General features: G+C 52.5%; 16 protein-coding genes and 1 long non-coding RNA gene across 33 annotated transcripts in view; 11 read left to right on the top strand and 6 right to left on the bottom strand.

The window, feature by feature from the left end:
- The window catches only part of MGRN1 (mahogunin ring finger 1), a 50,406-nt gene extending 8,233 nt beyond the window's left edge, over positions 1–42,173 (top strand). The window contains exons 3-18 of one of the 5 annotated variants that reach the window (XM_054644062.2): positions 1,617–1,705; positions 8,472–8,618; positions 18,103–18,220; positions 21,652–21,718; positions 24,534–24,586; positions 26,784–26,831; positions 29,832–29,900; positions 30,031–30,102; positions 31,801–31,960; positions 34,633–34,742; positions 37,923–38,146; positions 39,145–39,268; positions 39,742–39,791; positions 40,390–40,490; positions 41,014–41,058; positions 41,529–42,173. In XM_054644062.2, coding sequence (XP_054500037.2) covers positions 1,617–1,705; positions 8,472–8,618; positions 18,103–18,220; positions 21,652–21,718; positions 24,534–24,586; positions 26,784–26,831; positions 29,832–29,900; positions 30,031–30,102; positions 31,801–31,960; positions 34,633–34,742; positions 37,923–38,146; positions 39,145–39,268; positions 39,742–39,791; positions 40,390–40,490; positions 41,014–41,054 — 1,473 coding nt within the window. In that variant the 3' untranslated portion in view covers positions 41,055–41,058; positions 41,529–42,173. Of the gene's footprint in view, positions 1–1,616; positions 1,706–8,471; positions 8,619–18,102; positions 18,221–21,651; positions 21,719–24,533; positions 24,587–26,783; positions 26,832–29,831; positions 29,901–30,030; positions 30,103–31,800; positions 31,961–34,632; positions 34,743–37,922; positions 38,147–39,144; positions 39,269–39,741; positions 39,792–40,389; positions 40,491–40,918; positions 40,951–41,013; positions 41,059–41,528 lie in introns of those variants that run through there. The other 4 variants (XM_054644060.2, XM_054644064.2, XM_077186758.1 and 1 more) reach the window with 4 other exon arrangements.
- A 422-nt stretch (positions 42,174–42,595) lies between these two features.
- NUDT16L1 (nudix hydrolase 16 like 1) lies at positions 42,596–45,382 on the top strand. Its single transcript, XM_054644065.2, has 3 exons — positions 42,596–42,869; positions 43,245–43,505; positions 44,434–45,382. Exons 1-3 carry the CDS (start codon positions 42,645–42,647, stop codon positions 44,830–44,832), a joined length of 885 nt encoding a protein of 294 aa, XP_054500040.1. The 5' UTR covers positions 42,596–42,644; the 3' UTR covers positions 44,833–45,382.
- A 533-nt stretch (positions 45,383–45,915) lies between these two features.
- NAA60 (N-alpha-acetyltransferase 60, NatF catalytic subunit) lies at positions 45,916–66,040 on the bottom strand. Its single transcript, XM_077186734.1, has 7 exons — positions 65,903–66,040; positions 54,680–54,795; positions 52,831–52,960; positions 51,568–51,664; positions 49,244–49,478; positions 48,337–48,520; positions 45,916–47,960 (listed from the first exon to the last, which is right to left on the bottom strand). Exons 2-6 carry the CDS (start codon positions 54,787–54,789, stop codon positions 48,364–48,366), a joined length of 729 nt encoding a protein of 242 aa, XP_077042849.1. The 5' UTR covers positions 54,790–54,795; positions 65,903–66,040; the 3' UTR covers positions 45,916–47,960; positions 48,337–48,363.
- Positions 66,041–67,947: 1,907 nt separating this feature from the next.
- On the bottom strand, positions 67,948–76,992 carry INTS15 (integrator complex subunit 15). 2 transcript variants are annotated; one of them, XR_013184472.1, is made up of 7 exons: positions 76,703–76,992; positions 75,508–75,729; positions 73,663–73,828; positions 71,496–72,023; positions 69,842–69,881; positions 68,298–68,685; positions 67,948–68,259 (listed from the first exon to the last, which is right to left on the bottom strand). XR_013184472.1 is itself a non-coding variant. In XM_054643903.2 (6 exons), the coding sequence occupies exons 1-6, from the start codon at positions 76,892–76,894 to the stop codon at positions 68,514–68,516; spliced, it is 1,320 nt and encodes a 439-aa protein (XP_054499878.2). In that variant the 5' UTR covers positions 76,895–76,992; the 3' UTR covers positions 67,948–68,513. The 2 variants fall into 2 exon arrangements, 1 of the variants encoding a protein (XP_054499878.2); XM_054643903.2 differs by having other exon boundaries at positions 67,948–68,685.
- A 2,605-nt stretch (positions 76,993–79,597) lies between these two features.
- On the top strand, positions 79,598–82,811 carry LOC129127380 (deoxyribonuclease-1-like). Its single transcript, XM_077186760.1, has 8 exons — positions 79,598–79,744; positions 80,274–80,362; positions 80,517–80,600; positions 80,723–80,838; positions 81,599–81,711; positions 81,979–82,133; positions 82,213–82,309; positions 82,607–82,811. The coding sequence occupies exons 1-8, from the start codon at positions 79,598–79,600 to the stop codon at positions 82,658–82,660; spliced, it is 855 nt and encodes a 284-aa protein (XP_077042875.1). The 3' UTR covers positions 82,661–82,811.
- A 1,493-nt stretch (positions 82,812–84,304) lies between these two features.
- On the top strand, positions 84,305–87,496 carry LOC129127330 (deoxyribonuclease-1-like 2). Its single transcript, XM_054643883.2, has 8 exons — positions 84,305–84,454; positions 84,750–84,838; positions 85,827–85,910; positions 86,027–86,127; positions 86,207–86,319; positions 86,588–86,742; positions 86,847–86,943; positions 87,446–87,496. Exons 1-8 carry the CDS (start codon positions 84,305–84,307, stop codon positions 87,494–87,496), a joined length of 840 nt encoding a protein of 279 aa, XP_054499858.1.
- A 239-nt stretch (positions 87,497–87,735) lies between these two features.
- Positions 87,736–93,738, bottom strand: ECI1 (enoyl-CoA delta isomerase 1). Its single transcript, XM_054643588.2, has 7 exons — positions 93,632–93,738; positions 93,228–93,374; positions 92,143–92,270; positions 91,443–91,589; positions 90,466–90,587; positions 89,568–89,746; positions 87,736–88,237 (listed from the first exon to the last, which is right to left on the bottom strand). Exons 1-7 carry the CDS (start codon positions 93,669–93,671, stop codon positions 88,071–88,073), a joined length of 930 nt encoding a protein of 309 aa, XP_054499563.1. The 5' UTR covers positions 93,672–93,738; the 3' UTR covers positions 87,736–88,070.
- An 848-nt stretch (positions 93,739–94,586) lies between these two features.
- Positions 94,587–96,295, top strand: PTX4 (pentraxin 4). Its single transcript, XM_054643942.2, has 2 exons — positions 94,587–94,785; positions 94,911–96,295. Exons 1-2 carry the CDS (start codon positions 94,657–94,659, stop codon positions 96,159–96,161), a joined length of 1,380 nt encoding a protein of 459 aa, XP_054499917.2. The 5' UTR covers positions 94,587–94,656; the 3' UTR covers positions 96,162–96,295.
- Positions 96,296–96,967: 672 nt separating this feature from the next.
- On the top strand, positions 96,968–117,477 carry CLCN7 (chloride voltage-gated channel 7). The gene is made up of 25 exons (XM_054643720.2): positions 96,968–97,190; positions 104,108–104,179; positions 104,744–104,815; positions 105,048–105,113; positions 105,701–105,833; positions 106,206–106,315; positions 106,973–107,053; positions 107,511–107,573; positions 108,237–108,320; positions 108,447–108,540; positions 109,439–109,503; positions 109,918–110,034; positions 110,346–110,400; positions 110,891–110,951; positions 111,419–111,557; positions 111,800–111,893; positions 113,122–113,291; positions 113,602–113,653; positions 114,368–114,495; positions 114,638–114,723; positions 115,223–115,355; positions 115,448–115,507; positions 115,847–116,023; positions 116,125–116,205; positions 116,336–117,477. The coding sequence occupies exons 1-25, from the start codon at positions 97,062–97,064 to the stop codon at positions 116,420–116,422; spliced, it is 2,409 nt and encodes an 802-aa protein (XP_054499695.2). The 5' UTR covers positions 96,968–97,061; the 3' UTR covers positions 116,423–117,477.
- A 591-nt stretch (positions 117,478–118,068) lies between these two features.
- Positions 118,069–120,631, bottom strand: PERCC1 (proline and glutamate rich with coiled coil 1). The gene is made up of 2 exons (XM_054644079.2): positions 120,369–120,631; positions 118,069–118,882 (listed from the first exon to the last, which is right to left on the bottom strand). Exon 2 carries the CDS (start codon positions 118,848–118,850, stop codon positions 118,161–118,163), a length of 690 nt encoding a protein of 229 aa, XP_054500054.1. The 5' UTR covers positions 118,851–118,882; positions 120,369–120,631; the 3' UTR covers positions 118,069–118,160.
- A 2,734-nt stretch (positions 120,632–123,365) lies between these two features.
- LUC7L (LUC7 like) lies at positions 123,366–143,262 on the top strand. 3 transcript variants are annotated; one of them, XM_054643410.2, is made up of 11 exons: positions 123,366–123,562; positions 125,312–125,406; positions 130,284–130,382; positions 131,066–131,176; positions 131,779–131,922; positions 132,320–132,496; positions 133,194–133,282; positions 137,640–137,669; positions 139,335–139,499; positions 140,499–140,560; positions 141,775–141,976. In XM_054643410.2, exons 1-10 carry the CDS (start codon positions 123,502–123,504, stop codon positions 140,524–140,526), a joined length of 999 nt encoding a protein of 332 aa, XP_054499385.1. In that variant the 5' UTR covers positions 123,366–123,501; the 3' UTR covers positions 140,527–140,560; positions 141,775–141,976. The 3 variants fall into 3 exon arrangements, with proteins under 3 accessions (XP_054499385.1, XP_054499380.1, XP_054499383.1); XM_054643408.2 differs by lacking the exon at positions 140,499–140,560 and adding an exon at positions 124,155–124,591 and having other exon boundaries at positions 123,486–123,562; positions 141,775–143,262; XM_054643405.2 differs by lacking the exon at positions 140,499–140,560 and having other exon boundaries at positions 141,775–143,262.
- A 118-nt stretch (positions 143,263–143,380) lies between these two features.
- Positions 143,381–164,282, top strand: FAM234A (family with sequence similarity 234 member A). Of its 3 annotated transcripts, none has more exons than XM_077187044.1 (12): positions 143,381–143,429; positions 150,112–150,413; positions 151,492–151,605; positions 151,749–151,937; positions 155,466–155,596; positions 158,431–158,563; positions 159,002–159,140; positions 159,435–159,575; positions 159,932–160,010; positions 160,438–160,590; positions 161,380–161,482; positions 161,641–164,282. In XM_077187044.1, exons 2-12 carry the CDS (start codon positions 150,155–150,157, stop codon positions 161,850–161,852), a joined length of 1,653 nt encoding a protein of 550 aa, XP_077043159.1. In that variant the 5' UTR covers positions 143,381–143,429; positions 150,112–150,154; the 3' UTR covers positions 161,853–164,282. The 3 variants fall into 3 exon arrangements, with proteins under 3 accessions (XP_077043159.1, XP_077043161.1, XP_077043160.1); XM_077187046.1 differs by lacking the exon at positions 143,381–143,429 and adding an exon at positions 145,563–145,984; XM_077187045.1 differs by lacking the exon at positions 143,381–143,429 and adding an exon at positions 146,514–147,216.
- A 1,130-nt stretch (positions 164,283–165,412) lies between these two features.
- Positions 165,413–170,494, bottom strand: RGS11 (regulator of G protein signaling 11). Of its 3 annotated transcripts, none has more exons than XM_077187150.1 (17): positions 170,359–170,494; positions 169,479–169,575; positions 169,112–169,162; positions 168,932–169,038; positions 168,808–168,859; positions 168,659–168,717; positions 168,438–168,514; positions 168,244–168,325; positions 168,055–168,123; positions 167,387–167,416; positions 167,243–167,304; positions 166,911–167,024; positions 166,684–166,799; positions 166,226–166,313; positions 165,984–166,122; positions 165,837–165,919; positions 165,413–165,765 (listed from the first exon to the last, which is right to left on the bottom strand). In XM_077187150.1, the coding sequence occupies exons 1-17, from the start codon at positions 170,416–170,418 to the stop codon at positions 165,639–165,641; spliced, it is 1,413 nt and encodes a 470-aa protein (XP_077043265.1). In that variant the 5' UTR covers positions 170,419–170,494; the 3' UTR covers positions 165,413–165,638. The 3 variants fall into 3 exon arrangements, with proteins under 3 accessions (XP_077043265.1, XP_077043266.1, XP_054499741.1); XM_077187151.1 differs by having other exon boundaries at positions 167,387–167,410; XM_054643766.2 differs by lacking the exon at positions 170,359–170,494 and adding an exon at positions 170,228–170,352.
- Positions 170,495–171,293: 799 nt separating this feature from the next.
- ARHGDIG (Rho GDP dissociation inhibitor gamma) lies at positions 171,294–175,258 on the top strand. 3 transcript variants are annotated; one of them, XM_054643604.2, is made up of 6 exons: positions 171,299–171,609; positions 172,687–172,872; positions 173,793–173,876; positions 173,967–174,043; positions 174,581–174,644; positions 174,737–175,258. In XM_054643604.2, exons 1-6 carry the CDS (start codon positions 171,537–171,539, stop codon positions 174,934–174,936), a joined length of 684 nt encoding a protein of 227 aa, XP_054499579.1. In that variant the 5' UTR covers positions 171,299–171,536; the 3' UTR covers positions 174,937–175,258. The 3 variants fall into 3 exon arrangements, with proteins under 3 accessions (XP_054499578.1, XP_054499579.1, XP_077043268.1); XM_054643603.2 differs by having other exon boundaries at positions 171,294–171,609; positions 173,793–174,043; XM_077187153.1 differs by lacking the exon at positions 171,299–171,609 and having other exon boundaries at positions 172,344–172,872; positions 173,793–174,043.
- Positions 175,259–175,404: 146 nt separating this feature from the next.
- PDIA2 (protein disulfide isomerase family A member 2) lies at positions 175,405–178,763 on the top strand. Its single transcript, XM_054643601.2, has 11 exons — positions 175,405–175,742; positions 176,142–176,348; positions 176,649–176,782; positions 176,859–176,996; positions 177,070–177,186; positions 177,265–177,390; positions 177,469–177,663; positions 177,973–178,093; positions 178,199–178,380; positions 178,460–178,543; positions 178,639–178,763. The coding sequence occupies exons 1-11, from the start codon at positions 175,508–175,510 to the stop codon at positions 178,717–178,719; spliced, it is 1,620 nt and encodes a 539-aa protein (XP_054499576.2). The 5' UTR covers positions 175,405–175,507; the 3' UTR covers positions 178,720–178,763.
- Positions 178,764–180,578: 1,815 nt separating this feature from the next.
- Positions 180,579–258,132, bottom strand: AXIN1 (axin 1). 4 transcript variants are annotated; one of them, XM_077187149.1, is made up of 10 exons: positions 258,006–258,132; positions 249,038–250,009; positions 211,429–211,569; positions 203,943–204,039; positions 195,936–196,073; positions 190,347–190,900; positions 187,913–188,089; positions 187,082–187,327; positions 181,773–181,943; positions 180,579–181,030 (listed from the first exon to the last, which is right to left on the bottom strand). In XM_077187149.1, the coding sequence occupies exons 2-10, from the start codon at positions 249,913–249,915 to the stop codon at positions 180,904–180,906; spliced, it is 2,529 nt and encodes an 842-aa protein (XP_077043264.1). In that variant the 5' UTR covers positions 249,916–250,009; positions 258,006–258,132; the 3' UTR covers positions 180,579–180,903. The 4 variants fall into 4 exon arrangements, with proteins under 4 accessions (XP_077043264.1, XP_054499315.1, XP_054499317.1 ...); XM_054643340.2 differs by lacking the exon at positions 258,006–258,132 and adding an exon at positions 252,002–252,218; XM_054643342.2 differs by lacking the exon at positions 258,006–258,132 and adding an exon at positions 252,002–252,218 and having other exon boundaries at positions 181,773–181,940.
- LOC143695382 (uncharacterized) lies at positions 257,816–264,418 on the top strand. Its single transcript, XR_013184517.1, has 3 exons — positions 257,816–257,962; positions 261,413–261,629; positions 261,942–264,418. It is a non-coding gene; the product is annotated as an uncharacterized LOC143695382 (long non-coding RNA).
- The last annotated feature ends 9,122 nt before the right edge of the window (positions 264,419–273,540 follow it).

The following is a 273,540-nucleotide window of genomic DNA, read 5'->3' as shown; positions in this document are numbered from 1 at the left end:
GTGTTATGTTTTGGATTTCTCTTGCATCTCAGAACTGCTTAAAAGAACCAAAAGGTGACAGAGTAGGAGCCATTTGGAGATCTTTTCTGAGTGCTGGAGAGGAAAGGGAAGAGCTGCTTGCTTTGTTGACTATTTTCCTAGTTGTTTCTGCAGCTTCCAAACATGAAATGAGAACTAGAAGTCATGGTTCTAGTTTAATTAATTATTTAATTTAATTACCTGCATGTCTCATCAGAAAAGCTGTGACCATTAATTAATTAATTCATGTTTGTAATGCTTGGTGGCAGTTTGGGATCACCCTGGTTTTACAGAAGAGGGAAACTGAGGCAAGTTGGAGTTGGAACAGTTACAAGCACGTTCTGCTTTCTGAGTTTCTCCTCAGGCTGTGCCATTGGTCATTTTAGAGCCACACTCAGGTCACAGGATGGACAAGGAGGAATCTGGAAAGTCTTTGTTTAACCAGGAAATGCACTTGGGCAACAGAATTAGGGAGGAGGGGGTTGAGCTGGAGCTCTGTGGTTGTGTCAGTGCTGGGCAGGCCTGGGGGTGCCCACCACATCCCCTGGGCCACTCTGCACACAGGGCCCTCCCTGCAGGGGCTGAGCTGGCACCGTTCAGTCACCTGCATGTCCCAGCCTGGGCTTCCTTGCTGACATCCCAGCTCTGGGTTTCATCATTTCTCCAGAGGGGAGTGGGTGAGAGCCCATTAACACCGTGGGACATTTGCCAAGTGGGTTTAAGAGAAGGAGGCTGTTGTGGAATATAGTTTGCCTATGTAAAGTTAAAGCCCTTTGGCAGCTCTGATTAATCTTCAAGGAAAAAGAAAAAAAAAACCACTCAAGCACTGAGCAGCAGCACTGTTTTCTGGACATGGGCCCAGTTCTTGCTTTGGAGTAAGGGAGGCTTTGCCTCATTTCTAAGGAAATGTGTTGGTGGTCCCTGGTGCCCAGCAGGCAGCTTTGCAGCTGTACAGGTTGTGATCATCACAATAAGCAGTTTCCTTTGCATTTCTCACTGGAGATCCTGTGCCCACTAAGGAGAATTACAGTCTGAAGCATTATTGTCCCTATTTAAAGGACAATCTGTGAGAGAAGATTTCTTGATTGTAGAATAGAATGAGGCCCCCTATCCCTGTCTCTTTTCTTTTCCAGAACATTTGCCCCATTGTTTCAGAATAAAAAGAGTTTCCCCCAGTAATCCAGGGTTTCAGCATGCTGATTAGCAGTCAGATCACTGCTTGCATGCTGCAATACACATGAAAGAGCTGCATTTCTTCTGCTCAAGCTGAAGGTGGATTCTTTAGTGGAAATAAAAGCTTGGGAGAGCAAGGCTTTCCTGACTGAGAATTCAGGGTTGAGAGAAAGGGCATTTTCATGAGGTCTTTCTTAAAGTGTGCATTTCCAGTATGAGCTGTTGCTGGGCCAGGGCAGGATTTTCACCCTGAAACACACTTGATTTATCAGTAAATAAAATTTGCTATTGCTGTTCCTTGTGGCTGCTGTACTGAATACCCTGAAAGCCACATGCTTCTTGATTTGGGTAAATTGGATGCTAGGTAACATGCTGCTACCCTTTATAGTGTAATAACAGAAGAATGATTTGCCTCTTTGTTGCAGTTTCCCTACATAACTCCAGCTCCACATGAGCCAGTGAAGACACTGAGGAGTTTGGTGAACATCCGCAAGGATTCTCTCCGACTTGTCAGGTACTGCCTTACCTGAGCCTTTCATTTAACTCATCCCAGGGATCTCTCAGCCACAGCCAAGCTGTACTGCTAAGCTTTTGGAGAATGGCTGACATCCAGATCCTTGTTGCTAGATATGTCCAGAGGTTTCTGTGCTCTCTTTTGAGCTTTCAAGTGGTTTATATGCTCCTTATCCAAACAATCTGTGTTTCCAAACAGGACCAGTGATGTGTCTGTTTCTGCAGGACAGACTGGAGTGGTAAACAAAGCCATGAAATCATTAGCACGAGCGGAAGGTATTAGTCAGGTCAATAAACTTTACAGACAGATTCCTTCCTGCATTCCTGTGCAAGGAGAAGCCAGAAGGGAGCTGATTCTGGTTCGAGTCATGGGCCTGGAAGGCTGATGGGTCTTGAGTGAAACTTCCTCAGGTTTCTCCTGCTGCCAGGATGAAGATTGGTCCCAGTGTTATGCATTTGTTGAGATGGCTTGTGTGCCATGCATGGGGGAAGGACAGTCATGGGGATGGTCGCTCTCACTGCTCCACACTGAGATCTGAACCAGCAGAGCTGCATTAAAGCACTGGCTCACACTCAGACCTGCAGCTGTCCCCTTTCCAACAGATGGCTGAGGTACAGGGCCCAGCATTCAGTGCTTTGTTTGGGTCTGAGCTCTGGGCAGATGTCCAGGCAGAGCCTTTCCCAACCATCCTGGCTGGAGTCACTCTGGATTCTGTGTCTGGGGCTGGAGCTCTGGCAGGGCTCCAGCTGCAGCTCCCAGCCAAGGTGGCTCTGAGAGCCTGGTGTAACATGAGCACTTGGAGTCATAACCAAAAATCCTCAGTTTGTTTTTATGTGAAAACAGATGTGGGTTTTTTTGTTTGTTTTGTTTTGTTTTAAATGAGCAAAACCTGTGGTTTCAAAGCTCATGGAGCTTCCAAATAAGTGACCATTGGTAAACTGCTCTGAAAGCTCTTTGGTTTTTCAGCATAAGGGTGAAATACTTCTCTAGGAAAAAAGAGAAGGAACATAAGCCAAATGGGAAATGGCTTTTTCCCTGAGAGAGGCCTGGCTGTGAATGGAGCAGTTGGTGTGGTTTAGTACATATAGTTCTGTCATTCTGCTTTCTGTGCTCACACGTCCCATTTCCCAGAGCTGCAGCTCTGGACTATTTGGAATGTAGTGTCCGTGCACATTGACAGTATCTAATTTCATCCCTCTAATTCTTGCTACTAGCAGTTCTTTTTCTGCCTCATGAGCTCTCACAGGCTCTTGTGCTGCTGCTGTGTCAGTGCTGACGACAACACTGCCAACATGACTTTATTGAATTTTGCACTGATGTAGACCCAAAATGAGGTTTAATTGACAGTCCCCAAGGGTACATTCTGTCTTGTGCTCTTCTGGCCCAGAGGCTTTGTCTTCCTCCCTCTGTGCACGTAAAGGACACTTTGTGCCCTCTCCAGCCTGGCTTATTCACAACCAGTGGCTGAGGTTTGCACGTTCTTTCCAGAGCTGATCAATTTACCACATCCTCCACCAAATACAGTGATACTGAGCCAAGTGTCCAGGTGTAAAGTTCTAAGTGGATGTTCTGCTGGTAACATCCCCATAAGCTTTTTCATAGAATCCCAGACTGGTTTGGTTTGGAAGGGACCTTGTTCCACCCACTGTCTCAGGCTGCTTCATGCCCTGTCCAACCTGGCCTTGGACATTTCAGGGATTCAGGAGCAGCCACAGCTGCTCTGGGCACCCTGTGCCAGGGCCTCACCACCCTCACAGGGAAGAATTTCTTCCCAATATCCCATCCAGCCCTGCCCTCTGGCAGTGAGAAGCCATTGCCCCTTGTCCTGTTAGTCCAGGCCCCTGTTGAAAGTCCCTCTCCAGCTCTCCTGGAGCCCCTTTAGGCACTGGAAGGGCTCTGAGTTCTCCCTGGAACCTTCTCTTCTCCAGACTGAACAATACCAACTGTCCAGCTTGTCCTCACAGGAGAGGTGCCATAGAGGAATATAGGGAAATGTTCCACTCTGGCCTTCCTGCTCAGCTCTGACCAGACAAAATTCTGAGCTTTGCCAGATCCTGAATTTTTACAGGATAAACAATAAACCTGTGGATATTGGTGTTGAAGTTCTGAGTCTTCAATGTCCCGTGTGAGTGTTTGATCTCTGCCAGGAGGAGACTGTGAACCTCAGAGCAGGGTAGCAGGAACTGTGCTGTAAACCACTAACAGAGAAAGCCTTTCTTCTATTTTTCTTGTGTCCCACATTTGGCCTTGGATTGGAAGCTTTGTTTTGGAGCTCCAGTACCTGTTGTGCTGGTACTGGCTGTTCCTTCTTCTCCTGAAGGCACTTCCAGCTGCAGGAGGAAGACCAGCTCAGGAGACAAGGGCTCTTGTTGCACCCTGGGGCAGCTTCTCTGCTTCAGCTTCTGGGCTTTGGACAGCATTGAAGGAATCAGCAGCTGTGGTGGTTTGGGAATGTGTGTGGAGCATCAGGAGTGTCATGGAGAATAGTCATGGAGTGTTTTGATAAGGGCCTGAGAGAGGTGGATGGGGGGGCTGAGGGGAGACAGGTGAGTTGCAGGGAGTGAGAGAAAGGAAATCCCTTCTCATCCCTCTGCAGCACAGGGGGCTGACCTTGGTCCTTGGATCTGTTCATCCTGTGCTGGAGGTGGTGAGGGACTGGGACTGCCTGCTCTGCAGCCTGGATGGTGTTAAACTGGACAGATCTTTGCAGAAACCCCAAATAGGAGACAAACACCCCTGTGTCTGGTGATGCTGTCCCCTGTGGAAGTCAGTGCTGACAGAGGTGTCACTAATTCTCATTTATTGCCTGCTCAAACACTGGGTAAGTGCAGATCTCACAGCACTCAGTCAAGGGATACTTAACATTTATCCTGCATGTCTCCTGTGTTGGTCAGACTTTTGAATCTCCTCAAAGGATAAATTTGGTTCAGCTCAACCTAGTTCTATAAAACTGTCATGGCTGCTGTTAATTATATTTTTATCTTTTAATTCTTTAACAGACAATAAAAAGCTCCAGCCTTTCCATTGTTTTTTCCAGGAGTGATGTCAGACCAGGTGGCCTCAGCTCCCTTGGTCATCCTGCTTTGCCTTTTGCATCAAAATGTTGGATCAGCTGTTTGTTCTCAAAGGTGGTCAGTCTCTTTCCTCTGTACCTGTGATTGTGAAGGCTCTGATGCACCTCTGTGCATGACCCAAAGGCACACCCAGCAAAGTCACTGGTTCCCAAATCTGTGCATGCATCTGTGACCACCCCACGTGGACACTGTCTGTAGGACTTGGCTAAATGGGCACTGTAAAATTCAAGTGCAGGTGGAGACAGATGAGCTCTTGAAGCACCTGAACCACCTCCTTGTCTGCCACGACTCCTTCAAAGAAAGAGAAATGCAAAATGTGTGATTTTTGTCTTGTTACTTCCCTGATGTTACATCCCACCATTCCTGCACATTAAGGTGGCACATGAGTTGTCTCTGCCTCTCAAAGTATGCACCATGTTAGGCTTTGCTTGTTCCTTAGGCCAGCTACCATCTGTGCACTCTTTGCTCTGGGGCAGATCATAGAATCCCAGACTGGTTTGTGTTGGAGGGACCTCAAAGCCCATCACCTTCCACCCCTGCCATGGCAGGGACACCTTCCACTGTCCCAGGCTGCTCCCAGCCCTGCCCAGCCTGGCCTTGGACGCTGCCAGGGATGCAGGGGCAGCCACAGCTGCTCTGGGCACCCTGTGCCAGGGACTCAGCCTCCTCACTGGGAAGGATTTCTTCCTCATGTCTAATCTAACCCTGCCTTCTGTCAGTGTGAAGCCATTGCCCCTTGCCTTATCAATCCAGGCCCTTGTAAATAGTCTCTCTGCATCTTTCTGTACTGTTCAGGTACTGAAGGTTGTGAATGATTTTCTGTGCCTCCAGCAGCAGGGGTGTGACAGCAGGAGGGCACAGCTTTGCGGTGACTGTCACCTTTTAGGCACTTGCACCTTGCCCTCTGCTCCAGTGGTGCTGTTCCAGGCAGGCAAGGCTCAGCCTCTCCTCCCTGCATCCCTCACAAACCTTCCCTCCAGGCACTGCAGTGGCCCCTCAGTGGTTTCCCAGGGCAACAGATCTAGTCTAGCTTTAACCCCTTATCTCCTTGGAAGGATGGAAGCACATTCTGAGTGCTGGCAGGGAGCTGCAGGGTGAGGTTGGGAGCAGGAGGATGATCTGAGGTGCTTTTTGTGACTTCCCTAAGAAGACAAAGCAGGCAGTGGTTGTGCCAGGGATGTGTTTGTGTGTGAGCTGCCCCACACCCAGGTGTCCCCATTGTTACTTGGTGCTGTCACAGGTATCCCAGTCTGTGCTGGGCATCTCTATTTAATACCTACCTGTGCATGAGGTGAGGCTGAAGGAGCCTGTGCCTGCAAGAGGTGCTGGTTCTCCCACCCTGCTGCTTCTGGCAGAAGTGCCAGGTCTGTCATAGCCTGGATCCTTCACTGAACCTCAGATCCACAGAGTGCAGCACAGCAGGAGGTGACTTGTGCTGCTGCTGTCTTGGACACACACAACACTTGTGAGTGGATTGTTGCTGTCTGTGTTCTTGGGTCAGTCCAGCACAAAATGTTGATAGTTCCTGTGTTCTTTAGGTAAATCTGCCCTTCTGCCCAGTGTTTCTTCTTTACAGCCTCCAATGCCATGATTTTCACTTTCAGTGCAACTAGTTTGTGTGAAAATACCCTCTTGCTCTGTACTGTGTATTGTGTCCAGGTTTCTGCAGATGTTAACACTCCAGTTCTTGGGATTTGTTTTTTTTTTTATACTGGCATGTTGGGTGTTTTTAGCTTGATTTGCTGCCCTGACCTAGGTGAACCTCTGGCAAAAGCCTCTCCAAGCCCTTCAGACAGGAATGTGGGTGTGTGCCATTAGTTAGGGGTTACATTAGTACAAGTACATGTGTTGTTGGGTATTTGATTCTACTGCTCTTAAATTTTATTTTGCACCTTCTGTATTAAATTACTGAAACTGAATATTTCATTCTTGTTCGGTGTGCTGTTAAATAAAATTCAAGCTGGAACCCTCTTAATTAGGCAGCAGTTGTTATATGTCAGTGAACCTGGTAAATAAGGATTCCCTTGACAGTTTTAGATTGAATTGTAGAGGTATGTCTGACCCATTTCTGGGTATTTTTGACAGTACAGTGTATTCATCAAGGCTGTTTAGCAAGGGGAGAGGCTGATTCTGTGAAGATAAAGAGGATGCCAAGCTTTTCCTGAATAGTTCAGCTGCTTGGCTGTGACCCAGCCATCATAGCAATTAAGGTATTACTGATGAACAAGTGAGGCTGGAGCTGGGTGACAAGTCAGTGCTGTTACACCTCTCCAAGGCAGCCTTGCTGCCCTCACCATTCCCACACAGTGCCTGAGCTCACACTGGTACCTGTGGTCATGGGATTTGAATTTATGGAGAATCTGCTGCTGCCCTGCCAGTGAATCACATCCATTTCTCTGTCACTTTGCTCTTTGAGGCAGGGAGGGCTTGGACAGCTCAGGAGAGGAGGAGACTGAGGGCAGAGCTCAGGGGGGCTGCAGCTCCTCCCCAGGGCAGCTCTGATCTCTGGGACAGGGACAGGGAATGGCTGGAGCTGGGCCAGGGCAGGTCAGGCTGGATTTTGGGAAAGGTTCATCCCCAGAGGGTGCTGGCACTGCCCAGGCTCCCCAGGGAATGGGCACAGCCCCGAGGCTGCCAGAGCTCCAGGAGAGCTTGGACAATGCCCAGGCACAGGGTGGGGTTGTTGGGGGGTCTGTGCAGGGCCAGGGGTGGGACTGAGTGATCCCTGGGGGTCCCTCCCCACTCAGGATATTCCATCACTCTGTAATTTTCTTGTGGTGTGTTGTGTTGGCTGCTTGTTCCAAGATCTGCTGGTTTCTCTGGCCACTCCTGGCACTCTCTAAGTCCCCCTGGCCACAGCTGACTGCCCCAGAGCTGGCCTCAGACCTCTTCTTCAATGGATTTGTGCTTTTTCCTGCAGAAGGGGAAAGGATTAACCCTGGCAGTGGTGATCACACAGTGGGATTCAGCTATGCAGGAGCCTGTAGCCAAATTAGGCTTTTACATTAATTGAAATAACTTCTAAGCTCATTCTATTGGTTATCATGTGTCTGTTTGCAGCTGGATGTGTTAATTTTTGTTCATACAATAAATGCATATGAGCTCCCTCACAGCACCAGAGTTTTAGTTGATCATTTGTACATTTAAAAGTGTTTGAAGTTCTTATATATGGATGTTTTCTGAGCTAAATGTCACCTTCTGTGTGATACTGGAGGTACCTTTTGTTGAGCTTCAGGAGTTCTTTGTGTTACAGAAACCTTGGTTTTTTTGCCTGTCTCTCACCATTTCATTGCAGAGTTAAAAGAATTACACTTCAGATTTCTCAAGTCCATGCAGGATTTCTTTAGCCCAAATACTAAGCCTAATGTGAAGATTTAAAAGGAAGGAGAATGTTTCTTCTCCTCAGCATTTGAGACAAGAAAGGGAGGTCCTGAATGTCATCCTCTGTCCTGGCACTGTAGGGCTGGCTGAGATCCCTCACCACCAGCATTAGTTCACTTCAATAACTTCAGTCACATCTTGGAAGCACCTTCCTCAGGGGAAAGAATGGAAATCTGGGAAGCCCAAGGTGGAAGCCCAGGCTGCTTTGCCTGCCTGGAGCACCAAGGCTGGAGTACTCTTGTCTCTATTTCCAGAGTGATCTTGTTGATATCTCATAAGATGTGTTCTAATCCTGTGGCATTGCCTTTCAGGTACAAAGATGATGTTGACAGCCCTACTGAGGAGAATGGGAAGCAGAAGGTGCTGTACAGCCTGGAGTTCACCTTTGATGCAGATGCCCGTGTTGCCATCACAATCTACTGCCAGGCTACAGAGGAGTTTGTTGGTGGCATGGCCGTGTAAGTCCTGGGCTGGTGGGCACAGGAGGGGCACAGGGGCTGGGATGATGAGCTCTCAAACATCTCATTAATCACCCCTGAGGCAGGGCTGCCACACATGGTAGAGTGGGAAATTTCGTTTTTTTTTTCCTGATGACTTTGAATATTACTTTCAATTCCTTCACATAGCCAATATCTTCTCTTGTTCCCTTTTTAGTTTAGGTATAGGGAAACCATTCTGTGTGCAACAAAGGAGAGGAACTCACAGCTGTATGTTTTGTCAGGGAAGTGTTCTGTGAAATTAAAAAACCAACCACCCTTCCCTTCAAATACTGCCTATTTTTTCCCCCAGATCACCCAACTGACTGCCTTTCTGTGTTCCCTGTGACAGGAGCATCTGGGCCACCAAAGTAAAGTTCAGTCTGACATTTACAGAGTGAGTCTGTGGCATTGAGGCCCACCCAAAGCCCATTTTGGGATAAATGCCCAGCTCAGCACTGGCTGTTGGGAGATGGGAGAGGATTTACTTCCTGCAGCCCTTTCTGTGTGTGTTTCCTGCCATGTACACATTAGTCTGTGGTTAGCTGTGGAAAGAATGACCAAAATGACATCTGTGGGAACCTTCTCATATCCTGATAGTACATCCCTCCAGAATTGAAAACCTTTTTATCTAAATCAGCACATTTAAACCATTCCAGTCAACACTGTATCCCACAAGACTATGACAATTTCCTCTCTATGTTCAGACAAAGGTGGCTGGAATGTGCTCTGCTGATGTGAGCTGGGTACACGTGAGCTGCTGCTATGGTATGGTGCACTTCCAATGCCATGGGACAAAGAATTCCTTCTGCTCCAGGGGTAAAGGAAGATTCAGGCTGCAGAAGCTCTTGGCTTCCTCTAGCAGAGGCTTTTGGCTGACCAGAGGCTCCTGGACATAGTGCTGATGGCTTCTGCAGTGATGCTCTGGAGCTGGGGCTGAACTTTGCCTTGGTTGAAGGGACCTGCAGAGGCTTCAGCAGGGAGAAATATCTATGGCAAACCATAACAGGGCTTATTTGTTTTATGCAAAGCATAAACATCCCACTAATGATCAATGAATAGTGTATTTTTAGGAATGAGAGTGGCTCAATTCTCCAATCCAGATATGCATTCCTTCAAACTGGAGGATATCCTGATCCAGAATTTTTGTTCAGGCCCCTTTCCCTTCTTCTGTTGAATCCTATGGCTGCCTTTATTTTGGGAAGGTAATAAATGAGCTCCTTTTTAAAGTGCTTGAAAATTATCTCTCAACAAACTGAATACACTTTCTGTTTAGATCCAGCTTTTCCAGAGCAGAGCTGAATGCAGCTTTAGAAATCCTGATGAAGTTTCCATGTTCTGTCTCTTAGGTCCTTAGGTTTCCTGTGAATTTAGTGCTAGTGAAGGTGTTGGAATGGCAGCCTTGGAGATTGAAGTCCTCTTTCCCTACCACAGGTACAACGTGGAGAGGTGGCCAGTGTCCCTGGTGCTGCCCTGCAGTGTTCCTTGGGTTTTGACCTCAGAAGGAAACCATCCATGGGCTGATGGGGAGAGCTGAAGGCCTCTATGGCCAGGGTGGATGTATTTACATTGTTAGACTTAAGCCATGGCTTAAATCTGTAAGGCTTGGTTTAAATAATTGATTTTAATCTTGTTTTCCCTGTTGGTTTACCCTGAAGGAGAATTTCATTGTCACTGGTCAGTAGCAATGAAACATCTGCATCTACAGCACAGGGAGCTTCATATCAAACCTTTTGCTATATTTTTATGCCACAGTCTGTAAAGAATATCCATATAATTTAAAATCTATTTTTCAGACTCCCACTTTTACATTTTATGCCAAAATGGCAATAAAAAGAAATATTTTAATTTTTTTTCAGCCCATGTCTTGAACCAGGCTGTGTTGGGCTGGAATTGTACCTGAGTGACCCAAGAGCAGCAGTGTTTGTTCTTGTTGGTTAAACTGCTCATGTTGGACTCTTAAGAGACTCTCTTGTCAAATTGTGCTTTGAAGAATAATTGCTTAATAGAATTGTTTTAGTTACCAAATATAACCAACTGTTTCTGCACAGAGAGTGTTTTCAGTCCTCTGTAACTTACAGTTGCTCTCCTCTTGGCTGGTTGGTTGGAGGAAGAAAACACAGGTTTTGGTTCACTTAAAACCACTTTTTTCTGAAATTTAGTGCCATTCACTGAGCCAGTGACTGTCACCAGTGCTGTTATCTGTCCTTTAAAACTTGTGCAGCAAACATGAGCTACCCAATGGCTTTTAAATTAATTTTGAACAATTCCTAGGTAGAGTTTCTGAACATGAACAGAGCTGTTGACTTCAAATATTTTTTTAAAAATATGAGTTATTTTAATCCACCCTGTCCATGGTTCAGTGAGAGAGGGATCTCTGTTAGATGGCAGAATTGAAGCCTGTGTTCCTGAACCCTCTGCATGAAACCAGGATCAGCAGTGATTTCCCCACTAATGAAAAATTGGCCAGTGGTTCTGTGCTGTCCTGCTGGGGTGGCAGCAGTCCCTGGTGCACTAAACCTTCTAAAAGGTCAAAGCACCCACATTCAGCTCTTTCTTCCACTTGTGGCCTTTCATTTAATAAATCATACTTCCATTCTCCAAAATACAGGAATGAGGAACTGCCTGTGCCTGCTCTGGGCTGCTTGAACAATAAATGTTATGTAAATGTGGGTGCAGGGGCTGCACCAGAAGCCAGGGAACTTTTTGGAAGGCATGATCCTGATTTCGTGCAGATGTGTAGGGGGGAAGTCAGATACAAATATAGACTTTATAAGCTGCTTTAATTCAACCCAGGCTATTTTTCCATGTGGAAGTGGCTCCTGAAGCACGTCTTGGGGCCAGTGCAGCTGCCCAAGTAGGCATCTCTGCTTCTCTGGATTTGCTGGCTGCTAGTAAAAACCTTTTGAAGCTCTGATTTCAGCTTTGCAAAGCAGTTCTGTAAGGGCAATGCTGTAATTACTTTGATTTATTCTTTTCAAAATCTTGTGGAAAAAAAAAATCTGGGCTGCATTCTTCGAGCTCTGAGTGGAGCAGTGCATTTCAGTGCACTAACAGGAATGCAGCTTTCCCTGCCTGGGCTGGTGGATTTTCCTTTTCCTCAATCTCTTTTGGTGCTAACAGCTGCATTCATGGAACAAGCATGTGCAAAAGCTGTCCTGTGTATAAATTCAACACTTCTTCTATTGCACTTGATTGGGATGAAGATGCTCTTTAAAATAAAACACCTTTTTTTTTTTTTTCCACTCTCCTAAATCAATGCTGAATCTTAAAATGGGAGAAACTTTCTGGCCCCCTGTGAAAAGCAGGAATTTTCTCCCAGCTCTCAGCCTGCAGCATGGCTCCTTAGAAGTGCTAAACAAGTTATTCCTGCTTCCCTGCTGGAACAGCCACTGATCCTGATAGTATCAGCACTCCTGCAAAACTCCTGCCAGCAACGTGGTTGTGGTCATGCACTTTGGGGTGAGAGCAGGGAGGGGAGGGGAGGGAAGGGAAGGGAAGGTGACTCTCCCTGAGCAGTGGCTTTGCTTGTTGTGGAGCCTCTGCTCACCTGAGAGCCACAGCACTGTGTCTTGGGCCTGGCTTTGGGATTAGCTGGTTTCCATGACCAAGGGGAAGCCTTTCTGCAAGCCAAGGAGCTTCCTCCTGGAGTTATTTGGGCTCCATTTAAAAGCTGGTGGCTTTGTCAGTCCTGTCCTGACCTGTCTCAAAGTAAGTTCAGCAGACTTTCCCAGGTAATTGTGCTGGGAGATACACTCAGCTGCAGTATTTCCTGGCCATGGGAACACATAGCTGCCAACAGCTGCCTGCCTCTTGTCCTGAACTGCTGAACTCACAGGGAGCTGTGTCATCACTTTTGTGGGACCACAGATGACCAGCAAGGTCTGGTGAAGGTGATTGTGTTGGTGATTTAAAGGTGTGCTCACCTCTGCAGCCCCATGCCCAGGGGAAGGTACCTTGCACTTTCTGGTGCTAGTGCAGATATGTGTAGAAGCCTTTTGGATGAAACAGAAATTAGTTTGAATCTGGAGAGGACTGCTCCTCTCACCTTTGAAATGCCTTTTGCTTGGTTACTTTGTGGTGAGATCAGTTCTCAGAGGATGAGCTAGTGCATCACCCCGAGGGTAACAGATCTGCCAGTGTCCAAGTCTCTTTAGTGGCAAGGAATTAGCACTGACCTGCCTCTGAACAGCTCAAGACCCCCCCTCAGTATCTTCAATTTTATTTCTTTTTCTGGCTGTGTCCATTTTCTCTAGTTTTGGAAATCAGGAGAAACATGGAGATGTGTGAGCTGTGCCTCAGCTGCTCACTGTGGTTGCCTATAATGTAATTTTCCTCCAGATAAAGGAGAGGGTACTCTGCATTGCATTTCCATGGTGGGGCTGGCAGCAGCTCACAGAGAATAGTTAAAAGACTCCAGTTGTAGCCTGCCTCCTCCTGCAGTAACTGCTTCATGTGTTTGTACCTTAGATACCCTGGTTTGGGAGACAAGTGTGTTTTTGGAGCAGGCTGCAGGGATATTTGTATTCTCTTTTTATGAGTGCATCCCTGCCTTGTGTGGCAGAATCCTGGATGTGCACACCATTAGCCTTCTCCTGGGAGGGCCCCTGGGACTGTTCCAGCTGTAGGTGTCCTGCTGACTAGCAGGAAGGATTGTGCAGTTCAAACATGACAGCAGCAGTTCTTTCCTCAGGGGAAGAAGTCAAACCAAGCCTGAAGCTGGAAGCACTTAAAAGAGCCAGTTCTGAAAGCATGAGCAATCCAGGCAGATCAGGAGCTCATGATAAATATGACGTGAGAGCTTGGAGCCTTGCAGCCCATTCTTATGAAAAAGATCTTCCTTTTTGGACACAAAAGATTCTCTCCCATATCCCAGTGCTGTTCCCAAGTTCTATTTTCTCAGTATAAAGAGAAAACAGAATGAAAATAGGTCAGTCTAGCTCTGCAATCCTTGCCCTTTCTGGGGCTGTGCTGTTTGTGTTGCTGATGTGCAAATGGATTTATTAAAAAAATAAACCCCATTTCCTTGTTTGTTTTGCAATGTCCACTACACTCATCCCAAACCTCCTCCCACAGTTTCCTGAGCTGATGGGAGACATGACCCTGCAATGATTCCCTGCTCTGCCTGGTGTGAAAGTTGGAAGAGTTGGGTCCCAAAATGAAATCCAAATCAGCACACGGCTGTTTTCATTCAAGCCTGCGTAGGAGACAGAGGCACTCAGCTATCCCTTTGGTTATTTAATAGCCTCTGTCTGCTTAGGGCCTTTGAAAGGTGCTCTTGCTGCTTTTGGCTATGGTGATTAATATGAATTCTTTGTGCAGAGGTTTCTTCTGTGTGAAGAAATCAGAGGCAGTGCTGGGTTTTGCTAGGAACAAGCCTTTGTGGCTTTGATCCAGGCACACACCAGGCCCCAAGGGAACACTGGAGTGTGCAGAGTTCACAGGCTGGAGAGGCAAATTCTATAGATTGCAACAAGCAGACAAACCCTCTGTCTGTCTTAAGAGTTGTGGCCTTTGTGGCTCTGTGTGTAGCTGTTGTGTGAGTTCTGAAGCCTGGCTGGAGCTGGGAGGGTGGTGCAGCTGCAGGCAGAGCTCTGCAGGGGCTGGGGGGGAATGTGGGCACTGGGGTTTCAGCTGCGTGGGGAGGGGGTTGTCTTTGCCTGGCTTGGAGTGGAAACAGTCCTGGAGGAAGTAGGGAGGGAAGGAGAAGACTCTCAGAGATTGCAATGCCTTAGCACCTGGTTAACCTCCAGACTCCTTGTGGGAGCCTCTGTGGGGTGGATCTTGTCTAACTCTGAGACCCAGGGCTATGGCCTTCCTGTAGTTTGATAGTGTTTCTATTATCAGTAAAAGTCACTTAGAGTTGAAACATTTGTTCAGTTTCCCTCTTCCCCAAAAGCTGACCTGTAGGATCCTCCTCAAAATGAAAGGGAAATGAGCAGGTGGGAGAGAGGAGCAGAGGATGCTTGTTCAACATCACCTCCTGTTCCCTATGAACACCAGCAGAGCTTGACTGACTCTTTCCTCATCACCTGTAAGAGGACATGGAGCCTGCCAGGCAGTCACAGCCTGTGGCAGTGATAGAATTGTTTCCTGAGTACCCTCTGGATTGTTTCCTGAGTAGCCTCTGGAGCTCTCCTGGTCCTTGGTTCACTACAGATTGCCATGAAACACATTTAGCTGCTGCTAAAGAAAGAGAACTCTTGTCTACAGGCTCTTCAAAGCACAGATTCCCTCAGCCATTTCTAGTCAAAAGTGTTACCTAAGGGCAACATTGCTCCATGCATCCTGCTTTTCCTGAGGAATGGGGTCTGGGCAGTGTTCTGGGTAAGTCAGGCAGCCTGGCAAGGATCCCTGTGTGGCTTTTTCAGGCAGGGGTCCCAGTGGGAGCAGGAACAGGAGCTGCCCTTTGCCTGCCCAGGACAGCCCCAGTGCCAGGCACAGCTGAGTGGGAGCACAGCAGTGGAGAGATCTGCAGGAGCTGGGACTGGTGCCCTGCTGAGAACTTCCCCAGGCACAGGCCAGGGATGAGGGAAGGAGCAAACACCCCAGTGAGCATGTAGCAACAGAAGTTTAATTCTGCTTAGCCAAACTCTAGCATGGCACTTCTGTCTAGGGAACTGCTTAGGGTCTGCAGGTGCCACAGACTGAGTTTCTCTGTGCAGGCAGTGGGTGCTAACAGAGGAAAAGTGAGACTGGGAAATAATTTTAGTTTGTTCCAGTTCTCTCAGAAGTCACTGGGATATGGTTACAGGCCTCTCATCTGCTGGTTCTCTGCTGGCTTTGGAGGGTGTGACATGAGGGAAGAAGGAGTCAGTACAGAGTGTAGTTTGCTTTTTGTGAGTAAAGGTGTTTCACAGAGCTCACAGGATGGAGATGGGCTGCATGAACCCTGAGGACAGAGCTGGGGGCTGCTGCTGCAGCCAGCAGTGGGGTACCTCAGGCTGCTTGTGTTTCTCATGCTGTCAGGGGTACCTGAGCAAACAAACAGGGTTAAAATAATGTGACCAAGGATTTCTGTGTGCTTCTGACCTTATAGGACAGACCCCCCTCACTTCTCCACTGTCCTGAGCTGCCAGTGGTCACAAGGTGGTTTTGTCCTCCTCTGGAGGAGGCCTGGCCCAGTACAGTCTGAGCAACAGCAGCTCAAACATTCAGCTTTCATTCTTCCTGCAGAGAGGCAGCGTGTTGCTTCTCTGCTGTCCTTTATTCTTTGATACATGTTCTTTTTTACTGTAACACATCTGCACAGCTCTACAGAGCTTCCCTGCTGTTGTTTGCTGTGAGCCCCCAGCAGCACAGGCAGGGAATAGATAACTGTGAATAGAGCAGATGCCAAGCAGAGGAGCAGGGGATGGGTAGAGGCCCCTTAGACCCTGATATGCAGGATATCTGCTTTGAAACAGCTTGTCTAGTTTCCCTCCTGTGTAGCACAGGGAGTGTTGTCTTGTGCAGAGAACCTTTGCATCCCATTGGAACCTTTGCATCCCAAAGGATGATCCATTTCTGTGAGGCAGTCAGGGGCCATCAGACTTGCAGGGAATTCACCAGGCCACTGGCTGGAGGTGCTCAGAGTTATCTGGGTGTCCAGATCCAAGTCTGATGTGTTTTGGCAGTGGGGGCCAGGCAGTCACACAGTCTGAGGCATAAAGCTCACTTGGGGAAGCCTCCTTAATAATTTTGTCCTACTCTTCAGCTCAGAAAATCTATGTGCCTGGTTTATTTCTTTTCCCAGGGACGGTGAGAGCAGCGAGTCAATGTGAGTATTATTCTGCCCTGTCCTCCTTGGAAGAGTGTTATTTGTTTTTCTGTTGCAGCCTAGTTTGGGTTTCTGGTGCTGTAAATGCAGGTCCTCCAGCATTCCTGGCACTCAGCAGCATCATGTTTACACCCCTTTCCCACCTCCACTCTCTCCTCTGCACTTTATTTCCAGTAAGTTCCTGACTTGCTGTCACCTTAGATAAGTCACTCTTCCATCTCCTGCTTTCCCAGCTGTGGAGGGAGAATTGTGCCTCTCTGCAGAGCTGGGAAGCTTTGAGAGCACCACAAAAGGAGCTAGATACAGGCTTGCTCTATTCATTGTGCTTGACAACTCAGTAAATAAAACTTCACTCAATTGCTCGCTCTGTAATTCACATATAAAAGACCTGTCACTCTGATCTCCCCCACACCATGCTTGAAATGCAAAGGATGGAGTGAGACCTTCTAGTAAAGCAGCACAATTTCAGCACAGTACAGGATGGGCTCTGAGGGTATTGTCATAAATAACTTAATGCACCTGCCTTGGCAGGAAGAGCAGAGTGCACATGGTGAACCTGCCCTTTGTCACAACCTTCCAGCATTTAACTTGGATCTTGTGACACTTGACCTTCTGGATCCTCAGAGGGCGCAGGAACTGTTGGAGCTTTCCAGAGAAAGGCAGAGGATTTTCTTGTGGGGCTGGAGCCTGTCTTGTCACTGTGCTGAGGGAGGATGTTGCTGCAGTGTCTCTTGGGCAGGGGATCTCTCACCTTCTCTCCAGTTTTGTCAGTGTGCTCTGAGCACACAGTTGGTCATTTGACAAGAAAGGCTTTGGTGGGAAAGGCAGCTTCAGCTGTTCCCACCCTGCTTTGGGGTTCACTGCCTCATCTCCTGTGCCAGAACTGGGAGAGCCTGTGCACATCCAGCTCAAGACATCACCCTCCAGAAAGGGGGAGTGGGCAGGGAAATGTCTCCTGGGGAGGACAGCACCAGGTGGGCTCAGGGTGCAGAAGATGGTGGATGGCAGCTGTGGTCCCATTCCAGATGTTATTCCAGCCTGGCAGTGCAGGTCTTTCAGTGACAAGCTTTGAGACAGTGGAAGAATTGTGACTCTCCTCTGGGTGGCTGGGTTGGAGGATGGTTGATGTCTCTCAGGTGCTGTTGGTAGCCCTGCATCACCCCTGGGGAAGCACAGGAGGGAGTGAGGAGTGGATTGAAGGCTTAGCAGGATGGTGGAAGCCAAGCAGCATTTCCCACGGTGGAGCTGTCCCACGGAGGCACAGGAGAGCTTTCAGCACCATGCTGGGCTGTCTGTTCCCAGTGTTAGGTTCTTGTTCCCAGTGTTAGGTCATAGCTTGTTCTTCCTGGGTTTCCTGCAGAAATCAGGACTGTGCTGGGCTTCAAGCCAGCTTAAAGCTAGGCCATGGATTTAGGGAGCAGGCCTTTGCCAAGCTGCTGCACCCCCTGTACTCAGCACCCAGGCAGGTCAGTATGGACACGATCAGACCTTGCCTGTCTGCGCTGCTTTCTCTTTCCTGTGCTCACCTTCTTGCTTTGACCTTTCCCTCCCCTCTTTGTGTCCCCACTGAATGGCTGCCAGCCCCTGCCAGCTCTGCCCTTAGAGCTGCCACTTGTGATTCCTGAGAGGCCGACGGGCGGGAGTGAGCCAGAGCCGCACAGGGAGCAGTCCTTGGTCACACTGAGTTTTCTTTTCCCCTTCCCTCAGATACAGCACAAAGAATCCCTCTCTGCAGTCTGAGACAGTTCACTACAAGAGAGGGGTAAGCCAGCAATTCTCCCTGCCTTCCTTCAAGATTGATTTCTCAGAGTGGAAGGATGATGAGGTAAGTGTTTTCTCAGTGTCCCCTTCTTTCCACACCCTGTTGTCCCAAAGCACTGGGCTCTGTTTAGTGCTGTCCCCCACTATGGCTGGGGGACACTTTCTCCCAGCTCCTCCAGTGTGTTTTGTGGGTACTGCCCTGAGAGGAGCAGTATGGGAACTTGGCAGGCAGATCAGGCCAACTGGGAGGAAATCCAGAGAAGTGACTTTTGATATCAGTGATCAGCTGATTTAGGAGGGAGGCTGCAGAGATTGCCACTGGAGCTTTTCCTGGAAAACCTGCTTTCCTTGTCCTTCCTCTCTCTGCCATCCAAAGAGCTTGTGGGAACAAATGTCTGTCGTGATCTCTGTTTTTGTGGGTTTCAGTTGCAAGATTTTGGGGGTTTTTGGGTGGGCCTCTAGAACAGTGGTCTCCAAAGTGAGGTGCAGGCAATAAAATTCATTGGGGTGTGGCAAGGACTTCAGAACTACATGTACATAACCCACAGATGATAAGCACACATATCTTGGGAATGTGTACTCAAAACACATTACTGATGGGATGAATAGTGTGGAGACCACTGCTCTGCAAGAGTCCTGTTCTGTTGAAGGACCACATCCTGCACTATTGTCTGTATCAGTACAGTGTTGTGAAGGGATATTCTCCTTCTGGGGCAGATTTACACTGGTGCATCAATGCTGAATAAGGGAACGTTTTCCTCTTCATAATTTAACCCATAACTGCAAACAGACCAGGGCTTGGTTTTAATTAAGGTTTGTGGCTTTTCTGCATACTAAGACTTGTGAAGTCCTGTTAATTTTGGTATCTTTGGTATCTGCAAAATTCCAACATGGGCAGTAAGCCTCTCATTTCTGAGCTTTAAAACTTTCACCCAGAGGCTTCCCCTGCACATGGCATAGGGAAGGAAAGCCTTGGTCTTCCACCTGCTCTGTGCAGAATTGTGGTAAGATGTTTCAAAGGCAGAATAGTTGTTCTGTAGCTATTGCTAATATATTTGTTCCTCTCCCAGGAAGTGCACACTGATAATGGTGCTCATTTCCTGACCCAAGCCTGTGCAAGTGTATTGTGTATGTGAACCTTGGTAGATAACTTTACCTATTAAAAAAAAAAAAGAAAAAAAGGGAAAAAAAAGAAAAAAAAGTAATCTTTCATGTATTTGAAAGATTGAATAGCTATTGTCCTGAAGTTACAGTTACAGCTATAATCAGTCCCGTGCCTTAACAAATGCTGTGGTGGTTACCAAGAGCCTGCAGAGTCTGGTCTCCTGATGTCTTGGCTTCTCTGCCAATAGATGATTTCACAAGTTCAGCCTACAAAAGCCTGGAAGAGCTGCTTTTCAATCCCTTCTGTTGTCTGAGAGAGCTCAGTTCCCTTTCTTCTAAAAGAATTGAGAAGCTTAATTTTTACTTTTGTTCCTGTCAGCAAGGTTTTAACTCAAGTACTAAAGTCATATTCCTTTGACAGCTTAAAAGAAAAATGAGTTTCCAGCTCTCTTTGGTTGTTCTGCTGCATCCTCTGTTTCCTCTTTTTACATTGGTGTTACTGGGAGCTGGAAAAAATGTGGAACAAGCACTGTGATTCCAAAGAGTTTCCCCTCCCATGTCAGCTCTGTGTTACATATTGCTCCTTGTCCTAAATCTTCCCAACTGGCCACCAAAATGCAGCACTTTTATCTGAGACAGCTGGCAGTGTCTTAGCTGTGTGCAATTGACATTTCAGATTTCTTTCCAGCTTTGTTACTGGTGTTGTTCAAAACCCCCAGATTTATTTCATATTTTTGCTTAGTGTAATACTCGGATATGACGTAGATCTTGGCTGGGGAAGAAGGGAGACTGATGTTATGTTGGGTTGTTCTGTGAAAAGCTTTATAAAAGTTTATTTTATCTTCTTCATTTACTGATTTGCTTGGAAATTACAGAGTATGGCTATTGTTGAGTGAGTTGTGTTCAGGGCCCTAAAAATGAATGTGAAGTGGTGCCTTCTGTTCAAGAGCACTGGAATTTATATGGTGAAGCAACCTCAGTTCTGTGATGTGACTTTCCCTTCAAATGGTTTCTCTTTTGAGGAACTGGAGCAAATCAGGCTGCAGATGATGTTGGGGCTGTGGCAAAGTGATGGAAACCCCAAAACACTGTCTGAACTGCTGCAGCACCTGGAATTGGGTCTCAGTTTTCATAGAGAAACTGAAAACAGATTACCTGGAGCATCAGGGTGAAATGACATTTTTTTTCAGTCTTGGCAAGAGATGAGACAAAACCACCCAAGTTGGTAATTAACAAAAACAACAGAAATCCAGTCTCTGAGCCACTTCCTTTCCTGGCTTAGGACAGTGTTTGTAAGGTTGCCTTTTCCTTGTATTTCTAAGATGACACAGAGCTTTTGATGTGCTTTAATGAAGTGTAGGGCAAAGGGAGAAACTGAGACTGTTTCCTTTGCGCTCAAATTTTCACTCTCACCAATTAGAAACTTAAGGACCTGCATTTCATGACATGCCAAGAGATGAAAATCAGTCCTGTATTTCCTTAAAGTGTTGTGTGAGCTTGAAATTTTGCAGATTTTTCTCTTATGTCTTCAGGAACTTCATAGCAGAGCCAGGGTCTCTTGATGGTGTTGGGAGCACAATGTGCTGCTGTGCTGAGGCCAATGTATCCTGTTGTATGGAGGCAAAATTGTGGCACTGGATATATTTTGAGAAACTTGTCCTACTACAAATCACTCAGAAGACTTTTAGAATCCATGAATTAATGAGAATTAAATACTATTTGGAATTCCAAGTGAGGTCCTTTGCCTTGCTTTGCTGGTGTTTAGTGCCACGTCAGTGTGTGTATGTTGGAGTTGACTCCCTTTTAAAGTTGGTGCCTGGAATTTTAAATCCTCCTGTATTGATGTAGGATGATCCCCATCTAGGGAGTAATGTGCTCTGACTCCATGATTTCAGAAGGCTGAAGAAAAGCTTTATTAAGCTATACTATGCTATATTACACTACATACTCCACTATATCAAACTATACTGAAGAAAACCCGTGACCCTTACAGACAGTCACGACACAGCTTTGACCTAAGTGGTCACTCAATCTAAACAACCATCACCAGTGTCCAATTAAGAAATCTTTCTTTGGCAAACAGTCTTCATAACACATTCTGCATGTGCTGAAGAACAGATGCAGCAAGTAGAGATAAGAATTGTTTTTCTTCTTCTCTGAGTTTTCTCACTGCCTTCCCCAGGACAAATCCTGGGAAAGTTGTGCCTGATGCTCTCTGTGAAGGGAGCTGTGGCCACACTCCTGCTCTGTTGTGTCCTTTTGAGACCAGGAGCTGGGGGTATGTCAGAAGGATCCCTCACTGAGCTGACATGATCTCAGGCAGGTTTGCTGTGTTGTCTTCAGGCAGGTTTGCTGTGAATTGTGTAACCTCAGCTCATTTCTTTTCCTCAGCTGAACTTTGACTTGGACCGTGGCGTGTTCCCTGTGGTCATCAGAGCAGTGGTGGATGAAGGGGATGGTAAGAGTTGATGTTCTGTTCCCATGGTCTTCTCCTGGCTCTCTCTGAGCTTATGTGACCCCTTTCAGGACTGGCTTCCTTGGGGAGCCTTTCCAGAAGAAAAATACTTCAGGAGTTCACCGTAACTTCCCTTTATTAAAAGGGCCAAGCTAACCACATAAAAACCATACTTTTAAAAATAGCCTTCATTGTTTTACAGGAAAAATGGCCAGGTATTTAGTGTTGGAGTAGTGTTTAGGAGAGCTCCTGGCTCTGCCACCAGTGCCAGGCACACAAATTAGAGCAAATGGCATCCTTGCTTGTTGGGTTTTGCTTTTGCAGTTTAGGGGTCAAGGAGGGTGGAGCTGGTCTTTTCTCCCTCTTGGAGGGGTCACTTGTCTTCCTAAAAACCTGGAAATGGGCAGGGAAAAGGAAATGGCTTTAAAGTACTCAGGTCACTCTTCAGCCAAATGCAGCTTCATTCAGCAGTTGAAATTATGCTTTTTCTGAGGATGTTGAATGGTTATAATAAAAGAGCATAACCTTTCAGGAGAAATAATTATTGATTAAAGTTTAAAAATAATTAATAACTAATCATAATTTGAAATTATGATTAATTGATGATTCTTTTTTAAAGCACACTGCTCTTTTGGAGAGGGTAGTCCAGTGAATATTTAGACTGTTATTTTTAGATTATTATTCACCATACATGGTATTTCCCTTAGGGGATGTGTGCTTTTGGGCTCATCTGGAGTGTCAGCAATGAACAGGGCACAAGGAAGTCACATTTTCTTTGAGATTGGGGGCTTTTATGGACAGGAGGACCAGCATTTCACTTCTGTAACATTTTGTACAAACTTTAAGATAATTAGAAAAGAAAAGAAAAATCCATTGTTGGTCACATTGTTCGGGTCAGTCACTTGCTCAGTTTCTTATGTTGTAAATGTGAAAAAGCTCAAAAACTCATTACATTGTTTTACAGTCTTCCAAGCAGACAGAAATAGAACTGAATAAGCCAATTTAAAGTGTGACTAACAAAGCACAGTGCAACATAAAGGAAATTACTTCCAAAGTGCATCTATTTTTAGTGATTTCAGGCACCGTTAGTAAAATCGACATATATGTGTATTTCTTGACCCTAAATATAAAACAGCTTCCTCTGTTTATGGAACTTCTGGCAAGGTGTTTATACTCTCTAATGTTGGGCATGTCTAGAAGGATCAAAAATAGAACAGGAGGCAGTATGGGAAGCATACATTTATGCACATACCATGCCCAGCCTTAGCCAATCATCTACTCCCATCTATTTTAATAACCTAGAAAACCAACTGCTTTTAAATCCCCTCCTGGAAAGAATATCAGCACAAAAATGTGTGACATTTGAGCAAGATTTGAGGAAATTGTGTATTTTGGTTCTTTTTTTAACTGATGGGACTGGAAGGAGCTGGCGTGGTGTGTTTGGAGCACCTGGAAAATGACAGCTGTTGAATAAGGTTGAATGGTAAATTAAAATAGCAGTCAGGGAGATGCTGGTTTGGACTGAACTCTGCCATGGCTTGCAGTGACAGCCCTGCCAGTGGGATTGTTCCCAGGGAGGGGCACAGAACAGGAAGGAAAGGTGCTGCACAGAGCAGATCTCACCATTCTGAGCTGTGACCTCTTCCTTGGCCATTCACACTGAGGGAAGGGACCTGAATTTTGCTTACTCTGAGACACAGAGCAGTCTTGCTCTTGGCTGGCAGTGAGGGCAGCAAGCAGATGAATTCCCAGTTTTAACCCCCTTTTCTGCATTGTGTTGTGTTCCTGATTCCACCCAAATTGCCTTGACCAACCTCAATTACCCAGCAAATCTGCAGGCAAATCTCCCCTCTCTCCATACAGCTGTTTCCAAACATGGCCTGAGTGCACAGTCCAGGGAATTGTTCCTCTGTTGTCCCTGCTGTTCTGGGAGCTCAAAGGAAGCTGTGGAGCTCCTTTCCCTTTTAGACAGAGCAGGAGTTGCTTCCTTGAGCTGCCCCTTCCAGGCAGAGCTCTCCTGCTTGTGCTGAGCACAGCCCTCATCACTCCAGGCAGCATGAGAGCTTCCATGCCTTCCTTCCCTCTGTGACTCCTTCACAAGCTCTGTCTCCCACTTCCATATGAGGAGTCTGAACAGGATTCAGGAAAAGGATCCAACCAGCTGGAGCTGAACAGAACCTCAGAGTCAGAGTGAGAGAGGCTGGGATTGTGCCTTGCCTCCTCTCTATTTGCTGAAGTAGCCAGGAATGCAGTACTGAAACCTCTGACAGCCCCTTCCCATTGCTGTGGAATTAAAAAGGCACCCTCAAGTTTGGAAGAGGGGAAATGCTTGTCTTTGGGGAAAGCTGGACAGAGATGTTTCAGTGTCTGAAGTTGGTATGAGAAATAAATGTTTTATAAGCATATCTGACCAGACTGAAATAAAATGATAAGTAACAGGGCTGGAAGTACTGCCAATTGCTGTTAAACCAGATAGATCTGTGATAAATTCAGGTAATTAAGCCCAGGAATTTCAGGGGACAGGAGAATCCCACTGAGTGCTTTGTTTTACTGTCCCTTTCCAAGCTCTGCTAACAAAGTGGGATCTTGGAGCACCCAGGACAATGAAAGCATGGTTGTGTAGGGCTCAGCAGGGTATTGTTCTTGCTTTGTTCTGAACCCACCTGATGACAAGATAAGAGAAGTTCTAAATGCAGGAGGTTAAAATAGAACAGATGGAAGCTCAGAAATTGTAAGTGGACTAAAATTCAGCTCAGCATACCTTTATGCTGGTACTGCTTGAGAGGTTTAACCAGTTTTGCCCTTTCTCTTTTTGCAGTGGTGGTTGAGGTCACTGGTCATGCCCATGTTCTTCTGGCTGCATTTGAAAAGGTAAATGAGGGTTTTTTTCATCCCTCTGTCCCTGTTCTTGTGTATGTAAACATTTCCATGGGTCATTAGTTTGTATTTATATAACACTTGGCACAGCAGAGTCCTGGCCTGTGCCTGGGCTTCCTGGCTGCTGCTGTAGTACAAGCAATCATTTGCAGCAGCTCCTGTGCAGCCTGTAATTATCATTTGTACCTGAGCTGGTCACTCAGGGAATGGCAGGGGTGTTTCCTGTGCTCACATGGAGGGGGAAGGTGTTGGCCATGGCTGCTACCATACAGTTTAACAGGGCTTCACAAGTTTTGCAGAACTGGGTCTGCTGTGTCCAGACCCTGTTGCACTATTGTTAGGCCTGAGTTTACACTCAGGACCAAGGATTGGAGTATATCCTGTGTAAAAGCTGAGTTCACTGCTTTTGAGTGGGGTGTTTGATGTAGCTGACCCCTGCCTACATGGTAAGGCCAAGCTGTGTGCACAAGCTTTGATAACAAACTCTTCCCTTGGTAACTGGACCCTGAAAACAGTTGCAATATCCATAACTGGACCTAACCCTGTTGTGTCTGGTAGTGGTAACACTGCAGACACATTTTTTTGGGCAGGTGATACTTGCACTGACATGCTGAGGTGAGGCAAGAGCTGCTGGAGCAGAGCTGGGAATGTAGAGTGGAGCAGCATCAGTGCTGTGCTGTTGGAAATTCCTCATTTCCCAGCTGGCAGGTGGCTGACTTGTGTATCTCAGTGTGCCTGGTCCCTGCCAGGTCCTAAATCTGTTCCTCTGAGGTGGGTAATGGGGATGGTGACAGGCTGAGTCAGAGGGCATGGCAAGCACAGTCAGTCCTAAGGAAGCATATGGCTGGGAGATGCTCTCAGTGTTCTAGGTTGCTTTTTTTGTTGGACATGATCTGTGAAGGAAATGAGTTTTCTCTCTTAGAAAGGCTGCTCTGAGCACTGGCTTTGTAGGCCTGGCAATTGAGCATCTGTCAGAAATGAGATGGAGTCAGCTGCAGCACCCCTAGGACCAGGGCAGGGATGTTATTGTAGTTTCCTCTGGCTGATGTAAAAAAACAGCACTGGAATCCTTCAGTCATACTTCAGCCACTTCTTATCTCTCATCTTCCACTGAATGCTTAAAACAAGATTAAAATCTCCCTTTTAATAAAAAGTCACAAGGCAAAGTACATGTTGAGTTCTTCATCCTCCCCGTTTGGTTAAAATATATTCCCCATCCTTAAAGTAATTGCAGCTTTTGAAGTGTAGGTCCATAAATCCAGGGGAGGTCCTTGATAAATGAGCACTGCTGATCCCCAGAGCTTGTTCAGAGGAAAAACAGACCAGCAGGACTTGGTAACTTGCTATTTGTATGTATCTTTAAGATCAGAGGAATAATCTTGATCCTGTGTGTAGTCTGACCTTGCAGCTGCTCCAAAGGCAGAAACTTTTTTGCCTGAAAACAGGGCTGTTTTGTCTGGGGTGTGATGTTGTCCCTTCCTTCTGAGACTCCTCCTGCAGGCCTGCAGCTGTTCCCAGGACCTGCTGGAGCATCCCCTGAGTCTCCTTTGCTGCTCTCTAGGCTGTGGCAGGGGAGTTGGTTTCTTTCAGTTTAGTGGATGATGGGGAAAGTAGAACTGGCACACTACTCCCATCACTAATTCTGGCACCAGGCATGCACAGGATTGTTCCAGCTGTGCCTGCTGCCACTGAGCAAATGAAAGGCTCACAGCTCTGAGGATGTGGAGCACATGGGACTTGTTTCTGACTCCATCCAGTGGACAAACCTTGTTCTCAGCCTCATGGCAGCCCCTTGCTCTGTCAGGGCTCTGCCCTCGAGTGGCTCTGTCATTTGGTGTTAGGGTGTAAACAAATATTCCCCCCAAGTCTTGCTGGACTGGCTGAAAGTGTCTGTACCCAGCTGGACTGCTTGCATCCTGAAAGCATCCAGTGTGCCAGGGGAGTTTTGTGTGGGCTCTGACCCACTTCAGCCAGGTTTAACTTGAGCCAAGCCCACCTGGCTCTGCTCTGGAGCAGAGCAGTAGCTCCCCAATACCCTGTTCCACTAACTGTGCTGGGAGGGACTGCTGCCATCCAGGCTGATACACACCCCACTGTCCCCTTAGCTAGCAGACACCAGCTCTGAAATGAGCCCATTCTGATTTGTACACTGCAGCTATTTCATGCTTTAATGTCTTTTTTTTCCTGCTAGCACGTTGATGGCAGTTTTTCTGTGAAACCACTAAAACAGAAGCAGATTGTAAGTACCTGTTTCCTTTCTACTCTTAAAGCCTTGCTGGTGTCCTTCAGGTGCCTGGCTGTACCCAGAGGGAGGGTTTGGTGTTCACTGAGAGCCTGAGGTCTCACCTCCTTAGCTCTGATATTGTAAGCAAAGGCAGCAAGCTGCTGCCAACCCTTCATTTTGCCATTTTGTCCCCCATGCTGGTATGGTGTGATGTGCAGAAGCTGGGTAGTGTCTTATCAGGATTGAGGTTGCATCCAGTCCTGCACAGCCAGAAATACATAACCAGCTGGTAAGATTGTCAAGAATTTCAGCTTCTGAAAGGAAATCTGGTAGTGATTCTGCTGCAAGGATCAGCTTGAAATGTCTTCAAGAAAGAGAAGAAATTTTGGTGGTTGATCCTTTCAGCTTTAGCTGTGTGCTGTGTTTTAGCTTTAAATGAGTTTCACTTCATCTGCTTACTTGATAGCTAGGGGTTTCTGATTTGAATTAAGTCCCTTTTGCTACCAAGAAGGTCTTTAAGTGCCTTAATAAGACACTTTTTGCTCTAAAGATGTTCATTCCATTCCAGTCCCTGGGTCAGAAAAGATCTACAAGCATTGTCAGTAATCATAGCTCAAGATGGCATTTGGGAAAACACCCAGCACCACTGAATCTGAGATAGCATCTGCACCCTTAGGAGAGCAGAGCAGAGGTGTAGAGCCTGTGTCTGGAATAAACCATCTGTATAACACTGTACATTCTTTGCCATCCCTGCTTTTCTTTTGCCTTCCCCTCCCTGCCACTGCCAGGGTTGTGGGTACCTTTTGTGGGCATTGATCAGGAAGCAGCAGTGCATGAGCTGATCAACTGTAGTGTAAGCACCAACCTGTCTGAAGAAAGTCAGCATGGATGAATACAAACAGTTGGGTCAGCAGAAAACCATGACCTGGACTTGGCCAGTGGCTCTGTGTGCATCTGCTGAGGCTGTAAATGGCAGCAGAAGCCTTTGGAAGGATGATGTGGTGTGGGATAGGTTGGAGAAGCATGAAGATGAAGAATTGTATACAACCACCTGCTCCTTCTGAATTACTCCCACTCTGAAAACCTAGAATTCTTCCCAGGAAGAGCTTTGTTGCACTGCTCACCCTTTCCCTACTGGGACAGAAGCTCCTTAGGATTTTTAGAGGGAAGAAGTCAAAAGGAACACAGACTCCTGCAGAGACTTGGGTCTCTTTCTTCCTGACCTCTTCTGTGCTTTGAGCTGACTTCTGCACTTACAGTTGCTCATCATGATCCTCTGAGGAGTCAGGATGCTGGAACAAGGCTCTCTTTGAAATGCCAAGTTACAAAAGAACATCTCCCACATAATTGTTCCCAAACTTCCTGGGTGAGTTGTGACCGCTGCAGAGGGTTTTGCTCAGCAGTCCAACAGCTGATCTCATTGCCATGAAATGCAGGCCTAGAACAGATTGTCTGTGAGCTGCACACTGAGTTACACAGGGACACTCTGGAATTAGTTTGTTATCACTGCTGTGTCCCAGCTCAGAGCATTTCTGAACTGGCAAACGGGTACAGTCAGCTCCTGCCCCCACCTTGCCGTGTGTCACCCTCTGCAGCACTGGGTGCCATGGCAAAGCCACTCCTCTGCTGAGTGGTGACAAGAGAGAGGAGAGAGGCCAGTTTGACATGGAAACTACAAGGGCCCTGGGATTGATGATCTCTTCTCACATGAGGTGCTGGTGGCTTGGCTTCACTACATGTTGGGAGCTGGACAGTTACTGGAGATAGCAGGAAAGTGTTTCCTCTCACTTTTTGGGAGATGTGCCTGTTTAGTAGCACATCTTGCAGCCCCCTCAGCCTTTTACCTGTTATGAGGGTTTCTGTGGAGGAGCACATCCTGCTCTGGGGAAGCTGCTGTGTAGCACCAGATCACAGAATCACAGAATCATTTAGGTTGGGAAAGAGCTGCAAGATCATCGAGTCCAACCTGTGAGTGGTCACCACCATGTCACCCAGCCCAGTCATTCCTTGAAAACCTCCAGGGATGATGACTCCATCACCTCCTGGGCAGCCCCTTCCAATGTTTGACAACCCCTTCTGTAAAGAAATTCCTCCTGGTGTCCAACCTGAGCCTCCCCTGTTGTTACAGATCCTTCTGCAGAGCCTTCCTACCATCGAGCAGATAAACACTCCCACCAAACTTTGTTATGTCTGTGACCTTACTGAGGGTACATCTGATCCCCTCATCCAGATCATCAATGAAGGTGCTAAACAGTACTGAATCTTGACTGAATCGACCTCAGTGCTGAAATTCAGCTGCTCAGTGGGGCTTGCAGGCAGCTGCCAGTTTGCAGAAGTCATGGCTTGGAGTTGTCCCAGGCTGGGGCTCTGAGCAGCTTCCACCTGTGCCTCAAGCACCTTCTGCCACCACACCCCCAATTTAGAGATGCCACCAAGGGCCTGGGCATGGCAGTAAATGACATTGCACTAACACAGAGTTATTCCTTGAGTGCTCCTCCTCCTAAGGGACACCGTTTGTCTGTCCTCAGTAACTTAACCTTATGCTCCCAGGGGATGAGCAGGGAGGTGATGTGCTGCCACTGGTGTGCCAGGAAGGCGCTGTTGGCACAACTCTGAGGTTGCAAAAATGGGTGCAAGTTCATCTTGATTGAAGTTAAGCAGGACCTCAGAGAGGAGAGGAGTGTAGAAGGCTGATTGCCTCTGGATTATTTGAGCTGTATTCCCAATGTCTGGGACAAGCAGAGTACTTGTTTTTAGATGATTTTGATTTTTTGATAGCCCAGCTAACCACTTCTGTTACTCTCTGCTCAGAGCAGGCAGGATGGGCTCTACTTTTTGAGCAAGGAGAGGCTCATTCTCCCAGCTGTCCTTTGCAGTATTTGTTTGTTACCTTTTTCATGTCATTATAGGGTAGTTCTGGGTGTAACATTTGACACAGGGAGGGAGGGAGGGAAGGTGGTCCTAAACCAGTAAGGCCAGAGCAGCTGTCACTCCAGCTGTGGTGTTCTCCCCTAGGTTGACCGGGTGAGCTACCTGCTTCAGGAGATCTACGGCATCGAGAACAAAAACAACCAGGAGACCAAGGTAAAGGTGCCCAGCAGCTCCCTCAGCTGGGAGTTCCCAGCCTGCACCTTCTGCTTTTGAGCCTAACAATGGGGATTGGCAGGGCAGTGTGGAGCTGCTTCCCACAGACCAGGCTGTGTGATTCCTGCAGGCACCCAAGGAGCCCAAGGATGACAGACCCTCCCTGGTGTCAGGCCCAAGCATTCAGTGGAGTTGTGCTGAGGTAATTTTAGGCAACATGAGGCTCTTGAGGATGTTCCCTGTGGCTGGGATTGCTAGGAGAGAAGGGGATCAATGCCCCAGGGGTGTGTCAGAGCACTGATTTTTAGGGCTTGTAGAGAGCCAGTGTTGCTGTCTCTCTGCAGTCAAGGCAGTCGTGCCTGGTGTCTGTGCTTTGTTCTTGTATCTCCTTTGTGTTCTGGCTGGGGGTTCTGCATGTTCCTTTAGTGTTTCAGAGAACTCTCTGGGGTTTGCCAGTGTCCAGAGACATTCCTCTTGCATTCCTCTTGCATTCCCCAGCAGGAGGGAGCACAGCACCCCTAAGGGATGTGTATGCAAATGCCAAAGCCAGAAACTTGAGGCAGGAGCTGCTGCTGGATCCCAGCCTGCTGCACAGCCATGCACAGGTTGTGTGACTGATTTATTCTTCGTGGAGCCTTTGGAGAGCTGCCCTTTGCTGCCACCTGGGCTGTGGAGTGTACCCAGTGCTGGCCTTGGGATCACACAGCTCTGGGGTGTGGAGTGAGCTATTTGCACACATGGAGTAAGACAAGCAGGATTTCCCCTGCAGTGTCCTGCCCAGAGCATCCTGTGGTCCTTGTCTGCCAACAGCACCTGAAGAGGCAAGAGGGAGAAGTGTTTGCTAAGACTTTTCTTGCACAGGATTGAGGGAGAGAATTAACAGGATTGAGGGCCTCTTTTTGGGTCTTGTGATGATTCTCGTGATCCAGCAATCCTGGCCCATCAGACAAGTGGCCTGGGGCCATTTTTATTCTTCCTTATTCAGCAAACCATGTGAGTGGGACAGCAAAGAGCCTGCTCTCCCTCCAAAAAAAGGCTGGGTGAGGATGTGGCAGCAGCACAAATGCTGTTGACACTGAGGTTGCCCCTGGTCTGGCACATGTTAGCCCTGGAGACCAAAGGGGCCCCAGGTGAAGGTGGAAGGTACCCCATCCTGGGCCATCGTGGTGAGCTCTGGCACAACTTCTGTGACATCAGTGGGGAGGCTGTGGAGTTTTCTGGTGTCAGTCTTGTGGTTGGAGAGGGAGTTTCTCTCCCAGCTTGATCAGTGGCTGTGAGCCAATTTGTGGGGCTCTGAGAAAGATGGGTGTGAAACACGTTCATGTCGAATGGGTGCACACTGAGCCTTTTACCAGGGTAGCTGTGGGCAGCTGAGTGCCCTGTGCTGGTTCTCCTGCAGCTGCATCAGAGCTTGTGCCAGCACAGGGGATGCAGGAGAATCACTCACCTGCTCAGGGGACCTGTGGAAGCTGGGCTAGACATGGCTGGAACAACATACAGCACACAGCTCCTTTTGGGGCTGCTCTGTCTGTGGGGAAGAAAGGCCAGAGTTCCAAAGAGTTCACTTCCCTATTGACCCTGGAGCCACCAGGATGGGAGGCAGGAGCTTGTTCCTGGTCAGCCTCAGTCAAGGAGATCCCTGCCCCAAAATGGGCCCCCTCTGAACAGAACATGGCTGTGGGGAAGGACAACTCTGCCATGAATTCCCAGTGCCCTGAAAGGAAGGAGTGTGAGCAGGACTGTGTGGGCGACAGTTTGCCCTCCTTGAGGAACCCCTGCTGAGAGCTGCAAAAAGAGAATTTCCAGACTTTTGGGTGGGAAATTCCCCCAGGCTCCTGTCCCTTGGCAGCTTGGCCCAGCCCCCAGCACTGCCAGGCCAACCCTTTGCCTCTCCTTGCAGCCTTCAGACGACGAGAACAGCGACAACAGCAACGAGTGCGTGGTGTGCCTGTCGGACCTGCGGGACACCCTGATCCTGCCCTGCCGCCACCTCTGCCTCTGCAACTCCTGCGCCGACACGCTGCGCTACCAGGCCAACAACTGCCCCATCTGCAGGCTGCGTGAGTGCCCCAAACACCAGGCCAGCAACTGCCCCATCTGTGGGGTCTGAGTGCCCCAAACACCAGGCCAGCAACTGCCCCATCTGCAGGGTCTGAGTGCCCCAAACACCAGGCCAACAACTGCCCCATCTGCAGGCTGCGTGAGTGCCCCAAACACCAGGCCAACAACTGCCCCATCTGTGGGGTCTGAGTGCCCCAAACACCGGGCCAGCAACTGCCCCATCTGCAGGGTCTGTGAGTGCCCCAGCCACAGGCCAACAACTGCCCCATCTGCAGGGTCTGAGTGCCCCAAATACCAGGCCAACAACTGCCCCATCTGCGGGGTCTGAGTGCCCCAAACACGAGGCCAGCAACTGCCCCATCTGTGGGCTCCCTGAGTGCCCTGGTGTCGTGGTTTGAACAGACAGGTGTCTGCTAAGGAAGGCAGGAGCCTCCCCTGAACTGGAAAATGTAAATGCCCTCCCTCTGAATTGTTCTAATTTTGAATTTAAGAGGGCTCTCAGCAAAGATATGGGAGCAGGAATAACAGTTCTTTATTCGGGAAGAAAGTTAAAATAAAATAAAGATGCAATAATACAAAACAACACTGGCAGAGTCAGAATAGGAGCTGACCCCCTGTGTGTCAGGGTGGTGGCACAGCCCCATCCCATGGTGGCTCAGCCCTCCTGCAGTGCCAGCTGTGGTTCTGTCAGAGCAGTGATCCTGTAGAAGGGTGGAGTTTTCCTCTGCAGGTCCAGGGGTCGGGTAGATGGGCCTGGTCTTCCTCAGAATGCAGTGGGCAAAGGCTGCTGTGCTGTGCCAGGCTCAGATTGGATCCAGGTAGGAATGCTTGGCTCCTCCCCTGGGCGCAGCATCTCCCCATGGGATGATGGAATTGGATCAGCCCTGCAGGGACACTCAGTGGCCATGGACAGCAGAGATCTCCTGCAGGGAGGATTGGCTGGGGGAGAGATAAAGAGAAAACTGCCCCATGAACAGCAGATAAGTGCCCCATCAGACAGGAATAGAACACACACCCCCACTTCCAGCCTAAGACACCTGGCCCTGCCCTGGCTCCTGGGAGGATGAGCCTCTTTTCAGTACCCCACCCCAAGGCTCAGCATTGTGCTGCTGCTCTCACTGGAACCCAGAATAAATGTCCTCAGTCAGGAGAGGAGAATGGCTCTGGCCAGTGCCTCCCTGGCCACTCAGCCTCTCCCTGGGGTGGATGTGAACGTACAGGTGCTCTGGGCTGTGCCATGTCAGGAGTTTTTGTGTTTTGGTGAAGATGATGGAAAATCCCCAAAGGAAGGGCTGGAGAAGCTTTATCCTGAGGGTATCTGGCTGAGAGAGCAGCCAGCACCAATGGAGGGGTGTCCAAGTACACAGCATGATTTTTTTTAATCTTCTGGCAACCTTACCTGGATTTCACCAGGAGGCAGGGATGAGGTAACAGTCAGTTTGGAGTCTTTTGCTCTGCCAGGAATTAGGAGGATTTGCTTGACCCCTGCATTGCTCAGCTCCCAAAAGATGGAAAAACTTAAATACATGTTTTGGCACTCAGGCAGCATTTGCTGAATTCTGTGTTTTTTCTCAAAAGCACAGGAGGCCCTTGAGAATTTTGTGTTTCTGCTGGAAGGGGCAGAGTGTGTGTTTTACCCCCTGGTCTCTGAGGTATTTGATTGTTTCTAACTGACAATTCTCAGGGAAAGAAATAAAGAGCCTAAGACGGATGTTTGGCCTGAGAAATTAAGTCCAAACAGTCCAAACATGGCAAAGAGCAGTAACCAAAAGCAAGATCTTACCAGAGGAAGTGCCAGACAGCTTTGACTATAAGTAGCACATCATAAAACAGAGGAACAGCATTGTCTCATCTGCAGGCTGGAGGGGAGTAGGTTGTATTTGTTTGGAAAATGTCCCCATATCTCAGACTTCCTGGGAATCTGCTTCTGGGGAGTGCAGAGGCAGCAAGGATAGATTTGTACCTCTGTTCTCTGGCTCTAGGCTGATCTTGAAGGGGTTTGGTGCAACAAGAACTAGGAGGATGCCTGGCAGGTGCTCACAGCTGCATCAGAACAGATGTCTGGCTCGTTTGTGTGTGCCCTTGGCACAGAGGAACAAGCAATATTCAAGATCTGCAGGGAGTGGAGATCAAAGCTCTGCTGGTGTTAGGACTGAGGGGTGGCTGTGCTGGAGACAAGAGTGCAGCCACTAACCCTTCAGCTGGAGCCTTTCACCACCACAGCTGGACCCCAGGGCTGAGGTTTGTGGCGTCTGAAGGAACCCAGAGGGGATTTAATGAGTTCCCCACCCAACCTGTAGCATGCAGTGCACTCCTGAGGGCAAGCTCATGGTTTTCTTACTGTGTTGTTGTGACCTACCCTTAAGGAGAACTTCTCTGGGCTTCTGCACTTGCAGAGTAGCTGAAGCACCCTGTCCATGACTGTACTGGGGCAGGCAGTGCCTGTTCTCCACAAGGGCTCTGTGCATCCAGACTTTCAGCCAGCAGATCCTTCCCTGTGTAGATCAATGGGAGCCTGACCCCATCACTTGGCTTTGGGGCGCTCCATGGCCCCACTCCCCACACTCAGGGGAGCTCCTTCATGCCCACAGTGTGTCTGTGGCAGGGCAGGAGCCCTGGCCTGGCCTGGCCCTGCTGGGCTGTGCAGTCACCACCTCCTGTTCTCTCCTAGCCTTCCGTGCCCTGCTGCAGATCCGGGCGGTGAGGAAGAAGCCGGGGGCTCTGTCACCAGTGTCCTTCAGCCCTGTCCTGGCACAGAGTGTGGACCATGATGAGCACTCTGTAAGTACCTCTGACCCCTGTACAAAGCCTGCCTGCTGCTCTCAGCCTCAGCAAGCAGCTGCTGGCTGCATGAGTTGCTTGGGCTGATGGCTGGGACCTCAGGAGGTTTGGTCACACCTTTCACTGAGGGCTTCCCAAGCAGTGCTGCCTTTTCTTATCAACACAACTGGATTAGAGGAAACAAACCCACAGAAATCTCAGGTTTCTTGTTGCCTGGCCCAACAGAAAAGTGGCAAACTCTGGGCATGACAGGGTGGGAGCTGTGAAAACAGGGCAGAGGGGTTCCAGTTTGACTTGCACACACATCTCTGTGGCAGCACACAGATAAAATACCCTTGGCACTGGGGTTCCCAGCATGGGAGTAGAAGGGCCTCCTTGTGGCAGCTTCCCTGGGTGTCTTGGCATGCATCTGAGGGAGTGTGGGATGGGAAGTGTTGTGCTGGTGGCCTCAGGGCCCAGTTGCATGTCCCAGTGTGGGAAGGGCAGCTGCTCTCTGCCTGAGCAGTGCTGTTGCACATCTGGCTCTGGTGAGACACCAAGATTAGAATGAAGAGAAGGACAAGTGTATCTAGATCATCCTACAGGCTTGCATGGGAACAGATACTGTCACAGAAAAAGGTTGGGTTTATCCATCTGCCCTCTGCTGCCTCCAGCTGGGGCTGAGGAATAGGGGGGTGAAGGCCTGAGGGTTGTGAAGCAGAGCGTGGTGTGTGGAGGACACGGGTGCTGTCACCTGCAGCGAGGTGAGGAGATGCTGTGTGTCTCTTCCTGTCACTTAACCTCAAGAAACAACTTCTTTAAAACATGGTTTTCTCTTGACAGCACCCCTTTAAACCCCTTAAGGTGAGCTCTGTCTCCCTGCCCAGCAGGAAGCCTAGGAGGGAAGTAAGAACAGTAAGTGGACTTGGCTGGTTGCACTTGGCAGCTCTGTGCCAGCAGTGTCACCTGCACGTGGCAGTGTCACCACGAGGGCTTGCTGACACGCTGGGTTTGGCCTGTGCCCCTGCCAGGCTGTGACACTCCACGTCCCTCACATTGGCAGTGAGATGCTCACACCCTGCACAGATGATCACTGACATCCCTGGTTTGCCTGTGGAGGAACGAGCCAGAAGGAAGCAGCTTGGCACAGGGCTCTGATGCTGACTCTCAGGGACTGTCCCCTGGCTGATTTATGGTTCCTGGCCAAGATGTTTTCACAGCTTCATAGGACTGTGGGCAAGCTGCAGTCCCCACAGCTCACCCAAAAGCTTCCTTGCACTTACCTCATCCCCTTGGCAGTTTGGTGTGGGCACATCTTGGTGTGGTTTGTGGTGCTGGCATGTAGAGGTGCAGCTGGAGCTGGTCTTGCATTCAGGCTGGTTTGCTTTTACAGGAACAGGAAGGATGGAGCTTGTCTTGGCTGGGGAGCCTCTGAGTGGGTTTGGCAGTGTGTAACTGGAGTGCTGTGCTGGGGACAGCATGAATGGCAATTGTGGGGCTCCAGGAGCTGGGAAGGGGAAACCTGAGGGAGCCCCCAGGCCAGGCAGGCTGTTTGTGCCCTCTTTGTTTACTCCCATCAAATGCAGCCATGGCTGTCATCTCTATCAAGGACGTTGCAGTTTTCTTTTGCTCAAGCCAGCTCAGATGCTCAGCCTTGTAGGAACATGACTTGCTGGGCTTGAGGGTCTGCAGAAAACCTGGTGCTGGTTCAGGTTTGAACCCATTCTGGCTTGACCTGGCTCTCTGCAAGGCTCCCACAGGCACTGGCAGTGTTCCTGGGGTCATGGTGTGAGTGTCCCTCAAGGGAGTGGTGTCCCAGTGAGGGGGTCCTAGCCATTGGTGGGAAATCCTCCTCCAGCCTCTGAGCTGTGCTGTGCAACCTGAACTTTTACCACAGCAACAGGCAGCCTTTGAGCCCTCAGGGCCTGCTCTGCACAGCCAGGAGAAAAAGCCCCAAACAGGAATCCAGGGGAGTTTGTCTCCCTGACTTTTCTCTACACAGAATAGCACAGCTGGGCTGCTGTCTGCAGATGAAAAGTTTTTGGAGATGGCTTTTGGCCCCACCACCTACAGCTGGCAGCAGCTGGGAACCCATTCCTTGTTTAGCTGAGCTGTTTATCTTCAAAGCTCATAACCCTCACAGAACCAGTCCTGGGATGTGGGTTGGGGATTGACCCCACTCATTCTTCCCTCCCCATCAGACCCAACTCCTCCTGTGAGCACAGGTGAGTCAGTTCAGTACTCAGCTCTCACCAAACAGGGGCTGTGTTGGAGGACCAGGCTGCTGGGCAGGTTCAGCTGCACGTGTGACTGGGACATGGGACACACAAGCTGTGGAGGTTCATGGCCAGCCTTAGCAGCATGGTGCCATCCTCTGTACAACTTAGAACCACCTCCTTGAGGACACAGGGCTGAAACATCTCAATTTAATGTAGCCTCAACTGTGGGAGTGTCACCTCTTGATTTGCATCAGACTGGGCTGAACTGCCTGTGGCCTCCTGGGCTGCAGCATAAACCCCATTTTTCTCTGGGTCCACAGGGTCTTTATGATCAGGAGGATTTTTGGAGTTAAACCTGTGTTGATTTGCAAGGGTCCCTTTGAGAGGCAGCTTTGTGATTAACAGAGGGAATGGGAATTGGTGTGGTTTTCCTTCCTCCTTACAAGGTCAGTGGTTCTGTGATCCCTTTCCTGCCTTTTAGCAGAGGTGAATGTGCATGGAGCCAGTGTTAGCAGCTGAGAGCACATGGGAGAAGTGGGGTAGGCTTCAAGAACCATCTCTCAGCTGGTGCACACATGCTCCCCTCCTTCAGCTCTGCCTTGGTGACACTGGTGGTGCTGTGAAACAGCTGCATGTTCCATGGCTGGGAGCACAAGTGGGATGTTCATTGAGCTGGAAAGGTCTCTGAACCACTGGAGGAGCTTTCGGGGAAAAAAAAATCCAAACATATTTTATAGAAGCTTTTTAGGAGCCTGCTGCCTCACCCTCCTTGCCCAGCTCTTGAAAGCACATCAGGGGGATGCCCAATCTCTCAAGCACAGCTCTGGGAACTTGCCTGGAGCATCACCAGCATTCCCTGAGGGGATTTTGTGGCTGTCCAGGGAAGGAGCCGAGGTGGCTGTGGGGATGGGCTGCCTGGGGGGCAGGGGGCTTTCCATCCTGGTGGTATTTCCCTAACATCTCCCCTGTTTCTCACGTGCAGAGCTCTGACAACATCCCCGCAGGCTACGAGCCCATCTCGCTGCTGGAGGCGCTGAATGGGCTGCGCTCCGTGTCGCCCTCGCTGCCCTCGGCCCCTCTCTACGACGAGATCTCCTACTCGGGGGTGGTGGATGGGATGGCCCCTGCCAGCCGCCCCCTCGGGGCCATGGACAGAGCCCTGGAGGGTGCCCACCAAAAGGGCAAGCGCAGCAAGTCTCCAGACAGGTCAGCAGGGCACGGGGTCACTCCTCTTGCAGGCCCTGAGGTTTGGTGGCCACACATGCTGGGAGCCAGGAGAGGGCTCTGGCTGGTCCTGTCACTGCTAGCACAGCTAACTCAGAGTTTTAGGAGGACAGCAGGTACTTGTGCCAGGGAGGGAATGGGGACATTGTCCCTGTGTTCAGCCTGAGGTTACAGCTCGTGTGTCCTGAGGGCTGGCTCTGTCACCAAAAGAAAGAGGATTTTTGAGCCCTTTTTAAGGAGAATTTAATCATAGAATCACAAAATGGTTTGCATTGGGAAGGGCCATAAAGCTCATCTCATTGCATCTCCCCACTGTGGACAGACAACTTCCACTATCCCAGGCTCCAAGCTCTCTCCAGCCTGGCCTTGGACACTTCCAGGGATGGAGCAGCCACAGCTTCTCTGGGCAATCTGTGCCAGGGCCTCACCACCCCCAGAGTAAAGACTTCAGATGGAAATGTCTCCTTTCCAATGCACTTAGTTCTAGAATTTACATTTGATGTCCAAACCTCATTGGATTTCAGCTTTCCATGGGGCTCCTCAGGAGCAAAGGAATGGGGGGTGACCTGGATTTCAGAGCACAAAGTGCTGAATGGAGATCGTGTAGTTCTTGTCTGAAGGCTCCTGTTGGCCCTGTGATGGAGGGGTTAGGTGAGGATATGGGGCTGCTCAGATCAGACTGGGTTTGCTCCTGGCACTCCTCACTGTGCTCCAGCCCAGATTTTCACCTGGGAAGGGGGCCCTGAAAGTGTGAGAAGCAGTGTGGGACCTGGGCTCTTGTTGCTGTGCTGGAGTTTGGCACTCTTGGCTCTGTCCCACCCTGCTGCTGCTGTTCTCTGTGTGGCCAGTACTGGAGGCCCTGGTGAATTCAGCTCCCCAGTCTGAGCTCCTGCTTATGAGAGTTGGCTTGTGCTGCCCCCATGTCCTCCAGGCCCCAGGGTGCTGGGAACTCCCTGCAAATGGAGTTTCTCTTGCTGCAGCACACTACGGTCTCCCTCATCCCCAATCCACGAGGAGGATGAGGAGAAGCTCTCCGAGGACTCCGACTCGCAGGCGGTGCTGAGCGGGGGTGAGCTGGTCCTGAGGGAGACCAGCTCTCCAGAGGTAAGATGTGCTCTGCTGGGGGGGCTTCTGAGCCTCAGCTCTTCTGGGGGGCTTCTGGGACATGGAAGTGCCTCCTGAAGAACCATTGCCCCGAGCCAAGAGTATTGGCTGCTTTGTTTACCCCTAAAGCTCCATGGGGAAGGATGTAGCCACTCCCTGTGCTCCTGACACCTCTTGGGGAGTGGAAAACCACTCAGCTGGAGCCATGGCAGAGCTCACCTTCCCCAGCATCCTGGGCAAGCCCAGCAGTGTTTGGGGCAGGGTGGGAGCTGGGCATTAGGAGCTTCCAGTGCCCACTGCTGGTAAGACCCCTCCATCCCAGCCTGTGGTGCTACAGCACTGGGGCAGCCCCCTGCTCCTGCTGTGGAACCAGCCCTGGCCCTGAGCACAGCTCCCTGGAGGAAGCCAGAGCAGGAGAATGGCACAGCAAAGGCTCCAGCTGCAGAAATAACCTGTGCTGTCCCTCCTTACAGAGCGTGGCAGGAGAAGAGATGGAGGAGGCCTCATCGGTGCAGCAGGGTAGGTGTGGGTGCAGCCAGACCTCAGCTCGGTGTTCAGTGCTGTTGTGGTGGGACAGGGACAACTGGGGAATGAACAAATGAGTTCAGAAACATCCAGCCCCCTAAGTCCATCTCTGAGGCTCTGTTCTTCACCAGGGAAGGGTGCTAGGGTCTTTTCTTGGAGGTGAGGGAGTGAAATCCAGAGGTCTCTCTGGTTTATTTGCCAAGCATCCCACCTTGCTCTGAGCTTTACTCGAGTAGAGCTTTCCATGCTATGAGCTCTTCTTGCACTGCGGAGAACACCACTGGGGTCCTGGGGACAGCACATCCACGGTACTGGGCACACAGGATGGGTCTCTGGGTCCTTGGGATGGGTCTCTGGTGCTCAGTCAGCACCCAGACAGGAGTGGTGGGCACGGTTTGGGCCATGAGGCTGCACGTGAGGAGGTGGCCCTGTGGCACTGTGACCCGGGCCAATGTCACCAGCACTCCTGGCACATCAGTGGGGCTGGGGGGGGCCTGGGGAGCTTCCTCACATCAAGATCTGGACCCACTCTGGCTGTGAGCGCCCTGACCCGTGCTGGGGGCTGAGGGGCCGCGCTCTGGGCTGGTTCCAGGTAGCCGCCCGCCCTCGGTGGAAGATGTGCTGCAGGACGGCGGCTGCGAGAGCCGGAGCCTGACGCGCTCCGAGAGCGACGCCCCGGTCGATGTCTTCCTGCCAGGTAACGGCCGCGCCGTTGGGGCCGGGGCTGCCCCCAGGGCCGGGGGTCTGTGCAGCTGTGTCCCACAGCCCTGGCACGGGACTGGAACGGGTCTGGAACGCTCCTGCACCAACAGTGGGCTGGGTGGGTGGTGGGCAAGGGGGGCTTACACAGAGGTGACTTGGCCCCCTTCTCACTCCTCCTCCTCCCTCACCCTCGTGTCTCTGTCCTTCCCCTCCTTTCTTCTCTTTGGGCCACAGCTGCTCCCAGCACAGCTCTGTGTGACAAAGGCCTCCTGTGTGCTCCCGAGTGTGCTCCTGCTTTGGGGTGAGGGAGGGGAGCAGTCTGGGCCAGCAGCTGGGGGCTGGGGCAGTGTTGTCACGGCAGGGAGGGTCCCAGGGTGCCGTGGGACCCTGCGCTGGCCTCACCTCTGACTGTTGTCGTTGCAGCCTGTTTTCTTCCGTAGAGTTGCAGTCTGTTCTGAGTTACCTCTCTAATGTCTCCTTCCCTCTCTGTCTGCCTTCCTCCCTCCTGTCTTGGGCAGCACTTGGTCCTGATTCCTGCTCTGTTGGTATAGAGGAGTAAGCTGGTACGTCTTCTCGTTCTTCTTATGCATTCCTGTTGTGTGGGGCAACAGGGCCCTCCTGGGAGTGCTGGCAGAGAGCAGGGACGGGGCTGGTTCTGTCCATCGGGGCAGGGAAGGAGGGGCAGCAAACCAGCCAGGCTGCACTGCTGCCTCTGCCCTCGCTACCTTCCCATTCCTGGCACAGCATTCCTGCTGCCCCTGAGTGCCAGGACACCAGGCTGGGCAGCAGAAACCTCTCCCCACTGCTGAGCGAGGGCCCTGCTGCCTCCTGTGCACCACCAACATCCAGGCCCTGCTGGCTTCTCCCAGGCTGTGGCAGTGTCCCCCCTCAGTGTCCTGTGTCACTCAGCCTGCACCTGAGGGGATGAGCGGTTGGCTCCAGCCCTATCTCCTGTGCTCAGTGTAGGGTGGGAGGGATGCTGAGCCCCGACAGGGCTCCCATTGCTGGGACTGAACTCCCTGTCCTCACCCAGGGTCGTCCGACTTCACCAAGACGCTCCCCGTCCGCGGCACCGGCAGCCCCACGCAGCCCCTTCTCTTCGAGCAGACCCGTCTGCACCTGGAGGACGAGCAGAGCCTTTCGTGAGCGGGGCCGGGCCCTGCCCGTGCCGCCGGGCCCGCCGGGCTCTCCGGGACGCAGCGCGGGGTGTCTGTGGCACGGACACGGTTTCGGCACAGCCTGTGCATGTTTCCTGGCGGTGGGTAGGGGCTGGTGTCGTGTTTGTCCGTGGGAGGTGTCTGTGGGGCCGGGGCGGGGTTTTTGGTCCGAGTCGGCTGATGAAGGACACTACGATGTATATTTTGTACTTACCGAGCACAGCCCTTTGCTGTCACTGCCCTGTACATAGCTGTGGCCCTCCCTGCCTTGCCGGGCCGCAGGGCTCCGCGGCAGCGGGGGAATGCGGGGGTCAGCCCCGGCCCGGCCCGAGGTAGTCACGGGGGGGACGGGGGGGTCCAGCCCCGCCCCGGCCCGTTCGGGGTGACCCCCACGCCCCCCGTTCCCGCAGAGCCCGGCGCTGCCCACGCCGTGTGCCTTGTTCTGCTTCTGCGGGGGGTCCCGGGGCACGTCCCCCCCCCCCTCCCCGTCTATGTTTGTAGTAATAAACCCGTGGAGCAGCCACGCGAGTCCGTGTGCACCGGGGGCACAGGGGGGGAGCGGGAGGGAGAAGCGCGGCTCCGGCCGGGGGGCGGGGGCGGGGGGCGGGGCTAATGGGCAGGGGGCGGGAATTGGGGCGGGGCCAAGGTGGGGGGAGGTCTCGTTCGTTCCCGCCCCCGCCTCCTTCCCGGCATGCCCTTCGTCGCCCCTCCTTCCCCCCCGCGCTTCGCTGCGATTGGCCGCGCGCGCCACCGGACCCCGCGCGCGGCGCTGCCCTAATAAGGCGAGCGGCGCGCGCAACCCGCCCGCCCCTCATTGACGGCCCGCCGCCTGCCCCGCCTCTGGCGCGCGCGGCGATTGGCAGGAGCCGCCGAGAGCCCATTGGCTCTGCGGCGCGCGGCGCGCTCCCATTGGCCGAAGCGAGCGGCGGTCCCGCCCCCGCGGCGTCGTGGGCGCGGCGCGTGCGCGGAGCGGGCGGCGGTGGCGCGAGGCGATGGCGGCCGTGGGGACGATGGCGGCCATGGGCCCGCTGCCCGCCATGGGCGCGCTGCCGCCCCTGCCCACTCTCGGCGTGCCCGGCGTGCCCGAGCTGAAACCGCTGACGCGCTACGAGGCGATGCGGCTCGGCCCGGGCTGGAGCCACTCCTGCCACGCCATGCTATACGCGCCCAACCCGGGCATGCTGTTCGGCCGCATCCCGCTGCGCTACGCCGTGCTGGTGAGGGGGGGGGCGAGGCCGGGCCGGGGCCGGGAGCAGGGCGGCGGCGGGCGGGCCCTCGGGCTGGGTCGGGGCCCACGGGGCTGGGTCGGGCCGCGGGCTCCGGGGGCGGCGGGCTGAGGGGCGGTGGCTCCGCGGTAGTTCCCGTTCAGGGCGGTAGAATCAGGCTGGGCCCGAGGGCTTGTGCGGCCGGGGCGCGGAGCCCCGACGGCCGGGCCGCTGTCGGTGAATGGTCCTGGATGCGCCGGAGCCGGTAGTGCCGCGACGGAGCGGCCGCGACGCCTCCCGCGCTCCTCCGAAGGCCTCCGTGATGCCCCCTCGCCCCCCGCCGGGGGCCGCGCCGTGCCCCATTAACACCCTGCGCCTCTATTGCAGATGCAGATGCGATTTGACGGACTGCTGGGCTTTCCCGGGGGGTTCGTGGATCGCCGTTACTGGTCCCTGGAGGACGGTCTGAATCGGGTGCTGGGCTTGGGTTTAGGCTGTGTGCGCCTGACGGAAGCTGACTATCTGTGCTCGCACCTGACAGAGGGGCCACATCGCGTGGTGGCACACTTCTACGCCAGGCAGCTCACCCTGGAGGAGCTGCACACCATCGAGATCAGCGCGGTGCATTCCCGAGACCACGGGATGGAGGTGGGACACCCGGGAGGGGTGTGCGAGCTCTCACTTAGCCCAGGGAAGGCGCCGCTTCCCTCCTGGGTCTGCCGGGCTGCCCTTGCCAGCCCGGCCGGGGAATGCACCGCAGGTAGAGCTGCCGGGGCAGGTGCCCGCACCGCCCGTGGCATCGGCGTTAGGGACCGTGGCCGGGGTCGTGCCGCAGGCTCCAGAGCGTAGCGAGCTTGAGCTCCAGCTTTTCCCGGTGTCCACCCACGCAGGGATGAGCCCCGTGTTACCGCTCGGCCTCAGGATGTGGGCGAGGGCCGTTTGCAGCTGGGGGGATCTCCCCCTGCCCCGGGCTGAGTGCCCCGGACTGGACCGTGACCTCGGTTGGTGATGTCGCTGTGACCCGAGTTCCTCCCCTGCGGGGGGCGCCTTCCTGCTCGCGGGCAGCCAGGTCCGGCTGGTGGCCGGGGCAGAGCGGGAGAGCCAGGGCCTCCCCCCGCGCCCCCGGGGCGCTCGGTGGGTGTCGGCAGCCGTGCGAGCTGCAGAGGCAGCGGGCTCGGGGTTGTGGCCTGGTAGAGGGGGACTCGTGGGTCAGCCGTGGTGTCCCCACGCAGGGCACGGCTGCAGGGGCAAGTGGGACTCCCCATAGTGGCCTGGGGCAGCGGGATCCCTCCAAAGGGGCAGCAGGGGGAGCAGAGCCAGGGCTGGGCTGAGGGGCTGGGCAGGGAGAGCAGGGCCCTGGGGGTTTGGGAAGGGGCAGTGAAGGGGCTCAGGGGGGCTGAGGGCAGCAAGGGCAGGGGCTGGTGTGGGAGGGAGGGGCAGGACCTGGCGCAGGGGCAGGGTGAGCCTGGGCCGAGGGCTGGCGGGCACTGGGTGCGGGTGTGGGGCAGAGGGGGTGCAGGGCAGGGGGGGCTGGTGCTGCTGTAGCCCCTGCTGAGCTGTGCCCGTGCTATTGCAGGTGATGGGCATGGTCCGTGTGCCCCTCTACACCCAGAAAGATCGCATGGGCGGGCTGCCCAACTTCCTGGCCAACTCCTTCGTAGGAACGGCCAAGTTCCAGCTCCTGTTTGCCCTGAAGATCCTGAACATGGTGCCGGAGGAGAAGCTGGCCGAGGCCGTGGCTGCCACGCAGAGGCCGAAGAAGGGGGCCCTCGACCACACCGGAGGGGCAGCAGGACACCACCACAAGGCGGGCAACGAGCTGGCTCGAGCGGGCAATGAGCTGGGAGAGAGGGCAGAGCACCCGGGCATGCTGCACGGGGGGGCTGAGCAGCACCTGGTGGGGCTGGAGGGCGAGGCTGAGGCGCTGGAGCAGCAGGTGGGGCTGGGTGACGAGCAGGGCGAGGGGATGGAGTGACGGCGCCGTGGTGGTGCTCCATTAAAAGTGGGTGAGCTGAGAGACTTCTAACTTTGCGACCCGTGGCTGGCTGCAGTGGCTGCCCACGAGATCCCACTGCCCAGCCGGGAGGGGTTGGGTTTGTCTAAAGCAGGGAAAAGCGATTTTATTTTTATGGCCATTAAACTCTTAGCGAGCTTCCCAGATCAACCTGCACAGCCCCTGCAGAGAGTTCATGTGCTTACGTGAGGGCGCCAGAGCCTTAGAATAACGCTTTGATTTCAGGGACACACTGCTGCTGTCAGGTCCCCCTTTCATTTGTAAGGAACAAAACATCCAATTTTTTAAATGCCCCGTCTTGACTTGGACGTGGCTGTGTTGACACTGGGCACAGCTGAGGCCTGGGGCTTCTGGTCAAGCACCTCTGCCCATGTTAGTGGCCAGCGTGCTGGCACAATGGGGCAGCCGTGCCATGAATTCCCTCTGGGGCGTTGGGGATGCTCATATGGGTCCCTACCTGGAGATCTGTGGGAGCAGGAAAGTGGAATAAATGGCTTTGCTGAAAGTTTAACACTTGGGATCATTCTTGAGGGCTGGTGCAGAGCTGGGCAGGGTGTGGGGGAGCACAGAGGGCAGAGATGGGGGCTGGAGCTGGGGCTGGCAGGGGAGGTGTGGGCTGGCTCAGGTACTGCACCACTACAGCCCTTGAGAGTTTGGGGTGCTGCAGAAGGGCTTGTGCTCCCCAGGGCTCCAGGCAGGGGCTGAGAGCAGCCTGTCCCAGGTGCAGGAGCACCTGCCCAGCACAGGCTGTGCCTGAGGGGCCTCGGGCCTGGCTGAAGTGGGCACAGCCAGCGAGGAGCCCAGCACTGCAGCTGCAGCTGCACAGGGCTACAAGGAAAACCCACCCATCCTGCAGTCCTGTTGGAAGGGCAGGCTCAGCCCTGGTGGAGCTGCTTCCCCTTCCCTGTCCCCCCTCTCCCTGGCTTAGAGCAGCAGCAGCTCCCCCAGGGTGCTCCCAGCCCCACAGAAAAGGGTCTGTGCTCACCCTGCCGTGGGGCAGAGCACAAGCAGCTCTGAGGTGGAGGCTCTGCAAGGACAGACAACTCAAAAAAGAGGTTTGGTTTAATTGAAGATGTTTAGAGAGAGGTTCTTCAATAAATAACGGGCTAAGGTGGGGACAGGGCTGACACCTCAGGACAGGGTGGTAGGAGGACACACAGACCAGTCACAGCTCCCTTGGGACGTGCTCAAGTAGTGGAGTTGGGTTGTGTAAGGGGCAGGGGAGAAACTGGGGACACAGACACACATCAGCCCCAGGCAGTCAGGAGAGAAGAGCTTCATTCTAGTCCAGAGAAAGCAAGAGCTGAGAAAAAAATGGACTTGGGCTGCTAAAGAAACTCAACCAACAGATGTGATAAGTAATAGTGGATAAGCAAAAATACCCCAAACTGGTAACAAGTGAGGCTGGAAGGGTGTCAGGGGCCCTGAGGAGGCACTGGGGCTGGGGAGGAGCTGCCTGCCCAGTGCCACTGGCACTGCTGAACTAGAGGGGAGCCAGAGATGATGTGGGATGGGAGAGGCCTCCGAGGGCAGCAGCCCTGGCACCTTGGATCTTGAATGTCTCACAGGCTGGGCTTTCCATCACTGCCCTGTTTGACTCCTCATAAACACCCCTTTACCTTGTCTTTGAGCCCCAGGAGGACCAGCACCTCCCAGAAGAGCCTGGTGCTGCTCCCAGACACCCAGCATGCCAGCCCCTGAGGCTGCCTGCTCTCCAGCCTGGCACCACTCACAGCAGCTCCTCCATCCTTTTTATTAATAAGCTCCCACCCCGGAGCTGGTCACTGACAGGGCTTTCTGTGCCCATCCAGCCAGGCTGCAAGGTGCTTGTTGGCTCTTCTACGGCCCAGCCTGAGCCATGTGTGACCCCCAGGGCCTGCCCAGCCCCTGCCACAGCTGGCAGTGCCAGCCCATCCAGGCCCTGCACTGGCATGGATCCCTCTGCTCCAGTCCCAGTTAAAAAATGAGGTTGGAATAAGGAACATGGTGCTGAGGAAGAGCCTTGGCCAGGGAAGGGGGATTTGCCATGGGAATATAGCAGGGCCCCTGGCCTGGCTGCACATGAGCCACTCAGTTCAGCCAGAGGCTCCTGGACAGGACAGGGAGAGACTGAGAGCCTGCCCAGCACAGTCCAGAGCACAGCCCAAGGCAGGACACGGAGCAGCTGGGGCACCTTCCTCAGCAAGGGAAAGCTGCTGTGAGCTCTGCACACATCCCATCCCATCCCTCCAGATCCTGCAAAGTCCAGCCTGGTGCCAAGGAAGGGGAGAAGGGCTCTGGACCAGACTCTACACTCCCAGCTCCCCTCCCCTGCTACATTCCATCCTGGACAAAGGCAGAAAGATCTATACAGTATAATACATATATATTTCACTATGAAATAGCAATTTCATTCCCTGCCTTCTACTTTATGCATCCTGAATTATATGCTTCTTTTTACATCACTCCAGAGGGCTGGTGGGGCTGGGTGGGTTCTCATGCGAGGCAGTTGCTCTCCCTGGAAGTTACCACAGGACGCACCAGCAGCTGATGTGGCAGGACCTAAACATGATTCCCATCCCTCCCTTTCCCCTGGCCCAGATGCCCCCTTCCCCAGCAGCAGGGGCAGCCTCTACCCTGGCAGCCAGGGCTCTCCCAGTCCATTTAAGTGGTTCCTCAGTGCAGATCCATGAACCCCCCTCAGCTGCTCTCAGCAGCTGTGGATGGAGCGGGAGCAGCAGCTGAGCCCCCGACATCGCGGGTATGGGAGGAGCAGACCGAGGCGAGGGGAGAGGCGGGGACAGTGCAGCATGCACACCGAGTGGTGACACCGGGGCACACCGAGTGAGTGGTGACACCGGGGCACACTGAGTGGTGACACCGGGGCACACCGAGTGAGTGGTGACACCCAGGGCACACCGAGTGAGTGGTGACACCCAGGGCCCGCCCCGCCCACCGGGGGAGCCGGGGCTGCAGCCCCAGGGTGAAGTTCTACCAAAGGTCAGGCCCTGAGGAACAGGGAGTCCCATCCGGGGGCTGGGTCACCGGCCAAGAGCTGTCATCACTGGAACCAGTGCAGAGCCGGGTGTCAGGTGGAAGGAGAAACAATCCTGTGGAAAGAAAAGAGGGCAGATGTTTTAGGGAAACACTTAGGGAAGGTGTGCAGGGGAGCCACGGTCCTGGACACTTGCAATGGCACTGGCAGCACTGGGGCTTCCAGTGCTGGGATTCTGTGGGTCCTGCACGCTGCTCCAGCAGCTGGGAAGAGGAAAGGGACAGCAGGTTCCACCTGCTGCTGGGTTTGGGCTCCAGTAAACAAGGTCAGGATTTTATATCCCTTTAAATGAAACCTGCAGGAGTTCAGCTGCTGGCTGAGCTGGAGCACAGCCATGCCCAGACCCCTTGCACAGCAGCAGATGAGCTCACCCCAGGACCTGTCACAGCACAGTGGCCGTGGCAGGGACGGGAGCTGTCCCCAGCACCCACCTGCGCTTCCCGTGCGCCCCCCGTCCGTCACATGGTCCGGCTGTACTCGATGCTGCTCTTGGCAGAAATGCCAGACCAGGGCAGGAGGCTGCAGAGGAGGCTCTGGGCTTGTCTGTATATCCTCTGGGGGATGGAGCAGGGGCTCAGGCTGGCCAGTGTGGAGCCAATGTGCTGTAGGTAGTCAGTGGCCACCAGTTAAGGACAGCAACACCTACACTGTAACTTAGCAAAGAACATAAAGCACTCCTGGAGCTGCCCTGCCTGCAGGGACCCCCACACAGTGGAAGCTGCTCAGCTCAGTCAGGTCTGCTCCTTGCAATCACTGCCTCCACCTTTCTATCAAAAGCAGCTCTGCTCTGCCCTGTACAGGATGGCACTTTGGGAATGGCAGCTCCAGCTTGTGTAGGAAATACCTCCTCTAAGCAGTTCCCTTAGCATTCCACAGAAGATCCTTTGAGGAGAGCAATCTCTCCCCCTGCCCAGGGAGGTTGGAACTGACCAGCTACACCCAGGAAGGATCAAGTTTCTTCTCCATGATCCGTTGACCTGAAACAAATCCCCTAAGTCAGTGTGGGAGCAGCCTGCTGAGATCCAGGCCAGCCCAGGCTCACAGGGGATCCCAGGTCACAGGAAGAAAGACCAAGGGTTTCTCTGCCCTGTTCATGGCTAAATCCTGCACCCTACAAGCCAAAGCACACCCAAAACTTTGGCCTAACACCAGCACTCGCTCTCACTGGCATTCAATTTACTCCAACCATCCTACATCAAATAACTCTGACATCTCCTTCCTTCCAGCCTCAGATTAAACCCACATCTGAGCAGGTTTCAGTTCCCACATCTACCCACACTCTGCTGTTAACCCAAAGCAGAGTCTGGCCTCTCTCAGCAGCCTGCAGGGAAAGGATATAAGATTGTCCAGGGTGGGTGCCCGCCGTTGATGTACAGGACGTAGGTGAAGCCATCTTTGAGGACCCCTCGGATGGAATAGTAATAGGGCAGGTAGTGGTGCTGTTTAAAGTCTCTGTTCTCATAGAAGTTTATTGCTGTGTTGTTGGTGGTGAGCACGTGCAGGTAGATGGCTTTGCAGTGGTCCTGGGCAGTGGTGGAGATGTGATCTTTCAAACTCTCAAGCAAGAGGGAACCTGTTGAAGGGAAGGCAGCAGGATCACACTGGGTGTGGGGCCCTCCTGCACCAGGGATTGCTAATCAGGGATTGCTGCACACACCTGGAGACCCCAAACCCCACCCAGTTCTCACAGGACCTTCTACGTGGTTTTCTTACATGGTCTCACCTATGAGCATGGCTTCAAAACCCTGAGGTTTTAAAGACACAAACCTCTGACTCAATAACCACAAGGATGAGGCAGAACTTTGTCAATACTGCTCATCCCCAGCAGATAACTGGCTTTGGGGAAGCTCAGTGACTCATTCTCAATGGTATCAGTTGCACCCCATACATGTATTTATTTTAAAGCCATTTGATACAGCAGAATGTCAAAACAGGACTTCACAAGCAGGTTATTGTCTTGTGTCTGCTGAGCTTGAATCAAAATCTAAAGAACTGCTGGGATTTTTTAAGATACCTCCTAAGGAGGAGTGGAGACAGCCTCATCCAACCTGGATTTGCTGCAGCCAGCAGGAAAAACCAGAGAAGGGTACAGAGGATACTCCAGGCCCAAGAGACAAAACCTGGGGTTCATCCACACCACCTCACCATGAAGGACCCAGCAGAACCTGCATGGGAGCTTCTTCCAGCAGTGTGGTAACACCAGGCTAAAGCATCAGCCTGATTAACACCCAGGGGAGATGGCTGCTGCTGTTTCACAAACCCCAGGGCCTGCAGGACTCCCTGGAGGACCCACAGGATTTCAGAGCAGAAGTCAACAGCGCTGACTTCACGTTCTCTTGATACTTAGTGAGAATCAATATCAGCTAAGACCAAAAAACCACTGAGACATCAACAACAGAGCAGTTCTATTTTGTTATGAGATATTTCAATCTTCTACCTCAGAGAAATCCAGCTGTCCTGTGGTTTGAGAACAGCAGAGAACTGAAAACCAAACCCTTTTACAAAAATCAGAGCTTTAGTGCTCGGAAGCATGGCTGGAGTGAAGAGCCTCCTAAATGAAAGGCTACAGCTTCAAACACCACTAGGAAAACTCAAGAGAAAAGTCTCAGAAAAAGCAGCAGCAGCTTTTTATAGGTTGTGTTGCTACAGGTGCAAGCTCAAAGTTTTTGAGAGAGCACAGCAACATGCTGTGCAGATGGAATGGATACAGGAAATACTGACTTTGAAAGGGGAAAATTCCAGCAAGATAGAACTGGGGGGGGAAAATAGGATTTGAAAATTAGGAGGAGACTGGAAACCACCATAATTTTACAGAAGGACCTCTTTACCAGCTTCTGTGACCATTCTGTGCTACCACTTTTTTCTTTGTACTGGAAAATCCCCTCCAGTGGCATTTTAATGCTCTCACCAATGACTCTGTGGTAATTTCTTTATGTATCCTTGAAGTTTGTACCTCTCTAAACATGCCTGGGGGAGAAGGGAGGACTTGGAGGTGCTGAGTTATACCCATATCCTCTGCCAAACCTGGCCCATTCCCTTCTGCAGATCAGAGATCCACATCCTGCCTGAAATGGCACCACAAGGGCAGCACCTGGTGACAGAACACAACTGCTCTAAACAGAGGAAAACCTTTCTGACTCCAGGATTTCAAATGGCTGCAGGAAAGCTGCATGTGGCAGCAGACATTCAGAACTGACTTGTACATTGGAGATCTAATCAGGCACAAGTTACACTATTTTCCAGTTCCCTTTGTGGTTTCCTCACAGTTTGTTCTATCTGTTGAAGATGAAAGATTAAAAGCAGCTCTGTTTTCTGCCTCAGGGATCAGACTGCTGAGACCCAGAAAGAAAATAATTTCAAACCCTGCTTCTGGGTGAAGTTCTTACACTTTCAGACACTCTCAGCAGCACCAGTGTGAGTTTATGGTGTGCTCAGCTGGCCCCTGGGAACAAGACAAAGGCCTGTGCTCTGTGGAAATATTTGCACATTGTGTTGTGCCCACACCAGCAAAAACCTCCCAGTGCACCTGCACTGTCCCACCTGCTGGTACCAGTCACAGGGAACCCTTTCCCATTCCCTCAGGGATCCTGCAGGGAGGTACTGGAGCTCCTTCAGTCACACCTGGCAAATGCACCAACAGCTGGCACTGAGCAGCATCTTACCTATTCCATGTTTTCTGAACTCCTTCACCACTCCAAGGCTTAGGATGTAAGCAACTTGAGTGTCCACAGGAAAATTGGAAGCTAGGATATCTCCATCCTGCATAGAGAAGGACAGGTTTTTTAATAGGGCACCTGGGGAGGCACAGGAGAAAGCAAGAACCCTGCACTGGAACACCTGAAAACAAGGCTGAAGCAGGAAACTTCTCTTAACTGAACAGTGTTAGCTGAAGTTTTGGGGATAGAAGTTAAAATATCCAAGCATGGGGCTATTCCTGTTTTCACATCATCCTCCCAGAGGCAGAACACAAACCATGCTATTTCCTACCCACGTACATGATTTGTGGGTTTAGGGACAGAACCTGCTTGCTTTCTTTACCAGAAGGATTCAAAGTGCCAGTTCTGGAGCCACCCAGCAGGGTTTAGATCAACCCAGCAAGTCCTTGTGCCCTGCAAGCTGCACCTGAGCTGTGTCAGCTGGGGAGGACAAGGAGCACATTCCACAGCCCCAGTTGCCCAGAGCAGTGCCTGAATAAGCCCTTGGCTTACAGCTGCTCTGGAACAAGAGCCTTTTGTAGAAGTTGCTGAAGATGCAGCTCCTGACTGTGATGAGCTTTGAGATGAAGCCAGACAGCTGAGGTGAAGAGACTCATGTGCTGCTCCGTGCATGTTGGGTTATTGTTTAACCACATCACTGAGGGCTTCCAGGAGTTAGGCACTCCCTGCACTGCCCCTGCTTTTTATTTAGTGCTCTTCTCCCATGCTGTCTTCACTGACCATCTCTTCTCTTTCCCTCTCTCCTGGCCTCCCAGCTCTGTTATCTCTGAAGTCTCTGCAGACAGGTTAGCTCCCCTCAGGGCTTGGGACAGGGACTGTGCAAAGGGAGGAGTTTCTGCAGGAAGTCACCAGAGTGACTCACCCAGAACAGCCAAGGAAGCTTTTATAAAAAAGAGTTTGTGCTCTCACAGCTACACCAGCCATAGCCAGGGATTATCCTGCAGGATCTGATCCCTCAGCTCCCTGTGGGTGCCATGCTTCAGCAGGAAGAGCCTCTGTGGTTCCACACAGCCCCTCAGCCCTGCTCCATTAGCTGGAAATCAGCATGGGCTTCACTCCTGGCATGAACTCAGACCAAGTGTCTGAACAGGGCAGGAAAAGCCCACCCCAAAGAGGTCCATGCCCATTCCCCAGAGCAGGGGGTGGGTTCTGTGCTGGGTAGGGTCAGCACAGAAGGGTCAGGGTATCACAGGCCAGGGTGTCACATACCTCCTTGTGCACCTTGGTCCTGCTCTTGATCTCTGCCACGATCATCCCCACAATGGAGCCTCTGTAGGTGGCTGCGAGGGAAAAGAACTTCTTGTTGGAAGTGATATCTCGGTACCATGAGTCAGGGTACCTGCAAGGAACCACAAACACCAATGTCTGTGCAAGCAAAGCCCCTGGCAACAGGCATTGCAACCCCTTGAGTGGGTTCTTTCATGGAATGGCCTCCTGCCTTGCTAAGAGAATCACATTTTCATCTCACAGTCTTTGCCCAGAGCTTTCACATCCATCTTTAGCAAGTTATTTTTAAATGCAAGATCAATCTGCCCTCATCTAAGAGCGTAAGGATCTCATTAATTTGATACACATGTAAAAAAAAATGCTGCATATTGATAGGAAAAAAAAATTATCAGACCACCAGCCTCCAGTTCTCCTCCTCCTTCTGCAGTTACTAAAGGGAAACTACTGTATGTTCATTTATTTTCATTATTTCAGCATGTCTTGCTTTTAAAAGAAATCTACAAACTCAAAATATTATGAATGCTTTTGCTGATTTGTTACATTTTATTCAATCTTAATTATAATCTGCTAGAATTCTCTTTGAAGCCAAAGTTAAAAATCCATGAAGTCTAGAGCTGTATGGATGCTTTAGGCCAGACATCTGTCAGTGTCCCCCAGAAAAGCTCCTGTGCTTGTGCAGCCATGGGCATTGAGCAAATGTGGGTCTGGGAGCTCCCTGGGGCAGGCTGAGATCAGCAGCATGGGAGGAGCAGTGCTCAGATCCCCAGGACATTCAGGGAGCCCTCAGGAACAGCTCTGTGCCAGCTCAGCTCAGCTCAGCTCTGAGGGGGCTGCCCCAGCCCCAGCCCCAGGACACAACTTCTTTCCCAAGCACAGGGATCCTTCTTCCTGCAGCTGTTGTCCTTCCCCACCTCATTCAGTCTTTCTCAAGAAGCTGATCCAGCCCTTTAATGACAGAACCCATTTTCCTGCCCCAATGTGCACACTGGATGTTTCTGATGATTCCAATAGGCTGCAGGACAGGCAGCAAAGGACCTTTGGACCAAAGGACCCACATTGGGCACCAATAGATGTATTTGTTTTGGTTTAGGGTAAATTTTGGAGAGAATTTTTTAAGGTTTTTTTGTTTTTTGTTTTTTTTTAGGAAAGTAGATTTAATTGTTTTTTGGTTTTTTGGGTTTTTTTTAATTCGCTTGGGAGAAAATCTTTTTTTGGAGAAAAGTGGAAAAATATTAATTATAAATTTAATGAAATATTAAATATTTAAATTAAATATAAATATTTAATTTAAAATAACAATTAAATATAAAATTTAAATTATTCTATTAAATTCTATATACATTTAATATAATAATTTATAATTTATAAATAAATTTATTAAATAATAATATTTAAATGATATTAAATAATAAAACTTTTTGTTGTTCTAAAAGAGATGATAAATTTAGAAAGTTTGGTTTTTGGGTTGTAGTTGGGTTTCTTTAGTTTTTTATTCGTTTTTCTGGTGTTGGAAATGTGGTTTAGATTTGGTTTGGTGGGTTATAGGTGTGAGTTGCTGTTGTTATTTTGGGTGTTTAGTTTAGAATAGGTTTAAATAGGTTTAAAGAAAAAGAAAAAAAAATTATAGTTTAGGGAATTTTTTTGTTTTAGTTATTTAACCACAGTGCACAGAAGATTCCCCCCCTGCTGCTGTCCTGGCAACAGCCCTGAGGCTGCACAGAGCTGGAGCAGTGCAGATTCAGCCCCTCTGCCCCCAGAGCAGGCACATACACATACTCTACACATACTCTACACATACTCTACACATACTCTACACATACTCTACACATACTCTATTGGGAACCAGTCTCCACAGAGCTGTTTCACCGTGTCTATGTCATCGTGGCACAGCAGGCGCAGCGTCACATCCGTCAGTGCACTCGGGGGCACCTCCTCTGTCATTCACGCCTGCAGGGAGGAAACACAGGCAGAGCTGGAACACGGGGGCTGATCCACAGCACCTGAACCACAGCACCTGAACCACAGCACCTGAACCACAGCACCTGAACCACAGCACCACCAGGGGCTGAACCAAAACCAGGGGCTGAACCAAAACCAGGGGCTGAACCAAAACCAGGGGCTGAACCAAAACCAGGGGCTGAACCAAAACCAGGGGCTGAACCAAAACCAGGGGCTGAAACACAGCACCAGATCCACAGCACCTGATCCAACAGCACCTCCAGGGCCTGAACCAAAACCAGGGGCTGATCCACACCCCCTCCAGGGCCTGATCCACAGCACCACCAGGGGTTCTCATGGAGAAAGGGATTTCCCAGGAAAGTGAGTTTTCAGAGGAGATGAAGCAAAACACAGAAACATTGACCCGAGAAGGAACTCAAAGCTGTAAAAGTGGCAAGCCCAGCTCCCAGCTGAGCCTGACCATCCCTCCAGCCCCAGATCCAGGCACATCCTGACCCCTGGGAGCACAGCCTGGTGGCTCTGTGTGTGTGAGGAGCACGTGGCCACCAGCCCTTCCAAAAAGAGCATTAAATGAGCCAACAGCCTGCCAAGTGTACCTTATGTTGCATGGAGCTCTTCAAATGTCCATGCAGGACCAACATTTTGTTAAAACAAACCTGAACAAACAGCTTAAAAAGGAAGCACTGCTAGGGGAACGTTTAGACAGTCCTCTTGCACAACCCTGCCATCTCCAGTGAGTATATATGCAGAGGATTCCAACTCTAAAATGTTCATTTTGTTTAACCTGTGCTGGTGAAATGAGATCTCATTTCACTTCCCCTCATTCTGAGTGCCACAGCTCCTCCCAGCCCAGCACAGAGCACTCACATACAGGAATCCCAGGAACCTTTTCTCCACAGCCCTGCCACCATGTGCTGAGCACAAACAGAACACTTGCTGCAATGTCTTCAGCCTTTTTTAACAAGCACCAGAGGGAAAAAAGCAAGTGATAGCTAAAGTGGTTGTAAAAGCATTTGTAGCACTGAGGGATGACTGGAGAACACATTTTAGGCATGGCAGAGCCCCACCTGAGACAGACAAGGTGAGTGGAGACAGGAGGAGTCGTTTCCTTCATCCCTCTCACCCCGACCCTCCCTGGTAAAAGAAGCAGACCAGGATGCAAATTTAAAAAACCAAAGCCACCGCCCTTAACAAAAATAAATCACTTAAAATTTTTACTTTCTTTTCCTAATTTTAAGAGTCTCAAGTCTTGGTTTCAAAGGGCCAAGTTTAAGGGAAAAGCTGCACAGAGCAGTGTCTGTCTATGCCCTCCTGTGAAAAGGGATGCTCAGCTCTCCAGTGCTCTTGATTTACAGCTCAGAGCTCAAGGAGGAGCAGACTCCCCTTTGGACTGCATGTGCCATTTGAGCAGCTTCTACACAAATATTGTAACTGGCAAAGTTACAACTGCCAGTTTGGCAATTTTACATTGCCAAACTTACAATTTAGCAATTAATTATAAATTTCATAAAGTTACTAAACTTACTTGGACAAGCTCTCAAGCACATGGTGAGATTCCCTGGGTGTCCTGTGCAGGGCCAGGAGTTGGACTCAGTGATCCTGATGGGTCCCTTCCCCTCAGCATATCCTGTGATTCTACTCTGGCAGTTACAGTCACTGTACAGAAAGGGATCACTTGTTCCTCTCCAAAGAATTCCTTAAAAAGCATCACAGCTGTTCTAGGGCTGTGGCTGCCTGTTTACTGAGCAGCCCACAGCATTCACACTCAGTCCAGGTGCCAGTTTCAAAACAACTTAAACCCCTACAAAACCTGCACTCCTTGCTGCCTTTACAACTTCTTTTACACTCCCAGAATTGGCTCAAGCCCTCAGAGGCCAGACTTGGAATCTGTGTCCTGTCACAGTGGTGCACACACTCCCCACCCCAGCCTCTGGTGACCTTTTAAAATCCTCAGCTTCACCCCATGGGACCCTGAAGGAAGAAGGACAAACATTTGCTGGCTGAGGCTCATCTGACCCACACCACTGGTTCTGGATGCTGTGGACCCCAGTCTCAGCCCTGCTGAGCCATTGCAGAGCTGTGACACCACAGGAGCGTTTTCCTTGCAAAGTTTCAGTGCTCCTGTAAGGAAACACCCCTTCTCAGCATTAATAAATCAGAGAGAAATGAAACCACCATGCCAGAGCCATGGTTTTGCTAATGAGTAGAAAAGGCAGGGCAGCACAGGACACATTCCTGTGAGGATTAGTCCATGTGTATTTAACACCATGTTCTCAAAGAGCTGGGCAAGCATTACACATTATCCTGGAGCTGAAGCCAGCCTCCATCAAGCAATCCATGGTTGTTTTGTTGAACAGGATAATCCCCCTCCCCTCAAATTCAGACACCCACAGCTGGTTGTGTTTGCAGGGACTCAGCCAGATGCTCCAGCACATTTAAAGGACATTTGGGACACCCATCTGGCACTGTGTCCTGCCCTGGGGTTCAGGAGAGCAGAGCTGTGTCCCTTCCTCCTGGCCAGGTGTCACTGCTGCTGGAGGAGCTGTGGGAAGTGGCTGCTATGAGCAAGAGAGAAGAAATTCCAGGCAAATCAATTCCCTTCATAGCCAGGTGACAGCCTCTGGGTCTGCTGGGACACCTAGAAAAACCCCCAGGAAAAAAGAGCAGATCCTGGCCCTGGGTACAGCCTGTGGCAATGCTGTCCTCAGCACAGCCAAACTCCTGAACTCAAGTCTCAGCCAACACAGTGACCTAAGGAGCATCTTTACAGTCAACTTAAGAGGACAAAATACATGTTTGAAAGCACAAAATAAACCAGAAACAGTATCAGTGTAAAACAAAACCCTGGAAGTTAAAAAGGCCTTTAGGGGTTTAGAGGCAGCAACACTGAAAACACAAGTTCTGACCTTGGAGACCAAAGGTGGCTCCTGTGAAGCCAAATGCAGGCTCCAGGGGCATGTGGTTAATTCAAGGCTGTCCATGGCCACCTGGGAAAGCCAAAGTGAAATTATCTTATTTCTTTTAATATCTTTTTCTCAGGGGTCAGCCTTTGGTTGACATGCTGGCCCTGGTCTGGGAGGACGTGGCCAACATCACCCACGGTCCCCTCCTGGGGGCACATTGACCTCACCTTCTGTCCAAACAGGGAGCACTTGTTCAGGAGGATTAGAAAATGAGCCAACATTTCATATTTTATTTAATATTTCATGCTTACAAAGGGATAAGGCAGATAAACATTTGAAAAAGCTCTGAGGACACCCTCTTACAAAATACTGCAGTCAGGAGCAAGTAGAACTACAAACTGAGCATTAATTCCCTTTCTTACCTAAAACCTGCAGATATTAATGCATAACACATTCATTTCAAAAATACAGCAAAGCATAAAAGTTGTAAGCATTTTGATTAGTTTTCTGCCTTGCTCTATTGAAACAAATCTAGCAAAATGTTTTGGCCTCAAGTGTATTGGGTAGCTCAGAGGAACCTGGGAAATTCTTATGACAAATATTTAGCAGTAATGGAAGTTGGATGAAAAGAAATAGAAAATGCATCACTAAATAAGCCAACTTGACATATAATTTTAAATTAAAGTACATTGTGAGGCCTGAACTTGCTATTTAGAAATGATGTCATGAATCTTTGGCATCAATAAGCTATAATGAGCCAAAGAACAGCATTTCAAGTTGTGTCTAAAAGGCAGCAGAGCCATGGCTAGGCCTCCAGGGGCTGTCCCTGCTCACTCAGCAGATGGAGCCAAGCACAGGCACTGCCATTCCCACCACCAGCACCTCCTGAGCCTATGGAGAAGGAGCAGCTCTTGTTTAGAGCCAGGTGCAGGAGCAGTTTATTTACATGGACCAGATGCTTCACAGCTAAGACACCTCAGCTCAAGCTTTTCTCAAGAGCAGGAGGAGGTTTTCACTCCCTCTTAGAGCTCCTGTATTTAAAAAAAATCACAATAAAACGTACATAAGATCACACTTCTAGAGAGACAGGCAGCCATACAGAACCAGCACAGTGTTCAATGAAGGATAAAGCCTGATGCTTTGGCAGACAGCTGCTTAAACGTGTTTGAAAATCCCTTCAGCACTTCCATGCCTACAAACACCTGGCCAAGTGGTTCCACAAGTTGAGATTTCCCTTGTTTAGCACTGTTAGACATGTTTTAACAATGTTTTTGCCTTGTGCATCCTGCAAAAATGAGCTGGATTTCACCAGCAAACAAGATGCTGGTTTCATTAATTTTTATTTTGACTTCAGCTTCCAAGCAGATAAACTCGTGAAATTCCCACATAAAAATTTTATCATCTAGCAACAAATATCACTGAATTTCCTAGCAGAATAAAAGCCAGGTAATCTTGGTTTGGCTAAAGTCAAACAAATAATAACTAGGATTGTTTACAACTCTAATTCCCAGTTAGGGATGTATTGACTTTAAATTTAGTGTTCACACAAAAACCAAAGTGAAGGAATCTTCTTCACTTGCAGAAACAAAGCTGGATCCAAGTCCATCAATACCTTTTACTTTACCTAAAAGCTAATTGAGATCAATTCATCCTACAGAAAGCAGCAGAGCTGCAGGGAAGAATAAAGAGGAGCCCTGGCAGGCTGTGGGTGTTTATAAATGGGTGCCATAATTCAGGGTGCCAATAATTGTCCCTGAGGCACCCCCAGGCAGCCCCGTGTCCCAGCACCCCCAATATTAAACAGTGCAGATCCTCAAAGACTCAGGATGAAGATTTTCACCCTCAGGAATTCAAAGCATTCACTTTGAGCACACTCTTGCTGGATTATTAAGGATTATCTGCTATCCTTGCACAGAAGGAAAAGATTAAGTGTCTGCAGTGACTCCCAAGGACACCCACAAAGGGCTGTGCCAGAGGAAGGGCAGTGACCCCAAACAACGCACGGGGCACAGGAGGGGCTGGCCTGTCCTGGCAGCTCCTGCCCAGCACTGCAGGACATGTCACAGGGCCTCTGTTTCACTTCTCAGACATTCCCTGGGAGATCTGCACACAGGGACAGAGATGGATTCCCTGTGCCTGCATCCCTCACAGCAGAGGTGCTGCTGCAGTGTCACCACCAAATCCTTATTTGCGGCTCCAGGCGCCATCTGGACAGCCCTCAAATCCCGGTAACACAATATTTCCAGGAAAGAAAAATTAATAACATTTGACATCCTCTCTCACTTGTAAGTAATTAGGATCAAACAAAGCCCAGAGAGCTACCAAAATGCAGGATTTTAGCTGTGACTGAGCACCACAGTACCCAAACCAGCCACAACCTGCTGTCATCTTCCAGAACACGAGCAGGAATTTTCACAGCTCTAAGTCTCTCTACCTTGTGCCGTCTGGCACTGGGGATTTGATTTACATGAAACCATTCAGTCTGAAGCAGTCTAATTCCACAAAGCAGTAGAGATTTCCCTGCTGCATTTCATTTTCAGCTTACTGTGTTTTTAGGTTACTGGTCTCGCAGGGAATGTTCCACACAGACACCTCTGTCACCAAGCTCCTTTCATTTAATACAATGAAAGTGCAACTGCATTTCAAAACATCCTGGATTCATTACCAAGAATCTCAAAGAGGCACTTCCAGGACTTAGAGCAATGTTATCCAAGCAACAGGAGCCAAATTTTTAAAGATATTTAAATACTTGGCTTGACAGCTTCTCAGTACTACTTCAAGTATGGTCATAGAATAAAAAAAATGTAGGTTGGAAAGACCCTTTGGGGTTTAACCCAACTTAGATCAGGTTGCTCAGACCCACACAATGTCAGTGAGGAGCAAATCTCTTCACCCTGCCTGGAATCAGAGCAGTCCCTTTGGATCTAAAGGCACAACTGGAAGCTGGGACATCAAATATGCTGCCTGCACCAACACCCCCAGCCCTGCCAGTGTGCAATGGAAACACACCTGACAGGGCATTTGTGACACTCTGCTCATCCATGGAATGCTCCTGCTCCTTCTAGAAGTGCCCATGGGTTCATTTGGGGCAGGCAGCACACAAACCCCACAAGGCAGAGCTCCCCCATCCCCAGTTTGTTAAGCAAACCCACAGAGCCTGGAGCCCATGGTCACACACTGAGCACTGATTGTTTCACCTCCATCCCTGTGCACTCAGCACATCCCACAGGAGTGCTGCCCTACACTGCCAGCACTTCATTCCCTGCTCTGGCAAAAGCTTGGAGTGAGTGAGATTCTTAATGAGAAATCTGGGACAAAATTCTGTGCCTTGGTCTGAAAAACAAACACCCAGTACTGTGGGGGAAGCAGGCTCTGATTATGGGACTTCACAAGAGCCCAGAACACCTTTTGATCCCTGTTTCTCTGCCTTTTCCACCAGAATCAAAAGCACTGAGCCTCAAAGCCCCTCATGGACCCCAGGTCACTCAGGGGTGTGCACCAGCTCAATACTGGAGCTCCTCAATATTTAAATTCCTTCAATAGCAGCTTCTTTCTGTGCAGAAAACTGCCCTGGCACATGAGGAACACACCAGGTTAATCCAGCCCTGCCATGTGGATCTCATCTGCCCCCAAAGCACATCCCAAGCACTAATGGGATTTTCTTGGGGACATCACTCTGGAGAAAGGAGTTTGTCAGTGCCTGGACTTTCTTGTCCAGTAAATGCATCCAGGGCAGTGTGCTTGAATAGCACCCCACAGTGGAGGATGGAAACACCCAGTGAGCTCAGGCTGTTGTAAGGAAAGCTGAACTCACCTCAGCCCCAGGGAGGCTGCAGGGTAACCCTGGGCTGAGATGAGACATCTGCACCAGGTGTCCTGAGCCAATTAATAAAGAATCAAATCTTCTGAGAGAGCCAGACCAGCATGGCAGGAACACACACAGAGCTGAGCCCAAAGTGTAACAACTGGACAATTTTACTCTACAAATTTACTTTAAAACAGTAAATTTTGAAGGAAGCAAAGCAGGCTTCAATCTGTGTACTCCTTCCTGAGCACACAGGGATCAGGAACAGGCACCTGGATTTGGATCCATCCATACACTGCCATCACTGTACTCAGCTCCTGCTGTGATTTCAGACTCCCACCTAACACCAAATACAGTTGGATTTTATACCCTCCTCGTGTGGAACAGCTTGGCCAGAGCACATTGAACTCTGACAGCCAGGAAGGCAGCACTGTCACACACAGCCTGGCAAAACCATCCTGGCAATCAGCCCTCCTCCTAAAGATTCACCCCAGATAGCTCAGACTATTTTTCCTCAGCTCTGAAATTCTGAAAACACCATTCTAAGAACAGATTTGTGCCTTGTTTAGAGCTCCACACAATTTTCCACTCTGCCCTCATCGAGGTGTGCACAGCACAGCACTGAAAGCCTCCAAGCCAAACACCCAGAATCACTGTCAGTAACACTTTGGCCTCTTGCCATGAAGGATCAGGATTTGAAACAGTCCCCAGAAGGATATTAAAAGGTGAGAAGGCAAAATGTACTTCTACCTGTGTAGCAAGCAGTGGTTATTTATTAGAAATAAAGAACACTTACTGTTAGTGAAAATCCTGTTATACCCCTGATCTTCTGCACACTCAGAGCTGGACTTGTCAGACTTCCAGCAGCAGAAATCATTAATGTTTTGTATGTGGGTCACTTTCTGGGCTGTTCTTTCACCTTACAGCTCTGGAAACATTACTGGAGCCGTGGATTTCACAGGAGCCAGTCCCCAAAGGAAGTGTCTCTAAAGCACACTGCACAAGGCCTGGCTTCCTGCTGCCCCAGATCCAGCAATTCCTCTGGGCAATGGCAAACAAGAATCTCTAAGAGGGTTTTGCTGTTAAATCTTTTCTTGTTAAGAAGAGAAAGAGAAAATCTGCTTTGAGACAGTGGCACTGTGGGGAGTTCAAACCCAGGGATCACAAAAGAGGCACGCTGACAACAAGCTCCTGGCTGGCGGGGAGATTTAATGCACAGCAAGTTTCCTCTTCCTCCAAAAAACAAACAAAAAATCCCCAAACAATCCATCACACCTGCAGGCCCGCTGCCCTTTCTGAATTAGAATAAAGACCACACAGAAAATGTGTGTGGTGACTGAAAAACCAGCCAGAAACGCAGCCTGCAAACCCCTGGGGAAGGGAATTTGAGGCTGCCTCCATTTCCTGCACACTGTCCTCATTATGGAGCAGCAGTGACAAAACCCAGCCCCTCCACCCTCACAGGAGACACCAACACAACTGCCCAGAGGTTACTGCAAACAAGGGGCCTTCAAATAAAACCTATTTTGAAAAAGCTTGAAAAGAACATTCCTTCCTCAGGTGTCACACAAGTGCCCCAAAGTGAACACCTCTCCAAGATCCCAACTTTAAAATGTGAGCCAAAATGGCTTCCTTTCCTTTCCTTTCCTTTCCTTTCCTTTCCTTTCCTTTCCTTTCCTTTCCTTTCCTTTCCTTTCCTTTCCTTTCCTTTCCTTTCCTTTCCTTTCCTCTCCTCTCTCAGGTTCAACTCGAAAACTCCACTGCTGCTGTTTTAAACTAGTAACATTTAAAATGGATTCTGGCACAGCTGTCTGCTCTGACAGCCACAGCAATAAGCTGAGAAGCAGAAATTAAAAACTTTCAATAAGGTTGATGTTGGAAAACTGAGCAGCTCCTGTTCCTACCTCTCTGCAGGGAGGAAAGTGGGTGAGGGGACAGAGTGAAACTTGAAGATTCTTTTTGCAACACTTTTTGAAGTGTTTTTTTTTGCAAAGTCTTTTTGAAGCTGCCAGACAGGTCAGACATGGGGAGGGAGGAGTGATCCCACTCTGAGAGTTTTGGTTTGGACAGCACTTGGCTTCCCAGTTTGTAGGCAAGGTGCAGATCTAAGGCAGATTTTTCTGCTGTCACCCTGAACAGGAATTGGTTCTCTCAAAGCACCTGAGCAGGTCAGAGAAGGGAATCCCTGCCCAGCCCAGGCTGGGAGCAGCAGCAGGGCAGAGCTGCAGGATTTCTGACCAACCCTGCCAGGAAGTGCCCGAGTTGGCAGCTGGAATTCCTCAGGTATTTCCAGCAGTGCTGGCACCTGAGTCAGGCACAGCTTCCTCATGGATCACACTGGGAGTGCCTGGGGAGGGGGCAGAGAGGGGGAACAGAGGCAGGAAATGACAGAATGGCTTTGGGGTGGCAGGACCAGCTCCCATCAGCTGCAGGCTCTGAGCCCAGCACTGACTCACACACCACACTGGCCCAACCCCTGCACTCAGAACAGCCCCCCAAATCCCTCCACCAGGAGAAAAACCCCACATGCAAATAAAGATCATCCTTATTGGGAAATAAATAACACCAGACATGAGAGAAGCAGCAGACTTTGTCAATAAAAATAAATGCAGATGCTCTGTTAAATGCTAAAGAGCATTTTCTGAATTCCACTGGCAGCTCCCACAAAGTTTCATCACATCCAACTCCAGTGTGGACACCAGGAGTCAGGATGGGTGACACTGGTTTGGGAAAAGAAATGAAAATTAAGAATGCCACAGGTTTTAAGAGGCATTCCCAGCACAGCCACTTCCCAACGAGTCAGACACAAGAAATCAATTTGCCTTAAGCACATCAAACAATCTGCTGAGAGGAACAGCAGCAGCTTCAAAGAGCAAAAAAATATTGTCTCAGCAGCACTAAGAAATGGTTCTTCCTTTGCCACCAGGTGTGGAAACACTAATTAGAGCAGTTTATATAATGTAAAAGAATAACTTTGTAGTAATTTTTTAGCAAAAGAAAACCACCTGCTTTAAAAGCCTGGTCCCTGTCAGGGCTGCTGAGGGGGGCGAGGCTGCTCAGGTTTATCAGATTTATCTTATAAATGCTCAGGTTTATCTTGTAAATGAGCTCACACATGAATTATCACACTCTAGGGCACACCCAGCAGTGAGGTTTTGGGGTTTTTTTCTTTTTCACTTCACTTGTGAGAGATCTGCTAGAGTTTATTCCAACAGACAATTGGATAATCTGGAAACACACCAAGCTCTAGTGCTTCCAAAATGCTCCCATAAAGACTTCTGAGGATACTAACCTAGACTAAGGGGAGTCTGTGGCAGATTAAAATAAATTAATTACAAGAATTAATTAGATTAAAATCATTTAGGATGAATCCATAGTGAACAGAGAGTCCATTCAGCAGGTTCATAACAACTCGATGGAAGAGGAGAGGAACAGAAATACAAAAGTGGCTGAGGATCCTTTGGGACAGGGCACAGATCTCCAGGATGGGAAAATCTAAAATATTGACAGCTGCAGAAAGCTCCCACAATGCCAAAAGCCAAGTAAAACTGGAGGCTGGTAGATAAGACAAGGAATGGAGCTTGAAGGAAAGCAAACATTTCCAATTTGTGTTGAGCACTGCAAAGGGGAAAAGCATCCATGCTCACAGTGAGAACATCTGTGCCCAGCAGCAAAGGAGGGCACTGGGAATTATCAGAACAGAGGGGGACAAGATCCATCTAAAAGAGCCTGGCCTGAGGTAGGTGCAGGTTTTACTGCCTCTGTGTCTGTGAATTAAACACCAGGGCGGAAGGAAACGTGGCCAAGGGTCAGGAGCTCAGCAAGATCACCCAGAACGGGCTGGGAGCTTCTGTAGCACAACAGAATCTGGATAAACCAACAGGCAGGGAGCAGGCCGAGCTCAAACTCGGTTATATCGCTACCACAATTGAACATTTACACAGCGGGCAGGGGAATACAGAAATAATCTGATGCCTGTGACAGAGAGTGGATTGTCCATGACTCGTGTTAGCTCCTGGCTGGACACAGCAATGCCGGTGGGCTCCACACACCCCCAGCCGAGCCAACAAACCAACCGGAGCAAGGCCGAGCAGCTCCGTTCTGCCGCGGGGAGCACCGGGCCCGCCGTACGGGGCACCCCGGCCTTCCCCGGGAAACCCGGCCGCGAGGGACGGAAATGGGCACGGACAGGCGACAACAACGGCACCGGACTCTCCGTTACCGGGAAGGACGGGAGCGCGTCCCCAGGGCCCCGCACCCGACGGGCGGGGGGGCCGGGTTGCCATGGCGACTGCGCCGGGCCCGGCCCGTCCCGGGCGAAACCGCCATGACAACGCCAGCCCCCTTCCCCAGCACAGAGACGCCCCCCAAACCTTTCCCCGCTGACCTGGGAGGGGCGGCGGACGCGCCCTCAGCACATCCCGGGCGGCGGAACCGGACGGAGAGCGGCGGGCACGGACACCGGCGGCACTTCCTCAACCGGGCACCGCGCAGTAACGCGCAACTCCATTGGCTGGCCGCGGAACACGTGACCGCGGGTGCTGCGCATGCGCACCGAGGCGCGCAGGTCTCCTGAGGTCACGTGGGCGGCGTCGAGCGGGGAACTCGGTCCGTAATTGGGGGGGGGGAGGTAATTAAAGGAGTCCTCAAAATCCCTCCGGGACCCCCAAAATCCCCTCAAGGACCCCCAGACTTCCCCCCGGAACCCACAAAATCCCCTCAGGGACACCCAAAATTCGCTCAGAACCCCGAAAATCAACCCCGGGACCCCCAAAATCCCACTCGAGAACCCCAAATTCCAACCCGAGACCACCAAAATCTCCTTAGGACCCCAAAAATCCAACCCAGGATCCCCAACCCCCCCCCCCCCCCCCCCCGGGACCCCAAAAGCTCCACTCATGACCTCCAAAATCCACCTGGGACCTCCAAAACCCCTCAGGGACTCCCCCGATCTCCTCATCTCCTCACAGACCCTTCTGGAGGATCTGAGATCCACAAAATCCCCCCATGGGACCCAAAAATCCACTCGGGACCCCCAAAATCCCTCTCGGGAGCCCAAAAAATCTGCCCGAAACCCCTAAAATCCCACCCAGGACCTCCAAAACCCCTCAGGAAGCCCCCCCCCCCGATCTCCTCACAGACCCTTCAGGAGGATTCAAGACCTCCAAAATCCCCACAGGACCCCCAAAAATCCCCTCAGGCCCTTGGGAAACAGGAGATGGTCCCTGGGTCACCTGCCTTGAAGTTGCCTCAGCCCTTCAAAGGGAAAGGAGGCAGGGGAACTGTCACAGTGTAAGGACTTGGTGCTATTCATGGTTCTAATCCTGAAGTCAGAAGTTCTGAAGGGTTTTTCCTTGTTGTTGAAGCTCTAAAAAGTGAGATGAGGCAGGATCTCTGAGTTGGAAAGCACCTACAATGATTGCCTAGTCCAACTGCCTGACCAAAAGTTAAAGATCCTGTTTTTCTTATGGGTTCAGCTGAACTGGAGGTTGAACTAGGGCATCTCCAGAGGTCCCTTCCAACCCTAATTACTCCATGATTATTATTAATAATTAATAACTTCTTTCCACAGTCTCCTTGCCAGCTGTTCCATTCAAATCAGATTTTCCCACCTTAATTTGCCTTTTTTTTTTGCAGCCAGTGTGGAACCACAGGTGCCACATCTCACACAGGACAGCAGCAGCAGCAGAGATCTTTGTCACCCCTCTGATGTGTAGGAAGAGACCCTTTTTTCCTGCTTTTCCATCCTGCAGAGGGGGCTCAGAGAAGCACAGCAGGACAGTAGAGGGCTGGACACACCTTTGGCCAGCTCTGCTCTCCATCCCAGGATGGTTCCATGCATTCCTGTGCTGCACTCAGAGCTGCCCAGCACAGCCCTGCCAGCCTTTGGCCAGTTTTCCAGCCAGCATTAACAAAACAGCCCAAATCTCACCCCAAATTCTCAAGAAGCACTGAGTGAGGTGTGTACAGGGTATTTCCCCAGCATGAAAATCCTACACAGATCTTCAAACAATCTCTTTTAGTTTCTGTTGGTATTAGTTTCTCTGGGCTTCTGCTATAATACCTGGAGCCATTGGAAACATCTTCCATCAGATCTGCTGTTCTGTACCACACACCCAATATACCAAGGCTGGTGAAATTCCATTTCAACAAAAATTCATTTTCCCATGCTATAACATGTCTGGTTTTTGCAGAAACCAGGTGCTCTTGTGCAGTTTAAAAATCTGACACTCTTCACTGGCAAGAATATATCCCAGCAAAGTTATGCAGCTGATCAAAATGCAGAGCACATGCCAATGGGTCACTGCAGCCCCACATGGGTTTTGTCCCCACCCCAGCACAAGCCTGACAAGTTGGACCTTCTAATCACTGGAAAGAGAAGAATCCAAGTGTTTGAAATTGTTCTAATTCTTCAAAAAAGAAAGCAGCAGATTTTTTTTGATGCTTCTTAAATTGTTTCCTTTAATAGGAAGTGCTGCTTTACTCTACCTTGTGCTTCAGAAACAAACGTTTGCCTTCCAAAAATATACAGTGTACACATCCTCTGTAGCTATAGATACAAACATTTACAAAGAAACAAGCAGGCTGGAGTGGAATAGCTTGGGGAAAAAAAAATAAATCACAGAAGGCCTTCCCAGAGCCAGAGCAGCCGGGCTCACCCTGCTGTAAACAGCTCCAAAACCCCATGGAGGAACATCAGAAAAACCTCCACACCCCGCAGAGGTTTAGGAACATCAGAAAAACCTCCACACCCCGCAGAGGTTTAGGAACATCAGAAAAACTTCCAGAGCCCGCAGAGGTTTGGATGGAGGAATTGCAGAGGAATTGATGTTGTCCATTCCCATCCCCTCCTTTTGTCCCGGGATGTGCATCCCGCCCCCAGCCCCAGCGCGGCGCTGCCCGGGGCCGCGGGCGGAGCTCGGCTCTGCTGCTCCCAAGAGGAAAAGGCGCTTCCCAGGCGTTTGTTTTTTGTCTCTGGGGCTTGCCGGCACCCAGGGCTAGCGGATGGGCCGGTAGGGGAAGGCCACGCCCGGGATGAAGGTCTGCACGGGGTGCGCGGGCAGCGCGGGGTAGCCCAGGGGAGGGGTGTGGATGTGCGGGTAGAAGCCGGGGGGCAGAGCCCCGTGCGTCGGCTGCTGCACCGGGCCCGAAATCACCAGCTGGAGCAGGCTGTGGGACGAAATTCAGACAGGAGAGACGTGATTAGAGGAGCTTTTGTTGTGGCTCTAAGGATAATTCACATGCAACTCACAGCGCTGCTGTGAAAAGTGCATATTACATGGCTCTACGCAGATATTTACCATATGAATTCTGATTAGTAGTGCTGTATTAACATTTTACTAATAAATGTAGTCTTGTAATTAAAAGGTAACTTTTGTAGTTAAAATAAGAACTATGTTAGTGGGATTTTTTTAAGAAATGAATGAGGCACTTGCACCAGATAGCAGCCACAGGACACCTGAATCTTTCAGAGAAAAATAATTATTGCCCTCTTATCAGAAGAAATGAACTTCTTCCCACCTCAAAGGTGCTGTTAGGATTCAGAGGAAGAAGTTGATGATGACCAGACAGAATCCTGTATTTGAATGGAATTTATGCATCATGTATGAAGTGTATAAATATGCAACAGGCTGTTGTTTTTATGGGTTAATCCTCTGTTAACGTGGGTCCTTTCTCGGGCTCACCCAGAAAAGCTACCTGGACTATCCGTAACTCTTTGTCTCTATTGTCTCATATTGTCCTCATTCAAATTGTCCAAATTATTATTACTCTAATTGTATTACTATTTTTATAACCATTTTATTACTATTAAACTTTTAAAATTTTAAAAACAAGTGACTGGCGTTTTTCACACTGCTGAGCACCAGGAGAACAGTGACACAATTCTGTTCTTTACAGCTGCCAGGAGAATTTTTTTCCCCTTTTTGTTAAGCCCTGCTCTTTTAGCAAAAAGGCAAGAAGCAATTGCAAAGGCAAGAAGCAATTGCAAAGGCAAGAGCTTAGAGTCAGGTAAAACCAGTGGGGAATTAGAGATGGGATAATTTAGGGGCAGGTTCCTTGCTGGAATTTCATTTCCCTTTCCTGTGCCTTTGTTGTAACACACAAGGGGAAAGATCACCCACAGGTGGGAGCACTGAAGGCCCTTTCTGTCAGGAATCAGGGAAGAAGCAGCCAGCACTGTGTCACCTTCATTCTCCTGCTAAAGTGCACATGAATAAAGGCCAAATTCCACGAGGATAAACTTTTAAAGGAGATTTTGTCTCAGCAGCCCTTGAGTGTCTTGGAACATGCATCAAAGCCAACACAGCTGTAAAAAGTTTCTTACTTGTTATGTGGTAGCCTGGAGCACACAGTCCTCAAGTCATCTGAAAGAGGACACAAGATGAACAATAAGGATAAAGCAGAAATTAGAGTGGTTTTCCTCTCTGCTGTCCTGTCTAGGAAGGTCAGCTCACTGAATAATCATTAATTTTACTGATTAATTAGTGATTACTGAATCTGTCAGTAACCTGTCATCATCATCAGTCAGCAAGAGATCCAGAATTCCTCTCTCAGACCCAAAACCTTCATAGCAGAGAAAATGTTTCTCCATTTCACCAACTCTCCCCACCAGCCCCTTCACTGTTATATATGTTTGATATTTAAGAGAGATAAGCCTTAGGGTGGATTTTACAATAGCAATACATCAACAAGAAGTAACTCAGACATAGGAAGCACAAGGTGTGACTCTGCCCAGTACCTGTTTCGTATTGGTTTTGGGTTTTTAACCACTGCAACTGTAAGGAATGGGGTGGGGTTTTCTTGCTGGAAACTATCAACTAGAAATTGCACAATTTTTACCATCTCCAAACTTCTGCTAAAGCAGAATAGCTAGAACCAAGGAATTTAACAACATATCCCATTGATAAAGTGTTTTCAGGAATAGGTTAAGAACAAACTCCTGCCTTTGTAGACACACACAACCCCAAAACACTGAAATACTGGTATTTCAGCAGCCCCTTACACTGAACTACCTTCCACAGAAAGAGCAATGCTCAGAATGTTCCAGCTAAGAACAAACACAGCTGAAATCAGCCCTCAGATCAAAAAACTCTGATTCCTGTTTGTTCTTATAACACTCAGAGTTACTTTATAAAAGATGAGGAGGAAGAACAGTGAAATTTGACCAGCAGCACTGGTTCAGCCAGGACAAAAGGATCAGATCCCTGCTTAGGCAGAGGCAGTTGTGGTCTGCACTTAATGTCCCAGCTGTTAGAGAGCTTCAAGCCTTCTGGTATAACCTAAAATTGTCTGGTTTTAAAGAGAATATCACAAGAAAAGAGCCTGTGTGGCTGACCCTGCCCTGTGTTGAGCCACTTCCCTTTTATCTCTCTGCATGTCTTTTGGAAAGAAGTGGCTTTGGAGACAGGAAAGCCAGACAAAAGCCATGCTAGCAGCCCTTTTTTACTGAGTTTAGCTGAATTTGGACACCCTGTAATGGGGTCTCATTATAGGTGAGCTGAAGTCACAAAAGTTTCAGTTGAAGATAAATTATTTGCTTTTCACATTCTTTGTCTAGCACACCCACCCAGGGGTTCATGTGCTTCATGGCCTCTCCTCCAGCTGCAGACTCAGAGAACTTAAACTGAAGAAAATCGAACAATGCTTTTTAAATAGCTACAGGCAATTCTGAGGGGAACAAAGTGTCCCCATGCCAGACACCAGATACAACCCCTGGTGCAGAGTGCAGGGCTGTGGACCAGTCCCCACTCTGCAAAGCAAGGCCTGACCCACCCACAGCAGTGAACTCTCCTTTCTTACTCTCCATCCAGCTATTTTTTCTGAACTATTTTGTGCACTATCACTTTCTAACAAGGGCAAACTACTGATTATGGTGTGAACACCTTGATCTTTATTCCCTCACCCCTAAACTGCCTCTTACAACTTCTGGAGGAGAAGAATCCCATGCCAGGTCTCTGCCAGCCCCACAGACAACTCACCTCTGGTGCACAGGAGAGCTCCTGATGCCATGGCCACTTGCAAAGCCTGAGCCAGCCTGTCCAGAGCAAGTTCAATCTCTTTGGATGCATTGAGAGGATTGAGTTCATCAGACAGTCTGTTAATGTCCTCCACCAGAGGAACCACGTGGTCAAAGGGTACCAGCCCCAGGCGCCCATAAAGGTTTTTCTCCGTTAAATGCCCCTGGAGCATCATAAGAACCTGCAGGACACTCAGATGCAGCTTGGAATAGAGCTGGTGGCAATCCCTGTCTTCTCCTGAAGCTGAGTCCTTGGCAATTTTGTTGGGAGGGTGTCCATTGGAGAGAGAGGCTTTTTTCTTCCTGGTGTAGGCCAGGGGGGCCTTGACGCACCAGCGGATGAGGCCGGTGAGCGGGGTGAGCTCCAGGAATCCCATGGGCAGGTTGGCTGCGATGGGAGTGTTCAGGAAGGTGATCAGGATCAAACGAGGGTCCTCAAAGATCCAGGAGACAATCAGCTCCAGCAGGTCTGAGGGAGGGATCAGGTCATCTGCAGATAGGAGAGTTAATGGTGGGTAAGCTGAGCCTTTGTTACTTTATTTATTAATTCAGGCCCTAATTAGGCTCTCACACCCACCCATCCTACGCTGTCCCAATTACAATCTCTGAACCTCCCCAGTTCTGCTGTTTTTCCCAAGACACAACCATGTTCCTGTCAGCTTCCCCACCTATTCCAAAGACACCACCAAACACTGATATTTATCCCCTTTCCCAGCCAAGATTCTCTTGTCATTTTCTTCTCTGCCACCCATCATCTGCTCATTTTTTCCCTAATTTAAGTCTCCATTTATTCCTTGCCACAGGAAGTACAATGGGCAAGGGAAATAGCAAAAGATTGTTGGGTGAAGAGAAGGAAGTGCAAATAACTCATTTCTTTTAATACTTACATACCTAAACAAACGTGTCTTGTGGAAAAACACAATGCAACAACACAATTACATGACATATAAAGGATTATAAGATTATGTAAAGCTTCAGGTAAGAAGTGAAAGATGGTCATGAACTTGACTACAGACAAGAGAAACCCTGACACATCATCCTCCCACAGGGGGAATGCTGCAGTGGAAGAGCAAGCTCCCTTTTTCTGTGTCACCAAAAACATCTCAAATAAAATAAGGAATTTAAAAATTACTTCCTATGACTCAAGTTATTTCCTTTCTAACATGTCTTTCTGACATGATGATGGGATATAAAATATGCTCTGAGCTCTACCAAATACTTTATAAAAACAACATGAAGGCTAAGCCTGAACCTCTCTTTCACCCTCAGTAATGCCAAGCTGTTTATCTGCAGAAGAGTGTGCAAAGCATTTCCTTTATCAATAACAGCATTTGCTTTTCTGGATTGTAGGTGGTGTTGGTACTTAGTGTATGGCTGTTCTCTGGTCTACCATGAGCTTTCTGTGGCTGAGTAGAGCTAAATCAATCTTATTTTAGACACCTAAAAGTGTCTGAGCAACAACCTGAGGCAGGCTGTACCACTGGCAGGTCACACACACAGTTAAAGAGTGCACTGGAGTTATGTTGATTGTGTTTCTCACCACTGCTCCATAGAAATCCTGCTCCAGCCTGCCAACATTCAGAACTTGTTTAACCCCTTTTTGGAAGGGATCAGACTGACAGGCAGCCCCAAGTCTCTCTCAGGGCTGACTGAGCCCAGACAGATCAACTTTCACTCCCAGAGCTGCTCAGTCAACAAGGTGCCATGTCCTTTGCCCCCTGTGGAGGACAACGCCCTTTGTGTCAGGTGTTCCTGGCTGCTTCTCCAGCACAGACTCTCCCTTGTTTGGCTGTGGACTCCAAATCCCTGGAAGGGTCCAAGGCCAGGCTGGACAGGGCTTGGAGCAACCTGGTCTAGTGGAAGGTGTCCCTGTCCACAGCAGGGCGTGGAACAAGCTGAGCTTTAAGGTCCATTCCAACCCAAACCAGGCTGGAATTCTAAATCAGCCGCAGAGGGGTTATTTTTATTCTCAGCCCAGTGCCAGATGAGGCAACAGCCACACCCCTGAGCTTCCTCCGGCAATAATTACATGGTAACACCTCTTTAGCATTCGAGCAGTTACATCTCTTGCAACAGTTCACTCGTGGTGCATTACACTGCACCTCTCACTAGGAAAGAGGCACTTTTACCTGAGGAGAGGTCGTAGAGAGCTGTGACTGATGTGATGAACTGGCAGCAGAAGCGAGGGCTGGCAGTGAAGATCTGCTTCAGGGTCTGGATGGAGCCTGGCACCAGGTTGCAGTAATCATCCACCAGGGCTCGGGCCAGCCTCACACAGAACACAGCTGGGGTCCTCTGCAGGGACAGCACACAGGGGACACAGATCACACCTGTCACTGTGTCCCCACCTGCCCCTCGTGGCACTGCCTTGCTGTGGGTGCTCTCTCTCAGCTCATCAAACACCCACTCTCACAGAAATAAAATCACTGTATTGCAATATCAAAATAGATGGTGGTATCTTGAGTTTATGTTGCAGACATCTTTTATGAAAAATCCTTTCCTTAGGATTTTTCCTCCTGAGAAGCTGAGAGGCTCAGGAACATAATGTAAATATTGATTATCTGCTGCTGTGGAATGCAACAGCTGGATCTGGGATTGGCCCATGTTGGATGTTTCCAATTAATGGCCAATCAAAGCCCAGCCGGCTTAGACAGATTGTCATCATTTCTATTCTATTCTATTCTATTCTATTCTATTCTATTCTATTCTATTCTATTCTATTCTATTCTATTCTATTCTATTCTTAGCTAGCCTTCTGATGAAATCCTTTCTTCTATTCTTTTAGTATAGTTTTAATGTAATATATATAATAAAATAATAAATCAGCCTTCTGAAACATGGAGTCAGATCCTTGTTTCTTCCCTCAACCTGAGACCCCTGTGAACCCCATCACAAGTTTACAGTAGCTGTGGCTTAAAATCGAAACCTTTTAGATCAATATTTTGACTTAGAGGTTTTTTTTACTACTTCAGCAACATTTCTTCCCTGTGAGGGCAGTGAGGCCCTGGCACAAGTTGCCCAGAGAAGCTGTGGCCTCTCCAACCCGGTCTAGAAGAGCTCAAGGCCACACTGGACAGGGCTTGGAGCAATCTGGGATAGTGGAAGGTGTCTCTGCAGTGGGTGGAATGGGATGAGATTTAAGGTCCCTTCCATCACAATCCATTCTGTGATTCCATGATTCTAACACAGGTCTGTAGTTTAAATGGTTCAGCTGCCATGCCTGATATTTTTAATGTGGAAAATATTCTGTGCAATCCTCCTGTCACTTAAAAGCTGCCATCTGAAATAAAAATACACCTTGTCCTGCTGTCCAGGTTATGTCCCATCCTGCCCTCCCAAAAACTCACCATGTGGGAGAAAAGGGACCCTCAGCAAACAGGAGATCTGCCTCCTCCCCCCTTCCCTCCCAGCACAGCCTTCCTGCTCTTGCCCCTGTGTCAGCTGTGACTCCTGCACATCCCACAAGGGCAGCAGGAACAAGGTGCACTTCCCAGAACCCTCAGTGGGGAAGGAGAAGATCTCCAACCTACTGCATTCACAGAAGATAAACACAGGTATTTTGTGCCCAAATTTCAGACAGGGGTTTGCCTCTTCCACACCCAAACCTGCACATCAGGAAGGGTTTATTTCCCACACTCCAGAGTCAGCTTCTTCAGGCAAGGTTTGCTCCCTGCTTTGGTCAAACCCTCCACTGAGCCCTTTCAATATGCAGGGTTTGGAGGGATTATTAAAACTTTCACAGTAAAAAAACCCACCCAAATAATTTTTTTCTTCCATTGCAGCACATGAATGGATTGGCAAAGTTCTCCCTGATGCCAGAGCACAGGAATGGACATGAGCACAGACACGGGGCAGCTGAAATTGCCAGAGAGGAGGAGCTGACTGTGACCAGCTGTGCCCCAGCTCACTGTGCCCACCCTGGAGCACACCCTGACCTCTTCCCCCAGGCCCCCCTGCCTGCACAGGAGCTGTACCTGCAGCCAGAAGGCAGCACACTCCAGCACAGGCACCCTGCAGACAGCCACTGCCATGGAGACCAGCTTCCCCAGCAGGGCCATCCTGTTGTCATCTGCTTTGTTCCCCTGGGGGCTGAAGAGAGATGAAAAGATGACCTGCCGGACTGAATCCTTGGTCTGCTCTTGGAAATAATTGCACATGATCTCAAGGAGCTGAAGTTCCTGAAGTGGGGTCAGTCTCTGAAAGAAAACAAAAGCAAAGCTGTAAAATACACTGAGCCTCTTGAAGGACCATAAAACAACTGAAAAGACAGGAACAGCAAAGGCTGAGAGCTTCATTTTGGGCTGAGGGACTCAATCTTTATGCACAGCACACACATCTAAGCTTCTTGAACCAACAGTGCATTTATCTGGTGACACTGAAGAGCTCCAGGTTTCATCTGAACACCAAAGCTGTTGCTTGCTGCACCTGCAAGTGCTGCCCACCAAGTGAGAGATGAGACTGACATTGCTGGGGGAGGAAATATTTCCTCCCTCTGCAAATAGCAGCACTGAGGGCCCTGCACGGTAGCTGGGGGCAGAGCTGGCCTCAGCAGCACTGAGAGCTGCAGGGCCACGTACCCCAACAGCCACCAGCAGCTGTGGCTTCTCACTGCTCATCTCTGAGCCCCAGCTCCATCCCAAACCCCCCAAACACCCTGGCAGGGCCCAGCTGCAGCACTCAGGGGCTGTGGGCAGTGCCCAGGGCCTCCATCACACCCGGAATCCTGGGCAACCATCAGGGACTGGCCAGCAGCCCCCTCCCTGCCAAAAACCTCAGTCACCAGCACCCCAGGGACCCCGGGCTGAAGTCTTGGGGCCTCAGCCTCCACGAGCAGAGCCTCAGGGACCCAGTGCTGCCCATCTGAGCCCTCAGCAGCAGAGCCTCAGGGACCCAGTGCTGCCCATCTCAGCCCTCAATATCCAGTAACAGAGCCTCAGGGACCCCGTCCTGCCCATCTGAGCCCTCAATATCCAGTAACAGAGCCTCAGGGACCCAGTGCTGCCCATCTCAGCCCTCAGCCCGCAGCAGCAGTCCGCGCCGGAGGGACCCTGTCCCGTTCTGAGGCCTGAGGCTCCAGCAGGGATCCTGTCCTGAGCTCCTGGGCGTGCCCTCCTTGTCCCCCACGCCCGCCGGGCCCGTCCCGCTCCGCCCGGGGTGTCGGTGCCGCACCTTGGGCGGCGCTCCGCGCTCCTTGGGGACCTGGAAGAGGAACTCCTCGAGCAGATCCGTGGGGCCCTTGTCCACGAGCGGCAGCGGCGAGTTCTGCAGCTGGCTGCTGAAGTAGATGTCCAGGTGGTAGAGCACCTCCTTGGCGGCGCTCAGCGCGTCCCGCCGCAGCAGCGAGTGCCGGATGTCGCTCATGGCCCCGCTCCCCTCCCGGTCCCGGTCCCGGTCCCTCTTCGCTCCCGGCCCCGCTCGGCGCGGCCTCCCCTCGGCGGCGCGGACGGGCGGGCGCTACGGCGGCCCGGCCAGGACAAAAATGATCACGCGCTGCCGCCGCCGCCGCCGACAGCGCCCCCTGGCGGGCCCGCCAGCGGGGGTAACGGGAGTTCGGCCGTGAGGGAACCGGGCCCGGGATGGGCGGGAGCACTTGGGCATGGGGACAGCTTGTCCTGGGGGACTCAGACAGGCGTCCCAACCCTGGGAGGAGCCTGGCCCTGAGGGGGTCTCGGCCCTGGAGGAATCTTGGCCCCGGGGGCTGGTGCTGGGGTTGAGTCAAGGGGTGTCAGCATGGAGGGGTCTGGGCGTGAGGGGATATCGGCCCTGGGGGCTGCTCCTTGGGCTGGCTCAGGAGCTCCTGGCTTGGGAGAAGCTTGGCTCTTGGCTGTGGGCTTTGGGAAGTGCACCTTTGTTCCTGCTGCCCTCGTGGGATGTGCAGAAGTGGGGTTTAGCCCTGGGGGGAGTATTGGCCCTGAGGATGGTCCAGCCCTGGGGGTGTTGGCATGAAAGGGCTCTGATCTTTGTGGGGTCTTGGCCCAGAAGTGGTGTTAAACCCTGGGACTCTACTCTGAGGGGATCTTAGCCTGGTGAGACAGTTTCTGGGGGGACCTTGGCTCAGGAGAGTCTTGGTCCTGGGTCTGGCCCCTGGGGGGGGTCCTGACCTGAAGAGGGATTGACCATGGAGGGTTTGGCTGGGGAAACCTGGGTCCAACCTGGGGAGCCTGTTGGGGGGGTCTAGGTCCAGCCCTGATCCCACTGTGGGGAGCACCCGTTCTCTGGAGGGTGCCTGGCTCCAGGGGAGAGGCTGGCAGGGCCTCCAGCCCCCTAAGGATCACTGCACACCTTCTGGGAACCATGGCAGCTGCCTTTGGAGGCAGGGACATCAGCCAAGGCCGCTGTGTGAGTGGCTAGGGTGGAGGGCTGCCACCCCTCAGCACTGCATGGCCCTCCCAGGGACAGGGCCTGAGGCAGGGCACCTCCTGGGGAGGGTCTGGGGGTGGGCACCGTGGCAGGGATTTGTTATTCTTTTGTAGCTTTTGGCTTCACACCCAAAGACCACACTGGGATGGCTCCTGCTGGCCCCAGCACACTCACAGCTTGTTGGAAATGTGGGGTGCTGGGTGGGAATGATTTGTGTTGGTGAAATAAACGCTTTTTAAGAGAATTTGTATCTGGTGATGAGTGAGAGCTGCCCATGCCATGTATTGGGAAGCTGCTGATCCCCACAAGAGATCTCTGACATTCATTCCACCTTGCAGAGCTCTTGTTGGCATTTTAATCCCTCTCGGCCTTACCTGTGGTGGGAGGCATTGGCAGAGGTTGAAAGAGCTCTTTTTTCACTGAGCAGACCTTTGCTTCCGTGAAAAATGCCATATGGAGCCTGCGGCCTCACATGATCCTTGGCTGGGCACCCACCTGGCAAGGAGAGAGCGTCCCTCTCCATAAATGCAGGTGCAGATCCTTCCCCCTCCAGAGTCCTCGGACAACATCAAAGGTAGGTCCTGCTCTCCTCTCTTCCCACCCTCCCAGGAGCTTCCCTTCACAATGTCACCTCCTCCAGCTCAATTCTACCACAATGCTCTGCTGGGCCAAACCTGGGTGCAGCTCAGGGGTGAACATGCCCCTTGCAGGTGCCTCTGCCTGGGAGGTTCAGAGGCTGCTGTGGTCTCCAGGAGTGGGGAGGATTTATGGGGCTTTGGGAAAATTTTGGCATGACCAAATCATGGCATTGCCAAATGGCTGCATTATCAACTGAAGGGACTGTGGTGTTAGAGGGAAGAGTTTGGAGCAGGAATGCCAGTGGGAAAAGTGAGGATTTAACTAGAGCAGCTGCCCAAGAAGAAAAAGTGAGCTTGAGGCCAGCAAATCCTTCCTCAGGCTCAGATTTGGTTACCAAAAGCTGGAGCATTTGCCTGTTCTCTCAGCCCGTTTATCAGGCACTCAGGAGCCCAGGCTGGTGAAACATTACCCCAAGGCAGTCGAGTGCCAGGGGAAATCCTTCCCAAACACCTTTCCCGCGGGTGGGAGCTGCAGCACTGCCTTTGCAGAGGGTCCTGAGGGAGCCAGCTGGGTGAGGATGGGGCAGGGGCACTGCTGGGTGAGGATGGGGGGCAGGGGAGGGGCAGGTTACCCAGGTGAGGATGCTCCAGGCAGTGAGAAGGTGGGGTGTCAGGAGGAGCTATCCCTTGCTGTGTCCCAGCACAGCTGCTGTAGGGTCTTTGGGGTCTCTGGCACTGATCCGGGGAAAGGTGGGAGAGGCACAAGCCAAGGGATTTTGGGCTCCCTGGCCACTGCTATCAATCCAGGGCCAGAAGAGGTGTCCAGGCTGAGCTCTTCCTCATGGGGAATGAGGAAGTGACTGCTCTGTGTCACTATGAAATGACATTTACTCGCTGGCCAGGGAATTTTCCACTCCAGCCTTGTGAGTGGCCTGGTCTCCTTCCAGGAGGGACAGGTAGGATGAGGCCCCATGCAACAGAGGTACAACCCCTGCATCCTGGTGGTTCCCCAGAAAACAGATGGCTCCCAGTGAAACCAGTATGGCCAGCAGGAATACCCTGGCTATCCCTGTTGTCTGTCCCAAATCCCCCTCTCAGCTGAGCCCCTCCTGCACCTCTGCACAGGATGGCAGCCTCAAGGCCGGTGCTGTCGCTGCTGGTCGCAGCTCTCCTGCTGCATGTGGCCACCACGCTGAAGATTGGTGCCTTCAACATCAGAGCCTTTGGGGACACCAAGATGGCCAACCAGACCATCGCAAACATCATTGTCTCTGTGAGTGTGGGGAGGAGCAGGCCTGGACATGCTCTGCTCTCTGGGATGCAGCCAGCTTGGGCAGTGGGACACCTGCTTCCTACATCCTTCCTTCCATCCATGCATCCATCCATCCATCCATCCATCCATCCATCCATGCATCCATCCATCCCTCCCTCCATCCATCCATCCATCCATCCATCCATCCATCCATCCATCCATCCATCCATCCATCCATCCATCCATCCATCCGTTCATCTACCCACATATCTTCTCTTCCCCCATCACCATCTCCCACCTCAGGCCATCTCCACCCTTGCAGGTCCTCAGTCAAGGCTGGGTGAATTTGATGCTGCCCAGGTTCCTCCCCTGGAGCAGATGCTGGGTAGGTGGTGGTGGACACAAAGGGCACACCAGCACCGGGGTCCCTCCCTGGCCCGGAGGTCCCTGCTGCCCTCCCATTGCCAGCCTGGGAGCCTTTGCAGCCCAGAAGAGCAACCCCAGAGCAGCTCCTGGCCAGGGGAGAGCAGCTCTGAGCTTGTCCCCCCAGATCCTGTCGGAGTACGACATCGTGCTGGTGCAGGAGGTGCGGGATGCCGACCTGAGCGCCGTCCATGACCTCATGGACCAGCTCAACAGGTGACCCAATGGCTTGGTGTGGGAGTGTCTGCAAAGGGGACTCTGGGGTGGATTCCAGCCCTGCCAGGACACCTCTGGCTCAGCTGGAGAGAGCCTGGTGGATGCTGGGGAGCACCAGGAGCCTCCTCTCACCTTCTCCATAACTTGCTCCCAGTGCTGGGAAGCGCCCATACGAGTTTTTGATCAGCGTCCCCCTGGGTCGGGGCACCTACAAGGAGCAGTACCTCTTCATCTACAGGTAAGGGATGCTGCCAGGTGTCACCTGCCACCCTCCCCAGCACCCCCAAAGGGGATGGGTACCTTTGGGGGCCTGGGCTGTGCAGGAGCAGTGCTGGGGGCTGCCCTGCTCTCCTCCCTCAGGTCAGACATGGTCTCCGTGCTGGGAAGCTACTACTACGATGATGGCTGTGAACCCTGTGGGAACGACACCTTCAGCAGGGAGCCCTTCATTGTGAAGTTCTCCTCACCCACCACACGTGAGCAGAGCCCACCTTGGGGGATGCCCAGACCTGGCACAGGGTCCCCTCCACGCAGGGCTGAGCCCAGAGCTGTGCCTGCCAAGGACAGGGGGGTTGCAATCCTTCACCAGGGTCCCACCCATGGGTGCCCAGGGGTCCTATGTCCCTGCCCAGCATGGCCAGTAACCCCTGCTGTTTCCCACCATGTACCATCTCCTACCAATCACCTGTCATCTCCCACCATGAGCTCTCTCCAGTTGTGTGCCATCTCCCATCTCCAGCTGCTTCCTATCGTGTCCTACATCCCATTATGTGCTACCTCCCATCTTGTGCCATATCCCACCACCTGCTTCCTCTGGCTGGGTGCCATCTCCCATCATGTACCATCTCCTATCACCTGTCATCCCCCATCCCTTGTGTCTCCCATCATGTCCCATTTCCCACTTCGTTCCATTGCCTACCCCATGCCATCACCTCCACCTCCTGGGAACCTCCTCAGGGCACACACACTATCCCATCTCCTGCCCAAAACCATATTGGCTTGCAAATGCTAATGGGAAACAAGGAGCAAACCCCAAACAATGCACAAAGGCATGCAGCTCCCCACTGGAATTTCCAGTCTGAGGGACAGGCAGAGCACCAAACTCATCACACCCTTTCCCTTCAACTACTTTTCCTGGCCATTAGCTGGGGCTTGGTCTGGGGTGGTTTCCTGGGGTTCCCATTCCCTGCTCAGGAGATGCACCAAGCCAGGGGCTGATGGCCAGCTGTCCTGCAGAGGTGCAGGAGTTCGTGTTGGTGCCTCTGCATTCGGAGCCCAGCCACGCAGTACAGGAGATCGACGCGCTCTACGACGTCTACACCGATGTCATCAACAAGTGGGGGACTAATGTAAGCAGCGTTGGGGAGCTTGGCTCCTCCCCAGGGCAGCAAGGGGATGAGCAGGTCCCACAGGAGGCCTCTTGTACCCATCAGAGCAGGGGCCATGCCATCAGTCTCCAGGCAGGGAGCTGCTGGATGGCCCTCCTGCCATTCCTGGGGGCTTGTCCCTGCATGATGGGTCACCTCAGGGGGATTTGTAGATTAAAAAATCTCCCTTAAGATTTTAGGCAGTCCTTGCTCCCTAAAGGGACAGGGACTCAGTGCAGTGCCCTGCAGGACATGATGTTCCTGGGTGATTTCAACGCTGACTGCTCGTACGTGCCCAGCTCCCAGTGGCCATCCATCCGCCTGCGCTCCCTGCGCGCCTGCGAGTGGCTGATCCCCGACAGCGCCGACACCACCGTGGCCGACACCGACTGCGCCTATGACCGGTGGGTGCCGTGCCAGGGGGCACGGGGGGCTGGCATGAGGAGCACTGAAGGGCACTGACACCCCCCGATGCCTCGGCAGCATCGTCGCCTGCGGCACCGCCCTGCGCCAAGACATTGAACCTGGCTCTGCCACTGTCAACAACTTCCAGAAGAAATTCCAGCTCCAGATGAAGGATGTGAGTGAGGGGCTGGCTGGGGCATGAGCCCACCAGCATTGGGATGTGCCCCACCATAGCTCCTGGGAGCATGGGAGGGCTCCCTGTTCCCAAGGGTGCCCCTAAGGGTAGCCTAACCCCAGCTGTTGTACCGAATCAACCCTCCACATCGAGCATTTTGGGGTATGGTCTAAATTTTGAGGGTTGGAGTGGAATGCTGGAGTCTCAGCCAGCCATGACAGTGGGAGTGGGTCCAGATGAGCTCAGGATTTATGAGCTGACTGTGGTCAGGGTGACTCTGCTCTCCCTCACACGCAGGCTTTGGCTGTCAGCGACCATTTCCCAGTGGAGGTGACCCTGAAAGCCCTCTGAGCCTGTCCCCACTCCAGTGGCTACCAGGACACCTCAGCAAACACCTGCATCCCTCGTGGGAGCCCACGCGCCACTGGTGCCAGCCAAGCTGCCCACTGTCCCTGCAAGGAGTCCTTGAGCTCCTGTGGAAGTTTTTTGCTTTCTGCTTCCATTAAAAATGAGCCTTTTCCTGCATCTGCAGCTCTGGAAGAGAGATCCCTTCAGTATCCCCAGAAGCCCCTCAGCCCCCTGCCAGAGAACCAGGGAGGCTCCAAGTGAGCTCTGCTTCCTTCTCAGCTGATGGTGGCAAAGCCAGGACTCTGGGAAGGGGCTGGGGGGCTCCAGCCTTTCCAGGGTGCAGGATGCTCTGCTGCCAGCTCACAGGGCCACATTCTGGCAGAGCCTGCCTGGCTCTGACTGCAGGGCTGCTGACAGGGCACTGACAGGGTGCAGGGAGGATGTGAGTCAGCTCCTAGGGGGCTTGGGGCTTCCCAGGGGTTTCGGTGCCGACACAGCACCGAGGGACAGGGGACTCATCCCGAGACTGGGTGTGAGGATACAAAACCTGGAGGTGCACATGAGAGTCTGGCAAGTCCTGGCATGAGCAGCTGCCACAGCCAGCTCTGTTGTCATCCTGGGGCGATGCCATGGGCCATGGGAATGCCATGGATTGGCATGGGGAATGCCAGCCCTCCTGGGGCTACTTTGGGTCACCAGTGGGGCTGTTCTGGGTGACACTGGGGCTGCTGCAGGGGTTTGCAGCCATCCCCTCTTGCCATGGCTGGTGGTGCTCACCTGCCTGACCCACACACTGGCCATTTCCTTCTCTTCCCTCTAATTACACTGTCTGAATCACCCAATTAAGGCCAGCGCCCTTCACCTCTTGCCTGGCCACCGTGCCCACTCTATGGTCCAGGTGCCACCCCAGATGGCAGCCCCCAAGTCCCACACACCCACCCAGTCCCACAGGGATGCCCCAGCATTTCCAAGTCTCCCTGTCTGTCCTTTGCTGCATCAGCACAGGGATGGCTGTGCTGGCCCCACCCTGTCACCCTGTGGGATTTTTGGTTTCCCAATGTGGGAAGGAGCTCAAAGTTATGTCAAAACCCCCAGGGGGTGTCAGACTCATCCTGCTTTGCCGGGAATAAAGCTGCCCGTCCTGCTGCCGGCAGGGCAGAGGTGCTGCACCTTCAGCCAGGTAAGGACGGCTCCGGGATCAGCACCTTCAACTGCAACCAGGTGGGACTGGGATGAACTGGGATAAGTTGGGATGAGGCTCCTTACCCCAGCAGTAAGGAGGGGGGGTGTGGTGAAGTTTAAGGATGTGGAACAGCCTGGGGTGCCTGGAATGCTGGCAGTGGTGGATGGGGCTGGTGGGCAGTGAAGACACCCTGGTAGGGGAGTGGAGCTGGGTGATCGCTGGAGCTGGAAGAGGCAGGCTCACAGTGGTGAGACAGGATTTATCTTCTTTGGGAGTGGTGAGCTGGCAGACTGCCCACACCAGCTCTGCAACCTGCTCTGGGCAATGCCCACCATGACACACTGTCACACACCAGGACTTTGGAAGGATCTATATGTTTTTTTCCTCCACCTCAAACTCAAAATAGTGTTCCGAGTTCATCTCCCATCCCTGCACCCCTGTGACCCAGCATTAATCCTGTAAGAATGGGGACTGTGACACTGGAATTGTCCCTGCTGGCTGTGGCTCTCCTCCTGTGCCCAGCCACTGCCATGCTGCGCATCGGTGCCTTCAACATCCAGTCCTTTGGTGACACCAAGATGTCCAACAAGGAAGTGGCAGAGATCATCATCAATGTGAGTGCAGCCAGTGGACCATGGGGCTGTGTGCTGGGACAGACCCCAAGAGGGCTCCTGTGTCAGAGACATGGGGATGTGGCTGAGGATGGGATGGCATCGCAGTGCTGGGGATGGCCTGGGTGGATGAAGGCTTGCTGGGGTGTCAGGCACAACCTACAGTCCCTCTGAGCCCTCCCTGGGGGCATCTGCCCTGGCTCCAAGGGACATGCAAGTCCCCATGGTGCTGAAGCCATGTCCCTGGCTGGGAGGTGGCTGGGAGAGTGGCCCTGAGCTGTGGCCCTCGGCCCCGCAGGTCCTGCGCCGCTACGACGTGGTGCTGGTGCAGGAGGTGCGCGACTCCGACCTCAGCGCCGTCACCCAGCTCATGGAGCAGCTCAACAGGTACAACAGGGGCTGGGACTGGGATGGCAGCACCAGCAGGGAAAGCCAGGTTGCCTGAGCAGTAAGAGGAAAAAAGTTACCCATGAACAGAGAGTTTATTTTTGGGAAAAAAAATAGGATATTAGGAGAAATGTGCTGGGGCAAGGAGGAGGCACTGAAAACAACACTGGGGATAACCCAGTGAAGGGAATGGGGATACAAGTGATACAAATCCCTTCTGAAAGCTGTAAGCTCACCAGAGCATGCAGGATGGAAAGGAACTACAGCTCTGGCAAGCTCAGTCTCCAAAATTCAACAGGACAGGGCAGAAGCAAGAGAGGGGGAGGAAGGGACAGGCAGACCTTGCACCCCAACACCCTGTGAGTGGCCAGGGCACCCCAGGATGGGCCTAGCAGTGGATGGTGCTTTGAGGGGGTGGTTCTAGTACCCTGGGAGGAAAAGGGGCTGCTGAGGTGGGCTAAAACTGGCCACAGCAGGGTGGCAGCCCCCCACCAGCTGGGTGCTGACCCAGTTTTGGGAGAGGGCACGGCTCAGGACCATGCGGAAGCTGCTGCTGCTGCCGTGTCGAAAGGCAGCTAATGCTCCTGAGCAGGTGTGCCCAGCCCATGTCCTCACCCCGTGTCCCCTCCAGCATGGTCACAAAGCAGCCAGGGCAGGGAGGGTGACGCTGGGTGCTGCAGAGCCCCAGGCTACTCACTGACCTAATTTAGCTCTGCTGCAAATGAAGGTAAGGAATGTCCCTGCAGAGAAAGGGTGACAGGAGCCGCCCCACGTCATGCTGTGCCCAAGGAGCCCCTGGGGGAGAGGCTTTGGGGGCTTCAGAGCCGCTCTATCTCATGTCACTCCACAACCAGGGCACCGTGAACCATGGGGACTCCAGAGCAGGACCAGCTGGTGCAAACCCTGGGGCCACCCAGCTCCCAGACATGCCAAAGCCGATCCAGGACGGTCCCAGCCACGTCACTGTCCTGCCTTTGTGTCTCTGCAGTGCATCCACATCCCAGTATGACTACGAGATCAGTGGCCCCCTGGGACGGGAGAACTACAAGGAGATGTACCTGTTTATCTACAGGTAATGGGGCTGGCAGTGCTGCAGCCTGTGACATGGCACTGCAGGGCCACCAGCACCACGGAGGGGACCCAGGGGCTGTGCCAAGTCCCAGGGTCACCATCCTTTTGTTGCCACAGGACAGATGTTGTGTCTGTGGTGGACACCTACCAGTATGAGGACCCCCAGGATGTCTTCAGCAGGGAGCCATTCATCCTGAGGGTCTCAGCACCCAGCACCAGTAAGTGGGGGAACAAGTGGCCCTCATGGGTTGTGGCATGGGGTGGCTGTAGGGCTGACATCCCTCTCTCCCGTGGCAGAGGTGAAGGAGTTTGTGCTGGTGCCCCTGCACTCAGCCCCACACGATGCTGTCGCTGAGATTGATGCACTCTACGATGTCTACCTGGCCATCATCAACAAGTGGGGGACTGATGTGAGTGTCACCAGCACTGGGGGGCACACAGAGGTTGGGGGACTGATGTGAGTGTCACCAGCACTGGGGGGGGACACAGAGGTTGGGCACGGAGCCTCAGGGACTGTCTGACCCACACTGGGACCCTGATTTGAGGCGGGAGCAGCCAGTGCAGGAGTGGTGGGGTGAGAACCCTGTTCCTGCTCCGTGACAGGGTGGTCCCTGCCACCCCCATGGGAGGGCTGGTGGCAGGAACAGCTCACCACCACAGCTCCCATCTTCCCTGTAGAACATGATGTTCCTGGGGGACTTCAATGCCGACTGCTCGTACGTGCAGCCTGGTGACTGGCCCTCCATCCGCCTGCGCACCAGCGACATCTTCAAATGGCTGATCCCCGACAGCGCCGACACCACCGTGGGCAAGTCAGACTGCGCCTATGACAGGTCAGCACTGCCACCACGGCACCACTGGCCCCTTCCCTGGCACCCCAGGGACCCCCTGCACTGCCAGCAGGGGCACCCACCATTCACCCACATCTCCCCTGCAGGATCGTGGTGTGTGGCAGCAAGCTGAAGAGAAGCGTCCTGTCCAACTCAGCTGGTATCTACAATTTCCAGCGTGCTTTCCATCTGGACCAGGAGGAGGTGAGCCAGGATCACACATCTGGGGCTCTAGCAGGCACCAAAGCTGAGCTGGCCCAGTCTGGCAGGGCTGTCCTTGTCTCTTTGAGGGGCTCAAGGTAACAAGGGACCCAAAGGTAGAAACAGGACAAGGGATTTGGGGTCACTGCCTGTCCCCATTGGGAAGAGAGGAGACGCACAGGGCTTTTTATTGTCTTCCATGGGCAAGACTCAAGGTATGGGGTAACTCAAGCCAACCTTCAACAACCCATCACTGGCACAGAGCCCCTAGATGAGACATGGGGGCTTGGAGGGGAGGTGGCCCCCTGCCAGTGCCCACCCCAAGCCACAGCTGGCCACCTCACCATGAGAGCCTTGTGTGTTGAGTGTCTTGGGGCTGGGGACAGTGTGCCCCCTCCAGCACACAGAAGGTTCTGGCAGGGCAATTGACTGCCCTGTGAGCCCCAGCAGCAGAGTGTGGGGTGAGTGGCTCACTGAACATCTCCCACCTCTTGCCCTCCTCCAGGCCCTGGCAGTCAGTGACCACTACCCAGTCGAGGTGAAGCTGGCAGCCTGAGCTCCTCCTGCAGCCACAGACCAGGATCCAGCTCCAGCTCCCACCACCAATCCCCATGAAGGTGTTCCACTCAGCCCCATCCACAAGTGCTATGCATGGGCTGCCCCAGATCCCAGTCTGGAGAAGGATGGCAGCTGGCTGTGCCCAGAGCCCAGAGCCCACCATGAACCAGAGCCTGGGGACAGGCCACCAGCCAGGACACTGTGACCACAGTCGAGCCATGGAACAAAGCATCCATCTCCTACCTCACTGAAGATTTATTGACAAACCTCATTTCACGATTAACTGTTGGACAGGAGGGAGGACATCCAAGGACCGTCAGGCTCGGGCCACGGCGTGTTGAGACCCTGTCCCTGTCCATTCCTTGGGGGGCTGGGTGGGCTCTCCCTGCCCTAGGGGAAGGCAGCAGTGGTGTCAGGCACTCTACAGGCACAAAGGGAAGGGGCAGCTGGCTGGCTGTGGGAGCAGGTGGCATGTCACCGACTGCTGGCACTGCGGGTGGCTTCGCTGTGAGACCAACAGCTCCTGCAGCGGTTCAGAGGGTGACTCGACCTCCCAGGGACCAGCTGGACCCTCAGCTCTTCCTCTTCTTCAGCATCTCCATGTACATGCGAAGGGACTTCTGGATGGACTCTTTTGAGACGAAGCTGATGAAGTTCTTGATGTCTTCCTCCCGGTGAGCTACCAGGCGGTCCAACACCGCCTTCCTCATCATGGTCTTGGTGAGCTGGCGGGCATGGTCTGCAGAGAGGACAGCAAGGATGAGCAACACGCCCTGGTCTCACCCCTGACCAGCTCTCAATGCCACCAAATGCAGGTCTAATGGGATAGTTCACACAGCAAAGTGCTCTTGAAAGCAGCAGAGAGAGGAGTAAGAAAAAAACCCATCAGCTGGGAGCTGAACTGGATAAATTCTCACACAATAAATTATGGTTGTATTGCTCAGTGGGGAAATGACTGATCTACTGGCAAAGATGACAAAAGTTTCGTACCTCCTTCTCTCTGTGCCCTCCAGAGCCCAACACCCACCTCGAATACATACCAGCAACCAAACAAAATTCCTTCTTATTTGAAACTGCTGTGGCTCTAAGTTCCCCTGAACCAACCCCTTCAATCCCTGCAAGACAGTTCTGCTCCTGCCAACCATGCTGTACAAAGCCAGCAACACTTCCCTCGAGCTCATCCCTGGGCCTGTGCCACTCCACATGGACATGTGGATGCTGCTGGAGCAGCAGGGGCTGGTGGAGCTGGCTGAGGCCTCGAGCACATATCTGCTCACACCCTCACAGAGCCAGGTGCAGTGATGTGCAGCACATCTGGGGCACAGATGTTTTATTCATGCACTTTGTGACAATGAAATGAGGACTGACCCCCTCCATCCACACACTGGGAACCCTGAATTGCTCCAGCACCCAGGTGCTGAAGCCTCCTCCAACCAGACACGGGTCTGATTTAGGGGAAAGATCTTCATGGGACCTCCTGGAAGTCAGGAGAGGGCACAGCTGAGATTTGCTCCCTAGTCTGGGGGGTGAGGTGTCACTCTAACACCAGGACAGCAGGGAGGAGAGATGGCATGGGCAGATCTGTGGAGAGCCCTCTCCCAGCCCAGGAGCCTTGTGCTGCAGCCATGGAGCAGCCCAAACACACGATGCCTGTGCTGTCTGCCTGTCCTCATCCACAGCCCCATCACTGCCATCCAGAGTGCCAAGAGTTGATTCAGACCATGAACCAGGCTGGCAGCCACCCAGGAGCTCTCACCCAGCCTGTTCACTCAGCTCCATGGCAGCTTTCCTGGGCTAACACCTCCACTGACAGAGATTCAGTTTGTCTGTGGAGCTCAGACACCTCCAGACTGACTCAGCAGGTCTGGCAGGATGAGCTGAGCTGGAGCCACGTGCCCTGAACATTAGCACAGTGTCCCTCTCCTTTAGCCCAAGGCTGCTGGGCTGAGCTTTCCTACCTCCCAGCCATCCAAACCTCCCCTTTCAATGGAAACTGTTACACTGTTAGCTCCCAGGCACCAGCACTTCCCACTCAGACCAGGTCCCCTCCTGTTCTGACAGAGGTTTACCAGGAAGGGCCAGCCACTGTGCCATGACAGCTGCAGCCTTCTCCATGAGCTTCTCCTCTGGCACCAGCTCATCCACGAGGCCCAGCTTGTGGGCCTCAGGTGCAGGGTGGAGGGAGCCCAGCTGGAGGGAGCGTTCAGCAATTCGGTGTCCCACAACATTCACAAACGTGTCCTTAAACCTGCAAGAGATGGGAGGGAAAGCCATGCTCAGGGGCAGCTCACCTGGACACCAAGAGCTGACAGCACCTTGGTCCCACTCCTCAGGTTCAGTGCTCTGAGAGCATCCTGGTCCCACTCCCCAGGCTCAGGGCTCTGAACAGCAGCTGTGGGCTCAGTCATGATGTGAAAATGGTGTGAGAAGAGCCATTTTTGGGAGTACCCCAAGAGAGTTCCCTCTCCTCTGTAAGAAAGCTGCTCTTTTTACTCTCAGTGCCTGTGGGTACCCACTTGCTGTGACTGAAAGCTCCTTCCCAACAGTACATTTACACATTCCTAGGGCAAACAAGGGCCTGTGTGTCAGTGTCTTGGTGCCTCCATGCTTTCAGAGATCTCCACACTGTTGGATTTTGCAGGTACACAGTGTGTACTCAGAGAAAAGCCTATTCCCAGACTGAGCCTGACCCATGAGACCTCCCAGCACTAGTTCTGGAGCTAATTGCAGGGCCAGAACTGAGGTCCTTGGTGCAGGATGTGAGGACATTCTGCAGCCTGAAAGCTTTTCAGCTTTTCCTGCAGGACAGGACAGAAATGAGGTGTCATCTCCTGCAGCTGCAAATACCTGACCCCTGACACACAAACCACACCACCATGACCATCCAAACTGACTAATTAACGACTTGGAGATGAATTCTTTCTAGAGATCTACACATGATATTACAAGTGGGAGGCAGTGTCCTACCAGAAGGGAGCCACAATGCCCAGCTGGGCCTCGTTCAGGCCGATGCTGAATTTGGGGTTCTCTGCCATGATCCTGTAGTCACACGACAGGGCCATAAGGCAGCCCCCAGCTGGGCTGGAACCCTGGCAGAGAGAAGGACACAGTGAGACCAGGACATGGTTACAAACACCCCCCAGCCCTGCTGATCACTCCAGAGCACAGAAGACACCAGGAAGACAGAGCAGATGTCCCCCAAATTTCTAATCACCTGATTCAAAACAGTTCTAAAGAAGGTTTCTGATGTTTATCAGGGTTTCATAGAGCCACAGGAGGGTTTGGGTTGGAAGGCACCTTAAAGCCCATTTCATTCTCAGCCCCTGCTACAGGCAGGGACACCTTCCACTAGATCAGGTTGCTCAGAACTCCATCCAGCCTGGCCTTGGACACTTCCAGGGATGGAGCAGCCACAGCTTCTCTGGGCAACATGTTCTAGGGCCTCACCCCCCTCACAGGGAAGATTTCCCTTCCATCTTTTCCATGGCTCAGTGCTGCTCAGCCCTGCACAGGATGCCTGAGAGAAAACCCAAGTGCCTTCAGGGGGGGCTGTGGACAGACACCACTGTGAGCTGCCAGGGCAGCACCTCCCTGGAAAATGAAAACAAGACACCAAAAATGTAATAACCCATCCATGGGCATGGAGACTCCAGCAGCACTTTCCTGTTGGCCAAGAACCCCAGCTGGAGGAGCAAAACCTGCTGGAAATGCTGAAATGTAACCCAGCAGTGCCTGCAGCTTACACAGAGCCTGCAGCATCCCACGCTCCCATACCTTCCCACACCCCACAGAACTGACAGACACCAGTTTTGCCTGAACACCCCAACAGACACATCCCTGGATGAATTCCAGCCTGGTTTTTCAGCTGTCCCTGCCCACACAGCCCAGAGCAGCCACAGCAGGTGACAATGCCACCCTGAGGAAGGTGGGCCCAAGGGACCTACGTTGACTGCAGCCACTGTGACCATGTTGGAGCCGTAGAGCCGCAGCCACATCTCCTGCACTGCTCTCCAGAACTCAGTGTAGTGCTCCATGCTCTTCCCACACATCTCAGTGATGTCCAGGCCAGAGGAGAATATTTTGGGAACAGCCTGGAATTGGGAAAAGACAGAGGTCACTGAGAGTCACAGGGAAGGAAGGACCCTTTAGCTCTCAGCCTGGCAGTTGGAGGAAGGGAAGGTGATGAATATGTGCTATAAATCAGGGTCTTTTGGGGTCCTGAAAATATCTCCCCAGTGCTCCCACAACCTGCATTATCCCATTACCATGGCATGCAGTGCTGGGACTCTGCTTGCAACACAATTTCTTATTGTCATGGTGCCTGTGTGAGTACATCACCCACACAGCACAAAACCTGTCCTGTCCCATTGCCAGGCATCACCTTGTCCCCACACCACATCTGAAAATAAGCACTGGCATCTCCCAGCAGCTCCCTGTGGGTGAGCCAGGAGACGTCACAGGATGTGTCAGGTTGGCAGATAACCAGATTTGATTTGATTTTCATGACAAAGCACAACACTTGGTTGTCATTCCTCTGCTAGAAAAGGGCACAGAAGAAAGATCATGGCCCTACCAAGAGCCCCCTCCCCTCCTCCCTGAGCCAATCCAAGGTGCCTGGGGCCCTCCCTTGCCAGTGACCCTTACAGAGGTGATGATCACACCCCGGCAGGCCCGGTTGTTCTCCAGCTTCTCCAGGCTTATGGAAAACTCTGTGAGGAACTCCAGGCTGAGGCTGTTCACTGGGGGACTCTTGAACTTCATCATGGCAACACCTGAGCAGGATAAGCACAGAGACCTCAGACTCCCCCCCCAGCAGCTCACACTGCCCTGCCCAGGGGAGCTTCACCCACCTCCCTGTCTCCCTCACCAAACTGTGGCTTCCTACTCCCACTCAACAACATTCCTGGCTGTTTAAAAGTTTCCAGAGCAGCAGAGCCAAGGGCAAGGTCCTGTCTTTGCCCAAATCCACCCACAAGCCAGGGTCACTCAAGGGGTGGTGGACTGGAGCACAGACCAGACCATGCATGGTGGCACCCCACATGTCCCAAAGTCCAGTCACCTTCTGGGTCACAGTGCCCAGCAGTTCCCTTCTCTCTGGCCTCAGTGGGGAAGGTCGAGCCTGTGGCTTCTGTCACAGCAAGCAGCCTGTGTCCAGGGGTCACACACCTGCTGTGAGCCTGTCAGCACCAGGGAAGGGCTCTGAGCCCTTGTCCCTGCCCACACTGCACTACCCTACCCAAGATGTTCTCCCTGACTGCTGCAGCCATGGTCACCTGGGAACAGCACAAGGACACACCCAGACACCTGAAAGCAGGAGCTGGGAAGCCACAGGAAGAGGCCTGGACACCTTTGTTCAGTGCAAGGACATTAGCACGTGACAGCTATTCCTGGTAGCCAGGCCACAGAAATTCCCAACAGCTCTTCCCTGATGGAACACTGCCACTCAACCAGGTGCCCAAAACAGGGACCCCCAGAGAGGGGACAATGCACAGGCAGGGGACAATGACAGCCAGGATTTGTCTGTAGCACCAACCACCTGAAGTGCCCACAACTGGTGCGACTCCCAACCCCAAGCGCTTCTCCCTGAGCTCCCAAAGCAGCTGCAACACCTGGGGCTTTGGTGACTTTCCATGCCCAGAGCCGCACATGCCACGGGACAGGGGTGGAAGGGATGTGCCCACAGTGCCCGTGGGCCGAGGGTGACCCCGCGGCCGTGCCCCCCGCCGTACCTGAGCTCTCGTCCAGCTCCACCTGGATCTTGTTGTTGCTGAAGGAGCGGCACGGGGCGAGCGGGAGGCCCGGGGGCTGCAGGGGGCTGGGGGACGGCCGGCTGGCCCTGTCCCACGCTGGGAGGCGGCAGCACAGGGGCAGCACACCTGGGGACACAGACAGGTAAGGACGGGAAGGGCACAGCCCCCACAGGTGTGAGGGGCGCTCCCCAAAACCGCTCTGCACGGACACGGAGGGACACGGGGACACCCTGACCCGCTCAGGGAGGATACAGGGACACCCCACCCCACGGCAGGGGGACACGTGGAACACCCTGACGGTAAGGGAGGGCTACAGAGAGGAGCGAGGGCTCGGGGACAGCCGAGCCCGCCGCAGGAGTGGTCGGGGCAGGGTCCAGGCGCACCTGTGCGGCCGATCCTACGGGCGAGGGCTGCAGCCGCCATCTTGTGAGGGCTCAAGGGTACGGGGCGGGGCTAAGGAGAGGGCGGGGCCAGCGGCGGCACTTGAAGCCACGCCCACTGCTGTGAAGCCACGCCCAGTTGGGGCGCTGCTGCGCACGCGTGCTGCCCCCTCGTGGTGGCTCTGCGGCAGGGCCCCGTCCCGCGGACACTGACCGCTCCGTGCGACCTGTCCTGTCCTGTGCTGTCCTGTGCTGTCCTGTGCTGTCGGCACTGACCGCTCCGTGCCACCTGTCCTGTCCTGTGTTGCCCTGTCCTGCCCTGTCCTGCCGGCACTGACCGCTCCGTGCGACCTGTCCTGTCCTGTCCTGCTGGCACTAACCACTCCGTGCGACCTGTGCTGTCCTGTCCTGCGGACACTGACCGCTCCGTGCGACCTGTCCTGTCCTGTGCTGTCCTGTCCTGTCCTGCTGGCACTGACTGCTCCGTCCGACCGGTTCTGCCCTGTCCTGCCAGCACTGACCACTCCGTCCTGTCCTGCCCTGCCCTGTCCTGTCCTGCCAGCACTGATCTCTCCATCTGACCTGCTCTGTCCCATCCTGTGGTGTCCTGCCCTGGCCTGCCGTGCCCTGTCCTGTCCAGTCCTGCCCTGTTCTGTCCTGCTAGCACTGATCACTCCATCCCCCTTGTCCTGTCCTATCCTGCCGTCACTGACCACTCCGTCTGACCTCCCCTGTCCTGTCCTGCCGGCCCTGCCCAGCCTGTCCCCCCCTGCCCCACATCCAGCCGCGTGCCCAGGATCCCCCGCACACCTTTCCTTTCACAGCCGAGCACCCCCGGCCCGGCCCCAGCCACGGAGCCCCGGGAGCTCTGGGCCGGGGCCAGCCGCCCCCGCAGAGCGCCGGGAGCCCCGGTGCGGGGCCGTGCCAGCGGTGCCTGTGGATCTCATCAGCGGTGGAGGCTGCCCGGGGGGACACCAGGGGGGCCAGGGCCGGCCTTGCCGTGCAGGCAGAAAGCGTCTGGCGGCGGGATGGCGGGGATGGCACTGCCCCTCTGCCTGATCCTCGCTGCTGCCCTGCAGGGCGGCCTGACCCGGGCCCCGGCGCCCCTGGCCCGCCCCGGCCCCCTGCTCCTGCGGCTGCGGCGCCTGGAGGAGCAGGTGGGTGCCCGGCGCGGGGACGGGGTGCTGCCAGCCTGTGCCAGGGGGACACCCAGCATTTTGGGCAGGGCAGGGACTCGGCACGGGGCCGTGGGTTCGCCCCACATCATCCTACTCCCTTGCAGTTTCTCCGGCTCCAGGAACTGACAGTGAACCATCTCCAGAGCATTGCCAGCAACTACAACATCTCCTACAACATCGATGGACGTTTCCAGGCTCTGGCCGAGCAGGCGGAGGCGGCCGACGCTGCCCGGGCCGCCCTGGGTGCCGAGCTGGCCCGCCTGGCCACTGCTGGCCGGCGGCTACGCCGCAGGCTGAAGAGGCTGGAGGGGACGGTGGGTGCCCTGAGCCCCCCACAGCCCCTGCTCACCCACCCCCCGGCCGCGCTGGTGGAGGCTGGCACCAACCCGCACGGTGTGCCAGACACCGCCCGGAGCCGGGGCAGGCGGCCGGAGCAGCAGCCCCCGGGCCAGGCTGTCCTCAGCACCCCCAGCCCTCGCCCCCCGAAGACGCGCCGGTGGCAGCAGCACCGGCAGGAGGAAGGGCACTGGCTGCCCGCTGCTGCCGGGCCTGGGGGAGCGCCCCGGGAGGATGAGGAGAGCCCTGAGGATGCAGCACCAGCACCCCCGACCGTGGCATCGATGCTCCCCACCACGGCTCCCCAGGAGCAGCCCCCAGCCCCCCGGCAGCCGGGACAGGGCAGGCACAGCCCCCCTGCCCCGGTGCCCGCCTCCCCCGCCTGTCGCACCGGAGCCGTCCTGCTCTTCCCCGACCCCTCCGCTGGGCACGGGGCCGTCCTGGGGCTGGGCCCGCACCGGGGGCTGCGGTCGGTGTCGCTCTGTGCCTGGCTGGCCACCCCAGCCCCTCGCCTCGGTGCTCTCCTCTCCTACGCCACCGGGGACGGGCACAGCGAGCTGGCCGTGCTTGGCCACGGTGGGGATCGCCCCGGCTCTGCACGGTTCATCATGGGGCAGGGGCAGTTTCGGGAGCTGCCGGTGGCGCCGCTCCTGGATGGCAAATGGCACCACCTGTGCCTCACCTGGTCCTCGGGCCAGGGCCGGTACCGCTTCTACGTGGACAGGAGGCTGCTGGCTGCCGGCTCCCGCTTCCAGCAGGGTTATGGAATCCCCGCTGGTGGCTCGCTGGTGCTGGGCTGGGGGCAGCACGGCCCCAACATGGACCTGGGCACTGCAGAAGCTTTTGTGGGTCACCTGGCTGGCTTCGCTCTCTGGAGACGGGCTCTCCTGCCCGGGGAGGTGGCCAGAATGGCGACAGGGCGGGGGCTGCCCCGCGGCCCCCTCCTCACGCTGGCCGATGCCTCCTTGCGGGGCGGGGTGCGGAGGGTGGCGTGTCCGTGCCTCCAGCGCTGCCTCTGACGAGGCTGACAGCGGGAATGGTCACGGCTGGCTCACGGTGCCGCTCCCGACCCGAGCTGAACCCTCCCGGGGTGATGGGACACCCAGCAGGGAGCGCATCTCAGAACCGCCACCACCGAGGGAGGAAAAGGGTCTTGGCAGCCAGAGGTGGGACCAAAGGCAGAGGTCACCTGCTCCTAGAGGATGCACAGCTCATTGTTCCTATTAAAACGCTCCGAACGTTAGAGAAACCCAATTTATCTCTGTGCTGCTCATTCACTGCCGCGCTCGGTGCCGCTCACAGCCGGGCAGGAGCTGCTCAGCCCGGGCAGCCCGAGCGGGTGGCGCTGCTCGTTCCCTGCCGCTGATCAGAGCAAGGGAAGCGGAGCACGGGACAGCCGTGACCGGGGGGAGCCAGCGCCGCCGCCGCCGGCGGTGCCGTGAGCTGCCCGTGCCCGCGGGGCTCCTGGCGGGGCAGGGCTTCGGGCCGAGCTGTGCTGCTCCATAAGGCCAAGCACACTCTGGGGAATTCTGTGCCTGGAGAGCTGAAGCAGCGTCGGCTCCGGCCGTTCCCGGGGGGCTGGGTGTGCGTGGGGCAAAGCCTCGCAACCTCTCGGGCCGCCGCCACTGGGGTCCCGCTCAGCCCGTCCCATCCCATCCCATCCCATCCCATCCCATCCCATCCCATCCCATCCCATCCTGTCCCGTCCTGTCCTACCCTAATCCTAGCCTATCCCATTCCATTCATTCCGTCCCGTCCCGTCCCGCTCCGGGCGCGGCCTCCCCACCGAAACTACAACTCCCATGGTGCCTCGGGGCGCCTCCGGCCGCCCTGACGGGCACGTGATGGCGGCGGTCACATGACCGCGCGGCGGGGCAGGCCCGGCGGAGCAGCCGCCGCCGCCGCCGCCCCCGCCCCGCATGGCCAACGTCGCCAAGAAGGTGTCCTGGTCCGGCCGCGACCGCGACGACGACGAGGACGGGCGTGCAGGCGAAACCACCCCGCTGCTCAACGGTAGCGGCCCGGGTGTGGCGGGCAGCGGCCGGCAGGTGGGTCCCGCCCCCGGGAGCGGGGGCTCCGCGCCGGAGGGAGCACGGAGAGGGCCGGGCCGGGGCTGTGGGCCGAGTGTGCGCCCCCTCCCCTGTCCTGTTCAACCGCGTTCGTTGCCCCGGGGCTGGGCGGGGGCGGTCGGGGTCGCTCCGGGCTGGGAAAGCAGAACCGGCCGGGCCGGGGGGAGCCATGGCCGGGGCACGGGGCACTCACGGGGGAAAAACTGAGCTGGGGCTGAGTCAGTGCCCAGCCGGCTCCATCCCTGCTGCTCCCCCGCCCTGGGACCGTCCCTGGCAGCAGCACCGTACACTGAGCAGGGCCCTGCTCCTGCCCGCTGGGGCTGCTCCTCATTCAGGGAATCACGGCGTGGATTGGGTTAGAAAAGGTCTTAAAACCCATCCTGTTCTACCCCTGCCATGGGCAGGGACACCTTCCACTAGGCCAGGGTGCTCCAAGCCCCATCCAGTGTGGCTTTGAACACTTCCAGGGATCCAGGGGCAGCCACAGCTTCTCTGGGCACCCTGTGCCAGGGCCTGCCCACCCCCATTTCCTACTGATATCTAATCTAATCTTCTTTTGTTTCATTTGAAGCCATTCCCCCTTGTCCTGTCTGTATCTGTCCATGTAAAATTAATTTGTGCTAAATGAATTTCTGTTAAAAATGTCTTTCTGTGAGAGCCTGATGCCTGACATGCTGCTGATTACCAGGTAGGGCTCAGACATGACAGCCTCCAACACTGCAGTGGTGCAGGGTGTCCTGTGGGATGGATGGAGCTACTCTGGCAAAAAGCAGGTCCAAGGTGGGCCTGTCACAGAGGGAGGCCAGTTCCTTCCAAGTTCTCCTTCCAAGTTAATTTGGGGTAATTAAGTGAGGAGAACTTCTCTCCAGTGTGCCCTCAAGCCACCTGCCTGGTGTTCTCTCCCCCTCCTGCAGCTCCGTGAGGAAAACTGAGGCACTCAGCAGCTGTTCCAGAGTGAAGCTGAGGGTGCTGGGCTGGGCTGTGGATGGGAGGGCAGGGTGGGACCATGGAGCACTTTGTGCCAGCACCAGGTGGGACAGGCATTGCTTCCAGGTGGCATCCTAGAATTCCCTGTGGAGAGTTTTCTGGGAGGCCTGAGCTTAGATAGGGAGGAGCAGTGCCAGACTGTGGCAGCTGTGAGCAGGGTTGTCTGGCCCAGCACAATTCTGTGCTGCCCTGCTCCTGGGCAAGTCAGAACATTGGGCTAATTAGAGGGAAATGCAGGGCTCGTTAGGCTGGGAGAGCCTTGTGAGTGCTCTGGGAGCAGGGAATGGCAGCTGCAAGGAGGCAGCTGTGCCATGGCAGCTGTTCTGGGGTGAAAATAAAAGTAATCCTACTTGGCAGTGCAACAGGACCCCATATATTTACAGCACATGGGGAGTTCTGGGGGTTTGGAGGGTGTTAGAGCAGGGATTAGCCAGATCTCATGGCTGGGGGTCATTGGGGAAGGCTTTTCCTGGTGGTTTGGAAGAAGTGCCTGAGGCCTGCTGCAGCAGGGGCAGTTGGAGGTGGACACCCAGCCCTGCCAATGTCATTTATTGTCACAGTGCAGGCAGCTCAGGTGCCAGCTGTGACATGGCACTAGTGGCATTTTCCTTGGCCAGGAGGAGAGGGAGCACCTTGCTGGAGCTCCAGAGCACAGGTGCCCCTGGCAGTGGCAGCTGGGGTGTCTCTGTAAGGCTGGGGCTGTATTTTGGTGTTGGGCAGTGCCTCTCCCTGTGCCCCAGATGACTTTCAATCGTGTGGATTGGAGCAGGAAGGCAGGACAGCTTTGGGGGAGAGATAGAGAGGCTGGGGCTGCTTAGCTCAGGGGAGATTTAAACCTGGGTTGTGGTAATAAAATAAAAACGTCCCCTAACATCACTTGTTCCCTTTGTCACGTGCTTGTTAAATGGAAATGAAAGTGATCTTAAGGCACCCAGAGGAAACACGGGGCTGCAGCTCCCAGCTGAGAGGGACTGAGATGGAGTTCTGCTGGGTGGGAGGTGAGGAGAGGCTGGATAAACACCCCTGTGGCTGTGGAGGGGTGTGAGGGGCCTGTCCCTGAGGTCTGCTCCGCTTGGGGCCAGCTGGGCTGGCCAAGCCTTCATCCTCTCACAGGGTTTTCTGGTGCCTGGAGCACAGCAAAGGGTGAGAGGCAGTTGTGTCTCTGAGCATTGTGCCTGCTGGGGGCTGTCCCTCTCCTCAGCCACGTGTGGTGGTTCTCAGGCTGGGAAGTGGGTGGAAAATGTTAGTAAGAGCAGCCAATTTCCATCATGAGCCATTTTTTGTGAAGCAACATTTCTCCTTCGCTACCATCAAAGATATTTGTGCTGAAGTGCCTTGACTTTGGGGTTGGTTTGAAGCTCCTGCTTCAAAGGGTGCCTGCAGCAAGGGCTCACCATCATGAAAACCAGGCTGCTGCTGGGCAGGGTGTCCTTCTTAGCCCCTGTGTGTTTATCCTGCATCTCTGGATGTTGCTGGTCTCATTTTCTTCCATCTCAAGTAATGAGGTGCACAAAAGTGGCCAGTCAAGAAATCTTGGTGGGAGGAGGCAGAAAAAGGGAAGTGTGAGTGCTGGGTGAGCCCTGATTCCTGGCAGATGGGCTGCAGATTGCACACCCCAGGTTACTGGCAGAGAGGCTGCTTGTGCCTGCCCTTGTGAGCCTGGAGGTGACTGCCCTGGGGTGGTGGCAGGAGCCTCCCCCAGCACGGGAACTTCAGGAAGTTTTCTGCAGGTTGCTCAAGCTACTGGGGGCTGTGGCAGTGCCTCATCCTTGTGTGCTCCTGTGCCAGGGGAAAGGCCAGGGCAATGCCAGCATTTCCCATCCTGGTGGAGGTGAGGGTCAAGCAGGAGCTGTGCCCTGGCAGTGGCAGCAGGAGCCTGGAAGCAAAAGCCGAGTGGTGACACCTTAGGGAGAGTCTGGTGTTTTCTCCCCTGTTTTGAGCCTGGAGGTGAGGAGCCCTGTTCTGTCCTGCTGTGAGGCATTTTGGGCATGTTGCTGGGTGGGTTTGAAGCCTGTCCCAGCTGTGGCTGTGTGTCAGAGGAGGGGGGTTCAAAAGCCCTGCAGCTCATCTCCCCTGTTCCCTGACAGAGCCAGTGACAGGGTCCTCGTGCTGGTGACACACCAGTGACACAGCCTGGAGTCTTCCACCCAGGCTGGTATGAGGGGCAGAGTGTTCTGAAGCCAAGAGGGGCCCTGGGGGCTGGAAATCCTCCTCCTTCCCTCCCACAGCTTCTGTGGTCTGTGCTGGGCTTTATCTCATCGATAACACAAAGTCACGTGCTGCCAGTTCCTTACTGAGCACAGGGTGGTGACAAGGGACAGTGTCCAGGAGCTTCTCCTCATGCTGGGTCCTGTCCTGCAGGCTCATCCCTGTGGAAATGGGCTGTGAAGCAGAGGCAGACACTCCCTGTTGATGGCTCTCCAGGGCAATGTGTGGGGGCCTGGCTTGGTCACTGTGCACACAGCTGGGGTTGGATCCTGGGGATCCCCCAGCCTGGCCTGGGTCATGGAGATCATGCATCCAGGGCATGACTGGAAGGTGGTGGTTGAGATCTTCTGCTGGATTTTTTTCATGTTGAGGTTGATCCTCAGTTTGCTCTTGCTGGTCTCAGAGTGGGTGCCAGCATGGCAAAGGGGAAGGGGAGCTCAGGAGTCCCTGAGGGGGCTACAGCCATGAGCTCCAGTCCAGCCCCTGCTCAGAGCAGATCCCTGAGGGACACACCCAGAGGAGCTTTGGGAACTACTCTGCACCAAGTTCAGTGTGTCACCAGCCACAGGGTGAATGTTTGGCTCTGATATCTGAGCAGAAGTTCCCTTACTGCAGTTTATCCACTGCTCCTTGTCCCATCAGTGCAAAGCTTCAGGGAAGTCTGGCTTTGTGCTGTCTGTAACCCCTTGTTGGGTGTCTGGAGATGCCATGAAGAACTCCCTGAGAAGCACCAGCTTCTCCTTGTGTATCTTGCCATGTGCTTCAGCCCCTAACTCTCTTGCTGAGGTCACTTTCTGTTCCTTTTCTGTCTCAGGAAGCCCAAACTTGGATGCCAAGTCCCAGGTGTGCTATTGCAGGTGCCAGGTGGAGGTGTGGGATCCCTTCCCCAGACCTTCTGGCAGTGGTGTGGCACCCCCCAGGAGGGGGTTGGCCACCTCCCCTCCAGGTCTGTGCCACTGACACCTCTTCCCTCACCCACTGCAAGACTTTTTCAACTAAGCTATTTCCTGACCATTGGGACTCCTCCATTCCAGGTGCAGGGCTTTGTATTTGCCTCTCTTGCATTTGGGGCCTTCCCTGCAGCCTGGTGAGGTCCCTTGGAGGAGCAGCCCTGCCTGCCAACATTCCTGCCCACTAACACTAACAATGATAACTTATTTTAATTCAGACCAAGGCTCCAGACATCTCTTTGCAGAGCTCAGGATGAAAGGATGAAATTACCACCCAAATGGGCTGAGGGCTGGGTGTTCGTGTGCCACTGGCAGAGTGAGGCTCAGAGTGTCCCAGAGCCTCTCCTGGGGCAGGAGAGCTGTTAACCCCTCTGTGCCCACTGGGTTTTGGCAGCAGTGCGTGCTTTTATGTGCAGATAATCACAGCACAGTCACACCAACATCACACGTCCCCAGGATCAGCAGCTGCCTTGGCTGAGTTTGAAAACATCCCAAGGAGGGCATTGCTCAGTGAGTCTTTGAGCTGTGCACAAATAACCTTTTCTCTTGGCTCCAGGCTGCCTGAATCTCTCCTTTTTCTCTTGTCCTTCTTGGGTGCTGCTGGAAGTAGCTCTTTCCTGCCCTCCTGGCATGTGATCCCTGTGGTGGTGAGACAGGAGCCAGGCCTCTGCTTGCAGATGCCACAGGGGTGCCCGGACTCAGGGGGAGGATATTAAAAATGTGCTGCTTGTCTAAGTTCAGCTTCAGGTTCCACTGCACCTCCTTTCCCTGCATCTGTCCTTGTGTCCTGCTGGTGCTCAGTCAATGGGGAGTTGAGCTGCTGTGCCCTGACTGCTCTGTGCACAGGGAAGGAGGGAACAGGGTGGGATGTCACTGGTTCAGCCACATTTGGTGTGTCTGCAGACCCCCTTGCTAAGAGAAGGAGAATTTTCCCTGAAGGGCTGGTCCTGCCTGAGGGACACAAGGGACATGGCATGAGTGACATTTTCCATCTCCTTGATCTTGCCTGGATGTGTGGCACCTACAGGAGCCTTAAATCCTTGTGCTTCCTCAATCCCAGTGCAGGTGTGTTCTTTTGCAAGGTGTCAGCTTTGTCCCTGGGACAATGTGTCCTTCTCTCTCCCTGGGCTGGTGAGGGCCTGGCTGGAACCTCAGCTGCCTCCAGAGCAGCTGGGCACTGGCAGGCACTGGAACAGGCAGTTCTTGTATCCAGCTCATGACCCTAAACTCAGGGAGGTGACAGCATTGTGTGTACCCAGCTCTTAGAAATCCACTGTGGTCTGCTCTGACTGCTGGGAAAAGGCTCCACCTGGATCCTTTCCACTGGGAGTGTGGAGCTATGAGGGACCAGAAGCAAAGCCCAGGCTGGTTTTGCCAAACCAGTGTGTGGCAATGGCAGCATGGAGCACTGGGGGCTGGAACTGCTGGGGGCTAAAGGGCACCAGAGAGGGCTTGAGAAGCTGGGGCAGAACCCATCTGCAGGTCAGGGAGTGAAGGGGAATGTGGAGCAGAGGGAAAAAAGGGAAAATAGGTCAGACTGCAAACACAAAGGGATATTCTTCCTCTGCAGTGAGTGCAGGGCTCCCAGCAGCTCTGGCCTCACGTTCCAGACGGGATCGTGGGGATTAAAGCAGCGAGGGGCTGGGTCTGGGACCTGCCAGCAGAGAGACACCAACAGGCCAGACCCTGCTCTTGCTCTCACCATCCCTCTTTTATTCTCCAGTTCTTTAACCTGACAGCTGAGGGAGGGGTGAGGCACTGGAGGGGAAGATCTTAATGCTGAGGAATGGTGTTTGGGCTGTTCTTGGGGACAGTGCTCAGATCCTTGTGCATCCCTGTGGGGCTGGAGGGGTGACAGCAGCCTGCCTGCTCCAGCTGGGTCCCCCTGTGGCACTGCTCAGCTGCAGCCCAAGCCCCTGCTTGCCTCATCCAGGAGACAGAGGTGCCTAAAAAGTCAAAAAACTCCCGTGCTGTGCAACTGCACTGGCAGCAAAAACCCCGAGTGATCACCAGTGAAAGGAGAAGCTGCTCCCCAGAGGGAGATGCAATTGCTGCTTCCCAGCATCACACCAGGGCTGGCTCAGAGAGACACCAGAGTCCCCAGGGCTGTGCAGGAGCAGTGTGCCCACTTCCTGCTGTGTCTCCTGGCTGGCAGCCAGCCTGGCTGTCACTCTGGTCCCAGCTGCTCAGGGGGTGACAAACTGACAAGCTGACGTGATGTGCTCCTCTCCTGGCTGGTCACCGCTGCTGTGGAGCAGATGGCAGAGCCAGACGTGTCCTCAGCTGTCCCTTGCTGCTGGCTGGGCCTGGCAGCTGAGGGCACGTCGTGGTGAGCTTGTGGCTGTGCAGGTGGCAGGTTGTGCAGGGGCTCTGTCCCTCCCCAGCCCCAGGGCAGTGTGGAACGTGCTGCTCAGCACAGGATTGTCAGCACGGCGCTCCAGCCAGGGGCTGGTGGTGGCCAGTCCCCAGGGAGCCACTGCTGCTGGCACCTCCCCAGGTGAGCTGGCTCTGCCTCCTGACAGGTTGGAGCAGCTCACCCAAACCCTGGCAGGCTGCTGCTGCCTCTGGTTCCCTCCAGGGTGTTGGATGCCACCTCCTCGGTGTGTCCTCTGAGTGCAGGTGCTGCGTTTTGGGGGGCAGGCAGAGCTCAGTGAGGGAGGCAGAGCACGAGCATCTTGCAGCCCTGCTCCATCCTCCTGAGAGATCTGAAGAGCTTTCAGGAGTTGACCTCATTTCCCCTTCTCTCCTCAGCTCACTCCTTCCTCCTTCCTGCGCATCGGGCAGCTGAGCAATGTGGACCTCAATGAGGACACCCATGAGCTGGTGAGTGGCCCAGAGAGGGGCCCCCTGTTACTGGGACCCCTTCCCTTCCTCCAGTAACAGCTGCTGCTGTTCCCTCCTTCACATTCAGCTTGTTTGGGTCTTCCTGGGCTGGGTGACCTCAGCTGCTTCTGGCCCAGGGGCCCCTCTGGGATCCTCAGGAAATGCCCTAATTCGGAGCTGGGAACTGTCAAAGGCATTTGGGAAACAGAATTTGGTTTCTGCCCAAAAACATGGGTTTGCTTGAAATAGCTCCTTGCTTTTGGCCTGAGGAATTTCCTGCTGAGGTGAAAGGTTGCCCTCCACCAGGGCATGGAGTTGCTTGTGTTCAGTGCCAGTCAGTGTGGCAGTGGTGCTTGGTGAGGGTGCACCCCTGGTCCAGCTGCCTTAAATCCCACACATCCAAGTGGTGGAAAAGCATCCCACATCCCTGCCTGCCAGGCAGCTTGCACCTGCACTCCTCTGTGCATCTCCTGAGCATCAGAAGGAGTTAAACCAACAGTTGCACATGGATGGGAGGTCTGGACTCTGACCTGACCATCCTGAGCTGTACATCACATCCCACAGGAGACAGAGGTCCCTCGGCAGCGCCCCAACGAGATCCCCCACAATGAGAAGCTGCTGTCACTCAAGTATGAGGTAGGTGCCCATTTGCCACATCTTGTGTCTGCCCTCTGGGCTGCAGCAGGTGAGTTGTGAGGGGCCAGGGCTCACAGCTGCCCCATGAGGGTGGTTTCAGTGCAGAAGGAGTGGAATGGAGGAAGGAAAATGATAACAAGAGCACGGTGAGGGGCAGAGGGCAGCACTCCTCAACATGGGGGTCTCTTCACCTGGTCTTAGACAGTAACAGCATCTCCCCTTCCCAAACTAGAGCTTGGACTATGACAACAGTGAAAACCAGCTCTTCCTGGAGGAGGAGAGGAGGATAAACCATGCGGTGAGTCTTGCTGGGCTGCCCACAGATCATCTCAGCTGGGGTGGACAAGGGAAGCTGTTCCCCCTGCCTGGCTGCTGGGGGCTTCTCTGGGCCAGAGGAGGTTGTGCTTAAAGCCTAGGTGGAGCTGGGATGGGTTTATGGGCACTGACCAGCTGGTGACAAGCTGTGAAACCCCAGGATCAAGGACCCAGCATGAGGTGGTTGGAATGGGAGCTAATCTGGGTGCACATGGTGGCATTGCCTGGTGGCATGGGGCAGGTCCCTGAGCAAAGGGACTTCTGGAATCATGTGAAACATCTGCCCTGGGGGCTTTGGGAATCCTGCTGCAGCAGGAACCCCAGGAGGATGGGCCTAATGGAGGCAGGCAAGCTAGCAAAGCACCTTAGGGATCCCACAGAGGAACAAGAGCACTGCTTAAAATGAGTAAATTGTGTCCAGGCTTCGCTGGGTCAGCCAGCATTGGTGCTCCCTGGCTCTCCTCAGAGCTTCCCAGGCTTGGGAGCGTGCTGGGGAAGGTGGCAGGTGTGCTGGGGTGCCCTGGGTGCCAGGCTGGCTGGCAGCAGGCTCTGAGGGCTCCTGCCCCTCAGGCTTTCCGCACGGTGGAGATCAAGCGCTGGGTGATCTGCGCCATGATCGGCATCCTCACCGGCCTCGTCGCCTGCTTCATCGACATCGTGGTGGAGAACCTGGCTGGCCTCAAGTACCGGGTGGTGAAGGACAGTATCCTCACAGAGCATGGCCAGCTGGGACCTCTGGCATCTCCTGGGAGCTGTGACAGAGGGGTCCTGGGGGGAGAGGGCAGCGCTTCCTCGCTCCAGTTTGGTGGCACAGACTCTGCTGCTCTGCAGGGCTGAGCTGTGCCTGGGCACTGCTGTGACAGAGGAGGCTCGTTTCAGCTGCTCTGGGTGCTCCAAGTGACAGGGGCTTGGAGCAACATGGTCTAGTGAATGGCATCCCTGCCCATGGCAGGGGGGGAGCTGGATGGTTTTTAAGGTGGCATCCAGCCCAAAGCACCCTGTGATTCTGTGAGATGCTGTGGTGGGAGGGATGGTACCCAAGCAATACTGGATTTTCCTTGAGCTGCTGCCCCAGACATTGACAAGTTCACAGCCAAAGGAGGCCTCTCTTTCTCCCTGTTACTCTGGGCCACCCTGAATGCCAGTGTGGTGATGGTGGGCTCTCTGATCGTTGCCTTCATAGAGGTAAGAGTCAGAAACTGCTCTGGGTTCTTTACATGGGCAAAGCAGGGTCATGTTTCCACAAAAAATGTGAAATTTTGTGACCAGTGAATGTGTTTCTGCCAGTTTGGCTCCTGGTAGCCCCAGCTCCTCGGTGTTGGCTCCAGCTGTGCTGGGGGGTTCTGTGGGGCTGGCAGGCTGCTGGGATGTGCTGGCAGCCTGGGGCAGAGGCTGTGCTCCAGCCCTGGGCGGGGCTGCAGCTCTCCCAAGCCTTGGCCCTAGCTCAGCCTCTCTGTGTTGGGTGTACCCAAGCACCAGCACTGACCAGTCTGGCTGGGTGCCTCTGGAGGACAAGCCAGGGTCTGGGACTCCCTGTTGATCACTCTAATCCACAGTGCCTTCCTTGTGGCGTTGCCTTTGTTCTCCCTGGCCACCAAGTGTGACCTTTCTGTAGCTGTGACTGGGTGGGGAACACCTCAGTGTCCCCAGGAACCCATCCAGCTCCTTTTCCTTGGCACATTTGCCCTTAGGGAGTGGGTGTCTCCCTCAAGCCCATCTCCAGAGCTTGTTGATGAGCTTTGGCCTCATTTCAGAGCCACCCTGAGGGTGTGCTGTGTGACAGGGGTAAGGTGGCTGCTGTGTCCCCATCCTGTGTGTGACAGCTCTCCCTGCTCCCTGCAGCCCGTGGCAGCTGGCAGTGGCATTCCCCAGATCAAATGTTACCTCAATGGCGTGAAGATTCCACATGTTGTCCGGCTCAAGGTAGGAAGCAGGAGGTGTTGGGATGGCCTGGGCACATTGTGTGGTCCTGGAGTGGTCCCTGCCCACCCTGTGGCCCAGCAGGAGCTGGCAGGAACTCCCAGCTCCACAGCTGTTCCTCCCCAGTGTCCAGAGGTTAAATCTCCTGCCCTGGCACCAGCAGCTGGCACTGGGAAGAGCAGCTTTGGGTAGACTTTTGCTCTGGCCAAGAAGAAAATTGACCAACCCTGTTTGCCACAGTGGGGGGGATGAGAATCACAAGTTCCCTGGGCTCATTGGCTCCTCCCATGCCTGGGGCCCACTGGGTCTGTGTCCCCTGTGGCTGCCATGGCCCTGTTCCTCTGCCACCCCTGTGACATGCTGTGTCCTTCTCTGTTGTGTGGCACCCCCGTGACATGCTGTGTCCTTCTCTGTTCCTCTGCCACCCCTGTGACCTGCTGTGTCCTTCTCTGTTGTGCAGACCCTGGTGATCAAAGTCTGCGGGGTCATCCTCTCGGTGGTCGGCGGCCTGGCTGTTGGGAAGGTGATGTGCACAAAGTGCTGCTGATCTGTTGGTCCCTGCTGCTGGCACTTGTGTCACAGCCTGACACCGGTCCTGTGCTGGGGACGGGGTGCTGGGGGCCCTGTGGTGACTTCCCAGTGTTATTCCCTGGCCAAGGTGACTGGCGCTGCCAGGCTTGGGGAGCCCCTATGGCATGTGGTGCCACCGTGCCAGCCTGTGTGTGGCTTGGCTGAGGGCAGAGAGCAGCAGCCCCTGTCCATCAGTGGCTGTCCCTGCAAACAGTAGATGGGGGAGAGTTGGGTGCCCCATTGGGACCTTTCTGGCAGGCTGGGATTGAAGGCAGGCAAGGGAAACACTTGTTTCCACAGGAGGTGGGTAAGGGAGGCACATGCTAGGGTAAGGATTTCATAAAACCATGGAATGGTTTGGGTTGGAAGAGATCCTAAAGATCATCTCATTCCAAACCCCTGCCATGGGCAGAAACACCTTTCACCAGACCAGGTTGCTCAGAGTTCTGTCCAACCTGTCTTGAACACCTCCAGGATGGGAAGGGGGAAAATGTCAAGGTCTGTATTTCTCTGAGAGAAATGCTCCCAATCCAGCTTCAGAACTGCAAGCTGGTGAGCAGCATCCAGCCATGCCTGTTCTTCCTTCCCCAGTCTGACTGTGCTCTCTGGCCCTTAGGAAGGACCCATGATTCACTCTGGATCCGTGATTGCTGCTGGCATCTCCCAGGGAAGATCCACGTCCTTAAAGCGAGACTTCAAGGTTGGTGTGGAGCTCCCAGGGGCTGCTGTGCTGCACGTGCCCCTCTGTGCTGCTCCCACTGGTGGCTTGGCATCATCCCTGTCATACCCTGGCTCAGCCCTGAAGGTGCCCTCTGTCCTGTTTCAGATCTTCGAGTACTTCCGCAGGGACACAGAGAAGAGAGATTTTGTGTCAGCTGGAGCTGCCGCTGGCGTCTCGGCCGCCTTTGGTGCCCCCGTGGGTGTGTGTCTTATTTTATTATTTACAAGGGATTTTTTAATATTCTTTTTATTTTTATATTATTTTTATTTTATATCAACAAAGGGTTTTTTTACAGAAGAGTCTTGCTGAAATATGAGATTGTAAAGGTGTATTTTTTTTAACACTGTGAGGGAAAAGGGTTTTTTTGGAGTACAAAGATGTGTTTGGGGTTTTTTTGAAGAGTTTCAGTGATTTTTTTAAGGTTTTTTGAGTTTTAAAGGTCAAAGTTCTTGAAGATTTGATGTTATAGTCTTCTCTTAGGTATGTTCAAAAGTGGAGTAAGTTTATAATTTGTAATTCTTAAAACAGATTGAACTTAATTGATATCTTTTAAAAGCTGCTGTAATTTTGTAAGGTGTTGACTTTGCAGCTGTATTTTTTGTGGTTTGATTTTTTTGTTCTGTCATCTTCTATTTTAGATATTTCTAGGGTGAGATTGCTTGTATTTTTGATGTTGAAATTTCTAGTCTAGTATTTTGAACTTCACTGATGACATTGTCCTGAGTCTGTTCAATTTCATTTTGAGTTGATGTTTTCTGGCACTGAGCAGTGCCTGGACATAGATTTCCTCAGGAGGTGGTTCCCACCTGCTTGGAGGCAGCTGTTGGGATCTGCATGGGGCACTGCAGGGGCCTTCCAAGTTTTCCTGCCAGGCCGTGCAGGTGTTGGCCCTGCCCAGATCCCAAATGTTTCCTCCCTGGGGAGGAGAATGGCAGTGGGGGGCTTTGCTGTGGTCAGTGCCTCAGTGATGGCTTGGTGAGCCTGCCTGTGACAGGGTCTGGGCAGTGTGGGCACATGGCCTGGGTGCTTGGCTGGTGCTGAAGCCAAGGGGCTGTGGCACGTGCCCCTTGTGTAGATGTTGTATCTTGTGTTTGCAGGGGGTGTCCTGTTCAGCTTGGAGGAAGGGGCTTCCTTCTGGAACCAGTTCCTGACATGGAGAATTGTAAGTGCTGGAAAACAGTGGAGAGCTGTTGGGTCTGGTGTAGGCATTGCCTTTTCTGGGTGCCCTGCAGCCCCAGGCCTCCTGACAGCCCTGCTCCAGGAGCAGCATCCCAGCTCCCCTCCTGTGCCCTCTCCTCAGGGGCTGGATTTGGGCCTGGCTGAGCTCCTTTCCAAGGGATCTGCCTTGGGCTGTGCCCCAGGGCAACAGAGAGGCAAAAGGAGAAGCCAGACTCTGGTCAGTGTGAGCTGCCCAGAGTGCCACCATGGGGAATGTGACCTCCTGTCCCCAGCACACCGTGGGCACCAAGCCCTGCCCAAGGGCCTTGGGGGTTGTTTGGGGTAGCGTATGGAGCATGTGGTGAGGAATTGGGGCTGGGGGAACTTGGCAGTGACTCTGGGCTGCATCTCCTTCCAGTTCTTTGCCTCCATGATCTCCACCTTCACTCTAAACTCTGTCCTGAGCGTTTACCACGGCAATGCCTGGGATCTCTCCAGCCCTGGGCTCATCAACTTTGGCAGATTTGACAGTGAGGTAGGCACAGGTATTCCCCATGCAGGGCTCTGGGGAGGGGGTGGACACAGCCCTCAGCAGCTTTGGGGACATCAGTTTGTCTATAAGCTCACCCAGGGGCTGAGGCAGGCTCTGCCTTAGCAGCCAGTGGGGTCTGGCCAGATCTCAGCTCCACCAGCCCCAGCAGAAGGAATTTCTGGAGGCTGTGGGATGTTCAGGGGACACTTTGGGGCAGCTCTGGGGCAGAGTTGTGCTGTCCCAGCAGTCAGTCACTGACTGTGGGACTGCAGATGGGCCAGGAGATGTGAAACCCACTTCTTTCTTGCTTGCAGAAAATGGGATACACAATCCAGGAAATTCCTATCTTCATCTTTATGGGAGTGGTTGGTAAGAGAATGCTGCTCTTTCCATTTGATTTGTCTGAATAATTTCCTCTGTTCTCTGTCTGGGTCTAAAGGGCTTTGGTGTCCAGTTTCCTGGGGAAAATGGGGAATCCATTAAATTCTGGAACAGAGGCTGCTTGTGGGGCTTATGCAGGGATGAGAGCTGGATCCTGGCCCAGCCCTAGGAGCAAGTCAAGCCCCTTTAACCCATGTTGAGCAGGGTCAGTGTGTTGCAGTCCTGGGCAGCCCCTTGCTGCCATGTGAGCTGCCCTTATCCCCATGGGTTTGGCCTGTCCTCTGCCTGCCTGGTGCCAGCACTGTGACATCGGCCCCTGCTGCTGGTGCCAGGCTCCTCTTGGTGACAGGTCCTGCAGGGACAGCACTCACATGTGCTGCTGGTCACTCTGGATGGGTGTGGATGATCTTCAGAGGTTCCCTGTGTGGTGGGCAGCCTGGGCCCTGTATGCTGAGCTTTTCCTCCCTCCCATTTGCAGGTGGGATCCTCGGGGCCCTGTTCAATGCCCTCAATTACTGGCTGACAATGTTCCGGATCAGGTAAGAGCCCACAGGTAATGAAGGGGATTGATGTGGGTTCTGCATTCCCTCAAAGTGGCATTCCCACATGAAGCAAGGCTGTAATCTCTCATTTAATGTGAGCAACAACAGTTCCTGAAAGGTGCCACGTGCCTCTCACTGCCTGTGGCTGTGACCTGCACTGCTCTGACCCTGCCAAATATTTCCCTCCAGTGACTGGAGGGCCCAGAGAGGTGCAGACACTGCAGACCTGACTGTCATGTGCTCTGAAAGGACTAAGAAAAGGGAGAGAGCTGCTAAAGCCAACTGAGACCAGTCTGACCCAGCCATTACCTGTCAGCAGCTTTTCAAGCAGCAGGACAGCGTGGCAGGGTCTGGGCAGGGAGCAGAGGCAGCCAGACTGTCATGTGCCTGATGTGACATGCCCAGCCAGGCTGTGCTGGTGCTGCCCACACCCCTGGGTGCCACTGTCACTCCTGTGTTCACAGGTACATCCACAGGCCCTGCCTGCAGGTGGTTGAGGCCATGCTGGTGGCAGCAGTGACAGCGACTGTGGGCTTTGTCATGATTTACTGCTCCAGAGATTGCCAGCCCATTCAGGGGAGCTCTGTGGCATATCCCCTGCAGGTAGGACATGATGCAGAATGCATTCAGGGTGGGGGCACCCTGAGCCTGGGGGGTTCAGCAGGGAGACAGGACCCTGCTGGATTTGGGACGCTGCACCTTGCAGTTGATGCCCTCCAGTGCAGGCAGAGCTGGAGACCCAAGGATGCTGTAGGTGTCCTCCCTGCCCAGAGCTGCCTCCTCGCTGGCACACGTCCCCCAGCCTTCCCTGCCACTTCTAACCCTTTCTTATCTTGCTTTTTCAGCTTTTCTGTGCTGATGGAGAGTACAACTCCATGGCCACTGCCTTCTTCAACACACCTGAGAAGAGCGTTGTCAACCTCTTCCATGACCCTCCAGGTCAGTGCACCCAGCAGGGAGGCCTTGAACGTCAGCAGAGAGGGTCCATGTGTGCCTTGGCCACTGCTGGGTCAAGGCAGAGCATGATCAGCCCCTGAGGGCTTCACAAAACACTGTGCTAGGGTGGGGGAAGGAGGAGGGATGGGTGATGTGCCTGGTGGCACCTCGGAGCTCAGCCAAAGGGCTGTGGGGCCAAGGACCTGGTTTTGGTATTGCACATTTGCAGGCTGTGCTGCTTCTGAGTTGTGTGAGAGCATGTCTGACCCTTGCTGTCTGTCTGAAGTCTGTTCTGGAAATGTCACTGGGATGTTTTCTTAATTAGTAGGGCCACTTGCCCCATAATGACTTTACCCTCTGGGCAGGTTGTGGAGGTGGATCTTGGGCTTTGGATTTGCTTGGGAAATGCAGTTTGGTTCCCAGGTTCTAGCTCCACTTTCCTTGGACCTGGTGTAACCCCAGCATCTCCTCTGCCTGCTGTGGAATCTGAGTTCTGTACCCAGCTGCACATGGGTGGGGAGCAGAGATCCTCAGCCCAGGGGGTGCAGCTTGGCCACCTGCAGCCAGGAGATGACCAAGATGACCATCCTGTGTCTTGGGGCTGCTCCTGCAGTGCTGGCTCCTCCCTGGCTCAAGGCTTCTGTCTGAAGGAGGGGTTGCAAAGTACTTGTTTAAACCAGATTGAGCTGCTCAGCAATCCCAAAATAGCACTTAGCAGGGTTGTGGGGTCAGCAGGGTCTCACTGGGGTGGCACAGCCTGTGCTGTGGGACAGCGTGGCACTGGCTGGAGCTGCTGTGGGAGCTGCAAGATGGGAGGGACTTTGCAGGACATGCCCTGCTCAGTTAATCCCAAAGCTGGCAGTGGGATTCTGTCCTCCCAACCTTGTCCTTCAGCCCTGGCAGTCCCTCCCTTGGGGCTTTGAAATTCATCATGGGAGTCTGGGAACCACAGGGCTGGGAGGGGATGAGTCGTGAGATGGGGGAATGGGATGTGAGGGCTTGGGATGGCCCTGGCTGGGTGGAGGGTGCTGGAGGGGGGAGAAATAACCTGAACAGCCAGTTTGAAAGGCTGTACCCGTGCTGCCAGGGCAGGAGGTGCTGCCCAAGAAGAGAGGCTCTCTCTGCTGGGAGTGAATTGTGGGGCTGCTGCTGCCTGATCTGTGGCCACAGCCCATCACAGTGTCCCCTGGGCTGTGGGACCAGCACTGACTCTGTTCTGTCCCCACCCCAGGTTCCTACAACCCCATGACACTGGGCATGTTCACACTGATGTATTTCTTCCTGGCCTGCTGGACCTATGGCCTGACAGTGTCTGCAGGGGTCTTCATCCCCTCCCTGCTGATCGGGGCAGCCTGGGGGAGGCTCTTTGGCATCTCCCTGTCCTACCTGACCAAGGGCTCGGTGAGTCCTGCCTGGGCAGCCCTGGCACCCTGCCCTCCTCCCTCGCTGCTGGGCTGGTGGCATGCTCAGACAGCGTGCCTGGAGCTGGCTGAAAGCTCTGAACTGGGCTGGCTCCTTGCTTGATGTCTTCATGAGCTGGGTCTGGACCTCTCCACCTCCCAGTGGAGCCCTGCCAGCAGCTGGGTTGTTCAGGCAGCCTCAGGCAGCTCTCCCCACTTTGGAGGGGGTTTGGGGGCCAGGACTCTGCTGACTATCTCTGAATGCCCTGGAGCCAGCCGGTGACTTGGCTCCTTTTCTTTCCTGTGCTCAGATCTGGGCTGATCCTGGGAAATACGCCCTGATGGGAGCTGCTGCACAGCTGGGTGAGTTCCCCATGGCACAGTGTTGGTTGGGGGAAAGATGTCATGGGAGAAAGCACTCCCTGCTTCCCTGACAGCTTCCTTCCCAGCTGAAGCCTGGCTGTCAGCTTCCTCATCACCCTGCCAGGCACAGTGAGGGCTGGGCTAACCCCTGGGGAGGCAGTCCTGGATCACTGGGAGATTCAGGGCCCTCAGGTGCTCTGTGATGCCCTCTGTGACCGTGTTCACAGGGGTCTTAGGATGAGGGAAGAGATGAGGATCTGACTCCATGTTTCAGAAGGCTGATTTATTATTTTATGATCTATATTATATTAAAACTATACTAAAAAGATAAAAGAAAATATTTCATCAGAAAGCTAGTTAAGAATAGAAAAAGAAAGAATAATAACAAAAGCTTGTGTCTCAGACAAAGAATCTGAGCTAGCTGACTGTGATTGGCCATTAATTAGAAACAACTACATGAGACTAATCACAAATCCACTTGTTGCATTCCACAGCAGCAGATAACCATTGTTTACATTTTGTTCCTGAAGCCTCTCAGCTTCTCAAGAGAAAAAAATCCTAGGGAAAGGATTTTTCAGAAAATATCATGGCTACAGTCCTCACTCTGTGTGGGTCACTTGGGGGTCACTGGGAGATCCAGGGCCCTCAGGTGCTCTGTGATGCCCTCACTCTGTGTTTCCTTGCCCCTCTAAACCCCCTGGGTGCCTCTGGCAGGCGGGATCGTGCGGATGACCCTGAGTCTCACTGTCATCATGATGGAGGCAACAGGCAACGTCACCTATGGCTTCCCCATCATGCTGGTGCTGATGACAGCAAAGATTGTGGGAGACTACTTTGTGGAGGTGAGGGCTGCTGTGCTCCCCAGGGCTGGGGGGCCATGGGGGCCAGGACAGGCATGTGCTCGCTCTAAGGGATGAGCTGCTGCCTGGCTGTGGCCTTTGCCACCTCGCCAGGCTTCTCCTGATGGCTTGGCTCTTGTTGCAGGGGCTGTATGACATGCACATCCAGCTGCAAAGTGTCCCCTTCCTGCACTGGGAGGCCCCAGTGACATCCCACTCCCTCACAGCCAGGTAGGTGGGCTGGGCATGGCTGTGGCAGCAGCCTTTGGAGCCCAATGTTGGCCTGAGCTGGGAGTGGAGGTTGCAGGAGCCTGCTGTCCCCTGGTACCACAGCCCAGCTTCTTCCCCAGCAGGGATGTGATCTGCAGTGTGTTCCTTCCTCTCTCCCCGGCAGCTTTTGGGGACAGAGGAGGCAGCAGCACTGAGGAGTTAATGTGTGTTGGGGGGGATATTTAGGGTGTGAACTGTGGTGGGGGGGATATTTAGGGTGTGAGGGTGCTGAGGCCCTGGCACAGGTTGCCCAGAGCAGCTGTGGCTGCCCCTGGGTCCCTGGAATTGTCCAGGGCCAGGTTGGATGGTGCTTGGAGCCACCTGGGACAGTAGAAGGTGCCCCTGCCCATGGAAAGGGTTTGGAATGAGATGAGCTTATAGGTCCCTTCCCAGCAAGCCAGTGTGTGATTGCAGGATTCAGCGTGTGCTGCCTTGAGCTCACCCAGAGCTTTCCCTGCAGGGAGGTGATGAGCACTCCTGTCACCTGCCTGCGGAGGATCGAGCGCGTGGGCACGGTCGTGGACATCCTCAGTGACACCTCCTCCAACCACAACGGCTTCCCCGTGGTGGAGAGCAACCCTGACACCACACAGGCAGGCTGGGTGTCCCTGGGGAGGGGCTGCAGCTGGGGTGGCCCCCGAGGGCTGGCTGCAGTGGGGACCCTCTCACACGGTGCCTGTTGCAGGTTGCCGGGCTGCGGGGTCTGATCCTGCGTTCCCAGCTCATCGTCCTGCTGAAGCACAAGGTGGGTGATGCTGCCTGGAGACTCTGGGCTGTGTCTGCTCTCCAAATCCTGTCTCAGGCCCCTTGCTGCCTGCCTTGTTCAGCTGGCAGAGGGTCCCTGTCATCTCCCTCAGCTCACCCAGGGGGATGGTGGGTGCTGCCATTCATGTTAGGGTTACCCCACACCATCCTGCACCCCTCTGGGCTCACAAACCCTGAGTGAGTGGGAAACTGGCCGTGCTTCTGCAGATGGTCCATCTGTCCCACCCTTCTGCCCTTTTCCCTCCCTGGCCCTGTGCATTGTCTTGGTGCCTGTGAGCTACTACGTGGGACAGTCCCCAGCCCTCTCTTTCCTGCCCAGGTTTTTGTGGAAAGGGCCAACCTGAGCCTGGTGCAGCGGCGGCTGAAGCTGAAGGATTTCCGGGACGCCTACCCCCGCTTCCCCCCCATCCAGTCCATCCACGTCTCTCAGGACGAGCGCGAGTGCATGATTGACCTCAGCGAGTTCATGAACCCCTCGCCCTACACTGTGCCCCAGGTAACGCCCAGGGACCCCTGTGACAGCCCCCCAGGGGTCAGGGTGGGCAGTGGGGGCTGCCTGGGGGTGCTGCAGCCCCCCCAGCCCATTCTGCCTTGCAGGAGGCGTCCCTGCCCCGGGTGTTCAAGCTCTTCCGAGCGCTGGGCCTGCGGCACTTGGTGGTCGTGGACAATCGCAACGAGGTGAGTCCCTGCTCTTTGTGTCCCAGCAGCCTGGGCTCCTCCAGGGGACAGGGACACGCTGTCCCCAGGCTCTGTGTGAGCCTGTGAGCTCCCTGTCCACATCAGGCTGACCCTGTCCCTGTTCTGGCAGGTGGTGGGAATGGTGACCCGCAAGGACCTCGCCAGGTACCGGCTGGGGAAGGAGGGCCTGGAGGAGCTCTCTCTGGCACAGACGTGAGGCAGCGTGGCCCAGCAGAGATGTGCCCCGGCCCCTGGGAGCTGGGGTCCCCCTTTTGCAGGAGGTGGGGAGAGGACTGGGCCAGTCCCTGCAGGTGTCACAGTGCCTGGAGCACTGCCATGGCCGTGCTGCCCTGGCCCTCCTGCCTGCTGCTGCCTTCCCACGTCTACTGCCTCCTCTTGTCACCCCTTCCTCTGCTTCCCTGAGGGATCAAAATTCACCCTTGGCTCTGTTAGCTCCTGGAATAGGCTCTCCTTGATGGTTGGGTGAAAGCTGGAGTGTTCCATGGGGAGCAGGGCTGCCCAACTGAGCTGGGCACGGTTCTCTGACACCGCACGTGGCCTCTGTTGCCTCATCCACCCAGTCTGGGCTGTCTGGACTTGGTCCTGCCCAAGCTTCGGCTGCAGGGCCTGTGAGAGAAGCAGAGAGGACACCTTGGGGCTCCTTCCTGCCCCCGGGCCCCCATTCCCTGCTGCCCTGTGGTCCTGCTTGCTGGGTTGGGCTGAGCTCTGGGGTTGCCTCCCTGCTCCTTGGCACTGAGGAGGGGGACGTGCCCTGCTTGGCTGTGCAATAAAAGGGCTCCCCTGGTTCTGCAGCTGCTGCCTCTGGCTCTTTCTTGGCTCCCTCAGGCACTCTGACCCCAACCCATGTGTGGGGAGATACCCCTGGGATTTGGGGCAGGGATGGGGAGGGGAGAGCTGCCTGCACTGGGGAGATGTTGGTCCTGCAGCCTGTGCCCTTCTGCCACTCCTGCAGTCCTCCCACCACTGCTGCTCCCACACCGGGAGCCAGAGTCACTCCTGGGGTATGTTCTGGCCCCTTCCAGCAGCCTGGGCCCTTCCAGGCACCCCAAACTCCACCACCAGTCCTGGATTTGGCTGGGGGTGGGAGCAAAGCCAGCCCTGGCACCTCACTTTTCCTGTCTTCCCCCATCCTTGCTCCTCTCCTTAGCATTGCCCTGCCCCCTGCCCTGGGACTGCCCCTTCCTCACCTGGTGCCTGGAGAGGCTTTTGACTGCAGGATCTGTGCTGAAATAAAGTCTGTTTGTACTTTTAGTGTGGTGCTGCCTGTCTCTTGCTTCCCTTCTTCCCTTAGGGCTGAACCGAGCCCTGTCCCCACTCCTGCTGCTGGGAGGGCACAGGCTCGGGGGTGGGGGTGGCTGCATCCTGGGCTCAAGGCAGGGGCTGGCTGCCCCTTCCCAGCTTCTTTTCCCTTTCAACACCAACACAAAGCAGAGGATGCCTCAGCTGGGCCCTGGTAACAACCAGGCCGTGGGGAAGAAGAGCCAGCCCTGCTCTGGGGCAGGGGAGCTGTAGGGCACAGTGGGTCCCCAGGGCAGTGCTGGGTCCCCCGTGTGCTGACTGCCGGGTGCTTTATGAGGCCCCGCTCGCCCTTTGCCCTGGCGCGGCCGAGATAAGGGATGGGATCCACCGCCTTGGGCCCAGAGTAAACACGGGCTGCTGGCTCCCGCCGGCTCCGCGCTGCCCTACTCCTCCCGCTGCTGCCAGCAGCCCCCGGGTCACGCCAAGCTGTGGTGCCCTTTGTCTCTGCCAGCAGGGACGCACAGTGGCGGGTGGCAAAGGACACCGCACACGCTGCTGCCTGGCGGGAGTCATTTATTCACTCGTCCCATCACCGGCTTCGAGCCGGCCGCTCCGAGTGCCCCGGTGCTGGCACTGGGGCCACCGGGTTTATCATTAACCGGGTGGCACGTGGCGGCACCGGGGCCACGCTGGGGTCACAGCCCCGCAAAGGGCTCTGCCTCCAGCCCCGGGCGGCCCAGCAGCTCCCGCCCAGCGCCCGGCAGCTCCGGCCCTGGCTCCACTGTCCAGGTGGCCAGGAGGTCGCTGAAGTCGGGGGTGCCGGTGTGGAGCAGCCCGGCGGGGCCCGGCTCTTTCCAGAAGGAGGGTGGCAGCTTCCTGCGGTGCATGGGGGTGATGTGGCCGTACTTCCTCTCCAGCCGCTGGCTCTTGCCGCCGGGCAGGCAGCGGTGCACGCCGTACTCGAAGAGCTCGGCCAGCGGGCCCAGCCTGTGCGCGGCCCCCGCGCTGCCCCGCGGGGCCTCGGGCACGGCCGGAGCGCTCGGGGCCGAGCCGCAGTCCCCGGGCACCGGGCGGCTCCCGGCCGCCTCCTCCCGGCCCCGCCGCCCGAAGTAGCGCTGGATGTCGCAGCTGATGAGCTCCGAAAACTTGAGGAGACGCAGAGTGGTCTCGGCAGTGCTGGAGACACCGGCCAGCTCCGGCCGCACGCTCTCCTCCACCGCTTCCACGTCCTCCTCCTCCTCCTCTTCTTCCTCCTCCTCTTCTTCCTCCTCCTCCTCGGAGAGGTCGGGGAAGTCGGGCTCAGGGTGCGTGGGCAGCAGGAGGCCGTGCGGGAAGGGCGAGGGCAGCCGCAGCTCGGCCAGGGGCTGGATGACACCCGCGGCCATGCCAGCGCTCGGAGGCACCCCCGGGAGTCACCCTGCGGCAGGGACAGCGGGGTCAGGGTGACACAGCCTGGCACCAGCCCTGACACACCGCCCAGGGGACCGTGCTGTGCCACACCATGGCCAAGGTGGGGCCACAGGGACACCGGGGTCAGGGTGACACAGCCTGGCACCAGCCCTGGCCCAGCACCATGGTCAAGGTGGGGCCACAGGGCAGCAGGGATGTCCCCCACAAATAACGGGGTGTGGGATGTACCCACCGAGCTGTGGGAAAGAGGGCAGTGGCGGTATTCCCCTTGGGACAGCAGGCAGCAGGGGTGTCCCCACCAAAACATGGGATATGGGGCAATGGAAGCACAACCCTGAGTCGTGGGACATGGAGTAGCAGAGATGGCATCCCTCTACAAGCAACAGGACATGGGACAGTGAGGATATTGTAACTGAACCCTGGGACATCAAGCAACAGAGATGTCCCCACCAAACCATGGGGTGTGGGATGTCCCTAAGTCATGGGACGTGGGGCAGCAAGGATGTTTGCACTGACCTGTGGGACATGGATGTCCACACCAAGCCGTGGGATGCAGGGCAGTGGGGATGTGGGGCAGAGGGATGCTCCCCTTCACCCCGGGGCTGTGCATGGAGGTGAATGGGGGCTCAGCACCCACCCTGCAGCTCAGGGCCCCAGAGCCCCCTGCCCTGCCCACACAATGGCCCCTTGGCTTTCCTGGTGACAGAGTCCTGTCTCAGGCCCCTTGCTGCCTGCTCAGCTGGCAGAGGGTCCCTGTCATCTCCCTCAGCTCACCCAGGGGGATGGTGGGTGCTGCCATTTGGTGGTGGGGTTATCCCACACCATCCTGCACCTCTCTGGGCTCACAAACTCTGAGTGAGTGGGAAACTGGCCATGCTTCTGCAGATGGTCCATCTGTCCCACCCTTCTGCCCTTTTCCCTCCCTGGCCCTGTGCATTGTCTTGGTGCCTGTGAGCTACTACGTGGGACAGTCCCCAGCCCTCTCTTTCCTGCCCAGGTTTTTGTGGAAAGGGCCAACCTGAGCCTGGTGCAGCATCCCTGCCTCCCTGCCCTGCCCTGCCCTGGCCTGGTGGGCTCTGACCACAGCTGGGTTTAGCTGAGCTGGATCTGGCCCCTTTGCAGCTCGTGCTACCTGTGCTGAAGGGTCCCCAGCCCTGCCTCGCTGCAGGACACCCCAGGCCATGCTAAGAGGGTCTCAAGGCAGGACCAAATCCTGAAATCCTGGGGAGCCAGACCTGCCCCTGCCACACCAAGCACGGTGCCGGGACCTGCGCCCAGCCTAAGATCGTCCTTGCCATCTCTGCGTGTCCCTCTTTGTGCCATCCCCACCCTGGTACCCCCGGTGCTGCCCCGGGCTGGGCTGTGGGGGCTCAGCCTCAGCTCCGGGCTGCGGGGAGGGGGCAGCGGGGCCACCCCAGCCTGTCCTGCCGCCACCCTCGGCCGGAGGAACCCGCGGGACCGGAGGGCATCGCCCGGAGCGGCTCCGCACTCACCTTGGCGCTGCCGCCCGGCCATGCATAGGCTCCCGCGCCGCTCCCCCTGCCCGGCCCTCCACCTGGGCCTGAAGTATTTATAGCGGAGCAGCGAGCTGACGGCTGGCAAATATTTGGTAGCCGTATTGTAATAGTAGACTCGGTAAACAGAGCTGGGGTTTGCTTTAGCGCCCAGCAACGGGAGAGCGGCGCGGGGAGGGACGCGGGGACGGAAGGCAGGGCTCACCTTAATGGTTCACTCGCCAGGGGATTTTCAAGTGTTGTCCCTGTAAATTCACCTATTAAATCGGCAGCCCCAGCTGCCAAACTGCCCGCACACTTGTGCCGAGGGCTCTTATCTCCCTGCTGATTGGAGGTGAAATCAAGCTTTGTCAAATAGGCGTAAAATTAAATTTCATGCTATTTTGACTCCTGGAGTAGGGATCTTCTGAAGAACATACTGCGTATCGAGCCGTGCCTCTGCAAACAGGGGCTGCCACTGCAGTGGGCAAAGCCTTTTCTGGGGTACCCCTCAGTGCTGCAGCACACCCGTGCAGGTTCAGAGCACTCATCTCCAGCCTTGTGCCCCTTTGAGATGGATGTTGGGCTCCCTGACCAGCCCTGGGAGGGGTTTTGGAACCTGTGGATGCAAAGGTGGGCATGCCGTGTGGAGAGTGTCTGGGCCAGCCCCCTGGCAGGGACAGAGCTGGGTGACAGCATTTTCAGCCCACAGTATGGCCCGCGGCTCCTCTGCGAGGAAGGGACAATGGCACTCAGCCCAGCTCACGGACAGGCTGTGCCAAAGGTGCCATTTCTGCCCTGGCAGCAGGATGTGCCAGCGGGGTCATCTGGGGCAGCACAGAACAGGGCCGGGGGACACAGATGGCTGGGGATGCAGGGTGACCAGGACACAGGATGGCCAGAGGACATGGGACAGCCTGCCCCTGACTGCTGAGGGGATGGCAGGGGCCTGGCACAGCACCAGACCCTGTCACAGGTGTTGGGGACACTCAGGGAGTGGGACACCAGCCACTGGGCTTGGGGACAGCCACAGCCCTGCCCCAGAGCTGCCCTGCTCTCCTGTTTTTGGGGTGACCACAGCTCCTGGTCTCTCCCTCGGAGCCCTCCCTGCCCTGAGCACCGTGTTCTGAGGTGTCTGCAGTGCTGAGAGGGGTCCCCAGCTCCTGGCAGGGTGCAGAGCCCTGGCGAGAGGAGTGTCCCCGCCTGGGCAGGGCTGTCACCCACCCGCTCCCCGGGCCCTGGGGCTCCCTGCGGGGGCAGGGCTGGGCACAGGCTCCGCAGAGCTCCCTCTCCTCTCTCCAAACACTCCCAGCGGCGGAGCGGGGCGGGAGCAGCGGCCACCCGGGCCCTGCTGGGCAAACACGGCGCATGGGAGCTGATTAACCACGGGCACCCTTCGCTCTGCTCCCTGACGTCAGCCATTGTCACCCACCCGCCCGGCCCGGCTCGGCACTGGCACGGCTGGGCATGGCTACCGACAGCCACCCTGATCCCCGGGGAAAGGCAGCTCCCTCTGCTGTCCCCAGGCACCTCTGCCCCAGGCAGTGCAGGAGATGGGGAGAGCTCCCACAGGGTCAGTCCGGCCGGAGGAAAGGGCTGCGCTGACCCTTTGGGCAGCTGGGGAGGGTCTGGCCATGCTGGCGAACAGCTCCAGGTGTGGGACAAGGTGTGGGGAGCCCGTGACTTGGCTGCTGGCTCACAGAGCTGGGAGCGATGAGGTGTCTGTCCTTTGTGGGGAGGAATCACGCACTTAAGGAACACTCGGGGCTCAGCAGGACTGCTCCAAGGGCGGGCAGCGGGGAGAGACAACTCCACTGCTCCTGCAGCAGCCGTGGGCATGTGGCTTTGCACCCATTGGAGTGCCCAGGGTGGCCATCCCTGCTCCAAACTTTGCCCGGGCCGGGCATGAGGAGCTCCTGTCCCACAGTGCAGGGGTCTCCTGCCTGCAGAGCCCCCCGCAGACCCCGCTCTGATCCTGCTCAGCCGGGATGCCGCACCGGGGCGGGCCGGCGGCACAGCCCTGCTCGGGGCTGGCTCACGCTGCCGTTCCCTGAAAGCCAGCGGAGCTTCAAAGCTGGGGGAAAAGCAGGCATGGCTGTGGCAAATCCTGCACCGGGGCTCCGGCTCTAACCCTCGCTGCCTTTGGAGCTTTGTGCCGGTAAAGAGATGCGTGGCATTTCTTCGGTACGGGGAGGGAGCATCCAGAGAGCAGCCGGCGCCGGGAGCTCAAGGTGAAGAGACAAGAGGTAAAACGTGGTGCGAGCTGGAGCTCAGAGAGCCAGGCAGGGAACGCAGCTCACGGCAGAGCTCCGCAACGGCCCAAGCTCCTGCAAAACCACGGCCCCATGCTCCCCCCAGCAGCTGGGGGAGCAGCCACGGACCGCGCAGTGCTGCCCTGCCCTGTCCATTCTCTCCGGGCTGTGCCCGTGGCCAGAGGGGTTCGTCCCCTTGTCCGTGCGCCCACCGTGCCTCGTGGTGCTTCCGCCTGCCCCGGCCACGTATCACCCCCACCCCGGCAGGGGCTTTCCCTGCCCCGCAATCCCCTCTCCGCATTCCCCACGGTGGCCGAAAGCTGCCGAAGCGCGGTGGGGACGGCAGCCAGCGCAGCCCGGCCCTGCTCCGGGCGGGCATCAGCCTGTTCCCGGGGCGCCGCTGCAGCCTGGCTACCGTGCCCACGGCCGGCCAGCCCCGGGGCGGCTACCACAGCGGTGCTGGGGTCCGGTCCCGCCGCAGCGGGGCCGGGACCGGTACCGGGATGGGGCTGCCCCCGCCCGACCCCGCCCCTTCGACCTGACCCCGCCCCTCGGTCCGACTCCGCCCATTCGACCTGACCACGCCCCTCGGTCCGACCCCGCCCCTCTGTCATCACCGCCTCGGTTAGACCACGCCCCTCGGCCAGACCACGCCTCTCTGACATCACCGCTGCCTCTCTCAGGCCACGCCCACCAGGCCCGCCCCCTCGGATCCCGCCCCCTGGCGGACTACCCTTCCCGTCATGCAGCGCGGCGCAGGGCGGGGCCGCTTCCGCTCAGCGCTCGCCGCGCGTCGCCGCTGCTGAGGCCGCTGAGCCGCCGCCGCCCCAGGCCCCTGTACCGGTCTCGGTCGGAGCCGCCGCCTCCGGACCGGCCTCGCCATGTCGGCCCAGGCACAGATGCGGGCCCTGCTGGACCAGCTCATGGGCACGGCCCGGGACGGTGAGTAGGGGCGGGCGGGGCCTGCAGGAAACGCCGCGGCCTGGCGGCCGCCTCACCGCGCGAGGCCCAGCCCGGCCCGGCCCGGCTCGGCCCGGCTGCTGCCGCCGCTCCGGACCTGCGGCGCGATCCACCCCCGCCCTCCCGGCTCCGGCCTCGGGGCGGCGGAGCGGGCTGGGCCTGTCCGCGCCCGGCCGGCGGTGATCCCGCCGCGCCCCCGGCCCCACAGAGCGCCCGGCGCCGCCCCGCCGCCCCGGGCCCCGCTGCCGCGGACAGGCATGGGGCTGGCTCGGTGCCCCACGTCCGGAGGCGCGTAGGTAGGTGTGCCCGCAGCGCCCGGTGCTGTCCGGGACGAGAAATGTGACAGCCCGTGCAAAATACGGTCCCGCTGCGGTTTGTGTCTCCCTTCTGCGACTCGCTGGGTACTTAAATTCCCTTTGGCACGTTAACAGGGCTGTCCAGGCACTTTGCACTTTGTTTCGTAAGTGAATAAGTGCTTTTCTTTCTCTGTGTATTGAGTTGCTATTGAATTGCTTCCCATATTTTTATTTCATACAAACTGAACAATTGTGGCCCCTCTATTTTATTTATAAAGGTTCAGTGTATCTTTGCCTGCCTACATCAATCTGCAAGGGAGTTGCAGAAAAGCCTCATGTTCATCGAGCCGTGAGTCACAACCAATTTTTAAAGCTGTTATAACAAAAAAAAAAAGTGTTTGCTTTTTTTCACAAGTAACTTTAAAAGTGTAGCTTAGAAAGAAAAAAAAAATTAAAAAAAAATTCAGTAGACACGACATTATTCCTGGATGCTTGTGAATCCTAAACTATATTCATACTTTAGTATTACACATACCTGTGTCATATGCACAGATGAGCTTTAAAATTGTCACATACCATTACCACTTTGCCTTTACTTTTATGTATCATTCCCCTGACTTCCTTACTGCAGGTGTGGGCAAGAAAGCTTTTCCTTTAAAACTTTTCAACAATGGGCATAAAATTCTGCAGCTGAGGTCTTGAAGAATGCAGATGGGTATAGTATGTGTTGGAGCTCGCAGTGTGTATTGACTAACTTTGTTTCTTTTTTTATTATTTATTTTTTGCTTTTCTGATATTGTCTCGTTTAAGTGGCTCCTGAGTGTAAAATGTCCTCTGAGGGTGGGCTGGGGGTGGGCAGCACGTGGTGTGTTCCAGGCCAGGACCTGCCAGCTCCTTCCTTGCAGGGCCTTGGAGAGCACACCCTGCATAGCTGGGTTCCAAAGAAATGAACTGATGATGGCTCAATTATCACCTGAGCAAAGAGCAGTTGCCTGTAAATTTTGCCCAGCACAGCCCTGTTTTGTGATCTGATAGCGTGGGGTTTGGTATCTCCTGCCCCTTCTTCACACTAAGAGAAAGAAAGGGTGGAAAAAAATAAACAGGTTTTGGCTGGGAGCCAGCCTGTCTGTCTCTTTTTTTCCTCTGGCTGTGCTGCTTCTTTATGTGGATGACAGGCCTTGGACATTGCTTGGCTCGCCAGCACTGTGTTTTAACATGGTGTCCTGGATGAATAAATGCTAAAATAGTGTTTGTTGCCAATTACAAATGTTCCAGAATATCCTGTTACCCTTTAAGCTTTTTATTTTTGGAGTAATTCTGGGGAGCAGGAGCACCAAATATTTTAATCTGCATATTGAGGTGAAATGTTCATGCTGATGCCTGTGTTCTCTTGGTGTTCTAATGTCTCCTTATTTAAACCACACATGAATTTCAGGAGATGAAACCAGACAAAGGGTGAAGTTTACAGACGATCGTGTGTGCAAGAGCCACCTTCTGGATTGCTGTCCCCACGATATCCTGGCTGGAACAGTAAGTGTGTCCTCTGGAATGAGGGGTTCTGCTGAGGAGGATGTTGGCACAACTCTTGTCTGTGCAGGGTGGGTGACTTCTAGGAGAGATCAGGCTTTCTGTGCTCTGGGGGCAGTCACAATCCTAATGCCCCTTCCTGTCACCTGTGTATGGAACTGTGCTCACTTCTCAAAAAAAAAACCCAAACTAACCAAAAAACCAAACCAGGAGCTCTCAGAGTTCACCTGAAATGCTTTTTCTTTCACAATCCCGTGGGAAGTTGCAAAATTATTTCTGTTTTAGCAGTTTGAGGTAGTCACAGCTTGCAACTTACCCTATGGTGGTCCCAAGGCTGTAGCTGGGCTGCTGCCCTGGTTCACTGCTGCATCTTCAGGTTAGCAAATGTTTCCTGCACAAATCCTTGGAGATTTTCAGTCTTCTCTCCCCAGCCCCAATGGAAGAGCAGCTTTTCTATTGTTACTGTGATGATGGTGGCAGGTCACATCTCTGGCTGAGTGTTGGTTGTTTGAGCTGCTTGGTGTTTGTGTCACTCTGCCTGACTGGTTTCAAACAGTTGTCTCAGCTCCTTTGCTGTTCCCTCTGTGGGAACAGAGCTGGCCAGTGTTCAAAGGTTTGCCTCACGTGCTGCCTCTGAGAGCAGAAGGTGATGTGGGCTTTTAGCAGTGAGCTCTTGTGAAGGAAGTGTTCATTTGAGGCTCCCAGATGAAAGCTGCAGCCTGACTTTGGAAAGAAAACTGTGTCTTTTGTCACCATCACTGTGCAGCAGTCACAGGATGGAGGTGAATATGGATGTTTGAAATCCATCTTTGCCTTTGCTGTTTGCATGAAATACTGTGGCAATTCAGTGTCTGTCCTCTTAAACCAGATTGCTGGAAGATGCTGTAGTTGTTTATAGCCCTTCCTGCTGCTCCTGAGGGAGCTGCCTGGACACAGTGGCCCTCCAGCAAAGGGAGGGCTGGTGCTGCTGCCCCTGCTTGTGTCACCCCCATAGCAGCAGCGTGGCAGCACTGGTAGAAGGAGCTCTAGCAAAAGCTGCCTCTGCTCTGAGCACTCAGACTTTAGCTTCTCAGTGTCTGCCTTTGCAGAATAAGATTGGAAAAGCTGAATACCAAGCTCTGTACCTCTGTTTTTTAAAATTCATTTGAAGCTCAGATGTGTTCTGCAGTGATTACTCCATCAGCCTCCATCTGACTTCACCTCCATTTCAGAATTTTAAACTTCCATCCTTTGTAGAGATCACTGTGGTCAGGGTATGTTTTTTGACATGAAATTCTACAACAGTTTTTTGGGACCCAAAGGGTGTTTTGAAGATGAAGGCTGCCTTCTACCTCTTCTGGCAGGTTTTCAGCAAGGGGGTAAATGATGAGTTGAAGGGCTAGTTCAGCATAAGTGATGTGTGTGAGCTGGTGCCAAAGCATGCAGGAAGTATGAAGTGTTTCAGGTGGATCCTGAGTTTACTGGGGCAGAGAAGCACCTTGAGGAATTTGTTTCTTCTGCTTTTGTTGTTGCTTGTCTTGATTGAGTTGTCCTTTCCCTCTCAGTGTGGAGTTTGTGCTCAGAAATTGCTGGAGCATTCAGAAAGACTGCTCCTGCACAAGTGATCTGTGGCTCACTCACATGATTGTGTGGTGGCCTGGAAGTGGGTGTGGAGCTCTGCACCTCTCTCAGCAGGTTACTGGGGGCCAGAGCAAGTGTTTGTGCTGCAGATCTGTGTTGAAAGAACATGTGATGTCCAGAACAGGAAGAGCATTTCAGCTGTCACTGCTGCCAGTACAGAGTGAAACTTAGCAGGAATATGCAGCTCCCTCGTGATCTCAGGCAGCTTCACTGGCAGCTCACAGTGCTCTGCTAGGGAAGAGCTCTATGGGTGAGTCTGTCTCAGCTGGGTGGGGTGTAATCCATCTCTGGGTGTATTACTGCAGAAATCAGGACCTTTTGGAAACTTCCAACAGATGCTCCGAGCCTTCTGGTGCTTGCTGTGTTGTGCCCTCCCCTAAGGCATTGTTGCTGCTGCATCCTCCATGTGTGCAGATACTCCTTAGTGGGAAGCTGATTGAAGGCAGCAGGAAGCTGATCCCTTGGGGAGCTGTGCTCAGTGAAATGTGATGGAGTCCCACTCACTGACCTTCAGGTGCAGAGTAAGAAAAGGAGCCCAGACTGTAAGCAAAGCTCTGGAATATTCCTGAGAGCTGTAGGAGGCCTGTTGATGTTTGCTTTGTTTAGGTGCATGAGTGTTCCTGATTGTAAGAGTTGTCATTTTAAGTTGGTTTGTTCATGTGATTATTCTCTTTTTGGCTTTAGAAACCTGTCTAAACTTGCCACTAAATAACCTACAGTGGTTCTCTTTGGTCTCTGTGGGTAAGGAGGAACATTCTGGGAGAGCAGAAGTTGGTTTAGTGAGCCCATGGGCTGTTACCTTGTCATCCACATCCTTTGTGGTGAGTGCTGAGTTCTCTCTGCAGCTCATGGTGAGTGTATTTCTGTCAGTGAAAGTAGTGTAGCACATTGAGAGATGGCATCAGCTGGCAATTCTCCTGAATCTCAGCTCCACTAAGAGGTGGACAGATGAGCCTCAAAGCTGCCCAGACTGAACATACCTTGGAAATTACATCCAGGGAATTAATTGTGTACCCTGCTGGGGAATATGAGTTGAAATCTGTAGATTCTAGAAATGTTTTTTGTGGGTTGAGAGGGAGGGTCTGTGCTTTCCTTTTTCACTTGGATGAAACTCTTCATCTCTGATCACTGTTAAAGCATCTTTGTGGAAATTTCATTTTGTGGTGAGTTGCCAGTTCAGTGGAGATCATAGGAGATACCTCAGAATGTGGATTTCTCAGCAAATGTGAGCAGGACTAATTATCAGTGACATCTAAATGTCTTCAATCTTCGTGTGTATGTGGAGTGAAATCTTTGCTCAGGCTCTGCCTGTCTCACGTGCCTGTGTTATAACCCAGCCAGTGCTGAGTGGAGCAGGCTGTGGTCTCTGTAGAAAGGGTGAGTGTTCTAGGACAGCCTTCCTTGGCATGAGGGGAGGCTTTGAGGCAGAAGGGCTGGTGGTCCTACCCCGAGTGAGCAATACCTGTGGAATTCTCCTTGCACTTAAACCTTTCAAAGGATGTGGAGGAAGATTTGAGGTTTATAAGCTAGGGAGAACTGAATATTCTTCCCTGAGGAAGGTTGAGGGATTTGTTAACAAGCAGGGAGAGGAATAGGGAGCTTCAGAACAAGCATTGTTGGCTGTTCTAAAGTGGTGAGAGCCCCTTCTCTGAAGTGGGGTTATTGGCTCAGCTTGCAGGAAGAGCTCAGATAAGAATATTTATAATGTCTGACAATCACATCCAATACCATTATTTTCTCCCTATCTTGGAAAGTGATCTCAGTAGCATGACCAGAAGAATGAAAGATGTGTCACATCATAGAAAGTTATTTTTGTGGTAAAATAACAGGAACTCTCTAGCATTCTTTGAAGTGGCTTGCCTGAAGTTGAACATGATCAAGCTCTAAAAGTACCAAAGTGCTTTTTTTGTAGGCATTACATTTCTATCATTAGAGAGCTCAGCAGGAGTATTCTGGATGCAGTGTCTGTTTCTGTGGCCTGCTGCCTCTGGCTTCCTGCTTCTGGTAAATCCGAGCAAAATGAGGAAGGCTAAATAGTGGCAAGTCATCTGGATTTTTTCATTTTCCAGAAGAGAAAATCCAGTAATAGGCACCTGCTGAAAACCTGAGCATAAACTGGTAGAGTTTGCTTTAGTTGCTTTGCTTCATTCTAAACACTGCTGTGTTGAGTGCATTGTTTCATGTGAGCATCCCCAGCTTTAGTTTGTGATTTTCCACAGGGATTCAGTGTTATCCCAGCTCAGCTTTCTCTGCAGTTCACTGAGCTGACACCTGTTGTGCATGTTGAGGTTTGGGCTCCTGGGGACTGGTGGTGACAGTGAGAGAAGAGGGTGGTGAGTTGGGGTGTTTCTTCATGCAATGACATGTACCCTGCCATTCCTACAGTGGCTCACGATTTGGGCTTTTATTATTTTGGCTTTCAAAATGTCATTTTCTACTTTAGGAGTAAGAGGAAGGTTCTTTGTTACAAATTGATAATGTTGAAATGCAGCTTCCATGTCTTGAGAGCCTAATTGACTTGGGTTCATGTGGCTGCTAACTGTTAGGTGGGAGAAAAAATAACAAATTCCAATAGTGGAGTGCAGTGGGAGGGAAGGGCAGCTTTCTGGGAAGGGAGATGCTCTTAAGTCTCTCATTAAATGGGTCTGTGTGTTGGACTTTGCTTTGCTGGGCAGGTTTTCAAATTCCAGGCTGCAGCTGGATATGGGAAGGGTCTGGCTGTGGAATTAACACTGTCTGTTGTTGCTGAGTGTGGGGTTGTGCATTGCTGCTGGCTGTAGCCCTTAATCCTTTTAAGTCCTTTTGTTGTTGATAGGGAGCATTCTGTGTGTATCCTACAATTGGCTATGCCTTGTGTTACTGGGGCTCATCCTAACACAGATGTGCATTTCCAGAGGAGCTTTAAACAGGGTGCAGGTATGTTTTCCTGGGCTGTGGCTCCAGGATAGGAGGCATTTGCAGTTGGTGCCTGTTGAAGGGGACCATCTCCCTCCCAGCCATTTCTGAGGCTGTCTTGGGACTTAAAGCAGGAGTAAGACTGGACTTAAAGCATTTGGGCTGTTTTAATGTTGCCAGAACATCTACAAAACGAGTTCTGGCAAGCATGTGGTTCTTCTGGCTGGTTCTGGTACCAAGAGGTTAAGAGAAAGCTGCTTTTCTGAAAATACTTTGTTTTGATATGATGCAGTTGGCAAGAGACATCTTCTGCTTGTTGCTGTAATGAAGGGTTCTTATGTAGGTTCTCCTTTTTCTTCTAACAGAGAATGGACCTGGGAGAATGTACAAAGATCCATGACTTGGCTCTGAGAGCAGATTATGAGATTGCAAGTAAAGAGAGAGACCTGTTTTTTGAGCTGGATGTAAGTATGGAGAAATTTTAGTTACTTCTGGGGAAACTGCTTCTTGAATTTACTGGGCTGAAAAGTAGAACTCAGTGGCCATTTCAGCTCATCATGCTGCTTGATGTGTTACCTGTCCAAAATGTGCAGCCCCTCCCTGAATGTCAGCCTGACTGCTGACTGGAGAATGCAGAATTAATTATGGCTTTTGCCACCCCATTAGCCCAGCGAGCTGGGAGGCTCCTGGCATTCCTTGGATCCCACAGCTGCTGCTCTGTACCACGTTCTTGTAACCTGCTGCCCTGTCCCAGAAAGAGATTTAACATTAAAAGCCTTCTGCTCAGTAACTTTTGTCAGATTTAGCTTTCATTTAATCTTTCTGTGGTGGAACAGATCAAGGGGAAGCACAATTCTGTCCTTCCCTTTCACGTTATTCTAGTGCTTTTGTCTTTGTGCCTGTGCTCCTGCATAGGAAGGAAGTTCCAGTGCAAAGCAATGTTGATGTATCAGAATAAAGGAACTGGGTCAGGTTTACAGGGCAAGGGTCAAATGTAACTTGTTCTGCAAAGTGTCATTTGGTTTTTTCTCAAAGCATCTGTTCTTGAGGTTGTTTGTGCATTATACAGGATTGCAGCTGTTGGCTGTCAAAGCTACATCTGGCACAGAGAGCAGCTTCATTCATAATTCTTTGTCTGATCATGCAGGCCATGGATCACCTGGAATCCTTCATTGCAGAGTGTGACAGGAGAACAGAGCTGGCCAAAAAACGCCTGGCTGAGACACAGGAAGAGATCAGTGCTGAAGTGTCTGCAAAGGTATTGGCCTCTCACTGAATATTGGTTCTGAAAGTCTCACTGGGAGCACTGGGGCTCTGTTTCTCTGACACCAGTGATACTGGGGAATAAGGCTCCACAGAGGATTTGGGGATTCCAGTCATCCTCCCCAAATGGCTGCTCTGGCCATTCTGGAGACAAAGAGCACCACGGACTCTAAAAGAGATTGCTTTAGCATGGAAATAAAGCATACTGATTTCTTCCCCATGCTATGAAATGTTACCATAATAATTTAGAATAGTAAATCCATCATCCTATGATTTTTCTTTCATTTAACAAGTGCTCATGGAGTTTCCTTTTTGGAAACTCACCTAATTGGGCCAATACAAGACATTTCTGAAGCTGATTTTGTGGCCTCTATGCTGACCTGTAAGCCAGAAATGACTGACAGATCATGATCTCTCCACATGTCTGTGACTACGTTGACATTGGTCCACCAGTCCCTTTTGTTGGGGACTTTTGGAGATTCATGGTCATCTTCCAACAACAGATTTTATCACGCAGTATTTCTTTAAAAAAATGAAAAGTTGTCCTGCAAGCTTTATCACATTTTTGTCTTACTAAAAACTACCTATTCTCTTCAGGCAGAGAAAGTCCATGAGCTGAATGAAGATATTGGAAAACTCCTAGCTAAAGCAGAACAGCTGGGAGCTGAAGGAAATGTTGATGAGTCTCAGAAGATCCTGATGGAAGTGGAGAAAGTCCGGGCGAAAAAGAAAGAGGCAGAGGTAGTGTTGGTTCTCCTGTGAGTTGTCACAGGAGCCTGGGCCAGGTTGGGTGGTTTCTGCCTCTGTTCCTGTGTGCCAGCACCTCCTTTTCAGTTCCAGCCATGAGCCAGCAAACAGGTGGCAGTGTGGTGTGGTCGATGAAAAGATTTTTAGAAACTTTTAGTGCAGGGAGCTGACTGGGGTGGGGAAGGCTTCATCCTCTGAAATACTTGGTCACCAGTCCCTTGCAGGGATAGAGTTTGGGTTAGCTGTGCCCACAAAGCATTTGTGTGGCACCTCCTTTGTGTGAGGGTGGGTTTTGATTCTTCAAAGCAATTCTTTGCAGGGGTTTCCCTGGAGGGTTGTGTCTGTGTAAGGGTTCCCTGACATTTGTGTGGGTTTTCTTGCCTCCCTGTAGGAAGAATACCGAAATTCAATGCCTGCCTCCAGTTTCCAGCAGCAGAAGCTGCGTGTGTGTGAAGTCTGTTCAGCATATCTGGGTCTCCATGACAACGACCGGCGTCTTGCTGACCACTTTGGAGGCAAATTACACTTGGGTTTCATTCAGATTCGTGAGAAACTGGATCAGCTGAGGGTAATCCTCTCTGTTTTAAACCACCTCTTTGTAGTTCTGAAGACCTTGAACACTTCTATTAAATTAATACAGAATTCTTTGCAGAGGGCTTGTAAAAGCTCAGAAGTTTCCGACTGCAGAATCCCTAAAGCATCAAGCAGAGCTTTGTTTAGCCTTGTCTTGGGTTCTCCTTTTTCTTTTCTGGGTAACTAAATGTGTTGCCTCAGAATCAGTCAAAGCAGAGCACTGCTGTAATTTATTCCTTGGAGCTTTGGTACAGTCATTTTCATTAACATGACAGAAATTTGTTACTCTGGGTACTTTTTTGACTTTGAAACTTCTTAGTGAAATGTTTGAACTGAAGTTTCACATGGTTCTGTCAGTGAAAAGATCTTGACTAGCTGAAGCCATTAGGAGTTTGCTGAAATTATTCATAATGGGTTGTGGTATTGGCCTTGCTTGCACACAGAGACCTTTAGCTGAGTCAGAGTTGTGATTCCTGTGCCTCACTCACAGTGGATTGAGGTCAGTGCCTCAACTGAGAAAAATGAGAACCTCGACAGAGGTCTTAACTCAGCACATAAAATGCAGTGCAATGGTTCTTTGTCTTGCTATTGGAATGGTCTTCCTGCAGATCTGACCTGTTACTGTATGGCTGTAAATAATGGCTGTTACTGCAGGGCTGAAATATGATGTGGATTTATTTTTTTCCCCCTAGAAAACAGTGGCAGAAAAGCAAGAGAAGAGAAACCAGGATCGTTTGAGACGGAGAGAGGAGAGAGAACGAGAGGAGAGGATGGGCAGACGGTGAGTGGGACCTGGGTATGGCCTCTGAAGTTTAGAAATATCAGCTTCCTTGTACATGAGCACTGCAGGAGTTCAGCAGCTGCTTCTGGAGTGGCTTTTGGATGTGCTCCAGATGCTGTGTGAGCATCCTGGGGTTCAGTTCAAGATTAAAGCAATGCACAAGTGCTCTACTCCTCCATCTTAGGGTGATTGTACAGGTATTTTGACCTCCACTGTGTGTCTGAAAGGTGGGAGTTCCCTGTAGTCTTCAGGCTTATATTGGTCTAACCCCTGTTTTAGGGAATCTGAATCTGGATGAAATACCCTCATCCAGAGCACTTGAGTGGGAAAGTTTAGGATGAGTGAGGACTAGGCTTTCTCAAAAGGCAGAAATTCCCTGGACAGCCCTCCTCACTGCTTTGGGATTTGGAGGTGACAACAGGCTGGTGTCTATGTGCCAAACAGTGGACTGCATGTAACTTTCCTACAATAAGTGAGGTGTTTTGGCAAGCATTTCCTAAGGAAGCTGAGGGATCCCAAGGAGTGGCTGCTTCTGGTGCTGGTAGCTATGTGTGTCACCTTCTGCTCAGATGTCTGTAATTCCTGAGCAGTGGGAGGGGCTGGAACATTGGTTTTCTCAGGACAAGCTCTTCTGCATCTTGCCAAGCTGAACTGGACAAACAATTTGTACTTAAACTGAAGTGGCATCTTGTGTTTAAACAGCTCAGTTAGGCAGCCTGGTGTGGGGAGGGTGGTTATTTGCAGGGCTCAGGCAGAGGAAGTGGCTGGGTAGGAATGCTGTTCTGATTGTCACAGCATCTCCCTGCTTGTTTACCTTGTGTGTTTCTCCTCGTGTACTTCTTGCATCAAAAAGACCCCAACCTTGCTGCCTTTGCAGAGCTATTTTTGAAACTCAGAGTCAGCTGAAGAGTGGCTTTGTCTGAGGAACATGAGATTTATAACTGCAGTGTACTCTAAGATGGTGCTGGCTCTGGCTATACATTGCTGGAATTGCTGACAAATACCAACATGGTCATTTTTGTGTCTTATGAAGATGGGAGCCCCAAACTGTTACTCATTATCCATATAATTTTATACATGTTATGCAAAACTCCAGTTAGGGTGTTTAATGTGGGTTTTCCCTGGGGATTTCCTGGTGTGTTTTGAAGGAGCAGTTCATGCTACAGCTTTCTGTGGAACTGCAGCACTTCATGGACCGCCTCACAACTTTCTGTTACCCATGCAACTGTAATGCAGTTGAGTTTGGGAGCTGCAGGATCTGGCAGTAGCTTTTGAGTGCAGGAGTTAATCAGAAGGGGCTGCTGTTGCTGCTGTTGTGGTCAGGGATGTGGAAGTGAAATAGGAAGTGCCTTCTCATGCAGCTGCTTCAAGGCAGACCCACAGCAGGACCCTGCCTAACATGGGCTCAGTTTGTCTCCATGGTGCCTCTTCTTCCTGGAGGTCATTTCTCTGTAAAAATTGCTCAGCAGATTTGTTCAGGAAGAACCCTCTGGATCTCTTTGTTGATCCACATCTTCTCAAAATGCTGGTTTTCTTCCTCCTGTGGTGTGGCTGTGCTTTTGTTTTAGTGGTTTTTAAAACAAAAAACCTCAAGCCCTCAATTCTTGAGAGCTAAAGAGCCTCTAGTGTTCACAGGTAGTCCATATGTGGATGCATCTGATGAGGGGGTTTGAAAGCTGCTTTTGAATGTTTATGTAAGGCTTAAAATAGGAAAGCTTTAAGAACTGCATGGAGCTGGCCTAAAGTCTGAGTTCTTGCTGTTACCATATGTGACAGTACTTAGAGACTGTGGCCTTTGCTCTGGCTCTGTGCAGAGGCACCTGTGTGCTCCACAGGAAAACTTGTTATGAAGGAGTCAGGAGTGCCCTACAGAAGAGGTCAAATCAATTGCCTCTCCAAAATGAGAACTTGACCTGAGGGAGGACAGTGGCTCTCCCAGTGGACACTGAGTGTCAGAACTGAGGTTAGAGTCCAGATTTCTTGGTCACTTATCTGCTGGGAGCTGTGCACACCATGCTCACAGAGGCATTTTTCCATCAAAACCAAATTGGTGATGTCTACCACCTTCCAGCCAGCCTGTCTTACCCAGAGTTTGGTACTCTAAGGAACCACAGGAAAAATGTTTCCTTCAGAACTCTTCTTGTCAGCTCCTATACAGCACCTTCATGGTGTTACTTCAGTAGGAGGAAGAGTATGGCTTGACTTTGGGAGTCTGTGACTGACAGGCACTGTGGCATCCCTGCAAACCTGTGCATTCCCTTGTCAAACTCTGCCTCTCAATTCATCAGTTAATTAATTTGTCAATAAGCTGTGATTCCACATAGGAATGAATGAACTGGATTCCACCCTAGTGCTAATAAACACAAGTCCTGTGTGATATTCCTGGTGGCTGATTACCCAGTAATCTCTTGAGACTGGAATTCTGTGGAGAAGTGGCAGGCTGGGAGTGCAGACCTCAGTGTTTGCTTCCACAGTACACCAGCAAACAAGGGGAGGTGCCACATGGATTTCCTTTGTGTTAAGCTGGACGAAAGACAGGTTATGAAACTCAGCAGAAAGTCTCTGTGATACAGGGACAAAAAAAAAGGAGGAAAAAATAAATAAAATAGACTTGCTCAGTCCTCTTGCTCCTATGGAGAAGAGTCTTCTCTGTCTCCTGCAATGATTCAGGCTAGTAAGGACAATGCTGTTTTGTTGGATATTTTCTGAATCCTGAAGTTTGGTTCTAGGGAGTGATTATCAGATGTTTTTTGTGCATGCCCCTGCTTGGATGATAGGCATTGGAAGGGCAGCCAGGCTTTTCAGGGGATGTGGAAGGGCTTTTGTGGATGTGTGCATTGGTGGTTCAGAATAAAGTGATCAGGAGGAAAAAGAACAGTAAGAACTTGAGTAATTACAACCACCAAAAAAATCCAGCTGCCTGCCAGGTATCTGCAGGAGGTCCTGCTGCTCTGTCAGGTTCTGTTACATGGGAATGGAGGTGTGTGGTTACTGCCTTCCTCTCCAGGTTCATCAGCTCCTTCAGCTGCTCATGTGTGTTGCCACAGTGCATGTTTCATTTGCAGACTCCCAAGTTCAGCTCCACTTTGTTTACACTCCTTACCTGAATTCCCTTCTAAATTTGGAGGCTTTTTTAACTTTCTACCATGACTGAACAATCCCATTTCACTGAAGAAATGTCAGTGCACATACATTTTCTTAATCTTGTCTTATCCAGGCATGGTTTTAAATTATGTTATTAAAACAGATGCTTCTCTGTTGCTTCTTAAATTCTTGTCTGTGTGTAGCTTTCATGTCAGGGTGCCAGAACAACTCTGTGGGGTATAAATGGAACTTACTGTGTGTGAGTCTGTGTGCAGTGGGGAGCAGTTACAGGAGTGAGACTCTTAAGTCACTAAACAGGGAGAGGAGGCACTTCTTAATTAAAGCAAAACAAGACTGTGCAGACAGTGTGTGATGTTCAGCTGGCTCTGAAATGTGGCCACAGAGGAAGAGGGAGGGTGCAGCTTCCATGTGCAGAGGTATTTTAAGTGGTGCTGAGTAATGGTGCTGCTGAAGTTGAAAGAATTCTGCCGTTGTTATTTACAAACTGTCAGGAGCTAATGCTGACAGCAGTAAGCTCAGAGTGCCACACATGAGCTCTGAAGCTCGTGGAATGTGAGAAAGGAGAGCAAGGCCTGGATTATTCTTCTCAAGTGCTTTCTAAGGATTTTCAGTTTATCTCTGTCACTTGTCAGTTCTTCCCTTGTGGCTGTCCCCCCTTTTTTTTCCTAGTTATCTTTCCTGAAAAGGAAAAAAATACTGATGCAAATTTCCTTCTTATGTTTGGTTAACAAATACAAGGAGTGAGAAAAGGCTGGTTTTTTTATTAAAAAAAAAAACCAAAACAGCCTTTAGCATGCAACTTCCTCAAAGGAACTAAAATCAGAAAAGTGGCAGGTGTCTTTCTGATTGGAGAGTGGCACTTCTTGAAAATGTTAGAGTTGATCCAGCTGGTGTTAGACTGCAGGGAGTAAAGAGTATGTAACAAATATGCACCTGGAGAAAATTAGTTGGAAAGGTTCATTGGGGTGCTTTATTAATAGTATCTGATTTCTAGACTTTTCTGTAGTGACAGTAAGCTCAGTGTGCAGAAATTAATGTTTTCCTTTTTTTGACAAATTCTTGATCCTAAAATTGAAGCTAGTTAAATGTTTTATTTGCAAGCTTTTTTTTTTTTTTTTTTTTTAAAGTAATATATCACTTGAGGTATTGATTATTCCTGTGAAGAGCTGCCAGGGTGGATGAATTTTCCTTCTTAAAACCCACTGGCTGCTGTATCATAACTTCTCTCACTTAACTCTCCTCTCCTTTCTAGGTCTGGATCAAGAAATAGAGATCGTCGAAGGTGAGTGCCCAGTTCTGCACTTCTCCCAAATGCCTCTTTGTGTTTCTCTCTAGCTGCTGAGGTTTTTCCTGGGTCTCACCAGTAGAGTTCACTCAGTGCCTCAGTGTCAGGTTTGCTGCTCCCTAGTGCTGCTCAGTTGGGGTGGCTCATGGGGCTGTAGAGCAGGCGCTGAGTAGCCTGGCCAGGATGGGCTCTGTGTGCTCTACTGTGAGCCCATGGATGTCCCCAAGGCCTCTTTCCATAAATACTGATATACTTCCATGATTCTAATGTCTGAAGTATCTGTTTTATATATATAATACCTCAGATGTGAAAATAGATTTGAGATTAAAGAGAGAGATTTGAGATTAAAACCCCCACATCTCTGGGAAGAGCTTGCCTTAATGCTATGGCAACATTCTCTGTGATAATGGACCTGGAGATTTTCCTGCCTACTGCTTTGGCATCTTTCTTATTTTGAGAGCAGGGTGAAATAAATCTGCTTCTAAAGTGCAGGACTTCCACAAGGAAGATTCTCTTAGAGTTATGGTAATATCACAGGCCATTTCCTTTGGGCTCTCTTCTACTTACACCGGCCTCACTTGTGAGCAATGCAGCGTTGTAAGCTCTGCTCTGGCCCTTGCCACATGCTTACAATAACAGTGGGAGCTTTTTCTATAAGCTTTCCAACAAACTGAATAACCCACTGGCATTCTGTGGGTAGCACAAGGCCCAGGAGGAGGCAGCTGCCCACTGTGTGGGTGTGGGCAGGGATGTGGGGAGCAGGGGCTGGACTATGATGATGCTTTGGGTATTTGTTACTCAGGAGAGGCTGAGAGGCGCTGAGGGCGCAGAGGTGAGGCAGCTGAGGGGGCGCAGGCGTGAGGCACTGAGGGCGCAGGCGTGAGGCACTGAGGGCGCAGGCATGAGGCCGCTGAGGGCGCAGGCGTGAGGCCGCTGAGGGCGCAGAGGTGAGGCAGCTGAGGGGGTGCAGGCGTGAGGCACTGAGGGCGCAGGCATGAGGCCGCTGAGGGCGCAGGCGTGAGGCCGCTGAGGGCGCAGAGGTGAGGAAGCTGAGGGGGCGCAGGTATGAGGCTGCTGAGGGCGCAGAGGTGAAGCGCTGAGGGCGCAGAGGTGAGGCCGCTGAGGGCGCAGGCGTGAGGGCGCAGGCGTGAGGCCGCTGAGGGCGCAGGCGTGAGGCCGCTGAGGGCGCAGGCGTGAGGCCGCTGAGGGCGCAGGCGTGAGGCCGCTGAGGGCGCAGGCGTGAGGCCGCTGAGGGCGCAGGCGTGAGGCCGCTGAGGGGGCGCAGAGGTGAGGCGCTGAGGGCGCAGGCGTGAGGCCGCTGAGGGCGCAGGCGTGAGGCTGCTGAGGGGGCGCAGAGGTGAGGCGCTGAGGGCGCAGAGGTGAGGCAGCTGAGGGCGCAGGCGTGAGGGCGCAGGCGTGAGGCCGCTGAGGGCACAGAGGTGAGGCCGCTGAGGGCGCAGGTGTGAGGCAGCTGAGGGGGCGCAGGTGTGAGGCCGCTGAGGGCGCAGAGGGTGAGGCAGCTGAGGGTGCAGAGGTGAGGCCGCTGAGGGGGCGCAGGCGTGAGGCCGCTGAGGGCGCAGGCGTGAGGCCGCTGAGGGGGCGCAGGCGTGAGGTGCTGAGGGTGCAGGTGTGAGGCACTGAGCCCGTGTGTGTTCTCTGCAGATCGCGCTCCCGGGAGCGGAGGCGGAGACGCTCCAGATCAGCCTCCCGGGAGCGGCGGAAGTCGCGCTCGCGCTCCCGGGACCGACACCGGCGCCACCGGAGCCGCTCCCGCAGCCACAGCAGAGGGCACCGCCGGGGCTCCAGAGACAGGAGCTCAAAACACAAGTAAGTGTTCCCCAGTGGAGTGCTTCTGGAAAGGGGAGTCCTTGGCTCACAGTGCTCTCCCTGACCCGTAGAGCGAGCAGGAGCGTGGCAGGGTTCTCCAGAGTAGCTGTGCTGGCCTGTGCCAGCTCCTGGGCCAAAGCAGGATTCTCCAGGGGTCTCAGCTGTACAGCAAGATCCCAGCTGAGAGGAGAGTCTAGGAGATAGAACAGGTTCCCTGGTTTGCAGTGCTGAGCCTCGAGATGCTCCTTGGATGGGAAGCAGCGTGAAGCCTCCCTGAGCTAACTGAACTTCTCTGGGCCTGCAGAAGCCAAGTGCCTGGGAGGCAGTTTGGATATTTTCTGCTTCCCAGATTCCTTCTCTCAGTGCTGGCATTGGGAAGGAGTCTATGATTTGAGATCTGAGGGGAGTCTTCTGTTAGAAGGCTGCTTGAGAGAGACAGAATTCTTTAGGAATCAGCACTTTTTCCTCCTGAAAAAGAAGTACAGGAGGAGTATACCATTCTTCTGTCTCTGAGGAGAAGCACTATAGTCCAAAGAAGGGCTTAAAGTCTTTCTGAAATTCAGCAAAACAGCCTCTGTGTTGGAGGAAAGATGAGGCAAGTGTGTGTAGGGTATTAGAAAAATTGACTGGAATCATTGTGTTCCCTTACAACCCTTCTAAGCCCAGCAGCAAGTCTGCCTCCAGGTGCTTGCTGAGGTTAGACCTGGATTTTCTTAAAGCCTCCTGGTTAACAGGGGAGTGCTTTAGCACTGTCACCTGATAAGGCACCAGCACTCAAGTACAATTCTAGAAACAAACCTATTGTTGTGTGTCTTGTGTCAGTTTAGCTAAGGGGTAAGAACAGCTTTTCTTTTAAAGACACCTGGTGAAGGGGAGGGAAATAATGGTCTGAAAAATAAGTCTGTTAATAATTGAGGGGGGGTGTAAATACTGTTGATTCTCCAATGGCTGAGATACTAAAGTGCTTTTTTAAATCTGTCTTGAACATGAAAAATAAAGAAAAGAAGTTTGGACAATTAGGAAGTGAGGAAGATCCTGTAATAACTATTACTAAAGAGCAGGTAAGGGATTACTTCGGAACCCCTGAACACATCCAAACCAGCCCATTGAGACTGCAGGGGGATTGGCCAGCTCACACACCTGCACAAAATTGCTGAGAGCTGGGGACAGGCCAGATCAGTCTAAGAAAACATGACAAATACAAGAGAACAAACAGCAAAACCCTGTTTCCTGAAAGAGAGTTAATGAACTCTGCCCTCAGGTTCTGCTGGGCTGAGGTCTCACTTGCTGAAAGAGAGTGTCACAGGATGTGGAGAGCTCAGGGTAGGAGGTGTGCAGGCAGCAGGAATTGTTGTGGAAAAGGTAGAGAGTTAATGTCATCTGACAGCCTGATGTTAAATGACACAGTTTAATTAAAATGAAATGGCTGTTGGGTTTTGATGTATCAATTTTGCAGTATTTTCAAGCCTTAAAATCAACAAGAATGAAAGTGAAACCTTTAAGGTACCTTCTGTTGTGACTGTACAAAAACCCTGTGTACTGAGCCTTGAAGTAAAATGTGGGAGCCTCTGCTGAGCTCCCTCAGGGTCAGCTCCTTTTGAATCCTGCTATTCCCTAAGCTGGCAGGAGTCACACAAGGAACAGCCTTTCAGGTTAGACCTAATGTGAAGCCTCCTGTTTAATTCTGCGTGGGCTGACACAGGAAAGCGCTGCTGAAAATCTGTGGCTGTGAAAAGATGTGCTGTGGGCTGGGAATATAAATCTGTACCTTCCTGACTTTGAACCCAGGATGCTGCCAAAGCCAGCATTTGTCAGGATGCAAAGTGAGAAGCCCAGGGCTGAGCCAGCAAAGAATCCACTTGGTATTTAAAGCAGTTGAGCAGAAAGCCAGTAGCTTAGGGCATAATGAAAAACTGCTCTGGAAGCCATGAAATGAGCTGAGTCAGGGACAAGGAAGAAGAGATTGTAGGCACTTCAGGGTGGCCCAGAAAATTAATAAGGGGCACAGGGAAGACCTGAGAGAGCCCCTGTGGCAACAGCTTGGAAGGATCACTCAGAGGAAGGAGGAACAAAGGCTGTGCAGTGCATGGAAACCTCGCAGAGGGCCCAGAGCTGCTCTCATGGGGGACCTGCTCCCCCTGGCACAGCAGCCAGGCACGTTCCTGTAGGGAACCTGCATCCCACAGCCCTGCCAGGGAAAGAAAGGTGCTGCTTGGTGGGTATCTGACAGTGTTTAGTTGTGAAGCTGATAGCAATGGTTTACTTTGTACTGCAGATCTTCTAGAGATCGATCTTCAAGAGAAAAGTCCCGAGACAGAGAGAGGAAAGAGAAGAGCTCTTCTGAGAGGAGGCACGAGAGCACAAATGGCAAATCTCGTTCCAAGAGGTCAGAAGAGAGAGAAGCTGGCGAGATCTGAACTCAAACGATCTGTGTTGCACTGTAAATAGTCTGATAAACATTCTACACAAAGCCTAAATTTCCCATTTATATTTACTGAATACAACTCATCTTTTGTAGTTTGGGATTTTTATTGTTTGGCAGATAGCTGTGAGTTTGTAGAGACACAAGAGTTACGTACTGTTTAACAGGATTTTGTTTTAGTAGGAATAAATAAATCTGGATGGATGGTTTTCAGTCCAGGCCAGCGTGGACACCCCGTGTTTGTCCTGACTCAGTGGTCAGGGCCACGCTGTGCCTGGAGCCCTGAGCTGCCCTGACCTTTGTAACGCTTCAGCCCTTTCCAAAAAACCCTCCTGACCCTCTGTGAGCACACCAGTACCACTGGTTCTCAATTATATTTTTTCCTTCTGTTTATATATGTTAAAAAAAAAAAATCAGATTTCTTTTTTTTCTTCCTTTTAGTACTTAGCCATCTCATTTTTATGTCTCCAGCACTTGAAAGTTGCCTCACTTGCCCAGCTAAGGCAAAAAAGATGAAATTTGGCCCTGATCTATTCTGAAAGCTGTTTGTCATTGAGGATGACCAGATGAGCTGAACCATGTTCCTAAGCTGGGCTCAAGTCTGGTTTTAGTACCTTTACAGTTCAGATAGCTGAGTTGGTGTGAGCAAAGCAGTGGAAACCTGGCTGCTTTCCTCTCTCGAGAGGCACAGCCACAGCTCCTCTGCCTCTTTACTGTGCTCTCTGCAGTCAGAGCTTCCCGCGAGGCTTTCTGACCTGCAGCCCAAAGCGTTGCTGTGTTCCAAGGCCAGTCAGGCAGAATGTGCCGAGGTGGCCGGGGCTGGAGCCCGTGTCCCTCCCGGGAGAGCGGCACCGGCCGTGTCCCCTCGGCGTGGGAGCTGCTGCCGTTGTCACTCGCTAATTGTACCTCGGCTCTTGTTCCCCACGAGGGGCTGTGCCAGCCCCAGCCGCGACCCCGGGCTCGGCATTTTGTGGGATCGGTGCTAGCGCAGCCGCTGTCACCCCCCGAGGCAGGAGCCGGGCAGCTGCTCGTTAGCGCGGTTAATTACCGCCGGTAATTGCCGTTCCCAGGGCCGGGCTCCGGCCAGCGCTCCCCCCTCCCTCCATTCTCTGCCTCCCCCCGAACGCGGCTCCGGTTCCGCCGCGGTGCTGCCCCGGTGTCGGTCCCTAGTGCATGCCCCCCTTCCCTGTCCGTTTTTACGATGAATTCCGCGGTTTCACGTGTTGTTTTTGTAACCTCCGTGTGGGGCGCGGGGGGCGGCGGGCGCGCGCTCGGGGTGCCTGTACGTGCCCGTGCTGTTCTCCCGCGGTCTGAGCGCATTAAAGATCTGTGTTTGTGGCTCCCGCTGCTGCCCGGACTCGTTCTTTGCGGGCTCTCCGCCCGCGCCGCCGCCCGAACCGGGCCGGGCCCCGCCGCACCGAGCGGAAGCGCTCCCTGCGCAGTGACGTCACCTCCGCCGGGCGGGGCGGGGATGGAGGCGGAAGTGACGGCGGCGGCGGCGGCGCGGGGTGAGTGCGGAGCGGGGCGGGCGGGGGCCGGGGGGGACCCGGGGGGTGCCCTGGGCCGCTCCCGCCGCACCATGGGCTCCTGGCGCCTCCGTGGGGGCGCACCGAGAACGCGGCAATGTCCCCGGGCCGCGTCCCCGCGCTGGCACCGGGCGATCGGCAACGGAGCCGGCTGCCGAAGCGTCCGCGCTGCCCGCGCGCTGCCGCCGGCTCCGGGAGCGCGGGGCTGGCAGCGGCAGCGCTGGGCTCGGTGCAGCCGCGGGGCCGGGGCTGGGCCGGTGAGAGCCGCGGCTGTCAGCGCTTGCAGCCCGGCCCTGGGCCTGCCCTGCCCTCTCGGAGGGGTTTGCTGTCCCCAGAAGTGCCCCCACACCATAGCGAGAGGCCCGGGAAAGAATTCAGTCCTTCCTTCCAAAGCCCAAGGTGCTCCCTGTGATCCGAACTCCTTTATCCCGAGGCTGGGCGGCTGTGAGGGCTCCTGGGGAGCTGCTGACGCAGCAGCTGGGACTGCGGGGCTGGGCTTCAGTCAGAGCAAGAGCGAGCCCCTCACCTCTGCAGAGCCCAGCACAGCCCAAATCTCCTCCTGGACAGGTTCACAGTGAGCCCCTCACCTCTGCAGAGCCCAGCACAGCCCAAATCTCCTCCTGGACAGGGTTCAGAGCGAGCCCCTCACCTCTGCAGAGCCCAGCACAGCCAAAATCTGCTCCTGGACAGGTTCACAGTGAGCCCCTCACCTCTGCAGAGCCCAGCACAGCCCAAATCTGCTCCTGGACTGGTTCACAGTGAGCCCCTCACCTCTGCAGAGCCCAGCACAGCCCAAATCTCCTCCTGGACAGGTTCACAGTGAGCCCCTCACCTCTGCAGAGCCCAGCACAGCCACACTCTCCTCCTGGACAGGGTTAAAGCCCTGTTCCTCTTTCTCTCGGGAGCCCACAAGCCTGGTTTGCAGGTGTGAATTACAGGGCTTCTTGCTGAAAGAAAAACACTGCAATGTGTTCAACTCCAGCCTCATTTCCAGCCTTTTCTCCTTATTTTGTAAGGCAGAAACATCTTGTGTAACAGCTGGGAGAGAGAGGGGCAGTCTGTCCAGCAGGGAGGGACTGGAGCCAGCCCTTCCCTGTGTCAGGGCAGGATTGGGCTGCCTGTGGAGCTCAGGGGCTCCCCAGGGATGGATGTGTGATGAGGAAGCTTTGCTCTGTGTGTGTGTAAGTGACAGAAAGAAAAATTCCATTTCTGGGGGAAGAAAAGTGGTTTCTTTTGAAGGTATCTGTGAAGGACAGCAGCATCTGGAGGAAGGCTGTTATTTCATAGAATCATGGAATGGTTTAGGTTAGAAGGGACCATAAAGATTATCTTGCCCCACAGACCAGGTTGCTCCAAGCCCCATCCAGCCCAGCCTTTGAACACTCCTTTCACCCTGCCATAAATCTCTCCAGGCTGTGTAGGAGGCAGCATGGAATTCTGACCTGTGGAGTGAGTGCCCCACCTAAAAATGGTACTTTTTTGTCTTTTGAATAAATCCACATGAAATGACCAAATTCCAGGGGGTTTTCATGCACAGAGATCTCTGCAGAGTCCCTTGTGTGCTCAGTCTCTGGCAGTGAGGGATTCACTGTACTTCTGAGCAAGAGGGGAGTCCTGTGGGTGAGCTGAGGGTGTTTCAGTGAGAGCTGGGGGTGTCTCTGTGAGAGCTGGGGGTGTCTCAGTGTGATCTGGGGGTGTCTCAGTGAGAGCTGGGGGTGTCTCTGTGAGAGCTGGGGGTGTCTCAGTGTGATCTGGGGGTGTCTCAGTGAGAGCTGGTGGTGTCTCAGAGCTGGAGGTGTCTCAGTGAGAGCTGGGGGTGTCTCTGTGAGCTGGGGGTGTCTCAGTGAGATCTGGGGGTGTCTCAGAGCTGGGGGTGTCTCAGTGAGAACTGGGGGTGTCTCAGTGTGAGCTGGGGGTGTCTCAGTGTGAGCTGGGGGTGTCTCAGAGCTGGAGGTGTCTCTGTGAGCTGGGGGTGTCTCAGTGAGAGCTGGGGGTGTCTCAGTGAGAACTGGGGGTGTCTCAGTGAGATCTGGGGGTGTCTCAGTGTGAGCTGGGGGTGTCTCAGTGTGAGCTGGGGGTGTCTCAGTGAGAGCTGGGGGTGTCTCAGAGCTGGGGGTGTCTCAGTGAGAGATGAGGCTGTCTGTGATTTGGGAGGTTCAAGCACCCCACTGACAGCTGCCCTCGGAGTTGGCACAAGGGATCAACAACAGTTGGTGAGAGGAGTGGCTTGGGTGCAGTGGAGCTTGTAAGCCCAGGGATAATAAATGGCTGCTGTTTCTTCAGCACAGTTGTTATTACTGCCCTGACCTGTAATCAGTCTCATGCAGCTTTAATGCTCTTCTTCATCTGAGAATTTTGATCTTCCCATTACTCTCATGGAAATAATGCTGGGTTTTGTTTTGCTCTTCCCTGAACAGTTTGAGTTTCTGTATTTGAACTCCTGTCTGTAGTGGAAACTGCCTTGGATAAGAGTTTTCTCCTACAAATGACAGATGTGAAGGTGGTTGTGCTCTGGAGGAGTTTCTCATTCCCTTGCTGTGAGTGCTGTGTGGCACCTGCTGTGTCTGCACTGGAGGGTTAAATGTCATTTCAGAAGAACCTGAGGACCTGAGGACAGCTCCAGCAGGAGAATCCCAGAATGGTTTAATTTGGAAGGACCTTAAGGCTCATCTCATTCCACCCCTGCCATGGGCAGGGACACCTTCCACTATCCCAGGCTGCTCCAAGCCCTGTCCAACCCAGCCTTGGACACTGCCAGGGATGGGGCAGCCACAGATTCCCTGGGAAACCTGTGCCAGGGCCTCACCAGTCTCATTGGTGGGGTTTGGATTACAAGCTGTGTCCTCAGAAAGGCCTTAGGGACATGCCAGGAGCAGAGGTGCCCTGTCACACAGGGATGGTCTCCTCAGGTCAGTGTCCCCAGCCAGCCCTGGCTGTGACCTGGTGTCAGGAGGGAGCTGTGAGCTGCAGATGACCCAGCAAAATGATGAGCTTGAGTGCAGCATGCAGCCTGAGTGTCTTTGGGAGAGCAGAGCTCATTTTGGGAAATCTTACATGTTATTTCTTCTTGTCCTGATGTAAGTGGGACTGCAGAGAAAGGAACAAATGACCCAAGGCTGAATTCACAGCAGGTGAGTGTGACTAAATGTCACAGCCCAGTGAGTTGGCTGCAGTGTCACAGTGTGCATGGGATCAAACCCCAACAATCTGCTCATGGAAAATAGGCTGTGATGGGAATGTTGCATCTTATTCAGAGCAAAACCTGGCTGTTTTGTCTTTATTGATTGCAGCTTGGGGCTTCAACCATTTCTGGCTGACAGGAAGGAAACCTCTGCCATGCTTGAACTAACCAACCAAACAGAACTAAACCAGCCAAATGCTGTGTTTGTGTTCCTAAAATGTCCAGTCAGAACCTGATTTCATCATTCTGTGGAAGATAAAAAAATGTGTTGAACATCAAATCTAAGTTACAGTATATTGCTAGAAATTTTCTGGGAAGAACTGCTGCCTGGTGACATTCCAGATGTTGTGGTTTGGTGTTTTATGAGTGGAAAATGAGTTAAACCTTTCCAATGCACGGATCCTTAAATGATTTCTGTCACCAGTCTCCATCCACCTGACTGTCTGTGGTTCTCTGTGCTTGTCAGGCAGTTCTGTCTGACTGCTGCTGATGGTTTGCCCCTTGGGTTTAGCTATGCAGGAGTCTCTGGTTTGAGGCAGATCAGATCTGTAAATCTGCACTGTGGCTTCAGGAAACAGGACTGTGGAGGTGAGTACAGCTGTGTTTGTCCTGTCCCTGTTGTTGCTGTGGTACAGGAAGGGGTGTTTGTTTCCCCTCAGCTTGGGCTGGGGACTGCTCCCAGCTCATCCCATGGCTGGGGGGAAGCAGCCTGTAAAGGTGAGTCTGAGATGCAGATCCTGGCTGTGCTGCCACACTCCCTGGCCTGTGTGGGTTCAGTTTGGGTTTGTCACATGTGTTTTCTAATTATTTCTCATTCTGCAAGGTCTTTCTCCCATGTTTTCTCCTGTCCCCAGATCTGCTGCAGGCGGTGTGTTGTCACACTGCAGCAACACAGAATCCTGTCATGCCTGCTCCCCTGAAAGGAATGTGTTGAACTTCCCAGCTGAGTTATTTTGTGTCCTCTACCAGCAGGAGACAAGATGTCAGCTGCTAGAGGACAGTAAAACCATCTCAGATGCATACTATAATTTTCTGCTTGTCTTCAATTAAACTGATTAGCAGCCCTCTTTGTTGTTGAGCTCAGGCCATTCCACATGCTGCCAGCATGTACTTTGGCAGCACAGGCCCTGGGATTTCCTGCATTGTTTGAGTCTTGGCCATTGACCTTCGTGGTCCTCATTCTGGCACTGCCTCTGCTCTGGCAGGGGTGCAGGGGGCATTATTCAAACCCTGCAAGAAAAGAGAGAGAATTGCTTTAAAGGCATTGAGGGCTCTTTGTGCTCAGTGGCTCTGTGGGGTCATCGCTGCAGAAAAGAGGGGAATTACTGGGGTTGTCAGGATAATTACTGCTTTTTTAGTGTTCTCAGCCCAGGCCAGATGACAGTGCTGAGATTTATAGTGAGTCATAAAAAGATGCCATCGGTGCTGTGTTAGGTGGTGTCCCTTTTGGACAGAGGGGGGAGGAACCTGGGTTTGGTTTGTTTTGGGAAGTCTCATGGGCGCTGCTATGCCCTGGATCTTTCCCAGCTCTGTACTGGGAAGCTGAGGAGGTTCTGCTGGAGAGGCTGGTGGGATTGTGCTGGAGCCCTGTTGCAGCCCATGCTGTGGGTGCTGGTTGTGAGAAGATCCCTCTCCCCATCTGCTGGAGATGCAGGGACACACGAGCCACCTGCCCCAGCACAGGGGAGGTCACATAACTCACTCCTGCCACTGTCCCCATCTCTGTGGCCCAGTAAATCATTTGCTCAGCCTGAGCCTGGAGTCTTGTACCTTGAACCTGCTCAAGGCCTGGTGCACTAAAGGAGCAATGCTCAGGGCAGAGGCTGAAAGCACCACTTGATCTCTTGTTCCCCTTTCCATGTGGAGCCTTCCCAGCCATCAGGTGCCTGCCTGCTGCTGGTCTGGGAACAGCCAGGCTCGTGTGGCTGTCCCTGGTGTGGCTGGTGGGCTGATGAGAAGGGCACATGAAGTCCTTGGAGTAAGATCTTTGGAATAAGATGCAACTTCTGCATTATTGATTTGTTTGCATGGTATTGTGGAGGTTGAATTAAATTATCTGGAGTGAGATCCTATACTTGATGTAGAACAAATGCCAGAGTGCTCAGGTGGGAGTAAGTGCTTTTAAGTCCAGCAGGCTTTGAGGTTAAGGGGTTGGCAGTGCCAGGCTGACCTGCTGATTCTGTGCCTCAGGGCTGCCTTGCCATGGATCTGTCCCCCTGTGATTTGTCCCCAGAAGAGAAGAGGCCTCTGCAGTGGGACAGGGACAGCCTGGGGAGCCACAGCTGCTTGAATGAGCTGAACCTTCCCAGGGTGACTCATCTTGTGTTTCACAGAACCTGTAAATGAGCTTGGGTAGAAACGTGAGACACATGAGCCCTGTTGCTGTTGAAATCCCATGCTCTGCACTGTGTTGGTGCTGACTTTAAAGCTCTTTTCTGCTGGGGAAGTAAATGGCTGCAGTGGACAACCCAGACACGTGACTGCTGGGGCACAGTCATGGAAAATTGGCTCGGTTGTTGTGGTTATTTGCTCTGATAGAACTTTTCATAACACTGTCAAGCAGCTTTTTCCAAGCCTACTGGAATGTGTTGTTCTTTATTTCTTCCCTTGTGGTATTTTTTTTAAAGAAGCACTATCAGACAATCTGTATAAAACATGGATTTTTTACTGTTGTTGTGGGTAATGACTTACAGGCTCCTCTAACTGACTAGGGCTCTTTCCCCCACTTTTGATAGCAAATTAGAGCAGAACCCCTCTGTTTATTTTAGTTGTAGCCCAAGGTTATGATTTATAGCAGGAGAAGCTAAAATAGCAGTTGTTAACTCTTCCAGTCTGATGAAATCAGATTTGCCTGATTTTAGTCTCAGCTCCTGCCTTGTTTTTTCTCTGGGGAGGGAAGTCATCACTCTTTTGCCTTCTGCAGCTCTGGGTTGCTGAACTTACCCAGTGGTTACTCATGTTGAAGAGCTTTGGTTTGCTTCTATACAGAAAACTCTGGTGTTTGTTTCTCTCTCTCTCTGGGGAAGCTCAAGTGCACATTACAGTGGAGAACAGCCTTATGTTGGGATATAAAGGTCACAAGTGTTTCCTTTCACCTCTCCAGTGGGAGCCAGGCTGACATACACGGGAGGTGGCAACAAGTCTTTGCAACAAAAGGAGCTTTTGGGGTGTTTTTCTTGAGGGAGACCTGCAGACCAGTCAGTCCTTTCTGTGTGGGCTCTGTACCTTCCTTGTCCAGCTCTAGCAGAGTTGATTTCCTCCTCTGGGGAAGAATTGGTGCTGTTCCTGCATTCCATGAACTCTCTGTGTGGGAGACCTCCAGCACCAGCAGTGTGTTGTATCCAGCTCTGTGACAGTACACTGCTTTGCTCACCTCCCATTAAATGTTTCCAGAGTGAATATCAGGTAGTAACAGAATATTTTAATTTGTGTTTTTAAAATATATTTCAAAATGTGTTTTGACTTCTTTTTCCATTGTTGCAGTGAAGGAGGAGAGGGGTGTGTGAACACCCATGAATGAGCTGTGATGGATAACAAGGACTCAGAAGCTGAGATCCACCCTCTGAAGACTGAGGATGTAAAAGCTCAGGAGAACCATGAACACTATGTGGAGAGGAGGATTATCAAGTCCTCGGGGCTGTCCCGGCTGTCCCGGTGGCGCACTGCTGCCTTCTTCATCTCCCTCTTCCTCTGCCTGATCATTGTGTTTGCTTTCTCCTTCATCATTCCCTGCCCAGAAAGGCCAGTTTCAGAAAGAACATGGTTCCAATACTACAACAAAACAGGTGAGCTTGCTGCAGCAGGATAAATACTTACCTAGAGTCCTTTTCCTTTCTGTGCCATGGATTTGGGTTGTGGACCTCTGCCTAAGCCCAGACCTGCAGGGATGCAACCCTTGGGAGCCAGAGCTGTGAATACCTGACCTGGATAAGCAATGGCCCATCATAATTGGAGTGGCCTTCCAGGAGGTGTTTACAGGATCTAGTGGAGAAATTAGATTCTGCTCTGAAGTGGTAACAAGGTAGCAGGCTGGCCTCAATCACAAAAAAAAAAAAAAAAAAAAAAAAAAGAGAGAAAGGATATCTGGGAATAAACCTCTGTTGAAGCTTGCTCTTTAAAATGTTCCTTTGGAGTTCAAGCTGAGGTTGAAGGCAATTAGGCATTTTTTCCTCTGTCATTTTGACTTTCTCCCTTTTCCCCATGGCCAACACGAAGGAAAGAAGAATAATTCCATCTTGTTTTTTTAATAAATTGCTCTGTAGTTATTATAGCTATTTTTATTCTGGTTGTTTTAGTTGGCTCTTCAGCCTGGGTCCTGCTCCCCAGTGGCTCTGCAGTCGTTTCTGGGAGAGCTTTTCTTTAACCTTGTGTGCTGTAGGTTGTGCTGGCTGTGCTGTAAATGCAGAGATAGTGCTCACAGCAGGGACTGAGCTGCGTGTGGTGCTGCAGACACCCCAGGTGCTGCTACTCTCAGCTTAGGAAAGCTGCTTTTGGCTGCTAAAAATATGGAGTATCTGGGTTTTGTGGGGCTTGGGTGGGGCTTCTTTGTACTTTGAGAATAGCAGCCCCACTCCAAGATCACAGTTGTTCTTTTTTCAGCATAGTTCAAATTCTGGCTGCTTGCCTCTTAAAAAAAGACATCCTCTGGGGAACAGCAAATTGAAAAAATTGTTTGGCACTAACTTCCTGTCCTTGGTACTTGTGTATGTGATTTTTTTTCATATAAAAGCCAATTTGTCCTGATGTTACACTGTCCAGGATGGAGGCAGTGAGTAGGTCTCTAGGAATTTGTGTTCTGCTCCAACTTTCTCTGCTGTGAGCTAAGGAAATCCTCACCAGAGCCTGGCTTGTGTTCTCTTGCAGTGCCCTACCCATTCCTTGCTATAGCAGATGTGAGTGAAGACAAAGTACAGGATGTGCTCTTTGCATTCAAATCTGGCAACAGCAGCAGATTCAACATGTCCTGTCTGGATGAAGGTACCTGCTCCACAAAGGGCTGTCCTTTCTCTTCCAGTTCCAGTCGGTGACTGGGAGAGAAAGCTGGGTGGGAGGAGGAGCTGGGTGAGTCCCAGCTCCTGGGTGGTGCAGGGGCAGCTCCCTCTGACCCCTCTTGTCCCCAGGGCTGCCATCTCCCTGTGCCTTCGTCGCTGCAGTGTCTGGCAGGAACGGCAGCGTGCTCTGGGAGAGCCCAGCTGCAGAGGAGGTGCAGTGGCTGCAGTGTGACATCCAGCAGCTGGGCACAGCAGCATCCCCGGGCTGCCTCGTGGTGGAGAAGCCACTGGCCCTTACAGCACTCAGCCTGAACACAGGTGAGTGCCAGCAGAGCCCTGCTGCCACACAGGGCATGGCCCTTTTGCTTTCCTCACCTGGTGGCCTCCAGGGGGGATGTCAGTGTGACATGGACAATGAGCATTGGGTATTTGTTGTTTGGAAGCCTTGCCAGAGCCGCTTGCTGGGCGTTGAGGAGCGCGTGCTCTCAGCCCCGCTGTTCCAGAGGTTGGTGGGGGTTTGTGCCAGCCACTGTTTCATAAGACCAGTGTTCCAAGAGCTTTTGAAACAGGAGGAGCAGTCACTAGCTGTGTTAGTTTATACTCCCCAGGGTTAGGCACAAACCTGCACCTGCAATGTTTCCCAGTTATTTGTGTGTGTGTGTGCCAGGAGTGCCTGCTGTGGCAGGAGGAGTGGGAGTTCCAGGCATTTATGATTTTAAAGTTGTCAAGGAGAGCACTTAGGATAAGTGTTTGCCAGTCTGTTTCAGTAGTCTACAATTCTGCCTAGTTCCTCTGGGAAGGTTTTTTCCTTTCCAAACTTGGAGGTGGAGAAATTCATCATCATCATCTTGCCTGACGTGGGTGGGGGTAAGGAGTGCCTGTACTACTTTAGGAACAGTGATCATCTGCTGCACCTTGAACCCTCCTTGCTGGTGAAGCCTAAAATACATTTCCATCTTGGAGGTCACTATTTCAAAGATCTAAACAATATATATTCCCCCTAGGATCCCATTCTTTGTATCACATCCTGTTTTCCAAAATTTGGAAAAAAGAAATAGCAAGAGATCCAGCTCTAAGGAATCTGAAGAAAATCAGGTGTAGCTTTTAATTTCTAGAGTATAGTTGGAAGTGTAGATACACACAGAGCTAGAAAGTTTCTATACCAGCAGAGACCTCTTATCACCATTTCCCTCATGTGTAGGCTTTAGCACAGGTTATTTTTAGACTATTAATGAAGTAGGTACTTTCAGGTCAAAGTGTAGAAAGTTGGCTGTGGAGCCAAAGGCTTGTAACTAAAGACAGCCATAAAGGCAAGTGTGGAGAGGAGGAGCCAGGCTAAGCTACAGGTCACAGCAACACAGGGAAGAAAACATTCCATAGATAACTTCAAAGCAAGAGAGGAAAAAATGCATCAGAAAAGTGAGTAACCCAGGAGTTTATGTATTTAATGCCTTTTTGCTATTAAGTAGGTTAAAAATGCTTTCTGAGCTTAGCTGACTGGGGGTTAGGAGGGCAGAGCAGAATAAAATGTATTTAAATAGGCTAAATGTATTCAAAGAGGCAAAGTCCAACTTACATCACAGTGTGCTAAAAACAGTAGCCAGCACAATCTTTAGCTGTTAATGATTCATCATCGTGGAGGATTTGGTGAGATTCCAGGGCTCTCAGGCTGTCTAGCCCCTGCCTGTAGGAAGATTGAAGGAGAGATAGGCAGATTATCATCTGACTGTGTCTGATGTGGTTTTGATCTTTAAATGCTGATAAAGTTAGTGGGTTTTTTATCAGTTGAAGTTGTTCGAAGTCCTGCTTTCTTCATTGCCACAAGGAGTGACCAGGGTGGGCAGGAAGGGAAGTGTAGGAGTGCATGCTCCTGTTTGTGTGGGACATCTAACATTCCTGCATGTTTATCTTCCCAGCAAACTGGGACACATAGGAGCTTAAGATTAACTATTCCAGGTCAGAGCAAAAGTCTTTGTAGCTGTGTATTATTCCATCTCTGCCACAGCCTGAGGCAGAGTCTCAAGAAAGAGGACAGGAGTAAGAGTTTTGTTACATCTTCTCTCTTCATCTGATCCTCCAGCAGCCTGAACTGTGAGCCCTGTGGGTGGTTCTGGTCTCCTGAGGGATTGGGCAGAAAGGGCATCATGATGATCAGATGATGGAACTGCTTCTGTGTGAGAAATCACAAAATAAATAAACCAGAACTCCAACCTGGAGAACATCTGACAGGGAGAAAACTCCTGTGTCCTCTGTGTCTGCTTGAAGTGAGAGCTGAGCTCAGTTTTCTGAGTTCTGATTTTATTATTCCTTCCAGACCAAAACAATCCAGCCCTTTCACCCAGGTTAGATTTGCAGTCTGGGCACTTGCCTGATTTCCATCGTGGCTCCTCTTGCTGTGACCCTGGGCTCTGAGGAAGCACCGTGGCACTGCAGATGTCAGAGATGACAGTCCCATCTCCTGCTGATGGAGCAGGAGAGAGCTGCTTCCTGTGCTCTCTCTGGGCTGGGTTACAGCATGGAAAACTTCTCAAGTGCTTGGTGTTGAATCCAGCTCAGTGTCACCTGTTCCTATTAACTCAGACTGTTCTTTTAAGAGAATAAGATATTTTCTCCCAAGCTCTGTCAGCTGTCTAACCACCAAAGATTAGAGCCTGGAAAATTAGAGCCTAGAAATTCACTGGCAAGTGAATTTCATTAGCCTGGTCTTACTCTTGTACCTTTGGACAGTCCTGGAGCTAGAATGTGGTAATTTAAAACTTCTCTTCTTTCTCTGCCTGCTTATTTTCTTCGAGGGAAAAATTCTTTGCCTGGCCATGATTTCCTAAGGAAAGTAGGAAATCTGCTCTCTTCACTTCACATCTGTTGTCATAGTAACAAATCCGTGGTTTTTTCAGCTTTGCAGTAAAAGCTTTGGAGCAATTCTACTAGAAATACAGCCTGCCTTAAATTATTGCAGACAGCATCAAGTAGTAATTCCTTGGCTTTCAGTCCAGCTGCCTTCCTGACAAAGAACAGATGATTACTTTGCATTCCCGAAATGCTAATTGCTGTGTGTGATGCTGGGTAAAGGGGAGGGTAAACATTTGCCCTGGGAGCACCTAAACCGACACTGAAATGTTCATTAGAAAGAAAACCCCCCCAGCAGTGTCCTCCCTGCCAGATTCCACTGCAAATTCCACTGGTCAGTGACTGGAAAGTGGCCCACAGCTGTGGACAGTGGATGGATAGAGCCACTCAGCTGGTCTGGAGCTGTTGAAGAGAAACAAACACCAGCCACCCCCTGTTTGTTAAAAAGCAAATCTTTGTTACCTCAGTGTACAAACAAGTTTGAGGTGTGTGTTCTTCAAACAAGGGAGAGGTGGGATGTGGCCTGAGCTGTGGCTGGTCATGTCAGTGGGGAAACATCTGCAGGAACATCTGCAGAGGGCAAGTTGCAGCAAAGAAGGTTCTGCCAGGAGTTGCAGCAGCCCTGGTCAGAATTCAGCTGTTTTATGGTCTCAAAATGTCTGTGCAGATTTAAGTGCACAGCAGCAGGGATTTAGATCACAGCAAAGGCTTCTCCATGCCATGAACGTGCTGGGAAGCTTGTTAACCAAAGGCACAAGGGAAGCAAGCTGTTCTTTGTGCCAGGGTGTTTGGGTGCATTCCTGCAGGCAGCTGGGATTGCTTTCCAATGTAAGATGAAACTGTGGATGCTGGGATTCATTGGGAATGCAGAAAAGCAAGGAAGTACCCCATGATCAGCATAAATGTGGTTGGTTTGTGGTGCTGATGGGCTGGGACAGGAGCATTAATAACCTTTCAACCTAAGATGCCTTTTAATGACTGTTTCCCACTGTGTTCCAGGGGAAGTTCTGTGGAGGCAATCCCGTGACTTTGGAGCTAATTATACTGTGCTGACTCCTTTATCAGTGATTCCAGATGTGGATAATGATAAAGTTCAGGACCTGATGATCTTTATTACTAAAGAAGTCCAGGTATGTCATGCTGAAGCTCTGATAAGCCCGGTGGCTGCCACAGAGGATGGCAGGAATGCTGTTTATTTCCACCTTGTAGTCTCAGAGGAAGTGTCCAGAGGCCTCTGGTTTCTGTGGGTTTGGGGTGGGTCCCTCCAGAGATGTACTCCCAAATCAGCACAAGTGTTTTATGGTTTAAAAAAATGAAATAAATCAAAGAGCTGGGCAGTAATCCCTCCCCCTTCTCAGTGTGCTCTCCTCAGTGCATGTTCCTGTGCTGTCTGGGGAGTGAGCTGGGGCAAGATGAGCTTGCAGTTTTCTGCTTCTCTGCTTAGAGAAGTGGAAGTGAACAAGCCCTGACAGCTTTGGCTCTTAGATCAAAGCACAGCTGACAGTCAGTGCTTTTGTACCAGCACTGCCCTTTTCTGATCCCTTCCCTCTCTCTGCCTGTGGTCTGCTTTGCACTGCTCTTCCCAGTGTCACTGTGCTGGTTAATTCTGATCTGAGTTCATTTAGTGAAACAGCTGCTGGAGGTGTTAGATATCTCCCTCCAAATACTGCTTCTCCCATTTCTGACAGGGGGAAAGTCATGTACCCAGAACAGTTTTTCTGCTAAAACATCTGAATCCATGATGGAGTGGCACAGCACTGCCTGCATGCCCAGTCTGTCCTGTTCAAAGCACACAAGTTCCAGCTCCCTCTGGGTCTGATGGGAGCAGTGGGAGCCCCATGTCCTCATAGCAGAGCCATGGAGTCATTGAGGTTGGAAAAGACCTCTGAGATCATCGAGTCCAACCTGTGACTGCTCCCTTCCTTGTCACCACCCCAGAGCACTGAGTGCCACCCCCAGGCTTTCCTGGGACACCTCCCACAGTGGTGACTCCACCACCTCACTGGGCTGCCTCTTCCAATGTTTAACAACCCATTCTGGGAAGAAATTCCTCCTGGTGTCCAACCTGAACCTCCCCTGGCACAGCTTGAGCCCATTTCACCTTGTGCTATCCCTTTTTCCCTGAGAGCAGAGCCTGATTCCCACCTGGCTGCCCCCTCCTGTCAGGGAATTATGGAGAGTGAGAAGGTCCCTACTGAGTCTCCTTTTCTCCAAGCTGAGCCCCCGCAGCTCCCTCAGTTCCACCTCAGAGGACATGTGCTCCAGACCCTTCCCTGGACCTGCTCCAGCACCTCAGTGTCCTTTTGGAATTGAGTGGCCCAGACCTGGACACAGCAGTCAGGTGTGGCCTCACCAATGCCCAGTACAAGGAAAGGCAGAAGCATTTCCTTGGCCCTGCTGGCCACCCTGTGGCTGGTACAAGCCAGGTGCCATTGGCCTTCTTGGCCAATGTCCTACATAAGAAAATAGAGTTTTGTTGTCCAAGGCATTGTTGTTGCCAGAGTCATCAGAAATTCCATCTTCTCCACCTCCTACAGTTCTCTCTGTTTTCTTTCCTCCTTGCTTTTGCTATCCCAGTTATCTCAAGGCTTTTGTTTTTTTAATCTTAGGCAGCCAAGAAAAGTTTGAATGTAGCCTCTGTTCTGCAAGACTGCCTTTTGATCTGTTTTCCATTTTAGCTCTCTTGCTATCTTGGTATGAAATCCCTTCCTCCCTCTGGATTTGGCAAGCACTTTCCCAACTTAAGGAAAAGTATGTTCTCTTTTGAGAATCACGCAAATGTAGGAGCTGGAGTGGAGCTCTGCAGCTTGGAAAGGGCTGGTCAGAAGGGAGATTCAGCACTCAAGTAGAGGAGTTTTGTTGCTATCCAGGGCTGCAGTTGAAAGGAGAGAGCTGTGAGCAGTCTGTGGAAGGGTTTGTGTGCAGGGGCTGAGGTGGCAGCATTTCCAGAGAGTCCATTGACCCCTACCTGCTGCAAGCTTCAGCACAAGCACATCCCAGAAAATGTGATGGTTTTTGGGATCCATCTCCTGTGGCAACACAGAGGGGTTGCCAGTGCAGCAAGGAAAATGTGTTTCTCACCCCCTGTGTAAATAAATACCCCTGGCTGTCACTGCCCAGGGCAGCCACTGGAGCAGTAAAGGTACAGCTGACTACCAGAGCTGGTGTGTGTCTCTTACCAGTGCAGGAGGCTGGGAATAGCTGGTGGATGTGTGGTGTTCTCCCTCTCCAGGTGTGTTCTCATTCTCCCTTTTTCACCTGCCAGACTCTCCAGATTTGCTTTGGATTTTCTTTGCTTTCCAGTCCCTCCCTCTCAAGGCAGAGGGAAGGGTTCCTGCCTGACTCAGCATCTCTGATGGATGCTGTTTCTCCTGGTCAGATGTTTCATTTGTCCCTAAAGTCCATTGCACTCCCCAGACTCTGACTGTTGCTCAGACATTTAAATCTGATCCTGACTTTAACCTTTATTCTCCTGGGTGAAATGTTTTTAGTGGATTTTGTTACCCTGCACAAAGAATAGAAAGAAACCTATCAGCTTTTTTATCTTCTTGGACTCACATGAGCCTGAGGAGGAGTAGATTAAGGCACTTAAAACATTTAGCACAGCTGCCATGTGAATCCAAATTCCCCATGTCCATATGCTGCATTGTTGCTGACATAGGTCATCTCCATCTTAAGCTTGCTGGATCTTGGATCTTTGCTGTCCTTACAGAGCTGGGGCTGCTGTTCCACAGTCCCAGTCTGTAAGGAGGGTGGGTAGCAAATTCTCAGAGCAGGTGGCTGTGCTGGAAGTGGTTTTCAAACTTCCAGAAGAATTCAGAGCAGAGGTGTCACCAAACTCACGCCCACTCCTCCAAAACCAGGGAGAGACTTCCCATCCAAGCCTGTGCTGCTCCCATTCAGTTGCTGTTTGGTACCAGCTTTAACCTTGTTGCTTGTTGTCTGTAATCCCTTCCCTGTGTAGGTGAAGGTCTTCATCTATTCAGGAAAAACTGGCCAGCAGCTTGGCTCCACGGGCAGCCTGAGGGTGGATGGAGCCGCTCGCTACGTCAGGCTGCAGCTGCACTCCTCCTCCTCCTACTTCCTTTTCTACACAGGTACAGCTCTGCTGGGGAATTCAGTCTGAAAGAGGGATTGTAGCTGAGATCAGGGTTAGTAAACATCATCTGACAGTGTGTTTTGCATTCTTACAAGCTGTGTGGAGCTTTCACCTAGTCAGAGAGCTGTTCGGGGGGGGGGGCTTCTGCTTAAACTGCAGTTTGTTATGCACTGTAGTGATTTTATTTAACAAATGTCAAGCATGAAAGGATTAGGCAGTCATTTATAGCAAATGATTACTGTGGAACACTTGGATTATAAACAGATAAAATGTTAAAAGCATTCAATAGCAGGCTTGAGTCTCAAAATACCACTACAACTCTATGATGCAAGCCCTAAAAATATAGTTGATCTGGCAGATCTGGAAAATCATAGAGTTCAGAGCAAGGGCAGGATAACTTATCTCTCTCATTCTTGTCTTTTTTTTTTTCCCACAGAGAAGTCTGTCTATGCATATTCCCTGAAAGACCTGTGCAGTACAGTAGTTGGGGTGGAAGTTAAGCTTTCCAGCTTCCAGCTGGATTCTCATTTGGAGAAGAACATTGACCGTGCCACGCACCTCTTATCCCCTCTCAGGTGTGAGGTTATGTCTTGGAGGCTGGTGGAGTGGGGAGGGGGCTGGTGTTCCTGACAGGGTGGCCTGGTGGGACTTTGTTCTCTCCTGGCTGTGTGGTTTTTGGACTAGGAGCACATCCAGAGTTCAGGACAAGGGTTGCTGTCAATGGCTTCATCAGGGATTCAAAGAAAAGCAGAGAAAGCACATTGGGGTTTCCTATTTGGATTTACTGTGCAGGGAAAAAAAACCTCCAAACCTCACAGTAAAACCATCCATGGCCTAAAAGGTTTAATAATTTCTCTGTCCTTGTTCAGATTTGAAGACATTCGCTACCTGACAAAAGTTCCTGGGCACTCACGGGACAACATCTTGGTTGTGGACTCAGAGATGGCCAAACTGATCAACACAAAAGATCTCCACACTGTGTGGACCCTCAATGTGTCCCGTGTTTTGAGGTAGTGTTCTCACTGTGGGCTACATGTGGCATTTCCAGGTTCCCAGCAGCAGCAATGTCCTGGCAGATTCAATTCTTTTTTTGCCTGGGTCATATCTTGATCTCGCTTATTGTGTTGTGTCCCCTCAAATGCTGGGAGCTGCTTCAGGCTGGAGGAGCTCAGAGCTTTGCTTGCTCATTTTGTGCCTGCTGTGATGTGGCTGGGCTCAGAGTTGGGGTGGTACCAGGCCAACCCAGTGTTATCCAGTCAAGTCTCTTAGCAGGGCAGGTGTGGGAGGATGGAGGCAGCTGGGAAAGCAAAGTGTGCCCAACCATCAGGGTGGGTTCAGGTCTGTCCCTGCTCTTTCTCTCCCTCAGTGAGCCACTGCTCGGTTACTACAAACCTGATGCCCATGGTGTTGTCCTGGAGAGTGAAATTGGACCCAACAGGAAGAAGGTTTGAAATTTCTTCCTTTTAACTTCCCATTTCTCTGTATGTCACAGCTCAAGCAGGAATTGAGCCAAGGACAGTTGGTGGGATGTGTTCCCTCTGGCTGATTTTAGGAAGCTTTAAGCTGTGAAAGGATCTCTTTCAACAGGTTATTGAAGCCAGCTCAGGCACTTTAATTCTCTTCCCAGCAAGAGACTTCAATGACAGAACTTTGAACCCCTTGAAGTAGCTGCAGAACTTGTGATTTTACTCAAATATGGCCAACCCCAGGTCTCACATCTCTGTGATGCTCTGCTTCAAATATTTCCCCATCTTCCCATGTGTCATATACTCGTTCCCATAGACAGTGTGAGGAGAGACAGCTGACCTGACTTCTCTCTCATGGCTTGTGAGCTGCTTTTGTCATGAGTTCCTTTTCTTTCTTCCCTGCTAGGTTATGATTGTTGAGAGTGAATCTGGAGCAATCCAGTGGGAGCTGAAGCTGAACTCAGGACCAGGGAGCCCTGGCCCAGCCACCCTTCCCACTGCAGATCACCGCTCTGCCTTCCTCATGTGGGGGGACTTCCAGGAGCCAGGCAATGACACAGTGAGTGCTGCTGCTGGGGGCTGCTCTTCTCCAGGCTTTGGGCCAGAATTTGGTGGAATTACCCTTTTCTCAGTGTTGATATTCCCATCTGTCTGTGCCACTGACCCTGCAGCCTCATGCCGTGGGTGTGGGGTCCGTGTCCACAGCCATGTCCCTGCAGGTGGTGGTGGCACTGGCAGCTTTTGTCATCCTCAGCCTAGTTATGTAGAGAAAATGAAATTGGTGGCTCTGTGAGCAAAGTAACTGCCCTGCCTTGGTGTGGCACTGTCTGTGAGGTGGGAGGCTTCTGGCCTGGCACCTCTGGAGTTGCTGCTGTTTTCCTGGGAGCCTCCCATGGCAGCATTGCTTGCAGTGATCTCTGTGGCCACGTGAATATCCTCTCTGTGCCCCAGGCAGCCTCAGACAGCCTCGGTGCACAGCTCAGCTGCTTGCAGAGTGCTCGGGGCAGTGACAGGCAGCACTGGTGACAGTTTGTGTCTCAGAGGCTGCTGAAGCACCAGCTGAACTTCCTCTGCTTTCCTTGCTTGCTCTGCCAGCCCTGAGGCAGAAATCTGTCTCCTGCCTGCAGCAGACAGGCCAGCTATTTGCAGGAAGCTTGGGGTGGGAAGGAGAGCAGTAAGCAAAATTCCAGCACTTGTCCTGATGGCGTCATCAGGCTGAGCTGGGCTGACACGGACAAGTGTCTGGCTGGGTGTATCCTGTCCAGTGTGAGTAATAGCTGAGCCTGGTGCTGCTGCTGTCTCTGGAATAAGGTGTGAGTGTGTCCTGATCGTGTCCTGTTGGTTGCAGAGACCCGGAGCTCCTCTCCAGAAGCTTTACCTTTTCCATCCTTCCTACACTAATGTCGTGTTGGAGCTTCGCAACAGCACTGACCAAATCATTGCATTCACTGGTGAGTCCTCTCCTTGCAGCCCTCCAGCCAGGAGCTGCAGGAGGACCCTGGTCCCTCCTGGTCCCTCCTGGTCCCTCCTGGTCCCCGTGGGGTGGTGGGTGTGGTGGCCAGCCCAGCACACGAGGCTCAGGCTGTGTTTCCATGTGCTCCTGTTGCAGCGGCGCTGTTTGAGCGGAGCCGTCACGCCTGCTACGTGCTGCTGCGGGGCCCCCAGCCTGGAGAGGGGCCAGGCCCCGTGTCCCTGATGAAGAGGAAGCTGAAGGAGGACGTGGCACTGAGCAGGGTGCTCTGGCTGCGCCGCACACCCGGGGATGAGGAGCAGCACATCCGGGACCGCCTGTACAGGATGCGATTCCAGAGCCGAGATTGAGCTGAAGGGGAACGGGAGAGGCTGCCCTGCTCTGCAGCCCTGCTCTCAACAAGCCCAGAGCCTGCAGTCCCATGGGAAGCTGCCTTTCTTGATCCACAAACCAAAGTGTGGCTGGCAGGGAAGCACCCCCAGTGTCGAGGGACAGCCAGGCTGTGGGGGCAGCCTCCAGAGTGTCCGTCCTCAGAGCTGATGGGACTTCAGTGCTTGGCCACCACTGAAGTGTCATCAGCTCGGGGAGGAGGGCTTTCCCCTCCATCCCTCTGTGCCCACAGAACTGTGCTGACTCAGGAGTGTGTCTGGAGGAAAACATGTGCTTGCTGAGGTGCCAGAATTGATGGTTTCTGGGATGCCTGAGAAGTGGAGTTGGATGTCTGGGAAGTAGAGTTTGCTGTGTGGTGTTAGATTTCCTTTCTGAGTCAGCTCTCCTGGCTGGGGAGAGGTGCTTGGCTGCAAGTTGATTTGCAATTACCCTCTCCTGGATTTGGGCCATGCTTCATTAGTGAGGGGGGTGTGTGGTGACCCCAGCCATGGCTGTGGTGTGTCTGGTGTCACTTGGCCAGCAAAGCACAGGTTAAAGTGTCATTCTACTTAGCAAATAGCCTTTTCTTCCAAGAACAGCCCCCTGTGTCCTACTCTGCAGTCACCAGCCTGCCTGTGTCTGTGTCCTCTGCTGCTTCCTGCCCAGCCAGGCTGTGCAGAGTTGGTGGCACCAGGAGGGAGCTGGTTTTCCCCCTGATGGGTGCATCAATGCTCCTCCCTTCCCTCAGCCTGCTTATAGGTGGTGAGAGACCCACCCTGAGCCCAGGCTGGCTGGTCCATGGAGGTACCACCACCACCTCTCCAGCTTTAAGGAACCAGAGGATCTGGCTTGAGTAGAATTGCACTTTAACCTTTTCTGGGAGCTGGGATTGCTGCTCTGGGAAGCCCTGGCAGTGCCAGCACCCTGCTCATTCAGCCTTGCAGCTGCTGAGGAGCCTTCTCCAAGCACTGTTCCTGCTGCCAGGAGGTGGGCAGGAGCTCTGTGCTGCCTCCCTGCCCTTGGAATTGAAGTGATGCTGGGTGAGGATCCTCGAGCACTCTCCTCTCTGCCCAGCCTGCTATCCTGAGGGGATGGGACAGGTTGCTGTGTGAAGATGAGATGTGTCTCCTGGAGATCCATGTAGCACCATGAGGTGTTTGCTCTGCCCTGCCCTGATGGGTGCCAGTGCAGGCTGTAGAAACAAGGTGCAGAGCCTTGAAAACAGTTTGAACCAGCTACTCAGTCCTGAAAATAAAAAATAGACCTAAAAATAACCTCTCTCAGGCTCTGCAGGGCTGGAGGGGGTTTGGCCAGTGCCTCCCTCCCTTGCTGAGTCTGACCCTGGGGGATGTGTAGAAACACTGTAGGATGGGAATGTGCAGCATCAGGCATCAGCTCTTCCCTTCAGGCACTGCTGGGCTGAAGGTGCCCCTGGGCAGCTGCTGTCACCAGCTCACAGCACAGCCCCAGCCCTCCCAGGCTGCCTGGGCACCTCCTGCTTCCAGCCCTGTCTCCCTGTGCCCCATACCCTGGGCAGTCAGGGGAGCCAGCCCTGGGCTGTTGGCTGTGCAGGAGTGCTCCACAACCTTCAGAGCACCCTGGGCTCAAAATGATGGGCTTGCCCCTGTGCCTCTCTTCCCAGCTGTTTCCTGAGGGAGTCCAGGAGTGCAGGGAGGTTCCTCAGCTGTGTCCCCTGCTTGAGTTTCCTCTTTGCTCAGCACCTTAGGCCTGACAGCCCCCCAGGTCTCTGTGCCAGTGTTGCAGCCATGAGGGGCTGGATTGAGGCTGCCCTTCAGCCAGCTGGGGCAGGGCACAGGGCAGGGCACCCCAGGCTTGCACTGCAGCCCAGCCTGAGTGCTGGGTGGGGATTGTTTCCTGCTGAGATTCCCCTGGCCGGGAGCAAGGGGAGTGCCTGGGCTGTGTTCTCATCACACTCTCCCTCCTCAGATCCCTACCCAGACCTGACCTTCCCATAGGCACACTGAATGTTCCTTGAGGAGAGCTGGATTTTCAGCTTTGAGAAGCTTTCCTGGCTTTAAGTTGTCCAGAAATGTTTCTGAACACTTTGGAAACGCAGATTTCGCCGTGGCAGCTCAACTAAACGCATCAGTGCCAAACCAGCACCTTCTTAACAAAACCAGTCTGTTTCCAGCTTGTTTCCTGTGTAATTGTTTTGTTTGTTTTTTTTTTTTTTGGTTTTTTTTTTTTTTGCAGTATTTGATGGATGACTTTGTGCCTTGATTCAATAACTCAGCTGGGTGGCAATGGCTATATCACTGTGTTATGTGTTAGTGTGGTTTTTAACACTGAGACTGTTTGGTTTGGTTCTTTAACTTATTGCAAATTGTGCCGTACAGGACTCGCTCTAACCAGAAGGGTTTCAATAAATCCTCTTTTGCATTGTTTGTAAATGGTGCCCTGCTTTGATGTTGCAGGTTATACAAGATTTGGGATTTCTTTGTCAGCCCTTTGAGTGACCTCCCCGACGCAGAGCCCCCCTCCTTGGGCGGGATTCAGGAGTCCTGGTGATGCTTTGATGGCTGAGGTGCTGCCTGCTGCCCTGTCCTGCTGTGGGCAGGTGATGGACCAGGAAAAGGGAGAAGCCAGCATGTGGAGAGAGGCTGGAGTTAGATAACAAGGCCGGGCCAGCCCGTCCCTGCCCCCCCCGGGGCTCTGTGACCTGGTTTTACACCCCAGATTCCCTCTGCAGTCCATCAGCACGAAAATCTCATGCCAGGGTTTGGATTTGGATCAAGCGGGAGCGTGGCGGGCGCTGTCTCCTGGAGCTCGGGGCCATCTGTCACTGCCCCAGGGCCCCGGCTCCACCCTGTGACCGGGGCTCCAGCAACTTCCCCTGCCCCGGGGCTCTGTCTGCCCAGAACAGAGCTGAGAATGCCCCTCGCTCTGTGCCAGGCTCTGCGGCAGAGCAGGATCATCCCCAGCATCCCAACCTCCCGTGTGTGTCAGCCAGGATACGGGACGGCCCCTCCTTGTCGGTTTGGGGCTGGAGCTGTGCCCAGCTCTGCTCTGTAGGTACGTGTGGAGCAGGCTGGGCTCCAGGGCTGAGCACTGCTGGGCATCAGCCCCCCTCTCCTTTATGTAACACCAGCGATAATCCTCTGCAGCTGGGGCTGTGCTCCCGGCAGGGGAATAATCCTGCCCTGCGATGCTCAGCCTTGCTCAGATTAACAGCCCATGGACAGGAGAGTGGCTCAGCTGCCAGCCCACAGGGCCAGCCCCATTCCAGAGGCCTTTTTGTCCCTGCCAGGTGTGGGTGGCACACCCTGAGTGCCAGCTGGGCCGTGCCAGGCTGGTGCTGCCCCTCGGAGCCCGAGATCGGTGGGTGCTGGCTGTGCCGTGGGGGGGCTGGTCCCCTCCCGGCCCTGCACCCTGGCTGGCTGCTGCAGGCATGGGAGGACATCGCTTCCAGCCTGGAGAGCAGCTCACAATCCGGCCCGGAGAAATGGGCAGCGTTTTGTGCCCCTCCCACCCTGCCAACGCCGCCCTGGCCCCGTTCCCCAAGAACCACGGGAGCCTCCGGTGTTTCCGCGGGGGTTTTACTGTGCCCGGGCTGGGGGCGGGAGCAGGGGGTGACCCGCACCAGGCCGGCTGGGTGCGGCTCCCCGAGGGACAGGGGCTGTGGGGATGTGAGCGGGGTCAGCCTGGCTCCGAGGGGTTTATGGGGTTTATGGCTTCTCTCCTTCAGTGCTACTGCCGGCAGGGGCTGGCTGTGCTGGGTCGGGGCGCTCCGCTGCTGCCGGGGGCTCTCAGCTCTCCTCCTCGGGCACCGGGGCGGTGGAAGGGCTCCTGCTCCTCTCCTCGGCATCGCCCGCGGGCAGCAGCAGCGCCGGGCTGGGGCTGGAATGCCGCTGTTTGCGCATGAAGGGGAAAACCCTGCGGGCAGAACGGGGTCAGAACCGGCGGGGATCACCCGTGGTGGCCCCAGGGACGGTCCCTGCCCTCACCGCTTCTTGGTCTCCGGGGGAATGATGGCCTCGGCCAGGAGGTTCTTGTAGAGGTCCGACTTGAGGAAGCGTGGGTAGGAGTCCTGGGCGAGCAGAGAGGTCAGGATCCTGCCCAGCCCTGCTCTGCCCAGCCCCGCCCTCACCCACCTTCTTCATCAGCATGTAGATGTGCATCTGGGCATCGTCCATCACGTAGCGATGGGGCGTCTTGATGCCCTCCAGGGTTCTCTCCATCGTCTTGCTGTCGATGTTCACCCAGCGTGTGGCCCCGGGCGCCAGGAACTGCCTGGGGAGTCACAGGCAGCGCTGAGCCCGGCCCTGCCCTGGGGCAGAGCACCGCGATGGCCTGACCAGCCCCAAAGCTTCCTCCCGAAGCCAGTGGCACTCACTGGTAGATGGAGTCCACGATCTCGGCGATGCGGGACTGCTCCCCATAGCGCAGCTCCTCACACGCTTCCCAGAAGCTCAGGTTCTCAGCTGGGGAGGGGGACATGGTGCTGGGAATGGGGACACTGGGCACCCCTCATGGGCAACCCCCAAAGGCCACCATGGCTGGGCATGTGTCCCCTGGGACAGGGAGAGCCAGCTGGGGCAGGGAAACTGGGGCAGATTAGCTGGGAGGCACTGGGATGTGGTGGGGCTGAGGAATGGCAGGACACAGTAATGGGCTGGTTTGGTGGTGCTGGGATTGGGCAGTGGATTAGGCAATAATGGGTTTGGTGGTGCTGGGATTGGGCAGTGGATTAGGCATTAGTGGGACATGGTGGGTTTGGTGGTGCTGGGTCAGAGTGGTGGGTGTGGGGTGCCAAAACTGAGGTGTTTCGGGGTTGGGGCTGGGCCCCCTCACCACTGAACTCCTTCTTGAGGAATTCCAGGAGCTGTGTCCGGCCCAGGGGGTCGTTGATGAGCTCACTGAAGTTGAAGCCCCAGCGCTCCACGCGCAGCTTTGTGGGGGTTGTCACTCTGTGGGTGACAGTGGCATTGGGGCTGGCAGCCCATGGCAGCCTGCATGACCCCACAGACCCCACAACCCTGTCCTGCAGACTGGGGTTCTGGGGGCCCTGGGGCACTTACGTGGGGGCATTCATGGCCCAGTATGTGGTGTCATCCGTGATCCAGGGGTTGCTGGGCAGGCAGCCGGACATGATGGGGTCGTGGGGCACATACTGCTCGTTGAACTTGATGTACCTGCCAGGAGTGGTGGCTGGAGGAGACCAGGGCCACCAACACCAGCCACCGTGGGGACATGATGGGGACGTGGTGGGGATGTGCCCGAGCTGTGCAGAGCCTCAGCTCCACTCCCTGCTCAGGGCTGGGGTGCAGTGGTGCCAGCACTGCTGGGATGTGGGTGCCCCTGTCACCCTGACAGGGACCCAGCCGTGGCTGGGGCAGTTGCTGCCACTCACCCCTCAAGGCAGATGGAGGATTTCACCCTGGTCCTGGCCATGGCCTTCCTGCAGTACTCGATCTGGGGCCAGGCGCAGGGGAGATGTTGGGGTGCCTGGCAGCTCGTGCCCCCCAGAGCTGCCCCCACCCCTCGCCCCACTCACCTCTCGCTTGTAGTAATCCATGTTCTTGGTCTGCAAGAGACACACGGGGCTGGGTCAGGGCACGGTGGGGCCGGGACATTGTCCTGCCCCACCACCATGGACAATCCAGGCACCCACTCCCCCACCCTGGAACTCTGTATCCCATCCCCGTGGCCTCCAGCCTCATTCCCCCAGCCCTCCTGGGGCAGCACAGCCCATGGAATGAACCCTGCCTTCCCCCCTCCACACCCCAGTGTGACACCATCCCTGGGTTAGTGACACTTACGTGGGCAGAGGACACGGCACACGGCGCAGAGAAGAGAAAGTGGGTGGTTAGTGAGGGCAGCCTGGGGGTGCTGGGGCAGCATTAGTGGGGTCACAACACTGGGAGGGCTTGGTGGCTGCTGCTGGCACCCCAGGGCACGAGGGCTCCCTGCAGCACAGCTGCCCTGCAGGGATCAGAGGTGCTGGCACAGAGGGGTGCTGGGTGCAAGGACAGACACACGGACCCTCCATGCTCAGGGTGGGGGGCACACGGATGTTAGCAGAGCTGGAGCTCACCCCTCACCCCAAAATGTGGGCACAGCCTGGGGTGAGATGGATGGGCACCCACCAGGGCAGCTCTTCACCCCAGCACAGGCACTGGGTGTGCCCTGTGCCCGCTGGGGTGCCTGGACACCCCCACTCACCAGCTGGACACGGGTGGTGTGGCAGTTCCTGCGCTCGGGACCCTGCTCCAGCACGTTAGGGGCTCCTGGCTGCAAGGACAGCACCATGCTGGGGGCTGGGGGGACCCCCTGCACCTCAGCCCCGCTGCTCGGGGCCGTGCTTGGTGCCAGGGCTGCACCCCCAGCCCGATCCCCCCGCCCCGCGCTCACCGGGGGCCGGTTGACGAGCCAGTACGCCTGTTCCTGGCAGTCGATGACGATGCGGTCGCCCTTGCGCCGCTGCTTGGCTGCCCTGGCCGTGCAGAGGCAGCGGGGAGGTGCTGGCACCCTGCCTGCCCGGCACCCAGGCTGCTCCATCCCGGCCGCTCCCCGGGCGCAGCGGGGCCGGCCGTGCCCGCACTCACCGGAGCTGCTCCCGCGCCTGCATCACCACGAAGTCCCACGTGTGGTTGATCCGCTTGTGCAGGAGGTTGTAGTTGTCCTGGGGAGCGACAGGCAGGCACGGTGTGGCCCTGTCCCCTTCCTTGCCTGGCTCCAGCACAGGCACAGCCGCTGTCCCCCGCCCGCTCCTGGGAGAGCCGGGACTCCCCCAGCTCACGGCAGCTGCGGGGAGGGCACTGCTCACCTTCTCGTGCTCGATCAGATCACCCTGCTTGCGGATGTTCTTCTTGGCCAGGTAAATGGCTGCAAGAGAAGCGGCTGCGCTCAGAGGGGCTGGAAGGGGCTGGAAGGGGCCGCAGCCCGCGCCGGTGCCGGCGGCACGGTGGTTCCTACCGTAGTCCAGCTCCGTCGCCGGCCACTTGGTGCTGGTCCAGAAATAGGGGGTCTGCGGGGAGGAAGAGGCTGAGGAGCTGCCCTGGGGTGCCCAGGCGGGGCAGCCCCGGCGTTCGGGCCGTACCTGGAAGCGGTAGGGCGACTCGTCTGCCCGCAGCACCAGCGAGCGCGGGTCCTTGAGCGGGTAGATGTAGCCGTGCTTCACGATGAGGTTGCCGAGGTGCAGCGACTCTGCGGGATTGGGATTGGGGGCTGCGTGGAGGCTCGGCAGCCCCAGTCGCCCCCCCCGTGCCAGGGCACTCACCCTCCTCGGAGATGCCGTACTTCTGGATGAGCCACTCCACGATGTCGTTCCCTGGGGATGGAGGCTGAGTTAGTGGGGTGCAGGGGGGTTCCCCAGGCTGGATACGGGGGGGTTCTTGGCCGGGACACCTGGCACAGCATGGCAGTGCCAGGGGTCACACGGGGTGACGGGGCCCTGACAAGGACGTGCGAGCGCCCGCCCCGCGCAGCCGATGCGTAATCGATCCCAGCTGCAGCGCTGAGCAAGGGGTGCGGGAGAGGAGCGGCGCGGGGCCGGCGGTGGCCGCTGCTGCCGGGCTGGGGACACCCGGGGAGCTCCTACACGCCTTCCCCACGCGCCTCGCGGGGACCCCATCGCGGGGACCCACCTGTCATGGCGTGGGGGATGACGGTGATGAGCAAGCGCTGGTTCCTCATCTTGATGCCCATGTCGGGGTCCTGCATGCTGACGATCATCCGCTCCATCTGCCGGGCAAAGAACCGCTGTGCTCAGCCCCGCGACGGCGGCTCCGGGCCTGGGCACAGCCTGGCTCCCCTCGCTGTGACCCCGGGCACCCTGTGACCTGGACACAACCCTGGGCCCTGCAACCCGACAGGGGCACCCAGTGCCCAGCCTGGGGACAGCCTGGCATGCCACAGCCTGACCGAGGCACCCAACAGCCGATGCTGGAGCTGCAGGCACTCATCCTCCGGGCATCCCCGGCCCGGGGAACCCCGGTTTTGGGGAGCGAGCTCTGCCGAGGCTCTGGCAGCAGCCCAGCCCGGCGTGCGGAGCAGAGCACGCAGCTCCGGGGCGCTGCCCGCGGGTATTCCCTCGTGGGGCGGTTCCCGGTGCCCGCGGCGGCGCCGGGGCCGGGCTGTGCCCGCTGTCCCGCGTACGCTGGGCGGTGCTGCTCCCCTGCTCCCCGGCCATCCCATGCCCGCTCCGCCGCCGGCCCCCGATGCCCGCGTAACCCAGCGCAGAGTCAGTGCCCGGTACCCAGGGTTCCCGCGCCCCGTCTCCGGTCCACACGGTGCCGATGCCCCAGTCTGCACAGTTCCAGACCCCGGTACCCGGTCCACACGGTGCCGGTGCCCTCGGTACCCCCACCCCGCGATGCCGGTGCCCGATCCTCACAGTCCCGACACCGGGTGCCCGCGGTGCCCGCTCCCCACGTTGGCGGCGCCCCGTTTCCGCCGTGCCCCGGCGCGGTGCCCGCTCCCCGCGGGGCGGCTGCCGGTGCCGGTGCCGGTGCCGGTGTGGCTCACCTTGCGCAGACAGGGCATCTGGAGGCGGGGGTGCCGGCCGCGGGGGCCGCCGATGGTCATCGCGGGTGCGCGCCCCGCTCCGCGCCTCCCTGCCCGGCCCCGCCCCGGCCCCGCCCGGCCCCGCCCGGTCCCGCCCCGCTGCCCCCCCGCTCCTGCCACCGCCTCCACCGGGAGCCCCAAACCCCGGTCCCGACCCCCGGGGCCAATCTGCCCCCTGCCCGTGGCAACCCCGGCACCCTCGGCCCCCGCCGCCCCCGCAGCCTCCCGGGGCCGGGGGTGCCCGGGCTGGGCCGGTGCCCGGGAGGGGACCCGCACCGCTGTGGCTGGGGGATGGCGGTGCGGTCAGGGTGCGGACGGGGCGCTGAGGGGACAGGAGGGGTGCTCGAGGGGTGCGAGCAGGGTGGGACAACGCGCCGGGAGCGTGCGGGGCTGCGGACAGCGCGGTCAGGGTGCGGGCGCTGTGAGCGAGGCGCTGGGCAGGGTGCGGGCGGTGCGGGCATGGCGGGGGCAGAGCCCTGGGGGCACCGAGAGGATGCTCGGGGATGCAGGCAGAGCCCTGGGGGTACAGAGAGGATGCTCTGGGATGCAGAGAGGATGCTCCGGGATGCAGGCAGTGCTCTCAGGGTACAGAGAGGATGTTCTGAGAGGCACGCAGTGCACTGGAGGTACAGAGAGGATGCTCTGAGATGCAGACAGTGCCCTGAGGGTACAGAAAGGATGCTCTGGGATGCAGGCAGTGCTCTGAGGGTACCGAGAGGATGCTCTGGGAGGCACGCAGTGCACTGAGGGTACTGAGAGGATGCTCTGGGAGGCACGCAGTGCACTGAGGGTACAGGCAGGAGGCTCGCGGGGTGCGGGCAGCGCGGGGCGGGCGCGCCCGGCGATGAGCTCACTGCAGTCTCGCCGCCCACGAGCGGCGGGGCTGGAGCCGCCGAGGGGCGGGGGCGGGCGGGGGCGGGCAGCGGAGCCGCCGCGTCTGCGGGAGCCGCCGCCGCCCCGCCGGGCCGCGCCGGGCAGCGCCGGGAAGCGCAGCGGGGAGCGCTCGGGAGCAGCCGGCACCGCCGAGCGCGGCGGCAGCGGGCGGGAGGAGCCGCCGGCACCGGCAGAGCCGCGCCCCGGGCCCCGCCAGCGGCCGCCCCGCCCGGCCCCGGGGGCGGCGGGCCCGGCACGGCTCGGCCATGCTCGGCCTGGACGTGTGCGAGGCCGGCGGGCAGCTGCTGGAGCTGCTCTGGCTGGCGCTGTGCTACCGAGGTGAGCGGCGGCGGCCGGGGGGCAGCGCCCGGGGGCGGCGGGGGGCAGTGCCCGGGGAGGGAGGAGAGCGTCAGTGAGCATCTCCCGGGCGCCCGGTGCATCCATGAGAGAGCAGCACCCGGGCCCGGGGGCACCGGAGCGTCCCACGGGGGACATCCCCGCTGTCCCCTCGCAGCCTGTGGCACCTGGCACAGGCCACCCTGCCCTGGCACCCGCGGGCAGCCAGCGAGTCCCGAGGTGGGCGCATCCCTGGGCTGGGAGTGCCCCCATGCTGCCGTGACAGCCGAGGGGCAGGGCCTCGCTGGGGGCCAGAGGGGCAGCAGGGCCACTGCTGTGTCCCCATCACTGCCACTGCTGTGTCCCCATCACTGCCACTGCCCTGGGACCCACAGCTTGGCCAGACTGACCCAGAGTTTTGGCCCCGGGGCTGAGCAGGCACTGTCCTCTGCCCCATGCTGTATTCCCAGCGTGTCCCCAGGGATGGAGTTCCAGGGGTTTTGGGGAGCTCAGTGCTTGCAGTCACAAGAGTGGGGTGGTGATGCAGCGGGCAGGGAGAGTCAGGGACTGTGGGGACGTCACCCATGCTTGTGCCCCCCAAGCAGTCTGGCAGCACCAGAGCCACTGGAGCCACCATCCCAGTGATGCCTCTTTGCCCTGCAGCTGCCGCTGGTTTGGGTTTGGGGTGGGAGATGGGGATGGAGGGTGCTCAGTGGGGTTGGAGGGGGCTGCGGGGCAGTGACAGGGATTTCTCCGGGTGACACGAAGGGGCCCTGGGGGCTGGAGGGGTCTGCAAGCGCCCCCCAGAGCGAGCCCACGGCGCAGGCACCAGCTCGCCCTGCTCCATGACCGTGCGGAAATGCAGCCGGCGGCGACACCGCTGCTCTCAGCTGTGCCACCAGGCCCGGGGACACCAAGCCCGGCAGCCTTGCCTCGGCTCCGGCAGGGGACCGGCTTGGCCTCCCCACGGGATTTCCCCTGTCACAGCCCAGCCGCCCCCTGCCCACCGGTGCCTTCGTGTCGGGGGCAGGGGGTGTCCCCCGGGGTGTCCCCGGAGCTGCCACTGCCTGTCCCCCGCAGACATCATGGCTGACAAGGAGGGGGTGACGCTATCGCTGGAGGAGGAGGAGGAGGATGCCGACGTGGCCCTGGCGTACAAGACGCCGGAGAAGAAGAGCCTGCGGGAGATCCAGGAGCTGGACCCAGGGGATGAGAGCCTGCGGAAGTACAAGCAGGCACTGCTGGGTGCCATCCCCGCTGCCGTGGGTAAGACTGGGGCTGCAGGCGGGTTTGGGCACCCCGGCAGCCTCAGAGAGCTCGGGGAGCTCGGGCGGGCTCGAGCAGGGGGCGTCCCGTGGGGGCATCCCCGGCAGGGAGGGCACATCCCGGCTGGAATCGCCCGTGGGTGTCGCCTGTGCCCCCCACCCGCGCAGAGACCCCGGCATTCCCTGCCGACAGTGCCGGTGCCCGGGGACCCCGGCAGTTGCCGTGGTTACGGGATCACCGCCGCAGTTTCCATAGGAACGGCTACAGGGAACCGGGAAATTCATGGGGATGACTGAGAAGAGCGAACGGCGGGGGCGGGGGGGAGGAACACCGGGGCAGCACTGCCGGGGACCAGACCGTGCCCCCATGGCCCCCACGGGCTCCCCCACCCCAGGCTGGTGCTGGTCTGCACTGGAGGTCCCCGGGGAGCTCCACGGGCCCAGCACCAGTGTCCATCCATGAATGCATCGAGGAGAGTGCAAACTGTGGGGGGGAAGAGGGCTGGCAGAGCAGTGGGGCCATGGGGTGCACTGTGGTGTGTGTGAAAGGCTGGGCTGGTGGCGTGAATGAGACCAGTGCCCGCCTCAAGGGATGCATTCATCGGCTGCACGTGGTGCATCCTCCTCCTCTGCTTCCCCTTGTTCTGCTCCTGAGCCAGGGAGTGGTACCCCCTGGGAAATACCCATGTCTGGGTCCTTTAAACGTGATCTTACCCCAAAAGGCACTGCTGCCAGTGGTGGAGTGACCTGAGGTGCACCTGCTCTCCTGTGCCCTGCCTGGCACTCACTCACTTTAACACCCCCACCATGGACACTGTGGCCCTTCCCTCCATCACAGGGCCATGGGCAGCCCCTTGGGATGGAGGTGATGGTGGGGCTGGCCATGGTGGGTAAGGTCTGGGCCCTGCTCCTTGTCCCCAGATGCCAGTGTGCCCAACGTGCAGGTGACAAAGCTGACACTGATGTGCGAGCAGGCGCCAGGGCCCATCACCATGGACCTGACAGGTGAGCCTGGGGACACCTGGGGGGGGAGGAGGAGGAGGAGGAGGGGGAGGAGGAAGGGGTACCGGGCTGACGGATCATCTGCCTGTGCAGGAGACCTGGAAGAGCTGAGAGGCCGGGCCTTTGTGCTGAAGGAAGGGGTGGACTACAGAGTGAAGGTGTCCTTCAAGGTGAGGGGAGTGCGTGGTGCCCTGTGCCCGCTGGCTGGGCATGGCCCTGTTGCCCTCACACTACGGGGTCCCCACCCTAAGGGGTCCTTGTTACCCTGGGACCCTGCCCCACTGGGTCCCTCTTGCTGCCCATGCCTGTCCCAGGGTCTCTGCCTTGGCACATCTGCCTCCACCCTTTACCCCTGGGCTCTGTGCCCCTCTGGGGGTCTCTGCCCACCCTGAGTTCCCTCCTGAGTCACTGCCACCCTGGGGGTCCTTGTTGCCCCCATGGTTCCTGCCACCCCAGCATCCTCGCTTCTCCCAGAGATCCCAGCAGTGCTGCCTATCCAAGGGTTTCCTAGAGGTCCCTGCCCCTCCTGAGGGGGATCCCTTCCATCTCTGAGTCCCTGCCCCTCTTGGAGTTACCTGCCAGCCTGGAGTCCCTGCCACCTTTGATGTTGCTGAATTCTGACACCCTGGAAGCCGTGGATGTCAGGGTGCCAGGGGTCCCCATGCCGTGGGGGCAGTCCCCAGGTCCCCCCTGCCTTGTGCCCGCAGGTGAACAGGGAGATCGTCTGCGGGCTGCGGTGCCTGCACCTCACCTACCGCCGGGGCCGGCCCGGTGAGTGGGGCTGGGGGCTGGGGGCGGGGGCTGGGGGTCCCCACGGCACCCTGGCCCCACTCACCCGTCCCTCCTGTCCCCTCCTGGCCCAGTGGATCGCGACGTGTTCATGGTGGGCAGCTACGCGCCGCGGGCCGAGGAGTACGAGGTGGTGACGCCGGCGGAGGAGGCGCCGCGGGGATGGCTGGCCCGGGGCTCCTACCGCGTCCGCTCCCTCGTCACCGACGACGACAAGACCGAGCACCTCTGCTGGGAGTGGGGCCTGTGCATAAAGAAGGCTTGGGAGGACTGAGCCCGCCCCGCACCCCGGCTCCCCCCGGCGCTCGGGGCCGAGGTCCCGGGGAGCCCCCGCCGGCACCGCCGCGCTTGCCCCAGTCGCGTCAAGGGTTCAGGGGGGTCCCTTAGCGAGTGAGAGCCCGTGGTCGTGGTCTTCGCAACCAAAGTTATTTTTAATTGCTCTTTTTTTTTAAATATCGACGCCCGCCTGGTCCTCACGGCGTCCCCATCGCTGGGGCCGGGGCTGTGACCCTGCCGTGGTGGTGCCGTGCCCGGTACCCGCCCGGTCGCAGGCTGTGCTCTTCCATCGCCATTAAACCCTACAGACTGGTCTCTTACTGGTGTCTCTGTGTCCCCACCGCCTATGCCTGTCCCCTGCTCCCCGTCCCTCTGCTCCCTGTCCCCATCCCGCCGGCAGGGCCAGGTCTCCCTGCGGACGAGCTCTGGAAAACGGCCACCTGGTCCCGCTGCCTTATCGGCCGGGCCGGGCAGCCAGTAGCGGAGGGCCACGAGCCCCAGGGGACCGGCACAACCCGCCCCCAGGTCCCTTATCTTCGTCCTCCTTCCTGGACAACATCTTCAGCGCCATGCGCGGCTGCGGGTCCCGGCTGGTTTGGCTGCTGGTGCTGTCGCTGGCCTGGCTGGGCCCGGCTTTGGGGGGCGAGGATGAGGATGAAGAGGTGATAGAAGAGGAGGAAAAGGAGAAGAAAGAGGATGAAGTGCTCTCAGATGAGATCAAGGAGGAGGACAATGTCCTGGTGCTCCACGAGCACAACTTTGCCCGTGCCCTGAGTGAGCACCAGCTGCTGCTGGTGGAGTTCTGTGAGTGCCCCCAGGGTGGGCAGGGCTGCGGGCAGGGCAGAGGTGGGGCAGGGAATATTGGCAGGGGGGACTGGCCTGGCTGAGTGTGGGCAGAAAAGGGACATGGACACAGGCACAGCAGGGTACAGGACACAGGAGGTGGGGTGGGCAGGGGCAAGGCTGTGGGACAGAGGGACGAGAGTACAGGCCATGTGCCAGGGCGTGGGATGGGCACAGACACACGGAGCAGGGGCACAGGCAGAGCATGGGTGAGGGTGCTTAGCACGGGCGTGGAACACAAGGCAAGGACACCTGGTGTGGGTGTGGGACAGGGGCACAGGCTGGGGCCCAGTGGGCTCACACAGCCATTGGGCTGTCCCCACACCTGTCCCCGTTATCAATGCTGTCCCCTACCCACAGACGCGCCGTGGTGTGGGCACTGCCGGCGGCTGGCTCCTGCCTTTGCCCAGGCAGCCACTGAGCTGAGGAATGAGTCCAGCCCAGCCCGGCTGGGCAAGGTGGATGCCACGGCACAGACAGCCCTGGCCACTGAGTTTGGCATCACCTCCTACCCCACGCTCAAGCTCTTCCGTGATGGCAACCGCACCCACCCCCTGGAATACACCGGTAGGGCTGCGGCACCACACAGTGTCCCTGGCACACATCGAGGGGGACACTGCCATGGGGCTGGGGCGGGTGGCAGGGGCTGATGGTCGATGGTGGGTGGCACCGTCCTTGTGAGGGTCACAGGGTGGTGATGGTGAGAGGGGTGGCCATGTCCTGGTGGTGATAACAGACAGGTGACAGTGTGATGGATGAGCTGATGATGGTGAGCAGTGGCACGGTGCTGTGGCGGGTGGCTGAGGTTGGTGGCACAGGGAGGGGTGGCACCCTGGAGAAGGGTGTCAGGTGACATCTGTGTGCCAGGCCGCATGGACAGCCGGGGCATCGTGCTCTGGATGCAGCGCCGGGCTGGCCCCAGCGCCACGCTGCTGCAGGACACCGACACTACCACAGCCTTCATCAACTCCCAGGACCTGGTGGCCATCGGCTTCTTCAAGGTGGGCTGGGGCTGGCTGGGGCTGGACCATGGCCATGGCCCGGCTGTGGCTGTGGCACTCACGGGTGGCTGTGCAGGACCTGAAGGCTGAGGCAGCCCAGGCATTCTTTGAGGTGGCTGCTGAGATGGTGGACCTGACGTTCGGCGTGGCAGAGGCAGCTGAGCTCTTCCAGGCATATGGGCTGTCAGCTGACACCGTCTGCCTGTTCAAGAAGGTGAGGGAGTGGCAGGGGAGTGGTGGGGCCATCCTGTCCTCCCCTCAGCCCTCACAGGCCCCTGCCCTGGCAGTTTGATGAGAGACAGACAAACTTCCCTGTGGACCCGGCACGGGGGCTGGACAGGGCCGAGCTCACGCGGCTGCTCCGCGTCCACAGCCTGCAGCTGGTGATGGAGTTCACCAACGAGGTACAGACCGTCCCCAGCCCTGCCACTGTCCCCTGAGGGCCACGGCTGCCCTGCCCTCATTCTCCTCCTCCTTCCCAGACCTCCAACCAGATCTTCAGTGCCAAGATCCCCCATCACATGCTGCTCTTCCTCAACAAGTCCTCATCGGAGCAGCTGTCGCTGCAGGACGGCTTCAGGGCAGCTGCCAGTGGCTTCAGGGGTGAGGTGAGGTGGCCCCAGGGAAGGGACACCGAGGGTGGCTTTGGGATTCCCCAGGCTCAGTGTCCCCTGTTCCCTGCCCAGGTGCTCTTCGTGGTGGTGGATGTAACCGGCCATGGCGCCGATGTGCTGCCCTTCTTTGGCATGACCGCTGCTGATGCCCCCACCCTGCGCCTGGTGAGGATGAAGAACAACCGCAAGTACCAGATGGAGCAGGACGACTTCTCGGAGTCGGCCATTCGCACCTTCATCCAGGCCGTGCTGGACGGCAAGGTCAAGGTGAGGGCTCTGCCCTGTGGGGAGAGATGGGCTGTTGGCTCAGGAGCCTAAGGATGATGGATGGTTGTGTGGTGAACAGCAGGGACCTATTTGCTGATGCACCTGCTGCCAGGCTTGAAGATTTGGGGGTTTTTTATGGGCAAGAGGGGCAGGAGACTGCTGCCGTGGAGACACACAGAGCTGGGATGGCAGCGGAGGGGAAGATGTGGTCCAAAAGGCAGCACAGGAACACATCCCAGCCTGCACTGTGCCCCAGGGGCCTCTGGCACTGCTCAGCCCAGGCTGTGGCTGTCCTGACTGTCCCCACAGCCTCGCCTGCTGAGTGCAGAGCCCCCTGAGGACTGGGACACACGGCCTGTTAAAGTCCTGGTGGGGAAGACCTTCGAGCAGGTGGCTTTCGATGAGACCAAGAACGTCTTTGTCAAGTTCTGTAAGTGCCACCCACATCCCTCCCAGAGCTCTGTCGTGGGGCTCAGCCCCTCCAGGACAGCCCCAGCCCTGTCCCAGCCCCCTGCTCAATGTGCCCACCCCACAGATGCACCGTGGTGCCCCCACTGCCAGGCCATGGAGGCCGCCTGGGAGGAGCTGGCCGAGCGCTACAAGGACCGCGAGGACATCGTCATCGCCGAGATGGACTCCACGGCCAACGAGCTGGAGAACATCACCATCCACGGCTACCCCACCCTGCACTACTTCCCTGCAGGGCCGGGCAGGAAGGTACGTGTGGGCACTTGTGGGGTCACCAGCACCTGGGGGATGGTGGCATCCTCAGTGCCTTCCACTCCCATGGCTCCAGATGGTTGAGTATAAGAGCACCCGAGATGTGGAGACCTTCTCCAAGTTCCTGGAAAACGGGGGGACACTGCCTGAGGAGCCTCCGGTGAGTGAGGTCAGGGTCTGGGGGATGGATCCTGCAGGATGGGGACAGGGACAGGGAGTGTGTGTCCCTCTGTGCCTCACTGCTGCCTTCTCCAGGTGACCAAGGCCCCTGGGAACGGCACGGGCAAGGAGGACCCGAGTGTGCCGCAGACGGATGAACCCCGGGATGAGCTGTGAGCCCTGTCCTACTCAGGCATGTGCCATAAACCACCTGGAAACCATGTGGGCTCTGGTCTGTGTCTGTGTTTATGTGCTGGGAGCAGCCACCTGTCCTGGGCACACAGCAGGGCCTGTGTCCCCCTGGGGCAGCCGTGCCACTGCACTGATCCTGGCAACCCTGCAATGGCACCAGGTGGCCAAGGAGCTCTCCATGCTGGCCCTCGTGCTGCACTGGTGGGGCTCAGGTGATGGAGAACCAGCTGGCATCTCTCCTTCATGACATACCAGACCCAGGCAATCCCCAGGAGCTGCTGCCACAGCCAAGGCAGGCAACATGGGGTTCTATTGGCATGTAGGCCTGGCTCGTAGCCTCTGGCAACTCCAGCACTGTCCCCTCTCTGCTGAGCCATTCCTTCAGGGGCAACATGCTGGTCCTGTTGGGCCTGGATGTGCTCAGCCACCCCTTCAGGGAGCTCAGAGCAGCCCCAGTCCCACCCTGTGCCCTTCACCAATCCTTCCTCATCCTCTGTCCATCCCAGAGGCTGCTGAGGGCCTGGGCCTGCTCCACCGGGAAGGAAAAAAAGCAGCAGGCAGTGGGATGTGGGGTTTTATTTCATTTTATCCAAGTACCTTTGAAAAGATCATTGTACAAGTCAGCACATGAGAATGCAGAGGAAATGCCGGGGCTGCACGGCCACTGTACATATTTACAGGGACCCCCCAAAAAAAAGGGGGGGACGGAAATCCCGGGCACGCCAACAACCTCACCAGACACACCACCATCAGAACCTCAAAAAACGGAGTCAAACCCCTCGTGACACTGTTCCCAGGCTGAAAACATTTGCAGATTTTGCTGGACTTCACCCAGTGCTTTGGGCAAGTCCAGCCCGTGTTTAAAGGCACTCGGTGAGGTGTACAAGAGGCACAGCCCATCCTGGCACGGTGCCATGGGCTCCCGGCAGCTCCACACTGCTGGGGCTGGGCTCTGAGCAGGGCAGTGCCACCCTGGGCCCCCAGGCTTTGGGGCCACCCCCGGGTGCGTGGGCAAGGGCTCCCTAAAGGGGCTGGCACAGAGCTGTGGCTGTGCTGGAGCAGCAGGGCCTGGGCTGGGTGAGGACAGGATGGGGGAGCACCAGCACAGCCCCAGCTTCCTTGCAGCTGAGTAAGGCCAGGAGGCTTCCCAGGGCTGGAAACTGGCATCAACGACCCCCCTGGTGCACTGCCCTCCTGCTGCCTCCCCTGAGGCACAGAGGCTGACAAAAGATGCAGGACTCATAAAAAGACGTATATTGTCTTCAGCTTTAATGTCTGCTTCCCCATTATGGCCCTGCCTAAAGCCAGAGCTTGGCCCAGGGGTCTGGGAATGTCTGCACCAGGCACGCAGGAGCCAGAACTGCAGCACCCTCCTGGGAATCAATCCCTTCTCCATGGGGACACAGGGGACACACAGGAGTGTGCAAGCTGTGGGATGCCAGCACCCAGCCTGCCACCCTGGCTCTGAGCTGCTCCTTGCTCTGTGGGAAGCCCCCAACAGGCACTGACCCTTCTGTCCCCTGGGGATTACTCGGCTGCAAGGAAACTCAGGAGGAGAAAAAAAGACCCATCCTACCACGTCCAGCAGCTGAGCCTGCCGAGGGGGCCACAGGTGACTCCTTCCAAATGGCTCAATGATCTTCACAGCCCCTTTGGAGCAGGGTCACCCCTTCCATGCTGGTGGGGTGAGGGCAGCTCTACCCCGTGGTGCTCCAGAGCCATCCATGCCAGGAGAATAGGGCAGGGTGCCAGGAAAGCACGGAGCAGCCGAGTCTGATGGATGGCTGTACACTTTGGGTGAGTTCTGCAGTACCTGTATGTTTTACATTTACATAAGAGCACTGTGACATTGGAAATATTTTCCTTTTATTACAATATATCAAAAATATGCAGCTTTAGTAAACAAGGTCATATTACACTTTCTAATGCACTGTACAATGCTACATTACACTTATATTCGGTATGGAGAGGGAGCCCAGGCTCCCACTGGCAGGTTTGTGGGGTGGAAGGGCATCCACTGGCATCCTGGAGCTTGCCCAGATCCGTGCTGAAGGCGGAGCTGCTGCCCTCTGCCCTGGGCTTGCCTGGTGCCCGTGGTGGCAGCTCTGCCCCAGGCCTTCTCCTCCGGTCCCAGAGTCCTTCACAGTCCTGTCCTCACTGCCCTGGAGCCTAATCAATCTTCTCCACCTTCCCAATGATCTTCTCTTCAAAGATGGGCAGGATGGTGTCATCCTCCCGCACCTCCTCGAAGACCACACCACAGTCAAACTCGTCGCTCACTTTCTTAAAGTAATACCTGAAAGAAACAGAAATGGGGAAGGGGGAGAGGGGAAAAAAAAGCAGGTGAATGGTCATAGGGCACCATGATCCCCAAACCTGGGTACAGCCCTTCCATGGCTCTGAGCTCGTGGAGAACAGGAAGCTACTCCCCCATTGGCACTGAGGCCACACTCCTGCCCCTGCCCTCAACAGTGACCACAAGAAGTGGTCAGGATCCTTGTTAGCAGGGTCAGGAGCTCCAGCCCTGAACCCAAGCCCATTCACAGCTCTCCCAAAAGCAGTGGTTGAGGCACTTGTGTGGATGGAGCATTTCTAGGCAGGCTTTCCCATGGCAGCTTCTACTTGAAAGCGGGAACTTGGAGAGCTCCACACCCCACATCTCACCACTTTAGGACTCTGGAAAGACCCAACCTCCCTGTCCTCACCAAAGGGAACTTTGAGAGGAGCAAAACCAGCTCTGAATTAAGAGGGTCCCCACAGCATCACTGAGCATTGACTGCACCCGCCCAGGAACCTGCAGGGCAGCTCAGCAGCTCCTGCTGGAGGTGCAAACCATGATGCAGGACATTTCTGCTACAAAACCCAACCTCCCTCTCCCCTGCTCACCTGCCACATCCCCAGCACAGCATGTCCTGAGGAAGCCCTCCTGACCCACCTGCACCCGCCCTCCCCTTTGTGGGGACAACACCGCTGTGTCCTGGCACTGGCATCTGCCAGGGGTCACCAAAAGCTGCTGGCAGGCTGGGAGCAGACCTTACCTGTAGTTCCCTTTCTTGGTCAGCAACTCCTTGAACTGTCCCAGGGTGACCACGCGGCCCTTGACGAGGGTGCGGTAGGGGATGGGCTCCCCACAGAAGTAATAGGCCACCACGATGTTCTCGCAGGGCTGCGCCGCGCCGCTGCCCGGCCTCTTCTGGGGCTTCAACCTGCTGAGCACACACACAGGGGACCTGCTCAGGGCCAGCCAGGGGGCTCACAACCATCCTGCTGGGCACCTGGCAGGGCTCAGGGCTGCTGGGTGAAGGAGCAGCTCAGGAATGCAGTGCAGTCCCTGCTCCCAGCAGCAGCAGCTCTCTGGGCACACAGACACACCAAGATTGATCAAGGAGCACTTGGAAAGGCTGAACGAGGCCAGGACAAAGCTACAAGGAGGGTACAGGCTCTAACTCAGCCCCCTTGTGCTGTCTCCAGGCTGTGGGAGGGTATGGCCCTCCTCACATACCAGAGCAGCCCAGGCCAAGGCAGCAGAGCCAGGTCACCATCATCTCCATCACCATCTCACCATGCTCCTGGTGCCCACCAGCACACAGGGCTGGAGCACCATCCTACAGGGCATGACCATGCAGACAGTGCCCAGACTGCTTGGGATTATTGTCCCTATGGCCAGAACAGCCCAGCAGGACTTTCCAGTGGCCCACATCTGCAGGCAGGATGTTCCTGCACCCCACAGCTCCCCACGGCACCTGTCCCAGAGTACCTGGAGGTCTGAGGGGATGGAGCTCCCAGCATGGCATGTCCTGGAGACTCTGCTGCCTGCCCTGTCCATGCAGGGTGCCAAGGCAGCTGCCATCCCCAAAACCTCAGTGACTTTACACCTCCTGTGTTTTCCCAGCTCTCAAAATGCTGGTCTGGTCTTTGCTTCCAGCCCACACACCAGGTTCAGCTATGTGGTGCCATCACTAGACTGAAACTGTCAGCCCAGCCCTCACCCCATTTTCAGAGACAGACAAAAGCAACAATAATTCAGCTCAGGGTACTTTGCCCTTCTCAGAGCCTTTCATCTCGGGTGCTGAAAACGCTGCACAAACATTGGAGCAGCCTACACAAATTGGTACCTTGGCATGCGTGGTCTGAGCCAGAGGCAGCCTTCCCTTTCAAAGTCACATAAAACACATTTGGCAGCTTTAAAAAAAAATATTTTAAAAGCACACTGGATAAAAAAAGATGATTTTGTATTTACATGACTGGAAAGTTGCTGTAAAAACCATAGAATCTGCCAAGCACATGAGGTAATCGCAGTTTTGGAAATGACTCTGACCTTAACCTTTAAACAGTGGCTGGCGGGCAGAGCACCTTTTCATGGTGTGCCCACATAAACACTGGCACTGCAAACCAACACCAGACACAGCCTTTCCACCTCTTCCTACAGGCATGAGAGGTCTAAAGTTCAGCTGAACAATCTTCCGGGTGCCTGCTCTGCCTGTGAGACCTTGGGAGAAGATGCAGCACTCTGAGAGGGAAGGGTCTGCTCCTGGTGCCAGCAGGGCTCCTCGAGCCTCTCCCATCCCTGTATCAAAATACAGGATGCCCTTTAGCTAGAAAAACATTAAGGAATTGAGTCATCCTTGGAAAAAAATAATATAAGGCATTTAAAGGGAAAATGGGTCATAAATTCAGGCAAATTCAGTGAATCCTGTGAGCCAGAAGTTAATTGAAGGGGTTTGGAAAACCTCAAAGTCCCTAAGCTTCTCTTAATCCTGGTAGAGACAAGTCATGACTAAGAGAGGGCTGCTGTGTGCCTGGGGACATGGTGACAAGCCTGGAGCAGGAGCAGAGCTGCTTCCTCAGGGCTGCTGTTCTCCTTTGCCTGGGGAGATGGAGAGGACAGGACATCCCTGAGCTCTGCTGTGGCAGAAGCAAGAGGGGGTCTGTGCCACTGTCCTTCCTCCTGCTGTGCACTTCACACCTGAAAGGCCATTCCTGAACGTACTCAGCCTGACTCCAGTGAGATGTGCCCTGAAAATGATGCCTGAAGCGATGCCCAAAAATGATCCTGACAGACAAAGAGGGGAGACTGACCAGCCTTTAGCTCCCTAAGCCTTCCTTTTTTCCCTTTTTGAAAATGGGGGCTATGCTTTTCCTTTTCCACTCAGTGGAAACTTGTCCAGACTGCCATGACTTCTCAAATATGATGGACAGTGGCTCAGACACGTCATCCACCAGTGCCCTCAGGCCCTGTGGGCAGATTTCATCAGGTCCCATGGACTTGTGCACCTTCAGGTTCTTTAGATGGTCTCAAACCTCATCTTCTCCTACTGTGGGTGGCTTTTTTTCTCCCAGTCCCTGCCTTTGTCTCTGACTCGGGTGCTGTGGTTGGAGCACTCACTGCTGAAGACCAAGCAGAAAAGCCATTGCGTACCTCAGCCTTGTGCATGCCCCAGGTAAGCAGCTCTCCCATTTCCTCCCAGACAGAGCCCACATTTTCCCCAGTCTCCCTTTTATCACCAATGTACCAAGAGAAGATTTTCCTGTTGCTTTAATTCTCTCAGCAGAACTCACACACACCCCAAACTGTAGCCATGGAGCTCTAGCAGGCTGAAGCAGAGCTGATGAATATGGAATCACTGACACAGTGATTACATTGTACATCCACTGACAATGTAATTTTCCAACAGCTCCCCTAAGGAGAATGAAACAACACAACTGTCTCCACTTTTGTCATTGCCAAGAGATCTCCTGAGACTTTGGCTTGCACATAAAGGCCATCAGAGCGACTCTGAGCCCTGCCTCATTAAATCTGCCACCTGCACCCATCTCCTGGGTGTCAGTGTGACCCAGAAATACTGCCAGGTACCACACCCTGCCCCTTCTGAGATCACCTCCCATTGCTGTGTTTGTCACAAGCACAAAATACCATCCAGCAGGGAAACAGCAGCACTCATCCCCCTCACTGCATCTGCATCCCAGTCCTGACCCAAGCTGGGCATCCCACCAGTGCTGGGACAGGAACCCACGTCTGGTTTGCAGCACCAATCCAACCTCGCTGTGATGCAAAGGTGTTCAGCTGGCTCCAACTCAACCCTGAGGCTGGAGAGCTCTGGAAAGCCCAAAATGCACCCAGCAGATGTTACCAACCACCAGTTCTGCTCCTCTTCCAATCCTAGGCCAACACAATTAATTCCAAAGTGATCTCACGCTAAATGTTCTCCCTGCTTGCAAAAAATCCTTTCTCTGAGGAGCTGGTATTAATTACTACAATCCAGCTGTGAAATGTGAGAGTGAGCTACAGGAAATGGCTCAAAACCTGTCTGTCCATGGAACAACCTGATGGTCACTGGGACACCAATGCTGGGCCCTGGTGTGCTGCTGGATCTGCAGGTCATTAGCACTGCATGGTCAATCCTGAATCGCTTGCCAGCAGCAGCCAGGTTGCTATCTCAGAGATCAGGGTCATTGCAAATGCTGTGAAATAGGGAGTGCAATGCTTTTTCTGGAAGAGTATTTACAATTCCCAGCACAGTCACTGCAGGTGCCTCACTGATTTTCAGTGGGGCAGTGCTGGGGTGGGAGCAGGGCTGCTGTTTGGTGGGGAAGGCCACTGCTGGGAGGGCTGTGCCAGAGGGGAGTGGCTGCAGAGCTGGAGAACCCTGCTGGCAAGGCCAGTCTGGCTGTAGGAAGCTGGCACAGTGCGCTCTCCACCCACAGCCAGCTCAACTGGAGCCTCAAGGACACCCCTGGGCTCACCTCCACCTCTCTGTGCTTCCCCAAGGCTATTGACAAACCTGGGACACTGGCTCCAATTTCCCAGAGCTCTCCAAAGCTCCTGACTCAAATAAATGGTGTTTTCATGGGAGCTCCTCTCTGAGTTTCAGCTTTGTTCTCACTGAGCTGTGGGATCTATTTGAAGGTGGGCTCCTGGGCTAACCAGAGCAGGAGTTTTCTAAGAGCTGCCAGCTCAGGTGTGCTTCAGCTGTAGCAGCCAATCCTACCAAAATCCAGCAGAGAGATTTCAACGTCCAGAAATCTTTGGCTCCCTGGGGACCACTGCATCCATTTGTGCCTGCTACTGGACACAGACACATCTACTTTTCATAAGCAGTTCCCCACTGGTGAATGTCTCTCTGGTTTTCCAGGCATGGGGCAGGGCTGGGGGATCACTGCATCACTGGGAGAAGAGCCAGAACTCATGGAGAGGCAGTGGAATCAGAGCAGCCCAGCACTGGGACTGCTCAGCCCATCCTGCTGCTGGCATGCCTGGCATTTACCACACACCATGGGCTTCCTCTGTAAACCACTCCTATAATACAGGCCAAATTAGTGTCAGAATGTTAATTGCATAGCCCAGGCTGCTCTTTTCAAAGTGTGTACAGACATTTCTGGGGAAGGTGCATGAATTTAGTACAACTATAAATGGCTCTACCAATAAACCCTTTCCAATTACACACGCCAAAGGTAGATCACATAAACTTGGCTTAACCTGGCTTGGGAAAGCCCTCTAATTACCTGGCCTTCAATCAATGCTCTGACATGAATACACAGAAATCTGCTACGTGGTCACTGCAAGCAAAAATAACTGGGGCCTGTCAATTAAGAGCTTCTTTTTTAAATTACATTTGTGTTTCTACGAGTCAGACCACAAAGTGTCAAGTTTTCAGAGGACAGCTGGAGAGCTGTGAAAGGTTTTTAATGGACAAAGTGCTTTTAGCTGTTAACAGTAATTATCTAGCACTTCCAAAACGCTTTTCACCAGAGAGCTCCATGTGCCTTGCAAATGATGCCTCCTGAAAGATAACACAGAGCAGGAAAATGAGCTCTGCAACAGCCATTAAGCTGAGTCACAGGAAGATGCAGTGACTTGGATATGGTCACGCAGAGTCAGAGCTGCTGCAGGAGGGCTCCAGCACAGAGCTCTCATCCAGAGGCCACCAGCAGCCTTTGCTGGAAGCTTGTGTGAGATGGAGATAAAGAGCAGAGACAGATTTGTCTTCTGCACTTAATTCTGCTGCATCCTGATGAATTCTGCTCCTGCAGCAAGCTCTGAAGTCATTGTGTGACTGTGAATGAGTGGAGAGCCAGCGAGCACCGGGGCAGAGCTGTCCCAGCCATGCCTCTTCTAGATGTGCTCCCTCTGCCCAGCCCCTTCCCATCCTGCCAGGAGCATTTCCAGCCTCTCCAGCCACAGATCACAAGCCCACGGTGGCCTCAAGGTGGGTTTTGCCATTAGCACCACCACATCAGGACAGAGGAAGACTCCTCTGACCTCTCTGCATGCTGCAGACCAGAGCAGAGGACATGGCCACCCCTCAGAGCAGTCCCTCCCACACAGAACCAGACCATATCATCCTACCTTTGCTTAAGGGGGAGCTTTCCAGCCCTTTTTTCCTCCTCTTCCAACCTCCTGCGAGCTTCCTCCAGCTGGGTGAGAGGGTTGGGGGCCGGGTTGGGTGGCATGGTGGGATCCTGGATGAAGGGGTGGGAAGGCTGGACGACGTTGCGGAGCTGGGCGCTGACCCAGGGGTGCACCGTCACCGGCCGCTCGATGGACAGGGGCCGCACCAGGTCGTGGGACAGCTGCTTCTTAGCACCTGAAGAGCTGCACACAAACACCAAGGGTTCACATGGAGCACTCAGATGCTCTGCACAGACACACAGCCATTCCCAGATGGACCTGCTGCTGGATACAGGCACCACTGGGAAGCTCCTCAGAGCACTGCTTTTGAGGGTGCAGTGGCAAAATCTAAAGGAGATTTTGAGCAAGTCCTGAGACAAACCCTGAAACAAACCCTGAAACAAACCCCACAGATAAATGTGAGGGCTCCCATCAATCCCATACATAAAAATGAACTCAGGAAAAGGCAGCTCCATCTTTTGTGGCATTCTCCCATAGGATGCCCTCCCCTGCCTACCATGTGCCATGTTATCCACCTTGGAACCACAGCAGTGATTTCCAAGATTCCCCTGAGTTATCCTTCAGAAACAACAGCCCTCACAGCCCCCGAGTAATCCTCAGTCTCCCAAGGGTCTGAAGAATCCACCACATAAGGGTCTCCACCCCTGTGTGGTGGATTCTTGCCTTCTCAAGATGTCTGGGAGGAAGGCAGCCTGCTGACACATCTCCATTGTGCAGGGGGTGCAATACAAGAGTGTTGTTGTTATCTCTTGTTCTGCCAGCCCTTACCCATGGTTTGTTTTCTTATGCCTGCTGATCTCCTTCTCTCCTTCTATGATCCACTGAAGGATCTTCTGGTTTTTCTCCACATCTTCAGGAGATCCTGGCATCTCATAGTTGGCACCATCACTTTTCCCTGAATCAGTCTTCTTAACATTCCTTTTTGAGAGCAGACTTGCTTTCCCACTGCAAGAACAAAGACTGGGACATTAGTGCTTTGCTTATGCCAACCACCAGAGGGGCAGAGGATGGACACATCGATCTCCAAGCATGTTCCACAGCTCTCTGCTCTACCAAAGCTCAAGCCACCTATGCCACAGGTGGTTTGTGGCACAAACTGGGAGTTCTTAGCTCAGGCCAAGAGTAAGACTGCCTAGACCTGGGCACAGCAACTTCTCTGCCCAACAACCTGGGGGGAGAGGGAGGTTCTCCTCTGGTCAAATGAGCCATGGCAAAATCTCCTGCCATGAGAAGGGCTGTGTTAAATCCCCAGCTCTTTGCTCAGAGCAGGTGTTTATCCATTGTCTCTCTCTCCATGCCTGACCACTGCTTGAAACCTGGGTCCTTCCTATCACCCCCAGATTCAGTGATACCCCAAACTCTGACTTGCCATGCCCAGAGTTTGCTTCTCACCCTCAACTGAACGAGGCTTCCCCTCATGGTGGAAGATCACACACCAGCAGGGTGGGCTCCCTCCCAGCCACCTCAACCACCACATCCAGAGGGAAGCCAGGCAGTAGCCAACACTCTGGCTACAGCTGTGGCTGCAGCAAGGGCTCCTGCAGGAACACTGTGGCACACACAGCCATGTGCCCAGCCAAGCTGTACCATGCTCAGGAGACCATGCAGAATTCTCCTGTGCTGGGTGTCACTCCATGAGATTCCCACTGTCCTAATCATCTCCCTGCTTTACTGCACAGGACCTTGCTCCTGCATGGTCACTAAAAATACAGGAAAAACAATCTGAACTCCACTGAGGAGCAGCAATCCCTCGGATAACTTTGCTGGTTTTGTTTTGGAAAAACCCTGGGAGGAATTGCTGCAGATCTACAAAGGCAGGGCAAGCTGACAACTTCTCTGCTTCTCCTAACATGAGGACTACTGGGTATCAAATGCAACTCCACAGCATCAGGTTCAGTGCAAACAAAATAATGCTGTTTTCTGCAGATTGTCATTGACCCACAGACACAGTCGTGGGGGGCTGGGGGAACAGAACACCAGCTGGGTTCAACAAAGAGTGAGAGAAGTCATCACAAGAGACTGCTGGCTGCCAAACAAGACCATTTGGATGCAAATCCTTGTCTTGTGAAGCTTCTAATTCAGGGACTGCCAGGAACTGGGAGTTTGTGCCAGAGGAAGGACAGCTCTGAGTGTGTCCTTTAAAAATCTCATTAAATATACGCTGTAGCTGCTGTTAGGAGGAAATCTTGTGTCTAGATGGGGCTTTGGGTTGGCCCAGCATGGCCATGCTCACCTCTGTTGAAGGAACAACCCTTTCCCTATAGAAACATGGTGGATTTAAGTTAACTCCTGAAGAGCAGTTTGCTTTGGCTGCTCTGCACTCTGCCTCCCTCCTGCCACCCCAGAAAGCTGATCCTGACTGCTGCAGACCCAGCCAACCTGCCCTCACTAACTGTCCCACCCCTGGTACACTGCAAAGAAACATCCCAAAGCCTCAGCCCTGGGGAGCCAGACACTCTCAGGGTGAGCACAGCTTTCCCCTGTGGCTGCTCCATCCCCATCCCTCACCATGGGCAGCCCTGAGCTGCACTCCCACCTTTGCAGTCACCCAGCAACAGGACCAGCAAAACCTGCCACAGAAAAGGAGCTCCCCCCTCTGCCTGCAGCATGGAAGGGATGGACGAATTCAAATGGCCACAGAAAGACAGACAACAGCCAGCAATGCAGCCAAATGGCTTTTCTGGGCAGAGGGTGCTCTACCCTGGAGAACATCCCCTTGGGACTGGCTGCAAGGGCAGCACTGCAGTGTCCACTGCTTTGTCAGGAAGAGAAAGGAGCCCTTCTGGTGAATGGGTTCAGCCTTGCAACAAATAAGGTGGGAGTTTTGTCCTCTCATAAACACCTTAAGAGATCTGTTTCTATTACCCAGACCTCGAGACACAGCCCCAACATCCAACTCCAGGTGCAAGGAGAAGCAGACCAGCACCTGCAATTTCTAAGCATCTCCACTGCTTTAAGGAGCAGAAAATTTATTTTAGAACCAAGGCAAATAAAAATCCTGGTTAGAGGGTGTCTTTCAGTACCAGATCAGAGATAAAAAGGGCATATCCATTTCTGAAGGGAAAGAGCCCTCAAATGACCTCCCAGCATAAGCTCACACAGGAAAAGGCTGAACTGCTGTTTCCCTGTACAGCCTCTTCATGGAAGAGCTTCCTACAGAAGTCATGGCTTTGGGAATCCCACAGGGTGTTCCTTGACTCACCTGTAGCCTAAAGAGTCCATGGGGACAGGGGCCATGCCCAAGTTTTCACTGTAGTTTCGTGACTTTGTTGCATAGTTATGAGAATCTACATTCCAAGCAAAGCTGTTCTGCACTCGCTGCGTGGCCTCAGCCTCAATCTGCTCTTTTGGTTTCATCATGCTGTGGTGGTGGATGTGGTGGTAGACATGTTTATGGTGGTATAAGTTAGCTGCATCCAGTTTCATTCCTGATTTTGTAGCGTGCTTGCCATGCCCTGGAGGAATTGTTCCTAGTGTCCCTGACAGCTTCCCTAAGTGGCCACTTTCTGGGGACCGTGGCTTAGGAGAGTGGCGGCCAGGTCCTGGAGATTGGCAGCCTGGAGTTTTCATCACACGCTGCACGTGCTCATCCAGGATGCTCTCGGGGTTTTCCTCATGGGCATCTCTCATCTGCATCCCAGCACAGCCCATCTCAGCATAACGAGGAGCAAAGTGATGGAAGGCTTGGGCAGAAGGCATCTTGTGGCTCATGACTGAGGGACCAGAAGAGATATCTGCATCCTCACCTTCTTCTTCCTGCAAGAAACACAGGGACAATCAGAGAATGACAGCAGAGTGGTGGAAGGGGTCCCTAGTCCCCCCTTCTGCGTGCAGCAGGACTGCTGCTAACCCTTGGGCCAGGCCTGCTTTAGTCCAGTCAGATCTTGAAAACCTTTAAGATGATGGAGATCCACCATCCCTCTGGAGACCTGTCCCAGACTGACAGGATGCTCAAGCCAAGCCTGTGCAGTCTGGGTGCCACTGAGCAGAGCAGCTCAGGTCTCTGTATCTGCTTCTGGAGCCACCATTAGCAATGTTCTCCACACACCACCCAAGGAGCTGTGCCAGGCAGCCCACACATCACAACCAGGCTTACAAACACAGCTGACAAGCCTAACAACTCAACTGGAGCAGGCACAGCCTTACTCCAAGTCCCCTGAAGGTGGTTCTGTAACCACCAGCAGCAGAAACAAAACTTACCACAGAGTGCCTTCAGCTTCCTACGTGCCTTTGGTGAGGCACTGCTTCAAAGCCCATCAGATAAAGCCCACAGCTACAGGATATGCAGCAAATCAGTTCTGAGTCAGGTGAGACCAGGGGGGTTTTCTCACCCAAATGACTGTTTCACAAGGCAAAGCCAAGAGAAGGCTTGAAACAGGAGGGAGCAAGTGAAGGTCGACAGCTGCATGAATGGTTTTGGAAATCAAACATTGATTTCTCCTGGGCATGCTAAGGCTGGAGTGAAACACTTGGTGCAGATAAAGAAATGGGTTGGAACTAACTGCTTGTTCTTGCAGCTCACACTGGTCTAGGACATGGTGTTAGTGACTCTTAAGTCCTTGCCAGGAAGAATTAAACTCCTCCACGCTGACAGCCACAGTTTTGATGCTGACAGACTACTTTACGCTCCAACACAAACTCAGGTATTTATGAAGTTTCTTTATTGGAAGTCAGGATTCCTATTTGTTTTAATTACATAAGCAGGATTCCAGTGAGTCTTTTAATCCTGCTCTTTTCCTCCTTTGGCACAGTAAAGAAATCAGTTGCAGCCCAGGGTATCTCTGCCCTGCCAGATAAATGCATCTACTGGAAAACACTGACTCCCATCAGCTCTGCCTGTCAGATGCCATCACCCACCACTTGCTAACCAGCTTCAAAGTCTCAGCTGCCAACCACACAGCAAGAAAGCAAATAACAAACTTCCTCCCAGTGTCACACCTGGGGGTTCAGGCCTGAAGCAGGGACAATGCCAGGCTTTGTAAGCCTGGGGGTGTGACACGATGCTGGTGTCTGGAGGGGACACAGCACTTACAGATCACTCTGAGGAGCTTCAGAGGCACCTTTCATCTACAGCCACAGGCCACAGCTTGCCAGCCACCAGCCCTGGGCACTGAGCTCAGGGACAAGGCACGGTGAAGGATGTGCTGATTACATCCCTGCCACTGAGGAGAGCATTTATTAGCAGTCTGTGATACCCAGTGACACCCTCAGCACTTGGGAAGCTTTAGGAGCTGGTACCTCCCAGGTTTAAACATCAACTGATGTGCAGGGCAGGACCTGACCCTGGCACAGATCCCTGAGGAATGGCAGCATGTCCTTTCTGCTCAGCCCAGAACTCTGGCACTGCTGTCACACCTGAGCAGGGTGGTATGAGAGTGAGAGCCTGGCTGGTCCACCCAAATGGGTGCCTGGGATTTGGGACATCCTCTGGCTGCCCAGAACTCCATTTTGCAGGTAATGTGGACTTTTGCTTCAAGACTGAGATCAGGATGGGCTAAAGGGAGACAAGGTTCTCTCAGTTCATGTTAGCTCAGCTCATCTGTGTCACTGAGCAGATCTGGACCCCAAACAGGACCACAGGGAGGAGCAGGTGCTCTTGGGGTGGGTCTGTGGGTACCCCCAGCACTGGCTTCAACCTCCCATCAAGCAGAACACCCCAACAGTGACACAACAGCAGTGAGTGAAGGAATTGGGGTGCTTATCCCAACTTGCTGTCTTTCCTTGAGGACAACAGTTTGAGTCAAGGTTGTAGGAACCAATTCTGCTGAATCTTTTCACTGTGCTCAGGCTGCAGTGAAAAAAACAACACACATGGTGTGTGCTCCAGAGCTGTGTTCTGGGATCTTGCTGTGGTGAGCTGGGCAAGGCCTGGCAATGAGCTGGGCAAGGCCTGGCAATGAGCCTGGTGGAGATCTGGGCATAGCTTGACAGTGAGCTGGGCAAGACTAGGCAATGGGCAAAGCTTGGCAGTGAGCTGGACAAGGCATGGCAAGAAGCTGAGAAGAGCTTGGCAGGGAATTGGGCACAGCCTGGCAGTGACCCTGGCACAGCTGGGCAGTGGCCCTGGCACAGCTGGGCAGTGACCCTGGCACAGCCGGGCAGTGATGCTGGCACAGCCTGGCAGTGACCCTGGCACAGCCGGGCAGTGACCCGGGCGGGCAGGTGGCACTCGGGGCGGGCAGGTGGCACTCGGGGCGGGCACGGAGCCCCGCTGCCATCGCCACTAGATGGTGCTTTGTTGACGCGCTATTGTCACAGAGCTCCTCCAGCAGCTCCCACAGGCAGCCGCAGGCAGAGCTGCAGCTCCAACTTCGCTGAGTGCTGAGCTATTTTTACTCCCCAGCAGGGCTGGGGGTGCCCTTCCCTCTGAACGAGGAGCTGAGAGCTGCGCTGATGAGCCACGGGCAGCGATTCCTCGCTGGAAATCTCCTCCTCTGCCTCCCCCCGGTCCCACCCATCAGGCTGCTGCTGCTGGGAAGGGAAAACAGCTCTGCTAAGCACCAGAGCCTCTTCCATCATCATGCAAATGATCTCTAGTCAGGCAATGTTTCATGTTCAAATACTGAGAATCTCACTGGTGGCTTTGCTTCCCCCTGGCATATTTCCCATTTGTTCATTTCAGAGTGATCAGTATGATCCAATACTGATCTCTGTGATAGCAGATTCCATTCATGGACACGAGGCTGAAGTGTCTCAAAAACTAATATGGGAACATGCACACCCTCTTATCTTCTCCCACGTTTCTCAGAATAATTAGTGAATTCAGCATTTGCTTTTTTGTAAAGCAAAAACCTGACAGGCTTTTCAGTAAAAGGCATTTGGCTTCAAATCAGATGCCTCCTCTCAATGTTACTGCATGATGAGGCTTTGAAAGGGAACCTGCAGGCTGCTCGTTAGAGGGGAGAAAAATTCTTTTCCTCTGGCTTTTGCAAAATATTTCCAGCTTCTCTGTTAGGCTGGTAACTGCCCAGTGTGACTAATGCTCCTGGTTTTCTCTGTGCTGTTGTGCAGTGAGCCATGCAGACCTGGGAAGAGGTTACCCTGCAGCCCTGGTGTTCAGGTCACACAAAAAAGCCCTTGTGATCTATCAGGATTCCAGTTCTCCCTCTTGCTGATACCAGCAGCTCCTGCACCTTGAGTGCTGACCTAAAAAAGCTACAATTGCTTACTCTGAGTTTTTCCTGAATGGCTAATGCCAGATGCCAGCCAGTCAATGAAATACATTCTGGAGACAGCAAAGAGGTTTAATATATAGCATTAGTGGGAGTCCTGGGTTTAAAAATAGATTAAGTCACACAAAAATGTGTTTAAACAGACTTAAATATATTCTCTGGCACATAGGTATTTGCTGATTTTATGGTATTGCTACTGGCAGCTTCTTCAAGGAGGCAGAGGGCTGGGATAATGTAATTTAGTGCAGGTGGGGGCTGCAACAGAGCCATGGGAGGAGGAGGAGGAGGAAGTTTGTTCTAGGACTGTGTTAGCAGAAAATGCTGCTGATTACACTGCCTTTGTCTAGAAAGCAATAACCAGACAGGAGAACAGTGTAATTCCAGAAGAACAGGAATCTAATCCCAAAATAGCACCTGGCTGGCCTTTTCTGGCTGGATGCAGAGGTGGAGGGAGTTTGCTGGAAAACACCTGCAGATGGATGGGACCTTCTGCCTTCCTCTGTTCTCTGCATTTGAAATGCAGATGCAGTTTAAAGCCAAGACTACAACCTACAGCTTTTTCCTGTTCAAAGAGCTACCAGATGAGCATTTTAAAATACTCCAACGGGGCTGAAGGTTCTTTCCTGGAGCCCCAGAAGCTCAACCTCCCTGAAAGCACAGAGCCAGCTGAGCCAGGCACCAACACCTCTGCTTTAAAGGAGGGCTGCAGGTTACAGAGCAGGTTACACTGAACTAGTGATGCCCAGTAACACCATGGTGTCCTCTGGGATGTCTCCTCCATCCCCACCACAAGATGTGCAGGTAGCCATGAGATGCAGTGTCTCAGAAGAAAAGCTATGGTGTGAGCACTGCTGAACAGGGGTCTCACACAGGGAATACCACAGGACCAGGACCTCACTCTCTCCCTCTTGGAGCTTGTTGTGGAGCTAAAGGCCTTGCACATTTCCCATGGTTCATCTAACAAATCCTCAGGCTCTGGGGCCCCAGCAGCAGCAGCAGGGCTCAGCACTCAGTGCCACTGGTTAGGCATCCCAGTGGAGTCAGTGTGCTTATTCTGCCCAGGAATGTTTTTCAATGCCACACCTGACCACTTCCAAAATGTCTAGGGTGTGCTAGGCACTGATGGGCAGAACCCTTCTGGCTGTGGTAGAAATGGCCTGATAGCAGACACAAACACCCCCAAGCATAACATCATCTGTCATCTGGTTACTGTTTGTGGGGGAAACAGAGATCACACAAAACCTCCTACGGGAAGATGAAACCCTCTTACACAGTCCCCAGGGATTGCTCACTAACTCAGGAGAGCCAGGGTACCGAAGAAGGTGATGGAGAGCATCCACAGCCCCTGAGTGATGGCAGAAATGGGCACTGCTGTGCCATGGCTGGGATTTTACACAAGGAGGGAGCATTGGAGCTCACAGAGCCCTCCATGGATGGGGGAACAGCACTGTGGAAGCTGCAGGGGCTCCAGGAGCCTCCAGGAGCCCTGTGCCGCTGATACCCACAGCACTGGAGCAGGGAATTGGCCACCCCAGTTGCTTGCCCAGCAGCTGGAAGCTCTCTGTGGTGGAGGGTGAGCAGAGTGCCAGGCTGGCAGAGGAGATGAGAAGATCACTGACCGCTCGAACGCGTTTAAGGCGCTCCTCTAACTTCTCCTCTGCTTCACGTTCCTTCTGCACCTCCTCCAAACGGTTGATCAGCTCTGCAGCAAACTTCTCTGGCTCCACGTGGATATCCTTTGGCATTCGGTAGGTTCGCTGCAGGGAGAGCACAGCACAGGATCAATGAGAAATCCCACATTTCTGGGGAGCCTCTGAGAACTGGAAATGCCTGTTGCTCTGCTGGGAGCTGGGGGAGGACAGGCTGGCAGGCACTCAGCTGCAGCTCAGCACCTGGGGGCTTGGAAGCTGAGCCACCACCTCCACCAGTTCCTCAGCTGGCACCAGCTCCACACACCACCCTGTCACAGACATGTTTTATGAAAAATCCTTTCTTTAGGATTTTTTCTCTTGAGAAGCTGAGAAGCTTCAAGAACAAAATGCAAACAATGATTATCTGTTGCTGTGGAATGCAACAGGTTCATCTTTGATTAGTCCATGTTACTTGTTTCTAATTAATGGCCAATTACAGTCGGCTGGCTCGGACTCTCTGAGAGTCAGGAGCTTTTGTTATCATTCCATTCTTTCTTCTTTGCTTGCTAGCCTTCTGATGAAATCCTTTCTTCTATTCTTTTAGTATAGTTTTAATATATATATATCATAAAATAATAAGTCAAGCTTTCTGAAACATAGGAGTCCTAGGTTTAAAAATATATTAAGTCACACAAAAATGTGTTTAAACAGACTTAAATATATTCTCTGGCACACAGGTATTTGCTGATTTTATGGTAGAGTCAGATCCTTGTCTCTTCCCTAGTCCTAAGACCCCTGTGAACACCACCACACCACCCCATCTAAGGGAAAGGTGTTCTGGAGCTGCAATTCAAAAAGCTCTTTTGGCACCAAATTCCACTCAGGGATAGAAGTGCTTGCTTTTCTCCCAGTGGACACATGGTCAGCAGGAATATCCTGGTCTCAAAGGGTGGCAAAAGGATGTACAGACCTTTCAACCTCTCAAACCTCCTGTTTATAGCAGTTATGGCTTCAGTTTGGTAGAAGGGAGGACTCTGGTGCACAGTTACTCAGTTTATTACAGGAGAATCAGTGTGTGCCAGCCAATCTCTGCAAATCCAGCCCACAGCCCAAGGCCCCAATTCCCACAAAGCATCCTCTCCTGCTGGAGGATCCTACAGGATTGCATCTCAGCTTTTCAGAGCTGTGCAATGATTCCCCGCTTGCTTTATCAATACAGCACTCTTACAAGCACAGAGGTGCCATTTTTTTGCCTGCTCTGGGTGAATAAATGAATATTTATGGCAGTTCAAGGACATTCTAGATTCCTTATGCTGAGTTACTTTGTCTCTAAATTTCTGGGTTCTGGGATAAGAAGTTTGTGTAGTGAAGTATGAAGCTATCAGCTGCTGCATTCTCCCCCTCATTTTTATCCTTTCTGTGTTATTTTTTTAAAAGAGTAGAAAAAGTTAAATGACACAGCAGAGATAAAAAATTTAATTTGGAGGAAAAATAGTTGGAAATTCAACAGCAAAAAACTCTGCATTCAAATATTTCAATCCTAACATGGGAGAAATATACATTCTGTAGGACCAGAGACAAAATTAAACGTGAAGATGTGAGATAATTCATAGCAAAAGAACAAATGCAGCATCAGAAGCAGACACTGAGCTTGAAAACTTTAAAGGAGGATGAGAGACCACCCGAATTTATCCCAGGCCAGCCAGAAGATCAAAGCAGAACACTAAAATGCTGCTTTGCCTCAAAACCTGACAAAAGTATGCAAATCACATTGGCTTTTCTGTCTCTGCCAGCTGGAAGGCAGGGAAGAAAAGCAGAGGCAGCAAGAACCCACTGATGGCACTGAGGAGCTGAAGGCTTTTTCATGACACCCCAGTTGGGTTGCAGAGGGCCCAGTTAAAGCACTGCTTGTTTTGTGTGCCAGGAGGGATGGGTCTTCCTCAGCCTGCCAGCAAATCTCAATCCCACTGACCCATCGGAGCTGGGAACAGCCCCAGGCAACCTTTCCCTTCATCCTTGCAGCCACTGGAGAGGGCACAACTTGTGGGAAGTGATGTCACCACCCTGGGATGATGTCTTTAGTGCCACCGGGACCTCCAGCTCTGCAAACCAAAGGCCTGTATCACAAAAAGCTAAACTGCAAAAAAAATTTATTAACAAAAATTATGTTCTGTCTTAAAATACTGGCAGAGGGGCCAAAGCAGCATGGTTCACCTTTGTGTAGTGCAGAAACAGGCTCCAGATGTGCTCCAGCACGGGGGAAAATGTGGCAGAGCTGGTTCCTGCTCTGTTACTCCCTGAGGAGCTTCTCAGGATGTCTCCCTGCTCCCCTGCATAGCCCTGGGAAGCCCTTCTGGCTAAGGGATCCTGTTTCCTTCAGAAACCCCAATCCCGTGACCACCACCACCACCCTTCCTCATGAGGCCATGGCAGCAATTCCCAAGGAGGGAATTCTCTCCCTTGCCTGACAAGTCCCAACCTGCTGGGTGATGTGTTCCCTCCCTCCTGCCACTTCAGATGCCAACTCTGCACCCTGTGGTTGTTTATGGATGGAACTACCAAGCCCTGCTCCGTTAGACATTAATGAGCCAGCTCAGAGGCAGCTCAGAGCTCAGCACTCACAGTCTTGGGTCTCCCTGGTGCAGCTACCACAGACAAGCACAACTGGGAAAGAATTACCCTTTGTTTCCCTAGCCTTTGATGCAGGGCAGCACCCCAAACCAAAGTCTCTCCTGAACCTGTGGTAGCAGTGGGTGCAAGGGCTGAAGTTTGCTCACCTGAATGTCCAAGTCCTGTCACCACAAGGTGATTCCCTGCTGTATCCAGGAAACTCAAAATAAGGTGATTCTGGGTCTTTTACAACTGATACCTCAGCATGTTTATCCACAGTCTTTCAAAGTCTGGAGGTGACTGAAGCTCAACTACAGAAATTACAATAACTGAACCCAAGAATCTTTAGGATGAACTTGTTTTCTTCTCTCAGTTGCAGCTGCAAAATCCACTGTCCTGTCCTTGGAGCTTCCCACTCAGCACAACAACTTACAGAGGGCCTCAGCAACCTGTTTGAGGGTGCAAGATGCAGCCCCCTCTGCAAGGGTCTCCCTGAGCATCCACAATCAGTGCAACTGAAATAAACCTCACTTCACCCCATGGATACCAGCTGCACACACCCTCTGCTGTCCTGGAGGGTTCCTGTAAGGGTAACTCAGAGAGCTGGAGACAGGATGATGCTCTGAACATCACCATGGGTCTGACTTTACTCCTAGCTCAAAGGATGAGCTACACAGACTTCCCCAAAACTAACAGTATAGCAGAATAATGAATGCAAATTCCTTGTGCTGAAACAATACAGAAAACTGCTGAGGGCTCTCTCTGCCTCCCTAGACAGCAAACATGGATTGCACTGACCTGGTTCAAAAGACTTAAGACAACAAAGTGTTTGAAGCCTTTATCAAATGATGGGCCTGACTTCAGAAGGGAGACAGGGGAAATATGCTCCATCAAAGACCAGCCAGGCTGAGCCTGTATCCAGAGCAGGATCCTTCAGGGCTTCAGGATTTTGAACCTGCCCCCAGCTTCCCATGGGCATTCAGAGTCCTGCCAAGGGACTTGTAAATAAGCTGCTTATTGTTCTGAAATCAGAAGGGCTCCAAATGCCTTTGTTCCAAGTAAAGGGTGCAGCACTGTCCAAGAGCTGGCTGGTTTTTGAAGATCCAGCCCTTCAGTCTGGACCAGAATGAGGTCTCTGGACATTCTACATCAACAACTCAGAAATGAAGTGCTTAATTTTAAAGTACTGTTTGTCTAATGTTTTATTTAATTACCTACCTACTTTTATTCAATGGCACTAGTTACATAGGTCTGTCCAGAACCAAACCATGTGGAGTTGGGGAGGCTGCAGAGGACAACAGACAGGAGGCTGAATGCCAGGTGGATTGGGAAAAATAGAAACTGCTTGACCTGCTTTAGATGGAGCAATCTTTCCTTGTGACAGCTCTGAAGAAGGATTTCTTGGGGTACCTATCACTAGAACATTGTCCTTGACACATGAAGTGTCTGAAGCTCTGGTACCTTTGTGAAGAAGCAGCCTGCTAAGAAAATGTGAGACACACAAGCTCTCCAGTAGCTCCACTAGGCAGCTGCCCTCATGTTTCCCCCTTCTTTTCTTGGAGCTGGTGGAGTGGGAATTCCATAGATTTTGCTCCATGAGGCAGATGCAGCTCTTGGGTTTTGATGGATTTCACCTTCCTTGAGAAATACAGGTTTAAGGACCATGCTGCACATCAGAACACACTGGCATGTGAAATGTGAAAAGGCTGAAAGGGAAGAATCTCACTGCAGTTTGCAGGTTCCCCATGGGAAGCATCAGCCTCAACTGCTCTAAGATGAAACAGGAAGCTTTTCAACATTACACTGGGGAGAGGTTCCTTGAGCAGCTCCAGGGATCTGTGATTTGGGCTGAACTGTTTCTGACAGATGTGACTGGGCCCAGGAATTCTGTGCTGGTAAATTTCCCTCTTCTACAAGAGGTTTGATGCCTCCATGATGCCTGAGGGGCTGTTGTTAGATCACAAGTCAGTCTTGGAAATGAAAGGAAGATGACAGGCTAGAGAAGCCAAGAGAAAAGAACTTCTGAACCTCCATGTTTCTTAGATTAATGCATTCCTCTGTGACATAAATTTTTAATGGATAAATGGTGTTTCCATACCAGAAACACTAGTGGCAGAGCTCACAGATAGCTGGATTTCAGCATCCAGGGATTAGCAAGGAGTCCTGCTGCGGGAAGGTGTTTGAGGAAAATGGCATAAAACAGCCGATGGGAATTCCAAGCAGGTTCCCAACTCACAGGAGCAGAAAGCTCATTGAGCTGCAGTTATCCAGGCAGCACGAGACCAGGCTCCTCCTGTGCACTCCTCACTTGTACAGCACAGCACAGTGGTCACTCACAACCTTCTGCTCCACTCAGGAATGCTGCAGAATCCACCCTGCAGCACCCTTGATTGTGCGGCAGGACAGCAGAGCTCCCACCCCATGACCAAGCTACAGCAAGAACATCACAAAATGGATTCTTTATGCAGTTAACAAACCAATCAAACACCAGCTCTTAATGCTTGAGGTCGGATTTTTCTGAATTTGCTGTGGAAAAGAAGGATCTCCCATCCTCTCCTGGGAAGGGACGAATGCCAGAGCCAGGTACAGCCCTGAGTGCTCTGGGCTTTCTCCCTTTCTTTGGGAACTTGCTTGCTCTTTCCTTCCTTGGTGCTCCAAGACTGCTCAAATCCAAGAGAGAGATGGAAAACCACATGAAAGCAACACTCACTCTCTGTGTAATGTGTTCCTGCCAGAGGCACAAACCAGAGGTCTCCCTGCTTGCTGGAGAGTCTCCCCCACTGCATTCCTGGGCAGAGCGCCACTTCACAGAACACAACTTTTCCAAACTTAGAGCACTGGTGACTGGCTAAGTGTGGAAGATGTGAGCTGCTAAGTGTGGAAGATGCAGATCAGGGCCATCCACACACATCCTGCTGCTCAAGAGGGTGTTCCACATAGCTAGCACATGCTGTCACTACTTGGAGGCAGCACGGCTGCTGGGACCAGCGGGCAGCCTCCTCTGAACATATAATCACTGCAGTTTATAGCTTCTGGACTTAACTACAAGTGCTGCTATTAAAAGCAATGTAAGTCCTTTCAGAATTTTGCATAATAGCCCCATAACTCATTTGTCAGGGAACGGGAAGGCCTGTAAAGGACTTCTGAAATGACTTTCGGAAGTAGGAGGTTCCCTGTTATCAGTAGGAAAACATGCTGTGCATTCTGCAGGCACTATCAGCATGGACTCTGGCTATGCTGCAGATAGGAGTCCATAAAGACCTCCACTCAAAGGTTGTGATTTCATCACTGCCACACGTTTGGAAGCCGCTAACCCCAGGTCCAGCCTGATTCAGCCATGGGCTGTGGGATAGCCCAACCACTGGCTTCAGAAAGCAACACTTGAAGAAACATTTGCATGGCTCCTTGCTAATTTGTGCTGTTTAATTCAAAGAGTGTGCAGTTAGAGCTGAATTTTAAAGAGTAACTTTATAACATTTCACACTGGTGTTGTCAAAACACATTGTCTAATTACCTTCTCCTTTCTTGGCTGATTGATAAGAGAGGGCAGAACAGTGCCTCTCTGAAGTCGATGCCAATTCTGTGTCAGTAATTGGCTGGCAGGAGGTGCCAGAGTGTCTGAACTGAACTTTTATTCCCTGGAGAAAGACTAGAACTAACCCAACTTCTCAGTCCTCAGCTCCCATATAAATATGTGTCAAGATGCCTTTTCCCCTGGGACTTAAAATTACAGTGCAGAACCTAATGGGAACAGTGGATGTTTCACAAAAAACTCCTTGTGAGGCATCTGTGTGTAGTTTAGGAGTAATATGTAATTCTAAAAGACTGTGTAGGTAAGTAGGATAATATAAAAATTTATAAGCAGCAGGTGGGCAATTGAAACCTTGTTTTTCACCCCATTTTTAAAGCTGGTTTCCAAAAGGGTCGATAAAATTTAATGCTAAGTAAAACTAATTAGCCTGCAAGGAACTGCTGCTGGAATGACACTTATTCAGTTCAACAAAAGAAATGTTTGGCAGATGGAAGTTCGTTAAAGTAGAGCTCACTATACATATTTAATGCTCCATACTCTGAGTTTATAACCTGCAGTTCATCGAGGCATTGCCAGTGCACACCATCAACAGAAAGCCACTATTATTTTTATCCAAAAGGTAAAGCCACTGACAAGCTTTGAAGTCAGAGAATATTCAGTCAGTAGTTCCCACTGTTGGGGAACAGCAACAACAATAACAACAAAAAATAAAGGCTAAGCTTTCAAACTTCAACTCTAACAAAGCCATGCTTACAGTAAAAACGGCATCAAGTGAAATAAAAAGGCACCCAGCCAGCCTTTTCAACAGCAACCACACTGTGAAAGCAACTGTGTGAAAAGAGAGGTGACTGAGCTAGGATGGCTATGAGCGTCTGCAGCCAGGGCTTTTATTGTCAACCCAGTGATCAAAGCACAGGAGACCCTCTTAAATCTAAGGAAAATAATCTAATTTAAAAGGCAAAACAAAGAGTGGTGGTTTTGGTGTGGATTTTTTTTCTTTTAAATCAGATTAAAACAAGGGTGTATTTCTGCTGGTATTGTGCTGCTTTGAGCAGGCAGGATGGGAACAGCTGCGTCAAGTTTGAAGACACTTCTGGAAAAAACAGATGGAGGCTTTTTCTCTCCCTATTTGATTTGTGCTGGAGTCCAGCTGTCCAAAGGGGAAAGAAGCACCTTTATTCCCTACTAGATATTAAATGTCACCTGTAACTTCTCAGAAAAAGGAAACAATAACAAGCAGAGCTGCAGATGGTGATGCAGAGCCCTAGCAGTTGTGCTCATCTTCCAGAGGCTGTTTGCTTACCTGGAGCAACCAAAGAGACAGTGTCAGATAAATGAAATATTTAATCCTGCACCTTTTTTTCTCCCTCCTGCCTTGTGTCCCCGGGTGAGCTTTGCTGAGTCCTTGGGAACAGGATACAGTTCCTTTGGCTGCTCAGTGCAGAAATACTGCTGGGGACCATTGCACTTCTCCCCAGCTGACCTTGTCTGAGAGCTGCATCAGCCTCCATGTCCAACAGCCTCCTACACCCTCCACAAACACCTCCAGCTCACCTGAGGGCATGGAACTGCTTGCAGATAAATGCCAGCCAGTGCTTCCATTCTCACCCAGGAGAAACAATCAGCTACTGACTGAATGGTTAAGAAAAATTCTTTCTTTTGGGCAGCCCGGAATGGTGAGTTTGGCAGAAGGCTCCAAACCTTTTCTTAGCACAATGTATGTCATCTTGAAGCACCCCCAAGCGAATACAGCACTAAGGGGGATTAAACTCAAGCACAAGCAGAGCAACTGTCTGCTAGAGATCTCACATATTTTGCATATTTACCCCTGGGAAGGAGATAGTGCTACTTACAGGAATGTGAGGTAGTGGCACGCGTCCATTTGCTTTGGCACTTTCTTGCATCTCTCTGCGATGCTGCTTTCGGAGTCTGTACGGTGGGATCCCATCTCTGCAGGAATAAAACAACAACACACCCTGCTTTAGTGCCTTTCTCTGCCATGTTATGTTCATTCAAGCCTTGCTGACACAGAGTGGCCCCTAGGAAAACCCTTCATGTTTGCATGGCCAGAGTACGAGGGACCCATGCAGGGAATGATGCTCACACAGGTCCCTGAACCAAAAAAGCTCTGGCATGGGGGGCCAGGAGCACTTACACAGCATCCACCAGGAGCAGAGTGAGGCAGGGCTCCTGCCACTGCTGCTCAAGGCAGAGGGCAGGGAGAAGGACTTGGACTGCATCCTGGTACCTTTTATAGTTGGTTGCTTTCTATAAAGAGCCTGTAATGTACACATTAAACCACAAGGCAGGCTAAGAGAGGGGGGAGAAGGAGGAGTGGGAGCTCAGTGAGCATCTACTCCAAGGGGAGCTCAGTCAGGGAACAAGGTATATATTTTTAAGAGAGCGTGACAGCTGCTCAAATGGCTTATCAAAGGAGGTAAAGGCTCCACTGCTCCCAAGGCAATCTCTAGCTCAGTCTGAAATTATGGGCTTGATACTGGAGTTGCTGGAGGGAAGAATCAGCCCCCTCCCCAGAGGAGGCTGGATGAGGTTAGGAAGGGATGTCATGGGCAGTCACATCCAAGTGAGCCAGCTCTGCCTGGCTTTGTGCCTGTGCTGAAAGAGGAGGTGACAGAGGTCTCTGCAGGAGAGGGAGACAGTGGTGGCCACAATCCTTGGTACACAGGGGTCAGTGGGTCAGAGGCACCAGGCTTTGCTAACCACCCCAAATGGCAAAGCACCACTGCGTAAGTGTGACTTCAGGCAAAGAAAGGAAATGCATTTTTGTTCTCACCACTGCCACCACCCTCCTGCTCACACCCAGGGACCAGGAGAAGAGGAGTGAGTGGAGCCCAGTTATGAAATGACACAAACCCACCTCCTGGTGACCTTGTGTTATCTGGGGAAAACCAACCAATTCAAAAACAAATGCAAGGCTGGAGCCTGGCAATGTTGAGCTTTTTCATTTTACACATTTCCCTGACTCAGGAGAGGTAACTGCCTGGGAGGGCCATGCAATGCCACAGAGGTGGGCAGAAATGAATGGAGGGATTTGGTTTATCCCAGCTACCATGTAATTCCCAGGCACATCTTCTACCAACTCTGCACCCCTTTGAGCTGTGAAAACGAGCCAGTCCTGACACATCTCACAACACGAGATGTTTGCACAGGCCAAATGTCCTTAACACCTATCCCCCTCCCCAGCTGCTTCCCCAGAACATAAACCAAACAGTTTCACCCACAGATTTTTAAAGTCAAGGTGCCATTTGGCAAGAAAAACACAATTTACTGTGGTGTTTTGCCTGCAAACCTCCTGAGTTTCAAGCACCAGCCTGTGTGAGGATGGTCACCACCAGTTTTCATTCTCATTCCCATCATGCTGGCTCCCTGGAAATGCAGGTGCAGGCAGAATTGCCACCAACCTACATCAGAAGAACCTAATTTCATGCAATAACCAAGGCATTCAAAATGAAACACCATTAAAATAAAATAAAACAAACCCCATGATTAATGACAAGTGCTTTTTAGCAGGAAGACAAACGAGGGAACAGAAAATGAGCCAGGCTAATTACAGCTCTGGTGAGTGGCTGCAGGTAATGCAGGAGGAGGAGGAAGAGTGTGTTGGGAGCATCATCTCTGCTGTGCCTGCAGTGACACGGCCTGGGAACAGGACAACTTCCCCACGTTGCTGTACAGGCATCATGACAGTGCTCATTAGGTGGCTTAATTTTCTTTAATGATGAGAATCACAATGGTTCAAGAGTTTCACCGCATTGTGACGCGGCCTTTTCTAGACTGGATGGTAACAAAACAACTGCAAGTTTTCAGAGGGAAAAATAAAAAACCTGGGGGATTATTTTAGCCATTGCTTGTCAGTATCAATAGTCAACATTTCAGCTTAACCAGTGCACAAAACCTGGGTGCCAGAACACAACTCTCACACTAAAGCCACACGGCCATTCGCAGGGAACGCGGCATTATGTTAGAAAGTGCAATTTTTCTTTCTTTCTCTCTCTCTCTCTTTTTTTTTTTAATTCTCCCCAGCAGCAGTCCCAGCGGAAAGAGCGACTTTTGTTCCCAGCACAGTAGCGAAAGGCTGATAATGGCCTCTAATCTATCCGGCTTCAAACACATGTTCAGCCCCGCTGTGCTGCCTTTGATGTCATTTTAACTAGATTCCCCAATGCCACCTCTGAACTTGGAACATTCCTTCGTTCAATGTACTGTGCCAACTCAACCAGAGGAAGCAAATTCAAAGATAAGCACTTTAATTTTATCCCAACAAAACCTTATTCAATAGATGGGGGGAAAGCAAGGAAAACCAATACCATACTTTTGTTTTCCTTTTGTCAGGTAACTTGCTTTGAGATATTTTCAATAGATGGAGAAATAATATATATATATATATATATATGAAAAAAATTAAACTTTTTTTTACAGCACATCTACTTTTAAAATAAAACTTTCCCAAACTGTTTTTCCTTGTTTCATCACGTGATTCTCTTTAGCACCAGAAAGCTCAGCGCTGAAAGGCAACGAGGGAAGAAGAGTATTTCTGTTGCTTATTTAGTGATAATGCAATGAGTTTACTGTTGGGGAATTGTGGAGGCTTCCTCCCCTCTCCAATCTGACCTGCAAGAGCCTCTGGTGAGGAGTGGTTTGGCTATGGCTCTGCACATTGGACTCTTCTGACAGGAGGTGTCTTTGCTCCTCTAGACAGGCTTCAAACCCAATCATTATGCCTAACACATTGGAAATCATCGTTTGGGATCTTTTAAATTAAAAAGCTGATGAACTTGTTTAAATGTAGGAAACTTGGGGTAATTCTGGATCACTAGCCTTAGGAAAGATAGGAAACAAATGCACAGCCAAACTGGTATTTTCTATCAATTACTCCTATCAAAGCACCTCTGTCACAAGAGACTTTTCTCACATGAAGAAGCATGATAGGAAAATCACCAGGCATTGTGATTAAAGGCCAGTCACCCAAGGAATAGCATTTAATCTGCAAGACTTTTTGAAGGAATAACCACTGTCCTAAAGCCCTTTGTTTGGGGGATTGGCCATCCCTACTCTGGAGCAGGTTTGACAGGAATTGGGGAAGGAGCATCCCTCTGGCCAAGCCCACAGGCACCAAGGGCTTCCCAAGTGCCTGGGGGAAGGCAAAGCTGTCTCCCAACTAAGATAAGCCTGAACACCTGATAAGACCAAGAGGAAGGAGTATTGTTCAGCTGGAGCACAACACTGGGCTGAAGAGGAGACATTATCTCCTGTTTACCATGTAAGCTCTTGAAGAAATCAAGATAGATATGGACCTAAGGTGTTTCTGCATCTGAATTGGAACATCACATGGAGATTTAATGGTTTCAGCTGCTGCCTTCCTACCTACAGTTGCCTTAACTTGCCTCAAGCATCTCTGTTGTGACAACCCTTCCCACCCACAGACTCACCTCCTCCACTTGGGAAGATGCTATCCTCAAGAAGGGTTATCTGAGACAGCAAGAGCAGTTTAGGACTGTGCTGGAAATGTTGCTGCAAGTCTGGGGCAGGCTCTGAGCAGCCCACGGGGCAGGCAGAGCCCCAAATCCCTGACTGACCACTGACCCTGCAGGGAACATCAGCGGTGAGTGACTCGACCCCACCTGTGGCTGGGCCAGCGCTCGCCAGAGCCTCTCACTGTGTCCTCCCCAGACCTTGCCTCACACAAACCAGCTAAAACAACACAGCTGCCCTGCTGATTATAAAAACAGGTTTCAGCAGAGAGGACCAGAGCTGTTTTGCCTACAAGGGCAGAGGAATTCCTATGACACAGGAAGACTGAAAAATAATCAGCGGAGCGCAGGCATTTAAGAGCAATGTTTTTTAAGCCACTCAAAAAGCAAATTACTCAAACAACAGGGACTGATAACATACTCGTTATATAAATTCAACCCATTACAATAATATTTAACAGTGCTTGGAAAGACATCCTGTTGAAAGCTGGCCTTTTAGGTAAGTGTGCTTGTAACATCACAGTTTTACAATCTGTTTGGTGAGCTGGCCACTCCCAGAAAATCACCCCAGCTCAGGAGCTGAGACAGGCAGAGCATCACTCAGGTCTTTGCTATAGGCTTTGCATGCAGCCAATTCCAAACCCCATGTTGCTGGGATCAATCCAACATCAAAGCTTGGAAGGGAACTGGTGCAGCAAATGCTCCGTGCCTGATTTCTCCACTGGCCTGAGCTGGCCAGCACTGAAGATCCTGCTTTGCTCTCCTGGTTTATTAGCATTCCTCAGTTAGCCAGTGTTTGCACCCCAATTGTCCAGACAGATTTTCCTCTGATGGAGGGTCTGAGCCTTGGATCACACCTCATTCATGTGCTGCCTTGGAGCAGAAGCCAGATTTCTTCATTATTGAGCGTGACTGCTGTGTGTAAACAGCACACAGAGGGAAGAACCTCGCTCATCAGCAAACGAGGCTTTTATTGCCATTTTCCTCAGAGAAGGCCTAAATTCAAAGCACTGAGACATGTAAGTCTTGTCAAGCAGCAGGAGTCCCTTCTTTAACTTCATCTGGTTGTTCTTCATTTTTGCTGCCTTGAGCAATTCTGCAAAAATTCCTTTGAAACTCAGGAAGAAGATAGGTTCAGCAGTGCCATGTAAAATCCGAGTAAAATCTGGTGCTGGAGTTTTAGATCATGTAATGAAGAGCAAGTGCTGAAAACAGCCAGAATCTGTGCAAGCCAAAGGTCAAGGCTGTACATCCAGAATCCCAATTTTGGATTCTGCATGGATCCAGTTTGAGAGGCATAGAAAGAATGGATCACCCTTATGAAGTTCAAAACTTACTTAAAATGAACCACTAGGATTGGGTTAGTTATTAGCAGAAGGCAGTGCACATATTGGTGGTAATTAAAGTCCTAAAGGCAGCCTATGGTGAGCATAGGAGGGATAAAATGCCTAAAGGAAAAAGAAGCATAGGATGGCCAGTAAGAAATTATTCTGCCTGTGAAAAAAACAAACTGTGGCTAGTGAAATAAAAATTAGGAGGGTGAAGAACTCTGGCATAAATGATCACAACTTATCACAGGTATAACCATCAGTGCAGCCCCATGAGCCCACTGGACCAGTGGGAGAGGAAGTGCTAAAAGCTAATTAATTTTGAAGAGTTCTTACATCTGTCTCTCCTGATAACAAGAAGTTACACGACTCCTGCTAGCTTCAGAGCACTCCTCCATATAAATTGATGCATATGAAGAATTGCAGAAGGATGTGGCAGAGCAGCTGGATTTGTATCAAATGGAGCCTTTAATTAGTGGTCGTCTACAGGGTTCTGTCCTGGGGGCATCCTCCTCCTCCCAGGCCCCTTTGGCCAAGGTCTGACTTGTGCATAATGTTTGAGGAGCTGGTATCAGGGTGCAGAATGAACTCACAGCTGCTCCTACATGGCCCCAAGCCTCCATGGAGCCAGAGAAGAGCAAGCTACAGGCTCAGGCAGGGCAACCACCACAGACACAGAACCCCCCTGCCCATGTTACACACTCCCTGTGTCACTGTATGAACTCGGGGCAGGTGGGGAACTGTGGCAGCACCCATTAACAGCATCCATGGCACAGGCTGGAAAGTTTCTCCAACAAGGTCTGACAGCTGCTGACACTCACAGTGACACTAAACGAGCCTCTTGGAGGACTCTGTGTTTACAGCACTGCCATTAATAAAATCTTCTCCTAATTCTGTAAACCTGTCATCTCTCGCCTGAAGAATCAAAGGGTTTCTACTCTACAGAAAGACACTTTGCATTTGCACTACTAAAAACCAGACCAAACAGTGAATATTTTTCCCCAAATCCTTTTTTTGTATCACAGAGATGCAGTCACAACAAAATCTAACAACCCCTTTTTTCTTTCTTTGCAGACCATCTTTAAGGAAGGCACCTCGTGGGTGAGATACAGGGTGTTGTCATGAGAGACAGAAAGGGAAAACATATTTGGCTGGGGCTTATCAGCACAAGTTGTGTTAAAGTGCAGTGGTCACCAGACAAACTAGAACTGGTCAGTCACCAATCCTGCTGCAGAGCAATCACAGTCTGAGCTGTTACTCCATCTGCTGTGCTGTGCCCAGTTCTGAGCTCCTCAGGCCAAGAGAGACACAGAGCTCCAGGAGCGAGTCCAGAGGAGGGCAACAAAGGGACTGGAGCATCTCTTATGAGGACAGGCTGAGGGAACTGAGCCTGTTTAGCTTCAAGAAGAGATGGCTGAGAAGGGACCTCATCAGTGGCCATCACCTGCAGGGAGCTTTCAGAGGATGGAGCAGGCTCTGCGCTGCGGTGCTCAGCAACATGACAAGAGACAACAGGCAGAAACTGATGAAGTTCCACCTGAATATGAGGAAGAACTTCCCTCTGCAGTGACTGAGCACTGGAACAGATCATCCAGAGAGGCTGTGGAGTCTCCCTGACTGGAGGTAATTCAGAACCATCTGGACACAATTCTGTGAAATCTGCTCTAGGATGATCCTGCTTGACCACCACTGTGGTCTCTTCCAACCTGACCCATTCTGTGATTCTGAGAATTTGGCAGCATAAAATCTCAAGAAAAATACCCAGGTAAGCAGAAGACTCTGTCTAAAATTCAGAAGATAATCTATCTCAAATCAGTTACTACAAAGTCATCCAACATTACCAATTCTTGCACCTGGCTTAAGAAACATTGCAGAACCTCTGACAGAACACCACTTAGATCATTCAAAAATATTTTTAGATTGCTCAAAAATATTTTATGCTGCAAACATTCACAAGAACTGGCAAGGCTGAGTATCCTGCACAGTGACAAAGTTGTCACAGACATGTTTTATGAAAAATCCTTTCCTTAGGATTGTTTCTCCTGAGAAGCTGAGAGACCTCAGGAACAAAATGTAACCAATGGTTATCTGCTGCTGTGGAATGCAACAGGTTCATCTGGGATTGGCCCATGTTGGTTGTTTCTAATTAATGGCCAATCACAGTCAGCTGGCTCAGACTCTCTGTCTGAGACCCAAGCTTTTGTTATTCATTCTTTCTTTTTCTATTCTTAGCCAGCCTTCTGATGAAATCTTTTCTTCTATTCTTTTAGTATAGTTTTAATATAATATATATCATAAAATAATAAATCAGCCTTCTGAAACATGGAGTCAGATCCTCATCTCTTCCCTCATCCTCAGACCCCTGTGAACACGGTCACACAAAGTGACTGAAAAGACAGCGAGAATGACCTTGTCATGGTCCATTCAGACATTCCCCCCCATCCCAAGCCTCTCTCCCAGCAGAACCCAAGAGCAGCAGTGCTGAAGGCACGTGTGGCTGTCCCCCAGGAGTCACTTACACGCTGCTGTCTGTCAGGGACATGGTGTCGGCGTCGCTGGACATGCTCTGCTGCTCGCTGTCGTTGGCGCTGGTGGCTGGTGCCAAAGCATAGCCCGTGTTGACATAGTAGGGGTTAACAGGCTCTCTCCACGAGCCATGCCTGTGAGAGAAAAATGAGAGTTAGGTTAGAAGGACACAACCTTGACCATGCTCTGCATCACCAGGCAGAAGGACTCTGCCTGGAGCCCCAGCCCCAGTGATGGGCTACAGAATAAGCTGTGTTCACACTAAGTTGCACTGACAGAGCCATGAAGCATTTGACTCATAACTGGAAGAAAAAGGGAATTCATGGAGTAATGAAGATGACACTGTTAGAGATAAGGGAGGGAATGAGACTGTATGGAAGAAGTCTTGTTTCCATCAGGGTTTATGGAGTCCATGGGCTAGCTGCATAGCATTGTCATTCTATGAGAATCTAAAAGCAATACCTAGACAGTAATACAGCATTCTTCTTAATCAAAATAGGATTCTGCTCTTCCAGCAGGGAGAGATGTGTAGCAGAGGTCACCCATTCATTCTATGCTTACTTTAACATCCCTCCAACACGTTTGCAGAGGGAAGGAGGCGAAGCAAGAAACAGCTGTTGCTCACAGCACAGTACCTAAAATTGATCTCCAGTATTGCACTGAGGTACACTGGACACTTGCAAATTCCACTAGGAAGGACCACCTAATCACACCAGCTTTTCCAGTGGACAGTCTGCTCAGGGATCTATGAAAGCTTTGCACACAATCCATGCCTTGTTATTCAAGTACACATGCAGGCCAACCTCCTTCTCTTCAGCAAAAGGTCAGGAAGGGAGGCTGCCTGCAGGAGCTAACCTGGAAATAAGTTCTTGCTCAGGAAGAGACCTGATGGTGAAGCAGCCTGTGAACCAAGAAGGCACAAATTCCTTCATGCTCACTCTGCCACCATCATAGAAAAGCCATGGCTGCCAACGTGCCTCCAGCTCTGCCACCCTGCAGGACAGACAGGCCATGCAGGCATCTTGTTCTCCTACAAGTTATTCTGTAATGTGCCAGAAGAAGGAACAAGCTGAAATGTTCACATAAACCAAAGAGCACTTAATCCCCTGCTCTCCCTGCCTGCCCCTCTGCACAAAGAGCAGCATTTTTAAGATATCTTGAAGCTGATGAATTCCTGAGTTTTCCAAGCTCTGAAAATCAGAGTCCTGCTTCAGTTCAGATCACAAAGTTCATCAGCATCATCCTTTATTTAGTAACTTGGTAATCAGCACCTGGTGGAGGTGATTTGCAATGGGCCCTGTGCTAACACCTCCATGGAGGGCACATTGTGCAATGTGTGCTTCTGTGTTCTGCAAGAAAAGTGATTCTGGTTCTACTGTAGTGGTTAAAGTCCTACAGACAAAAGAAAACAGCCCCTGCCCCAATGAGTTTACATTTAGACAAGACAAGGAAACCCATGAGAAACACACAGATGGAGGGACCAGAGGTGAGGAACACACCAGCAAAGGGTAAAGCTGGCACTTTGTGTGTATCTGTAAGGAGTATAAATGCAGGACAGGCACTGCAGGAACTGGGACTGGCAGAGAGTCTGTTAAGGCAGAGGTTTGTGGATGCTGTTATGTAAAATACGGCACATGGTGCACCAGGATGGAAGCATTACCAAAGTATTTTAAAACCTGAACTGGACAGGGTTACAGCCTTCAGCTAATGCATTGCTCAGCCAGCTCCTATTCACCTGCTCTTTGGGTCCTCAGCATACAACCTGTTTTCCTTGTAATTCAAGGGGTCATGGATATTCACTGGTCACTAGGAAAAATCACATTGTTTCAGGTCTATTATGGGGTCAGTTAGAAACAAATGACTCCCCTACTCTCAAAAAGAGAAAACTATTCTGTGTGCCACAAACCAGGCAAAACTCCAAACTCTTTCTCCTTGGATGATGAAGCTTAGCATAGCTGCAGAATGGTGCAAAGAGCATTCAAAACTGAGCCAGCTGAGGCTTTTCATGGCTGTTTGACAGAAGGGAGCCTTGTGAGGTTTCTCCATGCTCAGGTACAATACAGAGTCAGCTGGGGATGAGCACAGGGATGCTTTGGGATGGTGAGTCACCACAGACACCTTCTAGCATGTAAACTTTCTGTCAGTTGCTGCAGATGTGCACTGGAGCAAACTCATTTCTATATTCCATCAGATTTCTGAACAGCTTTCTAGGGCAAGTACTGGAAATAATTGGAACAAGTTCACCCTAAAAAGCAAGGGATAATAAGTGAAAACCTTACCAGCCCCCTTCAGCTGTTCTCCCTGTGCAGAACGGTCAGTTCTGAACATTAAAGGAGAGCTGTGCAGTGCAACCCTCCTGTCAAATCCAACATGACAGCAGTGTGATGGAGGCTGAGACAACCTCTTAAATTGAGGCAGGAATGATGGATAGCTCAGGCCTTCCCTGAGGGCAAAGACAAGGATGATTTTTGGACAATCCAATTAAAATATAGCACCAACTTCTAGTGGACCTTTCTCCAGGACTCTGCAAGAGGCATGGATTATTCTAGCAGTATACTAAGAAAGCACTCAGATATACAGAATAAAATGCACAGGGCAATCAATTTCCCCTTTGCATCTGTTGATACAAAGAGCAGCAGAGAGCACCTGAAGAGATTGCTGGGTGTGCAACTGTGATGGCTGAAGGAACCAAGAGTGAGCTGATGGGCCCTGGGAGGTCCCTGACACCTCTGGAGGAGCTGGAATGGCTGGGCTCTCCCACAGCACTCCCCAGCTGTGGTCTCCTCACTGAGGATGCAGGTTTGGTCCCAACTGTTGTATTTAGCTAAAATTACACACTTAAGCATGTATACAACAGGGATTACTTCCATTTTAGCCCTGCCTCTAATACATCAATGCAAATGTAAACTTTTGGTAAGCGTAAGGAGATGGAAAGGGTATAGGATTTCAAAGCAATCATAACAGGTTACATTACTTTTGAGGAATCCATCTGTATTCAATCCTTCTCCTAATGTTCTCTCTCCCTGACAACTCTCTTCAGCTGGCTCGTATCACTATTTGAATGTTTTGTGCCGTGCCTCTGAAGAACGCTTTCAACATCTATTAGGAGGAAAACATTAAAGGAACATGGAGTCTAACAAAAAAAACTGGTCACTTCTGATCTGGGAGGGGAGGCTGCTTTAAAAGGGATTCAGGCACCCTCAGAGCGATTTGAAATGTCAGTTAAAAACCTCACATACTGAGCTCTATGCACTGATAAGGGCGATAAAAGGAAAGGTGAGCATTTAAAGTTAGACTTCACAAAAATTCCTGCAGCCTTCCAGAATTTTATTTCATTCTTTAAGACAGAAAGAGCAATGAGCATTTTTGAAATGAACACGGAACGTTTCATACATTGCAGAAATAAAGCTGCATGTCTCTTCTGCAGCTCTCAGTTGCTCAACCCTCAAAATAATCACATAGGGAACAATTATAACAGAGATCACAGCGACCTGAGTAAGTCAGCCTGACCAGCTGCCTTTTCTTTGCATAAAGCCCTCTGCTGATCACTGCACATTCTGGTAATGCTGACAAGGGCCTAAACTGCAGTAGAAAAACAGCAGGAAGTTCCTTAAGGCTTCCTTCTACCTGTTCTGGGTTTATTTTGTGTGTTGCCTTGGCTGCATCCCATCCATCTCCAGATTTCTCACTCCTGTGACCAAGCACCCAGCACTTGGGACCTCAGCATCACCAGATCTTGGAGTATCAATGCAAGTGAGCAGAGAGGTGAGGTCCTCTTCAATACTCTTGCTCTATGTGGAGTTCCCACTGCATCCTGAGTCCCTAAGGGCATCCTTTTCCTTCCAGCTGGGAACCCCAGTCTCCCTCACACAACTTCCCTCAATGGCTATTTCAATTTTAAATCAAAGATGCAAAGTCCCCAACCTTTGCCAAACATGCTACTCTGCTCTATGCAAAATCCCCAGGGTTGGTGTGCTCTGGGGAAGAATTGCATCACCTTCAGCACCCACAGTGGGTGGAAGAGCTCACTGATCCTGCCTCCAAAGCCAAATCCAAGTGGCACTCCCTTTGGTTCTCACCAGTTATGTACCTCCTTCACTGATGTTCTTCATCAAGCATGGGAAAAAAAACCACTAGGGCAAGAAGAAAACTTCCTTGAAGATGAAAAGCCTCTAGGCAACTAATTTCTGTAGAATTTAAATTTCCACTGGAGGGAATAAGTTGCACAACACTCTACTGGCAAGTCTGAGAACCATGGTCTTCCCAAGCCTGCTAGCAGTTCCAGCATGGCTGGAACAGCTCCCAGTTTAACAGGGAAGATGATCAATCCAAAGTTTTCATTGCTACCACCTTCTCCAGCTCCAGCACTAAATTTTTATGGCACTGACATTTTCTGGAAGACAATTTTTCCTCAAAAGAATTGAAGCTGTGATAGAATCCAGGCAGGCCTCCTTTTGTAAGGGTGCCCCACCTCCCTGATCCAGAAACTCTAAAATCCCTGGTGGCGTGGGATGCTCCTCCAAACCCCTGCACTACCAAGGAAGCAGCTGTTTGAGACACAGTATTAGCAAATCAAAAAGATAAAAACTCATAAAACTGACCATAAAACTCCAATGCACTCTCCCTAAACAGCTCTTGCAGAAGTTTTCCTCCCATGCCATAGTCTGAAGCTTTGGTCACCAGAGCTTTGGTAAGCAGCTCATTTTCAACATGGGAGAAATCCCATTTTCCAGATGCCATAAGCCCCTGAACTTCATGAGTCACTGTGGAAAGTTCTGAGCTGCAGGAGTTCTGGGGATGTTGGCAAGTCCCACAGAAGGACAGCCCAAAATGGGCTCTGGAGAAGCTCCAGATGTCTCACCAGAGCTGATGGCAGGTGGAGGAGCTGAGATGCTCTCCCTCCTGCACTGTGGTGAGCAGCCTCACAGCAGGACACCATTCCTCCTTTCCTCTTCTGGTGGGTGGTGTTTGGGCTGAAGGATGGTGCCCTGAGACCACAGATCAGGGCTGCAACTCAATGGGACCCAACTACTCATTCTGTGCTCCCACCCTGCTTTTTCACACCAACTTCTGAAAAATTAGCTCAAGCTTTTGCAGTCCTGTGTTTCTGAAGATGACTATTTCTAGGAAACCATCACTAAGCATGCATTACTCTTATTTGGTGTCCCTGGTCATTTTGCATTTGTGACTGGGAGGATGCAGTCTAATGCTGAGACATCCTTCCAGCTCGTTATTTTGACATGTTCCATTTATTCAGTGTGGAAAAAAAAATATTAAAAAGTTACTTACTTCCATGCAAGAAACAAAAAGTCCTTCTAGAATCCCAGGTTGCTGAGTCTCCAGCTAGCCACTTACTTCCAAAACTTACATCTACCAACAAGCAGGTGACTGTCATATCCTTCATGCAGTTCCAGATTTCAATATCACAACCAGTCAATCAAATGAAAAGCTGCACATCTTGGTTTATGATGTACAAGCCAAAGCAAATCCCTTCAGCATGTCTAAACAGCACGTGCTGACAGGAGTGTCCCAGCAGCAGGGTCCCCTTTAAACAAGGGATTACAGCAGCATCCACCACAGAGTCCAGTTTACAAGATTACATTAATCCACCACCTGAACAGAAAAGTCTATTTCCAACCCGTGGTACCAACAACTATCACAGAAGTTGCATCATACAGCTTCTCCCAAACCATTATCATGGGAATGTTTTGGAGCTAAGAACAAAAAGTCTATGAAGATGCAAAGCTGAAAACCTTCACTCCTGACTGGATTTGATCTATGCTAAAGATGCAAAGTTGGCTCAAGAGGTTAAAATTGGGGATTTACCTGATAATCTGATTGCAGATTGTTGGGGTTGCTCCACTTAACACTCTTCCCAATTACTCTGGGTACTCAGATGCTGCTGTGCATCTCAACTTTATCACTGCCAATGTCAGGCTAATCACATGTGTTCCAGGCAAGGGCAGCTTCTTCAAAGATCACATCAATTCTGGACAAGTTAATCTGTTCTTTGAGGTCTCCAGATGGCTCTTGCCAAGAAAGTTCACTTCCAGCTCTGCAGCCGGCGAGCGCAGCAGCCCCAGCGCTCTGCAGAGCATTACAAAGGAACCAGATCAAAGTTGTGTCTTACAAAAAAATGAAATCTGAAGTTTGAAAAGCAACAGCAGCCTGTCACTTGTAGGCTTAAAGACAACTTCTGCATGCTCCAGCTATCAGGGAATTTATGATTACAGTCTGGCTTTTAAAAGCTGATGAAAAAAACGACGCTCTTTAGCACTCCTTGCCTTTGCAAATCTGTATCTTCTTCCCTGCCTATTCATCCTCCCACACCAGAGGAAGAAGGGAAATAAATAAAAATGTAACTAAAAGTACAGATAAGGGCTCTTCTTTTTTCTTCTAAGGCGCTCAACTCCATTTTAGGACTACATGAAGATTATTTTATGGGGAGCTTCAGCAATTATTGTGAAGTATTAAAGCACAGTTACAAAAGCTAAATCCAAGATTTACCAGACTGAGTTTCCAGTTTCTAACTCCTTTGCATTTACCAAGGACATGCTACTTCTCAGGCAGAACTAATTTACAGAGGATGCATTAATTGCAACCAGTAATTAAGATCATAGGATACAGCAAGGTGGGGGAGAGGATCTAGGAAGGAAGTTGAAATACAGGAAATAAAATGTTTGCCTTAGGAGGCAAATAAGGACTAGATAGGCTAAATATTGTGGCTGTACTGCCCTATCGCCACCCTAACCTTCTTAGGAAAGGCTTTCAGACAACAGGATGAAACCACTGTGTTCCAAGGAAACTGCAGAACGAGTCCCTCAAGATTTCATCTGACTGTGAATCTCCAAACCAGCCCTCCCAGCTCCTCCTTCCCAATGGAGGGCGAGGCTGGGCTCACTCATCACCCCAATGTAATAAAGGATTTTGTCCTCTAGTTACAGATTTAAAATCAAAACTGCAAAAATCTGAGTGTGACAAACAATAAAAGCAAGTCCTTCCTGAAAACAATGCATGTCTTCCCTAGAATAAGACCACAAACCTCATTTATTTAATAGCTCAAAGCACAAGATATTCATTAAAATGAAAAAGAAAAAAAATGGGCAACACAATGTCTGCACAACAATTAACAGGACAATTGGATCATCTTCCTGAAATAAAGCAAATGTTGCAGAACATTCTGTTCCATATCTAGCAATAACAGGTATCTGCCTAGATTAATTTCAATATATTAGCCTGAGCTTATACCATAACATAGTAGTTTTGTTTGGTTTTTAAAATGATGACATGATTCATATGAATCCTTATCCATCATGAAATGTTGACAATATTAGGGAAATTTTCTATAAAATATACAGGATATTTGGCTGCATTAATTGCAGCTGAAAAAGAGCCTCACTGCTTTAGAGCAGCCAGGCTGCATCCAAAAGCTGCTGTAGTGATTAGAGAAGCTACAAAAGAAGGGCAAACCCAGCAGTGTGTGTGCATTTTGGATATCCAGGGTACACTGCTGCCACCCATGAGCCACACTCGCCTCCATGTCCTGCCTCTGCCAGACAGCACATCACAGGAGAACTGGCTTTAATATTTTATTGGAAGGGACAGAATCAAGCTTGTGCAGGGATGTGCTGAACATCCAAGCATGTTAACCCCTGAAACGAGTGGGACCTGAGTCCTCATCCCTGATTTTTTGACCCTCCAAAGGTGCTGTCCCTGGGGCATCACTAGCATGGAGACAGGTAGAGAGGGCTGATAATTCAGTCTCCTTTCCCCTGCTTAAACTGAGAGCTGGGGAAAATTCAGCAAGAGGCTGATTGGCAAGAGCTCTCCACTCTGCTAATTGGCTTCTCAGACTGAAATGACATCTATGTTTAATACAAGTGATTTCATATATATACACATATATGTGTGGTTAAGTGGATGAACACACAGAGCAGGCATTTCAGACAGCATTTCAGTGCCAGCTCCCTGCTCTCTGCTTTCCTTGGTGACTGTCCCAGGTAAATTGGGGCTGGTGGAGAGGGGAAACACTTTGCAAAGTGCTGTGGGAGTCTTTACATGGGCCTCTCTGCTTTTAGCCCCACGGTTTCACTTCCCTGGGAAGGCAGGCGGAGCAGCCGGGAGACATAAAGGAGCTCCAGAGGAAATAATCCTTCCCAGAAGGGGCCACCATGCCACAGACGGAGTAACAGCAGTGAACCTCCCGACGTTCAGAGCCCTCCGTGCCATGCCAAGGCAGCCATCCCTGCCGGCAGCCCGGGCTGTGCTCCCTGTGCAGATGGAAGGGGCAGCCCGAAGCTGTCCCGGCATTCCAGCCCGGCTGTGCCGACACCCACGCACGGCACGGCGGCTCCCGGCCCCTCGCCCCCTCGCCCGCACCGAGAGCGCCTTCGTGGAACAAATTACTTCCAAATGCCTGGCTCTGAGGCACAGGGAAAGAGGGAAGCCCAGGTTTGTACCTGGGTCTGCTCACAACACAAAGAAGGCAGCAGCTCCACTTAAAAACACAACTGCCTGCAAACTATCAAATTAATCCCAGGATTTCAACAGCTTTTCTTCATTATTTTTTGTCTCAACCAAACCACAAATTTACTTAATGACTAAACCAGGCGAGCGAGTACTTTGTTTTCCAGACAGCAGGAACGTTTCTAACGGGATCCAGGTTTTCAGAACACACGCTTGCTTCCCCGACGTCAGGCAAGGAGGGAGAGGTTCCATTGCTCAGATGTGTTTGATGCTTTTTTTAACTCCCCCAAACCTGCCAGCACCGTGGCTGGGGCATCTCTGAGCCCTGAGCCCGAGGAGAGGCACTGAGCGGGGTGAGGAGGAATACAATAAGAACACTGTGTTCCAGGAATGACTGAATAAAGGCAAGAGCATGCTTTTGGCCAGCAGGATTCAGCACTGTAACTCCGTCTGCCACTTTTCTTCTCTGTCTGAAGCAATGTTGTTTGTCCACGCTTCTCTGAAATGGAAAGTATTTCCTCTTGCCTGCTTGTTCCAAGGAAAGATCTGAGGAGGCCTGGTATAACCAGGCAGAACTGGGGATTCTCCAGTGACTTGACTCTTCTTTGCCAAAATTTCTGCTCAACAAGAAAGGGCTTACAAGAAAGAAATTACAAGCAGATTTCTCTGCAAGTTCAGTAACTTAAGACCAAGGTCTGTAGAATGAGTAAGTTTTTGGATGGAAACAAAGCATCCAGCTTTGGCCAATGACTCCAGATCATTCCCTGCCTTCCTGCATACCTACAGAGCTTCTGGAGCGTTCAAAAAGGTACAACAGGGCAGGGACATCCACAGGTACATGGAGCACCCTGGGGAATGGGAGCCTCGGGAATCCAAGGGCTAAACAAGACCATGGGTGCTCAGTCCTTCCTTGGACCACCAGAGTTTTTCAGGAGGGCATCAACCCCAGCACTGCAATTGTTGTATTGCTTTCAGGGATAAATTTCCCAATACTTCAATCACAACAGTGGTACTGCAGATGGCTGAAATGAAAGGGGAAGATATGCAGCTCAGGGGGGCTCTGTTTTACAAGGACTTTGACATTAAACCGCCTGTCTGTACCACTGGGCTGTGTAACATAAGCTGAGCTGCACAACCACAGACTTGCTAGCCTCACATGAATTCCCCTCAAAACAATGGTATGAAACTCAATACTTGTTACCAATTCATTGCCAACAAACTTGGAATTTTAATGAAATTACAAATTTGGATGGCAGAGGAAACCAGCTGAGGTAGTATTTTGAATGCCTATGAGGCACCTAACTCAGCACCTCAAAACCACTCAGCTTTGCTCATGAAGACCTTTGACAAAGCCCTGCTAATGATGAGGTGGGCAGAATTAGCAGTAATCCTGCACTAAATAAAAGACTTTATTTCACTGATTAAGGTCTGGCTCACAAGGCACATGAAGAGAAGGGGTCTGCCTCCAAGCAGAGTTGCTCGCTGGTGTCTTAACTCCTACAGAAATGATCCAAGAAACTTCCCCCATTGAACAAGAACCTTTGAGGTGAGTGAACCCTGACCTCAGCTGTTAACAAAACCAAAACCATGGAGGGCTGGCAAGACCTGGCAGAGATAAAGCTGAGAGTCAAGATTTAATAGTGCTCCCAGAGGGGAGATTCAGCTGATTAGAAGCATCCTAATCTTCTCTCTCAGTGTATATTAAAGGTCAAGAAGTGGGATCAGATATTGGCAGCACATGAAAAAACAACTCAGTCGAGCAAAAGACCTTCACAAAGACGTTTCATACCTTCACATTAAAAATTCCTGCAAAGTCTTATTTAACTTTCCTTCCCTCTAGGGAACACATTCAAGTTTAAAAGTCAAGAGACCATTAGATTGGGACAGAAAAGAAGCACCCCTGCAGAAGACTTCTGCCTCCAATCAGTACTTTATAATGAGCAAGAGTTCATAAGCATCAGCTGATTGCAACCATGACAGATAAGTAGGTCTCAGAAGCACAACACCACAAAACAGAGCTTCTCTAGCAGTGCTCTGGAGCCTCACAGGCTCCCCAAATGGGGTCATTAAAGGATACTTGTTAGATGTTAACAAACGGCAGGCTGTATCAACAACAACATACTGGCAAGCTGCAAAAAGCTTTTAAACTTGCTCTATTATTTATTGCTCAGCTCCACAGAGATGTCAGCATCACAACAAAAGTATAAATCCTAACTCAGTCTCCTGGTCACTACTGGGAGCTCATAATCTTGACTTTCCTTTCACAGCTCAAGCTGACCTGGCCAATATAATGCAGGGGCTGGGGCAAGAGGAGGGTGGGCTAAGTCATGTTGTCCTTCTGACAAGGTCTATTAGAGGTTGACAGCAATGACAAATCCTCAGAAGAACTGTAATAACAACCACCAGAAGGAATGTAAAACACAGAAACTGTGTTTAAGGGAGACAGATGCTGTTAAAAAGGGTATTTCCTTTTCTAGAGATACTTATTTTATTTCTTTTTTAAGAGTTTAGCAGACTAGCAGGAAACAACTTGCTGTTGTCCCTGGAAAATAGGCATACAGAGGGAAGACAGTCTTATGAAGCTGCTACAAACAGACCTCCTTTTAAACAAAGATTAAAGTAACTTTTCCTTAGATGGTGAGCATGAAGTATTCTTTCACAGTCCTAGTTTTGGGACAGTCACCAAACCTTGCATCTCCAACCAGACCTGGAAGCCAAACCATCAATCGCTGCACCGAGGTCACACAAAGTCATATTTAAAAAGGAAGAATGAAGTCAGTGGACTCAGTTTCCCATTTCTCATGGCTGTTCTTTTACAAATGGATCTAAATTTGGTGTCTGACTGGCAATCCAAGAGCAAAGAACTTCAGAGCAGTGAGAAAGATGGAGGAGACCAGCATCCAAAGGGAGCCAGGGCAGGTGGCTAAGTGATCCCTTGACTGTAACTCCAAGGACATGCTCTGCTGCTGAGGGTGACACATCTCCAGAGACATTCTAAATAATCCAAGGTGCAAGAACCAGCTCACCTCATTGAAACATGTATTAAAATGTTGAGAAAATCAGCTGAAGGAGGAAGAGAGGGGGAAAAATCAAAAATAAAAGAGTTGCTCATAGGCAAATTGCACAGGAGCTCACAGGGCATTCCTGGGACACAGCAGTACCAAAGGGTCCAGCTAAACTCCAGACCTGGGGGGAGGTGAAACACCTTTAACTGTTTGGGAGGTTGACACTTGTGGTCCATCCCCTTATGAGGTTTAGCCACTGCTTCAGCAAATCCTGTACTTGTTTTTCCTGGGGGCACTTCACAGCAAGTGAAATTTGACTTCAAGAACTGTGCTGGGGTTTGTTGTTATTTTTGCCTTGAAGATTTTTTCTGTTTTGGTTCTCATCCATTGGAACAGGCAGATATATGGGCTTTTACCTTTATTGCACAAATTCCACAGTATCTTTTCATCTGGTATGCCTTATTGTGGTATATAGATGAAGTACCATGTCCACTCCAAGTGCCATAAAAGAACTGTTTGAAGCCTTGTTCCATTCCTGTTTATCTTTATACAATTAAAACCAGTTGACAGCTCCACATAGGAAGAATAAGTGACAATGCAAGCAATGTGCTTTTTATTCTAAACAAATTAACCACTGTTCAGATAAAAGATGACTGTATTTGGTTTTTACCTCAGTTTCTTAAAGACACAAGGCTAGATGAGCAAACTGTGTGTTCCATTAATGCCTTTTTAATCCCTCCAGAAATTCTGAGTACAAGGTGCTTGCTGACACCCAACCAAATTCAATATGGGAGGGATGCCCCAGAGACACTGTGATAATTAGTGAAAATGGGGAAGTGTGGAGAGACTCTTAAGTGCTCTGAATAACTGATCTCAGCAGAAAAGCTGCATGGAAAGAAGATCTTACAATCACTTCAAATGCTCCAGCTGACAACTTTCCAGACACTGAATACAGCACAGGACCATTGCAAAAGGCACATTTTTGTCACCCCAGAGCTGAGACCTGGTTTAGTTCTGCATTTTGGATGGCAGTGTGTGGGCCTACAATCACTCTCAGTTGACATCATGTGTTGCTGACACCATTTTCTTCTTCTACAGCAGGAGCAGAGCACTGGAGCTTGTCTGACCCACTGCCACATTGCAATCATGCCACGTGCCATAACCAGAAATGAAATTCCACAGATGAAGGGAAAGGCTGTTTTCTGTGTATGGCCTGGAGCACAAGAGCTGTGAAACACTGGAGCCCATCTGTGTGACACAAACCCACCATCTGTTACTGAGTGCATATGGGCCATAGCATACGCACAGAATTCCACTGACCAGGCAGGTACTACAGGAATGCATCACTGCTCTAGATGCTTTCTTCTTAAGACAGCAGGGAAAAGCAATCTATAAGGAGAAAAAAATTTATCTTCTGCTCAAAACATATCTCTTCTGCTCACGTATCTCATCTCCTCTCTGCAGAACTTCATCTGCTCAGGGCATAGGATAAATGGATTCACATCCTTATTTTTCCCCCTCTTTGTACTTTAACATCACCCAAATCTTATGTTGAGTGCAGCATTACTCACTTTGCTGGAGATTCCTCTTGGCAATTTCCACAAGTCTATCTTGTATTTATTTGTGCTGCTGTTCTGGAGGGAGGAAAATCCATCATTCTCTAATGCACAAAAAGCCAACTGCAATGCTGAAATTGTCACAACTTTTTTAAGACATGGGTGCTCAATTTGAAATGCTCTGGGCCTAATACTCAGTGTTTTTAAAGAGTTCTGCCTTGATGCATGCTCAGCACATCAGCAAGTCTGATCTGGGTCTCAAACAGCAGGCAGAAAGCTGAGGCACACACAGTGACTCTCTCCCAGGGAGAAGAGCTTGTGTCTTCCAGCATTGCTCTGGCAAAAGCCAGCACAGAAATACCTCTGTTTTGCTGCTTGCATCTTCTGTCTCTGCTCCTACAGGGCCTTGCAATGACACAAGAAGCAATGCAGATGTCCTGTGCACTTTCCTTCCTACCTGCTCTGTTGGCTCCTCTGGCTCAGGCCACCCCATGCATGGAAAAAGCAAGAAGGCTGAAGTACAGGCAGTTTCAGCTACAGCACCCAAAAGCTCTGGGAGGGATTGGAAAACCCCTTCCCAGTTCCAACATCCTGTACAGTTTCTCTTGCTAGCTCCCAACACCACCTGCTCACTGCTGGAGGAACTCCCCCTCTTCACCTCCTCCCCATCACTGCACAAAAAGCCTTTTTTGGTTTTGTTTTTTTTCCTGAGTTCCTTTTCTGGAGGCTGTGAGAAGAGAGCTGGCTCACCTAACAATGAGTGTTGAAGGCTCCATGATCAGCAGCAGCAGGAATTGCAGTTTCCTGTCTCTGAAGTCTTAGCCATGAGCACCATCAGAGTAAATACACTTTTTGGATACTCTAATTGCCAAAATTTTAAACCATCTTCTATAGAGCTTGTGCCATTTCACAAGCTTATAATTTAGTCACATTGAATAAATTCTCACATGGATGGCAAAATACATGTTCAAGCTGCCAGCATCCCTCCCACCTCCAGCAACCCACTTGCCAAACCCCTGCTTCAAAGTGGGAAAACTGGAAGGTTATCAATGTAAAATAAATTGTAAGACTCTGACATGAACAAAACAATGTAATTTCCTCCCCCTCTGTTTTTACTAAAATTTGCCAAAATAATTCAGCCTGAGGCAGAATCTCAGCATGGAAGAACACCAAACAACACAGTCTGATAAAGATATGAGCAACTACAACAAAGTTCTATATAATGGGGAATGTTGGGCAACCATGACTACAGCCACTGCTGCCAGCTCTGCCTATAGCATAAATGAGCAATATTATAACATCCCCATTAATCCCCTCTCCAAAACTACGAGTGAGTCTGGAATATGACTCATAATATCCTTGGCACACATTTTGATCACAAAGTTGATGAAAGCACCCGTCCCTGAACCCATGTATGAAAACTGTTTAGATGAATTAATCACAACATGCAGGAACTTGTGACACCAATGTCTGTCTGAGCCTGCCCATTTGCAGCTGCAGTGGTGGGACACGATGTGACAGCAAAGTGACACTGCTGCCAACCTTTGCTGCTGGTACTTTGTCACATCCAGGGAAGAGAGGACAGTATTTGCCAGTGGTTTTTATTCTAGCAGTGACCTTGCTGGGCTCTGTGTACATCCACAGGGTGATGTAAAACTCACTCTGCAAGGCAGTGAAGAGGCTGCTCTGTTGTGTGTGTGTTGTTAACATTCAATGGCATCATCTCCTCGCTCGAGATGGTAACAGATATCTGTGTATTCTGCAGATGCATTTGCAGCTTCTAGCAAATAATAAAGGAATTTATGAATTCCACTGCTGGTGACTTGGTGCCATGGATTCTCCATGTGCAGGATCACTTTGTTCCTTTCCTGTGAGCAATAGGGTGACTGCCTGGTGGGATTGCCTACCTCACTCCAGGTGAGCAGTCAGATTAATTTATCACACTGCTTTATCCAGAAGTAAGGAAGAGGACTTCTCATACTGTCAGCTATTTCCTGACACTGATCTTGCAAACCCTTCTCCCTGCAGGCTGTATTATCTGGGAAAAGTTAGGGAACTTTGGAGCAAAGAAATACCTGCACAATTCCTTGACTGGGGCCAACCCCAGGAGATGAGAAGGCCATGCATGTCTGCAACAAGCTGACCCTGGAATGAGGAAGAATAATCCTCTTCTACTGTTGGAAATGCAGTTGCACTCAAAAAAAATGTTTTAGGGATTTTGTTTTCTGCTGCAAACAGAGAAGAAACAGACCCACAACAGCTCTCAACGACTTGGGCTTCAGTTTTGGGGAGAATGCCATTGCAGAGGAAGACTTGTGTCCTGCTGGTAGTTTAGGGCAAGTTCACAAAGTGACAAAACTCTGACCTTCAGTGCAAACGTGGTAAGAATCCAGGAGACAGACCAGAACTGTGCCTGCTCAGCTCCTCACCTCAGAGAGAAGACATTTCTATCAGTCCTAAAGAGGAACCAAGGGCCATGATTCCATCAGCAGGAGAGGATGTGCTGGAGATCATCAGACCCTAGAAAATCTGATTCTGATCAACAACACTGTCCCAAGTGACAAGAACTAGCAGGGCAAGGTCACCTGTCTGGCTGAAATTCAGCCCAGGAGGGTTGGCTGAACAGCAGTGAGAGAGGGCTCTTCAAACTTAAGTCTAAAACGTGTGGAACTTTTAGTTCTAGAGCAAGAAAAGATTTTGACCCAGTTTCAGATTTTAAGTCCATCTCCTAAACAAAAGCAGCTGAAGTTTAAATGAGCCAATTCTGCAGATCATTATGTTGCTATTACACAATTCCTTCTAATCCCTGAAGTGTGGAAGATGTGCCAACGCCAGCCCAGGCACATCTTTGTCATTTCAGCTGGACTTCCATCCTTTCCACTAAAGATTTTGTTCTGCTAAACCATTCTTGATGAATGCCAACACTAAAATCTCCCAAATATTTATTGCAATTTCTTTGGCCACACTATCACAAGTGCCTAAATTCCCCTTCTCAGTTGGAGAGCTATCTAGACCAGAGGTCTCCAAATCTTTCAGCCAAATAAATATCACAAAGGCTCACAAGCCCTATGAGTAGTAAGGCAGAGATTGTTTGTGCTACAAAAGGAACAAAAATGACCAGCCATCCCCTGCTGGCTATTCTCCTCCCCCAAGAACTTGGTCTAATCCCCTCTACCCTAGAGTCCTTAAAAAACAATGTGCCAGGGAGAGGGAGCAACTGCTCTGCATACTGATTCCCTGCAGCTTGGACATAGCTTGTGGAGGACCACTGCCAGCCAACTGCTGAGAGCAGCCCTCTCTGAGATGCTGTGCTAAGGAAGAGGTTGCTTTTCATCCCTCTGTCTTAGGGACTGCCCAAAGAAACTGTCAGGACAGCTTGCAGCTCTCCTGGGATGATAAAACAGCAGAGCACTTCCCACATTGTCTTTGTGTCTCCTAAGCCCAGCAGGTAAAAGGGCTGTGGAGCCCACAGCCACTCTCTGTGACAGTCCAAGAAGCAACCTGGCCTCATCCAAACATTCTGGGGAGAGGAGGATGCAGGCCAAGGAGAACACTCCTATTTCTCATCCAGTGGCTGCTGACACAGCACCCTTTAGGTGAGGAGGTGCACACTCACTGATGAGCCATGCAGGGAGCAAGTGCCTGAGCTGCCAGGGGGGAGAGGGGGGAGATGAGCCAGAAACAGGGGCTTGTGGCCACCTCTGAGTGCTCCAGTGTGCCAAGGCCAAACCTGGGAGCACTGCTGTATCTAAAAGAAGCCACAGTTGAGAAGGTAACATTATAAACCTATAAAAATAAGGTTTTACTGCTGCTGACTAGCTGGGACATGCAGAACATATGTTGCAGGGAACATAGCATGATTTTATTAGCAAACACAAAGCCATTCATGCCGAGTGGCCCAAATGGGGTGGGTTGAATTAAGAGAACAATAGCAGTTCATCAGATGGCCCTTTCTTTCACATATGTGTTCAACTTACTGTGCTAGCAAATACTTAAATCAACTTGGAAATACATTTTCATTCAAAGAGACATTATTAACACTGAAATCTGACGTTATTAGACTGAAATCAAAATAATTCAGAATGTAACCTATTCCTGATGCATTAAATGACTAAATGAAAACCATTAGCACTCAGGCAACCTCCTCATTTTGGAAACTCACTTTGTGACCAAGGGCCTGTTTGCCTGATTTAGCCCAAGCCAGCACTTTGCAGCTCTCCTGAGACTGGATGGGATGGTCTTTCAGCAGTGAAGACAGTGAGTGCTGCATCACTGCCCATGTGAGTGGGTCACAGGAGAGCTGTGCAGCCCTTGAGCTGTCCAGGGGAAGATGTGCTCAAGCTCAGACCAATCTGAAAGGTAAAAACCCATCCTGCTGCATCAGAGGCTGATGCCAACCACATTTCCAATTCAGTCATGGATTCCAGTTCCCCAAATAAGAAAACAATAGACACCAAAGAGGAAAAGTGGAAACTGCTGCTTGGGGAAGCTTGCCATGACAAGCTGGCTGGAAGTGTGCTGGGACCAGATCCTGCTGAAGCCGGGCTGGGGCTGAGCACACCAAGGCAGCCTGCAGGGAGGGCAGGGCTGCCTGCTGGAACTGCCTGCTGGCCCATCTGCCCCCTCCCTGCCTCCTCTCCAATGCACAGTGTTTGTGCTGCTCACTCACCCCAGGGTGGGAGGGATGAGAAGGGCTGGGACAAGCCTGGAGATGGGCTGGGGAAGGACAGACTTCAGAAGTGACAGTGGGCTCTGGCTCTGACTGTCCTGCAATGGGCACTTCTGCAGTGACAAGCATCTAGAGTTGCCTCAGTCTTGTTTTATGCCCATTTTAAACACTTTTTGCAAAAAAACGAGGTAGGTGACTAGAGATACTGCTGGTTTAGGAACAACCTGCCTACTTAAATTACAGATTTGCCACAGGACACCATACAAATGATAAGGCACTATGCCCTGGCTCAACCTTTGTCAAAGAATTCCTAATCTTCTCCAAGATTAGATTTTTGTTCTTCTTAACTGCCAGCTAGACTGCAGGGGGCCAGGCCCACAAACACAAATTAATTACATCAGCTGTAATTCACACCTCTGGATGTGTTTAAGTGCTTTTTCATAAGGCAGCTGGGGGGAAAAAATCTAATAGTGTATCACACTGAACTATAGATTTCTGTTGTGGAAGGAGCACAAGATGGGTTAGGGTTAGAATTTATACCCCAACAGGTGAATTCAAGCAGTTTATTTCAGTGCAGGACTGTGTCCATCAGCTTGCAGAGTTCAATCAGACACCTCTAAGATTGCAACAACAGCAACAAAACAGCCATAAAGAGAGCTCAGCTCATCATCATCAGTGGGTAGCCCAGAATTCAGTCCCTGTCACACACAAGGGCTCAGAGACACAGGAGCTTCCCAGCCACTGCTGAGGGATGTCCCTGCCCACCATCCAATCGCACCAAAGGAAAGTTGAAATGTCACCAAGGAAGATGCTGTTCCTCAGGGGCTGGAAAATCCCCACCCTAACACAAGTCCCAGCGTTTCCCCTCCTCAGCTGAGGGAGCAGGGGCCTCCAAACACCAGCACTGTGCAAACAACACAGAAGGGTTTTGGCTGTGGCAACCTTTGCAGTATGACCTTGAGGTGAGGAACACAGGGCTGCTGGTGAGTCTGTGGAGAGCCAGCTTGGCGTCCCACTGCAGCCAGAGGTGACAAACCTGTGTGTAGGGCAAGGCCAGGTAAGTCATTCCTACTGCCCAACACCCTGCAGGGACACTGGAAAGCCATGGTCAATCTTACATTGGTGCAGGAGGTAGCCAGATGGTGACAAGTGCAGCTGTGCTTCAGCCACACCAACACCTTTCCTTTGGCTTTTCCCATCTCCTTTCCCAAGGCATGGCTTGCTGTTAAACATGAGGAACCACATCCATGAAGCCCACAGCTTCCAAGAGAACTTTGGCTATAAACCAAACCTTAAAGGTTATGGATGTGCAGCACCATATCCTTCTAATGTCCCAGGTCTCATGCTTGCAGTGCTGTCCCATGCCTTTCCTTGAGTTGGTTTGTCCCCTGAGCAAGAGAGGGTTACAACAGGCACCAAGAGCCTCAAACTTCACTGTGGGCTATTAAATGCAAGTGCCACACACTTCAGTACCTCAGGCCATCCTGCCCCTATAATTCACCAGAAAGAAACTGCAGAGTGGCTTGGTTTGCTCAGAGAAGAATTCCCCACTGCACAGGGTGATGGCTGAGCAAGGAGAAGACCCAGCCATGTCTGAGCAGTCCAGGCTAGTCCTGCCCAACCCACATTGTGGCAACATCCAAAGGGAAAACTCCATGCTTCTGTCCTCTCCCCAGTTCCTTCCTGCTCCTCCATCCTGGGGACTACAGACAGAGAAAACCACCAGCAGCCCAGCGATGGATGGGCAAAACTTTGATGAGTATCAGATGATCAGCACCCGGAGGCTGATGGGGAGATAGTGGCCCCCAAGCTCATCCTGCTGGAATGGCATGTCAGAAATGCCCTGGCTTTCTGCTTCCCAGGGTGGCAGGAGCACGATGGGGTAGGGGAGCACAGGCTTTAGGCATTTTTTTAGTTCAGTATTCCTACAGCAAATACATGCTGGACAAGAACAACTTCCAATCCAATTAGAAAATGAAAAAAAACCAACCAAACACTAAGGACTAATTGTTTAAGATAAAAACACCTTATCTCCCAAATGATTTCCCTGACCTTCTGATGCATGGCAGTTCTCCTCTGAATAAAACGTGAACTATTTACTCAGGGTGGGATTTTCATGAGGGCCTGTAAGTGTGTCAAGGCAAGGTCAGTAAGGAGAGAGAATTTTTTTTGGTTTTAATTTTTTTTTAAGGCCAACAGCTACTGCTTGGAAAAGCCAGCAAGGAAATGTCCAGACCCTCAGATCACCCTCCTGGTCTACAAGAGAAGTCAGAAACTGAAAGTCAAACACAGGCTGAGAGCAAATGTTCCAAGTTAAATACGTTAATCAATTAGATAATTGGAATGAAAATCCTGCTCAGTGCCCCTGAAAAGGCCAGAAGACATTAGTCAGGGGAGACGTGGCAAAGCTGCAGAGAGGACAACTGTCCTCCATGGACACAACTGATGTTATGTGGTGATGAAGCACTAAGACAAGTCAGAAAAAAAATATTTCTTCAATTTGGCACTTTTACAATCAAGCAGAGAAATGCAGCTTCCAGGCTTAACATCAGAGGCATCTCCTGGACCTCCATGAAAATCAGAGCTGCTCCTTCCTGCTTATCCCCCAGAAATAAACAGTTTGCAACGGCCAGGTGGGTCTCCATGCTCTGCATCCTTCAGACCTTCCAAAAGCAAGCTGCTTTTGACAGAGGGGTTTGTCTGGGATGGCAAAGGACTCCAGGTGTGCAGGGATCCTGCAGCACCAAGCCTGAGCAAGGATGGTGACCACCTCTGCCAACAGACCCTGCCTGTGGACCGTGGCAGCTACAACAACACCACGGTGCTGATACAAACCCAAACTTCCTTTGCATAGCCTGGAAAGAATCCCAGCAATTTCAACGACAGGGCAGACTCCCTGCCTGCCATCTCCCGTGGATTTTCAGCACAGCTCCTTGAGGCTGCCAAATGCCAGCTCCATACACAAGTGAGTTATTCCAAACATTTTCAGCCCTGTGTTGTTGTGTGCTGAGGTAGAGCTGGGCGTGAAGAAAGCATTCATTGAGTTAACTCTGTTTTACTCGGCAAGTGGAACAAATTTCATCACCCCCTACAAGTCCATTCTGTTTTCTATTTATACCGCAGCCATTTGGTGCAGGACTCAGGAGCAGCAGGAACAGGTGATGTAATGCACTGTACAAACAGCATTCTGTTCATACAGTGGGAAAATAAAGTGCATTCTCTTGGTTTCTTTGATCACACTTAAAACAATCAGATTAGAAGGCACAGATAACCCAATACATGCTGGAGATGAAAGGACTCTGGAGAAATAAATCACCCAAAGTTAGATATTAAGCAAGATTTCTCTCTCAACAATCAACTTATCTGCAGAGAGAGGAGGAATGACCATGTGGTTTCAAAATCCTGCCAGGCATTTTATTTATTTTTATAATACCATAAAGCTACTCCACCCACTTTTTCAGAATGAACGTTGCATTACACAACACATCAAAGGGACTTTATGGACTAAATTAAGCAATAAAATAGTTGAGATTGTGCGTTATGCTGAAAATTGGCCTGCTCCTGGTGCCTGGGAGATGGGAGGTGAACACCACATGTTCAGAGCACCTGAAGAAAGCTTGGGGCAGGATGGCCTGAGGTACTGAAGTGTGCGGCACTTGCATTTAATAGCCCACAGTGAAGTTTGAGGCTCTTGGTGCCTGTTGGAACCCTCTCTTGCTCAGGGGACAGTACCAACTCAAGGAATGGCATGGGACAGCACTGCAAGCATGAGACCTGGGATATTAGTAGGATATGGTGCTTCACATCCATAACCTTTAAGGTTTGGTTTATAGCCAAAGTTCTCTTGGAAGCTGTGGGCTTCATGGATGTGGTTCCTCATGTTTAACAGCAAGCCATGCCTTGGGAAAGGAGATGGGAAAAGCCAAAGGAAAGGTGTTGGTGTGGCTGAAGCACAGCTGCACTTGCCACCATCTGGCTACCTCCTGCCTCTCCCACCTTGATCAAAATGACAAAAAAATACTGAAATAATTAAAGCCTCTCTTAAAACATTTTTTGGCTAATGTGCATTTTGAATTAAAAAATAACCAGAAGCTGGGATACAGAAGAATGGTGTGGATTTATTTTCCAGGTCTGCTTCAATGCCCTTACAAAAGAGAGGTGAGAAATGAGAGGATATCAAGAGAGGAGAAAGTTGGCAGATCCCATCACTCCAGAGCAGAGAAGGGACTAGGAAGAGTTTCCATTACAACAGCTTGGGAGGCACAAGAAAAGTCAACTTGCAAGGACACAAGAGCTGGCAGGTCCCACACACCCCAGTGTGTGTGTGTCCTTTCCTTCCCGTTCCCAAAACAGGGTTCGGGGAAAAAAAAAAAAAAAAGAAAAAAAAAAAAAGGTTTAATTAGTTTGGGCCCTATCATGATTTTCTGTGGCCTGACTCAGAGCGTTTGATCTCCCCCGGCTGGCGAGAGGTGTTTGAGCCTGCCCTCAGAGCCCCTGGCGCTCCAGCCAAGCACCAACAATGACTAGACAGACTTGAGGGCCACTCCTTCCATCTATCAATAGAGTCACTGTTGGGCAAGCTGACTCACTCCTTTCCCTGAGAACTGTTCGGCACCAGATCACCATCAAAAGAGCAAAACTAAAATTAAATAATTCTGTGTTTGCAGGCAGTTAATTTAGCAAGAAGATGGATTTTATTTTAAAGTTTGTTTTCAGGAGGTTCCTCCAAAGAAAGCTTGGAGGAACCTCCTGAAAGAACTGGCCAGGAGCTCCTGGAGGGCACACTCAAGTGGCTTTCACTTTTCAGTCATGCTCTAAAGGCACAGTGAGGAGGATACCGAAACCCACAGACTGCATGTAAGGAAAACACACATACAAAAAAGCTCTGGGAACCCCAGGCAGAGAAGCAGAGCTGTCCATACACCAGCCTGCCTTGGCACAGCACCTCCCAGGCCTGCAGTGGGCAATGAGAGGGCTTCTAATTTCCCTTTGTGTCTCTGCAACCCCTTGTACAGAATGCAGAGCCCCAGCCTGGATGTGTCAGTCTATGTTATGTCTCCCTGCGCCGCTCCCCAGCGCTGCACTGGGTCAACACAGCCAAGCCCAGGTGGAGATAAAGGAGAGGTGAACATACCTGGTTCTATTCCTGCTGTAAAACACAAAACCCACCCAGAACTTCAAAGAATTTCCCAGTAAGTTCCCAGACTCATTTAAGTTCAATTAAGTAATAACGTTTAATGTCCCCGCCAGGACAGATGCAGCCTGGGAAGATGACGACAACAAAAGCCTGAGCATGATTGTGCATGGCACAGAGCCAGTGAGACAAGAGTTTAGACCTTGGTCGTGTGACATATCCCCCAAGCCCAGGTCACCCCAGGATCCAAGGCGTTCCCACACATGCCCTCATCCTAGAGGAATGCTGCCACAGTTGGGTCAAGGGCAGCCAAGTAGCAATGGGACACAAGGACCAACTCCCTGAGCAGAGATGTCCAACTGGGATCAGACATGCCTTCAGTCTGCAGCAAACCAAAATTCAGTACAACCCTATTCTCTACATCCAGGTACCATCACATACCAACAAGGACTGGGATTCTCTGTCTCTATCAGCTTCCTTCAGGCTGCTAAGCTTTAATTAACTGACTTCTCTAAGGTATTCATGAACATCAGCAAGCTCTGCAATTTCTTCTAATTAACTACATCTAAGAAATTAATTCTAAATCAGCCTATTCCTCCTGAAACTTCATGCACTATGACTGAATAAAGAGATGCCACTACCGTGCTAAGAAGACAGCAGCTCTCTGAAGACAGTTTTAGGAAAGTGCAAGCCAGACTTCTCCACAACAATATATAAAGATGGTATTTAAGATTTCCAGATTCTTTGAAGAACTCCAGGACTTTACAGGAGAGACCAGTCCCATAGCAAACAGGTCATCTGATGCAATTACAAGTTGTGGTGGAGTCCCCAAACTTATCTCAATCAGACACTCTTGATTTCCTGTTTGCGGCATTGACAAATAAAAAGCTCTACATTACAGGTAATTACACTTCACAGAGAACAACAATTAAGAAATAGCCAATTACATTTTACAAGCACAGGATAATCAAAAGCTTCCTCAAATATCTAGAGTTGCAATAAGTACTTAGAAATGGCAACTCCCAACAAATTGCAGGTAATTTAGAGCAATTTACACAGATGACATATTTCCCTATCTGTGCTCAAAACCTGCAAACTTGGTTCTGAAAAATACTGCAGGAATTCTCGGAATGCAGCACTGCTGATTTCTAAAAATAGTTCATTACCTATTTCTACCTTCACTGGCCTCGAAGGTGAGATGTAGGACTCTGGTCACCACAGTGTAAAGATAAACTAACTATCAGAGCACATTTTAGCTCATTTAAAGAATAGGAGGATCATAACATGCATACCAAATCTAAACAAGAATAAAAAATTATCTATTGCTTTTATTTATGTTATCTGAAAAATATGCTTGATTTTAATAGTGCATAACTTGATTTAAGCCTTATAGTTTTTAAAGGAACTGTCATGTCCTTTATTTGCAACCAAGTATTGTGGCTTGCACACAGTCAAGGTAGGAGAATCAGGATCAAACAGCAAATTAAATACCATTAAATGATGGAGAGGAAAGAAAACATGCCTTTTTCATTTACAGCTTTTTAGACAGGAGATCTAAAAGCATCCCAAGAGGAACTGAGGAGGAGAGACAGATAAGGATGCAACCTAATGTAGACAGGTTGATAAAGTACAGCAATTGCATCCCTCACTTTCAGTGCATTTTTGGGGGGGGGGGGGGGGGGGATTGTTTTCCTTGCTCATATGGGTTGTTGGAACTGGAATTTTACCTCAGAGCAAGGATCTTGTATTGTATTTCAAGGTTCTCTGCAGTGATGGCTCCCTGTCTCCCGGCCACCAATTCAGCTGCTAAGGCCTTTACTTAACCACAGGAGCATATGAATTTCTGCAGGGCTTGCTGCTGCATAAAAACTGTTGGAAGTCCCTCACAATTTCCTTGGCAGTCAATTAAGGACTAAAATCACAGAGGTATTCATTGGAAAGGAGCTTTGGAGGAGCAGAGTAGTCTAACCTCCAGTCTGAAGTGGGACTACTGTCTATACCAGGTAAGGTGACCACTGCTGATGTTCTTACTGAGAACATGAGTATTTTGAGAAATCTGGTGAGAGAGGTAAACCCTTGATTAGCTGTGGCCAGATACTGAAACAGCCTTTTGTGATCTTGCATCATAAACACCATGGGAAGAGCAAGGAGGAAAGATTAACTCAAGGAAAGCCATCAATTTGTTTGAAAGAGCCTGGGACAGGCAGCAGCCTGACACGAATATAAACCATGGCTGCAGTGTCAGCTGGAGAGGGGGCTTGGTGCACAAGGGTCCCCTGTATCAAAGGGAGACCTCATGAACTCCTTGTGAAGGCATGAAGGGGTTGACAGCTTAATACAAAGTTTAGATCTGCAACACTAACAGGAGATCCTAAAAGAAGGAAAAGGTTATTCTCAAACTCTATCTCTACCATAACTGCATTGGTAACAATGTGGTTAGAAAGATCCCTCAGCCCTTCTGCAGAACTGTTTTCCTTGTCCTCTGTGCCAAAGGCAGAGCAACTCCAGGTTCTACACCCTGTTCACACTCAGCTATTGCTCAGGACTGAATATACTCCTGTTTGACAAACCTGCCTGTTTTATTATGTCAGTAACTACACTGGTTAGATGATTTCAGATGCTTTTGCAACCCCAATTTTGTCTACTTGGCATATCAATGTGCGTTCATTAAATTAAAAAAGAATAATTATTTTTAAAATTCAAATTTTAAATGAACCAGAGTTTTCTTCCCTGCTAATTGCCTTCTGTGGCTTGGAAACGTTTTTGTGGACAATAGGTGCTCCTGCCACTACTGTCCCACCTGGAATGAGGTTTGGCTCCAGTCCCACCTCCTTTCTTCAGCTCAAGCTTCTAGGATGATTTCAAAAGCTGGGAAGTGAGAGGATGATGCCACTCTGTACCACCCGAGGCAACACACTACACTGGAGTCCACAGCCCAAGATGGGCTACTGGGAGGGTTTCTGACACTGCTGGTGCCAAGCCACAGCCAGCAATTAACAAAGGAAAAGAGTTGCTCTTAGCATGACTGCTGGCAGCGTGGTTGATGGCTCTGGACAGAAGAACCTACACCAGGTGAGAAACACAGCAATCCATGTGGAGCTGACTCAGGGCGTCACCACCAGCGACCAAATCCCAAGTGACCTCGCTGAGGCCAAGCAACTGCTGCCTCTCAAGTGTATCCTACTGCTGGGAAGGCAAATCCAGTGAGCTGCAGGATGCACCTACCCCTCTTAGCAAGTGGAATAGCTGTGGGCAGGCTCTGGAGGACTGCAGGGCCAGCACCCTCACTATAAAACCAGTGGGATATCAGCTCATTCTCCGGGAGCTCCAAAAAGCACTGGAGCAGTCAGGTGGGGAGTGCCCAAGTCAGGGATTTTTGGAAAGAATGGCCAGGTCTTGAGGAAAGGGGCTCCAGCACTGCATTTAGAAATGAAAACAGACCACGGTAGGGCCAGTTGATCTTTCTGCCTAGGCTGCTGCAGGAGATTAAAAGCATCCTTGAGCTCTTGACTAAAGCTGCAGCTACTGGCAGCAGGCTTTGGCAGGAGAGGGGCTAGAACAAGCGCTGGAGTCTCTGCCTTCCTCAAACTTGCTCATCTATTCCAGCCACACAGCACGATGGAGCAGTGGAGCTTGACTGATCACTCGTCCCAGGGAGCAGGGGTGCCCTGCTGATCTCTGGAGCAGAGCCACAGCTCGAGGTGCCCATTGTGGAGACCCTTCCCCTCCTCTGCCAGCTGTGCCGCGGTGGAGCAGCGCCCGTGCCGCGCCTCTGGCTGCAGGAAAGCGCACCCTGAACCTGATGAAACTGCAAGGCGTTGGTTGCTCACAGTGCCACCCACTGCGGTGCCAGCTGCCCTCCCGGCCACGCGGGCACGGGCCCTGCCCTGCTGGATGTTATCTGGGCCGGTGAGCCGGGCAGAGTGCTGGCTTAGCACAAAAACAACAACAACAACCCCCAGCTGCTTTCAGGCAGTGCAGCACGCTTCCGACTTCTTGGCAATCACCGAGAGAGAAGCATGGGACAAGTACCCCTCTACTCTACAGCACAGGGCTGAATAAAATAAAAATACTGAAAATAAAAATACTCAGTTTTGCCCAGCTGGGCAGAAAGCACCAGCACCTGCAATGACACTATCAGAGGAAAAGCACCATGACTTCCAGCACCTCTAAAATGAGACTGCTGCAGCTGAGAGGGATCATCCAAAGGAATTCCCTTCCTTCTTCCCCAGACCCCAACAATTCACCCAACACATACTGCTGGAAGAATGTAGAAAAAGGAAAGCAGATGCAGCTTGGCTGTCGTGGCTGTGGGCACACAAAGCTGCTCCCCCACCATCTCTCCACTAGTCCATCAGTGTGTTTGTGCCATCCAGCCTTTGCCATTGCCTAAACCTACAGACAACTAATCTACAACAAATATTAGAATGGTGTGAGCCTTGTCTCTCTGCCCATCCTGGTGCCAGCCACTGCTACAACAGATTCCACCACACCAGTGAAAAGCCTGGAGACAGCAAGGCCAGCAGAGACAAAGGTGTGCTGAGTTTACCTCTGAAGGGATTTAGATCTGGAGCACTCAACATGGACAAACTGCTGAGACAGGCATTTACTCAGGTGTATAAACATCACGGGCAGCAAACGCCAGCCTTGCAAGAATTCTCCTCCAAAGCTTAAGAATAAATTCAACATGTTTTTAAATAATTATGGATGAATCACTTGAAAAAACTTCCTACATTTTATCTTTAGTTGCTGACACTGATCGTGCAGCTATTTTGTTTATAATGTAATTACACATTCCCACCTACTTGCACTCTCAGTGTGCAGCTGAGTACCTCAGGTAGCAGAAAACCTAAAGGCTGACATTTCTTCCGGGCCTTTGGAAGTGACAGAACAGTTAGCACAAAACTTAATTTATTTGAGGTGGAGGGCGGGGGGTAGGGGGGGATAAAGAAAGGCCGCAATTAATTTCCCTTAGAAGCCCGATGGTCCCCACCCAGAAACCTGCGCACAAAAGAATACTGCCTTTAAACTGGTAGGTTAGGTCTGAGACCAGAGCGAAGGTTTGTCAACCATGACATGCTCCAGCTTGTTTAACAGTCGACCGGAGGGTTGAAAAGTCTAATAAAACCAAAAGGCCTCCCATAACAAAGCTGCTGCCACTTAAGGAGAACATTCACACCCATTCAGCAGAGCTTTTTTCAAACATGCAGAGGTTTTTGGAGCCTCCAAAGCCAGCAAAGAACACCAAAACAGAGCAGCTAGAAACTGAAGCTGGGAAAAAAAGTGAGCAATAAGGAACACACTGGGAACACTGAGTAACTAACCATGGGAAGAGATAACAAAAATGCTGCATGACCTCCCTCTCATCACTTGGATGCCTTTCTAAAATAGACACTTCAGCCTGACCGCAAGTTATTGTGCAAGGATCACTGGGTGAAGCTGCATGACCTGTTATCTCCAGGATTACCAAAGGAAAGTTTTTCCCATGCCCATTTGGAAAGCTTCCCCTCTTCAGAAAGAGGAAGGTTTATATAGATCAGTTTTGCAGGCTGTGCCAGCCCTGGCTGGGGAAGGCCCGAAGCCAATGCTTGGGGGCAGTGGGATGCTCTGCCTTCCTAAATTCTCAGCTGGGCTGATTTCCCCAGCCGGCAGCACTCAAACCCCCCGGGTCACAAACTTCACTGCATATATCCAGAGGGGAAAATCAGCCCGGCTGTTTTACAACGTGACAAACCCTTTGCTGTAGTGACACATCCACACATCCTTTGCTGCCCATTTCCATCTCGTTTTGCCAGCACTGGTCTGTCTTAAAAGTTCAAGGAGCCTTTTCAAAGTAGCTTTTCCCAAGAGAAGAAAGCCAAGTTCCACTGAATGTGCAGATGTTCAGAAACACACGAAATCTCAGTATTTCCACAACAAAGAAGGCAGCTTTTCTTTCACTGCTTTTCCTGGTAGAGTCATGGACCAAGCAACAAAGGACTTGTGGTGATGGTCTTGGTTGAGCACTAGATGAGCAGGAGACACATGCTGCACACCTGAGGCTGCCAGCCTACCCAACAGCTTCTGTCTGTGGCTTTGCTCAAGAAGGAACACTTTTCATTTCCTAAGAAATAAATGTTACGACAGTCACATGGACTGAATTAAAAGTACAAAGACCAGACCTCTTAGCCAGAGACTCCAAATTTTATGAAAAAAATTAAAAAGTACATGCCCCTTGGAAATCCAATCTGAGCAGGGCCATAAGGAGAGTAAGAAGGTTCCAAGGTCATGTTTTACAATCTTTTGAAGCAGGAATGAAGCCGATGTCCAACGGAGACATTTCGTGCTGCCATCTGTACAGAGCTTCCCTTTCTCCAACACACTGCAAATGTTACAGTGCAAGAACTTGCTGTCTTTGCTCAGGCAGTCTTTATTTGTACACAATAAAGGCCTTGTGCAGGAGATCAAGGCTGTATTTCATTGATTTGACACGATGGTTAACCTGTGAACTTTGCCCCTGCTAATAGAATAATTTCTATTTGTTGATTCCTCTTTTGGGATCCTCAAGGGTAACAGAAGCTTCATCCCAGCTCTCATTTGCATGTCTGGTGCCAAATGGTTTTACAGCTCTTACTTCTGTGGAGCAGAGCCAGGACAAAACTGATCAAATGCAGAAACTACAGCTGGATCCTGAGTCCCCACACCTCCCTCCATGGATCCTACCTGTATTTCCTAGGAGCTCTTCAGTGACTTGGCTCTGATTCACACTTTGCTTGTGAAACCTTGGAGAGGTTGATAGAATCATGGAATGGTTTGGGTTGGAAAGAACCTTAAAGCTCATCTTGTTCCATCTCCTGCCATGGGCAGGGACACCTTCCACTATCCCAGATTGCTCCAAGCCCTGTCCAACTTGGCCTTGGACATTTCCAGGGATGGTGCAGCCATAGCTTGTCTGGTCCTTGGCTATCCAAGCAATCAATCCCACAATGGACCAGGCTGGCAGCAATGGCAGAACAAGGAAGCTCCTCTTCCAGACAAACCTCTCCCAGTCCAAGAGGCTGACTGCCAGACAAGCAAACAACCAAAATTTATGACCCAAAAGGGCAAATCTGTTAAACACTGCAGACATGGTTTTCCAGCAGACCTAACCCAACCTAAACATGGAGTGCTGGAAAAAAGGCAATCCCACCTGCCCAGTCGTACTGCTCTTCTTATTCCAGCACCAGCATTCCTCTAAACACGTGCTGGAGATAGAGGACAGAAAACTGAACCTCCAGAAAAGAAATGGAGAGAGGAAGAGGACTGACTCTGTGGTCTACAACAGGACAGGGAATATGTGGGGGTGGGAAGGATGAAGGATAAAACCCAGTAGTTTCTGGTCATTAGCTCTGGAGGTAGATCCAGGGACTAACATGAGGCTGTGCTGCTAACCAGTAGGTCTCACTCAGGTATTTCAAAGAGGTTTTTTCCTCTAGCTATAGCTTTGCCTCTCTCCACTGCTTATCATCAGGATAGATGAAAGCTCTTCATCTATTAGCGATTTAGATCAGATGAAGACCTTCAAAAAACTGCTACTTTGAGGACAGGTTGTATCTTGGGAGCCAGGGGACCAAGAAATTCCAGGTCTTACCACAAAAGTGTACTCTGGAGTCTTCAAAGGTAAAATCCAATTTCCATGTGGGTTTTATAGAATTTGGATTATCTGACTGAAAACTGCAGCGATTCTACTTAAATTCATTACTGGCTTACAACAGTGAGGGATCCAGACCAGGGCTGTGAGGAACGATGGTTTTGCTTTTACACACAAGTGTGACCTGCAACAATTTAATTTCTGAGTGTGACTTCAGGCAAAGCAGCTCACTCTGGTACACAGGAGGGGAACAAGATGTGTGGGTCTCCAGAAGAGTCAGACCTTTCCTGAAGTTCCCTGAGCTGGGCATTCAGGGCTGCACCAGTGAAGGAAGGGGCAGCTTTGCACCTGATGAGCGGAGATGGATACTGCAGTCCCCCAGAGGAACTCAAACCTGAGCCATGTGTGTACTGCAGACAAGGAATAAATGAGCCTTTTCACAAACCAATCGCCTCAAAGCCAGCTGACTGCTGTGGGAATGTGTATTTCCAGGAGCATGACCTTTGTAAAGTCCAAAGCTGCACTTTCAAGTGAAGTAGGCATTAATTAACTAATTTATAGCGTTAGGATAGATGGTGTTAGACATACTTTGTATTTGATAAGTTCAAAAGTGTAGCTTTCATCTGGCATTGTTCCACTTCCAAATCGTCTCTACTATCCCTGCAGCAGAGCTCCAACATCCCATTGCCATGGAAGAGGTGGATAAAGTGGCACCAAGGACAATCAGCCTCAGCCACGCCGGGGTGGCACAATAGAGGCTGCTCTGCGCTGCCAGGCCAGGCTGAGCAAACCCCTGCTCTCAAACAAGTGTCACAGCTTTTCAGAGAGATGCTCAGAATTATATTCACCAGCAATTTGACTTTTTAATCATTTCAATTACTGTGACTAAAACCCTTCAATCGGAACAAAACCAGGGAAAAATAACCCCTCTCCTTCTGAAGCAGCCTGCCTAGCTTAACAGACCATACCAAATTGTGAAGGTTTTTGCTTTTGTGGTCTTCACATATTTCATTTAATGCAGATAATTAACCTCAGTTTCTAATTTCAAATCCTCCACATAAGGAAGCAAAGTGACTGAATACATTCACTGACAGATGGAAAATTAAAATATTACTACAGCTTCTGCCTGGCTCAAAAGACAGGGCCTTGCAAAAGATCTTTCTTCTTTTATTTGACTGATTAACTGTAATTTGCTTAATGGATTTAAGGATGAGCCTAATAATCCAATGATATATCCAGGAACCGATTTAGGATATCAGCACCTCTGTTCTGATTTTTTTTTTAAACATAGCAATTTTCTGCATTACATACAGTCACTTCTGAAACCAGATTTTTCCACCAATTGTAATAAAACCAGGTCCATGATTTATTTTAAATGAGTGGTGACTGCATGACTGGCCTTGCACCAGCCAGCCACAGTGCTGTAACTTCTTGGAGCACCTTCTGAAGCCCCAAATCTAGGGAAGACCCAAGACCATAACGTGTTCCAGCAGTCACTGACCCAGTTCAGGACACAGCCAGGACTTCTTGGGAAGGTGGGAAGTCAACAGCTCAAATCTAAAATGGGGCCAGCATGTGTTCCTCCAGCACCCCCACACCACTCTCAGTCCCTTTTCCACCAAGAAAGTCTGCCCTAACAGGATTTCACAGTCTGTCTCAATAGTTAATAAATCCAGAATCTAACAGACTATTAAAGGAAAACATCCAAGAGGCAGTCATTTTTAAAACATCCAATGGCAACTAATTATTCAAGGGATTAGTCCATTATAGCAACAACAAAGAAACTCTTAAAACATAAAGCCAAGTTGAACGGCACATCAAAACCAAGGTGTTCCCACCCCGTGGCCACCTTCTGGGTGCACTTCTCAGCATCCTGGCATTGGTTCAGCTCCCACTCAACCTTTTAACATCCCATTCTTTCTGAAACCAGGCAGAACTCAAACCAGTCTTCTCAAAATATAGAATTTCATGCTCTGTGCCATCATTGTAAGCACACAACAAAACAGGACCATCACCAGGACTGGACCAGGCAGGCCACAGCTCTGTCTAACCCAGCTACGAGGCCCTCCAAGGACAGAGATTCCCACCCCTCATGCTCCCAAGATTTTTTTCACCATGTCCAACCTGAATCTCCCGAGGACCAAAAAGGAGGACATAACTTCCCTCTTGGGCTTTTAAAAGAAAATATTCTGTAACCCAAATAAAGCTCAATCACAACAAAACAAGGCTTTGTTTGCTGGAGGAGGGAAGAAAACACTACTCATTTATCAAATTAGAGTGCTAAAAGCTTAACTACCTGTCTTTAATAAGAAGCCAAAGCACTGATCTATAACCAAACACAAACACACCACTTCTTCATCTTGATTTGTGTGTGGAGGCAAAGCTATGGGCACAAAAGGTATTCTTCTTCAAATAAAATCTATTTTAAAATTTGGCAACCACTAGCATAAATACTTTACACTGCTAATGTAATGTAAGCATTTCCATGCAGAAGTTTCATCAGCTTAACAATATATTTTAAAAAGCTGGCATTAACTTTTGTGCAAAAACACCATCAGTCTCTGTCCTGTGTATCTTAGAGTGCTTCAGCCACTAAATTACCACTTAGAGCTCTTAGCACCAGACCCCCTCCCTGCTGGATTCACTGATTTCTCTCAAGAACAATGCAGAACCCAAACTATTCTTCTGCAACTTATTTTCTTTAAAACTGGAAATAGCCACTGCTCTACAAGGATTCCAAACAGGGTTGTACTGATTACAAATGATACTGTGGGCCCAGCAAGTTTAATTCAAGACAAGCATTCCCAACTTTACATATGGATCTAACTCTCAGCAGCTGATTTCTCCCTGCAAACAAGCTCCCACGAAGCTCCAACAGCCTAAGTCCAAGATGCATGTGCTGCCTCTCCAGGTAAAAGAAGCATCAGTAAGAGAGTAACACATCTTTAAATTTTCTAAATACGACTCCTCCTGTACCAGTGTTTGATTTTGCATCCTCAGTTTTCCAACCAGTCAGTACAATTAACACCAATTCCTTCAACACCACACAGTCTTGAGTCAGAGGTGTGCAATTTAATATTTAATTATGAACGAAGCTGCCAACCTCAAAATTAGGGCTGCCAGCTAAACTTCAGCCAGCTCCTTCCTGATGCAGCCCCAGCTTCTGACCGCTGGACCGTTTATGCTGCCTAAGCCACAGAGAGATCCTTACTTCCCCTGAACCAGCCTCTGCACGTTAGTTTGTCATTGCATTGTCCCACACCAGAGGTTATCACATCCCTCTAAAGCTTCTTCAGCTTTTCTCCTCTTGCCTCCTCTGCACACCCCATGGTGAAGTGCTGGCTGTGTGTTTTGGGGAGAGCTGCTCTCCCACGTGTCCGGAGAGGCTGCCAGTGCGTGGGCACAGGCACAAGGACTCTCCTGGTGATTCCTACCAGCCTGGAGAACCACATCACCCACCCTTTTCATTTGAACCACCAACACTTGTGAAACGCGGTGAGCTTAGTCAGCTCAGCACTGTGGAAATTAAAGCTTGGAGCCAACTTCTTTAAAAAAACAACCAACCCCCTGTGTATATCAAATCCCAAGCTGAGAAATTTCTCCATCTGTGTCCAGCAGCTCCACCACCAAAATCCAAAATCCAGCAACTGGAGACTTCACCCACCACCACGTGTCCTCTAATCAGCATCACCTGGGCTTCCTCTTCAATACTATACACGCCATGGAATGGGTCAAACCCCGAAACAATTGGCAGAATTAATGTAAGTCTCTCAGTGTGCCTGGCTGAGAGATTTCCCAGGCTGAGAAATTTCTCCATCCATGTCCAGCAGCTCCACCACCAACACTCCTCAAGATCCAGCAACTGGAGACTTCACCCACCACCACGTGTCCTCTCATCACCATCATTTGGGCTTCCTCTTCAATACTATAGACACCATAGAATGGGTCAACACCTCAAGATCCAGCAACTGGAGACTTCACCCACCACCACGTGTCCTCTAATCACCATCATCCGGGCTTCCTCTTCAATACTATACACACCATGGAATGGGTCAAAACCCAAAACAATTGGCAGAATTAATGTAAGTCTCTCAGTTTGCCTGGTTTTCAGGAGAGATGACAGCTGCTGGAAGGTAACACCATATGCTATTCCCACCACAGAAGACAGCAAAGGCAAGGCCTGTGAGAGTGCTGCTCTCCAATGCTTTGAGAATGGGATGGGAGCCCCTTCCCACACAGAGCTACACAGAGAGCACGAGAAACCCACCCCAGCAAAAGACACGAGCAAACCACCGAGCACCACATTTCCAGCTGTTTCAGGGGCTGTGCGTTTTCCTGGAGCGCTCCAAGAGCAGGCTGCAGGCGGCTCTCAGGCACAGGTTTAATTTCTGCTCCCCAGCTCCGAGGAACGCCGTCCCGGCGTGTCGGAAGAAGGTTAATGAACGATTTAGCCACCCTCACAACCACGTTAGTGTCACTTTCGGAAGCTGCGAGTTAATGCCCGAGATCTTCGGGGGTTGCCCTCTTTGAAGTTCACTGATCCATAACCAATGTCCAATTAATTTCCAGGAGCCTAACGATAATGACTATTGGCCTTTTCCGACGCATACAAAAACACAGTGGGTAACAGCGATGCTTTTGGCTTCAGGGTATTCTCAAATCTGCCTGCACATTTGCACACCTTCAAAAATATCCAGCGCTAATAATGGGTTGTCTTCTGCCATTTGAGGAATTTTTTACATTTGTTCTCCTGAGAGCAGAGCTACTGCATCAAGATTTATGAACTTTCTGCTGAAAAAAATCCTGGAGCTGATTCAAGATGCTCATTTGCTAACAGAGAAATACTTCTACTGCATTTGCTTAGATTCCTCTTTATTTAGGGTTTCCATGGAAGCCAAGGAATAGAAGTTAAATCTTGGGAAGATTAAACAGGCCCTGAGATATAATGCAAAACAGCTTATTTCAACATTCCCCAAAGAAGAGAAATGAGAAATTCTTCCACACACACGCCAAAAAAAAGGGGTTTGTGGAAATTTTCAAAATAAATTGGGCCCCAGTTTTTCAAATGCTGCACACAGCCATTGCTTCCTGCTGCAAGCAGCTTCCCCAGCTTCCAGCACACTTCCTCAGGTGAGAAAGTAAATGAACAACAACTCCCTAAAAACCAGCTTGTTCAAGACAGCTATTGCTATACAAGATCCAGGAAGAAGGTTAATTCAACCACAAGGGCTTGCTCAAAGAGGAACAATCACCTCATAAATTAATATCTGAGCAGTCTTTAGAATTAAAAAATGCAGAACTTATGCAGTTCAGCAACATCTTCCATGGCAATGCTCTGGACACCATGGAAGCTGACAGACCAGCATTTGAAAAATAAAATAAATCCCTTATCTTCAGCTTCTCCAGGCTGAGAAGTGACTCCTGCTCTGGTGAGAAGGGCAAACATTTCCTTGCCTCCCTACCCCACAGGTCAGCAGAGTGTCAGTAGCCACAATGACAGGCTGTTGGACACTACAAATTAATAGCCACACATTTTCTCTGATCTCCATCCTCCAGGTAAAGATTTATTTCACGTTGTTCCAATCTGCTAAGAAAATGCCCAGGACTGATGAACTCTACTTCAAAACACTTCTATTTCACAGCACATTTCTTACACCATTTTACAACCTGGCACAGATATATTCAGATAATGGGTGAAGTGCACCTTTTTCTTGAAGCTGGAGCTAAACAGCTCAGTGTCACACAGAGGATTTACTTACTACCTGCTCTGGTAAGGAAACTAAACACAGCTGACCCTCAAGTAAGTTATTTTCAATCTTAACACCATTATTGCTTAAATAAAAAGATACTTAAATCAGAGACTTTTCTAATCCTTCATTTATGGTGAGCACCCAACTGCTCAGTGGAATGCACTTCAAGGTTTTTATTAATTCCATGGGAAAGTCCCAAGACACTGGGATATTTTTTTTCTGACTCCTGATTAAAGCAGCGGGAGCCCACATGAATTCCCTTTTTCCCCCCCTCCCCAAGAGTTTCACATGCAACATCCCCTCCTCAAAATCTGTAAGAAAACAGGAATCAAACCGAGAACATTTTGCCAGCTGAAAGGCGCCGAGACCTTGCGTGGGGCGGGATGCGCTTCCAGCTGCCAGCCTAAAGGGACGGCTGAGGGAGATTAAACACAGAAATGCTTTTCATAAGGCAGGAGCCTTTGAAGAGGACAGTTCAGCTACTTCATTTCGTAATCTTCACAAAGCGTCAGATTTTAGCCTAAGCAGGTCTTAAAACAAGGAGATTTTATTTAAAAAAGGGGGGGAAAAAAAGTAGGAATGTGTTCTGGCTGGGTTCTGTTGATTCAGCAAGGGTTAGACACACACATGCTTATTGATCGCAGAGAGCTCCCTGCTAAGTTAATTGTCTGGAATTTTAACTGAGCTCTCAGCAAGTTTCAAAATCCATGTTGGCTGGAAGTGGGTGGGGGACCCAGAAAAAAACAGGCTGCAGAACTGTGCCAGTCCTACAGTTAAAAAAACCCAGCAATTACTTTCATGATGGGAAGAGCTTCAGCAGGGCATGGTTTTAACTGGATTTGGGGATTCTGACTCTGACACCGTTAGAATTCAGTGCTGGAAATCGCATATGCAAAGCAGTACCATTATCAGGGAGCACCATCAATGCTGTTTCACTCCTACCCACATCACCAAGGTGAGGGTATCTATCTCCTGTGAGCTCCCAGTTGTGGCTCATGACAATTTCTACACAGGAAGTGTCACCACCAGCTTACCTGCCCATGTTACAGTACCTGAACACTGACCTTCTGCTGGTGCAGGCTGCAGCAAACCTGGCACTGCAGCTTGTCCAGCCACCTGCAGTGCATGAGGGCTACCCATGGCTTTGCACTGCCCACCAAGCCCTACCTGCCTCCAGAACACCTCCAGCAGCAGTTTCTCCAGGTGAAGAACATGCTGCAGGGATGATTTGGCACTATCAGACAGGAACAGCCAAAGACACCTTTAAAACAACCTGCGATTAGTTTCAAACAAAGCTCTGCACTCCATCGACCCACTCAGCAATGCCATCCTGTACCAATGTGGGTGCTCCCCATGCTTTTCCAAGGTTTCCCACATCCCCCATGGCAGCTCCCTGGCCCACTCCCCACCTACCTGAACTCCCTGCCCTCGCTGTAGCGCCGGGCCGAGGCCGCGCGCTGCGTGGCCGTCTCCAGAAGCAGCTTCTGTGTCAGCCTGCTGGAAGGAGCCGAGTCCCTGCTGGCCTCGGGCTCGGCCTCTTGGTCACACTTCCACTCCTCATCCTCGTTCAGAGTTGGCAGATAACCAGGTAGCCCTTTACCTGTCCCAGACCCTGAGCTCGGATCGCTATAAATTTTTGGACTTTCCCCACCTGTCCTTGTGTATTCCAAATAAATATCCGACTTAAGGAACAAAGGGTAGGTATTGTCTTCTATCATGCACTGAATCTCCGTTTGGGCCTGGTCAAACATGTCAGGGTCAATCTGCAGTTTCATGACACAGTCTTTGATGAAGCTTTTTGTGGCCGGTTTGATCTGCCGGGACACAATGCCATTGTTGTCGAGGATGTATTTTTTGTAAATGGCTTTTGCCAGCTTGAGTCTTTTTTCCTCATTAGACACGCACGGCTCCAGCTTCCTGAAGCCACTGCAGGCAAACCAAAAGTCCAGCAGATCTGCACAGTCCTCCTGTTTCAGGAAAGTCCTGAAGAGGTTGATGCCATCTTGATCATCCAGCAAGGAGTGCAGTGACTCGGCCCACTTCAGGTAGGGTGGAGTTGGCGAAGCACTCCCCTCGGGCTCGTACCCCAAATCCAAATCAGAGCGCCTCGGTGTTGCCGTGGACGTCTCATTTCTGACCACATCACTTTTACCAGAGTAGAAACCATGGCTAACTGGCCTTGGGTCTGTGGACACGAGCTCCCCCTCCTCACCAGGAACTGGTGGCCTTGGAGCATCTTCAGTGAAGCTTCCTCCGAGGTCCAAGGGGAAGCCCTTCCCCTGGATATTCATTTTTCTGGTCCTTGCTTGCGTGGGAGCAGTGGAGGATGAGCGCCAATCTCAAATCACCAATATTTGTAGCTCCAAGGTGAACAAGTTTGTTTGGCTGAAACAGACAAAGAAAAAGTAAGCGAGTAACACTGGAAACAAACACTCTAAGAAAACAAACTAGTGGTTATGCTCTGCACCTTTACTGTACTAACACCTCTTTTTCAGCAGAATCAATGGCTTAGTAACTTCTGAGAGCACAGAATAGAGCTCAAAGCAGGCAGAGGCTAAAAATGACAGTTACAGAATATCCCAAAACTTTACATCCAGAATTTGGCATCACTGATACAGCTCACACTATGCTAAAACATCAGCCAATTTCCCAACACCAGTGGTTTATACACGACCCTGGCATGTGGCAGCCCACATCCAAGAGATCCATACCCAGGTACCACAGGGCACATGCCATCTTCTGCACTGCCACCAGCTCCTCTGCACTGCCTACCTGTGCAGGACGCATACCGGATCATACAAAGGCAACACGTTTTTATCTGGCTGTGAATCTAGGAAATTCTTATCCTTAAACAGGAATTTAAGGCTTGTGAAAATTATTATTAAAGAACATCCAGTTAGTGCTGAAAGCAGGGCTGCACCTTAATCAAACACAGGTGGCTTTCGTATGCTCAAGTGACATACCAGCGCCACATTCCTCACAAATCTCTGCGTTTCAGAAATACGCCGCGTCGCCTCGTCTAGCTCTAGGGGAATCCAGATGCATCGTTGACCCTAATATTTTGGGCATCTGGACTGCATTCTTGCTTCAGATGGGCATGTTAGTACAGGAGCTCAGTTCTAGCACTGCTTTTTGTAGGCAAGCCGTTGAGAAAAGGTTCATTTACGCTAACAAAATTGCGTGCTACAAGCCTGGGAAAATTTCAGGTCATCAAAGGAAGATGAGAAAACCACCTTGACAAGGAAACCTGATCAAGTACGATGTTTTTAAAGAAGAGAAACGAGTCAATATGGAGGATGGAAGGTATGGGGAAGGCAGGGAAGGAAGAAAAGAGCAATCCCTGGGTTGCTACTTCTGCTGCTCAACAAATTAACCTCATCATTTAAAGCGAGTAGCAAAAGCCTTGTGTTACAGAACAGCCTCAGCCTCTAAGCCCCAAGTACTGCAGAGCACCAGCAGCATCACAAATTACTCCTTGCACTGGATTAACTCAATTGCATGTAAAAACACAGCAGGAAAGACACATTTTAGCTCGCCCTCCCTCTCAAAGCAAACCCCATACCAACGAACATCTTTGGGATGCTTTGCCATTTCCCCCCCATTTCTTGATCCTGGCTAAATCAAGAACTGCCGCCGATGCTGTACCTTACAGCCCACCTGTCCATCGTGAAACAACCCAGGGAGCCCAGGAGCGGCCAGCGAGGATAGCTGGGCCCCGCCAGGAGCGCGGCAGGAGCCAGCGCCGCGCTCACACCCGGCCCGAGCCCCCGGCACGCAGCCCCTGCCCTGGCACCGCGGGACGGGGCTGGGCTTTGGCACCACGGGGCGGTTCTGGGCGCTTTTCACCCCGCGTCTGGAAGCGAGCGCAGGACTCGGCCCCCGGTATGCGGTGCAGGTCCCCGGTGACCCCCGGCCGGGCGAAGGGGACCCCCGGGGCAGCGGCACCGCAGCCCCAAAGCCACGCCGGGCATTGTTGCGGCGGGGCGGCGCTGGCTCCTCGCCCCGGCCGGGGCAGCCCCGGGGAGCCTCCCGGAGGACACGCGAGGCGCCCGGCCGAGCCGCCCGCCCGGCTCCGGAGGGGACCCCCGGCCGGCCCGCGGGAGGCGCGGGGCCGGGTGGGCTCCGGGGCGGCCGCGCCGCTGACAGGGCGCCGCGCGGGGCCCCCGCCGCCCCCCGGGCAACTTCGCGGGACCCGGCCCGCGCCGCCCCCCCGCCGCCGCCCCCGGCCCCGCTCACCCTCCCGGCCCGCCCGGCCTCCCCCCCGCGCCCGGGGCGGCCTAGCCCGGCTCCGCGGCCCCGGCGCGGCCCCGCGCTCCCGCCCGCGGCGGCCTCGGCGCGGCCTCGGCGCAGGGCCTGGGCCGGGGCCGCCTCACTCACCCGCGCGGAGCGGCGGCGGCGGCCCGGGGCGGCGCGGGGCCCGGCCCATGCGGCTCAGCGGCGGCGGCGGCCCGGAGGGGCGGCGGCGGCACAAAGCGGGCGGCCCGGGACGCCCATGGCCGCGGCCGCAGGCGGGTGGCGGCGGCGGGGAGCGAGAGCAGCAGCAGCAGCAGCAGCAGCGAGCCGAGCCCCGCTCCGCTCCGCTCCGCCTGCGCCGCTGCCTCCCAGCCCGGCACGGCGGCTCAGCCGCGCCCCCCGCGCCCCCGCCCGGTACTGCGGGACCGGCGGCCGGAGCGGGGCGGAGCGGGCCCGGCCCGGCCCGGCCCGGGGGAGGCGGCGCGGCGGCACGCGGGGCCCGGGGCGGCTGCAGGCCCCGCACCCCTGCAGGGCCGGCCTGGGGAAGCACGGAGGTCCCGGCTCGGGGAGGCCTCGATTGCCGGGAGCCGCCGCACATTGTGAAGTGCACGGGCTGAGCTCCCCGGACAGCTCCGGCACATGGCCGAGGCTTCGGGCTCGGCTTCCCGCAGAGCCCCGGCTGGGCAGGCACCTCCGGGGCTTCGTCCGGCCCTGGATGAGGGGAGCCCGTGAGCATCCCGGGCAGAGACGGCCCCAGAGAAACCTCGGAGACCTCCGGGGTCTCGTCGAAGGGCTCTGCCCAGAAAGGGCATCAACCCTCAAACACCACCAGCCTCCACGGCTCTGTCCGTGTCGAACACCATGACACACCTGAGCTTTGTGCAGTTTGGACCTCGCACCATGGCCTGGGGGTGTAGGGGCACCGGTCCAGCAGGCGCTCTTGCCTCCAACAACAACTGGAGCTGGTTTGAAATCTGCAATGTGTGTCCTGCAATGTGTGTCCTGCAAATGTGTGTCCTGCTTCTCTGAGCCAAGCAACTGCCGCGGGGAGAAATCAGGGGCTGGCCAAGAGGTGGCACTGCATGGACTGGAAAGGGTCACACCACGTGGAGACTCCCCAAATCGGGCGTGTTTGGTTGTGTGCAGCAGGGTGCACCAGCTCTGAGGCTGCAGTACTGGGGACACTGAAGGGAGAAGAAGTGAATTGCCAGATGCAGAGATCAAATGAGAGTAGCATGACAGGGAAGTGCAAAAGCGAGTGTCTTCCCTGGAAAGCAGTGATAGACTCCAAGCCAGGCAGACCCTAGATACCATCCTAAAAGCTGAACATGCAAACAAGCCAATAGACAATCCTCTGAAAATCAGAAATAACTCAGAATAATTTCCAACAGGGACTGTTTCTGCTTTCTTATGTGATCACGCTGCCACAGTTGCCTCCTCAATGCATTTAGGGAACACTTTTGGAAATGTAACATTTTTTTCCAGCTTTGTGAAGCTCCCAAATATTCACTCTGGGCAGTGCCACTCCCCATCCCATCCCAGCAGAGAACCTGGCAGGCTGATGTGGCTCCTTGCACTCTCTCATGTGAACGATGCTCGGAGCTGATTTACACATAACAGTGCAATGCTGATCTCAGGCGTAAAAATAGAAAAGCTGATGTGGGATTCAGCTGGTAAAGAATTAAAGGATGGGAATATAATTAATGCAATCAGCCTAGTTTCCAGAAAATAGCTCTTGTCAAACTGTGATGTCATCCTTTGAAGAGATTACAAGTTTGGCTGATAAAGGTTATGGCATAGAAATAATAGACCTGGGCTCTGTTCAGGCATGTGACTTAATCCATATACTATTCTGATTAAAAATTAGCACAATACAACATCAAGAGGGACACCTTAAAGGGGCTGGGAGCTGGCAAACCGACAGCCATCAATGGGGAATCCCTGCAGAATGGGAGCGTGCTCAGTGGGTGTCCAGGCTTGGATGGGAAGCCCAGTGCTATTCAGTATTTCCATCAATGGTCTAGAAATAGATTAAAAAGCCCTGCTGAGAAAAACGCCGGGGCGAGGGAAATGAGAGGGGCAGGAGACATGGACGAGGTCAAGACAGCTGTAGAAAACTTCACAAGCTGAGTCCCTGGCAAATAAAACATGCTTGAATGCAAGCAGCTGTGAAAGGGTCTGTCCACTGAACACAGGGCCCTTCTGCTGGAAACCCGGGATCTGGCAAGGATGGGGGCAGTTTAGGAGGCAGGAGGGATAATGTGGGAGCAGCAGGGGGGATGTCCAGCTGGGACAGGACTGGGTGCCACAGCAGGAGGGTTCCAGCATCTGTGTTGTGGAAAGGATGCTGAGGAATCGAGAGAAGGTGGAGGAGAGTTAAAAGTGCTTTGCAGGGGAGTAGCTGAGGCCCGCAGCCTCCCCAGCAAGTTTAAAGGAGCCCCAGATGTGTCTCCAGTTCAGCCAGTTCATGGATGAGAAATGATCAGCTGTTAGAGAGCTTTTCACCTCTCAGGGGAAGGCCCAGCAAGATTCATGGCTTGAACTGAGTTCATTTGAGAAACCAGAGCAAGATTTCTCCGTGGCAAGGGAGAGCCTGAGGTGGTGGGCAATGAGCTTGGGTGCAGCAGGATGCAGGTGGTTGAAGTGCTGGGGCTTGAGATGCCCTCCCTCATGCTGCCATCCTTCCCTGACCTCCCTTACTGCTCCTCGGGTTGGGCTGGACATGGGGAGGTGGGAGAAGTGCTGGAGGCTCATCTTGCTCCCACCACCTCCTGGCACATTCCCCCAGCTCAGGGGACACAGCCCAGAGTGAGGATCAGCCCCCATCCCACCCCCAAGGCACACAGAGAGGCAAGGGATCTCCAGAGCAACTGGATGTCCCTTCCAGCAGTGCAGGATCACTCTGTGCACGCTCCCAGGGAAAGCAGAGCCACCCCTGCCCTGCTCCAGCAAAGGCAGCCAGGCAGCTGCCCCTTCCTAGGCCACAAGAAGCAAATTCCACAGGTTGATGCCAAGCCCTCATGGTGCATCATTATTTTCTGGTCCTCTAGCAGGGATGCCTGGGGCTGAGAGGGCCATGGGCTCCCTCTGGAGCCCCTTCCGTGCCTTTTACCCCTCAGGTGGCTCATGATGAGGAGGCTTAACCCTGCACTATACCAGGGGCCAAAATAACTTCCAGATTTATCTGAGGGCATCAAACAGGTGATAAACCACACTGAGCATTCCTGGCTGTGTGCTGGAGGAATCAGACTGCAAGGTCTTTGAGGCCAATTAGCCAAACCTGGTTGGTTTTGCCTCTTCATCAGCTGACCATGAAGCTCTCTCTGCCTTTCACCCCAAATATCACCTTTACACCAAAACTGCCACCACTGAGATGGCAGTGGTGTTTTGTGCACCCCTGGTGTCACCCTGCCACTGAGGCTGGCCCCATGTGAGCCTGGGGTGCTGGGCACTTCCAGCTCCCAATGCACACCTTCCTGTCTGCCTGGAAGAAACAAATAGCAAACACTGGAGAAAAGGAACTGCTCTGAGCCTTTGGTCTGAAGAGTCTGTGCTGCATGCAGGCAGCCCTGGTGCAATTCCAGAGCCTCCTTGCAAAGGGATGTGCTCTGTAGCAACCTCCCCTCCTGCCAAGGTAGCTTGGGACCCACAAGCTCTCCAACATCCCATCTGCATAGCCTGAAACCGCTTGGATCAGCTTCAGCCCTGACTAGAGTCCTCCCAAATGAATTCTCCTCTTTGTAGCGGCTCGCGGGCTCCTCCAGGGCGAGGTGGGTCTGACCGGTGCCGGGGGGTGATGCCTGGTGGGCTGCCAGCCTGCAGCGCTCCCTTCCAGCGCAGGGATGTGCGTGGGTGTAGCCGGCGTCCCTGTGGCGCTGGCGGATTCGGGAGGGAGTGCACTAGATGGTGCTGTTCAACCTTTGGCTGCCATTTAAAAGGCTCCTGCAAGGTCATCAGCCATGCCGAAATTCGGTGGTTTTATTCTAAAAGCTTTTTGGAACTAAGGGATAAATAGAAATACTCTGAAATATGAGGTCTTATGTTGATCACTGACAGAGGCAAAGTACATGTGCTGCTTCCCACCTCGGGCCTGCAGCACCCTCAGTGCTGAGGCAGGACCCAGGGTTTGACTACATGACCAACAATGAAAATAATGATTTAAAAATTTAACGATTTAAAGAAAAAAATGATGCCAAGAAAATAATATCCTGGGGTGCAAGAGGTGGCTGACAGCTCTCTCTTGGACCAGTGGCAAGATGATGCTTACAGAATAGGAGGAAGAAAATGTATTAGCATTCTAGATAAAAGTATTGGAACCCAAAGTATCCCAAAGAGCCTGGATGGGATGAGGCACCAAGAGCCCAGTAGCACTGCCACTGAGGGGACAAGCAAGCAGAGCCACAGGGTAGGCTGGGAGGAGAACAAAGCAGAGAAGTGGCCATGGATGGGGCTGGATGAGAGTGTCTGCCTCACTGGGAGGGATGGATGGAGCAGATCTCATTGTGGGCAGTGAGGATGCTCACAAACAGCTGTGCCAGGGCTGGGGGCAAGAGTGGAAGTGAGTTATGCTGATTTCAACCACCACAGCATCCCTTCTTGCAGGGCACAAAGATATCTGCCCACCCTGGCCATGCCAGCCTGCCAAAGCATCCATGGAGCTGCGGGTGCAGGTCCCACAGGCAGCCTGGGTGTGCCTCCTTCTTTGGATTCCCCAGCTCAAGGAGGCAAACACATTTCTTCTAATACTGGGTAAAAAGGTTGAAGCACTGTTTGGACCCCAAGTTTATGCCTTTTCACTCAGATCCTGCTCTTTCATAAAGCCCATGGTGGAGCCTGTTCCAGGCAGTGAGAAGATTGTAGGGCTTGGCTGCTCTGGGCATTCAGATCCTTCCCCTCCAGAAAAATCATCCCAGTTTCCCTGTTCACTCTTGTTCCCACATGGGTGCTTGCTTGCAAATCCCCTGTTTATGCTGGGGTACAGGCCTGGAGCAGGTGAATGGGACAAAACCTTTACTGCTCACATAAAAATAACAAAAACTGTGGCCAGGGTGACCTTCTTCCAGGAATGTAGGGGCAGAAGGGCCTGGACCAGCTAAGGCAGCAGTCTGAACTGGGTTTTGCAGCTGCCAGTGTTTGCCCATGGTGGTGCAGATGCCCAAATGGCAGATGGAAGCCCCAGTACATAACCCTGAGCCCCTGCAGTGTCCCAGCACCCTGGCCTGTTCTCCCAGGGGTTTGCTCTGCCTTCATCTCCAGGTGTTCCTCTTTGTGCTTCCCTGGCATCAGCCTCTTTCCCCCAGCTCTGCTTTGTCCTTCCTGCTGGATTATAGAGCCTCCAAACCTGATGTTTCCCCAAAAAAAAGATTACAGACAAGCTCATACCATGCCTTGAGAGGCTGCTCTGATGCGCTGCTCACCCAGCACCCTACTCACAGAGAGCTTGACACGGACTTTTATTTATCTTCCCACACTTCTGTGACCCTCCTGCCACCAGCCCTCAGCCCACCCCAGCTCCTTTCTGACTGTCAGCCACCTCTAGCCTCATGCTTGGGCTCAGGACTGGAGTTTTGGTCACAGCTTTCCCCATACTCCTTCTCCTCCATTCCAGCCAGCCCAAGGAGAGTCACAGCAGCTCATGGCCACTCTCCTCTGCTTGGTTTGCACCACTCATAACCCCAGGAACAGCCAGTGACCATATCAGCTCATGTCCCTCTGCCCTGGCTGGGCAAAGCCCAGTTTGTTCACATGGGCTTCTCTTCTCACTCCTGTCCCACCCCAGATAAGCTCTGGGCTCCCATCCCAGCTCAGGGCTGTGGCATAGAAGTGTATGAACTGATAAGGGTGCCAGGCCCTTGGTGTGTCCCCCAACCCTCCCCAGTGTGCTGCTTTTGGGGAAAGGTTCCCATATCTTACAGAGCACAGAGACCCTCACAGACCCCTGCTAGATCTGAGACCCTGCCACATCCATGCCCCTGACAGATCCCTGCCACATCCCAGACCCTACAGCTCCCCTGGTTTTGATCAAACTTCTCTGCCAGAAGCAATGGCACAGGAGCTCAGCCAGCACCACCAGTGCCCAGCACTCTTCATCCCCAGCCAGTGAAGGTGAGCACCCCCAGGGACACCCCACACACCTCCCTGCACCCACCTTTGGGGCCCAGCCCGGGCCTGTGCCCTGCACTGCTGCCTCTCCATGCTCCAGACCACCAGGCTCGCTGCTCCTCTCGGGGTGCCAGGGCTGGGATGCCATCCACACACATCCCAGAAATGTCGCTCTGCAGAAAGAAGAGATGTCAGCTCGTCCCTGCTGGGACCACCCTGCCCAGGAGATGTTTCTAGGGGAGCTGGGCCAGGCAGGGACACCCTGTGCTCCCCACTCACAGGAGTGGAACCTGTTCCCGTGGTCCTGAGGGACACACTTCATATCTTGCCTCTCTGTCAGAGGGAGATGTTTGGAGCAGGGTGTGCTCTGTCTGGAGCACGGGGCCTCTGGAGTGGTTATCCCTGCTGGAATGGTCCCAGCTCACAGAGCTGAGGCAGGAGGGAGCAGCAGCGGCAGGGAACAACCCTGTCCCTGTTCCAGAGCCCCACTGCAGAGCCAGGGCCCACCCACCTGCCCAGGCCATTGCTCCAGTGTCCCCACAGTAGGATGGGATAGGATGGGATGGGATGGGATGGGACGGGAAGAACACAAGGAGCAGCTCCATGGAAACAGCTGGTTCCTGCAGCAGGGTTATCCCAGAGCAGCCTGTGATAATTCAACCTGCTTAATTCTGTTGGGAAAGATGGATTTCCTTTACCCAGCCATCAGTGACTGTGACCTGGGCTGCTGGAAGGTGAGGGAAGGCTGGTCAGTGCAGAAATATTGCCTGCTCCACTCTCACAGACCTGATTTGTAATGCTGGGCGAGATCTTCTGGCTTAACTGTGGTCACCAGCTTGGCTGGCAAGAGCCCCTCGGTGCTTGGTGGCGCCTTGATGTGTGTCCTGCAGCCCCAGGACCTCCAGTGTGACCCTTTGGACGTGATCTCCATCAGCAGAGCAGCTTGGAGAGCTGGTCCCCACGGTCCTGGCTCACTCCTCCTGGAGGGTCACCTCTCCCTTAGAGATGGCAAAATTTTTGAGACAAGGCAGGCCTGGTGTCTATGTTTTGGCTAATTTTCCACCTCTGGCGGCCAGGCAGTGGCCAGTTGGACACGCTGCTGTTTCTGTGTTCTCCCCTGGGACGACTGTCGCTGACGGTGCCTCTGCTTTGATGAGGCTTTCCCCGGCTTTGAGGCAGACGGTCAGGGAATTGCTCTGTCCCGCAATTCTGGTTTGTTGTGAGTCCACCTAGTGGCCCATGGCTTTATGGTCGGCTCTGCTGGGTGCAGGGAGGCTTGTGAGGACATCTCAGAAACGCTCATGCATCCAGGGCAAGCTCTAGAAAGAATTTTACCTCTGCACGGTGCCTGAGGTACGGTTTAGGTCCCAACTCACCGTTGTCCTTCACCAGGAGAGCTCTGAGCCCATGAAGTGACAACAGCAGCTGAGGTTGTGGCTGGTTTGCTGAGGTCCAAACCCCAGCAGGGTCCAGCCCTGGGCAAAGGGTCCCTGTGATCACATTGGGCACTGCTGAGGGAAGCCCCACAGCATTTCCACCCCTTAATTCTCCTGCAGAATGATTTTCTCAGCCTCGAGCTCCTCAGACAGGGCATTGGGTGCCCCAAACGCTCCTCTGAGTGATCCCATACCCTGGGGAAGTGCTGGCTCTGGGTGCCCAGGCAGCCCAGCAGCCACAATCTAATTGCCACTGGCAGCTAATTGCCAGTCGTGGGCTCCTTGGTGGCTGTTTGTGCCAGGCAGGACAGCTGTGCTGGCAGGAGGTCACAGTCTGCCAGCCAGAGCCCTTCTGTGGCACAACACGCTGTGTGTGCTGCAGGACCACGTGTATTCCAGGCCAGGGGGACTGGCCAGCCCCAGCTGGGGGACCCCCAGTCCTGGCAGGAACTTCTGGGAGGCTCTGCTCCTTCAGCTCACTGTAGGATAGCCACAGAGCCTCTGGGATCTCCCTCTACCCACACAGAGACTCCAGCCTCCAGCACCCCTTTCCCAACCTCCTGCTTGCCAGCAGCACCTTGAAAATCCCCAGCTGCAGGTGGGGCTGCTCTCCTTGGCTATCTTCCCTCTGAGATGGCCCTTCCTTGGAGCAACCATCCTGTGCCACCTCTGCAGCAAGGGCCACCCCTCATGGCTGAGCTGGGACCCCTGGTTTGTCACCAGCACCCAGTGAAGGTGGCCAGGGCTCAGCACCAGCAGGTCCTGGAGCCCCTCCACCCCCAGTGACCTGCCCAAGGGTCATTGGAGGTTTCCCTGGGGCGTTCCTCCTCCATGGTGGGAGTGGGTGGAACAGGAAAGGCTCAGCACTGATGGACACCAGCTGAGGTCCTGACCAGCCAAAATGCTGGACACAGTCCAGCAGTGCCTGGGGCTGACCTGCTTCCTCCTGCAGGGAACAGTCCTGGCTGATGAGCTGGGGGTGACATTTGTCCACACACTCAGGGGAGAATCTCCAAACTCTTCTGCTGCTTTAACTGCCCTAACACAAGCCCAGCCCAGGGCTTGGCATTGACTCATCTTGAGGCTTTCCAGCATGAGGTGAACAGATATGAAAAGTGTTAGTCTTATCCTGACAGAAAACTGGAGAAATTGCTCACAAAATCATTTACTGTGGGAGGAAGCTCAGAGAAGTGGAGCATCTCTGTATTTGGAGGGATCCAGGACTTGCTCCACAGCCAAGGCAAACAGGCACTGGATGTCAGCCATGGGATTCCCTGTCCCCTTCTGCCAGCACTTCTGGGCCTGTCCCCCATGCTCACCACTTGGCAACTCTGCCTGGCTGCCTCTCTCCTAAAATCTCCCTTCCTGTGCCAGGCAGGTGAACCACAGCAGAGCCAAGTCCTCTCCAGGACAGAATGCCTGGGAGCTGGGGGAGTTGTGGAATTGTGATCATGAGCATCCCACTTTCCTGGGGAAGAGATTACCAGAACTGCTCCTTGGAGATGTGAGCATCAGGCCAGGCCTCTCTGAGTGCCCCATCTCCTCCAGAAGCCAAGCCTTGGGCTGTCTTCCACAGAAGCTGCTTCCCAGCCCTTTGTCCCCTGTCCCCATCAGGACACGGAGGCTCCTGCCACTCCCTTGCTCTGCAGGGCTGAAGACACCACCTGGTGTCCAACCAGGTCGTGTCCAAGCACCTCATGTCCAACCATCTCCCACCCCTCGTGCCCCTGCTGTGGCCCTCAGCCTGGGCAGCTCCTCTTCCCCACAGCAGGAGCTCACAGCTGCCAGACCCCTGCTGCCTTGGCCATCTCACCTCAGGGCTCTCCTGGTGCTCTCCCAGAGAACAGATTCCCACTTTGATTGTCCTGCTGGGCATTCTCTTACCAGTGCACCTCCTGTCAGAAGTCCTTCCATGGACACATGCTGGCTGGCACAGTGACCAGCCTCCAGACAACCCATAGCTGGCAAATGTGAGCAAATCCAACCTTGTATTGTATTTCATCCTGATTCTTTACAGTTACAGAGGCTCAAAACAGGAGAAAACACATCTGGAAGCAGATGTACAACTCCAAATCTTGGACTTGTAGACCTTCCAGAATCTCCAGACCTTGGACTTAGACTTTTCCTGTTGGCAGCATCTTCCCCAGTGTGCCAAGGCCATGTCATGGAGAACATGTGTCACAGAGGACTTTGGTTCCTCTTCCCACACTTCTGTGACTCTCCAGGGCTGTGAGGTGAGTGCCCATGGTCTTGGGTGACCACCTTGTGGGCAATGTCCCACCAGACACCAGTCAATGCCAGAAGTTATCCCAGCCCACCTGAGCTTTGGCCTGCAGTGGGACATGCAGCAGAGGTGTGTGCCCAGGAGGTCCATGTCTCCCTCTTCACAACAGAGAGGTATTTTCAGGTCTCCAAAGCTGAATATCTTTAGCTCAGCCCATTGATCTTAGTATTGCATTCAACAGCTGCCCAGAGACCCCTGCCATGAAAATTCTGCCGGATGGAAATGAATGATTCAGCCTGAATTCTTGTCCTCTGTCCCCCAGGTGATTTGTGCTCCTCATGTGTCAATGTGGGCTGGCAGCTTCTGTGATGGGCAGACCTCTGGATGGACCATGTGGAGCAGTTGGGAGTTTTGGGAATGCTTTGGTGATGATCAGAGCAGCTGTCTGGGCTGGGCAGCGAGGCTCAGTGAGCCCCCACTGCTCTTCAGCCTTCCAAAGAGCTTCTGCTTCAGGGTGGCACCCACATCCCTGACTCCTGTCTCTTGGAGGCTTTGGTGGATCTCAGGATGGTCTGTCCAGGGCTGGTGACTCACAGCTTTCTCAGCTTAATCACTGCTTGTGCATCCATTCCCTGCAGGAGCTTCTGGCATTTAACCCTGCTGGAGGAGTTCTGGAGGATTCCCAGTGTCTGTGAGTGCAGTAAGAGCAGAACAGCTTGACCTGGAGCTCACAATAACAACCAAATCCCTATGAGGCTGTTTCCTCCCCGGGTCACTTGTGCCTGTCAGTGCCTTGTAAGCACTGTCCCAGTGGATGAATGCCTGTGCCCACCTCAGAGAGCATCTGGGGGTGCAGTGAGCCCCCCACCCTCTGGAGAGGGACTCCTCTGCTGTCCCTTGTCATGAGGACAAAACCCTGGGCAAGCCCTGTCAATGCCTGTCCAGCCATGTAGTTCAGAGCTGTTTTCAACCACTGTGGGCCCTCCTGCCCTGCTGTGGGCCAGGTGTGGACCCTCACCCAGAGCTGCACCAGGGGAGCCCATTGCTCAGCACAGGCCATACCCAGTGCCGGGAGGGGCGGGTGGCCAGGGTGCCCTGCTCACCTGCAGCACCCACAGCTGCCACCTCAACCCCTCTCAGCTCATTCCCACCAGCTCCCACCTTCTCCTGCCCCAACACCCCCATCAGCCAGGCTGTGGTCCCCACTCGTGTCCCACCTGCCCTTTGCTGCTGCTGGTTTTGTTTCCTTTCCAGGTTCTTTGGCTCTGGTCTCTGCTGTGCCGTGTTGGGAAGACAAGGCGAGTCCAGGTGTGATCTCCACTTCTCCTCCCCACGGCGCCGGCTCTTCACGGCATGGACACTTCTATTCCCACATCACTTGTATCCCATGTCCTTAGAGGAAGGTGATTCCCCCATCCCAGGGCAACAGCACCATCCCAGGGTAAATCCCAGGCCATGGCTAATTTAAGGGGAGCCATCCCAGCTGCCAACTCCCCACGGGAACCACCACCCCAAAACCAGGCCCGGAACCAACCTGGCCTTGCAGCCCTCTGTGCCACCGCTGCCCTGGGGAGGCACTGAGGGGAGAGGGTCCCACTGAGGTCCTGGCAGGATCCGGGTGAGGTTTCAGGGCTGGCCGGAGCTGGGAACATCCCTGCCCTCTTTGTGCTCCCCTGGTAAGCAGCACAGTGCAAATATCAGCCGCGTTCTTTGAAATGAAAACAAAACTGATGAAAGTCGGGCAAATCCTCCTGCTGGCCCCTGCTGCTGGCCCGAGCAGTGGCTCTTTCTGCCGCCGAGCCGGCTCCCGCAGTTATCAATACATTATGTATGCCGGTGTCCGTCGGCCAGAGCCTTTTGTTGATGCTGAATATGTCCTGGCCAACAAAAGTGGACTGGATTAGCCACAGTGGATTAAAAGATTTTCTTCTTGGAGTTTACCTAATAATATAACAATTGACATTGAAGGTCTCTTTGAACCCTACACGACTCTCTTATTTTACCATCTGTGAGTTTGCTCTCGGTGCCGCTGATGGGGCTGCCGGTGGTGCCGGTGGTGGGAACGCCGCCCGCAGCCAAATTTATCACTGAGCAGAAGAAAGCAGCCCGCGTTTGAAGGGAGGCAGCAAGAAGGGAAAGTGGCACAACTTCTGTCCTCCTGCCTTTGTCCTCGGCCCTTCTGCTGGTGGCTCACCAGGCTGGCGATGCTGCGGTGTGAGGAGAGATGAGACCCAAGGAGTGGGCTCCAGCGGTGGGGAAGCCACCCGCTCATCTGCAATTCGAGGTGTCTGGAGAGGTCCCGGACGGAATAAGCTCCTTTATTAACCATGAATTTTGGGAGAGTTGTCGAACTGTGAGCCAATGGAGTTTGCTCGTCTCGGTTCCAGCTGTTGGGATCTGGCCACTGTCCCTGGTCTCCATTGCAAGATGGGTCAGGCAGCAGCGGCAGCGACACCGGGAAACATGGAGGGCAGCGGCAGCAGGGGAGGAAGGCTCCCCCCAGCATCCTGCGGCGCCGCTGGCCCTCGCCCCCTCCTCCGGCACACCCTGGCGTCCCAGCCTTGGGCTTTGATCTCATCCGGGGGGGGCTCCATTCACAAGTCTTTCATTGCAGCCTTTGGAAATATCCGTCCTCAGAAGTCGCCAGTAATGAGATGGGGAGACGATGAGCAATTTAGGCGCCGTTCTTTCTCGCTTGTGTTTTTTATCTCCATATCCCCCCCCTTTTTTTTCCCTCCTTTTTTCTTTTTCTTTTTTTTTTTTTTTTGCAAAGACACTTCTGGAGCGGTGCCGACTTTGTATGGGATCACCGCACCACCCCAGACCTGCCGGGGGGGCAGGAATATGGGGGCTCGTGCCTCTCAGCCGGGGGCCTTTGATGAAGCTGCTTTGCGAAATTTGATTTGAAAGGCCTACGATGGCAATTTGGGGAGAATGGTGGAGCCTTTCTCCACCCGCCTCTCTTTGTCTCCCACCCGAAGGGGGCTTCCATTGTGGGTGCCGGGGCGAGGGGGTCGGGGCGGCGGCGTGGGTGGGGTGGGGCGGCGCGGGGAGCGCGGCGCGGGAGAACAATGAGCGGGAGATGGGGAGAGTTGGATTCTCACCTGCCCGGGCGTTCGCAGTCCGCCATGACGGGAGCAGCCGCCCTGCCTGCCTGCCGCCGGCCGCAGCACTTTTTTTCCCCAGACTCTTGAACCTATTTCCCTTTCTTGGCAAGTGCGTGGCTGGAAGATGGGAATCTTTACTTTATATTGCAGCTTGGGCTTCCCAGCCTGATTGGCTGCAGCCAGGACCAAATGCTGGTCCTTCCATCCCATCGTCACTATGGCAACCGGCCCCGTTAGGCACCACCGATTTACTTATAATTGCTGGGTAAATAGTCAAGACAGGCCGCTTTCATCCCGCACCCAGAGATTGCTCTTCCTCATCTCCTTTTTTCCCTACTTTTTTTTTTTCCCCTTGGAGGAGGAAGCCCTGAAGAGCAGCAACACTTAAGGAAACTCTTTGAAGGCTGTTGCAGGAAGTGGTGCCTCCCTTGGCCAGCCTTTCCCATCGCTCCCGCTGCACAATGCCTCAGTGCCAAGGCTTTCCTGCACCATCACGGCTCATCACCATCAACCCTCATCATCCTCCTCCTCAAGGAGCTCGCTGGCTGCAGACACATGATGCCCTATCAGCCATTTCTTCTGTTTCCCATGGGGATTACACACTGGTTCATCCCAAGAGCCAGGATAGGGCCAAGCTGTCTTCCATGACCTCTTCCCCCCTTCCCCACTGCTGCCATTGTGATTCCTGCTCATAGCACTGGTGTTTTCTGACAGGGAACTGGCACTGCCTGGATCAGCCATCCCTTTTCCTGGCCTGGTGGTGCTGGCTGGAATGAGGAAGTGCTACCTTTGGCCATGCTCATCCCTGGATGCTTCCTGCCTTCCTGCTGAGCTGCTCCGAGCCAGGTCTGCGAGGCCCAGAGTCTCCCACTCCTCTGGAGGCTGTTGACCATGATGGACAGAGCAGAGGGCTGGACAGCAGTCCTGTGATGTGGGCATGGGCTCATGCTCATGGCTGAGCGGGTCCTGCAGGCGGGAATGTGGTCCTGGCTCCACCCTCATGGTCCAGGGATGGATGTGGCAGCCAGAGAACAGCAAACAGCCCAGCCCAGCCCTGCTGGCTGGAACACCAGCATGGGACCTGCAATGTGCTTCTGTTCCCATGGGTCATTACTGGCACCAAACAGCAGTTCCAGGAAAGTGGTGGAAAAAGGGGTCTTAGGGAGAACCTAAAGACTGAAGAGATCTGGAAAAAACGGACAACAAGGCAAGAGATGAAAGCGTGGACTTGAGGGAAAGGAAGCTGAGGTCATCTTCCCTTTTCCTCCTCAAAGCAATCCAGAGAGTGGAATCCTTCAGGGCAGCTGCAGGAGGAGCACGAGGAGACTCTGCCCAAGCTCATTATTTTGTTGGGAGAACTGGGCATTCCCACCCTGGGGAGCAGAGAGGAGACAAAGGTGACCACAGATGTCAACGAACCCAGCTGAGAAGAGAGCAGAAAGGAGCTGTGGAGCTGCAGGTGTGTCAGGGCTTCTGAAGGAACTGGGGGAGAACAGCTGATCCTCAGACAGATCCCACCTACCCACTGCCAGAAAGAGTTGTCTGGAGCCTGCCACATGTGATAATAAATTTCTTTTTCACACATCACAGGGAGAGCCTGGAAAGGGCTGGTCACTGACCCCGACAGCAGTACCAGTGAGTTGGCAGAAACACTCCTGCAAATTGGGTTTGTGGGCACCAGAGTAAATATCCTCCATCTGGGAAACTGGGGTGATTGTGAAGGGAAGCCTGTCTCCTGGAGGAGCAGCAGCAGTGAATGATGCCCACAGTAAAGCTCCCATGGGTGTGCAGAGGGCTGGTGACAATGTGGTCACCAAAGGCTTCCAGAGAACTGGAGGAGAAGGGGCTGGCTGATGCCTGGAGCAGCTGCTGCTGACAGTGCTGGTCCCAGTGCTGGGCAAAGAGCCCACCTGGGGCCAGGGCAGGCAAAGGGAGGTACCAAGGGTGGGCTCTCCCCGCCCACGCTCATCAGCAGCCGGCTCAGGGTGGCCGGGAAGGCTCAGCTCAAACATTCCAGCCGAGCACTGCATCCCCCAGGGCAGCGAGTGGGGCCACAGCAAGGACGGTGTCCCAGCCCCAGCCGTGCTCTGGGGCAGGGATGGCTGCTCCGAGCTCTGCTGGGCACGGGGGGCAGGTTTGGGACTCGGGGATGGGACTCGGCACAGCTCGGGGTCTGTTCCCGGTCCTGCCTGGGGCTGCTCTCCTGCTTGCGCTTTCTCTGTCTATTAAAGGCAGCGTCTCTCTGAAGTGCTCCGGGGTTTATCTGGGTGGGGATCGCTCCCTGTGCCCTGAGCACGAGTTGGGACTCCCGGGTAGCTGCAGGTCCCCAGCAGGGGCAGCTCCCAGCGGCGCTCGGGCCGTGGCGCAGAGCCCGCGCTGCCCTCCGAGCATCCTCCGGCCGCTCCCGTTCCCATGGCAACTCCCGGCTCGCAGCTCCGAGCCCGCGGATTTGGCCACGGCCATCACGGCTTCAGCCACACGCAGCCACTGCCAGCTGCCTTGCCAGGGTGCCCTCACCTTCCAGCCCCTCCTGCCCCCAGACCTGCTGCTCCCCCCACACAGGAGCCGCTGCCTTGGAGCCCCCACTGCTGAGGGGCTCCACAGGCACCTCCTGTTGGGGAGAGTGAAACAGGAAAGCCTTATAAATATGATTGTCTGGCAAAAGATTTTGAGAATATAGAAACTATAAGCAAGATTGAAATGAAAGCAAGCTTTGAGATACCTTAATTACTGAACAACTGGAAAACAATGGCATGGCCGGCTGAAGGTGATCCCCTTTTGATGAAACAACACCCTCTGCTTGCAGACAGCTCCAAGGGTCTGAGCAGACCCTACAGCTTGGCAGAGGGGGCCCAAAGAGGAGTTTATAGGGTTTAAAATGTACCAGAGTATGGTAATGTAATAGGCTGTATGTAAATGCTATAAGATTTGTATATTGTACTAGATTGGTTAGTGAGAATTGGAATATTTAACACAGAAGAAGATTTATTGTATTGGAATGGGAACCTCATGCTCTTACCCTTTTACTCTCTTACCTTTTTTACTCTCTTACTCTCTTACCCTCCCATCCTCTCTCCCCCTCTCTCCTCTCAGGCCTGCTCTGAGCTGTGGCTGGCAGCTCCAGCAGGGCCCTGCCCCCAGGCCCTTTGCAATAAACCCCAAGTTCCTGACCTGGCTGCAGAGATCTCTGTCTCCGTCCATCCCCACCATCCTACCCCCTGATGCTCCTACACCTCCAACTAAGTATCTTTCCCCAAGCCCTACAAAGGCCTTAATTCACCTTGTTCTTCAGCATATCATGCAGATGACGGGAAAAAAAAACCAATAAAAGGTGACACAGCATTCAAAGAAGAGAAGGGAGCTCAGCAGGACAAGTGGGTCTGGGTATGAGTGATTTTCACTACTTTCAACTCTGCACATCCCAGGACTAAGGAGATATCAACTCTGCACGTCCCCTGCATCCAAGGAGATTTCCCTCCTTTTTTGGTGCTGGCACACAGGTTCCACACTTTAAAACAGTGGTAGAGAACTGCTATGAAAAGAAAGAGCCACAGCTAATGACTTCTGGAGGAACAGCCTTGCAGCAAGACTTGAAGCTCAATAGACTGAGAGGATAAAGTGTGAGAAAGAGGAGAAAATCCCATGGATGGCAAAGTCCTGCACAGGGAGCAGAGCATGACAAGGTTCCATTCCCAGAGGTGGAGCAAGGCAGCTTAAAGCTAGGAGTAAAGACTTTCCACCCCTTGAAACCTTCCAAATCCATACATGACTTTTAGGGGGAAGGATTTAACAAGCTCAGGTCCTCCAGCAGCCTCCAAAGTCAAGGGACAGCAGTAGTAAGGAATAAAATGAGCAGCCATAGACAGTTATGGGCTGTGGGGGCAGAGTCACCTCACATCCAGTGGGCAGGTGAGACTCACCTGGGGAAGTCCACCTGGGTCTCACAACACATGCAGGAGGGGGCTGTAAAGGAATTTAAAGGGCTGTCAAGGAAATTAAAATGCCTTGGAATGTGTGAGCAGTCTCCATGGGAATAAATACCTGGCTGAAGCACAACAATCCTGGCCCCATCCATGCCTGGAGCACTGGCAGAGAAATCCCCTTCCCCCTGCTCCCTTTTCCCTAACATGTCCCATCCTGTTTGCTTCCTCCACCTCATTCCACCTCTGCTTCTGGGGGGACACATCCCTGGGGCCACCAGGGCACAAGGACCTGCTCAGAGCAGCCACATCCCTGGGTACCCAGAGGCCCTGTGAGCAGAGCCCACCTCAGAAATGCCATTTTCTGTGCTTGAGTGCTCTGGCTGGCCTGAGCCAGCACCATTTCCATGTTACCATGGCAATGGCTGCCTGGAAATGTGTGCAAGGGATGCTCAGAGCAGCAGAGTCCAGCCAGGCAAAGGCCTCTGTGGCCAGCCTGGAGCTGCCATGGCCACCCCCCCTCAGCTCTTCCTCCTGCAGCCAAGGAGCCCAGCCTGAGCCCCTGGAGTGTGCCAGGAGAGGGGAATGGAGGGAACTGCCCTGTTCTGTGTGCCCATCTCCCATGTGCAGTGTGCCCAGTCCAGCTCAGCCCACAGCTGCAGGAGCTTTTGGCAATTCATTTGCATATGGAGATTTTATTAGCTTGTTGTTTCTTTCTTTCTTTGTTTTTTGGTTTGTTTTTTTTTTTTTTTTTTCTTTTTTTCTTTCTTATGACTCCTTACTGTAACAATTAAGCCCCAATGTTCCTGTCCACCTCTGCTCAGGCTCAATCAGACCCTGCCTGGCTGCAGGCTGGTGTCACCCCAGGGACAGTCCCCCCAGAGCCCTGCCACCACCAGGCCACCACCCTGCCCTGACACACTGGCCATGCCTCGTCCCCTGCAGGGCTGGGGCAGCTGGGCAGGACAAACAGTGTGTCAGGAACCAGCAGGGCTGGAAAAGCCAGTGGTCACTCCTGGAGAGCCACCAGGACCTTCTGCTGGCCACAGGCAGCAGCACCCGAGGCTCCCAGCCCCAGGGATGCTCACACAGAGCCAGGTTGGTGGCTGCTCCACTTCCCTGGGCTCCAGGTGATCCAGCACGTGGCCAGTGACTCCGTGCTGCCATCCCTGCCTGCAGCCACCTCTCCTGGAGGTGATGCTTTGGCACACCAGGCAATTCCTTGGGAGGATGGGAGAAGACAGAGCACAGCACGTGGCAGCAGGAGGAGCTCAGGCAGGAGGGTGACTGTCCATGCCCCAGAGGAGGGAGCAGAGCTACTGGACTCCCTCCCCTCCAGCCAGCACCTGGGAGCTGCTCTTCCTCACACTCATCCTCTCCTCTCTGGCTGCTTTGCAGGGAGGAGCTGCAACACAAACAGTGAGCTTGGGAGGACCTCTGGAGGTCTCAGCCCAGGCTCCTGCTCCAAGCAGGGCTCCAGGGCCTCACCCTGTCCTGAAAACCTCCACCTCTCCAGAGCCTGTCCCAGACTGCACCACCCTCCTGTGGAAGTTTTTTCTCAAGTCCAGCCAGTGTTTCTCACTACCCATGGGCTCCTGTTCTTCCCCTGCAATGAGCCCAGCTCCATCTTGATCCCCAAAATCCAGAATGGTTTGTCACTCATGTGGTAAATATCCACCAGGATATTTGCTGCCATTTCCTGATCCCCAGAGCAAATTCCAGGGAGAGAGCAAAGCTGTGGGGGGTAAGCACAGCCCATACTTCCACCTCCAACAGTCTGAGCATCCCAGACCAGCTGTCTGGAAGGAATTGAGTCCTGTGGATCTGAAAACAAACACTGCAGTGATACTTGAAAGGGTTTGCTGGAATTGTCCAAGTGAGTTTCTAAATCTCATGTCTCCTTGATTAATGCCATAGGACGGGGGATTATTTCAGGCTCCATTTTGAGCTATGCTGACACCAAGTTTGGGCTGATTCACACCCCTTTGCAACAGTGATTCCAGACCAAGAGCCTCCAAGCCAGGAGGGAAAGGCAGCTCACCTCTGAGACCACAGGAAAGGACATACTGCTTGTGCTATTGCTCCCCAGATATCCCTTTTGTTTGAATACAAAGGGGCTTGTTGGGAACTTACAAGGAAAATCTGTTTAATTCATGAAGGTAAACAGGAAAGAAAATGTTTGTTGAGAAGCAGAGCCTTAATCTCAAGCTGGTTTTTTGATCAGTGACTGCGACTTGCTGGGAATAACAAGTGAGACAGGCAAAACCCAAACATTGCTTCAAGACACCAGCAAACACCAGAATTCAGAACCACCAAGTCCCAAAGAGCAGGATTAGCCCAGCCATCCCACCCAAGGCCTCTCCTGCTTGGATGTTTTTTCCCAATTAACCTTTTTCTCTGCTTTATGACTTTGCAATGTTGGGTTTGGGGGTGATTGCTCCTTCACAACTGAAACATGGGCCCAAATTTCATATTCCAAGGGTCAGTTTCATATTTGTGGCTTGCTGGGACTATTAAAGAGAGTGGCATGTTTTTGATACCTGAGGAATGAATGAAACAGGAATCCCTCAGTCCTGGATTGATGTCCCACTTCCCAGTGCTGGTGGCTGACACAGCACACGTGCCTCTCCCAGCCTCTCATCCATCATCCTTTCACTGCTGTCTTGATGAGGTCATTTTTCACCATTCCCCTTTCCAAGCACTGCTATTCCAGCCTGGTTTAACTCTGCCAGCTCCAAGGTGACCCTGGCAGGGCTCTCAGGCAGTTTGTTGGGGGCTGTCACATCCTTGCCAGCGTGGTGTTGGATCCTGCCCATGTTCCACCTGCCTGGGTCTGGCTCTGGGCCAGCAGCAGAGCCTGGTGACCTTTGCAGAAGGCTGAGGCAGTGCTGGGGTCTGAGCAGGGCTGGGCAGCCAGGCCCTTCCTCTGTGCAGGGGTGGATTTTCAACTTCAAGCTGACAGCACCCTATTGCACCCTGGGTTTGTGGCATCTGTGGCTTCCTAGGAACTGGAAAACTACCAGCTCCTCTGACCCCCCCTGTCAGGGCAGCAGGGGAACCTTTATCTGAGCCCACCCAAACAGGGAAAACCATCCCTCAAGCAGCTCCAAACTCTCCAGCTGCAAAATCAGGACAGGACTAATAACACAGAGCCCTGAGCTGTTCCTCTACCTCCTCAAGGCCACCTGGCTGTGGGGTTTGTAGCCCAAACTGCCCCAAATGCTGCACAGGAGTTGCCTCCCCACCTTGAGACATCTGCTGCTGTGCCCAGCAGCCCTGTGTGCTCCAACTCTGCTTCCCCTGAGGCTGCAGCACCCCTGGTCCCCAGATTGCAGCTTCCCTCAAGGCAGCACAGTAATCCATGAGAGTACATCTCAGCCACATCCAACATGGGTGGAAGGAAAGGAGCAAGGGGAAGGTTTCTCCACAAAGGCAGGATGACAGAAAATCAGGATTCACCATATCCTAAATAGATCCCCCCAGAGACCCTCCTGCAGCTCCAGCTGTGCTCATGCAGTGCCCCCCTTAGAACCCTCACCCCCAGCAGGACAGGAGCTCTCCCCAAAAGCTCCTGGTACCCCATGTCACCCACCAAGCAGAGCCTTCATCCACCCCAGATGGTTGTGCCCCAAAAGTGTGACCCCAAACCCCTCAGCAGGTGGGGCTGAGCTCCCCAGCACAGCTCACTAACCCCTGGGGTACAGCCCTGTTTGTGTTCTAAGTTGGTGACCTCTACATCTTATTTTGTAAAAATGTAGTTGAAGTCTTTGCTGCTGTCTGGCAACAGGCTGTGCTCATGCAGTGCCCCCCTGAGAACCCTCACCCCCAGCAGGACAGGAGCTCTCCCCAAAAGCTCCTGCTGCCCCTTGTCACCCACGGAGCCCTCCTGAGGCAGCAGATCCTGCAGATGCCCCGTGAGCAGCTCTGGAGCTCAGTCAGGGTCCAGCCATGGAGGACACACAAGCAGAGCCTCAGCTCCACAGAACCAGAACCTCCCACCCCTGGGACAGAGCAGCAGCTGCTCATTGTCCCCTCAGCCACTTCCAGCAGCTCCTCAGTGCCCAGGGGCTGGGCATGTTCCAGAGCAGGGCCAGGACAGAGGCATGGGGGGCTGGAGCTTTGCTGGGAGCTGCATTAAAATGCATGAGCTGAGCTGGCCCTAATGATGAGCAGAGCTGTCACACAAGGAGCTTGTCCCAGCTAATTATCTCTAACGAGGGCAGAGTGTCAGGGTCCCCGAGGAGCTGGGCAGCAGCTTCCCACTCAGCTCAGTTGCAGCAGAGAGAGAAGATAACCAAATGTCATTGTGCTGGCCTAGCTGCACTGTCATTAATTAGGCAAATATGACCTTCTGTGCCAGTTTGCTCTTGAGAACCTGGACTTGCTGGGGATGGAACATAAAGACAGGCTGGAAACATTCCAGCTTCTGCCACCCAGCCTGTTCCCCCTGTGCCCCTGCAAGAACAGCACAGCCCTGCCTGGCAGCCCCAGCCAGCCCTACCAGCCTGTGCCAGGCTCCTCTGCAGGCTCAAATACCCTTATGGGGACTCCAGCCCCTTCTCTGTCCTGAAGAGCAGCAGAGAAGTCTGGTTTTCATGAAATGTTGTTGTTCAGATCCCATTCAAGTCCAGCACCTCCCTCAGCCAAGCCCCAGCACTGCCCTGCCAAGGCTCTGTGCTCACCCAGAGGCTGCTTCTGCACCATCCCCAAACCTTGCAGGCACTGCCAATCTCCACTCCTCTGGGGTCCTGCTCCATTCCAGCATAGAGGGCAGAGCCACACTCTGCTCTACAAGGCCAGTTTCTCTCTTAGCAGTCCTTATCACAAACCAAGGCAGTGCACTTGCCCTGATGTGCCAGAGAGGGGGAAGGCAAAGTCTCTTCCACAGAGATGA

Source organism: Agelaius phoeniceus, chromosome 16 (assembly GCF_051311805.1).
Source record: "Agelaius phoeniceus isolate bAgePho1 chromosome 16, bAgePho1.hap1, whole genome shotgun sequence".
Lineage (NCBI taxonomy): Eukaryota > Metazoa > Chordata > Aves > Passeriformes > Icteridae > Agelaius > Agelaius phoeniceus.
This window is presented reverse-complemented; position numbering and strand designations above follow the sequence as displayed.

Coding starts and splice junctions, on each gene's coding strand:
- PERCC1 (XM_054644079.2), bottom strand. CDS start 118,850: ATGGCCGCGGGTGTCATCCAGCCCCTGGCCGAGCTGCGGCTGCCCTCG.
- NAA60 (XM_077186734.1), bottom strand. CDS start 54,789: ATGACAGAGGAGGTGCCCCCGAGTGCACTGACGGATGTGACGCTGCGC. Junction 52,961..54,679: donor GGAGACTGGTTCCCAATAGA/GTATGTGTAGAG, acceptor GGTTCCTTGCAG/GTACCCTGACTCATGGTACC. Junction 49,479..51,567: donor GTTCAGAAAACATGGAATAG/GTAAGATGCTGC, acceptor TCCCTTCAACAG/GTTCCCTCTTGCTTGAGAGT.
- PTX4 (XM_054643942.2), top strand. CDS start 94,657: ATGGCGGGGATGGCACTGCCCCTCTGCCTGATCCTCGCTGCTGCCCTG. Junction 94,786..94,910: donor TGCGGCGCCTGGAGGAGCAG/GTGGGTGCCCGG, acceptor ACTCCCTTGCAG/TTTCTCCGGCTCCAGGAACT.
- FAM234A (XM_077187044.1), top strand. CDS start 150,155: ATGGATAACAAGGACTCAGAAGCTGAGATCCACCCTCTGAAGACTGAG. Junction 158,564..159,001: donor CTACTTCCTTTTCTACACAG/GTACAGCTCTGC, acceptor TTTTTCCCACAG/AGAAGTCTGTCTATGCATAT. Junction 160,591..161,379: donor AGGAGCCAGGCAATGACACA/GTGAGTGCTGCT, acceptor TGTTGGTTGCAG/AGACCCGGAGCTCCTCTCCA.
- LUC7L (XM_054643405.2), top strand. CDS start 123,502: ATGTCGGCCCAGGCACAGATGCGGGCCCTGCTGGACCAGCTCATGGGC. Junction 125,407..130,283: donor ACGATATCCTGGCTGGAACA/GTAAGTGTGTCC, acceptor TTCTTCTAACAG/AGAATGGACCTGGGAGAATG. Junction 130,383..131,065: donor ACCTGTTTTTTGAGCTGGAT/GTAAGTATGGAG, acceptor CTGATCATGCAG/GCCATGGATCACCTGGAATC.
- PDIA2 (XM_054643601.2), top strand. CDS start 175,508: ATGCGCGGCTGCGGGTCCCGGCTGGTTTGGCTGCTGGTGCTGTCGCTG. Junction 177,187..177,264: donor TGATGGAGTTCACCAACGAG/GTACAGACCGTC, acceptor CCTCCTTCCCAG/ACCTCCAACCAGATCTTCAG. Junction 177,664..177,972: donor TGCTGGACGGCAAGGTCAAG/GTGAGGGCTCTG, acceptor CTGTCCCCACAG/CCTCGCCTGCTGAGTGCAGA.
- LOC129127380 (XM_077186760.1), top strand. CDS start 79,598: ATGGCAGCCTCAAGGCCGGTGCTGTCGCTGCTGGTCGCAGCTCTCCTG. Junction 79,745..80,273: donor TCGCAAACATCATTGTCTCT/GTGAGTGTGGGG, acceptor TTGTCCCCCCAG/ATCCTGTCGGAGTACGACAT. Junction 82,134..82,212: donor ACCGACTGCGCCTATGACCG/GTGGGTGCCGTG, acceptor ATGCCTCGGCAG/CATCGTCGCCTGCGGCACCG.
- LOC129127330 (XM_054643883.2), top strand. CDS start 84,305: ATGGGGACTGTGACACTGGAATTGTCCCTGCTGGCTGTGGCTCTCCTC. Junction 84,839..85,826: donor CTCATGGAGCAGCTCAACAG/GTACAACAGGGG, acceptor GTGTCTCTGCAG/TGCATCCACATCCCAGTATG. Junction 85,911..86,026: donor ATGTACCTGTTTATCTACAG/GTAATGGGGCTG, acceptor TTGTTGCCACAG/GACAGATGTTGTGTCTGTGG.
- AXIN1 (XM_077187149.1), bottom strand. CDS start 249,915: ATGAATATCCAGGGGAAGGGCTTCCCCTTGGACCTCGGAGGAAGCTTC. Junction 211,570..249,037: donor AGCGAGGGCAGGGAGTTCAG/GTAGGTGGGGAG, acceptor TTTCTCTCACAG/GCATGGCTCGTGGAGAGAGC. Junction 187,328..187,912: donor CATAAGAAAACAAACCATGG/GTAAGGGCTGGC, acceptor GTTTGTGTGCAG/CTCTTCAGGTGCTAAGAAGC.
- ARHGDIG (XM_077187153.1), top strand. CDS start 172,452: ATGACCGTGCGGAAATGCAGCCGGCGGCGACACCGCTGCTCTCAGCTG. Junction 172,873..173,792: donor TGCCATCCCCGCTGCCGTGG/GTAAGACTGGGG, acceptor CCTTGTCCCCAG/ATGCCAGTGTGCCCAACGTG. Junction 174,044..174,580: donor GAGTGAAGGTGTCCTTCAAG/GTGAGGGGAGTG, acceptor TTGTGCCCGCAG/GTGAACAGGGAGATCGTCTG.
- ECI1 (XM_054643588.2), bottom strand. CDS start 93,671: ATGGCGGCTGCAGCCCTCGCCCGTAGGATCGGCCGCACAG. Junction 91,590..92,142: donor GGGGTGTGATCATCACCTCT/GTAAGGGTCACT, acceptor TCCCAATTCCAG/GCTGTTCCCAAAATATTCTC. Junction 89,747..90,465: donor GGCATTGTGGCTCCCTTCTG/GTAGGACACTGC, acceptor CATCTCTTGCAG/GTTTAAGGACACGTTTGTGA.
- CLCN7 (XM_054643720.2), top strand. CDS start 97,062: ATGGCCAACGTCGCCAAGAAGGTGTCCTGGTCCGGCCGCGACCGCGAC. Junction 108,541..109,438: donor CGCCTTTGGTGCCCCCGTGG/GTGTGTGTCTTA, acceptor TTGTGTTTGCAG/GGGGTGTCCTGTTCAGCTTG. Junction 115,356..115,447: donor GCAACCCTGACACCACACAG/GCAGGCTGGGTG, acceptor TGCCTGTTGCAG/GTTGCCGGGCTGCGGGGTCT.
- RGS11 (XM_077187150.1), bottom strand. CDS start 170,418: ATGACCATCGGCGGCCCCCGCGGCCGGCACCCCCGCCTCCAGATGCCC. Junction 169,163..169,478: donor CATCCCCCACGCCATGACAG/GTGGGTCCCCGC, acceptor CTCCATCCCCAG/GGAACGACATCGTGGAGTGG. Junction 168,718..168,807: donor GGCGACGGAGCTGGACTACG/GTAGGAACCACC, acceptor CTTCTCTTGCAG/CCATTTACCTGGCCAAGAAG.
- INTS15 (XM_054643903.2), bottom strand. CDS start 76,894: ATGAGCGACATCCGGCACTCGCTGCTGCGGCGGGACGCGCTGAGCGCC. Junction 73,829..75,507: donor GTGCTGCCTTCTGGCTGCAG/GTACAGCTCCTG, acceptor CTGTCCCTGCAG/AGGACCCCAGCTGTGTTCTG. Junction 72,024..73,662: donor TCTCTACGACCTCTCCTCAG/GTAAAAGTGCCT, acceptor TCCTATCTGCAG/ATGACCTGATCCCTCCCTCA.
- NUDT16L1 (XM_054644065.2), top strand. CDS start 42,645: ATGGCGGCCGTGGGGACGATGGCGGCCATGGGCCCGCTGCCCGCCATG. Junction 42,870..43,244: donor CGCTGCGCTACGCCGTGCTG/GTGAGGGGGGGG, acceptor CCTCTATTGCAG/ATGCAGATGCGATTTGACGG. Junction 43,506..44,433: donor CCCGAGACCACGGGATGGAG/GTGGGACACCCG, acceptor GTGCTATTGCAG/GTGATGGGCATGGTCCGTGT.